Source organism: Pongo abelii, chromosome 13 (genome assembly GCF_028885655.2).
Source record: "Pongo abelii isolate AG06213 chromosome 13, NHGRI_mPonAbe1-v2.0_pri, whole genome shotgun sequence".
Lineage (NCBI taxonomy): Eukaryota > Metazoa > Chordata > Mammalia > Primates > Hominidae > Pongo > Pongo abelii.
The window spans coordinates 24,523,685-24,783,708 of NC_071998.2; the positions used below are offsets into that span (position 1 = coordinate 24,523,685).

Here is a 260,024-nt window from a genome sequence, read left to right on the forward strand (position 1 = left end):
GGAAGATGGGCTTACAGCTTAGCCACCTTCGACCCTTGGAATGCATATGTGCCCACATGCACGTTAGGGTGTGTCTGCTTTGACCGATGAGGGACTGGGGCTTTGCACACCCTCACACGAAATCATGCACACCCACACTGGCTCATCCACACCCCCACACATGGCACACTCACTCCATACTCGACCCAACTACAGTCAAACAAGCCCTGACAGCGACTCTCACTTGTTACACACTCACACGCTCAAACACACTCAGATACACACCCACACTCCACATCCTTATATTCACACAGCCTTACACTCTCAGGGGCACTCACACTCGAATACACACTCACCCACACTCCTACCTTGGGGGGCCAGAAGCCACACATCTATATACTGAGTCGGACAGAGCGGCAGTGTGTGTGGAGGTGGGCAGAGGACTGGGGGTACGGGATCGGGGGTTGCGATACTCCAAACAAGACACGGAAGTCAGGACGTGGGGTTGGGAAGTCTTTAGGTTTTGAGATCACAACCCAGATTTTTAGAGCAAGTGGTCGGGAAGCAGGAGGTTTGTAGACTGTGGCTGAGTCTGAGTGCCTGGGTAGGCACACACCATAGCTGTTGACAAATACTTGCTGAATAAGCGAACAGCAGGATAGACTAAAACTTCTGATTTCCAACTGGTTAGAGCAGCCACTGTCTCACAGTTTAGAAACTCAGGCACGAGAGTCAGGGCCATCTTCCCTCTGAAGTCAATGGATCCACACCATTACTGCAGTTCTGCAGAGCAGGTAGCTGAGTCTCAAATACAGGTGACTTGCACAAAGCTACTGGGTAAGGCAGTGGCCTGTCCAGGCCTGGGTCCCCAGTCTCAGGGTATATCTTTTAAGCCCAGAGACATCTGACTGTAGAGAGAAGCCTCGGCAGGTCCAGCTGCCAGGGGCTGAACAGAAAGTGACAATGCTCCGTGCTGTCCCAGGGATTTGGACTCCCGCTAGGAAAGAGGAGGACCTGTAGGGGACGCCTTGAGGGGCACAGGGTTGAAGAGGCCAGCAGACATCTGCAGAAGGGCTCCTGGAAGAGTCTCATGTGGAAAAGAGTATCTCCTGGCCTTTCTGCTAGAGAGCTTGTTTATTTTATAATTATTACTAATTTATTTTGAGATGGAGTCTGGCTCTGTTGCCCAGGCTGGAGTGCAATGGCATGATCTTGGCTCACTGCAACCTCCCCCTCCTGAGTTCAAGCAATTCTCCCACCTCAGCCTCCCGAGTAGCTGGGACTACAGGCGCCTGCCACCACACCCAGCTAATTTTGTTTTGTATTTTTAGTAAAGACAGGGTTTTGCCATGTTGGCCAGGCTGGTCTCGAACTCCTGATCTCAAGAGACCTGCCCTTCTTGGCCTCCCAAAGTGCTGGGATTACAGGCGTGAGCTACCGTGCCTGACCCTTATTTTATTATTGATTTTTTTTTTCTTGAGACAAGGGCTGCTCTGTCACCCAGGCTGGAGTGCAGTGGCACGAACACAGCTCACGGCAGCCTCCGTCTCCATTAGTGATCCTCTCAGCCTTCTGAGTAGCTGGCACCACAGCTACGCGCCACCATGCCTGGCTAATTTTTCAAATTTTTTGTAGAAATGGGGTCTTGCCATATTCCTCAGGCTGGTCTTGAACTCCTAGCTTCAAGCGATCCTCCCACCTCAGCCTTCCAAAGTGCTAGAATTACAGGTGTGAGCCACAGCACCTGGCTCATGTATTTCTTTATTATTTCAGAAAACATTTATTGGCCAGGTGTGGTGGCTCATGCTTGTAATCCCAGCACTTTGGGAGGCCGAGATAGGTGGATCACCTGAGGCCAGGAGTTCAAGACCAGCCTGGCCAACATAATGAGACCCTGTCTCTACTAAAAATGCAAAAATTAGCTGGGTGTGGTGGCGGGCACCTGTAGTCCCAACTACTCGGGAGGCTGAGGCAGGAGAATCGCTTGAACCTGGGAGGCAGAGGTTGCAGTGAGCCAAGATTGCGCTACTGCACCCCAGCCTGGGCAATACAGCGAGACTCTGTCTCAAAAACAACAGACAAAGGTGGGTCAAGATAGTTGCTGGGGGCAGGATTGGGGGAGATGGGAAGACTGCCAAGAGATAGTAAGAATTCTGTCCTGAGTGGATCCTGTCAAAGGGGGAAAGGCTGAGGTCCTGACATTTTTGCCACCATCTTGGCCCGGACCCCTGGGTCCCTGAAACATACCGTGGTAACTCAGATGTGTATCTTGCTCTTTTTTCTCTGAATGCCACTTGAAAAAGAAGAAAAGGAATCTCTGGCTGGGTGTGATGGCTCATGTCTGTAATCCCAATACTTTGGGAGGCCAAGGTGGGTGAATCACTCTTGAGCCCAGGAGTTTGAGATCAGCTTGGGAAACATGGTGAAACCTCATCTCTACAAAAAATAAAAAAAAAATTATATGGGCATGGTGGTGCATGCCTGTAGTCCCAGCTACTCAGGAGGTTAGGGTGGGAAGATTGCTTGATCCCAGTGGGTCAAGGCTGCAGTGAGCTGTGATTGTGCAACTGCACTCCAGCCTGGGCAACAGAGTGAGACTGTCTCAAAAAAAAAAAGGAAATTGTTTATACGTGCTACAACACAGATGAACCTTGGAAACAGTATGCTAAGTGAAAGAAGCCAGTCACAAAAGGCTACATGTTGTATAAAATGTCAGAACAGGCAAATCTATAGTGACAGAAAGTAGATTAGTGGTTGCCAGGGGCTGGGGCAGATGAAGACTGACTCTTAATGGGGCTGAGTTGTCTTTTTAGAGTGATGACATGTTCTGGAATTAGACAGTGATAAAGGTTGCATAACTTTTTGAATGCACTAAAAAACCATTAAATTGTAAAATTTAGAAGGGTAAATATTATGGCACGTGAAGAAGTATATCTCGATAAGAAGGAAGTAACAAACTTCTTTTTTTTTTTTTGTGACAGAGTCTCATTCTGTCGCCAGACTAGAGTGCAGTGGCTCAATCTCGGCTCACTGCAACCTCCGCTTCCCGGGTTCAAGTGATTCTTCTGCCTCGGCTTCCCGAGTAGCTGGGACTACAGGCGCACGCCACCACACCCAGCTAGTTTTTGTATTTTTTAGTAGAGACAGGGTTTCACCATGTTGGCCAAGATGGTCTCGATTTCTTTTCCTTGTGATCTGCCTGCCTCGGCCTCCCAAAGTGCTGGGATTACAGGCGTGTGCCACCACGCCCGGCTAATTTTGTATTTTTAGTAGAGATGGGGTTTCTTCACGTTGGTCAGGCTGGTCTCGAACTCCCGACCTAGGGTGATCCACCCTCCTCGGCCTCCCAAAGTGCTGGGATTATAGGCGTGAGCCACCGCGCCTGGTCTCTTCAGGGTTTAAAAAGCAGTTTGCACCAGTCTGGGCAACATAGTGAGACCCTGTCTCTACAGAAAATAAAAAATGATAGCCGGGTGTCGTGGCACACACCTGTAGCCTCAGCTATTCAGGAGGCTGAGGCAGGAGGATCGCTTGAGTCCAGGAGGTCAAGGCTGCAGTGAGCCATGATCACACCCCTGTACTCCAGCCTGGGTGACAGAGTGAGATCCTGTCTCAAAAAAAAAAAAAAGTTTGCCCCACTCTGTTACGAGTAAATAGCACTGTCCCAATGGTGGCTGCCATTCGCTGCCATTGTTCTTCCAGACTGAGCTTCATGGAGACGGGGAAACAGGTCTAGTTGTGAAAGTCAGCCCCTAGTACCTTGCAAGGAGTTTAATAAATATTTGTGGGATGAATGGATGGGATTATTCAGAACCCTCTTGAAGTCCACCTTCCTTTCTCTCTCCCCACAGGGGATAGTTATGAGAAAGAATTAGAGGCCCAGAAACTTCTAATGGGGTCAGCCGTGGAAGAAGCCTGGTGGAATAGACAAAGCTCTGGCTAGAACTTTTGTAGTCTGTAAGGAGAAGGAGGCTAAGTGTTTGTGGCCAACCCCAGATTGGAGTGGATGTGGACCCAGGAGGGAGGAGGCAGAGATGACATTAAGGTTCCATGCCTGGGTCCCTCGATGGGCCTGGGAACAGCCGACACAGGCACCTAGCCTGCCCCGGTGGCTGTGGCTCCACCTAGAGATCTTATGGAAGGCAAGGCTGATACATGGTACTGAGTCATGAGACCTGCGGCCTAGGAAACAGTTCCGCTGTTGAAACAGGCCCAGGGGAGGGGGGCTAGGTGGGTGTCTCTGACTTGATACTGGCACAGACATCATTGCCACCCACACTTCCTGTCACCCCTGGGTCACCTTGATGGTCATGGCTCCTTTCTGACCCTGTCACTCATTTGCCACCCTCACCATCATCCCTGCATCACAACCACTGCCCCTTTCTTACCCACGCTGTCACTTGACCCGGTTCCCATCATCATGTTACCTTCCTGAGCATGGCCACCATCCCTGGCCCTGCCCCATGCCCAAGCCTGTGGCTATCTGGACCAACCCTTCGTCAACCAGCTCCAACCCAACCTGTCATTTGCTAGTTCATTCCCATCTCTCCTGTCACCTTGACTGTCCCCACCCGACCCTGTCACCTTGTCACCTTTGCTGCCACAGCCCCAACATAGTCTCCGTCTCTTACCACCTATCTCAGTCCCCATCATCTCTAAGTCCTCTGGACTGTCACCACCCTCCCCCTGCCCCTTTGTTAGTCAACCACTACTGCCCTACCTCTGCCTCCTCCCGATCATCATCCACATCCTCTGATCTCAAGTCCCTCACTTAAGTCCCCTTGGTGTCTTTCCCTTTGACATGCTCAACATGTGCCCACATTTGAGACTTTGCCCCTGCCTTTCCAGCCTCCGGCCTCCTCTGGGCTTCCTGACCTGGTTTTGCCACACTTAGCTTTGCCGTCTGCCCTGGCCAGCGATGCTTCATTTTGACCCCTAGGTGGGCTAGGCCTTGGGCCTAGGCACTTATTCCCAGGGTATTAAAGGAACACCAGGTAGAAGCCTTTTCCAGGAAGCCCTGAATCTTCTCTGCATGCACTCATGACAACTGGCAGTTGCCTCTGCCCAGCCTGGCCCTAAAATCTCCATTTATTAAGATGACAATTATTTCCCTTTTTAGAATTCCTCAATATCCACCCCCCCCGCCTTTTTTTTTTTGAGACGGAGCCTCACTCTGTCCCCCAGGCTGCAGTGCAATGGCGAGATCTTGGCTCACTGCAACCTCTGCCTCCTGAGTTCAAGCGATTCTCCTGCCTCAGCCTCCCAAGTAGCTGGGATTACAGATGTGCACCACTATGCCCAGCTAATTTTTTTTGTATTTTTAGTAGAAATGGGGTTTCATCATGTTGGCCAGGCTGGTGTCGAACTCCTGACCTCAGGTGATCTGCCCACCTCGGCCTCCCAAAGTGCTGGGATTACAAGTGTGAGCCACCGTACCCCAACTGTGTGTGTGTGTTTTTTTTTTTTTTTTTTGAGATGGAGTCTCGCTCTGTCACCTAGGCTGGAGTGCAATGGCCCGATCTCAGCTCACTGCAACCTCCGCCTCTCAGGTTCAAGTGATTCTCCTGCCTCAGCCTCCTGAGTAGCTGGGATTACAGGCACGCGCCACCATGCCCGGCTAATTTTGTATTTTTAGTAGAGACGGGGTATCACAATGTTGGCCAGGCTGGTCTCAAACTCCTGACCTCAGGTGATCTGCCCTCCTTGGCTTCCAAAAGTGCTGGGGTTACAGGAGTGAACCACCATGCCCGACCCCAATGTATCCTTATAATTCATCAGTGTCCCCTTATCCTGATGTGATAGCCCCCCAGTACCTTGACACTTAACACTTATAACTAACCACCGTTTGTGTAATCATGTGTTTAAGGCTGTCTTGCCCACCAGGCAGGACGCTGTGGGAGGGCAGTAACTGTGTCTTGGTCACTGCCAGGTCCCCATAGTGCCTGACTTCCGGTAGGAAATCCATAAATGTCTGTTGAGTTAATAAATACCATTTACCAAGTCCTTAATATGTGCTGGGCACTATGCTAAGCACTTGATTAACTTGTTTGTTTCCTGTTTTATTTTTGCGGTCCCTTTCTATTTTATGTACTTTTGAGCATTTCATAGCTTTTTGGCACGGACACTTCTGACAAAGCTCAAACAGAGAAGTGCATTTTCAGTTACTCATCAGAGTGAGGCCACTTAGAGAAAGGCTGTTACTCACGGAACAGGGAAAACACTTTCTTGTAATTAGGGCAAAGGGAATCTGGGCATGACATGTCAACTCTGTATTTCATCTTCTGTTCTCCAAGGGAGTTTCAAGAAACTGAGGGAAGGCCGGGCGCCGTGGCTCACACCTGTAATCCCAGCACTTCAGGAGGCTGAGGCGGGCGGATCATGAGGTCAGGAGATCGAGACCATCCTGGCTAACACGGTGAAACCCCGTCTCTACTAAAAATACAAAAAATTAGCCGGGCGTGGTGGTGGATGCCTGTAATCCCAGCTACTCAGGAGGCTGAGGCAGGAGAATGGCGTGAACCCGGGAGGCGGAGGTTGTAGTGAGCCAAGATCGGGCCACTGTACTCCAGCCTGGGCGACAGAGCGAGACTCCATCTCAAAAAAAAAAAAAGAATAAAAAAAAAAAACAAAACCCAGAAACTGAGGGCTAAGAGGATGGGGCTCGGGGTTCCTAAAGAAGACCCCTTCTTCTCACCTCTGGAAAGCAAAAACTAGATTCTTACCTCATGCTATAAAATTGATGGATTCAAGAGGTAAGTATAGGCAGGTGAGGTAGCTCACACCTGTAATCCTAGCACTTTGGGAGACCGAGGCGGGCAGATCACTTGAGGTCGGGAATTCAAGACCAGCCTGGCCAACAAGATGAAACCCTGTCTCTACAAAAAAATACGAAAATTAGCCAGGCGTGGTGGCGGATGCCTGTGATTCCAGCTACTCCGGAGGCTGAGGTATAAGAATTGCTTGAATCAGGGAGGCACAGGTTGCAGTGAGCCAAGATCGTGCCACTGCACTCCAGCCTGGGCAACAAAGACTCTGTCTCAAAAAAAAGAAAAAAAAAAGGTAAATATATAAAGGATTAAAAATTAAAACAAACCTGGATATTTCTCATATTCCTTCCTCAGCTATTTCATTTCTGAGGATGATCCTTGGGAAAGTAATTGCAGAGATAGACAAAGCCTTTACCCAAAGATCATTCCAATGTTATTTATAATATTGAAACACTGAAATACAAATGTATATTTATGAATAAAAAAATAAAAAATTTAAAAGTTGGAAACAAACTAAATACTCAGTGACAGTGACAGAAGTAGTTAAATAAAATATGGTTTGTCTCTTAGTTATTAAAATAATACTTCTGGAGTTGATAATTATTCTATCATCACGGCATTAGCTGAAAAGGGCATTATACAAACAGGCTTATGCGAAATTATTTTCAATTATGTCAATAGAGCACTTAGAAAGATTAATGGATGAAAAGAAGTGAAAGCATTAATAGGCATTATGTTATTTCTGAATTGTGAGCAATTTGTTTTTACTTGTAGTTTTCGCATTTTCTTTGGTGGGCATTATTACATTTAGAATAAAAGCTATGCATTTATTTAAAAAAAAAAAAAAAAAAAAAAGAGGCAAAAATGGCCAGGTGCGGTGGCTCACACCTGTAATCCCAGCACTTTAGGAGGCCAAGGCGGGTGGGTCATCTAAGGTTAGAAGTTCGAGACCAGCCTGGCCAACATGGTGAAACCTTGTCTCTACTAAAATTACAAAAATTAGCCAGGCATGGTGGTGTGTGCCTATAATCCCAGCTCCTCAGGAGGCTGAGGCAGAAAAATTGCTTGAACCCAGGAGGTGGAGGCTGAAGTGAGCTGAGATCACACCACTGCACTCCAGCCTAGGTGACAGAGCAAGGGGCTGGACGTGGTAGCTCATGCCTGTAATCCCAGTACTTTAAGAGGCCGAGGCAGGTGGATCACCTGAGGTCAGGAGTTTGAGGCCAGCCTGACCAACATGGTGAAACCCCATCCCTACTAAATACAAAAAATTGGCCAGGAGTGGTGGCACGCGGCTGTGATCCAAGTTACTTGGGAGGCTGAGGCAGAATTGCTTGAATCTGGGAGGTGGAGGTTGCAGTGAGCAGAGATCGCACCATTGCACTCCAGCCTGGGCAACAAGAGGGAAACTCCATCTCAAAAAAAAAAAATGTTTTATGTGAAAGTACCATTATTATTATTATTATTTGAGACAGATCTTGCTCTGTCACCCAGGCTGGAGTGCAGTGGCACGATCTCGGCTAATGCAACCTCTCTCTCCTGGGCTCAAGCAATTCTCCTGCCTCAGCCTCCCAAGTCGCTGGGATCACAGGTGTGTGCCACCACACCCGGCTAATTTTTGTATTTTTAGTAAAGACAGGGTTTCACCATGTTGACCACGCTGGTCTTGAACTCCTGACCTCAGGTGATCTACCTGCCTTGGCCTCCCAAAGTGCTGGGGTGACAGGCATGAGCCACCTAACCGGGCCATGTCAGTATTTTATAATCCTATATTACTTTTGATTTATGGGATTGTAAATTCTTTTTTTTTTCTTTTTTTTAGATACAGAGTCTTGCTTTGTCACCCAGGCTGGAGTGCAGTGGCTGGATCATGGCTCATTGCAGCCTCCTGCCTCAGCCTTGAAAGTAGCTAGAATTACATGCCCGTGCTACCATGCCAGACAATTTTTTATTTTTTTGTACATAGGGGTTGTGCTGTGTTGCCCAGGCTGGTCTTGAACTCCTGGCTTCAAGCGATCCCCCTACCTTGGTCTCCCACAGCGCTGGGATTAAAGGCATAAGCCAACACCTAGATTGTAAGTTTTATGAGGCCAGGATTCTTAGACAGTCTCTCGCTCTATTGCCCAAGCTGGAGAGTGCAGTGGCCCAATCTTGGCTCGCTGCAACCTCCGCCTCCCGGGTTCGTGCGATTCTCGTGCCTCAACCTCCTGAGTAGCTGGGATTGCAGGTGTGCACCACCACACCTGGCTAATTTTTGTATTTTTCAGTAGAGACAGGGTTTCACCATGTTGGCCAGCCTGGTCTCGAACTCCTGGCCTCAAGCAATCCGTCTGCCTCGGCCTCCCACAGTGCTGGGATTACAGGTGTGAGCCACTGTGCCTGGCTCAGGATTCTTTTCTATTTCCAAGCACCAGACTTTGTAGATGTTGAATGAAAGAGGGATAGGGAAAGTGCAGCGGAGTAATTAAGTGGACTTTTTTGCTGCATCTCTCATCTCTTCTACTTTAATTCTCCAGAGTAACCTCTCCTTACACAGAAAGAATGTTTTGGGGGCCGCCTTGATCTACAAAAACAAACAAAAAAAAAACAAAAACAAAACAGTACAAAAAACCTCACACATGTGATGACATATTTAGGAATTGCTGTAGACTTGAGAAAATCTTATCAGAAATATGAAAATAACACCCGATTATGCACTAAGCCTGCTCCTCCTCCTTTGTTCCCATCAGAAAGGGGCACCACCCCACCAGAAACCCTGGAGCTACCCCACACTTCTCACACCTGCACCCCGACTCGATCATTCACTGGCACCATCCTCCAGTCCAGCCCCTTTTTCCAATCCTGATGTGACTCCCTTTGTTCCAGTTACCACCAACTCCTGCCGTTATTACTGCAACTGCCTCCTAACCAGTTTCTCTGCTCCACTCCTGCTCTTCCCACCAAATTTGTGCCTTCTGAGCTACAGCAATGCTTTAGAGCTTTCTAATATACTAATCTTTCCCTGCCACTCCCATTTACAGACCTTCAGTGACCCCCATCACTCCCTGGAGTAAGTACAAGACTGTTCATGGTCCAGCCTGGGTTTAGCTCTCTAGTGTCAGGGGCTCCCATCCTGCTCCAGCCACACATTTCCCAGGCTCCCTCGGGGCCCTTGCATGAGTTGACTTATTCTTTCTGTCCCTCACCCTTTTGCCTGGCTAACTCTTTCTCATCTCTGCTGTTAAAGTGGATGTCCCTTCCTCCAGGAAGGCTTCCCTGATATTCCCAAGCCCCAAGCTTAGTTCAGTGCTGTCCTCTCAACTCCCACAGACCCGTGTGCTTATCACCTCTAAACTTGCATTGTAGCTTCTTGTTTACTCACCAGCTTCCCTACATGCCTTGTAAGTCCTCCAGGGCTGGGACTGGGACTTGTTCTCCAGTGCACATCTACCACCTAGCACTTGGGAGAGCTCCCACGGCCGAATACATGAATAATGAATAAATGAAGTACTCTTGTAGGAACTGATTAACATTTTTTCTTCTTTTTTTTTTTTTTTTTTTTTTTTTTTAAGACAGAGTTTCGCTCTTGTCGCCCAGGCTGGAGTGCAATGGTCCAATCTCGGCTCACTGCAACCTCCGCCTCCTGGGTTCAGGGGATTCTCTTGCCTCAGCCTCCCAAGTAGCTGGGATTACAGGTGCCCGCCACCACGCCCGGCTAATTTTTGTATTTTTAGTACAGATGAGTTTTCACCATGTTGGCCAGACCTCAGGTGTTCCACCCACCTCAGCCTTCCAAAGTCCTGACCCACTGCGCCTGGCACATTAACACTTCTTAAGATGCTTGGTAGACATTCAGAAAAAAATGTCCTAAAAGGACCCATACATTCTCTAAAGAAGCCTTAATTGTCTTAGGATCTAAGAAATCATGTAGATTTGATTGGCAGGAATTTGGGGGTGAATATATAGATAGGAACTGTGGTGTACTAAGGGGAGGGGGCAGTTGGTTCACCCCATCTGTGTATTTTACCACTGACATTGTTTAACATTGCTGCTGATGGGGACAACAAGAAGCAGACTGACTTTTTTTTTTTTTTTTTTTGAGACGGAGTCTGGCTCTGCTGCCCAGGCTGGAGTGCAGTGGTGCGGCGATCTTTGCTCACTGCAAGCTCCGCCTCCTGGGTTCATGCCATTCTCCTGCCTCAGCCTCCTGAGTAGCTGGGACTACAGGCGCCCGCCACCATGCCTGGCTAATTTTTTTTTTTTTTTTTTTTTTTGTATTTTTAGTAGAGACAGGGTTTCACCATCTCGTGATCCTCCTGTCTCAGCCTCCCGAAGTGCTGGGATTGCAGGCGTGAGCCACTGCGCCCGGCTGCAGACTGACTTTTAGTCAGTTTTATTGTTTTTAAGTTCATTGCCAATGATGCACCCCCTATTGCCGGCCCCTGGGGAGGACAGCACCCACCCCCACGCCCCCATTTAAGTATGCCACCTGTAAGGAACACTAATTACTGGGTGAGCTGGTCTGTTTTCCTTCCCTCAGCACTGATCTGGGAAGTATCCAACCTCCCAAAACTCTGCAGGGCAAGATTGTCTATCCTGGACTGGGACCCACCTCCCTGTAACTCCTCTAGCACCCGCTACTCTCTCAGGGGAGCCCTCTGAGTCTCCTCCCTGGAGGCTGTCTGTGGGAAGAAGTCTCCCTGTGTAGGGATGGGAGGCCTTCCCTTGCATAGGATCTAGCCTAGGATCTAGTCTTGTCCCAGCCACTAATCGACCCTGAAGCCTTGGTCTGGCCCTCAGGGCTTTACTCCACCTACCTATAAAGCTTGAGGAGTTTGGTGAACTGGATCCTGAGGTCCTTCATGGACCTTCCCGAGTTGCGGAAGGGGTGTCAGCCATGGGGATGGGTGGAAGGTGCCCCCTCAAGCGTCCTCTTCCTGCTGTACTCTCTGACCTGAGGGACACATTCTACCACAGGGCACTGGCTGGGTTGGGCGTGTCAGCCGGCAGGATGGAAGGCAAGTCTGGACAGGTGGATAGTGGAGCCTCGGCCCCAGGGTGGGGTGTGTGTCCTGGAGAACCAGGAGACAGGGGCAGATCCTAGGCAAAGATCAGGGGTGGGCGAGGTGGCTCCAGCAGGCCGGCTGCCCTTACCTGGTGACTGTCTCCAGGAACTGCAGAGACAGATGCTGGGCTAGGCTAGGTCCTGGCTCTGCGGTAGGGATGGGGAGGGGCTAGAGGGTGAAGAACAGTCCCTTGGTGAGGTCACTTGTAGGGTGGGACCCCAGATCCCTGTCTGGGAAGGAAAGACAGTGTCACGAAAGTAGGAGCAATTCAGGTTAGGCTATAGGAAGGGCAGGCCGTGTGCGGTGGCTCACACCTGTAATCCCAGCACTTTGGGAGGCCGAGGCCAGTGGATCACAAGGTCAAGAGCTCGAGACCATCCTGGCCAACATGGTGAAACCCTGTTTCTACTAAAAATACAAAATTAGCCAGGCATGGTGGTGTGCGCCTATAATCCCAGCTACTCGGGAGGCTGAGGCAGGAGAATCAGTTGAACTCAGGAGGCAGAGGTTGCAGTGAGCCAAGATCACACCACTGCACTCTAGCCTGGGCGACAGAGCAAGACTCTGTCTCAAAAAAAAAAAAAAGAAAAAAAAAGGAAGGGCAGGTGATGGCAGATTAGGGAGAATGAGGTGTCTATTTGGACTGCCTCTGAGGAGGGAAGGGAAAAGCCATACCACTCAGGGAGAGGGGGCTGTCTTGTTAGAAGGCAGGGGAGGAAAAGAAAAAAAAAAAAAGGTGTGGAAAAGATAAAAAGAAGGCAGAGGAGGGAGATGGATGGGATGACCTTGGAAACAGGGTAGTCTAGGCCCGCAGCCATGGTTCAGAGGATTCGCAGCTGAACGGGAAGCCCTGGGATATCTGAGGCTTGGGTGAGGCTGGTTCTGTGCCTCAGTTGTTCCTCTGTGAAATGGGGAGAATCTCCTTGATCACTGCCTACCAAAGGGAGCCCGAAGACAAAGTGTCTCCTGACCTGATCACCGAAGACCATGGGAGGCTCCCTTGTAAGTTCCTTCTGAAATCCAGGAGAGCTGAGAGAAACTATAGCTGTGATGCAGGCTGAGTGGAGTGGAAAGGGGAAACCTGGACCTTTTGGGGGCAGGGTGGTGCTTTAGGATGCCAGTAGATCAGCTGTCTCCATCCAAAGGCCCCCACAACAACTAGGGGGCATTCTGACTCTGCCCTCCCAGACATTCTGAGCCCCTGGATGAAGCCCCTCTCATCAGATCCCACTTCCCTAATCCTGTCTTTTTGTCCCAGGATCCCTTTGCAAGGCCCCTCAGCCGCTTCCTACTTTATTCCATGCCTTTTAATGGCACACCTCCTATCTACCAGGCATTTCCTAAGCCCTGGGTATTCTGTGTGAGCAAGATTGTTGGTCCTCACGCTCATTTTTCCTCCCAAGGGAAAACAGGCAAGAAAATAAGTGGAGTAGCCTAGCCTTTAGTGGCTATGAGACAGAGAAGCCTATATGGCTGTGAGAACCCATCAAAGGCACCATATCCCATCTAGGGGAGCCAGGCAGCAGGTAATGTGGACCCTAAGTTTCTTTTTTTCCTTTCTTTAAAAAAAAATACGGAGGCTGGGTGTGGTGGCTCATGCCTGTAATCCCACCACTTTGGGAGGCAGAGGTGGGTGGATCATGAGATCAGGAGTTCGAGACCAGGCTGACCAACATGGTGAAACCCTGTCTGTACTACAAATACAAAAATTAGGTGGGCGTGGTGGCATGCGCCTATAATCCCAGCTACTCGGGAGGCTGAGGCAGGAGAATTGCCTGAACCTGGGAGGTGGAGGTTGCAGTGAGCCGAGATCATGCCACTGCACTCCAGCCTGGGCAACAAAGCAAGACTCCATCTTGGGGAAAAAAAAAAAAAAAAAAAAATATATATATATATATATATATACACACACACACACACACATATATGGAATGCTTAACGCTTCACAAATTTGCCTGTCATCCTTATGCAGGGACCCTGCTAATCTTCTCTGTGTCATTCCAGTTTTAGTACACGTGCTGCTGAAGCGAGCATGACACTAAGTCCTGAAGAGTGACTTGGCGTTTGCCAGGGAGCATTATGGGAGATGGCACAGGCACAGGCGGTGGTGTGCTGGAGCCACTCCAACAGGCTTCTGAGAGCCAAGTGTTCCATTTTCAGGAATTTAACAGACTGCTTGTTAAACACTGCCACCACTAAAAATTAAATTATATAAACATATAATTAACTAAATTATTTTAAAAGCAAAGGTAATATACAATCAAAACTCATCACTTCCTAACTATTACTATGTTTTATTGTTATATGCTCTTCAAGGTATTTACATCTATTGCATCTTTAAGGTGGAGGGTCTGTATGATGATGTGCTCTGCTCATCTCGTCCCACCTCTTTGTTCAGTGACAATGCAGTGGTATTTGGAAATAGGCCTTTGTGGGAGTATTTGAGTTGCTGAAATTGACAAACACTACAGATCAGGACTTAATTGACTATTCTGTTGATTGCATGGACCAGGGGTTGACAAACTACAGCCCGCAGGCTAAATCCAGCCTGTGAACTAAGAATAGTTTGTGTGTGTGTGTATTTCTTTTTCTTTTTCTTTTTCTTTTTTTTTTTAGAGACAGGCTTTTGCTCTGTCACCCAGGCTGGAGTGCAGTGTCACGATCATGGCTCACTGTAGCCTTGAACTCCTGGGCTCAAGTGATTCTCCTGCCTCAGCCTTCTAAGTAGCTGGGACTACAGGTGCATGCCACCATACCTGGCTAATTTTTTTTTTTGTTCTTTGTTTTGTAGAGACAGGGTCTCACTATGTTGCCCAGGCTGATCGTGAACTCCTGGGCTCAAGGAGTCCTCCTGCCTCAGCCTCCCAAAGCCCTGGAATTACAGGCCTGAGCTACCGTGTCTGGCCTATGAATGACTTACTTGTTGAATTTGATAGTAATCAGGCATTTGTTCATAGTTTGACTTTGTCAGATCCTATGAATTGCAACCATAGGTTGGCTGCAGATGTAAGGGGTTGGCAAAAAGTCAAAAAAGCATTCTCTAGAGCATTTAGCTTTGTAGAATTTACAATAAAGAGCACTGTATACTTTGGTGTGATTTATTTGGTATATTATGTGCTATTTTACAGCTCTGTACTATTAAAACTTATAACAAATAGAGGGACATATCTGTGCATGCAGTTTTTACAGACATCCAGTTGTTAAGCATTTTCGAGCACAGCAGGGTACTGAGGATTCTAGGCAGAGACGGCTGAGGGGAGTCTGGGTGTGCAAGGCAATGTGAGAGGGGCAATGGAAGGTTGGAGCACTGGGCCAGGTGTGAAGGGCCTTGTGGGCAGGGCTAAGGAGCCAGACAACATCCTGAAGGCCACGGGGAGCCATGGACAGATTGCAAGTGCAGGAATGACCCCATCACATCTGTGGTTAGAAGGTCACATTGACTGCTATGTGAAGATTGGATAGCTGGGGACAGACTATAAGGGAATGAATTAGTGGAGGGAGGGAGAATAATAGCAGCAAACTCTTAAGAGCTCTTATGATAGAGCAGGCCTTCTCCTAAGCACTTCATATGTATTATTAACTCATTTGGTGTCCACAACAACTTCACGTGGAGGATATTATCTCCTTTTCACAGATGAGAAAACTGAGGTACAGAGAGATAAAGTAACTAGCAAGTAGCAGAGATGAGATTTAAGCCCAGGCAGTCTGGCTTCAGAGGTCATATCCTTTATTTGTTAGTTTATTTTTTAGTAGAGACGAGGTTTCACTGTGTTGTCTGGGCTGGTCTCAAACTCCTGAGCTCAAGCATTGCACCCAGGCTTGGCCTCCCAAAGTGCTGGGATTACAGACGTGAGTCACCATGCCCAGCACAGACCCCATATGCTTAACCACTATATGTAAAAACATTCAGATTAGAAAGATAGAAAGATGGCAAGAGTTAGAGTGATGTTTTTTTCTTTTTCTTTTCTTTTCTTTTTTTTTTTCTGAGAGTTTTGTTCTTTTTTTTTTTTTTTTTTTTTTTTTTTTGAGACGGAGTCTCGCTGTGTCGCCCAGGCTGGAGTACAATGGCGCAATCTCATCTCACTGCAAGCTCCGCCTCCCAGGTTCACGCCATTCTCCTGCCTCAGCCTCCCGAGTAGCTGGGACTACAGGCGCCCGCCACCACGCCCGGAAAATTTTTTGTGTTTTTAGTAGAGACGGGGTTTCACCATGTTAGCCAGGATGGTCTCGATCTGACCTTGTGATCCACCCGCCCCAGCCTCCCAAAGTGCTGGGATTACAGGCATGAGACACCGCGCCCAGCCAGAGTTTCATTCTTGTTGCCCAGGCTGGAGTGCAGTGGCACGATCTTGGCTTACTGCAACCTCTGCCTCCCGGGTTCAAGTGGTTCTCCTGCCTCAGCCTCCCAAGTAGCCAGGATTACAGGTGCCCGCCACCATGCCTGGCTAATTTTTGTATTTTTAGTAGAGATGGGGTTTTACCATGTTCGCCAGGCTGGTCTCAAACTCCTGACCTCAAGTGATCTGCCTGCCTCAGCCTCCCAAATTGCTGGGATTACAGGTGTGAGCCACCATGTCCAGCCGAGTGACGCATGTACAAAGTTGACCATGTATTTACAGATATGTCTGGCACAGAGTAGGAGTTGAGGACATTATTTAGACACAGCAAGACTTGACTTGGTGACTAGTTGGGTGTGCTGGTAAAGCACAGGAGGAGCCAGGTGGGCTTTTAACCAGCTTCCTTCATCTGGGGGACAATCGACTCACCTGGGCTACTCGGGTTTCCTGGTTGTCTGTCTATGTTTGCAGACTGCCCCTCTGTCCTTAGGGAGTTTCCAGACGTGGGGACAGACTCCTGAGCAGGAATACAGAGGTGAGAGAGGGCAGGAGGGGACAGAGCTCGTCTGGGCCTAGAATGGGGCTCTATGCTCAAGCGTGTGTGAGCTAAGAGGTGCAAAACGTATTAATTATCAACAAGAAGGGGTTCCATGGGGGGCATAGTTAGGAGTCTTGGGGTTTGGACAGAGGAGAGGAGAGGGATGGGTCCTGCTGCCACCCTGGTTTTTTCCTGAGGCATCTGTCCAGAAGCAGAGGTCTAGTAGTAGCCCATGAGGTGCAGCGACAGCTCAGCTGCAGATATATATTGTAAAGGAATAGAGGTGCCTTTCTGGCATGAGTCTTGCCTGAGGGTGTGGGTAGGAGTTAATAAGGGTGGAGATAAGGGGTTGGGGGGCGCTGGAGGCTGGTGGTTGGGCGGGCCCCACGCAGGGTGTTGGTCCCTTGAGGCCACAGCTCTCAGCTTGTGCCTTCCCATCCTGCTAGCTCAGCAGGTCCCACAGGTTGGCAGGTGACTCACCCCTCACCCTCAAATGGTCCTCGCTCTGAAAGGGGTAGGGGAGATGCAGAATGTAGCACCTGTGTGTTCATCTATATGGGTGCAATGCTGTGTTACACACCTGGGTGCAAGATGTGTACCCGTGTCTGACTGAGCATACATAGGGGGTCCCCAGGCACACAGCCCCCTAGACTGTGGGCCACAGGTACGAAGGGAGCATGTGGCATGGGTGGAGGCGGTGTGGATGAACACACAGCACTTCACAGAGCACACATGCATGTGACAGGTGTCTTCCTGAAAAGAAGGATCGCGGCTTCAGAGCCTGTCGAGCCATAAGAAGGGGAGGTCTGAGAGGTGGGAAGGGCTCTCTAATGACAGCTCATCTTCCCCAAGAAGGACTTGGCTGGATCAGCTGGCAGAGCTGGGCACCCTAAGCCTGTGGTGACGGCAGCAGCTTCCCTAACCTTATCCCTAAGCTCCCGGCTGCAGGCCAGGGTGGTTCCACTGTCCTAACCCTGAGATGGCATGTACACCCCACAGGCCACACAGGCAGGCTGGGAGAAGTGAGTGGCAGGTGGGCACTCAGTCATTGCTTTCTCTTACCCCCTCTGCAGGCAGAAGGGACGTGAGGGTCCTGGCTGCGTCTGGTCTGAGGAGCTGTGGGGTGGGCACGTCAGCCCCAGGTTGCATATGCCCCTGGTTTGTGTGGCACTGTATGCACACTCCACAACTTGGTGTGTTGGCCCCTGCCCCGGCACCTGGGGCCTGGTGCTGCCTTCCCATCACGCTCTATGATCTGAGAGATGCTTGAAGAGGGGCAAAGAGCCTGGACTAGGAGTCAGGAAGCTCTCACTTGGTGACTTTGGAGATGTCCCTTTACCATGTCTGGGGCTGGATTTGTAGAGGGGCAATGATCCCTGTGGGGTCACCTTACCAGGCTGCTGGGTAGCAGATTCTCATGGGGGTGCATGGAAAGTCAGGAAAGTTCGGTCCTGGAGGCTTCCTGTGGGGGATGGTGGTGTCCCCTGTGTTGCTCGGTTGAAGGACTAGGGGCTGAAATCAGATCGCAGCCTCCAGGGAACTTGCACTGCCCCACAGAGGGGTTCAGACCTCCTGGAGATGTGAGGCATTAGAGTTCTGGAGCTGAGCTTCCAAATAAACTTCAAAACAGTGATGTGACAGGCCAAGACCTGCTCTCAGTGAGGCTGGAAAAATCCTTCCGCCCATCCCTGCCCATAGGCCCCGACCCTGCTGCTGGAGTGAACCACCATGAACTCCAGCCTGAGGACGGGAACCAGCTCAGATCTTACCCTCTCTCTCATTTGCCTCCGTCCCCACCCCCAGCCTGCTGCCTCTCAGGTTCATACTTCCTGGGCTCAGAGTTTCATCCTGAGGCTGTCGGCTCAGCCAGAGCAAACAGAGGCAGCACTAAAGTCAACAAAACCAGAGAGCAAGCAGCACAGGTGACGTGGAAAAGAAAACTTGGAAGCCACAACAAAGGCATGTGGGCTGGGCCGGGTGGAGCCCTTGAGGGGACTGGAGTTGGGGACGCACGGGTGACACCTCCAGTGGACTCAGGCTAAAGGATTCAGCTTCGGCCGCCAGCAGGGGGTGCTAGAGTCAGTCTCATGGGTGCTGAAAACAGGATGAGGTCGGGAGTCTGGGGGTTAAGGTTCCACCTTAACCCAACCCCATCTCACTGAGGCTCTTGGCTGGGTTGCCTCAGCTGCTGTGAAAGGAGTGAGAGGCTCAACTAGGGGCCAAGGCTGAGGGTAGGGGCAGGCAGGGCGGGAGTAGACAGGCTGGAACAGGAGGAAGGAGGAGCTCCCGGCTCACTGCCCCACCCCAGGTGCTTCCCCCGCACCCCCTCGCCCAGGGCTCAAGGGGTTGGAACCATGAATTCCTGGGGATGCCCAAGACGCCCCCACAGGCAAAGTCACCTGACAAACTATTTCTCTCCCACTCAGTGGGGGAAAGCTCCATTCTCTCAACATTTATTGTGCATCTGCTATGTTCCCAGTGTAGGAGAAATCATCTGGGAATCAAATGGCCCCACCCGTCATGGGCTCAGCAAGCCAGTTGTCCCCAGGAGGCAGCCTGCCCAAGGCCCTGTCATGCCTGGATCCCCCAGCCGCTCTGTGAGTTGGCTGCCTGTTAACTGGGCTGGCAATTGCAGGGTGCCTGGGGCAGCCTGGCCCCTAGACTGAGGGGGTGACCAAGGATTCAAGTCCAGAAAGCTAAGCCACTAGGCTGCAATGGCAAGGGCTGAGAGACCAGACACACCATTGGAGCAGCCGAAGAGGAAGGTGGACGTCCCTGAGCATTGCTCTTGCTGTCTGCGGAATGAGCATATTATACTCTACTCCTAGCACTTCTAGTTTGGCCCTGGCATCAGGCAAGAATCTGTTAGGGCAGGAGAAGGACAGGAGGTGTGGAGTACAGAGTTTCCCTCCCTCAAATGGGCTTCCTACCCACCACCCAGAGTGTTTACTCTACCAGGCCCTTGCCACGCCCCCTGCCCACTCAGTCCATTCTCCCAACAACCCTGCAAGGTAAGGATTCATATCTTCATTTTACAGATGAAGAAGCCCAGTTAAATTTCTTGCTTTAAGTCACCCAATGCTGATTAAGAAGCTGAGCTGGATGCAAGTTCAGGTCTGTCTGTCTAAAAAGCCTGAGCTATAAACAACTCACCACCCAGATGGGGCCCTGAGTAGGGAAACTTCAAACCAGCCTCAAACTCAGGCTCCTGGCCAGGAGGTCTCTGGGTTTTTCCACTACTCCTTCCGGCCACCACTTCAGTCTCTCCTTCCTCCTTCTCATGATGCGTCCCTTATCCTGAGCCTCCTCCCTGCTCCGATTAACCTGGTACCTGAGTCTCTACCATTTTTAGACTCTTTCTTTCCTGTGGGTTAGGAAATTGCTGCTTGGAGCTTTTCCTTTAAAATGCTTTATTGTGGAAAGATTATGAAATGGACTTAGGCAGAAATCAAAGAATAAAAGCAGAAGGGGAAGGACTGATGGGGGGTACGGGGGGAATGTGACAATGGAGGGGTCAGGCTGTCACTCCCTGAAGCCACTGAGCAGTTGGCATCACTGAGCATGGGCAGCTAGACATGACGTGTCTCCTGATGGGATGAAATAGGAAGCATGCAGCACCTCCACAGAGGACCCTCTGCCCCAGCCCACATGCAAGACTGAACCTAAATAAAATCACACCAGACCGGGCGCGGTGGCTCGTGCCTGTAGTCCCAGCACTTTGGATGGCCGAGGTGGGTGGGTTGCTTGAGCCCAGGAGTTCGAGACCAGCCTGGGCACATGGTGAGACCCCATCTCTACAAAAAATACAAAAATTAGCGTGGCATGGTGGCACGCACCTGTAGTCCCAGCTGAGAGAATCACTTGAACCCGGGAAGTCAAGGCTGCAGTGAGCAACATTCACGCCACTGCATTCCAGCCTGGGCAACAGAGCGAGACTGTCTCAAAAAAATAAACAAAGCCGGGCCGGGTGCAGTGGCTCACGCCTGTAATCCCAACACTTTGGGAGGCCGAGACGGGCGGATCATGACGTCAGGAGATCGAGACCATCCTGGCTAACACGGTGAAACCCTGTCTCTACTAAAAATACAAAAAAATTAGCCAGGCGTGGTGGTGGGTGCCTGTAGTCCCAGCTACTCGGGAGGCTGAGGCAGGAGAATGGCGTGAACCAGGGAGGCAGAGCTTGCAGTGAGCTGAGATCACACCACTGCACTCCAGCCCGGGCGACAGAGTGAGACGCCGTCTCAAAATAAATAAATAAATAAATAAAAATTAATAAAAAATAAATAAATAAACCATACACCATTAGAGCTTTTTTTTTTTTTTTTTTGAGACAGAGTCTTGCTCTGCCACCCAGGCTGGAGTGCAGTGGCACAATCTTGGCTCACTGCAACTTCTGCCTCCCAGGTTCAAGCAATTCTTGTGACTCAGCCTCCTGAGTAGCTGGGACTACAGGCACCCACCACTCCGCCTGGCTAATTTTTTTGTATTTTTAGTAGAGATGGGGTTTCACCATGTTGGCCAGGTTGGTCTTGAACTCCTGACCTCAGGTGATCCTCCCGCCTCAGCTTCCCAAAGTGCTGGGATCACAGGAGTAAGCCACCACACCTGGCCACTTTTTTTTGTTTGTTTTTGAGGCGGAGTCTTGTTCTGTTGCCCAGGCTGGAGTGCAGTGGTGCAATCTTCGCTCACTGCAATCTCTGCCACCTGGGTTCAAGTGATTCTCCTGCCTCAGCTTCCCCAGTGGCTAGGACTACAGGCGTGCACCACCAAGCCCAGTTAATTTTTGTATTTTCAGTAGAGACGGAGTTTCATCATGTTAGCCAGTCTGGTCTCAAACTCCTGACCTCAAACGATCCGCCTGCCTTGGTTTCCCAAAGTGCTGGGATTACAGGTGTGAGCCACTGCGCCCGGCCCAGAGCTAACTTCTCATATTTTTTTTTATTTCTTTCTCTTGTTTTTTTTCTTTTTTTTGAGACAGGGACTTGCTCAATGGCACAGACATGGCTCACTGCAGCCTTGACTTCCCAGGTTCAAGTGATTCTGCTGCCTCAGGCTCCTGAGTAGCTGGGACTACAGGTGCATGCCACCATGCCTGGCTAATTTTTTTCCTTTGAGACGGAGTCTCACTCTGTCGCCCAGGCTGGAGTGCAGTGGTGCGATCTTGGCTCACTGCAAGCTCCGCCTCCCGGGTTCTCGCCATTCTCCTGCCTCAGCCTCCTGAGCAGCTGGGACTACAGGCACCCACCACCACGCCCAGCTAATTTTTTGTATTTTTAGTGGAGATGGGGTTTCACCGTGTTAGCCAGGATGGTCTCGATCTCCTGACCTCATGATCCTCCCACCTCAGCCTCCCAAAGTGCTGGGATTACAGGCGTGAGCCACTGCGCCTGGCAATTTTTGTGTTTTTTGTAGAGATTGGGATTCTCCATTTTGCCCAGGCTGGCATTGAACTCCTGGGCTCTAACGATCCACCTGCCTTGGCCTCCCAAAGTGCTTGAATTACAGGTGTGGGCCACTGTGCCCAGCCACTTACTCAAAGAAATACAGGTGATGACAGAAAAGCTAAATGACACTACAAAGAAAAAACACAGACAAATCTAGAATGTGGGACTCTTATAGGACCACATTTATTCAACAAGTCAATGACATGAAAAAATAATGATGGAGAAAGAGGAATTCCTCTTGTTTAAGAGAACATTTAACCCAACGTAATGTGTGACCTTGTTTGGATCCTGATGCAAACAATCCAACAAATCAATGCAAAAAGACACTTTGAAACAATTGCAAGTATTTGATCATTCTATGGAATTGTATATTTTGTCAAGTATGGCACTGCTTATTTAAGAAAATGTTCCTATATTTTAGAGGGAACACTGAAGAATGTAGGAATGAAATGACAGAGTAGCTGGAATTTAACATATTTCAGAAAAATAAAAATAAAATAAAATAGGCAGTTTGAGACCAGCCTGGCCAACATGGTGAAACCCCATCTCTACTAAAAATACAAAAATTAGCTGGGCCTGGTGGTGGGTGCCTATAATTCCAGCTACTTGGGAGGCTGAGGCACAAGAATCTCTTGAACCTGGGAGGTGGAGGATGCAGTGAGCTGAGATCGCTCCATTGCACTCCAGCCTGGGCAACAGAGCGAGACTCCGTCTTAAAAAGGAAAAAAAAAAATGGCTGTAAAATGGAGAATGGCTGAGGGTGATGCAGGAGAGGTGAGCCCCAAAGTGGGGCTTGGCCTGCGAGGGTTCTCGGCTTTGCCTCTCAAGGGCAATGCAGAGAGAAGTAGAAGAAAACAGCTTTATTGAATCGGCAGTGTTTCAGCTCCATGACTGCTCCTGCACAGCAGGGCTATACATAGGCAGAGAGCAGCAGCCCAGGGCAGTTTTGCAGTTATGTTTTACCCGCTTTTAATTGTATGCAGATTAAGAGGCAATTTATGCAGAAATTCCTAGGGAAGGGGTGGTAACTTTTGGGCCATTGGGTCATTGCCATGGAAAGGGGTGATAACTCCCAGGTGTTGAGATGGCAATGATAAATTGACATGGCACATTGGGGGGCATGTCTGATTAGAAATCTGCTTCCAGCCCTGTTTTAGCTAGTCCTCAATCTGGTCCAGTGTCCGAGCCCCACCTCTAGAGTCAAGTCCCGCCTCCTACTTCAAGGGGGATGCAGACCGGGAGATCCGTGAAGAGTCTCTTGGAGATTAGATTTGGGGCTGACTGAGGGGGCCACGAGAGAGGGAGCAGTTGAGTGACTCCTGGAGGGAAAGCTTCAGAGATGTGGTGGGGAGGAGCATTCCTTGGGCCAGGCCCTTGGAAAGGGGGCAGACTGTGGGGAGGTGAGGTTGGGTTGGGGCAGGTGAAGGTAATGTGCTTGTTACACATGTGAGATAACAAGAGAGGAGGCTGGATCACCTGTTCTTGAGCTCTGGGCTGGAGATGGAGGCTGGGGAGGTGGCAGCATTTGCATGGGGGAAGAGGATGTGAGAGACATGCAGGGCTGCCTTCTCCATGAGGCACAGGAGGCACAGGACCCATGAGAATGTTGAACCTAAGGGCCCAGAAAATGTTTTAGTTTGCATCCAAATAAGAAAAAGAAGAACTTGTAGGCTGAAGAAAATGTTTTAATATTAATACATCAGGGCCGGCATGGTGGCTCACACCTGTAATTCCAGTTATTTGGGAGGCCAAGGCGGGTGGATTGCTTGAGCTCAGGAGTTTGAGACGAGCCTGGGCAACATGGAGAAACTCCGCCTTTACAAAAAACACGAAAATTAGCCAGGCGTGCTGGCGGGTGCCTGTAATCCCAGCTACTTGGGAGGCCAAGGCAGGAGAATCGCTTGAGCCCAGGAGGCAGAGGTTGCAGTGAGCTGAGATCGTGCCATTGTACTCCAGTCGGGGTGACGGGAGTTAACCCTGTCTCAAAAAAAAAAAAAAAAAATTGATATATTTGTCTTTATACCAATAGTTGTAAAATAGATTAATTATTACTATTATTATTATTTGCTGGAAGAAGGAGCCCAAAAAGGCAAAAATGCCAAGGGCACATATATCTAAAAGAATGGAAAACATTGGGAGCTAAATGATAAGAACTTATGAACACAAAGAAGGAAATTACAGACACTGGGGTCTTCTTGAGGGTGGGAGGAGGGAGAGGAGCAGAAAAGATAACTATTGGGTACTGGGCTTAATACCTGGGTGATGTAATAATTTGTACAACAAACCACCATGACATGTGTTTACTATATGTCAAACCTTCATGTGTGCCCCCAAACCTAAAATTAAAAAAAAATAATTGAAGGCAGGATCTCAAAAAGAAAATTGCACACCCATGTTCATATCGGCACTATTCCCAACAGCCAAAAGAGGGGAGCAACTCAAGTCCAGGGATAGCTGAATGGATAGACAAAATGTGGTACATTCATACAATGGAATATTGTTCGGCCTTAAGAAGAAGGAAATTAGCTGGGCATGGTGGCGGGCACCTGTAATCACAGCTACTTGGGAGGCTGAGGCAGTAGAATCACTTGAACCCAGGAAGCGGAGGTTGCAGTGAGCCAAGATTGTGCCATTGCACTCCAGCCTGAGCGAGCGATAAGAGCAAAACTCCATCTCAAAAAAAAAAAAAAAAAAGGAAGGAAATTCTGACACGTTACATGGAGGGAGATTTGAGAACATTATGCTAAGTGAACTAAGCCAGGCACAGGTAGACACACAGTGTATGGTTTCACTCATATAAAGTATCTAGAGTAGTCAAACTCATAGAGATGGAAGGTAGAATGGTGGTTGGCAGGAGTAGGAGAAAGGGAATTGAGGAGTGGTTTAATGGGTATAGAGTTTGTTTTGCAAGATGACAAAGTTCTGGAGATTGTACAACAATGTGAATATACTTTCCACTATTGAACTCTACACTAAAAAATAGTTAAGATTGGGCTGGGCGTGGTGGCTCACGCCTGTAATCCCAGTGCTCTGGGAGGCCGAGGCAGGCAGATCATGAGGTCAGGAGTTTGAGACCAGCCTGACCAACATGGTGAAGCCCCGTCTCTACTAAAAATACAAAAATTAGCTGGGCATGGTGGGGCATGCCTGTAGTCCTAGCTACTCAGGAGGCTGAGGCAGGAGAATCGCTTGAACCTGGAAGGCGGAGGTTGTAGTGAGCCGAGATTGAACCACTGCACTCCGGCCTGGATGACAGGGCAAGACTCAGACTCACCAAAAAAAAAAAAAAAAAATTAAGACCTGCCACCCCCGAACCAAAAAAAATAGTTTAGATCACTAAGTTTATGTTGCATTTTTACCACACACATACACACACACAGAGATGCCAGGCTGGGCGCGGTGTCTCACATCTGTAATCCCAGCACTCTAGGAAGCCAAGATGGAAGGATCGCTTGAGCCCAGGAGTTTGAGAACAGCCTAGGCAACAAAGTGAGACCTCGTCTTTACAAAAAGAATACAAAAAATAGTTTGGCATCACGGCGTGCGCCTGTAGTCCCAGCCACTCAGTGAGAAGAAGCTGAGGTGAGAGGATTGCTCAAGCCCAGGAGTTTGAGGCTGCACTGAGCCAAGTTCGCACCACTGCACTCCAGCCTGGGTGACAGAGTGAGACCCTGTCTCTAGGGAAAAAAAAAAAAAACGCTGAGGGCCTATGAAAGTCCTAATGTGCCCCTAGGGTGGAGAGGAGACCGCTCAGAGATGGAGCCTGAGGGAGGTGGAGGCAGAGGGGCTATGCTGTGGGAAGAGCCTTAGCGGTGAGCGTCTCCCTCCGTCCATGCTCCAGCCTTCTCTCTCCTCCCGTTCAGGGAAGCACTGGGGCATCCTCTAGCTGGGCTAGGAGCCAGGACACCTGGGTTTGACTCATGCTAGCCCTTGGGCTGTCCCAAAAGCAGAAGAGACAGTGTCTGCTCACCCAGCCCAGCCTGGCCCAGCCTGCACCCCAGGGACCAGTGCAGGCGTGGGAGGGTTCTCCATCAACCCAGGGAGAGGCCCAGCAACTAGGGAGTTGCCACTCTCCCTGGGGTCCACATGTCCCACCAAGCCTTCCTGGCTGAAGCTTAATGCCCGTGGGTGCCGGTACCCCAGACCCTGACCACACAGATCTCTGCACAGGCCCTTGTGCAATCACTGTGCTCCTGGAAAGCTGCCAATTGAATCCCACCTTCCCACTGGCTCACCTTGACATTTCAAAGCTGCTTTCCTGCTGAAGGGAGGGGCTCACTGTGAGCATTTCCTAGGGTCTTTGCTCCCTGTTTGCCCTTAAGGGAACAACTATGCACAGAGAGGCCTCAGGATTTGGGCAGAGATGAGGGAGTGGGGCTGGTCTTCCAGGGAACAGCTGGCCTTGGCCTATGTGGAGGGAAGCAAGGAGGCTGTCCCATCAGGGAGTCCCCAGCGAGCGTGGGGAGACCGGGCAGTCACACTACACTGGGGCTACCTCCTTTCTCTGGCCGAGCAGGAGAGTGGAGAGAGTGCAGCTTGCCCGGGGGAAACTGAGATGGGCTCCCTGCCCACCCTAATCCCCCTGCTCCGGACCCACAGCCCCTGACCAGATCAGATAGGGCACATTCCTGCATGGAGCTGCCCACTTACTGGGACCGTGCTGACGCAGGCAGGGAAATATTAACCTGGAAGAATGGTCGCATGTTCACGTGTACACAACTTGGGGAGTGTGTGTGTGTGTGTGTCTCACTACAGAGAGGCTTCTGCGTGCAAGACCAGACATATATAAGCAGATGCATGTGTGCGCACATACACACATACACACACACACACACACCTGTCCATCCACACAGGCACATGCTCACATATAGGTATATACAAAGACACAAATGCTTCTCACACATGCAAATTTCTTCAGTGTTGTCTCCCTGGCTGCTTCTGTTAATAAGACCCCTCTTCCTTCAGGAAGCCTTCCCTGATAGCTCCAGCTCATACTAGAAAGTGACAAGTCTGAGCTCAATCTCTGGTTTCAGATGCCAAGTTAGGCAGCTCCATATAGGCTCTTTTAGGATGGAGCAGGCCTAGGTTGGAATTCTGGGTTCTCGACTTCAGGGGATCTTTGCCCTTGGACAAGTGGCTGTGCCTGATTCTGTCTGCCTTGGTCTCCATCTGCTCTGTCCTGAAGGCCCATGGATGATTCTGAGAAGGATGAGAGCCTGGGGGTGGGGTGAGGGGGAGTTCTGGTAATTGGTGGGTGTGAGAGTTAAAGACCTTCCTGGGTCCTGCCTGTGCCCTTGCCCTTCCCCAGCCTCGCCGCCTAGTGGGGGAACCCTGGTCTCCCTGGGGTGAGCCGGAGCCCTGGTCTGGATGTTCTAGTTCTAGGTGATCTTGGGCAAGTTGTTACCTTGCTCTGAATCTGTTTTCCTACCTGAAAAATGAGTTTGGAAGGAGACACTTACCTGGGTGGGGCTTAAGTGTGTTTTCTCTTTGGGGCATTCTGAGAACCTTCATGGCTTCAGATGATTCAAGAGAGACCAGGGCTCCTTGAGGGACCTACCCTGCCCTCCTACCCTCACCCCTGCGCCTGGAGCCAGAGCGGCTCCTTCCTTACTTGTTTATACCATGGGCTCCTGAGTTATGCAAAGGATTCCGTGGCTCGAAAGAGTCGGAAAAACCACAAGCGTAAAACAACGTGATGAAAAGCAGTTTTTGTGATAAGTTAATCCAATGGCATGTTGATTGAAACAAATAATCAAAATGTTTAGTTTTTTTGTGTGTGTCAACACTTTGGGGGACATTTGGGGACAGTTTTTAGCATCTTTAGTCATTTTTGTTTCTTCATTCTGATATTTTAAAATTTCGATTTGCATTTTCATCCTTAATTGAGTTTCAGCCAATTGTGTTTATCCCATGCTGTTCATAATAGAGAAGAGTTGGGTCCGTTTAAAATTGGAGACAATCTAAATGCTCATCAATAGAAGGATTCCTTATTATATAATCTCTATCAGGTGGAATGCTGTACAACAGGCATGAGGTGGACGTGGACCTACTGTCATAGAAAGATATTCTTAACAAATGTTTGAATGAAAAAAGTATTTTAGACCGAGTGCGGTGGCTCACGCCTGTAATCCCAGCACTCTGGGAGGCCGAGGCGGGTGGATCACCTGAGATCAGAAGTTTGAGACCAGCCTGCCTAAAAGGTGAAACCCCATCTCTACTAAAAATACAAAAATTAGCTGGGTGTAGCGGCTCATGCCTATAGTCCCAGCTACTCCGGAAACTGAGGCAAAAGAATCACTCAAATCCCGGAAGTGGAGGTGGCAGTGAGCCAAGATTGCACCACTGCACTCCAGCGTGGGTGACAACAGCAAAACTCCGGCTCAAAAGATAAAATAAAATAAAAAAGTATTTTATTTTATTTTTATATATTTATTTATTTTGAGACAGAGTCTCACTCTGTCACCCAGGCTGGAGTGCAGTGGCGCCATCTCAGCTCACTGCAACCTCTGCCTCCTGGGTTCAAGTAATTCTCCTGTCTCAGCCTCCTGAGTAGCTGGAATTACAGGCACCTGCCACCATACCTGGCTAATTTTTGTATTCTTAGTAGGGACGGAGTTTCACCATGTTGGCCAGGCTGGTCTTGAACTCCTGATCTCAGGTGATCCACCAACCTCAGCCTCCCGAAGTGTTGGGATTACAGGAGTGAGCCAATGCACCCGGCTATATTTTTATTTGCTAAAAATAAAACCGTGTGTGTATGTGTGTGTGTGTGTAGGTCCTGGACAGTCACAGTTTAAGTATCAAGAGGGCCTGAGTTTAGACTAAAGGTATGCCAGGTATAAGGTTGTGGCAAATATTGTTTCTTTGAAACTCAAATTTAACTGGGCATCTTATATTTTATCTGGTAACTCCACTCAAGCCCATCCTATGAAGAAAGGACCCCGGGTGTCCCCTCCCTCTCTGCCCCCCAGCTATCTCCACTGGCTCAGAGACCCAGAGACCCCCCGCCGCAGGCTCTGTGCAGACTAACATGCTTCACAGCTCTGACCCAAACTCCCATCTCGGTGGCCCCTTTAGCTGCCTCTCTTCTCTCCGCAGTTTAACTTTTAGCCTCTACTTCTTCAGCGCTGTTGCTACCCTCTATCCCCACCAGCTCATCCAGGCAGCTGTCTGCAAACACCTGCCTGGCCAGCCCCTCCCAGCACCCAACTCTGGGGCAACAGCCCCCTTCTGGCTCCCATCAGCCTCTGGGCAGCCCTGTGTCTGGGTTTCCAGCTCCTTCCCCACCCACTCCTTCTTCGTCATCCTTCTTCCCCAGAATCCTGGCCCTGGCCCTTGCCTCACTCCCTGTGCTTCTTGGACAGCCCCAGTGACTCTAGTGCTGAATGTCCAGGGGCTGATATCTCCTCGTCTCTTTCTCCAGCTAGACCCCTCTCCCCAACCCAGGCCCAACTGCGCCTCTGCCTGCTGGATGCCCTGGGGCCTCAGGGACCTCAGGTTGACCCTGTTGCTCTTCTCTTTGCTTAGAACCCTTCGCAGGCTCCTCAGGCCCTCGGGTTAAAGTCTGAACTCCTTGGCCTGGCTGACAAAGCCCTTCATGGTCTATCCCTGCCCACTTCCGCAGCCCTCTGCAAGTCACTCACAGCTCCCAGGTTTTCTCACAATCCCATCAAGCTTCAAATGTCACGGTCACCTTCCTCCCCCTGCTTGTTTTGGAAAACTCAGTTCCCATGTCACCTCTTCCGGTAGACCTTTGTCCCCCTCGAGCTTGGGCTAGCCCCGTCTGTATTCCTTCCAGCTTATCTGGTGTGTCCTAAGTCACCTGCTGCTTACCTGTCTCTGCCGTGAGACAGATGGGACTGTGTCTTCGCCACCTCTCAGTCCCCAGGGTCAAGCCCTGTAAATGAGCTTGGAGCCTGATCTCTGACCCCAGCATGGATCCCAATTCCCTCCCCCAGTCCAACTCTGCCCAAGTGCTGACATCATCCAAGACCCCAGATCCACTTCTCACGTGACCTCATCCCGGCCCTGGGAGCACACATGGGAAAGGAATAAAGGCAGGGCTCTCCCATTTCCAGGCGTGCACCCCTCCCTTCCTGAGGAAGAGAGGCTGAGTCTCGAGCTCACGTAGAATCTGCAGAGGGAGGCCGGGCGCAGTGGCTCACACCTATAATCCCAGCACTTTGGGAGGCCAAGGCGGGTGGATTACCTGATGTCAGGAGTTCGAGACCAGCCTGACCAACATGGTGACACCCCGTCTTTACTAAAAATCCAAAAAAACTAGCTGGGTTTGGTGGTGCATGTAATCCCAGCTACTTGGGAGGCTGAGGCAGGAGAATCACTTGAACCGGGAGGCAGAGAGTGTGGTGAGACAAGATTGTGCCACTGCACTCCAGCCTGGGCGGAGCAGGACTCTGTCTCAACAACAACAACAACAAAAAGAATCTGCAGAGGGAAGTTAGTGCCTTACAGAGGGCTTCTGACTAGGAAGCCCCGGGACTGTGGCCGACCCCTTCCTCTCCCTGCCTCACCCCTGCAGAAAGATCTGCAGAAAAAGCTGGAAGGGGTGGGAGGGTGTGTGCGGGGGTGGGGACTGGGGCTATGCAGGTTCCAGACCTGGTCTTTGGCACCCTCTACAGGACAGTTCCATTCCCACACCTGAGCTTTGGACAACTGAATCATATGCCCCTTCCCGCCCATGGAGCCTGGTGCCAGAAGGTCCCAGGACTTACCCACCGTCCACCACGCCACGTAGCAAGTGTCCTCAGTGTCTGCAGACCAGAAACACCTCCCCTGTGTCTCAGCACTGGGCCACCTGCTGAAACCCCAAACTGCCTGCCCCATTGTTTGAGACCCAGTCAGGCCTTGGCTCCAAAAGTCCTCTTGGACTGCCGCTGGCCCCCAGGGTCTCTCCTGACTGCACCTTGGTCCCGGAGCTCCCACGCTGCTGGGCCCCGAGCCCCATGTCCCGATCCAGCTCTGGCTCCTTTACGGGGGCCTTGCTGGCCTTTCCTAAGGGAGGTGTTTCCCCGAGGACAGGTGGACTGCTCCTCAGACTATGGGGAGGTCCAGGCCTGGGCTTCTACCTCCTCTCACAGGCTGGTGTTTCTCTGCAAATATGGCTTGTGTGTCCTCCTTCCTCTCAGACTGGGGGCCCCTGAGGACTGGGCCTGAGTTTCCCTTTCCCCCTTCAGAATGGGGGTGCCCTGAGGACTGACCCAGGGCCTCCCCCCGTCCCCTCCACCTGGCTGTTAATCTCCAGTACTTCCACCTCCAGTCCTATTCCGCACAGCTCTCCCCAGTGCTGGGGGCTCAGAGGCCTCTTCAGCCTTCCCCAGGGCTGGGGCTTAGGGACGCTTCCTCAGGTGCTGGCCCCAGAGTCAGGCTGCACATTGGCTTGGAGGACAGGCCTTTCCTCTGGGACTGCAAGGCCCAGAGTGTCCACCCAGAACTCCACCTCTGACCTCACAAAGGCCTGCTTCAGAACTCGGTCTCCATGGCACTGCTGGCCGGACGAGGGATGTTATTTTGGGCAGTGCATCTGGACTTGGTTCAAGTGGCACCAGCCAAATCCCTGCCTTACTGACCTCTCCCCTGGAGGAGCAGAAGCAGTGCTCGAGGCCGCCCTGGGAGGGCTGAGAGGCAGGCTCTGGACTGGGGACACAGGGATAGCTGAGCCCCAGCTGGGGGTGGAAGCTGAGCCAGGGACAGTCACGGAGGAACAAGATCAAGATGTGCTTTAACTGAGAAGCCCCCAAGGCAGAGGCTGAGAATCAGAAGATATTTCAGCAGAGTGAGTGGGGCTCCAGGCAGGGTGGGGATGGGGCGGCCTCCTCAGTGCCCAGATCTGGAAGGGCCATTCCCTGGGTACCATACAGGGAGGAGGTGACTGAGGGATTGTTTGGGGAAGGAGCCCCAGCTGGGAGTGGAAGTCCTGGCTTTCTTGTTATGGTGCAGTACTGTGTTGTTGTGTGACACAGGCACATACACCCTCTCTCTGGGCCTCAGTTTCCTTACCTGTAAGTTGGTTGTTGGGAGGACCAGCGGTAGAGCAGAGATGGCAGGGATGCACTGGGCTGGGCTGTCAGCAGACCATGGGGGTGAGATGAGGAGAGAGCCGAAGACCACCAGCAGTGGACCACAGCAGGAGGCGTGCAGGCCAGAGACGGGTCAGCTGCTGGCTTGCTGGAGTCGTTCCTCCCACGGAGTCCCCTCCCGAGGGGCTGGAGCTGGGGCTGGAGGATTTCGGCAGTCAGGGCTGGAGATAAGAGTCTGTGCTGGAGCTAGAGGGAACTGGGCTAGAGAATCAGGAGGACAGACAGGGTGAGGGGACTTCGGGCTAACTTCATGCTGTCAGAGATAAAGATAGGAGTACAAAGGGGAATTTTTGGGCAAGGTACACAGGTGAAACGAGTTTTCAGGGCCTCATCCTGCATGTTCACCTTCTGTGTGTGTGTGTGTGTGTGTGTGTGCATGCGTGCATGTATGTGCGTGTGCAGGTCCTGGACAGTCACAGTTTAAGTTAGCAGCAAGAGGGCTTGAGGTTAAAGGTATGGCATGCAAACATGAGGCTGGAGACACCGAGTAGAGGCTGAGGACATCTCCACAGTCCAAAGCCGGGCTGCAGACAGGGAAGGTCAGGAGGAGCACTGGAGGGTCTGGCCTGGGTTTGGGGTCCTGGGGCCATCATGGGTGGGGTGGGGCTCCAGGGCGTCGCCTCATTGGCTGAGTACCACTCCTCCCTCCCTGTTGCTTGGCTGGGTTAAGGGAGTGGCACTAGCAGGAGCTGCCCCAGGGCTTCTCCCCTGGGGACCAAGGTCTGATGGAAGTGTGGGGCCAAGTTCTGTGTCCTCCAGCCCTAGTGACCTCTCTTTGGCTCCTCAGCATCTACAAATCTGAAAGACAAAACATGGTTCAAGCATCCAGGCACAGGCGGTAAGTATCCCACCCTCTTCTCACCCTCCAGCCCCCTGTGCTCCACCCAGCCCATTTCAGTGCCCTCCCTGCTCCATCCTCAGCCTCTCCCTTGGGGCAGCTCTCCCCCCTCGACCTCCTCCCCACCCACCCACTCTCCTGAGGTCCCAGAAGAAGAGCATCTTCCACCTGTTGCCTGGGCTGGGTCCTGGGGTGAGGGGAGGCTCAGAAATACTCGGATGAGGGTCAAGGCATGCCGGTGGCCGTCAACTCAGCTGCACTCAGCACCTCTCACCCGCTCAGGCTCAGCTGTCTTTGGGGTGAACAAGAGCCAGTCCTTGCAATGGCCAAGGCTCTGCCTTGTTAGCTTTCTGGCCTCCCCACTCCAGTCCCCTGTTCTCCCTCCTCCAGCCACACTGAGTTTCTTTTCAGGTTTTTTTTTTTTTTTGAGATGGAATCCAATTCTGTCACCCAGGCTGGAGTACAGTGGCATGATCTTGGCTCACTGCAACCTCCTCCTCCCGGGTCCGAGCGATTCTCTTGCCTCAGCCTCCTGAGTAGCTGGGATTACAGGATTACAGGCACACACTACCATGCCAAGCTAATTTTTTTTTTTGTATTTTTAGTAGAAATGGGGTTTCGCCATGTTCGCCAGGCTGTTCTTGAACTCCTGACCTCAGGTGATCCACCCGCCTTGGCCTCCCAAAAGGTTGGGATTACAGGCGTAAGCCACTGCACCTGGCCTCACACTGACTTTCTTTGCTTTCTTCAAACATGCTGAGAGTCCTCTGGTGACTATTCCCTCAACCTGAGAGGCTTTCTGCAGTTAACATACATCCCACTCTCATCTCCTTCGTGGCTTTGCTCTAAGGCCACCTTCTCAACAAGGGTTACTCTGGCTGCCCTATTTGAAATCACACCCCATCTCCAGCCCCTGCACTCCCAATTCCCCTCTCCTTGCTCTGTTTTTTTCCATAGGAGCTGGTACCTTCGCTTATACAAATGTACTTACTTGTTACATTTCATTGCTGTCAGCTCCATGCAAGCAGGGATATTTGCCTGTTGTACACTTGGATGGAGAGAATGAATAGTGCCCCTCTGTTGACATCATTGCCTCTAGCCTACGTCTCTCTCCAGTGCTTTAGATCCTGTTTCTAGAGACCCACTGGTGTCTCACAGGCAACTCAGCTCCTAGATGGAAACAGCCTCCTCCGCCCCCTGCAAGTCCACTCCTCCTGTGCTCTTGGCTCAGTCAGGGGTCCCCTTCTCCTCAGTTGCTCAAGCCAGAAGTCAAGGTCATGTCCTTGATACTTCCCTCTCCCCCATGTCTTACATCCAGTCACTAATCTCCTAAAATACCTAGAATGTGCACAGCTTCCAGCATTCTTTCTACCACCACCCTATTACCCCATGACCACGTCAGGCCACCACCTGCCTATTCTTCAAAACCCCCTTCAGGCCTCACCTCCCATGCCTCCCCTGAGCTCCCCCAGTCCCAGGCTGCGTCTCTCTGCTGGTGTTGCCATTACCCATCTCTTCCATTAAACAGAGTGACCCAAGGGTGGAGAGTGGGTTTTGACTTTGTATCCCTGGTGCTTGACTCATAAGTAGGTGCTCAACAAAAAAAATTTTTTTTTTGAGACGGAGTCTTGCTCTGTTGCCTATGCTGGAGTGCAGTGGTATGATCTCAGCTCACTGCAACTTCCGCTTCTTGGGTTCAAGTGATTCTCATGAATCAGCACCCCCCCAGCTGGGATTACAGGCGCGTGCCACCATGCCCAGCTAATTTTTTTTTTTATTTTTAGTGGAAATGGGGTTCTGCCATGTTGGCCAGGCTGGTCTTGAACTCCTGACCTCAAGTGATCCACCTGCCTCGGCCTCCTAAAGTGTTGGGATTACAGGCATGAGTCACCATACCTAGCCAACAAATGTTTGTTGAATGAAGAAATGTTGGTTAGCAGGTTGAATTGTTGGCTCATGGTTAGTTGGATAGTTCATGGTTGACTGGTTGATTAGATAATTAAATAAGTTAATAGCTGGTTAGCAGGAGAATCAGTTAGTTGGTTTTTGATAGGTTAGTCAAAGGGTTAGTAAGCCACCGGGCGTGGTGGCTCATGCCTGAAATCCCTGCACCTTGGGAGGCTGAGGTGGGAGGATTGCTTGAGTCCAGGAGTTTGGGACCAGCTTGGGTAACATGGCAAAACACCATCTCTACAAAAAATAGAAAAAAATAGCCGGTCATGGTGGCGTGCTCCTGTAGTCCCAGCTACTTGGGAGGCTGAGGTGGGAGGATCGCTTGAACCCTGGGAGTCTAGGCTGCAGTGAGCTGTGACTGTGCCACCGCACTCCAGCCTGGGTAACAGAGTGAGACCCCGTCTCAAAAAAAAAAAAAAGAAAAGAAAAAGAAAAGAAACAAGCGTTAGTGAGTTGTTAGCTATTTAGTTCCTTGGTTAGCAGATTACTTAGGGGATCTGGTTGGCTGTCAGTTTCTTGCTTTGTAGGCTGGCTTTCTTGGGCCCCTCTTCTTAGTCTGTACCCTCTCCTTGAGCTGTCTCATCTATGCCCGTGGCTCAGATGACCATCTGTGGTTTGCTGTCCTCCAAATGTGTCTGTAAGTGACACCACATGACCAGCTGCCTCCTCACTGGCCATCCCACCCAAGTGTCTAGCGGGCTCCTCACACTCAACATGCCCAGAAAGGGCCTCCTTGTCCATTCTCCCGCAGCTACTCTGCTGCACCCCATAGTCATTCCGCTGCCCTAGCCAGGACCTGAGGGCATCGCTGAGCTGCCCCACTCCGTTCCCTCTCTAACCGAACACCAAGCCTGTCAGCTTGACTGTGCTCCTGTGGCCATTGGCACCGCCGTTTCTGTGGCTCAGGCTGCCACCACTTCTCCACCCATCTGTGGAGAAGCTGATGCTCACCCTGCCTCCACTCCACTTCCTCCATCCTGGCCTCCACAGGGGAGCAGCTCTCCTGCTGAAATCCTCCACTTGGCCCATGGCCCTCTGGTAGAGTTCAGACTCCCTAATGTGGGCCATGAGGCCTTCTGCCACCTGGCCCTGGCCCCTCTCTGTCCATCTCATGCAACCTCCACTCCTCCGCGGCCAGCCCATTCCTGCACATTGGATACTGCCTTAGCTGCAGGCCTTTGCACATGCCAGTCCTATGCCCAGAATGATCCCTGCCTCCCTGGAGTCTCCTTTACCCACCAGCCTTCTTTTCTTGACCTAAATTTCCCTTTCTCTGGGAGCCTCCTACCCCCTCCTCTAGGCCATTCACTTCCTCCACATGTCCCATGGTGCCTACTCTCAGCTGGGGCAGTGCTCATCACACTGCATAGTAATTGCTCAATTGATTGCTTTTCTTCCCATGGGCTGGATCGTACCAGTGTCCTTTACTGCAGTGCCTGAACATTCTAGGCATAGTAGATTCAAGAAGTCTTGAGTTCATTGGCTGGTTGGAGGTTATCTGTTGCTTACTGTGTCTTGCCTGCTGTGTGGTGATGAGGAAGGAGCCAGGCTTCCAGGATTCTCTTGGTGTTCTTGGCTTTCTGCTCTGTCCACTTCTCTCTCCTCTTCTGTGGTTACCTCCAGCATGGGAGCTGGGCTTGGATGGGGGCCTGTGGAGGGTCACCTCGCCCTGCCAGGGAGAGCAGCAGCATTCCTCAGGGCTCCTAAATTCTCCTGGCCTCACAGCAGCAAAAAGTAAGCAGAGGGAATGAGAGATGTCCAGGCATGGAATAAAACATCTTCCACTTTTCAGCTGAGACCCTCTGTTCATAGCTCACCCATCCCAGTCCTTGCTCTATTCCTTACCCCAGAGAAACAAAACCAGGGATGAGTAGATGGAGGGGGATGCAGAGTTGTGCAGGTAATCCACTGGCCCCCATCCAACTCCAGCTCCCATGCAGCATCGTATAGGGGTCTCATTATCCCATGAGCAGCCTCCTCAGCCCTGAAGAAGAGACCCTACCAATGCAAGCAGCAGCCCAAAGACAGTCCTGGGAAGGTACCATAGAGGCAGGGGAGAGGTAGACAGAGCAGGGAGCCAAGAACACCAAGGGAATCCTGGAAGCCTGGCTCCTTTCTCATCAGCACACAGCAGGCAACAACCAGCCAATGAACCAAAGATTTATTGAATCTAGTATGCCTACTATGTTCAGGCACTGCAGCGAAGGAAACTGGTATGATCCCAACTCTTAGGAAGAAAAACCATTAATTAATTAAGCTTTTTTTTTTTTTTGAGACAGGGTGTCGCTCTGTCACCCACGCTGGAGGGCAGTGGTGTGATCTCAGCTCACCGCAACCTCTGCCTTCTGGGCTCAAGCAGTCCTCTCACCTCAGCCTCCCCATTAGCTGAGACCACAGGCATGCACCACCACACCTGACTAATTTTTGTATTTTTTTTTTTTTTTTTTTTGGTAGAGATGATGTTTTGTCATACTGCCTAGGCCGGTCTTGAACTCCTGGGCTCAAGCGATCAGCTCGCCTCGGCAAGTGCTGGGATTACAGGCGTGAGCCATGTGCCTGGCCTAACTGAGAAATTACTATGCAGTGTGATGAGCACGCCCCAGCTGAAAGAGTGGGCACTGTGGGGCATGTGGAAGAAATGAATGGCCTAGAGGAGAGGGTAGGAGGCTCTCCCAGAGAAAGGGAAATTTGGGTCAAGAAAAGAAGGCTGGTGGGTAAAGGAGCCTCCGGGGAGGCAGGGGACCATTCTGGGTGTAGGACTGGCATGTGCAAAGGCCTGCAGCTAAGGCAGTACGTGATGTGCAAGGGTGGGCTGGCCAGAGGAGTTGAGGGGCTGGTGTCAGCTTCCGGGCATGCAGACAGTGAGATAGCAGAGTGACTAGTGTAAACAAGCACTAAGGCCACACTTAGAGGTACCTGTATCCCTCTTCTTCCTCTGTTTTTTTTTTTTGTTGTTTTTTGTTTTTTTTGAGATGGAGTCTCGCTCTTGTTGCTCAGGCTGGAGTGCAGTGGCAAGGTCTCGGCTCACCGCAACCTCCATCTCCCATGTTCAAGCGATTCTTCTGCCTCAGCCTCCGAAGTAGCTGGGATTACAGGCATGCGCCACCATGCCTGGCTAATTTTGTATTTTTTAGTAGAGATGGGGTTTCTTTATGTTGGTCAGGCTGGTCTCGAACTCCCGACCTCAGGTCATCTGCCAACCTTGGCCTCCCAAAGTGCTGGGATTATAGGCGTCAGCCACCGGGCCCAGCCCCTCTTCTTCCTCTCTATCCTCCAGGCCCACCCCACCACCTTCCCCAAACTCCAGTCCTATACCTCTCCTTATACGCAGATTTGGGACTTGTTACTCACCTGTTTCATCTACCTTTCCATCTAACTGTGCAATTAGCTAAATATAAAGCAAGTGCCAGGCACTTTGGGAAGCTCTGAGGATCTAATTGAGAGTAAGACAGATTCCCCAGTTTTCACTCATTCAACAAATATTTATTGCACATCTACTATGTGCCTGGCATTGTGCTAGGCACTGAAGATACACCAGAAAGTAGATCCAGTCCTTCTTTTTCTCCCTCCCTCTCTCGGTCATTCATTCATTCACTCACTCTCTCACAAACCTCTGTTTGCACTGACCTGGTTGCACAACCTGGTGCATTTTGCTGACCCCTTCATTTTTGGCAGAACCTGACACATGTTTCAGCGCTCAGTGCTGTTTATAGAGCTCAGCAGCAGACTTTGTCACACCTCATGCTGTTTGTAGAGTGCCTCACTGTTGCCAGGCCCTGGCCTGTGACCCCAAAGTTCTGGCTCTAGCAGATAGGCAGACAGACAAATGGACAGACATAGACAACTGAGCTCCACTTTCCAGCCTGCTGTCTCCCACCCTGCTTTTTCCCAGAGGCTTGTTGGCACCGTGGATTGCACTTTCAGCTCCCCACCTGCCCGTCTGCAAAGTGGCCTCATTGGTGTGCCATTTTTACTGGTCCAGTCCCAACTAGAACGGGCATGGCCTGGCCATCTACCCCAGTTCCTCTCCATGTCCTCATGGCTCTCAAGTGTCTCCAATTCCAGCTGTACCAGCTGCCCTGGGCAAGAGGAGGTGTGTGTGGCGAGGCTGCTGGGTTACCTATTAACTCAGCTGTGAGTTGAAGAGCCGATGGGCAGCAGGCAGACTTGAGTCTCCTTTCTGTCCATGGGCTCGGGCCACTGTCTCAGGTCCACTCGTGGCTCCAAAATGGTCTCCTGGCCCGTGATAGCAAAGATCCAGCATATACTGCAGAGGAAGATGGTGCGAGAGTTCCTGGCCGAGTTCATGAGCACATATGTCATGATGGTGAGTGGGCGGGCAGCACGAAGTGGGTGGGGCTCCACCAGGGCCGTCCATGACCCCCTCCCCATGCTGACCCCATGGGTGACATTGTCCATTCCTTGCCTCTGAGCTGGGAGCCTGGGGAAGCAGCAGAGGAAAGTAAGGAGGGGGGGCTTTCTCATCAAGTCTTTTTGGACAAAAAGGGCTCATAATATGTGGGGGTCAAATGAAACCATGCACTGGGGTATCCGGGGCATGGCTCGAAATGGGGAGAAGGGAAACCCAGGGTAAAGAGATTGAAGAGGCCCAGGTGCAGTGGCTCATGCCTGTAATTCCAGCACTTTGGGAGGCTTAGGCAGGTGGATCACCTGAGGTCAGGAGCTCGAAACCAGCCTGGCCAACATGGTGAAACCCTGTCTCTACTAAAAATACAAAAATTAGCTGAGCATGGTGGTGGACACCTGTAATCTCAGTTATTCAGGAGGCTGAGGCAGGAGAATCACTTGAGCCCAGGAGGCGAGGCAGAGGTTGCAGTGAGCTGAGATCACACCATTGCACTCCAGCCTGGGTGACAGGAGCGAAACTCTGTCTCAAAAAAAAAAAAAAGAGAGAGAGATTGAAGAGAAACTTGATGATCGGGCTCTGATAATGAATCCAGAAGGCAATGGGCGATGTTGAAGACTGGCAAGCAGGGGAGTGAGATGATCAGATTTGGATTTTAAAGGTAATTTTGGTGCAATGTGGAGCATAAGCAGGACAGGCAAGGCTGGCAAGAGGGAACCAGTTAAGAGGCTGTTTTTGATCTGGGACAGAGAGAGGGCGATGACTGGTCTGGGGTTGGAGAAGAAAGCACATGTTTGAAAGGGCTGTGGAAGATGGAATTGGGGAGACTCTGCCAGCAGAAGATGTGGGCAAAGCGCCGATGAGCTGTTCTGGAGCACAGGGCCCAGCACAGGGCCCAGCACAGGGTGAGAGGCGAGATGCCTGTGGGGAAATCCGGGAGATAGTTAAACACAGGCAAGGGGCTGGAGCTCAGGAGACGCTTGGTCTGGAAGGAAAAAGTTGAAGTTCATCACAACACAGGTGCTGGTTGTCAACACTGTCCAGAGAGAGTGCACAGAAAAAGAAAAGGATAGTTTGAGGACAGAGCCCTGAGGAATGAACAGGGGCACGCACAGGAGCCTGAGGAGGAACGGTTAAAGAGGTGGGAGGAGAACCAGAGCAGACTGCGTGACAGACGGGGGCAGTGGTTCCACCAGGAAGAAGCTGTCAGCGGCGTGGGCAGCGGCAGATGGGCCACGCGAGGTGAGCACTGGCAAGAGGCCTTAGGGTTTGGCAACGTGGAAGTTGCTGGTAACCTGGACAAGGGCTCTTCTTTAGTGTGTGATTGGGACAGAATCCAGACTGCAGGCAGGATGTGAGGTTGCTCCCTCTCCACCTGCTTCAGCCCTGCCACTTACCCCAACGAGCCTCTGCCCCTAACATGACTGTAGCCATGTTTATTGTATCTTATGCAGGGTCCAGGGTCCAGGGTCTAGAAAAAGAAGGGGCAGCCTCTAGGAAGGGAGGCAAAGGCAGCCAGGTGCATGCTAGAGGAAGGTGGGGGTGAGAGAGGCTGTTTGTGTGTGTGGTGGGGCCCATGGAGCTCAAGGGAGAGAGGAAATCGGAACACCAGGGTTCTTAGCCTGACCCTGCCACTGATTGACCAGTTGGCCTTGGGCAGGTCTCTCCCTGGCTTAAAGCCTGACTTCTCACTTATATCGTGTAGAATTAGGCCTTCATGGGCTTTGGAGCTGTGTTTGAATCCTAGCTCTGTTATCTTCTAGCTGTGTGGCTATCCACAAGTATCTTAACTGTTCATAAATTTAGCTTTCTTGTTTTTGAGACAGGGTCTCACTCTGTCTCCTAGGATGGAGTGCAGTGGTGCGATCTCAGCTCACTGCAGCCCCCACCTCCCATGCTCAAGTGACGCTCTTGCCTCAGCCTCCTGAGTAGCTGGGACTACAGGCGCGTGCCACTGTGCTCAGCTAATTTTTCTGTTTTTAGTAGAGATGGGGTTTCACCATGTTGGCCAGGCTGGTCTCGAACTCCCGAATTCAGGTGACCTGCCTGCCTCGGCCTCCCAAAGTGCTGGGATTGCTGGCAAAAGTCACCTCACCCGGCCCACAACTGTAGCTTCCTTATTGGTTAACAGGAACATTAACATCAAGCTGAAGGACTTGTGTGAAGAAGGCCAAGTCTCAGCACCCAGTACACATGTGGTACCCATGTATTGGTCCCTTGTTATTAGGACAGGTGCTCTAGCTACTCTCTCCTCTCTGCCTCTGGCCCTCCCCTGCTCCTCTCTTACCTCCCCACCTGCTTTGGCTCCTGAGCTGTGAGGACAACAGTTGGATCCTGTCCCTCCTTAATCCAGGGCAAAGTAATTCACTTATCACAAGACATTCCAGCCCCATGAGGGCTGTTAACCCTTGGAACCTCGGAGGCAGGAGGGTGCGTCCTCTGAGAGCTGTTAGGGAAATAGGCACTGCCCACATGCTTGATACCTGCCCACATCTGTGTTTCTCTTCCTTTTGTTGAGATTTTCATTGAGCACCTAATGCATCCCGGGCTCTGTGATGCTAAGCCCCTTAACGTGCAGCATCTTCCCAAATCCTTGCAATAGCCCTGTGAATTAGGTACTATTATTATCCCAGTTTCACAGATGGGAAAACTGAGGTTCCTTGAGACTAAGCCTTTTGCCCAAGGTCACACTTTAAGTCAAGATTAAATCCAGTGCTGTCTAATATCACACTTTTTTTTTTTTTTTTTTTGAGATACAGTCTTGCTTTGTCGCAGTGGCACAATCTCGGCTCACTGCAACCTCCACCTCCCGGGTTCAAGCGATTCTTGTGCCTCAACCTCCGGAGTAGCTGGAATTACAGGTACATGCCACCATGCCCAGCCAATTTTTGTATTTTTAGGAAAGACGAGGTTTCACCATGTTGTCAAGGCTGGTCTTGAACTCCTGACTTCAAGTGATCCTCCCACCTCAGCCTCCCAAAGTGCTGGGATTACAGGCATGAGTCACCGTGCCCGGCCCAATATCACAGTCTTGACCCTTAACCTCTATGCTCTGTCCCTTAGCTTAAATATTGCCAGCTTTTAAAGACTCTGGCTTGTTAATGCTCCCCCAGCCAGGGTAAGGTCCTCACTTTCGGGTAGTTCAAGATGCCTCTCTCGGCCTCAGTTTCCCCATTTATAGAGTGGGAGAAAAATTCTTGCTGTGCAGATTTGCTGTGAGGATTGAAGACAGTAGCACTTATAAAAGAACTGTGTGAGGTGTAAGCCTATATCGGACATTGTGTTGTTGTTATTTTTAGTTGCCAGGCTGTGCCAAGAAGTGAGGGCTTTTTTTTTGTTTTTGTTTTTGTTTTAATATATATATAGGAATCTCAGTGAGTCACCAGGGTGAAGGTTTTGCCAAAAAAGCTAGTGTGACCTTGACCCCATTTATTGCAGCCAGGACGAGGGAAGTGGACTGATCCATGTTGCAGCTTCCAGGGGTGTTGCCCTTGGAGCTGGCCTCCTGGCTGTGGGGGAGAGTTGGATGGGCTGGGCCACATTCACTGATCAGGCAGAGGAGGGGCTGGAGCCATCTGGGCCCTGGAAAACCAGCCATATACGTGAGACACGGGGCAAGGGTTGTAGATCACATGCTACAGGGGCCAAGAGAGCGGCAACTCAGGGCGGTGGGGACTTTGGCTGGCTGCAGAGTGCCAATCTGTGCAAGGCTGTATAGCTGCCGCCACTCCAGCTGACTGTTGCCATGGAGGGTGGAATGCAGGCCAGTGTTGCCTAAGCTGCTCATTTTTCAAGAGAGACGGAAACTTCTGTTCTTCAAAACCAAGTTATCTAAACAAAACCTGTGCGCTGGATGAATTAGGTGCATGAGTTGCCAGTCGGCAACCCTGACACAGGGAATCATGTGGGGTTCATTCACTCACCCAGTATTTTATTTTATTTTATTTTATTTTTATTTTTGAGACACAGTCTCACCCTGTTGCCCAGGCTGGAGTGCAGTGGTGTGATCTCAGCTCACTGCTCTGCCTCCCAGGTTCAAGTGATTCTCCTGCCTCCACCTCCCGAGTAGCTGGGATTACAGGCATGTGTCACCACGCCTGGCTAATTTTTTGTATCTTTAGTAGAGACGGGGTTTCACCATGTTGGCCAGGCAGTCTCGAACTCCTGACCTCACGATAGGCCTGCCTAGGCCTCCCAAAGTGCTGGGATTACAGGAGTGAGTCACCATGCCCGGCCTATGCTCATCCAGTATTTTTAGCACATGGTATTGGAATGGGGGAAAGGCCATGGGGGCCCCTCTGTTTTCAGACCCTCCATGCCTGCTCCAGTACCTCCACCTCTTGACCCTGCCAGCCTGTCAACCTGTCCTGGCCTCACTACCCCCTGCACCTCCAACTGTTCCTGTCCTCTCCTGTTGTATCTTATCCTGGATCCGAAGCCAGCCCAGCTCTGGGCTCCCCTGCTTCTGTCCTGGGGCTTCTGAGGGACCCAGTGGGCCCTGCTCAGCTGCCTCTCTCCCACCATATCTGGGCTATTTCACATTTTCTCAGACTTCCCCAAAGCTGCTCTGTACTCTGACTTTTTTTTTTAAATCAGCAAATGGCTTGATCTGCTGCTTGACAGGTAAAATAAACACTTCCTGTGTTCAGCTCACCCTCTTGTCCCTCTCACCACGAGACCCATTAACCACCTGTGTATCCACATATCACCCCTTGGCTGGGGCGGGGTCCTCTCCTTCCCGGAGGACCCCTCCGCTTCTGCACCAATCCAGCTGTCCAGCCTATTCAGGTACTTTACTCTGTCCTTTTTCTCTGTCCTTTATCTTCACCCCGTCCCTCTCTTAGCCTATAAACATACTGAAGTTTCTCCACTAAAAACAACACAAAATGAAACATCCCTCTCTTCACCCCGTCAGCCCCTTCGTGGGATCATGTTCTCTCTCCCCTGCTCCTCAGGCGAGTTCTCGAAGAGGAGTCTACACTGGTGCCTTTCAACTCTTTTTTTTTCTTTTTTTTTTTTTTTTGAGACGGAGTCTTGTTCTGTCACCCAGGCTGGAGTGCAGTGGCGTGATCTCGGCTCACTGCAAGCTCCGCCTCTTGGGTTCAAGCAATTCTCCTGTCTCAGCCTCCTGAGTAGCTGGGATTACAGGCGAGCGCCACCACACCTGGCTAATTTTTGTATTATTAGTAGAGACAGGGTTTTGTCATGCTGGTCTTGAACTCCTGACCTAAAGTGATCCATCCACCTCAGCCTCCCGAAGTGCTGGGATTACAGGCATGAGCCACCGCACCCAGCCTGGTCTGCCTTCTTACCCTGTACCCTCTCCTGGGGCCTTCTCCTCTGACGGCTTTGACTTCGGCCCTCATGTCTACAATTGTCCAGGTTTTCTCTTTTATCAACTCTAGAACAGAGTTCTCCAGGGGAAATACAATACAAGCCATCTGTATAATTTAAATTTTTCTAGTATCCACATTAAAAAGGTAAAAAGCAACAGGTGAAATTAATTTTAATAATTAACCCATATATCCAAAATCCTATTTCAAGATGCAGTCAATGTAAAATTATTAGGATATTCTGGCCAGGCATGGTGGCTCACACCTGTAATCCCAGCACTCTGGGAGGCTGAGGTGAGAGGATTGCTTAAGGCCAGGAGCTCAAGACCAGTCCGGGCAACATAGTGAAACCTCATCTCTACACAAAATAAACTGAAAAAATTAGCTGGGACAGGGTGCAGTGGCTCATGCCTGTAATCCCAGCACTTTGGGAGGCCAAGGCAGGCAGATCATCTGAGGTCAGGTGTTTGAGACCAGTCTGGCCAACATCGTGAAGCCCCGTCTCTACCAAAAATACAAAAAAATAGTTGGGCATGGTGGCGTGCACCTATAATCTCAACTACTCGGGAGGCTAAGGCAGGAGAATCACTTGAACCCAGGAGTTGGAGGTTGCAGTGAGCCGAGATCGCGCCATTGCACTCCAGCTTGGGCAATAGAGCAAGACTCTGTCTCAAAAAAAAAAAAAAAAAATTGGCTGGGTGCCTAGGCACATGCCCATAGTCCCAACTACTTGAGAGGCTGAGGTGGGAGGATCACTTGAGCCCAGGAGATGGAGGCTGCAATGAGCCCTGATCATGGCACTGCACTCCAGCCTGGGTGATAGAGCGAAACCCTGTCTCAAACATCAAACAAACAAACAAACAAATAAAACAGAGGCACAAGAAAGGAAGGCACATGGAGCAGCACAGTTGTTTGGTTTGAGGCCATCTGGCACAGGTAACTGCCTGGATTTAATCCTGGCTTGCCATGTACAGGCTGTGTGACCTTGGACAAGCCATTCAAGTTCTCTAAGCTTCAGATTACCCATCTGTCAAGTGGGGGAGAATAACAGTGCTTAACATGTAAGACTGGTGTAAGGGTTAAAGGAGGTGATCAGTATAACTCAGTGGCATGTAGGCAGTGCTCAATAAATGATTATTATTATTTAGTAGTAATACTATTGCTGAATACAAAGAGTATTAGGGCAGATATGAAGCAGGCAGAAAGGATGAAATTATGCAGCGTCTTCAGTGGTGGCCTACTGAGTTTGGACTTTATCCTAGAAGTGGAGGGGAGCCAGTGAGTGAGTCTGGGGAAAACGCGATGGGGTTTTTGTTAGGAAGATCACTCTGGCTGCAAGGAAGAGGCTGGGTGAGGTTTGGGGAGAATGTAAGCAGAGCTGATTGGGTGCTGGGGAGGATGGGGAGGAAGCTGTCATTTGCAACATCTGAGTTTCTGGCTCGGCCAACGGGGTTGGGGAACATAGAGTGAGGAGCAGGTGTGCTGTGAGATGGCGAACCTTCAACAGAGCCTGAAACACCATGGAACACCAGGAGAGTTCCAGTGGGGATTTGCAAATAGGGATCTGGCTCCCCCACGGAGATGATGGGAATTTTAGCGCATCAGGCATAGCTGAAACTGTCTACGTGGTAAAACCATGCCTGAAAAGACCTTTGGAAAATCAGGAGGTTGCTGGAGCCCTTGGAGAGAGCTTTGGTGTCTGTGACATGTGGAAGTGGAAACCAGATTGAGGAGGGGGTGCAAGGGAAGGGGTGAAGCAGCTGGCCAGTGTGTTCTCTCCTGCAGCCTGACTGAAACAGGGAGGGGGCAACCGGGAACCCACAGCTGGAGAAGGACACTGGGCAGGGGTGGGACAGTTTGCTGGGAAGGATGAGACTCCAGTGTGTGGGAGCCGATCAATAGGAGGATGGGAGGTATGGGGGAGACGGAGGCCTCTGCAGAGGGAGAGGATAGCACAGGAGCCAGGGCTGAAGGGAACAGTGGATCTAGACTGAGGCTAATGGGCCTGAAGGTAGGCCCCTTCCCCTGTGAAGGCGGCATTATCTGAGGAGCCGGGAGGGATGGGCAAGAAGCAGCAGCTTGGGAATGCCGCCTGAGGTCAGTGGAAATGAAGCTGAGGGCAAGACAGTTAGGGCCCCACTGTTCCAGCATTGTGGGGGTTGCGGCGAAGTGTGTGTGTGCGTGTGTGTGTGTGCGCGCGCGTGTGCTTGTGTGTGCAGGGAGGGGTTCCTGGCAGAGTCAGGCATGGATGGATTTGGAGGTCCCTTGAAGAAACTTCCTTCAGGTCAGCCTGAAGTGTGAGGGACTCTGAGGGGGTGCAATGCATGCCAGCCATCCCCTCCTCACAGCCCTGCCTCACCCCAAAACTTCAGGTGGGCCTGGGGCTGAGGTGCTTGGATGTTTGTCGTAAAAGCTTCTAACTCTGCCGCTCCACCCGGCTCTCAGTGGCTCAGGTCTGAGAAGCCTCAGCAGGGGCAAGGGGAGGAGGCAGTGAGGATGGAAGGCTCTGGAGGAAGAGGGCGTGGCAGAGGGTCTTCGAGGCAATGCCAGGGAGGCCCAGGGCATGGAGGTGAGGAGCTAGAACTGAGCTCTGAGCCCTCCTCTGAGGTTGGGGCTTCTGGGCAAGCAGCCCCCTTAGAGGCCCTCCCTTGTAGGTATTCGGCCTTGGTTCCGTGGCCCATATGATTCTAAATAAAAACTATGGGAGCTACCTTGCTGTCAACTTGGGTTTTGGCTTCGGAGTCACCATGGGAGTGCACGTGGCAGGCCGCATCTCTGGTGAGTGAGCCCAGGCCCTGCCGGACCGGGCAAGACCAGGTGTCCCCAACGGGCTCTTTCCTGCCCGCCTCAGCCAGCTCCTTTGCCAGCACAGCCAGTGCCTCAGCCTGGCCACCGGGCGGGAGGAAGTCTCCTCTGAACCCCGTGCCTATGACGTGTCTGCCCCAGGTTCTTCCTGGGCCCCCCTGACCTACCATTTTCACTGGCTGGGTCATCTTAGGCAAGCCATCGCCTTCTGTGTTCCTCAGTTTCCTTAAGAGTGAAACGAAGATGGTGGCCCCTGCCTCACGGGGTGGTTGTGAGGGCTCAAGGAGAGAGCTCTGTCACGGAGCATGCTGTCATACACACTAGCCGTCGTTGTTCTCATGCTGTTTGTCACTGTTGCTTGTTCTGCTCTCACTCCCTGACACACTTGCCTGCTGCCCGCAGGAGCCCACATGAACGCAGCTGTGACCTTCGCTAACTGTGCGCTGGGCCGCGTGCCCTGGAGGAAGTTTCCAGTCTATGTGCTGGGGCAGTTCCTGGGCTCCTTCCTGGCGGCTGCCACCATCTACAGTCTCTTCTACAGTGAGTGTCCTGCCCGGGTGTCCGCCTCTGGCCTCAGCCGCCTCCTATGAAATATGGGCAGATTGGACCTCAGTGTCCTGATTTGTAAAAAATAGCTGGGAGAAAAAAGCCTTGGAGCTCCCCTACCCTCTAACCTATAACCTCATTTCTGGGACCCCGGTGGGGCTTAGTAGGGGCCAGGTTCGCATGACAGTCTGTGTCTCTGCAGCGGCCATTCTCCGCTTTTCGGGTGGACAGCTGATGGTGACCGGTCCCGTCGCTACGGCTGGCATTTTTGCCACCTACCTTCCTGATCACATGACATTGTGGCGGGGCTTCCTGAATGAGGTCAGTGGTCCAGGATGAGTACCCCTCCCCCTGCCCTCCACCCCTCAGGATGGAGCCAGCAGGGAGTCCCTCCGGATAGACAGGACAAGAACTCTGGATGGAGACTCTACCGAGACGTGTCTCTGCTGGTGGGCTTGGGTCTGGGGCACTGCCGAGGTCCTGTGGCTTGGGGAGGGGCCCAGGTGAGCTGCCACAGCATCTGCTCCTCAGGCGTGGCTGACCGGGATGCTCCAGCTGTGTCTCTTCGCCATCACGGACCAGGAGAACAACCCAGCACTGCCAGGAACACAGGCGCTGGTGATAGGCATCCTCGTGGTCATCATCGGGGTGTCCCTCGGCATGAACACAGGATATGCCATCAACCCGTCCCGGGACCTGCCCCCCCGCATCTTCACCTTCATTGCTGGTTGGGGCAAACAGGTCTTCAGGTACTGCCCCTGCCCAGGCCCATTCCTTTGAGTTTTTCCGTGGGTCCCCTGTGTGTTGAGGGGTGGGGGGTGATGTGAGGGGCAGCACAGGAGGGTCCTGCAGAGCCCCCACGTGGCCTGGGGAGCAGGAGTGAGTCCCAACGTTTCCCCAGGCCAGTACAGATACAGATCCTGCACCTGCACTGAGTGTCAACCCTGTCCCTGAATCGGGCTGAGGCTGACCAGGGCCCCGGGTTGGGGCTGTTTCCTGGGGTAGCCTGGGGATGACTCCTCTGATCAACCTGTCTTGGCCCGAGGTGGATGAGGGTGCTGTGCTGGGCATCAGCCCTCTCAGCAAGCCTCTGCCTCTTGCCTGCAGCGATGGGGAGAACTGGTGGTGGGTGCCAGTGGTGGCACCACTTCTGGGTGCCTATCTAGGTGGCATCATCTACCTGGTCTTCATTGGCTCCACCATCCCACGGGAGCCCCTGAAATTGGAGAACTCTGTGGCGTATGAAGACCACGGGATAACCGTATTGCCTAAGATGGGATCTCATGAACCCACAATCTCTCCCCTCACCCCCGTCTCCGTGAGCCCTGCCAACAGATCTTCAGTCCGCCCTGCCCCACCCTTACATGACTCCATGGCCCTAGAGCACTTCTAAGCGGAGATTATTTGTGATCCCATCGCTTCCCCAATAAAGCAAGGCTTGTCCCACAGCAGTACCCCCACTTCCTGGGGGCCTCCTGTGGTTGGGCTTCCCTCTTGGGTTCTTCCAGGAGCTCTAGGGCTATGTCTCAGCCCAAGGTATAGAGACGAGGCACCTCAAGTCTTTCATGCCCTGGGAACTAGGGTGCCCCAAGGGGAGAATGGGGAAGAGCTGACCTGCACCCTCAGTAGGAACAGGGTGAGATGAAAGAATGACAGAAACAGAATGAGGGATTTTCAGGCACGGGGGAAGGAAGGGCGGTTTTGGGGAACAGACCGTAGCTGACTGGTGGGGGCCGGCTTTGGAAATACTTTGAGGGGATCCTGAGATTGGACTCTAGACTCTCCCCTGGTTCTTCCCTTCCCCGAGTTCTGGCCGGTTCTTGGACCAGACAAGGCAAGGCCCAAGAAGGTAGATCAGAATTTTTTAGGCTTTTTTTCATTAGTGCCTTCCCTAGTATTCTTCTAGATTTTTTTTTTCTTAATCACATGAAATTTTAATACCACAGATATACTATATATCTGTTTATGTTCTGTATATGTTCTGTGCTTTATACATAAAAAAGGGTAAGATTTTTTTTTCACCTCCCCTTTTAAGAATCAGTTTTAATTCCCTTGAGAATGCTTGTTATAGATTGAAGGCTGGTAAGGGGTTGGGCTCCTCTTTCTTCTTCTTGGTGCCAGAGTGCTCCCACATGAAGGAATAGGAAAGGAAGATGCAAAGAGGGAAATCCTTTGAACACATGAAGACACAGTAAGAGGCCTCATAGGGCTCCAAGGGCTCCAGGGAAGCAGGTGCAGAGGTTGGGTGGGGTGGGGGGCCAGGATCCACTGACCCTGGGGCCAGGCAGGAATCACTCTGTTGCCTGGGGCTCAGAAGGCAGCATCACCCATGGTTCCTGTCATTGCTCATGCATTTTGCTTTTCAACCATTATTGTGTACCTACTGTGTGCAGGCCCTGCCTGGACACTGGGGATGCGCAGTGGATGCGCTGGGCTGTGCCTTTGAGGGTTGCAGTTTAATGGGGGACAGGTAATTATAAGGAAGAAGGTGAGTGCAGAGTGGGAGGCTTGGAGGCTGTGGGGCTCGGGGTGGGGGAGCTCACATCCAGCCTCTGGGCCAAGGCCAGGAGGCTTCCCAGAGGAGGAGACAGAGCAGGGTATGGTGGTTGGGGGGTGTCCTTTTTGGGGCTGGGAGCTGCACTTTACAGTTTGAGGGGATGGGCAGAGGAGGCTGGGCTTCGTTCTGGAGGTGGGGACATGGTGAGGTGAGGTTTAGAAAGCACACCTGAGCTGCAGTGTGTAGGATGCTGGAAATGGTGGAGATGGGCCTGCGAAGAGAGTGCTGGGAAGTGATGACCCAGGAGTAGCAGCCGGGCACCTAACAATGGGTCAGCACCGTGGGTGTGGAGACGAGAGCCGGGATTGTTCAATACCCGAGAAGAACAATGTACAGGACTTGGGCTCCATTTGGATGCAGTGGGTGAGGGAGAGGGAGGAGTCAGAAATGGCTTCCGGTTTCCAGCTTGGGCCTGGGGATTGGAGATGTCCCCACTGAGAGTAGGGCACAAGTGAGGAAATGGTTTGGAGAGGAAGATGATAAGTTACATCATGGACGTGCTGAGTCTGAGTTGCCTATGGGACTTGGAATGGGGGGTGGCAAAAGGTGTGTGAACTTGAGCAAGATATTCAACCCTTCTGGGCCTTGGTCTTCTCATTTGTAAAATGGCGATAAGAATATTACTTCCCATTTGTGTTGCTGTGACTATTAAATGTGCTACCACATGTAAAATGTTGAGAATCGTTTCTGGCTCAGAGTAAGTGCTCAATAAACACAGTTATGCCTTTTATATGGTCTGGAGCTCAGAAGCGGAAGACAGGGTTTCGTGAAGTCATGGCTTTGTGGATGTAGCTAGAGTGTGGAGTAATGACAGGAGGGTCGGGGGCACGGCACAAGGTAGGTGGTCAAGAGACACTGGACACAACCCAAATGTCCATCCACAGGGGAACAGATACATACACTGCTGTGCAATTACACATAATAGAATCCCCTACAATAGCAAAAATTAAGGCACAACAGACACCTGCAACAACACAGAAAAATTCTGGAGGCATAAAAAGTAATACAGTAGCTGGGCGTGGTGGTTCACGCCTGTAATCCCAGCACTTTGGGAGGCCAAGGTGGGTGGATCACGAGGTCAAGAGATTGAGACCATCCTGGCCAACATGGTGAAACCCTGTCTCTACTAAAAATACAAAAATTAGCTGAGTGTTGTGGCACACACTGTAGTCCCAGCTACTCGGGAGGTTGAGGCGGGAGAACTGCTTGAACCTGGGAGGCGGAGGTTGCAGTGAGCCAAGATCGCATCACTGCATTCCAGCCTGGCGACAGAGCGAGGCTCGGCCTCAAAAAAAAAAAAAAAGCCTGGTGTAGTTGGGCACCTGTAATCCCTACTACTCAAAAGGCTGAGGCAGGAGAGAATCCCTTGAACCCGGGAGGCGGAGGTTGCAGTGAATGGAGATTGTGCCACTACACTCCAGCCTGGGTGACAGAGTGAGACTGCATCTCAAAAAAATAAAAAAGTAATACAGTAGACTATATACAGTGTGACACCAGTCTTGTAGCTGAAAAATAAGCAAAAATACATTCTTTGCTATATATATGTATGTAAGAAAACTATTTTAGAAAAGGAAATAATTCCTACAGGCAGATGGGGAAGAACACAGGAGTAGTACAAGCTATTAATAATTTTCTAGTTTTGGGGTTGGACATTTGTGGGTTTATTATATGATTGTGCTTGATAACATATAAATGTGATACATATTTTTTGTATGACATATATATATTATATATATATATATATTTTTTTTTTTTAGATGGAGTCTTGCTCCCATCACGCAGGCTGGAGTGCCAGTGGTGTGATCTCGGCTCACTGAAACCTCTGCCTCCCGGGTTCAAGCAATTCTCCTTCCTCAGCCTTTCAAGTAGCTGGGAATACAGGCATGCGCCACCACACCTGGCTAATTTTTGTATTTTTAGTAGAGACTGGGTTTCATCATGTTGGCCAGGCTGGTCTCAAACTCTTGACCTCAGGTGATCCACCCGCTTCTGCCTCCTAAATTGTTAGGATTACAGGCGTGAGCTCCCCCGCCTGGCCAGTATGTAGATATATTTAAAAACACAAAGAAGGAATAGCTGTAGTGTGAGGACGGCGGAGGGGGTGGGGGGGCGCCAGGGGGAGGGGAGGGGTAACAGGTGGGAGCCTGGTGAGAGCACACGGAATCCAGGGAGGACGACTGTATCTGACGTCCCACAGTGGGAGGAGCCGAGCCAGGGGAACCAGGGCTGGGAGTGACCAGGGAAGGGCCCACAGCTGGAAGTCCCCAGCTGTACAGTAGCCTTCTTCCGTAAACCTCTACAAGCCCCTTCCCCTTTCTCACCCTCAGTGGCCCTGTGAGCCTTTCTCATTGTTGGCATTCCAGAGCAGCATAGTCCCAAGGCCTCAGTTACAGCTTAGAGAGGCACATACAGGGCCCAGGTTTCTGGTTCCTACCCTCCTCTGTCCCTCCCTGAGCACTTCAGCCCTCTGGCATCCTCTTGTCCCTGGGAGGGGCCCTGGAGGCAGGGCAGCCATGGGTTCATACACAGCCCCCACCTGCTGTCCACTGCTCTGCCACAGGCTTGCACTAGGCCCGTTGTCCTGAACACCTTGCAGTTTCTGGTCCCAATGTCAGGCTCAGACGAGCCCTGACCAGTCACAGAGCAATCCTTTCCATTCTCTTGGCAGATATCAGGTGAGAGCCCCCAACGTGCCAGGCACCATTCCAGCATTGAGGACACAGGCATAAGGAAGATAAAAGTCCTTGTCCTCATGGAGCTAGCGTTCTATGTAAAATATATGGCGTGTTATAGACGCTATGGAGAAAAAGCAGGCACAGTATCTAGAAAGTGTGGGGAGGTGTGAAGAGCAGATGGCCTCACTGAGAAGGTGACTTTGAGTAAAGACCTGAAGGAGTGAGGGAGTGAGCCATGTGGACACTTGGGGAAAGAACATGGCAGGCTGAAGGAATAGCCAGTTCCCTGAGGGGGAGCTGGAAGGGCCATGGTGCTGGAATGGAAAGAGGAAAGGGGAGAAGACGTCAGAGAGGGGGATGGTGGGTGGACTGAAGCCAGGCCTTGGGGAGAGATGAAAACAAGGGTTGGGGCAGAGGTGAGGGAAGTGTCTGGAGGAGAAAGGCAGGTCCTGCTCTAGGAAGGAAGGAAGGAAAGAAGGAGGGAGAGAGGAAGGAAGGGAGGGAGGGAGGCAGGCATTAGGATAAGGTGGGGTGGGCATCATAGCACCTTGTGGGTCCCTGCTGTTGGTTTTGCTGTCACGCACACATGCGCATGCACGCACACACATGCACACACACGCACACACATGCACACACACATGCACACACACGCACACACGCACATACATGCACACAAACGCACACACATGCACACACACGCACACATGCACACACACGCACACACACGCACACACATGCATGCATATGCATGGTTCCTCCTGTAGATGGATCTGTGCAGCTGTGGGACCCAGGCTGGGACATGAGCCATGGGAGCACTGGACCCTCTCCCATTCTCCCAGTCCCAGCATGGACTGGTTGTGTGACCTGGATAGGACCCCTCCACTCTCTGGGCCTCAGTTTCCCCATATGTACAGAAGGCTTGGATCTTTTGGTATCTGGGGAGCCCCCCAGCTCTTCTTACAGCACTCTGAAGCTTCACGTCATGGCCCCACTCCCAGGCCAGGTCCATCCAGGGCTCTGCAGATGAATGTATGGTCCTCAGCCTGGTAGTCCCAGCTTTGAGAGGAGCCCCTTACCCTTGCCTGGCCTGCTCTCCCATTCAGCTCCAGGGATTCCAAGGGATACTGGCAGCACCCTGGTCTGGCTGGTCTTAGGTTTCCTCCCTCAGATGGGGTCCTGCAGCCTAGGAAGAGGTGGGAGCAGCCACCTCAGGCCTGGCCTGGTGCTGGCACCCTCAGTGTGAGGAGGCCAGAGCCACTCCGAACAGCACAGCTGCTCCACACCAACCTCTGTGCTGATCTTACAGTAGGAACAGTGAAACTCAGGGTGACCCCGGCCCTCCTGTACATGGCAGGGGCTCATACTGTGGCACTTAGCACAGACAACGAAGCCAGCCCACCTGGATCCAAATACCGGCCCTGCCACTCACTAGCCATACGACCTTAGGTAAGATAATAGCTCCCACTTCACAGCGCCACTGGGAGGATGACACGGGCAATGCCTGGCACATGGGAGTGTGTGTGCTGCTATCACTAAGCACCCTCTCAAGGGAGCTGCATGTCGTCATGCACATCTGACACACAGGGAAACTGAGGCTGGGGAGATTGGCTCAGTAAGGGGCAGAGAGCAGGAATTACAGCCCTTGTCAATGTGCCCATGAAGCCTGTGCTTTCACCCAGAAACCAAGGAGGTGACCTTGGCTAGTTTTTGTTTGGTTTTTATTTTATTTTATTTTTTAATTTTTTGAGACGGAGTCTTGCTCTGTTGCCCAGACTGGAGTGCAGTGGCGCAATCTCGGCTCACTGAAACCTCTGCCTTCTGGGTTCAAGTGAATCTTCTGCCTCAGCCTCCTGAGTAGCTAGGACTACAGGCATGCGTTACCATGCCCAGTTAATTTTTGTATTTTTAGTAGAGATGGGGTTTCGCCATGTTGGCCAGGCTGATCTTCAACTCCTGATTTCAGGTGATCCACCTGCCTCTGCCTCCCAAAGTGCTGGGATTACAGGCGTGAGCTACCACAGCCAGCCTTGTTTGGTTTTTAAATTGTGTATTAAGTATATTTTGTAAACATGAGTCTATATAACATATAGGTATAGTTAAAATAACAAACACACAAAACAAAACTACAAATAAAAAAAAAAACACTCAAGTGTGCACCCTGAACTTTGGGCAAGTGATTTAACCTCTGTGGGCCTCAGTTTTCATACCTCAAAAATGGGATAATGGGGCTGAGAGGAACTGAGATGCTTCAAGTTTAATTCTTGACACTGGCATTCCCCTGTGACAGAGCAAGGCTGGGTGGAGTTTACCAGAGCTCATGGTTCCTCCTTGTCTCTGCGGTCAGGAGCCAAGGTGGGGGTTCTGGAGAGGATGCTCTGGGCCTAGTGGGAGGGCCTGGTGAGTGGAGGGTGGAGGCTCCGAGGTTGGGTCAGGGGCTGAGGGAGAAGACATACAAAGCTCACACAGATGAGGCCCCAAATTTTGGATTGATCCTTTGAGTCCTCCAGGGACCCAACCAAACCCTCACTGGCCAATGAGGAGGAGTCCTTAGATGGGGGTTGCAAACGGCCCCTGGAAGAGCCCCGTCAGGGCTAGCAAAACTGTGCTCTTGCCCTCCCCAACCCTCGCCATTCCCCAAGCCCTGCCTTGGCCTCTGGTCCTGTGCCAGGGGATATGAGATGATAAACTTCTAAGGGTAACGGAGACTCAGTTTTTGGGTGGAGGAAGGCCAGTTGAAGGTGCCCTCCTGGGCCCATCCAACCCTTTGGCCCCGCAGGAGTCTCTGATGCGGGAAGGGGATGCCTCATTTGAGAGGCCCTCCAGAGCCCCGCTGGAAGGACTCCCTCTTTCCCCGCCATCCCTGACCCCCAAGCCGGTGCCTATCCCAGCTCTCAAGGAACTTCTCACCCGTATACCAGGCAGTCTTATTCACCAGGGACAGGGGTTAGGGGGGCTCCACCTAGATTGAATGGCAGGAACAAAGGCACAGAGATTGGAGCCCCAGGCTGCTCAGAGTGGCTGCAGAGGAGTGTCAGGCCTCTGAACCCAAGCTAAGCCATCATATCCCCTGTGACCTGCACGTATACATCCAGATGGCCTGAAGCAATTGAAGATCCACAGAAGAAGTGAAAATAGCCTTAACTGATGACACTCCACCATTGTGATTTGCTTCTGCCCCACCCTAACTGATCAATGTACTTTGTAATCTCCCCCACCCTTAAGAAGGTTCTTTGTAATTCTCCCCACCCTTGAGAATGTACTTTGTGAGATTCACCCCTTGCCCGCAAAACACTGCTCCTAACTCCTCCACCTATCCCAAAACCTATAAGAACTAATGATAATCCCAGCACCCTTTGCTGACTCCTTTTTCGGACTGAGCCCACCTGCACCCAGGTGAAATAAACAGCCTTGTTGCTCACACAAAGCCTGTTGGTGGACTCTCTTCACACGGATGCATGTGACAGGGAGCAGGCAAGGTAGGGAGTGGCTGGAGGTGCTTAGGGCTAGGGTGGGCAGCGGGGACTTTCATCTCTTGGAAGTCAGAGAAGAGTGTTAAGCCAAGTCATGGCAGAGCCAGATTTGTGCCTGAGAAGGGGCCCTTTAGCCTCTGTGTGGAGGCTGAATTGGAAGGGGAGGGACTGGAGGCAGCAGAGCAAGGAGAGGCAGCTGAATTGACACAGCTGGTGAAGGGTGGGGGAGAAGAGAGGATGACCAGATAAGAGATTCAGAAGCTGGAAGTTATGGACCTTGAGTCGGCTGTGGGAAGGGTGGAAGGTGTTGTCCAGGGCTCTGTCTAGGAACTGGGTAGGTGGTAGAGACATCAGAAGACAGTTTGTGGGGGAAAGATGGCTTCGGTATTGAACATGCTGAGTAGGAGAGGCTCGTGGGACATCTAGGGAAAGCCAGGGATCTGGGTTGGAGACAGAGCACTGAAGCCAAGCAGCCGCAGTTGAAGGCTTGCAGGTGGACGAGGTAGCCCAGGGAGAGATTGCGGAGCCCTCTAGAGCACCCATATTGGGGGATAAGAAAAGGAGAGGAAGTTGGCCGGGCGCAGTGGCTCACACCTGTAATCCCAGCACTTTGGGAGGCCGAGGCGGGCAGATCATGAGGTCAGGAGATCGAGACCATCCTGGCTAACACGGTGAAACCCTGTCTCTACTAAAAATACAAAAAATTAGCCGGGTGTGGTGGCAGGTGCCTGTAGTCCCAGCTACTCGGGAGGCTGAGGCAGGAGAATGGCGTGAACCTGGGAGGTGGAGCTTGCAGTGAGCAGAGATCACGCCACTACACTCCAGCCTGGGTGACAGAGCAAGACTCCGTCTCAAAAAAGAAAAGAAAAGGAGAGGAAGTAGCCAAGGCTCATGGCCTCCTTTGCCCCTGGGAGCCTGAACACTCTGAGGCCTTAACTGACTATGCGCCCTGGGGCCAGGCCCTTCTCTCAAGGGGTTCAGACAGGTCAGGATAAGTGAGAGAAACTCATCTTCTCCTAGGCAACCTGGAAGAAAACCCTAGAGCCCCTCACCGTACAGGACTTCTTGTAGCACTGAGTCCTGCAGCTTCAGCCCCTGTCTCTGGCTTTGGACATCTCTAACTCTTTCCCTGTTCTCAGCTTCCTGCCTTCAGGATGAGGGTTTGCCCAGAGCACAGTTGTCTGTGGACATCTTCTCTTTCACCCTCCTTCCCTACATGGTTTCACCAGCCTTTAAATACCATTATAGGTGCCATTAACAGCTCCCCAAATTAGATTTCCAGCCCAGTCCTGTCTCCAGACTTCAGACTCCCACGCACAACTGCCTACTGGACAGATTTTCATCCCCAAGCCCGCTCCTCCCACACGCTTTCCTATCTCAGTAAACAGCAAACTCAGTCTTCCAATTGTTCAGGCCAAAAACTTTTTTTTTTTTTATTTGTATCAAAGTGTTCTCACATTTATTATATTACTTTATTCTCATTTTAAATTAATGAATTATTTTTTGCCTTACATATATTCACGTAACTAAAACTCTCTTTCAAATGTCAAAAGAAACCCAACTGAATGTTATCTACAGATGTCTTTTACCAATTTTTTTTTCTTTTTCTTTTTCTTTTTTTTAAATTGTATTTATTGATCATTCTTGGGTGTTTCTCGGAGAGGGGGATATGGCAGGGTCATAGGATAATAGTGGAGAAAAGGTCAGCAGATAAACACATGAACAAAGGTCTCTGGTTTTCCTAGGCAGAGGTCCCTGTGGCCTTCTGCAGTGTTTGTGCCCCTGGGTACTTGAGATTAGGGAGTGGTGATGACTCTTAAAGAGCATGCTGCCTTCAAGCATCTGTTTAACAAAGCACATCTTGCACCGCCCTTAATCCATTTAACCCTGAGTTGACACAGCACATGTTTCAGAGAGCACGGGGCTGGGGGCAAGGCCATAGATCAACAGCATCCCAAGGCAGAAGAATTTCTCCTAGTCAGAACAAAATGGAGTCTCCTATGCCCACCTCTTTCTACACAGACACAGCAACAATCTGATCTCTCCTTTCTTTTTCCCACACTTCCCCCCCTTCTTTTCAACAAAACCGCCATCGTCCTCATGGCCCACTCCCGATGGTCACTGTCTCTTCGGAGCTGTTGGGTACACCTCCCAGACAGGGCGGCCGGGCAGAGGCGCTCCTCACCTCCCAGACAGGGTGGCCGGGCAGAGGCGCTCCTCACCTCCCAGACGGGGTGGCAGCCAGGCAGAGGCGCTCCTCACCTCCCAGACGGGCGGCCGGGCAGAGGTGCTCCTCACATCCCAGATGGGGCGGCCGGGCAGAGGCGCTCCTCACTTCCTCCCAGATGGGGTGGCAGCCAGGCAGAGGCGCTCCTCACTTCCCAGACGGGGCGGCCAGGCAGACGTCCTCCTCACCTCCCAGACGGGGTGGCCGGGCAGAGGCGCTCCTCACCTCCCAGACGATGAGCGGCTGGGCAGAGGCGCTCCTCACTTCCCGGGCGGGGCGGCTGGGTAGAGGCGCTCCTCACCTCCCAGACGGGGTGGCGGCCGGACAGAGGCGCTCCTCACTTCCTCCCAGACGGGTTGGCAGCCAGGCAGAGGCGCTCCTCACCTCCCAGACAGGGCGGCCGGGCAGAGGCGCTCCTCACTTCCCAGACGGGGCGGCCAGGCAGAGGCGCTCCTCGCTTCCCAGACGGGGTGGCGGCCGGACAGAGGCGCTCCTCACTTCCCAGACGGGGTGGCGGCCGGACAGAGGCGCTCCTCACTTCCCAGACGGGGCGGCCGGGCAGAGGCGCTCCTCACCTCCCAGACGGGGCGGCCAGGCAGGGCCAAAAACTTTAAAGTCATCCCTGACTCTTCGCTCACTCTCACACCCCACATCCCAGCTGTCGGCAAAAGCTATAGGTGTTAATCTACAAAATGTATCCAGAATCCAGCCACTTCTCACCACTACAGCACTGTTACCTTGGTTCCAGCCAATGCTGCCTCTTTCAGACTATAGCAGGGGCCTTCTGGTCTTCCAGCCTCTTCCCTTGTTACCACTCAGCCCTGTGGTCTAGTCTCAGTACAGCAGCTGGCATTACCCTTTAAAAAATGAGCTAGGGGGCTGGGTGCGGTGGCTCACACCTGTAATCCCAGCACTTTGGGAAGACAAGGCAGGCAGATTACCTGAGGTCATGAGGTTGAGACCAGAATGGCCAACATGGTGAAACCTAGTCTCTACTAAAAACACAAAACTAGCCGGGCGTGGTGGTGCACGCCTGTAATCTCAGCTACTCGGGAGGCTGACACAGGAGAATCCCTGGAACCCAGGAGGCGGAGGTTGCAGTGAGCCAAGATCACACCATTGCACTCCAGTCTGGGGGACAGAGCGAGACTAGTCTCAAAAACAACAACAGTAACAACAAAAGCTAGCTTCATCATTCACTCCTTTGCCTGAAACCTTCCCATGGTCTACAAAGGCCCACCCTATCAGGTTCCCTTTGTTACTGTTCTGAGCCCTGCTACTTCCCCCATCAATCACTCCCCTACAGCCTGACGGCCTTGCTGTTCCTTCAAGTTGTATAGCGCACTGCCACCTCAGAGCCTTTGCAAGGGCTTTCCCTCTCTGCCTTGAATTGCCTTCCGAACTTTCAATATCTGTGTGCGTTGTTTTTTTCCCTGGTGCCCATACTGTGTATATCAACTAGCAGAGAGAAAATAATATTAAAAAAATGAAAATGTGACAAATTTTGAAAATATTGCTTATAAACTCTACTGAAGAGTTTTAAATAAAGAGAGCTTTCCTGAGGCAAAGTGTAAGCGTTCCTCCACCCCACCCCCAGGCTCCGGGTTTAGGGATACATACTGCACCCTAGTGGCCACTGGAGAAAAAGCCCTGTCTTCTAGAGCAGGAGTTGGGGATTAACCGGTGTTTCCTGCTTTGGGACATGTGTAAACTTCCCTCCCCCTTGGACTGACCTGGGCCACTCTGCCCCAGGAACTCCAAGAGGAGCTGTACAAATGCCCCAATTCCAAGGCAGTTTTAAGACAGTTTCAGGGGCAATTCACACAGCTCTTGTCAAGGACACAGACCTGAGAGGAATTTCAGATCACTGGTTGTTTGCTGAGTGATCTTGGGCAAGTGACCTAACTTCTCTGATCTTTAGTTTCCCCTCTAGTAAAATGAGGATAATAAGAATACATACTTCATGGGGATTTTTTTTTTTTTTTTTTGAGACATCTCTCTCTGTTGTGTAGGCTGGCGTGCAGTGACACAACCTTGGCTCACTGCAGCCTCAAACTCCTGGGCTCAAGCAATCCTCCCACCTCAGCCTCCCGAGTAGTTGGGACTACAGGTGCATGCCACCACACCTGGCTAATTTTTGTACTTTTTGTAGAGATGGGGTCTCACTTTGCTGCCCAGGCTGGTCTTGAACTTCTGGGCTCCAGTGATTCCCCTCCTGCCTCAGCCTCCCAAAGTGTTGGGATTACAGGCCTGAACTACTGCACCTGGCCTTTGTTTTTTTGGAGGCAGGGTCTTGCTCTCTCATCCAGGTTGCAGTGCAGTGGTGCAAACATGGCTCACTGTAGCCTCCTGGGCTCACACAACTTCTGGGTTCAAGCGATTCTCCTGCCTCAGCCTCTTGAGTAGCTGAGATGTGTGCCACCATGCTGGTTTCATGGGGCTTTGAGGAGTAAGAGATGGCTGTGGTGCTCAGCACATATTAAGTGCTCAATAGCCGTTACCTACTGTTAAAAAAGGTTCTTGGGAAAATGTGAGCATATGAGGACTTTCAACTCCCTCACTGATGTGTCAAGCTTGAAGCCAGTGAGGGGAGTGTCAGTGGGGTTGACCAAAACCTTGGCCCTTTTCTGGGCAGCTTGACTACGGCTCTGTTCCTTTCCCTCTTCCCCAAGAGCTATTCTCTGAGAGCCGGACCAGGTATGGGCTCCAGAGGTTTGACTGTGCTGAGATGCCACGTGGCACTGGGAGACTCTCCTGATCTCTGACCCTCATTGTCTACCCACCACCCTCAGGACGGCTCTGGGAAGCACATGAGCAGGAACCATTATCTCACCTGACAGATGCAGAAACTGATGCCCAAACTGCCCAGGGACAGAGTGAGTTGAGGCAGCAACACAGACATCCTAGCTGTCCAGCTGGATTCTCTGCAAATAGCTCTTCCAGAAGGCTGTGCATTATGAAGAATGACCCTGCAAAGCCTGGGCTGAGGGGAGCCTGGGACGCTGGGAAGGACTTCCCACTGAGGTGTGTTTGGGGAAGCCAGGAAGAAAAACAGCTCCCCTTGTCCTGAGGACTCAGCCCCCTCCTGGTACAGGATGTTTCTAGTGTGGCAGTGTGACCCCAGAGAACCTGTTCCTTCTGGGCGTGGCCTTTGTAGGCTGAGGGACTGACATGGCCTAGAGAAGCCCTTGGGGATCCTTGAGCCATGGGCAATGGTACGGGACATCTGTGTTGAGGCCATGTGGGAAGTTAGGGAGGCTGAACTTCCAATGTTTGTGTGTGAGGAAGGCTAATGAGGAAGGCAGGTCTGCCATGGTGAAGGAGCTGGCCTGGCTGCCCCTCCCCGATTTTAGAAGAGGAGGCACATCAGCAGGTTCTCCTTAGGGAACAAGGTCTCCAGGCTTTCAGGCATAAAGAAAGAAGGCCAGCACTACACAGGAGGGATTCTCCCCCAAACCTTAATCTATAGGACTCAGTGAGCGAGTCTTTGCCCCTCCCCCTCCCTCAAGACTGACACTCCTCCTCCTCCTCCCCTGCCACCTTCTCTGGCCTCTCCAAGACAGGATCTAGGGCTGTGGCCAACAGACCTGCAATTAGGAGGGCCTGCTTTCATCTCCACAGTCCCGCACACACCCACTATTGCATGCCAGGCAGGTAACACTATTGAGAGCAGCCGGCCCTGCCAAACAAGCCAGAGGATATTTCAGAAAGAAGAATTTGGTCGCTGGAAAGCTCTAGCCCATAAAAACTCTCCTGCTGAAAGACAGTATGGGAGCAGGGAGAGAAGTTACCACCTGATTCTCAGGGAGCAACAGCTTGGGGTCCTGGTACCCTCCCTCCATGCATGGGGTGGTGGAGGCACAGGGGTCTTTCCCTCTAGCGCATGCTCCTGTACACTCTTGTCCAGTGCCACTGCTCAGTGAGGAATCCACCAAAGCTACAAGCAGCAGCTTCCCCTTGCTGAGGAGATCTGGGGTCCCCTTGGTGATTTGAGGGGGGCTAGTTCTCCCGCTAACCTCTGGCATCCAATCCTACCTCCCTGATCTGAAGCTCTTCCCTCTTTGCAGTGCCAACCCCCATCACCCTCATTTTCTCTCACCCGGATCACTTCTGCAGCTTCCTGGCTGAGCTTCTTGCCTCCAAGTAGCCCTCCAATCCCTTCTATACTCTTCTGCCTGAGGGACTGCCCCAGAACAGGGTGGGTAAAATAAAGTCCCTGGTCAAATCTAGCCTGCTGCCTGTTTTTGCACAACTCATGAGCTAAGAATGGTTTTTATGTTTATAAATGGTTGGGGAAACAAGTCAAAAGAATATTTTGTGACATAAAAATCATATGAAATTATTTCAGTGTGCACAAATAAAGCATTAGAACAGAGCTTTACTCTTTCATTTACATATTGTCTATGGCTGCTTTCACACTACGATGGCGGGGTTGGACAGCTGCAACAGAAACTGTAAGTCTCACAGTCTACAACATTTACTATCTGATCTTTTTTCACAAAACATTGCTGAATCCTGGTCTAGATCCTAAATCTGGCCATGCCACTCTGCTTACAATTCTTGTCACTCCCTGTGGCTCTCCACGAGCTGACCCCTGTCCACCTCTCCAGCCTCATCACCTGTCCTCCTAGTTGTCTGCCTGCTCTGGACAACCCTTCCTCAACGATTCCCCCAGCCCTGTCTCCTGCTGTTTACCTTGTCTCGGCATGGGCCTCTTTCCTCCTCCAAATGGCAGTCTACCATCTCAAGCCTCAGCTCAAATGCTTCCTCCTGTTTCACTTTCCCACACGTGTCCTGCTCTGATCCCCAGAGCTAACCCATTTCTACCGCAACTTCACAAAATATTCCTCTTAGGACTCTTCCGCTTTTAATAACCGATTAATGACCTATTGGTGGCAGACCAGCCAATTCCACTGAGAGCATCTGTTCACATGTGTCCTCCCTGGATCACTGAATGTACGAAGCCAATTCCACTGACAGCATCTGTTCACATGTGTCCTCCCTGGATCACTGAATGTACGAAGCCAATTCCACTGAGAGCATCTGTTCACATGTGTCCTCCCTGGATCACTGAATGTATGAAACCAGGCTGCACCTGCCTCCCACAGCCCTGGCGCAAGGCTGGCACAGGGTGGCATGCAAATATTCACCAGAAGAGGCCTGGTTAGCATTCCACACCTTTTACCTGGCTAGTATTATGAAGATGTGTACATATTTTCTAGATACTAAATATCATTTTTAGAACTTTGAGGATCAGGTGCCTCCACGTATATTACTCCTTTAATCTTCATAACCCTAATGAGGTCAGTGAAACTTTCATTGCCTCAAGCAGCAAGTTATGTGGCACAGCTAGAATCTGAAGTCAGGTCTCCTGCCTTTTGCTGATTCTGAGATACTCTCACACGTACTGAACCCACTGAACCCACTGCTTGAAAGAGGTAACAGATGCTCATGGGCTTCCTGTTGTGTGTGGGGCCACTGACCTGCACTACATGGGTCCAGAGAGAGGTGGTTTTGTTTTGTGTCACTTCCCTCCAGTCGCCTGTTCCTGCTGCTGTACCTGATCCCTTTCGATGCAGACCGGGTAAGGACCAAAGGACAGCCCTGCTACAGAAGGAGGAGGATTGAGGAAAAAAATGAAAAGAAATAAAAAAATGAAAACACCAAAAGGCAGCCCTATAAAGTTATATTTTGTAATTTAATTAAGTGCTTGTTTTCGTCACTCTACTTCTCAAGTCTCCTGCTACTGCTCTGGGGCTCGTGGCTTACTCTGGGGCAGAAGGAAGTTGCTGGAAGCCTGGCCTCCAGGCTGGAGGAGTGCCAATGCAAGGGTCACACTAATGGAACTATCAATGCACCTGCCTTAAAGGAGCCTGAAGAATGCCTCCAGTGGGCTGCTGGGCATAAGCCCTGGACTGTCCATATACTACTTGGCATATTCAAACAGAGTCCAGAGCTCAGAGGCAGGGAGAGCCAATATGGCTGCTGAAGGCCTAGGGAAAGCAACACAGGACAGTTGTCCATTTGAGACTCTTTCTTTATCAAAGAGGAGTTAGGGATATACTGGTCAGTTCAGAGACCACAGTGTGAACCTGGCAGAAGAACTTGCTCTCTGTATTTCCTACCATCATGGGGGACGGCCAAACTGATTGTTACTGAACAGGTTCAGTGATGTGGTATGAGAAGTGCCAGGGGCTTAAGGAAATAGAATTCTGTAAAGCAGCCTGACCCCCTTCTAGGTCTAGAACTGATCACATTGGGAAATGCCAAAATAAGTTCAGCTAGATATACCTATGAGAGGTTTTGGCAAAAGACTTAGGTATGATGGCTGGGTTTAAGATAACATGTGTGATTCCAGATATGGTATACCAAGTCATTATTTGGTATTTCAGACTAAGAAATTCATTTGTGCTCCTAAAGATTTTGATCAGTTTGGGTAAAGCAAGCAATGTCTGTCTGATGTTTCAGGCATTTTCAGGAGGACAAATAACTGGGACAACTGAGGCTATGACTTAGTGGCATAAAGTTGGTTTCAGGCTAAAAGTTTGGTTTGTCCAAATAAAGCCCAATAGTCCCCCAACTCTCAGAGCAATCACAGTGATGGTGTGAAGAGCCTCTTTGAATACATGATTGCATACCTCGTGACCATACAATCAGAGATCTGGTCATAATGAAACACTTTATACAGACAGGAATAGACAAGGGATTTCTGACACACTCATGCTTTGGATGTGTCAGTACAAGACAGTATGTGAGACTGTGATTCTGCCAGGCAGAGGGGAACAGGCATGATTTATCTGCTGGCAAATAAGTCTCCACTACACCTAATCATTCTTTTATCTAAGTGCATCGTGATCTTCTTAGTCCTGGACGTCAAAATAGTCAATTATTGGCTCCTTGGTTATTTTCTGTAAATTACTGCTCCCAGGATTCCTGAAAAACAAACAAAGAATGATCAGTCTTTTCTTCTTTGGGGGAAACAGATACAGGACTTCAGAAAGTTAAGGATCAGCTGATTTACCATTTGTGAAGCTTAAACATTTATTTTATTTTATTTTTATTTTAGTCTTACTTTTTTCCTTCTGCCCTTTGTGAAAATTTTTTTTAACTTTTGTGTTTCCTTCTAGATTTACATATTACCTGGGGAATTTTATTCTGTGAGGTAAATTCTCTACACTTTACAGTTTAGAGATACCCTTTCACAATCTATTTACAGGATTTCATACATGGTGATTATTTTACTCTGCCTTCACAGTTCAATAAATTCTCAGTTAACAGCTTAAGCCAAGCGAGCATCTCACTTGTGAAGTGTTGATAGTGGGACAAACATGAGCTGGTGATTTTGAAATTTGGTAATGGGCACATGGGCATTTATGATAGTAATACTATTCTCTCTACTCTAAAATGTTTCCATAATAGAATTTTATACAAAAATAAAGCAAGCAAAGGGTTTTTAAAAAGATAGCATGGGATGGCCAGGCGCGGTGGCTCACGCCTGTAATCTCAGCACTTTGGGAGGCCGAGGTGGGTGGATCACGAGGTCAGGAGATTGAGACCATCCTAACACATGGTGAAACCCCGTTTCTACTAAAAATACAAAAAATTAGCCGGGCGTGGTGGCAGGCGCCTGTAGTCCCAGCTACTCAGGAGGCTGAGGCAGGAGAATGGCGTGAACCTGGGAGGCGGAGCTTGCAGTGAGCCGAGATCGCACCACCGCACTCCAGCCTGGGCGGCAGAGCGAGACTCCATCTCAAAAAAAAAAAAAAAGATAGCATGGGATAAACGGGCCAATAACTCCACATGGTTGTGTCTAAGCAGGACTGGACCCGACTCTGGCAGTTTCTGAGAAAACCCCTCATGTTTCCAAAGTGACCGCCCATATGGATTTGCAGACTGTGCTGACCAGAACCTAGGACACCTGGCTCCTAGGAGTGGCGAGGGGCTGGTCCTGGGGACCAGGATGCTCTTGGCTGAGTGTGAGCTCAATGGGCAACACCTAGCTGTCTTCTTGTCCAGTCCCACAGGAACACTAAGTGCTGTGACCTTCATGGTGACCTTGTAAACTGCCCTAACCACCCTTCCAGAGGTTTTGTGCAGGAATCACAGAGCAGGTGCTGCTAGGACTTGTCTGTGGAAAGCCAGAACAGGAGTAGGCACCCCTCTCCTTCTGGGCTTTGAAGTAACTTTTAGCCCCACTGCCTTGGTTACAGTAGGGCAGCAGAGAAGGAGCACCATCCTGCCTTCCCTTCCTCTCCCTGACAAGTGACAAACAACTGGGACAACTGGGGCTATGACTAAGTGCTCTAAAGTTGGTTTCAGGCCACAATTCTGGTTTCTCCAAATAAAGCCCAACAGTTCCCCAACTCTCAGAGCTCCTTCCCTGCTCCTGTCTGAGAAAACATCTGGCAGACTTGCCCCTTGCCAACTTGGTTTTCTTTTCTCTTTAAATCATGAATATGTTTGTTATAAAAATTATTCAAACCATATAGAAGTAGACAGAGCAAAACAAGAAAGTACTATCCACCCCCATCACCGGCAATTCTCACCCCCACACCCACTTCCATCTTCAGAGTAACTATTCTTTTTTTTTTTGAGACGGAGTCTGTCTCTCTGTCGCCCAGGGTGGAGCGCAGTGGTGCGATCTCGGCTCACTGCAACCTCTGTCTCCCAGGTTCAACTGATTCTGTTGCCTCAGTCTCCCAAGTAGCTGTGTTTACAGGTGCCCGCCACCACACCAGGCTACTTTTTTGTATTTTTAGTAGAGATGGGTTTTCACCTTGTTGGCCAGGCTGGTCTCGAACTCCTGACCTCAAGTGATCCACCCGCCTTGGCCTCCCAAAGTGCTGGGATTACAGGCGTGAGCCACCGCGCCCGGCCCAGAGTAACTATTCCTAACTACACGATGTTTCAGTCTTAAACCATCTGGTATGACAGACTGAATCCACTTCCCAGTGTCACCATCTACGCCATGGAAATTATGTCCAGTGACTGTTCTCTCTAGAATAGAGCACTACAAACAACAAACTTAGGACCCCTCTGGTGGGAACAAATGTGTCTGATACCCTAACTAAACATTACATATCTGAACACGGTACCCCAAGGCCAGGCCTGAGGAGGCCACCAATGGCTGGTGCAGCTCAGGACAATTCAGCCCCTGCTGGCTTTTCTGGACAGAGAGGTCCCCTTGGAAAGCAGCTGGAGAATCTTACTTGTCTGACTGATGTCTGTGATGAGGAATCGGTGGTGGAGGCCGTGCCTGCATTTCCCTTTCTAGCACACCTGTCAGCGTGGTAGGAGGACAAACGGACTTCCCCCTGATAAAAGTCAAAACACCAAGCATTGAAAAGTGAGAATTGTTTGTGGAGATGGACAGAAAGCTAGAAACTCAGCCCTTGATTTTGGCACTATGACACTACTGAGCACTCTCTGGTATGAACTGTCTGCTCTCAGGCATGGCCACCTGCATTTAACCCCCTGTCCCTTCCACCCACCTATGCCAGGACCGTGGCTTGCTTCATGTCAGACTTGTTTTCTTCATTGGGAAGTTCTTCCTATTCCCAGGTTCTGAGAGTGATCCTAGGTCCTCCCTGTCCCCTCCTGGTCACATTATTGCTTCAGTTTCCTATGATGGCAAAACACCATTCCGAGGGGGTGCCTCGAACCAGAGTCCAGCATTCTTTCTGTTTTCCCCATGCCAAGAGGACAGAGCCAAGGAGAGGACAGACAGGAACAGGAGACAGAAGGAGAAAAGAGCAGATATGATGGGCAGGCCCCCTTGCCTGAAGAAATGCTGCTTCCAGCATCTGCTATGACTGTAGGCAGATGTGACACTTGTGCATTTTGAGTGCATCTGCCCTGTGGGTCGAGGCATAGGTTTTGCTCTTTGGCTCAGACCTTTAGATTATCTGGGAAGTGCCAGAGAAGCAGATTTTCCTTCTACTTTTCCAAGAGGGAGAGTGGTAGTAAGAAAGACAAATATTGACAGACCCTGCTTCTTGGGTCCAGTTTGCCCTGCTTAGGAGTTCTTCCTCTGACAGTGGGATTGACCTACCTGATGGCAGTGACCACCACATTGCGCTTCGGTTCACTGTCATAGCTCACGCTCTCCAGGCCATAAACTTGGGCCAGGTCATGGATGATCCGGCGGTGGTCTCTGTTCATGGGAGGGAAGCTGTGGCTTTTCTTACTATTCTTTCCCTGTATTGAGGAAAAAGATGACTGATTGATCATATCATCCTGAAAACAAAATGCTTACAACTCACAACACAAGAATTGCAAGGATCACTAAGAGGTGATTTTAGAGGCCCACAGCACAGAGCATTTGACTAACTGCCAAGCAAGCCTGGAGGGGTTTGGGAAGATGGGCATTGATGCACTTCTTTCACCTACTCCGTGAGCCACAACAGTAGCAGCTGGACAGGGTTAGGGACAAAGGGTAAGTGAACTGCGACTTAGGTAGACAGCATAATGGTTCTTCCTGATGGGTTCCATAACTGGGGAGTGGGTGATATTCCCCAAAAATGACTAAATAAATTAAAGACTTACAAAACAAGAAAATATTATTTCCTTTAAAAGTATGTTCTACTTTAAAAATCATGAGTATTCAGATACAGACACACAATCAGAGAAACGCATCTGTTTGGGTTTCTTAATTAGGAGAGGAACAATGCATTCCATTTTCTCCTTCATGTTAATATTCTGCTGGGAAGTGGTAACAGAAGGGAGGAAAGGAGGGGAATGGGAAGAGGGTAAGGAGACTGGGAAGGAAAACCACCAGCATTAGATACAGGGGCTAAAGCAGCCATCTTGTCCTTACTCACCGTCCCCTCTGATGGAAGTGGGAGGGAGCCAATGCAGCACTGGGGGCTTCTGACTAAACTCAAGACTTTTTCACTTAAAGCTACCTCCGTGACATCCCTGGCCGCCTCCAGGACAGGGGTCTCCCTCTTCCGAAGGAGTCTATCCCACTGCTCTCCAGCTGTAGTCATCCAACTTTCATCCTTCCCAAAGGGGACATTCCTGCCTTTGGAATTATAAAGAACAGTGGGCTTTCCTAGCATACAATAGCCCTTCAAAGATCTGAGGGGCTAGAGTGTCTTCCTAAGTGTCCCACACAGTCACTCAACTATCACTATTGAGCTCCCTCACCCAGAGTTTCTTCATCCATTCTTAGGCACTTGGCCAGCATTTTTATTTTCTTTTTCTTTTTTTTTTCAGACAGGATCTCAAGCTGGAGATCCAAGCTGGAGTACAGTGACTCAACCTCAGCTTACTGCAGGCTTGACCTCCCGGGCTTAAGCAATCCTCCTGCCTCAGCCCCCTGAGTAGCTGGGATTACAGGTGTGCACCACCACACCTGGCTAATTTTTTATTTTTTGTAGAGAGGGTTTTGCCACGTTGCCCAGGCTGATCGTGAACTCCTGGACTCAAGTGATCCGCCTGCTGCCTCAGCCTCCCGAAGTGCTGGGATTACAGGTGTGAGCCACCTTGCCTGGTATTTACTTACAGCTGACTGCAGATCTTTCTTTCTTTCTTTCTTTTTGAGATGGAGTTTCACTCTTGTTGCCCAGGCTGGAGTGCAGTGGCAGAATCTCAGCTCACAGCAACCTCCACCTCCCGGGTTCAAGGAATTCTCCTGCCTCAGCTTTGCAAGTAGCTGGAATAACAGGTGCCCGCCACCACACCCAGCTAATTTTTATATTTTTAGTAGAGACAGGGTTTCGCCATGTTGGCCAAGCTGATCTAGAACTCCTGACCTCAAGTGATCTGCCTGCCTTGGCCTCCCAAAGTGCTGGGATTACAGGCATGAGACAACACGCCTGGCCGACTGTAGATCTTTTCTGCAGTCAACTGTCCTGAACCAGGACAGGCTTCCACAGATGTTATAATGGCTGTGTTTTGAGAAAGATAAGGATCCTCAAAGAAGTTGTGACTTTTTCCTACAACTACTCTAGGTTGACAGTGTTTCCAGGACTTGATTGCTTTTTTTTTTTTCATCAAGCTGGCCTTAGAGAAATGTCCAGTGGGATGTTTCGACTTCAACCTTATTCACGGCCTCCACGAGGGTTTCCATTTCCTTCTCAACGTCACTGACAAACTTTAAGTCCTTCCTGAAATGAGAAATCACCAGTGAACTCTGTCTGTCTCTGCCCTTCTGAGAACCCCTTTCACCCATCCTCTCCCTGTAAAGCGGAGACAATAGACAATGCTGGCAGAAAAACTGCAGAGATCGGGAATTGTCAGAAAACAGAAGGATGACTGTGACGGAAGAAAGAACAAAAGAGAAAAATATAAGAAATGAGAAGATGAAAGGAGAAATAGCCACTGGAGGGCCAGGCACTCCAGGAGAAAAATAAGAGCTGTTATAGCTCCAAGTGAGAATGCATGTGAATGTGAGACTGGGGTGGACAGAGGTGGAATGAAGCCCAGAGATCCTCCAATTTAGTCTAGTCCAGCCCTTGGGAGGCCCAAACTCTTACCATTGCCACACCCAAACTCTTATCTCAACCTCACCCCAAGTTCAGTTCTTTAAGGGGACAGTTTCAAGAAACCAAGAGGATATTTATTATACAGCACATAATCTCTTACAATAGATAAACAAACAAACTTGAACTGGCTTAATCACAGGAGGAGTACATATTAGTTATGACATCTCAAAAGACCAAACACTCTGACAAGCCTCAATTAAGAAAGCAGGTAACAAGTTACATACCTGGCATCTTCTTTCAAGCTATCACTGAATTTTGACCCTGAAGAACGTATATTGAAGGGATCAGAATCCTCACTGATATGAAATGCCTCTGCTAATCTCCTGAAAGGGAGAGAGAGGTATGCAAATAAAAGGAGTGGGAGGGAAACTATCTTACAGTAACCCTGAGTGCCTACTATATCCTAAATTCTTTACACATTATTTATCTCTATTTTGGTAAACTGGATTATTAAGGAGAGAATAACAACAACTTGGGACATGAGGTGGTATTGTCTTCATAAAAGAAAATAAAACAGATCTATAAGGATCTGAGCAAGTCATAGGCTGAACACTGGGGACTTAGATTATTTGGGGAAGAGGAGTTTGGGGGTGTGGGATCACTGAGAATGGTCAATGGGGGATGACTTTCTCTGAGGCTTTGTTTAAAGATAAGGTACATAAAATAGACATACAAATGTTAAAATTAATATAGAAATCTGAAAAGTAAAGAATTCCATTAACATATACACTTCATTTTTATACATTTCTTGGCTGGGTGCGGTGGCTCACACCTGTAATCCTAGGACTCTGGGAGGCCAAGGTAGGTGGATCACTTGAGGCCAGGAGTTTGAGACCAGCCTCGTCAACATGGTGAAACCCTGTCTCTACTAAAAATACAAAAATTAGCCGGGTGTGGTGGCACGTGCCTGTAATCCTAGCTGCTAGGAGGCTGAGGCATGAGAATCACTTGAACCCAGGAGAAAGAGGTTGCAGTGAACCGAGATTTCGCCACTGCACTCCAGCCTGGGCGACACAGTGAGAATCTGTCTAAAAATAATAATAATAATAATAAATAACACATTTCTTATTTTATTTTTATTGACCCATTGTCATTGCTTCATATTTATGAAGCACAGTTTGATGTCTCAGTACATATATACTATGTTGTATAATGACCAAATCAGTGTATTAGGCATATTCATCACCTGATGCCCTCATTATTTCACTGTGGTGAGAATACACAGAAGCCTCTTTTCTAGCTATTTTGTAAAATACTACACCTTACCGGTAACCACCATCACCCCATTGTGCCATAGAACACCAGAACTTAGGCTGGGCACAGTGGCTCACGCCTGTAATCCCAGCACTTTGGGAGGCCAAGGTGGGCGGATCACCTGAAGCCAGGAGCTCAAGACCAGCCTGACCAACATGGAGAAACCTCGTCTCTACTAAAAATACAAAAATTAGTCAGGTGTGGTGGTGTATGCCTGTAATCCCAGCTACTCAGGAGGCTGGGGCAGGAGAATCGCTTGAACCCGGGAGGCAGAGCTTGCAGCGAGCTGAGATAGCGCCATTGCACTACAGCCTGGACAACAAGAGCAAAACTCCTTCTCAAAACAAACAAACAAACAAACAAACCAACCAACCACCGGAACTTATTACTACCATCTATTTGTAACTTTGTATCCACTGACCAACCTCTCCTCATCCTCCCCTTTCCATCCTGTCCCCCTTCTCAGTCAGATAACACTGTTCTACTCTCTGCTTCTATATTATTTTTTAAATATTCTACATATGAGTGAGATCGTGTGGTATCTGTCTTTCTGTGTCTGGCTTATTTCACTTAACATGATGTCCTCCAGGTCCATCCATGTTGTTGCAAATGACAGGGTTTCATTTTTTCTATGGCCAAATAGTATTCCATTCTGTATATATACCCCATTTTCTTTATCCATTCAGCCATGTTGGCCACTTCAGTTGATTTCATATCTTGGCTATTGTAAATAGTGCTGCAACAAATGTGAGAGTACAGGTATCTCTACAGATTTGATTTCCTCTGTAGAGATACCAAGTAATAGGATTGCCAGATCATATGGTAGTTCTATTTTTAATGTGAGGAAATTCCATACTGTTTTCCATAGTGGCTATACTAATTTACAATCCCACCAAGAGTGTGTAAGTGTTCCCTTTTTTCTAATTGTTTTTTTTTTGAGGCTGGGTCTGGCTCTTGTTGCCCAGGCTGGAGTGCAGTGGCATGATCTCAGCTCACTGTAACTTCCACCTCCTGGGCTTAAGCCATTCTCCTACCTCAACCTCTCCAGTAGCTGGCACTACAAGTGTGCCACCATGCCCGGCTAATTTTTGTATTTTTTGTAGAGACAGGGTTTTGCTATGTTGCCCAGGCTGGTCTTGAACTCCTGAGCTCAAGCGATCCACTGGCCTCAGCCACCCAAATGCTGGGATTATGGGGATGAGCTGCTGTAACGGGCCCCTTTTTTCACTATAACGTTTCTCTCTCTCTATGTATATGTATATATATATATATTTGGAGATGGAGTCTTGCTCTTGTGGCCCAGGCTGGAGTACAATGGCATGATCTCGGTTCACTGAAACCTCCGCTCCTGGATTCAAGCGATTCTACTGCCTCAGCCTCCCGAGTAGCTGGGATTACAGGCGCCCGCCACCATGCCCAGCTAATTTTTGTATCTTTTGTAGAGATGGGGTTTCACCATGTTGGCCAGGCTGGTCTTGAACTCCTGACCTCAGGAGATCCACCCGCCTCGACCTCCCAAAGTGCTGGGATTATGGGTGTGAGCCACTGCGCCCGGCCTTTCTCTATAATTTTAAGTAGCTGCCATTATTATATTCAAAATTGTCTCACCCCCCAAAAATAAGAATGTGAGGTAATGCATATGCTAATTAGCTTGATTTAGCCATTCCACAATGTATACATACACATCATGCTGTATTACCATAAATATATACCATTTTTAATAAAAAAATTTAAAAAATTTAAAAAACCTTGTTTCTTTGCCTCTCCCCAGCATTATCTTGTTAGCATTTCTCATATTATTATTTTGTTTTCACACTTAACTGTTTTCATGGCTCATAGTCTTGTAATTATGTTCCCATATTTTAATCATTTCCCATTTAGGTTTCTTTAATAGTTCCTCAGTTTCTCAATATTATATATGACACAATTAATATCTCTGTGCAAAAAGCTTTGAAAATGTTTCCAGTTGTGGGGTACATGAAGTGGACATAAGACTCTTGATCAATGTGGAGTAAGTGGTCTCCAGAAATGCCACTTTGTGCCCTAGCCATCAGTGTCTGAATCTCATGGCATCTCACCAACATTCAAGTTATTTTATTTTTTTAAAGCTAGATTTCTGCTTAGCACTTAGTACAATTTTCATTTACACTGCACCAGGAGTCACTTACAAGCTTAGTGCCCACAAGAATCTGGTTCACACTGCTAGATTTCCAATTTTTCAAAAGAGGCTTACTCTTCAAATTTTCAAGAGAATTTGTAGGGGAAGATCTTTTGATGTTTTGGTTAGTTGGCCACTAATTCAAATTTAAACACCAATAAAACCTGTCTGTGGGCTGAATTTGGCCTGCTAGTTTTTTATTTCTACAATAGAGATATACACACATGCATACACACATACATATATATACCCACAGGTGTATGCGTGTATATATGTGTGTGTATATATAGATATAACTTTAGATGGACTTTTCTTTAAATTTGCATTTTTTTATCTTAGGTTTGTGTGTATTTATGAAAGACTCTATCCAGTAAGGGTCATTATGTCATCACCAAGATTGAGGAGAAATTCAAAAGGCTTTCAAAAATAGCCAGTTTTAATCAGTAACATTTACTGAGTATCTACTATGCACCAAGCTCTTGTGCCAAGAGATTTATGAGTATCATTTTTAGTTTTAATGTATTAATCCTCACAACAACTCTGGAAGGTAAATACTGTTATTGTCATCATTTCTAGATTTTTAAGAAACCTAAGGCTTACAGACAATATGTGACTTGCCCAAGGTCTCACAGCTAAGTGATTTGTGAAGCCAGGATTCAAATCCAGACAATCTGACTCCAGAGCTCTGGCTCTAACTAGTATAGAATATGTCTTTCAACCACCAAAAGTACATTTCCATGTTTGGAGACCTTCTGTGTATTCACTATAGCATTTCTGAATACCTAGGACTCCTAATTTACATTCTGCAGCTGAGAACACTGACTGACGGTTCCTAAAGGGCAAGGGTTTTGAACGGCACTCACTAGAAAGTTATCATAAGGGTCAAACCAAGGAAAATTTGGACAGCACTACTAGTCATCATATTACCTTCTACACACTTAATACGTAAAGAGGTACTACTAAAATTGCTGAAAGTCAAACTTCAAGGTAAAATAGGGCTATACCTTGTCTGCATTTGTCTAACTTTTTATCTTAAATAAATTTCAAAGACAAGTTATGAGAATATTACAATAAACTTCTATATACCCCTCACCTAAATTCTCCAATTATTAACATTTTGCAGGGCTATTCAATTTAATCAATCTTTGCTAGAATCAGAAAGTTTGTCAGTCATTGAATAAATGCCTCTTGATCTGATAGAGCATCCTCAAATAACTTACTGCAGACATCATATTTAATGGTGAAATACTTAAAGTTTTCCCCATAAGATGGAAGATTAGTCAGGAATATCTATTTTTTTTGGTGAGACTGAGTCTTGCTCTATCACCTAGGCTGGAGTGCGGTGGCACCATCTCGGCTCACTGCACCCTCTGCCTCCCGGGTTCAAGCAATTCTCTTGCCTCAGCCTCCTGAGTAGCTGGGACTACAGGCGTCTGCCACCACGCCCGGCAATTTTTGTATTTTTAGTAGAGACACGGTTTCACCATGTTGGCCAGGCTGGTCTCGAACTCTTGACCTCAAGTGATCCGCCCGCCTCAGTCTCCCAAAGTGCTGGGATTACAGGCATGAGCCACTGCGCCCAGCCAAGGAATATCTATCATTACCACCTTCCATTCAACAATATACTGAAGGCCCTAGCCAGTACAATGAGGTAAGAAGAAGAAATAAAAGTTAAGAATTGGAAAGAAGGAAAAAAGGTAAAAGAAAAAAGAAAGGAAAAAATAACAGGAATTGAAAATAAATAAAATTGCTATTATTAGAAGACACGACTGTGTATATGCAAAATCCAAAATAATCTACAATATCAGAAATAAGTGAATTTAGCAAGGTTGCTAAATAAGTCAATAAATATCAATTGTATTTCTAAATACCAGCAACAAGCAATTAGAAAATACCAATTTAGGCCGGGTGTGGTGGCTCACGCCTGTAAACCCAGCACTTTGGAAGGCTGAGGCAGGAGGATTGCTTGAGCCCAGGAATGTGAGACCAGCCTGGCCAACATAGCGAGATGCCATCTCTACCAAAAAAAAAAAAAAAAAAAAAAAAAATTAGCTGGTTGTGGTACAAAAAAATGTAAAAATTAGCTGGGTGTGGTGGCATGCACTTGCAGTTCCAGCTACTTGGGAGGTGAGGTGGGAGGATCACTTGAACCCAGGAGGTAGAGGCTGCAGTGAGCTGTAATTGTGCCATTGCAATCCAGCCTGGGAGACAGAGTGAGACTCTGTATCAAAAAAAGAAAAAAAAAAAAAAATCAAGCCATTCATAGAATTTTTTTGCCTTATCTGTGATATATTTTTATGCCTGCTGAAGCATATAAATATCTTCTGTAAAACATTTCTAAAATGAGCATTTGCTTTAAAATGAAATCCTTGTAATTTGCATTTTTTCTTGAGGATGTCAACCTGGTCAAAAACAAAATAAACAAAACACTTGTCACATTAAATAATAATAATAATTTAAAAAAAATTAAAAGTTGGCCAGGCGCAGTGGCTCATGCCTGTAATCCCAGCACTTTGGGAGGCTGAGGTGGGCAGATCATGAGGTCAGGAGTTTGAGACTGTCCTGGCTAACATGGTGAAACCCCGCCTCTACTAAAAATACAAAAAATTAGCCGTGTGTAGTGGTGGGCGCCTGTAGTCCCAGCTACTCAGGAGGCTGAGGCAGGAGAATGGCGTGAACCCGGGAGGTGGAGCTTGCAGTGAGCTGAGATCGCGCCATTGCACTCCAGCCTGGGCAACAGAGCAAGACTCCGTCTCAAAAAAAAAAAAAAAATTACGAGTAATACAAGAAAAATAAACCCATCTATAGCAGCATCAAAAAGCAAGAAACAAATCTACTGAAAGAATACAAAATCTATATATAGAAAACCATAACGTATCATTGAGAGAAATCAAAGAAGACATGAAATGCCAGAATACACCTTCCTCTTGGACTAGAAAATTTAATATTGTAAAGATTCCAAATTGACCTACAAGTTAAATACCAACTCAATCAAAATCCCAGCAGGTTTCTTGGGTATATATTATAATAATAAGCCAATTGTGAAATATAAGTGGAAATGGGCTGGGTGCAGTAGCTCATGCTTATAATCCCAGCACTTTGTGGGGCCAAGGCAGGAGGTTCGCTTGAGCCAGAAGTTTGAGACCACCCTGGTCAACATAGTAAAACCCTGTAGTCCTATCTATTTTGGAGGCTGAGGCACGAGGATCCCTGGAGCCCAGGAGTTCAAGGGTGCAGTGAACTATGATTGTGCCACTACATTCCAGCATGGGTGACAGAGCAAGACCCTATCTCAATAAATAAATAAATAAATGAAAAAGACATTAAGTGGAAATGTAAAGGGCTAAGAATAAAGAATAATCAAAGACAATATTGAAGAAAAGTCATGGTTGAGGATATATACTACCAGATATTAAGACTTGTTATAAAGGCACAATAATTAAGACAGTGTGATACTAGTGCAGTTGAACAGGATGAGCTCAGAAACAGACTCACATATATATATATTTGATATATTTTTATTTATTTATTTATTTATTTATTTATTTATTTTTTGATGCGGAGTCTCACACTGTCGCCCAGGCTGGAGTGCAGTGGCATCATCTCGGCTCACTGCAAGCTCTGCCTCCTGGGTTCATGCCATTCTCCTGCCTCAGCCTCCCGAGTAGCTGAGACTACAAGCGCCCGCCACCATGCCCGGCTAATTTTTTGTATTTTTAGTAGAGATGGGGTTTTACCAGGATGGTCTCGATCTCCTGACCTCGTGATCCACCCGCCTCAGTTTCCCAAAGTGTTGGGATTACAGGCGTGAGCCATCATGCCCGGCTTATTTTTTTTGTTTTTTTTTTGAGACAGGGTTTCACTCTGTCACCAAGAGTATAGTCCAGACTGGTGATCACGGCTCACTGTAGCCTCAACCTTGCAGGTTCAAGCAATCCTCCCACCTCAAGTCTCCCAAGTAGCTGGGACTACAGGTGTGCACCACCACACCTGGCTAATTTTATTTTATTTTTTGTACAGATGAGGTTTTGCCAAGTTGCCCAGGCTTATACGTGATTTATGACAGAGGCGGCACTGCAGAGTGCTGGGAAAAGGACAATCTTGGTACTGGTCAAATGGATATTCGCATGGAAAAAAGCTGATCTGTAAACTCTCCTTATCCATACTCAAAAAAATCAGTACAGGTCAACTGTAGATTTAAAATGTGAAAGGTAAAATAATACACTTTCTAGATAATAACAGAATATTGTCATTGCCTCAGGATAGACAAATTTTTCTAAATAGGACATGAAAAGTGCTTATTAAGAAAATCAAATAAACTGGATAATATTAACATTAAAAATTTCTGTTTATCAAAAGACAACAAGAGTTCTTTAGCTTCTGGGATTAAAAAAAGGCATCAAGAGAGTAAAAAATGAAGGTACAGAGTGCAACAAAGTACTCACAATGTATACATAAAGCCAACAAAGGACTCATATTCAGAATACATAAATAATTCCTACTAATCAATACAAAAAGAGCACAAAAAAATAAGCAAAGGACTTTTACAGGCACTTTAAAAATGAGGCTATCCAATGGCCAGTAACCACAAAAAAGGTGCTCAATCTCTTAAGTCATCAGGAAAATAGAAATTAAAAGCTCAATGACATCTTGTTATACACATCTATAAAATGGCTAAAATTAAAAAGTGACAATTTCAAGTGCTGACAAAAATGTACAGCAATGGGAATTATTCTTTGCTGGTGGGAGTGTAATTTGGGACAATCACTTTGGACACTGGCAGAATCTGCTAATGCTGAACATACATAAACTCTATTAATCAGCAATTCTACTTCTGGCTTATATCCAACAGAAATGTACAGAAATATAGAGCAAAGCAAGTTTAAGAATGTTCTGGGCTGGGCATGGTGGTTCACGCTTGTAATCCCAACACTTTGGGAGGTCGAGGCAGGTGGATCACCTGAGGTCAGGAGTTCGAGACCAGCCTGGCCAACATGGTGAAACCCCATTTCTACTAAAAATACAAAAATCAGCTGGGCATGGTGGTGCACGCCTGTAATGCCAACTACTCTGGAGGCTAAGGCAAGAGAATCGCTTGAACCCGGGAGGCAGAGGTGGCAGTGAGCCAAGATCATGCCATTGCACTCCAGCCTAGGCGACAAGAGCAAAACTCCATCTCAAAAAAAAAAAAAAAAAGAATTCTTAACAGTTTTATTTGTAATAGTCTAACAGTTAATACAAAGATATCCATTAACAGTATAATGGGTAAATGAATAGTAATACAAAAAAAATCATGCAGGAATAAAAATGAATAAAGCATTGCTACATGCAACAACAGGAGTGAATGTCACAAAAATGTAACGAAAGAAGCCAGACAAAAATAATACAAACTACATGATTTCATCGCTTACATAAAGTTCAAAAACTAATCTAAAGAGAAGTTAGGATAGAGGTTTCACCTTTATGTAGAGTGCAAGAGACAGTTCTGGTAATTATCTTTTCACCTGTATCCATACTCAACTGTATTCATTTAGTGACACAAATGATTACACAACTGTATTCATTTAGTGACGATTCACTGATCTGCACACTTCCAATCTTCAACATGTATGCTAAACTTCAATGAAAAGTTAATTAAACATTGTTTTAAACCTCTTATCTCTGAGTCAGGAAGTTGGCCAGTTCCTGAATAAGTATGCTGTGTTATGTGATATTTATATCATGCCCAAAACCACACAGCTCATGTTTCTCAATATGCTGAAATCACCTGAGTGGTTTATCCTTAAGACAATTCAATTCTTGGTAACGGCATTTCTCTTGCTCTTTGATAACAGTAAAAGATGCAGCGCAGGGCTGAGTGAATGATGTTTGAAGGGTTGCTCCCTCCCATTAATTTCACAGAGCTCAAGGGCAAGGAGATTAAAAAAGCAGCTGCAACTACTTACTTTTTCCTTTCCAAGGCTGAACACTCCTCATCACACTCCAGCCTTGATAAGCAAATGAAAAAAAATTAAAGTCAGAATACAGGCTGTACAGCTCCTATCCAGCAAGAAAAGGAAGTCTCAGTCAACCTGGAAGCACAGCTGACTTGCCAAAAAACATTCCCCCAGGCCGGGAAGCAGCCTGTGAGGCCACCTGCTCTTCAGTTTCCATTAGTAACCTTGCCCTAGAAACACCATTTCTCCAGGGACCCCAATCCAGGAATGGCTGGATGAGGTCCCTCTCAAGGACAGGTGGGATGGCCTCTCTGCTATGGGGTCTAGGAGTCCTCCAGTGGCCTCAGAGTGTCCCCTGGCTCCTCAGCCCCAAATGCTCCACAGGTGCCCCTCTTAACAGCCCGATCTCCCTCTCCAGAGACAGCCACCTCTCTGGGTTCTCTATTCTCATATGGGTTAAGCTAAACACCTATAGGTCTCTGCTTCCTTCGGTTACTGTGAGGCCTGGAAACGTCTCCTCTAGTCTTAGCCATCTCCTGAGTAGGATTCATTGGGGATGGAGTGGATGTCTCAACGTCAAATTGTCTATTGAATACTTATTGTGTATGCAAGGCTCTACTATGAAGGATTGAGATAAATGAATAATCCCTGCCCTCTAATTGAAGTCTAATTGAAGAAAGAAGGCACATATATGCATTTTAAAAATTACCTGGCTTGATGAACCTCCTTTTTGGTAATTAATTTGCTGATCTCCACTGAACCTCCAAGCTGCATGTCTGTTATCTTAGAGGCCATGGAAATTGCAGCTATTCTGAAATATAAAAAAGAAAGGGAAAAAGAGGCATTGCAGTTTCACAAGAACCTCCTTATACTTGGGATACAGCGACCTCTTTAAAAGCAAATCTAGGCCGGGTGTGGTGGCTCACGCCGGTAATCCCAGCACTTTGGGAAACCGAGGCAGGTGGATCACCTGAGGTCAGGAGTTCATGACCAGCCTGGCCAATATGGTGAAACCCCGTCTCTACTAAAAATACAAAAAATTAGCCAGGCATGGTAGCAGGTGCCTGTGATCCCCGCTACTCAGGAGGCTGAAGCAGGAGAATCACTTGAACCTGGGAGGTGGAGGTTGCAGTGAGCCGAGATTGCACCATTGCACTCTAGCCTGGGCAACAAGAGCGAAACGCCATTTCAAAAAAAAAAAAAAAAAAGCAAATCTATCACATAAAAACTGGTGTGGCCCTGGAAGCCCGGCTACTATGAACTACCTACATATTTATGTCATATCTCTTCAATCATATTCAAAGCAGCTACATGGGGAGCGATGAGGTGACTCAATCCCTCAGTATCCCCTAGAGCAACATTTGGCACTTAGTAGGTATTCAAACACAGCCAATCTGATGTGTGCATCCTCTTAAAGTCCTATATCCATGGCACCTCTCCCCATCTAACCAGAGATATATATATATAACCATTCATTCTCTAACACCTCCATCTCAGCACTCAGATCCCTATGTGGCTACACAGGTCCCAAGACTTCAGGAGGCTGCAGAGATACCTCACAGAACAATTAGAAACCCTCACACCAGAGGAGCACAGGGCTTGGCCCTGGCTGTGCCAATGACAAATGGTAGGGTGTGAAAGCAATTCACCTAACTTCAGGACATCTTCCCTTCTTATCTCACAACGTAATACGACCAAAAGAGAGAAGAAGAGAAAGAGGAAGAAGGAAGCGGAGAAATTTCAACGTTATTTTACACACTAAAGTTAGGGACGAAAAGGTACATAAAGCAGCACTTTTTCTTTGAACTAGAGAAACCAGATTTTTTAAAATGTATGTAAGAAACTTTCCAGCCAGGTGTAGTGGCTCACGCCTGTGATCCCAGCACTCTGGGAGGCCAAGGTGGGAGAACAGCCTGGGAAACAGGGCGAGACCCCTCTCAATAAAACAAAACAAAACAAACAAAAAAACAAACAAAAAAACCTTTCCAGCTTTTAGAAAAGTTGCAAGGATACTATGATAAACACATGTATCTGTGCAGTGGTGTTTACAACTAACTGATCACAACCAGTAACAGACTTCTTTGTTTCTTCTCCACTCCCACTGCTTCACTTGACTAGCTTTAAAAACAAAACAACACACATGTATCTGTTTCACCTAGGTCATCAGTTGTTAACATTTAAGTAACACTAACCTTTGATAAGTACTAGATGCTTCAGAGCAAATCACCATCTCTTTTCTTCGTCCACATTCACACTGTAGCTCTACCTGAAGTCAGATGAACATGGAACGACTTTTAGCACACTGGAACCATGTGAATAAAGCAGTTTTCACTCTTAAATCCTCTCTTAAACCATAGCAGAGACTAGAGAGTCAGTGGGTGGCCACTCTCCAAGCTGGAAGAAGCTAACCACACATGCAAACTGACACAGTTGTTGACATGCTAGGAAAGAATTGCCCCGTCCACAACGCCCCCTTTTGGAAACCACCTCTGTTCTTAATCCTGGCTGAAGGGGCAGGCCTAGGATGAAGTTTTTACCATCAGAGACAGACACTTGCCCTAGGCCCAACTGTGGCCTAGCCAACTCCACATCCTCAAGGTGGCCACACTTGATCCTTTAGACCAGGCTAAACCTCCCATTTACCTGCTCTCATAGCACCCTCCACAAGGCTTAAACTACTCCCTCATGACACCACAGCCATAATTAGTTATCTAAGTAATAATCAAGTATCTGTCCTATCAGATTGTGAGGAACCATGTGTCTCTTGTTCACTAATTTATCCCTAGCACCTCATACTATGTCTTGCACAAAAGACATTTATACATTTATTAAATAAATGGAGTAAACAATCAGTGACTATTGAGAATCTGATCCAAGGGAGACACAGACTGGTCCGGTGGCAGTGGGTACCTGCTGAATCAAAAGGCCATACCAAGTTGGGCAGGCAGAAACCTGTATGACTTACTCTACCTTTCTCTAACTTGAGGTTATTTGCAACCAATGACCCTTGATTAAGATGCATGCCCAGGGGTCACTGTAGACAGTTCTGGACTCACTAGTAGCCTCAGAACTACAGTCAAGGCTGCATCTGTGGCCAGAAATACCCACCTTGGCTTTACAAGCAGTCACAGGGCAGGGTGAGCTGGTATGGCAGGGTGCCATACACGGGTGACCACAGTCAGCTCTGGGGGTGGTGCAGGGCTGCTTGCAGGCCTCATCCACAAGACACTCCCCTTTGTGACAGAGTCTCTGACACTTGTGCATCCCACATGGTAGCGTGGCACTGCAGGGTAATCCGCAAGAGATATCAACCAGGTGACAGGGGATGTTGCTCCGAAACTAGGAGAGACAGAAGTAGCCAGATTCTCATCTCCATGTGGGATTTGGGGTGAGTTTTAACTTTCTCTTTAAACATTTCTGAGCTTATAGCAGGGTTTTTTTGTTTTTGTTTTTCGGATACAGGGTTTCACTCTGTCGCCCAGGCTGGAGTGCAATGGTGTGATTATGACTTTCTTGGGGCTCAGGTGATCCTCCCACCTCAGTCTCCCAAGTAGCTGGGATTGCAGGTGCATGCCACCACACCCAGCTAATTTTTGTATTTTTTTTTAAGAGATGGGGTTTCACCATGTTGCCCAGGCTGGTCTCCAACTCCTGAGTGGAAGCAATCCACCCGCCTAGGCCTCCCAAAGTGCTGAAATTACAGGTGTGAACCACTGCATCTGGCAATAACAGTTTGTATTTATTTATTTATTTATTTTGAGTCGAAGTCTCACTCTGTTGCCCAGGCTGGAGTACAGTGGTGCCGATCTCGGGGCTCACTGCAACCTCCACCTCCAGGGTTCAAGTGATTCTCCAGCCTCAGCCTCCCGAGTAGCTGGGGTTACAGGTGTGTACCACCATGACCAGCTAATTTTTGTATTTTTAGTAGAGACCGGGTTTCGCCATGTTGGCCAGATGGCTGGTCTTGAACTCCTGACTTCAACCGATCCACTTGCCTTGGCCTCCCAAAGTGCTGGGATTACAGGCGTGAACCACCACACTCAGCTCAGTTTTTAAAATAAGGATTATTATTATTTTAATTTTTAGAGACAGGGTCTCACTATGTTGCCTAAGCTGGACTTGAACTTCTGGGCTCAAGTAAGCCTCTTGCCTTAGTCTTCTGATTAGCTGGGACTATAGGTACATGCCACCGCATCCAGCTTAAAAGCTGTATTTTTAAAAAAGCTCTATTTATCTGAAAAAAATCAGTTTGATTTTCAAAGTCTGAAAGGTTAGTTTGAGATGAAGAAAACAAATCTTAACTTTATTTAATAATCCCTGTTATGACTCAAAAGGATTTGTAGCAGAAGCCAAAAATGTGATCTGGGACATAAACTTTCCAAAGTGACAACAAACAAATGTAACTAGATAACTAGGGAGTGCTTGAAAATGCTATGACTAACTGGGAGGGGCAGATGATCTTTTCCCTCCTTTCTGAACTGCTAAAGCAGAGTCAATAGACTAATTCTTATAGATGTGGGGTGGAGGGCAACCTTAGCTCAGGGTGCTGAGACTGATGGCAGGGCCATTTTTTCGTTTTATTTTGCTTTTTTTTTTTTTTGAGATAGAGTCTTGCTCTGTCGCCCAGGCTGGAGTGCGGTGGCGCCATCTCAGCTCACTGCAACCTCCACCTCCTGGGTTCAAGCGATTCTCCTGCCTCAGCCTCCCAAGTAGCTGGGACTACAGGTGTGTGCCACCATGCCCAGCTAATTTTTGTATTTTTAGTAGAGACAGGGTTTCACTATGTTGGCCAGGCTGGTCTTGAACTGCTGACCTCAGGTGATCCACTTGCCTCAGCCTATCAAAGTGTTGGGATTACAGGCGTGAGCCACCACGCCTGGCCTGTTTTGCTTTTTTTGAGACAGAATCTTGCTCTGTTGCCTAGGCTGGAGGGCAGTGGCACGATCACGGCTCACTGCAGCCTTGAACTCCTGAGTTCAAGTGATCCTCCTGCCTTAGCCTTCCAAGTAGCTGGGAGTACAGGCACGCCACTAAACCCAGCTAATTTTTGTATTATTTGTAGAGTCAGGATCCCACTAGGGTGCCCAGGCTAGAAGGCTGTTTTCTGTAATTAAATACTTAACTCTCTTCATGTCTCCCAACTCATGGTCTCCACAGCTTCAGGCAGTCCTGTCGTTTAAAAAATTAAGAGACAACAGGGCATGGAACCCCCAATTCATTTTTTTTTTTTTCTTGAAAAATGGCCTGTTTCCAGGCTTCCTCACCATAAGAAAAAGCTGCTGAAATTTTACTCTTGTAGGACCAAAGGCTAGTCTTATATACTCACTCAAATTATTTCATGAACCCTTGAAATGAGGGATATACTTCTACTGCAGTGACACACAACTTCTCCCCTCGAAGAGACCTCCAACATCTAGGACATACATATTTCCCATCGCACTGGAATCCATATTTTAGTAGAATGTAGTTCTCATCATTAAACACTTACCCATTCTACTACCAGGGCAATGGGGATAATTTTTGCCCATGCTCTACCCTGTCATCCTCTCCACATTACTTTCTTCTCACTATCTTTTAGGATGTTAATTCTTCCAGAACACCTGGAGAGCCCTTCCACCCTCCTTAGCCCTCTGTATTTCCCGCATTATTACTATTGTCTGTTTCATGCCTGCCTCCTGACCCAAAGTGAAGGCTTCATAAGGGCAAGGGTTAGTCTCGTTCACTTCCAAATCACCCAAACCTAGCCTGTTACCTAGCACATAGTAGGTACTCATACTCGTTATCTGTTGAATGAAGTCTTAATAAGCCATCAATACAAAGATAACACATTGATGTTTTAGAATGGATAAACTGGAAAAGGTGAGACATACAGAAAAGAGTAAATACCAAGGACTTGAGAACCACCCACAGGAAATCAGTGGAGGAATATACGTCCATGAAGATAAAAGAATATGGCATGTTGTTATAGATGTCAAGAGAGTTTCATGAAATGTTGGCCAATACGTCATGATGCAAAAAAAGCAGGTTAGAAAACAGTAAATTTTTTTTTTTTTTGGTATAGGACAGTTGGAATGTAGCAAACAGTATCATCTTAACCAGAGCAAGGAAAAATGTGTACATGTCTGGTGGTTTATATGCCAGAATGGTAGAGTATTTCTTTCTCAGTAGCAGAATTAAATCTTCTCAACTGTACAATAAATATGCATTACTTATTGGACTTCACTTTATTGCATTTCATAGATATCACATTTTTTACAAATTGAAACTTTGTGGCAACCCTGTGTCCAGCAAGTCTATCTGTTCCACTTTTCCAACAGCACACGCTCATTTCGTGTCTGCATCACATTTTGGTAATTCTCGCAACATCTCAGACTTTTTCATTATTATATCTGTTATGGTGACCTGCAATCAGTGATTTTTTTTTCTTTTTTCTTATTTCAATAGTTCTGGGGGAACAGGTGGTATTTGGTTACATGGATAAGTTCCTTAGTAGTGATTTTTGAGATTCTGGTGCACCCATCACCCGAGGAGTGTACATTGTACCCAATGTGTAGTTTTTAAAATTTATTTTTTTTTTCAAGACGGAGTCTTGCTCTGTTGCCCAGGCTGGAGTGCAGTGGTGCAATCTTGGCTCACTGCAACGTCCGCCTCCCGAGTTCAAGCAATTCTCCTGCCTCAGCCTCCCAAGTAGCTGGGATTACAGGGATGCGCCACCAGGCCCGGCTAATTATTTTAGTAGAGATGGGGTCTCACCATGTTGGCCAGGTTGGTCTCGAACTCCTGACCTTGTAATCTGCCTGCCTCGGCCTCCCAAAGTGCTGGGATTATAGGCGTGAGCCACCGTGCTCACCCCAGTGTGTAGTTTTTTATCCCTCACCCGCCTCCCATCCTTTCCCCAGAGTCCCCAAAGTCCATTGTATCATTCTCATGCCTTTGCGTCCTCATAGCTTAGCTCCCATTTATAATTGAGAACATACGATGTTTGGTTTTCCATTCCTGAGTTACTTCACTTAGAATAATGGTCTCCAAATCCATCCAGGTTGCTGTGAATGCCATTATTTCGTTCCTGGCTGAGTAGTATTCCATGGTACGTATAGATACACCACAATTTCTTTATCCACTTGACTGATGGGCAGTTGGGCTGGTTCCACATTTTTGCAATTGTGAATTGTGCTGCTATAAACATGCGTGTGCAGGTATCTTTTTCATATAATGACTTCTTTTCTTCTGGGTAGACGCCCAGTAGTGGGACTGCTGGATCAAACGGTAAATCTACTTTTAGTTCTTTAAGGAATCTCCACAGTTTTCCACAGTGGTTGTACTAGTTTACATTCCCACCGGTGAGCAGTGTAAGTGTTCCCTTTTCACCACATCCACGCCAACATCTATTATTTTTTGATTATTGCCATTCTTGCAGAAATAAGGAGGTTATTAAAAAAAAATTTGGTATTTTAAAGTAAAATGATTGGAACAGACAACAGATCATTGGTTTTCAGGGGTTGGAAGTAGGGGACATTGAGTATACAGGGGCATGAAGGATGTTTGGGGGTGACTGAACTGTTCTACATCTTGATTGTGGTAGTGGTTTGATGGTATGTATGCCTTTGTTAAAACTCATGGATCTGTACAATAAAAAGGGTAAATTCTGTTGTATGCAAATTATATCTTAAGAAAAAATTTTTCAGCAATGGAAAGCTTCTACTTCTGAGTGTATTTACTTTGACAAACAATGAGACTAACAATTCTTAAGTAATAAAATCATGAACCTCTGCCTGGAACAATGAGCACTTGAGAGAGAAAACTTACCTCATGCTTGCCCATGCACCACTTCTGAGTTAGGAAAGTGCAAGGGGGACACTTCTCCTCACTATGACAAGAATGATATACTGCAGAAAGAGAAAGGTAACTTTAGGAATACTTTCTAAATAAAGCCATGTAAACCATTATACATCATATAAGTGGCATACGGCATGAAACTTTTAAATTCAGAAACTGGGAGTACTTTTGAAAAATGGTCACAGGAAAGTAAAAAGAACCTTGCTTTATGTTAAAGTGTTGAAGGCCAAGCATGAGTGAGAAAAAGAAACCCAACCAAGGCGGAAGAGACATGCCAAAACAGAAGCAGAGGAGGCAGCTTTCCCATTTCATCTCTTGCAGCACAGCCATATGGTCCATTCAATTCTACTACGTCATTCTTTTGGCCCTACTTTAACAGCAACTGCTCACTTCTGCTCAGATATCTTTGCTATTAATTCCATCTAAAATGCTTCTGCTGACTCCTTCCAATTTCATTACTGCCTATAAGGGGAGGTTCATCAAAACTCACCTCCTACAATGAATCTTTCCTTGGCTGACCACACTCTAGCCTGAGCTCCCTCACACTTCCTGGTATCTCAGTTCCTATGCAGATGGGTTGCTGCCACATTATTTAGCCCATCTTCATGTGAAGGATGGTTGTATCATGTGTATTAAACTACTGTCCTCCTCTCAGGGAGAACATAAGAACCTCAAGGTCACAGGGTATTTTTCTCTTCCTCTGAAGTTCCCTCTGTGTCTGACACCATGTTAGAAATACAATAAACACGTAAGAAAATGGAAATGAATGGGGAACAAAATAGGCTAAAACAACACAATTCACAAATGGTGAAGTTCTTACTATGGACCTTGCCCAGCAGCATTTGGACTTCACCCGCAGGTAAATGTAAAGGAGGGAATGGGTGGGGACTGGCCTGGGCATGTACTTCATGCTGGTATGAATGCCACAGGAGGGGCTTGCAAACTACACCGGGAGGGCTATCCTAAGATCCCCAAGGAAGGAGGGAACATTCCACTTAATGAAGAATTTGTTAAGTTCTGTTTTACTCCATTAACTTAAAAAATTAAGAGCTAGTTTTCTAGTTTTAAATCTGAATCATATTGCCAGACTAACTGTGGGTATCAAATCTGGTCCCCTGAATTACTTCAGGTTTGCCTCTGGTGTTTGGTAAAATGAAATGATGGGCCCGGTATGGTGCTAGAGAAAAGCCAGCAACTAGACTTGACAGATACGGAAATTGAGTGATGTCAAATGGTTGTCGGCCTGGTATCTGAGCAGTTTATCAGAGAAAAACTGGAAACACTAAAATGTCCAGCAACACAAGACTGACTGAATAAGTCATAGCCCATCCATGTAACAGGACACTCAATTGAAATTAAAAATTTATATTGTAAAAAAATACTGACAAGGGGACAGATCAAAAATATAATAATAAGAGTGGAAAAAAAGCTAGTTAAAAGCATTAAGTTCAGTAGGATCCTACTTTTACGTTGGGGGAAAAATGCAAACATATATATTTGCACATGGCAAAGACCCTGAGAAATATATATAAGGTATAATTCTTAGGAGGTGACATATAATAGATTATTTAATTTCAAACTTTTGACTTTATTTTATTATTATTATTTTTTTTGAGACAGAGTCTCACTCTGTCACCCAGGCTGGAGTGCAATGGCGCAATCTTGGCTCACTGCAACCTCTGCCTCCCGGGTTCAAGTGATTCTCTTGCCTCAGCCTCCCAAGTAGCTGGGATTACAGGCGTCCACCACCACACCAGGCTAAGTTTTGTATTTTAGTAGAGACAGGGTTTTTACTATGTTGGCCAGACTGGTCTCAACCTCCTGACCTCAGGTGATCCACCTGCCTCAGCTTCCCAAAGTGCTGGGATTACAGGCATGAGTCACTGCACCTGGCCTTTTTTTTTTCTTTTTTTGAGATGGAGTCTCACTCTGTTGCCCAGGCTGAAGTGCAGTGGCACAATCTTGGCTCACTGCAACCTCTGCCTCCCGGATTCAAGCAATTCTCCTGCCTCAGCCTCCTGAGTAGCTGAGATTACAGGTGCCCGCCACAGTGCCTGGCTAACTTTTGTATTTTTAGTAGAGACAGGGTTTCACCATGTTGGCCAGAGTGGTCTCGAACTCCTGACCTCAAGTGACCCGCCCACCTCGGCCTCCCAAAGTGCTAGGATTACAGGCATGAGCCACTGTGCCTGGCCTCTATTTTCTTTTTTGAGACAGAGTCTTAGTCTGTCGCCAGGCTGGAGTGCAGTGGTGCAATCTCAGCTTACTGCAAACTCTGCCTCCCGGGTTCAAGCGATTCTCCTGCCTCAGCCTCCCAAGTAGCTGGGACTACAGGCGTGCACCACCATGCCCAGCTAATTTTTGTATTTTTAGTAGAGACGGGGTTTCACCATGTTGGACAGGATGGTCTCAATCTTTTGACCTCATGATCTGCCCCTCCTTGGTCTCCCAAAGTGCTGGGATTACAGGCATGAGCCACTGCGCCTGGCCCTGGCCTCTATTTTCTTAATTTTAATACGATAAATATATATTGCTTCTATAACAACAAAAAAGTCACTCTTAATTTTGTAAAAAGATGCTAAATTTCAAAACATGCACCAAAGTGGAGACCACAAAGAAAGAAAAGTTCTTGAGAGATAAGATCAGCTGGGGTGTCTTCCAACGTTGTTTAGGTGTGTTTGACATCCCTAGAGTAAACCAATGGAGGGCACTGTGATTCCAAGCTGTGGCCCAGATCACAGACCCACTTTCACAGAGGCAGCCCCTGAGCCAGGAGCAAGGGGCAGCCATCACAGCATGACTGTAGAGCAGTGAAGACAGTTACACAGCAGGATCCTAAATGACATGGTGTGAGCAGGCTGAAGTGTGAAGACAAGTTGGTACTCACCTGGATGGTCACATTCATGGACTCTAGCGCAGGTTTGGGTACATTCAGGGGGCCTAGTACCACAGGGAACTGGAGGGTAAATCACTGATGCACCACAATGGCAGGTTAATTCATCAAAACCTGGTGGAGCAGCAGGTAAAACAAAAGAACCCTTTCTGAGTTTGGGATGTGCACGTACATATTTACACACACAAACACACACATTTTTGCTTGTATTTTTACAGGAGAATTTTTGGGGGTGCCACTTTTTTCAAAAGAGGTTTTTATTTTATTAAACTTTTATTTTATTAAAGCTAAGCTGGTGAAAAAGGCATGCACAGATATGAAGTTTCATTTATTACTATGACCCTGACAACTTCCCAATACTTTTCCCAACATATTTCTAGACTGGAGATTATATTAATGACTGAGTTTTTAATATTATAATAGGAAATTTATCAACATTTCAAGGATCACATAACTCAGTGAAGAATTATTTTCCAAATGATCAACGCAGGCTGTTATAATCATGCACGGGTGAAAAGATCCGTTCAAAGCACAAGAAAGTCCAATAAATTTTTGTGACAGAGAACAAAAACACTGAGTCAAGTCCTTTCTAAAATGAGGTTGAATTTTGGTGTAATCTCAAAGAATATCAATAATTATTTGAAAACATCTTTAAAATACTCTTCCCTTCTCCTGTGTAAGGCTATCTATGTAAGGCTGGATTTTTTTCATATGCCTCAACTATATCACGACAGATTGGATGCAGAAGTAGATATAAGAATCCAGCTATCTTCTATTAAACCAAGTATCCACTATTCTATTTTTTTGAAAAGTTATTTAAAAAAATTTTTGTGATTACATGCAATGAGTATATTATTATTCTTAAATATACTAATCAATTATTTTTTAAATTTCTCAGTTTTAATTTCTAATATGGTAGATAAAGATAAACAAACTCACATAAAAATAACTCTTTAGGATACTTTTTAGTAATGTAAATGAGCCCTACAACCAAAAAGTTTGCAAACTGCTGCTAATATTATAGAGAAAGAAGATTGTTGAGGACAGAACCTAGGTTAATAACACATATGAGGCAGGTAGCAGAGAAGGAATCTATTAACGAACTAGGCCCCATCTCAGGATCACTGCTCATATCCCAAGTTTTGCACATTCAGGGACTACAACACAGCATTAGAAGTAACTTTAAAAAAAGTCTCAACATATTGGAAATACAAAGGCTTAGTTCAAGAATCCATACAATTCTAAGTAAATCAATCTCTCAAAGTATATTATGTCTGAATTTCTAAAAAACTCTTCTAATAAACTAAACAGTAAAGACACTCACTGGCTTGCCAGCATGTCTGGCAGTTTCCACGATGACAAGGTTCTTCACACCTATGAAGGCCACAACGGAGTTTCCTCCCACAAATCAAAGGACACTTGTGCTCCTTATCCTGGGAAAAGAGATTTATATTTGTTCATAAAATGGTCTTCATTTTATATTTTCCATAAATAACAACAAGATTAATAAAAACAAAGCTCTACACATTTATGGATAAAATGATGTCTGGAAATACCTTCAAAATAGCCACAGAAGGGAGAGTAGGTGGGGATGAAGATAAAACAAAATTCGTCATGAGGTGATCAATACTGAAACTGGATGTTGTGTATATGGGACTCTCTATACTAGTCTCTTTGCTTCTGCATATATTTGATATGTATACCTATATATATTTTTTAAGATGGAGTCTCGCTCTGTCACCCAGGCTGGAGTGCAGTGGCGCAATCTTGGCTCACTGCAAGCTCCGCCTCCCAGGTTCACACCATTCTCCTGCCTCAGCCTCCTGAGTAGCTGGGACTACAGGCGCCCACCACCATGCCTGGCTAATTTTTTTATATTTTTAGTAGAGACGAGGTTTCACCATGTTAGCCAGGATGGTCTCAATCTCCTGACCTCATGATCCGCCCGCCTTGGCCTCCCAAAGTGCTGGGGTTACAGGCGTGAGCCAGTTTGAAATTTAAAAAAAATATATTTTATTTTTACATCGTGTGTGTGTGAGAGAGAGAGAGAGAGACAGAGACAGGGTCTCACTCTGTTGCCCAGGCTGGAGTGTGGTGGTGCGATCTCAGCTCACTGCAACCTCCACCTCCTGGGTTCAAGCAATTCTCCTACCTCAGCCTCCTGAGTAGCTGGGATTACAGGTGCCCACAACAATGTCCAGGTAAGTTTTGTATTTCTAGCAGAGACAGGGTTTCACCATGTTGGCCAGGCTGGTCTGGAACTCCTGACCTCAAGTGATCTGCCCGCCTTGGCCTCCCAAAGTGCTGGGATTACAGGCATGAGCCACTGCGTCCAGCCTTATTTTTACATTTAAATCTATTTATTTATTTAGAGACCAGGTTATGAAACTGGCTAATTTTTGTATTTTTGGTAGAGATGGGGTTTTACCATGTTGCCAAGGCTGGCCTTGAATTCCTTGGATCAAGCAAGATCCACCCACCTCGGCCTCCAAAAGTGGAATTACAGGTGTGAGCCACAATGCCTGGCTGCAAATTTTTTTAAAATAAGAGGAAGTCTTTAAGCCTTCCAACACTAGTTTATAATACTTGCACAATTCATCACTCTTCACTTAAATATATAAATTTAAAAAATAATTAGGTATGTTATATGCATACATACACACGTACTACCTTGCTATTGGTACTGTGTTATGTTGTTTATGTATATATACACTGATACAGTTTGGCTATGTCTCCACCCAAATCTTATCTTGAATTCCCACATGTTGTAGGAAGGACCTGGTGGAAGTTAACTAAATCATGGTGGGGGAGGTCTTTCCTGTACTGTTCTCATGATAGTGAATAAGTCTCATGAGATCTAATGGCTTTATAAGGCCAAGTTTCCCTGCACAAGCTCTCTCTCTCTGCCTGCTGCCATCCATGTTAAGACGTGACTTGCTCCTCCTTCCCTCCCACCATGATTGTGAGGCCTCCCCAGACACTTGGAACTGTAAGTCCATTAAAACTCTTTCTTTTGTAACTTGCCCAGTCTCGGATATGTCTTTATCAGCAGTGTGAAAACAGACTAATACAGTAAACTGGTACCAGTAGAGTGGGGGCACTGCTGAAAAGATACCCGAAAATGTGGAAGTGACTTTGGAACTGGGTAACAGGCAGATGTTGGAACAGTCTGGAGGGCTCAGAAGAAGACAGGAGAATGTGGGAAAGTTTGGAACTTCCTAGAGACTTGCTGAATGGCTTTGCCCAAAATGCTGATAATGATATGGACAATAATGTCCAGGCTGAGGCGGTCTCAGATGGAGATGAGGAACTTGTTGGGAACTGGAACAAAGGTGACTCTTGTTTATCAAAGAGAGTGGCAACATTTTGCCCCTGCCCTAGAGATCTGTGGAACTTTGAACTTGAGAAGATGATTAAGGGTATCTGGTGGAAGAAATTTCTAAGTAGCAAAGCATTCAAGAGGTGACTTGGGTGCTGTTAAAGGCACTCAGTTTTAAAAGGGAAACAGAGCATAAAAGTTTGGAAAATTTGCAGCCTGACAATGTGACAGAAAAGAAAATCCTATTTTCTGAGAAGAAAATTAAGCTGGCTGCAGAAATTTGCGTAACAAGGAGCCAAATGTAAAACCCCAAGACAATGGGGAAAATGTCTCCAGAGCACATCAGAGGTCTTCATGGCAGCCCCTTCCATGACAGGCCTGGAAGCTCAGGAGGAAAAAATGGTTTTGTGGGCTGGCAACCAGGGTCCCCCTGCTGTATGCAGCCTCGGGACTTGGTGCCCTGCATCCCAGACACTCCAGCTGCAGCTGAAAGGGGCCAACACAGAGCTTGGGCCATGGCTTCAGAGTGCAGGCACCAAGCCTTGGCAGCTTCCATGTGGTGCTGAGCCTGCGGGTGCACAGAAATCAATAACTGAGGTTGGAAACCTCTGCCTAGGTTTCGGAAGATGTATGGAAACGCCTGGATGTCCAGGCAGAAGTTTGCTGCGGGGTGGGCTCTCGTGGAGAACCTCTGCTAGGGCATTACAGAAGGGAAATGTGGGGTTGCAGCCCCCACACGGAGTCCCTACTGGGGCACCACCTAGTGGAGCTGTGAGAAGAGGGCCACTGTCCTCCAGACCCGAGAATGGGAGATCGACTGACAGCTTGCACTGTGTGCCTGGAAAAGCCACAGACACTCAATGACAGCCTGTGAAAGCAGCTGGGAGGGGGGCTGTACACTGCAAAGCCACATGGGTGGAGCTGTCCAAGACCATGGGAACCCACTTCTTGCATCAGCGTGACCTAGATGTGAGACATGGAGTCAAAGGAGAGCATTTTGTAGCTTTAAGATTCGACTGCCCCACTGAATTTCGGACTTGCATGGGGCCTGTAATCCCTTTGTTTTGGCCAATTTCTCCCATTTGGAATGGCTGTATACACCCAATGCCTGTACCCCCATTGGACCTAGGAAGTAACTAATTTGCTTTTGAATTTACAGGCTCATAGGCAAAGCGACTTGCCTTGTCTTGGATGAGACTTTGGACTGTAGACTTTTGAGTTAATGCTGAAATGAGTTAAGACTTTGGGGGACTGTTGGAAAGGCATGATTGGTTTTGAAATGTGAGGACATGAAATTTGGGAGGGGCCAGGGGCGGAATGATATAGTTTGGCTGTGTCCCCATCCAAATCTCATCTTGACGTCCCACATGTTGTGGGAGGGACCTGGTGGGAGGTAATTGAATCGTGGGGGCAGGTCTTTCTTGTGCTGTTCTCGTGATAGTGAATAAGTCTCATGAGATCTGATGGCTTTCTAAGGCCGTTTCCTGGACAAACTCTCTCTGCCTGCTGCTATCCATGTGAGAAGTGACTTGCTCCTCCTTGCCTTCCACCATGATTGTGAGGCCTCCCCAGCCACTTGGAACTGTAGAGCCATTAATCCTCTTTCTTTTGTAACTTGCCTAGTCTTGGGTTATGTCTTTACTGACAGTGTGAAAATGGACTAATACATACATACACATTTATATATACATGTTATCATGTCATATATAACATACATGTTATCTTTTTTATATATATAAGAGTATATGAGATAACAGAGTACAAATAGCCAGCTAGTGATTTAATTAGTTCCATAAAAGCAAACATTTTAAATAAATATTTTATTTTTAAAAATCTTTTTTAAAAATGTCCTAATAATTTTTCCTACTGACCTGACCTAAGCAGTACATGAAACCCGAAGCCTGAGTTGCTAAGTCCAGGCCAGTTTGTGTTGGGACAACACACAATCTTCTGCAGAAGACTGTGTGCTCATCTAGGGGTCTTGGGCTCTGGGGTGTGAGACCTTCTCTTTCCTCTTTCTCTTTCTCTGTGTTGCTACCAGATGCCGCTGGCTGACTTCTTGACCTGGGTGAGGCTAAAAAGGCCCAGTCTGTCTCTTTGCAGAGAGGTTACGTGGACTATGAGAACTCTCTGACTGCTGCTTAGGGGCCCGTCCCAGTGACTTTTAAATCTGAGCTGCATTCTCCACATGGCTCAGGCTTCCAGAAGCCCAGCCCCTGGATGAATGGAATCTGATTATGCCTAATAAGTCCACTTACCACACAGCATATCTCATTACATTTATGCCGTCCACACAACCGTTTCTTGTTACACCGCTTGTCACACATAAATGTAGCATCTGCTGTGGCAAATTAAAAAGAAAAAAAAAACAGACAAAGGATATGAACATTCATTCAACAAATATTTGAATAACTATAGGCTCAAAGAATACAATAGTAATAATACAATTGTAATAATGTAAATGCAGTTTTTTTTATTTTGTTTTGTTTTTTGAGATGGAGTCTTTCTCTGTCGCCCAGGCTGGAGTGCAGTGGTGTGATCTCGGCTCACTGCAACACCCACCTCTCAGGTTCAAGTGATTCTCATGCCTCAGCCTCCCAAGTAACTGGGCTTACAGGTGCCTGCCACCACACCCGGCTAATTTTTGTATTTTTAGTAGAGGCAGGGTTTCACCATGTTGTCCAAGCTGGTCCTGAACTCCTGATCTCAGGTGATCCACCTCCCATGGCCTCCCAAAGTGCTGAGATTACAGGTGTGAGCCACCGCACCTGGCCTTTTTGCTTTTTTTTCTTTTTCTGAGACAGAGTCTCACTCTGCTGCCCAGGCTGGAGTGCAGTGGCGCAATCTTGGCTCACTGCAACCTCCACCTCCCAGGTTCAAGCGATTCTCCTGCCTCAGCCTCCCAAGTAGCGGGGATTACAGGTGTGTGCCACCACGCCCGGCTAATTTTTGTATTTTTAGTAGAGACAGGGTTTCGCCATGTTGGCCAGGCTGGTCTTGAACTCCTGACCTCAGGTGATCCACCTGCTTTGGCCTCCCAAAGTGCTGGGATTACAGGTGTGAGCCACCATGGCCAGCCATCAGTTTTTTTTTTGTTTTGTTTTTTTAAAGAGACAGGGTCTCTTTCTGTCACCCCGGCTGGAGTGCAGTGGCATTAACATAGCTCACTGTAACCTTGAATTCCTGCGCTCAAATAAGCCTCCCATCTTGGCCTTCCAAATGTTGGGGTTACAGGTGTAAGCCACTCTGCCCAGCTGAAAATGCATATTAAAATATCAATTTTCACCTTTAAAACTGTCAAAAAATAAAAAAAATAGCAATGGTAGGGTTTAAGGTGTGGAGAAAAAGGCATGCTCATCTTAGTAGATGGGTGTATAAACTTTTGGAGTCCATGGGGGACTGATTCCAGGACCTCCCTTGGATATCAAAATCCACAGATATTGAAGTCTTTTATACAAAATGGTATAATATTTGCATATAACCTATGCACACCCTCCCTTATACTTCAAATCTTCTCTAGATTACTTACAACACCAAATATAATGTAAATGCTATGTAGATAGTTGTCATACTGTATTGTTTACAAAATGATGAGAAAAAATTTTGTACATGTTCAGTACAGATGTAATTTGTTTCTTTGAATATTTTCAATCTGTGGTTGGTTGAATCCATGGATATGGAACCCGTGGATATGGAAGGCTGGCTGAGTGTATGTTTCTATAAAAAATTTAAGTGTGGCTAGGGTAGGAGGATTGCTCGAGCCCAGGAATTTGAGACCAGCCTGGCCAACATAATGAGACCCCGTCTCTACAAAAACTTGCTCACTGCAACCTCCGCTTCCTGGGTTCAAGCGATTCTCTTGCCTCAGCCGCCCGAGTAGCTGGGATTACAGGTGCCCGCCACCATGCCGGCTAATTTTTTGTATTTTTAGTAGAGACGGGGTTTCACCTTGTTGACCAGGCTAGTCTTGAACTCCTGACCTCAAGTAATCCGCCTGCCTTGGCCTCCCAAAGTGCTGGGATTGCAGGCGTGAGCCACTGCGCCCAGCCCTGCAAAAACTTTTAAAAATTAAGTTTTTAAAACTTAATTAAAAGTTAATTAAGCCAAGGGCATGGTGGCACATGCCTGTGGTCCCAGCTATTTGGGAGGCGGTGTGGCAGGACCACTGGAGCCCAGAAGATCAAGGCTGCAGTGAGCTGTGATCTGCCACTGCACTCCAGTCAAGGCGACAGAGAGAGACCCTGTCTCAAATAATAAATAGATTTTAAAACCCAACATTGAGATATCAGAGACATCACATCATGTGGTAGTGATATATCACTTCACTAGGATGGCTATGATTTAAAAAGCCCCAAAAACGGCCGGGTGCAGTGGCTCACGCCTGTAATCCCAGCACTTTGAGAGGCTGAGGTGGGCGGATCACGAGGTCAGGAGTTCGAGACCAGCCTGACCAACATGGTAAAACCCTGTCTCTACTAAAAATACAAAAATTAGCCGGGCGCGGTGGCGGGCACCTGTAATCCCAGCTACTCGGGAGGCTGAGGCAGGTGAATCACTTGAACTTGGGAGGCGGAGTTTGCAGTGAGCCGAGATAGCGCCACAGCACTCCAGCCTGGGCAACAGAGTGGGACTCCATCTCAAAAAAACAAAAACAAAAACAAAAACAGAAAATAACAAGTATTGGCAAGGATGTGGAGAAAATGAAACCCTCATACATTGCTGGTAGGAATATAAAATGGTACAGCCACTGTGGAAAACAGAATGGCAGTTTTTCAAAAAAATTAAACACAAGATTACCATCGGATCCAGCAATTCTACTCCTAGGTATATACCCCAAAGAAATGAAAATAGGTATTCAAACAAAAACTTGTATACAAATGTTCATAACAGCACTATTCACAATAGCCAAAAAGTAGAAACAATTCTAATATCCATCAACCAGTGAATGGATAAAATGTATATTCATAAAATGAATTATTATTCAATCATAAAAAGGAATGAAGTGCTGATATATACTACAGTATGATAAACTTAGAAAACATGCTAAGTGAAAGAAGCAGGGCACAAAAGAATACATATTGTGACTCCATTTAGATGAAGTATTCGAAAATAGTAAATCCATACAGATAGAAAGCAGATCAGTGGTTACCTGGGGGAGGACTGAGTGGGGAGTAAATGCTTAATTAATACAGGGCTTCCTTTCAGGGTGATGAAAATGTTTTTCCCCAGCACTTTGGGAGGCCAACATGGGAGGATCACTTGAGACCAAGCATTCAAGACCAGCCTGGTCAACAAAGTGAGACCCTGTCTCAACATATTTTTAAAATAAAATTTAAAAAAAGGCCGGGCACGGTGGCTCATGCCTGTAATCCCAGCAATTTGGGAGGCTGAGGCAGGCAGATTACATGAGGCCAGGAGTTCGAGACCAGCCTGGGCAACATGGTGAAACCCTGTCTCTACTAAAAATACAAAAAAATTAGCCAGGCATGGTGGTGGGTGCCTGTAATCCCAGCTATTCAGGAGGCTAAGACAGGAGAATTGCTTGAGCCCAGGAGGTGGAGGTTGCAGTGAGCCAAGATTGCGCCACTGCACTCCAGCCGGGGCAACAAGAGCAAAACTCCGTCTCAAAAAAGATAAAATAAAGGAGAAGAAAAAGAAAAAATGTAAGATAGAGAAAATATTTTGGAACAAGATTGTGAAAGAACTAAGTGCCACTGAACTGTACATTTAAAATGGTTAATTATGTTATGTGAATTTCAACTAAAAAAAAGTGGGCTAACCACTGAAGTATTTATGGGTGAAATGACATTTGAGATTTGTTTTCAAAGTACTTCAGCATAAATAAAATGTAGGGAAGGAGAGATGGATGAAAACAAGAGAGGTAAAATGTTGACAACTGATGATGACAGGTCGTAGGTACGTGGGGATTCATTATATCAGTTTCTCCACTTTCACATATGGTTGAAATTTTGCATCATAAAGTTATAAAAAGTGGGACAGGACGGTTTCGGCTTATTAATAATGGGGAAAAACTGGAGACAACCTAAATGACCACCAAAAGGGCCATGGTGAACTATGACATGGTAGATCCACATATGGAATACTCTGCAAGAACAAGAGTTATGCATACTGACATGGAAATACGTCTTTGAGATATTAGTGAGGGAAAATAAGCTGCAGACAGTATCTTTAGTATGAGCCTAAATCTAGGGGAAAAACAAAACTATGCTGGCATGTTTATACATCTGTATGAATAGGGAAAAAGATCTGAAACCCTAACTAACAAACTACTATTAGAGGCAAATTTTCATCTTTCACTTCATATTTTTTTTTTAAACTTCATAAGTGTATTAATTTTGTATTTTTTCAAATTATGTTTTTATTATTTTGTTTTATTGTTTTAGAGATAGGGTCTCGCTCTGTCACCAGGCTAGAGTGCAATGGCACAATCACAGCTCACTGCAACCTCAAACTCCTGGACTCAAGCAATCCTCTGCCTCAGCCTCCCGAGTATCTAGGACTACGGGCACATGCCACTATGCCTGGCTAACTTTAAAAATTATTTTGCAAAGACAGTGTCTCACTATGTTGCCCAGGCTGGTCTTTAACTCCTGGCTTTAAGTGATCCCCCAGCCCTGGCCTCCCAAAGCATAAGGATTACAGATGTGAGCCACTGCATCTGGCCCAAATTATGTTTTTCTTGTTTCTTTTTTGATACAGAGTCTCACTGTGTCACCCAGGATGGAGTGCAATGGTGTGATCTCAGTTCACTGCAATCTCTCTCTCCTGAGTTCAAGTGATTCTCCTGCCTCAGCCTCCTGAGTAGCTGGGATTACAGGCGTGCGCCACCATACTTGGCTAATTTTTGTATTTTTAGTAGAGATGGGGTTTCAACATGTTGGCTAGGCTGGCCTTGAACTCCTGACCTCAGGTGACCTTGACCTCCCAAAGTGCTGGGATTACAGGCATAAGCCACCAGGCCTGGACCCAAATTATGTTTTTAATAACCAAACTTTTTTCTTGAAACAGATGGCACACTGAACCAAAAGTTTAAATACGGTTTTGAGGCAGATATTGCTGGGTACCTCCCAAACAGCCACTCTTCTCTTTCAGGCAAAGACAGCCTTAATTTTGTTCAGAAATTGGGGGCCAGTGTGCTCCTCAGTTCCAGGGGTGGATGTTGTGTAGCTTTACCCACCATGGTAATTCCATTCACTTTGCTAGTGACAGTTTTAGGCAGAAGCATTGGACACAGTGTATTGAGAACCTTTCAGGACTGTTTTCCTTGCTCTTACATAGGAAGAGAAGATCAACACTCTCCTCATGGATTTTGTTTAGATGTTGTTGGGCAGAGACCCAATGTGTGAAGTTGCAGCAGCTAACATACCCACGAGGAGAAAATCAAGAAAACCACAGAGGAGCCAAATTGAAGTCTTCAAAATCACTGAGCTAAAATTAACCAATCTCGGACTTGTTCTGCCTCCAGATTTCCTATCAGGTGTGGCAGTAAACACCCTTATCGTAAAAGTCACTTTTTCTTGGGTTTTGTTACCTGCATCCAGAAGCTTCCTAACCACTACAGCTTTCTTTCCAACTACAATAAGACCTTTTATTTTGTATATCTTTATCTTCCATCACTTTTCCAAAAAGGTTTTAAAGTGGCTTCAACAACAGTATGTGACGGTTATAAAAACAGGAATCGAGGCCGGGTGTGGTGACTCATGCCTGTAATCCCAGCACTTTGGGAGGCCGAGGCAGGTGGATCACTTGAGGTCGGGAGTTAGAGACCAGCCTGGCCAACATGGTGAAATCCCGTCTCTACCAAAAATACAAAAATCAGCCAGGTGTAGTGGTGGGCACCTGTAATCCCAGCTACTTGGGAGGCTGAGGCAGGGGAATCACCTGAACCTGGGAGGTGGAGGTTGCAGTAAGCCAAGATCACGCCACTGCACTCTGGCCTGGGAAACAGAGTGAGACTCCGTCTCAAAAGAAAAAAGAAAAAAAGTTCAAACTATTTTACAGTGAACATCCATATGCCCATATCTAGATTCTACCATTAACATACTTTTTCAGATACATATCCATTCTTCTGCCTACCCACTAATTTTTTTAATGCATTTCAAAGCAAGCTGTAGACATGAGTGCACTTAGCATATATTTTTCAGCATTTCATCAATTAGAATTCAATTTATATTTTTTTCCTTTTGAGGTGAAAGTTATACCACAAATCTTAAGTATGCCTTCACTGAATTTTGCAAATACATAACCCAACTCCCTAACAAGATGCAGAGTGACGACACTTTCACCCCAAAAATTCCCTCATGCCCCACCCCAGTCATACCTTCACTTTTGAGACTGGTACATGGAAGCTCCTATGGAAAAAGAAAAAGAAACGGTAACTACTTTAGGAATAATTAAAATAATACAACTATAATATAATGCCAAAGGTAACAAGAATATTCCAAATATCCTGTACTTCTCTGATAGTCACTTATTCACCAACTTCACTTGCCATGTCTGGAGCGAGCCTAATCCCTATATGAATGAGCTTTACTCACAAGAGGACTCCAGGCTTACAGACTTTTCATGAAAATACAATTCTAACAATCTTTGTGGTCTGGTCTCCAAATTCACAGAAGACTAATAATTACAATATCTGAATAGAAAGAGGGGCTGCTAAAGGTATGCAAAGGAAAGAGAAGTCATCACCTAACAAGGGTACAGACAGAAAAAGCCATAAAAAGCAGATATAAGAATTGAAAACAGATAACAATCTGTACCATTTAATGCAGGGACAAACGGCTCAACACACTTCAGAGCACACCTGATAATATCACCAAACTACAGCAAAGTGAAATAAAGCAGGATCTTTGGTTTGGCCTCTAAAGTTTTCTTACTGTGGTTTCCATTACATGTGAGTGGTCTACAAGGTCTATCATGTAATTTTGCTGAGGCATGATCCTAAAAATCGTGTGTAGTGATGCTGGTGTGTGGGAAGCAAGTCAGTCACTTGGGGTAGAATGAGTCTGGCTAGCTGCCCGGCTTCTACATCTGATTTTGGCTTTGATGTCATTTACAGGTTGCCATGTACTCAGAAATGAGAAAAATGACTTTAAAAGTCCCCTCTTAGTAAAAATTATCCTGAAAAAAAAAAACAAAACAAAAAAAGCAGCTACTGAAGTTGATAACAGATGTGAAGAGTTCTAAGTAATAAAAGGTTCTTGGCTGGAAAATATACATTTCAGATAAAAAATGAGGTGCCTGGGATTGATGATATGAAAAAGTTCCCTATATGCTCTCTACAGATATAAAGCAAAAGTGACTCATGAAACTGAGTTAATGCTCCCATCAGTGAACACTGGATTATACGGAAGAAATGATATGCAGGAGTGGTTATCTACAAATGTCAGGAAAGGCAGAACTCCCATAAATTCCTGCACATGAATTACCATAAAGACTTAAACATAGCATGCTTTATGAAGACACAGACACAGCATACAGTTATCAGAGTCCCACCAAAGTGATGAAATGAAAACAACCTTTGAAGTTTTAAGAAATGTTTTATTTATCTAGAAAACTCACTTCTGTGGAAAAGCCCATTCCATTACAAAAACCATGTATAGAAAACCCATATTCATGAAAAATCTAGTTAAACAATGAGGTGATAATTGTCAGCTTATTTTATTTTATTTTTTTTGAGACAGTCTTGCTCTGTCGCCCAGGCTGGAGTGCAGTGGTGCAATCTTGGTTCACTGCAAGCTCCGCCTCCTGGGTTCACACCATTCTCCTGCCTCAGCCTCCCGAGTAGCTGGGACTACAGGTGCCCACCACCGTGCCCGGCTAATTTTTTGTATTTTTAGTAGAGACGGGGTTTCACCATGGTCTCAATCTCCTGACCTCGTGATCCGCCCACCTCAGGCTCCCAAAGTGCTGGGATTACAGGCGTGAGCCACCACGCCCAGCCAATTATCAGTTTTTGAAGAGTTTTTTTTTTTACTTCATCGAACAGGTTTAACAGAGTTTGTATTGACAGTGAGCTCCTCCTGCAATTTAAGGACTTCTACTTGCAAAAATTCAACTTACACATAGCTTTTCAAGAATACACTCACTGCCATGGAGTCCACTATTAGAGGGAGTGAGGACAAAGAGTCAATGAGAAGCAAGAAAATGTAGAGATAGAAAGAGGGATTGTGGGAGAATGAAGAAAACTGACAGCAGCCACTTCCAGCTTACATGTCCCAACCCTGCTTACAATTTTCAGTCACAAAGATCACAAATAGCATCTCTGGGCATTACTAAATTTATGATTGCCAAATCACAGCATCTCACAGTCTTTAATACAGTATTTGCAAAGTACAAAAGTGGTCCCATACCTGACATTCAAAATGCCTCTGTTATCCTACGTATATTGTAATTTCTTTCAGGAAAAAACCCATATATGATTACACAACTTTTGTAACATGTAAATTATACTACTTTTCCCTTTTTTCTGAAGTTTTCCTATTAAACTAGCTTCCCATTTATGGACTATATCCTCAGAATTATTTGCAAGTCAGATGCTGCCAGACCCTGCACTGTGTTGAACGGAACCAGCGGTTCACAGTTCTGCCTTCACCCTGGCTTGTGCTCTGCTGGGACAGATGCTGACATACACTGAAGTGACTAATCAACACTCAGTGTGTTCCCCAAGCTGAATCACCCGAACACTTTTTAGAACATAAAGTCTGATGAAAACTATCCAAGGTAGGCTGGGCACAGTGGCTCACGTCTGCAATCCCAGCATTTCGGGAGGCTGAGGCGGGTAGATTACCTGAGGTCAGGAGTTCAAGACCGGCCTGGCCAACATGGTGAAACCCCACCTCTACTAAAAATACAAAAATTAGCCAGGAGTGGTGGTGTGCACCTGTAATCCCAGCACTTTGGGAGGCTGAGGCAGGAGGATCCCTTGAGGTCAGGAGTTTGAGACCAGCCTGGCCAACATGGCAAAATCCCATCTCTACTAAAAATACAAAAATTAGCCGGGTGTGATGGCATGCACCTGTAATTTCAGCTACTCCAGAGGCTAAGGCATAAGAATCACTTGAACCTGGGAGGTGGAGGCTGCAGTGAGCCGAGACTGCGCCTCTGCACTCCATCCTGGGTGATGGAGTGAGACTCTGTCTCAAAATAAATAAATAAAAAAAATTAAAAAACAAAACAAAACAAAAAAAACTATCCAGGCTTTCACCAGAAAGTAGAAACTGACAAAACAGATGTACAGTGAAGAATTAAACCTTGCTTAAAGAGAGTCTGGCCTTTGTACTTGGCTTCGGAGAGGTGATCTCTAAGCCTAGTGGAATGCCATGCCTGATAGAAGTGTCATTGTTTGCCTGGAGTCTTGAGTCACTGGATAGTCCAATTACGTGATTTAGGAGCAGGCTGGCCACACTGGATAGTTTTAGGGCAGGGGTTTTGGGTCACATGGTATTGGTAGACCTCTGGAGAGACTGGAGACTGAGATTAGCCACATGGGCAGTCAACTATGATTGCACAATAGAGCACCAATAAAAACTGAACACACAGGCCTGGGTGAACTTTCCTGGTTGGCAACATTCCATATATGCTGGCACACACTGACGCGGAGAGAGTAATACTTTCCTGACTCCACGGGGAAAGGACAAATGAAGTTCCACCTTTGGTACTTTTTTGGACTCTGTCCTACATACTTCTTCCCTTGGCTGATTTAATCTGTATCCTTTTCCTTGTAATAAAACTGTAACCTCCTTGTAGTAAACCTCTAACCATGAGTGTAACCACCAGCAAGTTCAGCGGTCCTTTTATCAAATTATCAAGCCTCGCAGGTGGTCTTAGGGACCACTGAACTTTCAATTGGTATCAAAAGTTGGTGCCACAAGTCGGTGGTCATATGGACTGTGTTTCCTCTAACTTCTTAGTTGGCTGACTCCTTGCAACAGTGCTGTTCCCCTTTTCAGGCTATCACACCTGTATTTAGTAGAGTGATCTGTATATTTGCCTTATCCCACTATAGTCCTCTGGACCTTGAGTGCCACAACCACTTCCCATACCTGTTCTACTGAGGTTATTTTGATTCCTCCCCTCCCATAATCACCATTTTAAAGAAAACACTGATGGCAACAACTCTAGCATTGTTTAGGATTTACCTTTGTTCTGAAAGAGCATCTGCAGGAAATAACTGATGTGCGAGAGCATGGTCCACAGTCTCCTTCATGGCAGAGCTTTTCACAGGTATGAATGAAATCTTTAATAAAAACGAAAAGAGCTGGAAATGAAAATTGCAACTACTCATTTTCATACTCCCAAATTTGCTAGCCACACTGGTCTTCCCCTCCATGCCCTGCAACTCCAGAATCAGAGTTGAGGGAAGTATGCAGTCAACGCTTCTTCCCTATCTTCCCTTCATCTGGCAGAGTGGGCCTTTTCTGACAATTTCAGGGCCCAGCATTAGACACTGGAATATGCTTTAAAGTATACGACGTTTTGCCTAAGTCAAAAAAAGGCCAAGTGTGGTGGCTCATGCCTATAATTCCAGCACTTTGAGAGGCTGAGGTGGGAGGATCGCTTGACCCCAGGAGTTCGAGATCACCTGGGAACATGGTGAAACCCTGTGTCTACCAAAAAAAAAAAAAAAAAAAAAAAAAAAGGACAAAAACAAGAAATTAGCCAGGAGTGGTGATGCAGGCCTACAGTCCCAGCTACTCAGGAGTCTGAGGTGGGAAAATCTCCTGAGCACAGGAGGTTGAGGCTACAGTGAACTGTGATCGCACCACTGAACTCCAGTCTAAGTGACAGAGCAAGACCCTGTTTCAAAACAAATAACAAAAACGCAGAATAAATCTTCTTTTTCCTTAGGCCCCATATCTCCAGTGTAGACTTGAATCTCCTTAAAATTGTAGCCATGGATGACTTTAGTGGAATGCTCTCGACTCTGAAAGTCATCTGGGGATTATAAATAATCAGAAGCCATGATCCACAGTCTGACTGACTAGAGCTCTGTGAATGTCTGGTGGCGCCTGCATCCATGCTGCTAAACTAGGTTTAGGACAAGTCCTGTTTCCAGGACCCTATGAGGATCACCTGGAGTCTCTTATGGCTACTGTTTACATGGTGTACTTTTTCTATTCTTTAACTTTCAGCCTCATTGTATCTTTGACTATAAAGATTGTCTCCATGGCCTGGTGCGGTGGCTCACGCCTGTAATCCCAGCACTTTGGGAGGCCAAGGTAGGCAGATCATGAGGTCAGGAGTTTGAGACCAGCCTGACCAACATGGTGAAACCCTGTCTCTATTAAAAATACAAAAAAATTAGCCAGGCGTGGTGGCACCCACCTGTAATCCCAGCGATTCAGGAGGCTGAGGCAGGAGAATTGCTTGAACCTGGGAGGCGGAGGTTGCAGTGAGCCAAGATCATGCCACTGCACTCCAGCCTGGGCAACAGAGCAAGACTCCATCTCAAGAGAGCATATAGTTGGATCTTGTTTTTTAAATCCAGTCTAAAAAATTTCTGCTTTTGGCTGGGTGCACTGGCTCATGCCTGTAATCCCAGCACTTTGATAAGCCAAGGTGGGAGGACTGCTTGAGCCCAGGAGTTCGGGATCAGCCTGGGAAATAGAGTGAGATTCCACCTCTATAAAAAATAAATAAATCAAAACTCAAAAATCTCTGCTTTTGCTTAATCCATTCACATTTAATGTTACTGTTATAGCTGGATTTATGTTCGTCTTTTTTAGTTTTCTATAAGTCTCATGTCTTTTTTGTTATTCTAATACTCCTTTCCTATTTTCGTTTGCATTTTGTCAATATTTTTTATAGTGTAATTCCTTTAATTATATTTTTCACTACATTTTTTGAGTTGTTTTCTTAATGGTCCCTCTAGGGCTTACCATATACATCTTATCAGAATCTACTTCAGATTTATACTAACTCCAGTAAGATACAGAAGGTTTACCCTTACACAGCTCTATTCTTCTCCCCTTTTGTGCAGTTATTGTTATACATATCACATTTATATGTTATAAACCCAATACTACTTTGTTAGAACTTTATATAATGCTATATCTATTAAAGAAGCTGAAAAAGATAACAAACATATATATTTATAGCTTTATTAATTTTTGGAGACAGGGTCTCACTCTTGTCACTCAGGCTGGAATGCAGTGGCATGATCATAGCTGACTGCAGTCTTGAACTCTTGGCCTCAAGTGATCCTCCCGCTTTACCCTCTCGAGTAGGTGGGACTATAGGCACATACCACCACGTCTGGGTAATTTTACAAATTTCTTTTAGGGATTAAATCTCACTACGTTGCCCAGGCTGGCCTTGAACTCCTAGCCTCAAGTGATCCTCCCACCTCAGCCTCCTGAGTGGCTGGGATTACAGGTGAGAGCTACAGTGCCCAGTCTTTTTTTTTTTTTTTTTTAAAGACAGAGGCTTGCTCTGTTGCCCAGGCTGGAGTGCAGTGGCATGATCTTGGCTCACTGCAGCCTCCGCCTCCTGAATTCAAGCAATTTTTGTGCCTCAGCCTCCTGAGTACCTGGGATCACAGGCATGTGCCACCACACCACGCTAATTTTTGTATTTTTAGTAGAAACGGAGTTTCACCATGTTGGTCAGGCTGGTCTCGAACTCCTGACATCAAGTGATCTGCCCACCTTGGCCTCCCAAAGAGCTGGGATTACAGGTGTGAGTCACTGCGCCTAGCCCTCCTCTTATACAAAATTTACCACTTATGGCTTCCCTCATTTGTTCCTGTAGGTTTGAGTTGTGATCTGGTATCATTTTCTTATTCTAACACAACTTTGATCCCATCTATCTCCTTGATGTTATAATTATCAAATATACTTCTACAGGTTATAGGCCTAAAATATAATTTTATACATATTATTTTATACAGTTGTTTTTTAAATCAGTTGAGAAGAAGAAATATGCATTTATACTGCCTTTTATAATTACATAATCATCTTTACTAGCGCTCTTTGTTTTTTCATGTGGATTTGTGGATTTGAAATTCTATTTGGGTTTACTTGCTTATAGTCTGAAGAATTTCTTTTAGTACTTATTGTAAGGCAAGTCTGCCTGCTAGCAATAAATTTTGTTTTTATCTTCGTTTTCTAAAGTTAGTTTCGTGAGATGTAAGATTCTTGGTTGACAGTTTTTCTTTTTCTTTTTTTGAGACAGAGTCTCTCTCTGTTGCCCAGGCTGGAGTGCAGTGGCGCAATCTTGGCTCACTGCAAGCTACGCCTCCCGGGTTCATGCCATTCTCCTGCCTCAGCATCCTGAGTAGCTGGGACTACAGGTGCCCGCCACCATGCCCGGCTAATTTTTTGAGACAGGGTTTCACCGTGTTAGCCAGGATGGTCTCAATATCCTGACCTCGTGATCCACCCACCTCAGCCTCTCAAAGTGCTGGGATTACAGGCGTGAGCCACCACACCTGGCCAGTTGCCAGTTTTCTTTCAGCATTTTGAATGTGTCATCCTACTGCCTTCTGGTTGTGATGTGTTCTCCATTGTTTCTGATGAGAAGTCCACTGTTAAGCTTACAGAGGTTCCCTTGTATGTGATAAGTCATTTTTCTCTTGCTGCTTTCAAGACTTTCTCCTTATCATTAACTTTTAGCATTTTTTATTATATGTCTAGGTGTGGATCTCTTTCCTACCTGGAGTTTACTGAGTTTCCTGGATGTGTAGTGTTTTTCAATACATTTGAAAGTTTTTATCTATTATTTCATTAAATATTTTTCCACTTCTTTCTACTCTCCTCCTCATGTTCCAATTACATGTACACTGATACAGTTAAAGGTGTCCCACATTTCTAAGGCTTTGTTCATTTCTCTTCATTGTATTTTCTCTCTGTCTGTTGGGTTATATAATCTCTTTATTTTTATTTTTTTTGAGATGGAGTCTCACTCTGTCACCCAGGCTGGAGTGCAGTGGCGCAATCTTGGCTCACTGCAACCTCCACCTCCCAGGTTCACACCATTCTCCTGCCTCAGCCTCCCGAGCAGCTGGGACTACAGGTGCCCGCCACCACACCCGGCTAATTTTTTTTTGTATATTTAGTAGAGACAGGGTTTCACCATGTTAGCCAGGATGGTCTCGATCTCCTGACCTCGTGATCTGCCTGCCTCAGCCTCCCAAAGTGCTGGGATTACAGGCGTGAGCCACTGTGCCTGACTGAATCTCTTTCAATCTATTTTCACGTTCACTGATCGTTTCTTCTGCCAGCTCAAATCTACTGTTGAGCCCCTTTAATGAAGTTTTCTTCTTCCTTTGAGAAAGGGTCTTGCTTTCTTGCTCACCTGAAGCGCAGTGGCATGATCATGACTTGCTGCAACCTCAACCTCTTGGGCTCAAGCAATCCTCCCACCTCAGCCTCCTGAGTAGCTGGGATCACAGGTGTGTGCCACCATGCCCAGCTAAATTTTTTTTTTTTTTTTTTTTTGAGACAGACTCTTACTCCCTTGTCCAGGCTGGAGTACAGTGGTGCGATCTCGGCTCACTGCAACCTCCGCCTACTGGGTTCAAGTGATTCTCCTGCCTCAGCCTTCCAAATAGCCGGGATTACAGGCGTGTGCCACCACGCCCAGCTAATTTTTATATTTTTAGTAGAGACGAGATTTCATCATGTTGGCCAGGCTGATCTCAAACTCCTGATCTTAAGTGATCTGCCTGCCTCAGCCTCCTAAAGTGCTGGGATTACAGGCATGAGTCACTGTGCCTGGCCTAAGTTTTTAAAATTTTTTGTAGAGATAGGGTCTCACTACGTGCTCAGGCTGGTCTTGAACTCCTGGGCTTAAGCAATTCTCCTGCCTCCACCTCTCAAAGCACTGAGATTCAGGCATGAGCCACCGTACCCAGCCTAATGAATTTTGCATTTCGGTTATCCTACTTTTAAACTTCAGAATTTCCATTTGGGCCTTTTTTAAAACTAGTTTCTACCTCTTTATCGATATTCTCTATTTGATAAGACATCATCTTCACATCTTTCTTTACCTCTTTAAGTATGGTTTCCCTTCAATTCTTTGAAGATATTTATTTATTTGGTTTTTTTTTTTTTTCAGATGAAGTCTTGCTCTGTTGCCCAGGCTGTAGTGCAGTGGCACAATCGGGGCTCACTGCAACCTCTGCCTCCTGGGTTCAAGTGATTCTCCTGCCTCAGCCGCCGGAGCAGCTGGGACCACAGGCGCATACCAACATGCCCAGCTAATTTTTGTATTTGCAGTAGAGATGGGGTTTCACCATGTCGGCCAGGCTGGTCTTGAACTCCTGACCTCGTGATCCTCCTGCCTCAGCCTCCCAAAGCACTGGGATTACAGGCGTGAGCCACCACGCCTGGCCCAGTTCTTTGAACATATTTATTATGATTATCCTACAGTCTTTGTTAAATCTGACACCTGGTCACTCTCACAAGGCAGTTTCTGTTGCCTGTTTTTTCCCTGTTTCTTTGCACATTTCATACTTTTTTTTGGAAACTAGACATTTTAGCTATATAGCAACTATGGATACTGCTTCCCCTCTCCACAGCTTGTTTTTGTTGTGGTTGCTATTTGTTTTGTGACTTGGCTAGACTATTTCAGTGAAGTCTATTTTCCCTACAGTATGTAGCCACTGGTATCACTCTTTGGATGGCACAGCCTTACGGGTACAAACTGACCCTGGAATGACAGTCGTTTCAAGCAGGGCTCTCTTTGTCTCGATTCCTGATCTCTCTGTTAAACTGTGTGCCTTATTTGGATTACGCTCAGCCTCGAGGATCCATTAATTGCAGTTCTATTGTTTTTGACAATGTTCCAAGGCATCAATTGCTCAGCAGTCTGATCCAATTAAATTTGGGCAGGAATAGTCTTTGCTGTAAGTCTTTGAGATTTGTTCTGACCTGAAGAGGGCTCCTCTTAGCTACCTTTCCCTGATTCTCTCTGATGAACTAGATGGCCTACAGTTTAGTTACTGTTCTTTAAGGTATGTTATCATTTTCTAAAGTGTCCTTAGGCCTGTACTTCCCCACACTGTTTCAAATAAAGTCAGTTCCTTTGGAGAGTACTTCGGAGCTCTCTTTTGTTATGAACTGTCTCTCCCCCTGGGAAAGGTCTCTGAGGCACTACTCTGGGTGTTGGGTGGGATAGTAGCCTCTTGCCTTCTTGGCTTGCTTCTCTCAGTGGAACCTCCACCCTACGAGTGAGCTTGGGTGAGGACGATTAGGGCTCCAGTATTCTGCTGCAAATGGGATGGAGCCTCCATTGTGTAAGTGGGAGCTTGGTGGAGAAAGGGAGCCCTAACCTCTCAGCTGCACTCACCAGAATTTCAGCCTCTTCAACTTGGAGTTGGAGGGGAAGAGAAATGTTGACAATGTGGCCTTCCCAGTGAGATATGGTAAAACCTGACTGGGAGCTGAGGGGAGAAGCCCCATCTTCTTGTCCACACTTATCCTGAGTGGAGATCTGTCAAGCTGAGCTGAGGGGAAGAGGAAGGAACTGGCTAGGGGTCAATGCCACAGACTCTTGCTGTTGTTTACCAGAGTTTTAGTAGATTTTGTTGAATAAATATGTCTTCATCTGAGGTATGCTCTTAGGGCAATTTCTACAGACCTTTTTTTTTTTTTTTTTTTTCGAGATGGAGTCTCACTCTGTCACCCAGGCTGGAGTGCAGTGGTGTGATCTGAGTTCACTGCAACTGCTGCCTCCCAGGTTCAAGCGATTCCCCTGCCTCAGCCTCCCGAGTAGCTGGGATTATAGGCATGTGCCACCATGCCTAGCTAATTTTTGTATTTTTAATAGAGACAGGGTTTCATCATGTTGGCCAGGCTAGTCCTGAACTCCTGACCTCAAGAGATCTGCCCACCTCAGCATCCCAAAGTGTGGGGGATTACAGGTGTGAGCCACTGCACCCAGCCTCCAGAAACTTTAAATGGTTGATTTTTTTTTTTTTTTTTTTGAGACAGGGTCTCACTCTGTCAGCCCGGCTGGAGTGCAGTGCTGCATTCATGGCTCACTGCAGCCTCAACATCCCAGGGTCAAATGATCCTTTTGCCTCAGCCTCCCAAGTTTCTGGGACCACAGGCACATGCCACCATACCCAGGTAAATAAAAAATGTTTTTTGGTACATACAGGGTCTCGCCATGTTGCCCAGGCTGGTCTCAAAGTCCTGGACTCAAGCAGTTCTCCCACCTTGGCCTCCCAAAGTGCTGAGATTATAGGTATGAGCCACCATGCCCAGCCTTGATGGTTGCTTTTTTATAGTTTTCCCTAGCTTTGTTTGTTTTACTGGGAAGCAGATCTATGGGAGTTCCTCATGCTACCATCTTTAAAGTAGAACTCTACCCAGTCTCTTATACTGAAGCTGTGCCTCTGGGATGGAAATTTCCTACTGAGTGAGATACAAAAGACCTAAGCAAGCTTTCTATAGATAAGCTAGGTCTGAACAAACCTGACAGTCATTGTTATCACTAGCCATAGGCTTGTCTCTGAGCTTCTCAGTCAACTCAGCCTATTTCCTTAAAGGTTTTCCATAGCTGCTGAGGTATAGCAGGTACCCTCTTATCCCTTAACCTGGTCTTGTCCCATCCCAAGGTCTGTTACTGCCAGTTACTACCCTTCTCTTGCTCAAGTCCTTTTGCATCACCCATTTCACATTTCCTTCTCCTCTCATCACCAACAGGATACGTGAGTGCCAGGGTAGGATTTCTGGTTATAATATGTGAAATTCTTATAAAACTGACTCATGTGCTTTCCGAAAGGGGATTAGATTTACTAGTCATTTGATCTCCATATCATAGACACATTTTCATGGCAAGCAGAGAACCAACAGATGACTGGCTTTCCTAATGCAGCTGGAATGTGTATTAAAATATAAGAAGACAGCACTTCTCCTCTATACACAATTTTAAGGTCAGATTGCGAAAAAGGATTAAGTAGGGTATTCCCACCGATTCACGCTGGCACTTGAAAGAAATGTGAACTCTCTCCTTTTGATGAAATGGAAACCAAACCTAAAGATTCTAGCTTTACCTCAGAAGATACACGGTTAGTTTTAGAAATAATTTTCCTATTCAATCTCAGTTGCCTACTTTCCATTTTTTCTAAATGCATGGCCTTTCAACACCCACTCAGGAGAGAAGTTGCCAAGTCATTGCAAAACTGCAGACATACATTCCAAAAAGACTGAGTCAGATAGGCTCAGTATAGTATTACTTTGTATCTAATTCCAATGAGCTTTTTCTGGTTTCTATATCCAAGTAATCAGAAGCCACAAATCAGAAGAAAGGGGGAATCACTAGAAGTAGACAGGCAAGCATACTAAAAGCACTGACAAGAATATAAACAAAAAGCTTCAACAAGCAGATACAACAATTCAAACTGCTCATTGGTATGGGGCATCAGTCTGAGAAACCTCAGCAGGCCGAGGGCACCACTGCATTCAGTGTAATACAGTAACTGGAGTTCATAAAAATGATGACTCTGGGTCAATAAGAGAAAAATTACAACACCATCAGTAACCTCTATTTAAACATGAAATGTAAATTTTAGAAAAATATTCATCCAGCCGGGCATGGTGGCTCACACCTATAATCCCAGCACTTTGGGAGGCCAAGGCGGGCAGATCTCCCAAGGTCAGGAGTTCAAGACCAGCTTGGCCAACATGGTGAAACCCCGTCTCTACAAAAATACAAAAAAAAATTAGCTGGGCATGATGGCAGGTGCCCTGTAATCCCAGCTACTCGGGAGGCCGAGGCAGGAGAACTGCTTGAACCCAGGAGGTGGAGGTTGCAGTGAGCCAAAATCACGCCACTGCACTCTAGCCTGGGCAACAGAGTGAGACTCTGTCTCAAAAAAAAAAAAAAAAAGAAAAGAAAAATATTCATCCAAAATTATGTTCAATAGGTGCTATCCTCATATCCTCAGCTAGATGGGAAACTTAGCTACAGCGACTGACATTCCTTGAATGATCTAAATGGCTAAAGTTTTATTGTACTTACAATTTTAGTTCTTTGGCCAGGTACAATGGCTTACACCTGTAATCCCAGCACTTTGGGAACCCAAGGCGGGTGGATCACTTGGTGCCAGGAGTTCGAGACCAGCCTGGTCAACATGGTGAAACCCCGTCTCTATTAAAAATACAAAAATTAGCCGGGCGTGGTGGTGTGCACCTGTAGTCCCAGCTACTTGGGAGGCTGAGACATAAGAATCATTTGAGCCCAGGAGTCGGAGGCTGCAGTAAGCCGAGATCGTACCACTGCACTCAAGCTGGGGCGACAAAGCGAGACTCTGTCTCCAAATCAGACTCTGTCTCACCCACAATTATTTTAGCATGTTCCTATTATGTGAAAAGGGTTTTCAACACTTGCTGAACCCTGGATTGGTATAAATACATATAGTGTTCATAATAGTACAGGCTCCTAAGAGAAATCATAACCCCTATGGAACAGTAACTCACCACAGTTGTCCAGAGTTAACAATAAAACACCTGAATCAGAGAGATCATTTGGGCAAATGTATGGGTTTTCACAAGTATATTTTGAGGAGGAAAGAAAACGTACCTACATAAATATGATCATAATATTTAGAAACCTCTGATATTGTAACTGGCCCTTACTTCTACGTTGCTTAAACACTCATTGCTGCCAACCATTTACAATAATATTTTTAAAGCCAACTTTACGCTTACTAGTTACCTAAGGAACCACAAGGCAGAGGCTTGCCGCACACTTTTCCACATGAAGGCACAGGGTCCATGCATGTTTTCCGACTACTACTTCCAAGTTCTAGCAATTGGCTGAGAGGAGTTTGGCCACAGGGGCAACAGCGCACCAGCTGGGGGAGCCGTGGGCATGGCTGGCAGGGCTGAGGGTGGCACACTTGCGAACATGTATGGTTACCACATTTCAAGTCCCTGTTAAGAATAACACATTATTACATAATTGTCGCATAAAGTGCAGCTTTAGTTCAACTGAGGAAAACGTAAAACCTTACTTGCCACATATCTTTAAACAGCTGAAATCCCCAAATCCATCAGACTTTCCTACATCAGTTCCACATAACACATCTCGGGAGGTGCTGCCGCAATAGCATACTTGAAGAGAAAATTTCAAAAACAAAAAGTTAGTAACATGTATGGGTTCTTAAAATATCCCAAATAATCTATAAGAAAATACAAAATGCAGGCCCAGCACAGTGGCTCATGCCTGTAATCCCAGCACTCTGGGAGGCCAAATAGAGTACTGATCAGACCTATGCAGAAATCAGTATATTTTATACAGCAGCTCTAAGACCCGCCTAAGAGCTTTACCATAGGAAGAAATAAAAAAGGCCTTGTTAAACTATTAATATCTCATAGTGCCTCTGCAGCACATTCCAAGAACAGCATCAGAGTGAAGCAACCTCTAAATTGAGAGAACACTATCTGGTCCATAAGGCCATGGTTGAACACCATTCACTGTGAGGCTCCTGCGGGTTCTCTGGTGATGTTACAGGGGATAGACAAGCTAAGCTGGTAGTAGTGGTGGAGGAGTTGACATCTGGATTTCCCATCCTCACTTCAACCCAAGAAGCACAGGTTTCATACTTTATGTCAGGTTTTACATAAAATACTTGTAAAAAGGTCCCCGTTGCTAAAAAGAAATTTAAAAATTGGCATGAGAGTATAAGATCTAACGATCAGAATAAATGCAGTATTATAAAAACATCACATTTTAAAAATCACATATATAATAAAAATAAAATAGAAACCTTCTAATAAGGTATTAAAAATAATACTCATAAAATAAAATCGTACATTAAACAGAACCAAAAGGTTTCACTATAATTAGACTCTTTTTTTTTGAGACGGAGTCTCACTCTTGCCCAGGCTGGAGTGCAATGGCATGATCTTGGCTCACTGCAACCTCCACCTCCCCGGTTCATGCAATTCTCCTGCCTCAGCCTCCCAAGTAGCTGGGATTATAGGGGCCCGCCACCACGCCCAGCTAATTTCTGTATTTTTAGGAGAGATGGGGTTTCACCATGTTGGCCTGGCTGGTCTTGAACTCCTGAGCTCAGGTGATCCACCCGCCTCAGCCTCCCAAAGGGCTGGGACTACAAGCATCAGCCACCACGCCCAGCCATAATCAAGACTCTTGATTTTTTTTTTTTTTTTTAAAAGACAGGATCTCACTTTGTTGCCCAGCTGGAGTACAATGGTGTGAACACAGCTTACTGCAGCCTCGACCTCCCAAAGTGCTGGGATTACAGGCATGAGCCACTGTGCCTGCTTTGATTTTTTTTTTTTTTAATTAGCTGAATTTAACATTCAAGGACTCTTTATTTTTAAAATACACATTTCATCTTCCAGTAAGTGCATGTGCGATTTCTTTTCTTTTCTTTCTTTTTTTTTTTTTTTCCGGAGACAGGGCCTCATTTTGTCACCCAGGCTGGAGTGCAGTCATGTGAACACAAGCTCAGCTCACTGCAGCCTCAAACTCCCGGGCTCAAGCAATGTTCTCACTTCAGCCCCTCAAGTAGCTGGGAGTACAGGTGTGTGCCACTACACCTGGCTATAGCTTTTGTATTTTTTGTAGAGACGGGGTTTTGCCATGTTGCCCAAGCTGGTCTCAAGTGATCAGCCCATCCTGGCCTCCCGAAGTGCTGGGATTACAGGTGTGAGCCACTACACCTGGCCTATATGCAATTTTTTCCCCCGTTCTAAAACTCATTTGTTCATTTAATAAAGACTGATTTGATAAATTAATAAAGATTCAGAAAATACAATAAATATTTGTAGAATCAATGAACTGGTAAAGAAACCCTGGCAACTGGGAGCTTTTGCTAGTAGGCTTTTCTTTGCTAAGTTTCTGCTCAAACAGAACAAAGGCTTTTTACAGAGGTAATGAATAGAAAGCTGTGAGCAAAACAATCAAGGGTCAGAATGGGTAACCATAAAAAAATTGAGTTCCTGATGAAAAAATCTGAGTAAATACTAAAAAGCTCTCTAGGCACAAGAGACAGAAATATGAGCAGGTGACAGAAGAATGAGGTAGAGTCACAGCTGGTTAAATAGTATTAAGGAACCAAAGGACCCTGTTGCCAGCCTTAACCCATGTAGTATTTTATCAATATATGAATAAAGACCCAAAAAGAATGCTTATTAATCTCTAGATAAGGCTGAAAGGGATCCTAGAAGAATTATAATTCAAGAAGATAAACTATTTACACGGCCAAAATATTCTGCTAGATAACTAATGTGGAAAAACAAAAAGTCTTCAAAACTGGGTTTGAAAAATCAACTAAACAGAAACAAGGAGGAAGAGACTGGGATCCATACAAATTTGTACAAAAAAGACTTGGGTGATTTAGCTGAGTAAAAGCCCAATATGAATCAAGAGCTAAAAACAGCTGAAGCCAGGCATGGTGGTGTGCATCTGTAGTCCCAGCTACTTGGGAGGCTGAGGCAGGAGAATCTGCACTCTGGTACCAGGATAGAGAGCTTTTCTGCACTTCCTGTTAATTACAGATCCATATGACATAATGGATAATCAAACTGGGCACAGGCAAGTCTTCATTCTCTTGAAGAGACTATTAAAAACAGGGGCTGGAACATATTATCCCATTTTCAGCCTGGGATAAAACTGAAGGGAGCACCCACAGGCAGGGTCAGGATTCACAACAGGTGATGGAAGCCTCGAAGTTCTATTCTACAGAGAACAGACCAGAAATTTTAGTCCGTAAAATAATCAGGACACATTTAATCAGTCCTCTGTCTCAGTGAAAAATCTCAAGAATGTACTCAAAGAACACCGAGTTTTGAGCAATACTGGTTTTCGTGGATCCCACAAGACTGGCATTGTTGTGAACAATCTGGCCACTTTTTTTTTTTTGAGACAGAGTTGGGTACTGTCACCTAGGCTGGTGTGCGGTAGCATGATCTCGGCTCACTGCAACCTCCGCCTCCTGGGCTCAAGCCATCCTTCCACCTCCGCCTCCCAAGTAGCTAGGACTACAGATGCATGCCACCATGTCTGGCTAATTTTTTTTTTTTTTTTTTGGTTAGAGACTGGTTTTCGCCATGTTGCCCAGGCTGGTCTCAAACTCCTAGGCTCAAGTGATCCACCCGCCCTGGCCTCCCAGAGTGCATGAGCTACCGTGCCCAGCCCAATCTAGCCACTTTTAAGAGGATGTGTGGTCTCTGAGCATGTTTCACAGGGAAGAAATGAAGCAATCACAGCTGTTAGGCCTGAAAGGAAACACTGGGGAAAGAATATATGACAGCTGATTTTGAACAACCCAGGAGGAACATGAAATGTAGAGAAAGGCAGACCAAGGAGAGAGTATATTTCAGGGAAGAAGATTTTGGCTCAATAAAAGAAAAAACTGGGACGATTAGAGTTGTATCATGACCAAACAGCCTAACTAAAAATACAGTGAGCTTTCAGGCTGTTTAATCAGCGACTAGGTAACTGACAATATTCACTCTGGAGAGCAAAAAGGGGATAATTGCACTAAGAGAAAATAAAACTAGATTCCATTTTTTTTTTTTTTGAGACAGAGTTCCGCTCTTGCTGCCCAGGCTGGAATGCAATGGCACGATCTTAGCTCACTGCAACCTCTGCCTCCCAGGTTCAAGCGATTCTCCTGCCTCAGCCTCCAAGTACCTGGGATTACCGGCGCCCGCCAACACGTCCCAACTATAAAATTAGATTCTTCCGTCCCATTTCTAGATTACAGTAATGGAGAGGAAGAGAAAAACTGAAAACATCAAAAACATAAACTTACATTCACAATTAAAAAAATTTTTTCTATTCATGTAGATACTTTCTACTTTTTTTCCCATTGACGTACACCCAGCATATAATAAACACAAATATTTTACATATTCAGTTTTGATTGGTTTCAGATATCTTTTGGTAATTGTATACATCTGTGTAACCACCACCCAAAACAAGATATCAAACATTTCTATCAACCCAGAAAATTTGTGTCCCTTCCCCCAATTTCCACCACTAGGCAACCATTTTCTAATTTTTATTATGAAAAATTAGTTTTATATGTTCTTAGATTTCACATATGTTCATTTTATTATTATTATTATTATTATTATTATTATTATTATTACTATTTTAGACTGAGCCTCATTCTGTCATCCAGGCTAGAGTGAAATGGCGCGATCTCTGCTCACTGCAACCTCCACCTCCCGGGTTCAAGTGATTCTCTTGATTCAGCCTCCCGAATAGCTGGGATTACAGGCGCCCACCACCATGCCCAGTTAATTTTTGTATTTTTAGTAGAGACAGGGTTTCACCATGCTGGCCAGGCTGGTCTCAATCTCCTGACCTCGAGTGATCCACCCACCTCACCCTCTCAAAGTGCTGGGATTACAGGCGTGAGCCACTATGCCTGGCCAGTTCATTTTTTAAAAGATTATTTTGGTCTTTCTAGGTCCATAATAATCTGGTCCTTTTCAAGCAGTTACTTTTAAACAGCATTTTAAAATCTACTATTTAAATTAGATAGGCCAGGCACTGTGGCTCATGCCTGTAATCCCAGCACTTTGGGAGGCCCAGGCAGGCATTATCACTTGAGGTCAGGAGTTCAAGACCAGCCTGGCCAACACTGTGAAACCCCATCTCTACTAAAAATACAAAAATTAGCAAGGCGTGATAGCAGACACCTGTAATCCCAGCTACTTGGGAGGCTGAGACAGGAGAATTGCTTGAACTTGGGAGGTGGAGGTTGCAGTGAGCTAGGATCACGCCACTGCACTCCAGCCTGGGCGACAGAGTGAGACTTATCTCAAAAAGAAAAAAAAATTATATAGGACAATGACCTATACTGGTATGCAGGTAAAATAATAAAAACCATCTAAGCATTGTATCTCCAGTTCTCTCTACTCAAAGTCTTTGTGACTAAAAGTCTGACACCAATCAAAGTTCATCAAGACAATCATTAATAAGGTTCCAGAAAAGAACACAAGCATTGCTAGCTGGTGTGCCCACCACTTACCCTGGTTCAAAATGATCTGGCAAGGCTGGCACTGACCCCCATGGCACAGCTCAGCACACTGGTGCTGACCACAGTTCAAAATATTCTCACATGGGTTAGAACAGTGGACTGAGACAGCCTGACCACAGCGAACTGTGTGCCTGTAAAGACAATAGATGTAAAGACAGCATCAGTCTAAAAGTTCCTGTCGGACAACTAAACTAACACTGTGGCCCTAACTCTCCCCTCAAAACCCACTAAGCCTTTCTCTAACTTCATTTCCCTCACTTTTTCCTATGTCTCCCTCCTCCAATTCTTATTTCCTCAATTACTCTCCCTTTCTCCACTCTTTTTCTTCTTCTGTTTTTGTTTTTCTTTTTTTAAATAGAGACAGGGTCTCACTATATTGCCCAGACTAATCTCAAACTCCTAGGCTTAAGCAATCCTCCTGCCTCAGGCTCCCAAAGTGTTGGGATTACAGGCTTGAGCCACCACGCCCAGCCCACTCTTTCTTCTTTCTCCTCCTTTTTCTTTTTATTTTCCATCCTGTCTTTCTCTCCTATTTTCTGAGTGGTGAGGAATTGAAGGCTATTCCTGAGTATTTGCTTTATGTCATTTCATCTCTGAGTTCCATGAAGCAGCATGCGTAACGAGAAAGAACGCTGGGGTGAGGAGTTAGAAGATCTGGGTTCTAGTCCTAGCTCTGCCTGGAGCTTCCACAGTACTTTACAGACAGGGGAGAAGGACAGCTATCATGTACCCAGATCTGACACACTCAGACTAACAGCACAATGGCATTATCCTGAGACCCAGCACTTAGAACATACTACATGTGACTTTGCTTCAGGGTAGGGAAATAAGCTAATTCTAGTTTTGTTCTAATGAACATCCTGATTTTGCTGAGAGAAGGATATAAGAAAGTCCTTTTTTGTTGTTGTTTATTTGAGACAGAGTCTTGCTCTGTTGCCCAGGCTGGAGTGCAGTGGTGCCATCTCGGCTCACTGCAACCTCCACCACCTCCTGGTTTCAAGCGATTCTCCTACCTTAGCCTCCCCAGTAGCTGGGGCTACAGACACGTGTCACCACACCCAGCTAATTTTTGTATTTTTAGTAGAGATGGGGTTTCACTATGTTGGCCCAGCTGGTCTCGAACTCTTAACCTCAAGTGATCCACCTCGGCCTCCCAAAGTGCTGGTATTACAGGCGTGAGCCATTGCTCCCAGCCGCAGAAAGTACTTTTAGACAACTGTCTTCAGGTCTCTTTCTAGGGTAACGGTTAAGCACTTGGAGTCTACTCTCCTGCAAGAAGAGTTTTATTTGATCCCCGACTCTCATCTCAACTCCATATTTTGTTTTTAAAAGTCACTGTTATGTACATAAATGATCAGCTTGCAGTACTTGACATAATGGCTAACACTAGCCTATTATGCTACCATTCTGCCTAGCACCATGGCTAACATTAACCCCTTGAAGTAGACACTATTATTTCTACTTTATAAGAAAAATGAGGTTCAGTAAGACCAAGCAACTTGCCCAGAATCAACAACCAGTAAGTGACAGAACCAGGATCTGACCTTTCTGAGTCAAAACACTTATATGTAATCTCAGGCCACATGGCTATCCTCATAAGTTCAGTAAAGGCTAAACAAATGCACCTCACTGAAAATCTGCATGACTCATCTCATCCTGTGGTTCAGAAATCATTTTAAGATCTTACTGGGCCTCAGAGACACTCCACAGCTATCAGTAATCCTTGTACTAACGATGTAGGAGACCTTGTATTATAACGGAACAAGGGTGGGCTCTGGAGTCACCTATTCTTTCATTCAACAATATTCATTAAAAGACTCCTAGATGCCAGATACTGTGCTAGGCACAGGAAACTGGTCCCAGCCTCCTTAGGCCTGGGTTCAACTCCTGGTTCTGTCACCCACTAGAGAGGTTAAAAATCCTTGCCGACCGAGTGCGCTGGCTCATGCCTGTAATCCCAGCACTTTGGGAGGCCGAGGCGGGTGGATCACGAAGTCAATAGTTCAAGACCAGCCTGGCCAAGATGGTGAAATCCCATCTCTACTAAAAATACAAAAATTAGCCAGGTGCGGTGGCAGGCACCTGTAATCCCAGCTACTTGGGAGGCTGAGGCAGGAGAATTGCTTGAACCCAGGCAGCAGAGGTTGCAGTGAGCCGAGATCACGCCACTGCACTCCAGCATGGGCGACAGACCGAGACTCCGTCTCAAAAAAAAAAAAAAAAATTCCCTGTCACTTTGGTATTTTATCCGAAATAATGGGTAGTCTCACAATCTCATTGTGCATATAATTTCTTAATCACTTATAAGATTACAAAATAGGGTCATGGGCAGCACAGGGAACTACTAGTTATAGAAAAGTACTATCCATGGCGCATTTGGTCTCTCAAGTTGCCCACTTGGCTCTCTTCCAAGTTGTACTTTCCTTCTGTGCTTTCCTTCCCGTTCTAAAGCTTTTTAATAAACTTTTACTCCTGAAAAAAAAAAAGTACTATTCATGCCTACCATTTATTTGTATCTACCTACTATTCTTTTATTTTAGAAATTCACAAGTCAATCATGCATGTGAAAACTGAGGTCTTCTTTAGAGTGTAATTTTAACTTTACCTGGTTCGTCCACATTCACATGTTTTTGTCATAAAGGCAGGGCAGGGTGGGCAAGGTCCTGGATGGCAGAGACTGAAAGAGAAAGGTTTCACTGAATAAACCACAGCCATGTATCCAAACCCGAACAAAGCTGTCCCAGCTGGGTCTTATTGTGAATATGGCAACAAATACATCTACTATGACATGTCTCTGTATTTGTTTAAAGTTGATTAAACTATTTGAACAAAGATATCCACTGTACTTTTATGTGCAAAAAATCGACATCATTATCACCACAGACTATTTAACCAGAGAAGTAAATCCCAAGTCAAAATACTGGTTATATTTGGGTCTGAGAGTCAAAGATGACATTTTCAAATACAGTCTTGGCCCACTTACAGCAGTGTGTGGGGATAAAAATAGTTTGCTACTCAGGTAAAAGGCAGAATGGCTAATAGGGTCCTGTAGAAGATCAGAGTCTAAGCAAGGTAACAGAACTCAAATCTACCGGGTCTGTAAGAAGTACAGACATACTCTTTATCAGCTAGTGAAGTAATATCAGGCACTGGGCAAACAATGGAACAGTGAAAAGAAGGCTGACATGAGGGGAGGCATGCTAGTGAGTAACATGGAGAGAATGAAAAGGAAGGGGGTCATGGAAAGAACTGGGCTGAGTGATATGCTATAGGTCAGAATTAGCCCTCTGAAAAATGCTATTTTTAGGAGCTATATTATAGAGACCAATAGAAAAAAGTTACAATACGGAATTTGTATATTCAAATATATACTGTCCTCTTCAAAGCAGACACTTTGGCAAATTACACAGTGGTACAGAAATGCCACTACTTAAAACATTTTGGGAACTTCTATGACAACTGTTTTTGGAGTTGGAGGGGTATATTCTAGGTGGCAAATTACAATCCTTTGGGAATCAAAAGCCAATCAGAGCCAAGACTAATTAATCAGATGGGTAACAGAATTTGCTGTAAAACATTAATGTGCTTATAAAGTGGTCTGGCTGGAATGTTTAGTTTCTATGAAACTCCTAAACAAGGTCTGATAATTCTTAAATAAAGTTTAAACATTGAAAACAATCCAGGAATAAGTGTCTAGTCTTCTAAGATGACTCATTTTGATAGACAATACCCATAGGAGACATAAGTTTAAGCATGTTTCTTTAAAGATGAGTATTATTATTCAACAGTTATATTTTACATATACCTCAATCCTTTCGGGTGAAACAATTTTCATTGCTTGTCAGGTGTGGGTGATTCTAGGTTATGTCAAATATCTCAGAAGCCTGGACTCAATCTCCTCAATCTCAGGTTTTCTTAACTTTTAGACCAGAGGTTCACAACACTGGCTATATATTGGAAGTGCATGGAGAGCTTTTAAAAATATAGATGTTCACACCAGGCATGGTGGCTCATGCCTGTACTCTCAGCACTTTGGGAGGCTGAGGTGGAAGGATCGCTTGAGCCCAGGAGTTCAAGGGTGCAGTGAGCTACAATAGCACCACTGCACTCAAGCCTGGGCAACAGAGCGAGACCCTGTCTCTATGGCTTTTGAGTCCTAACAAGTGTAAATGAGAGAAACCAAAGCTTTCTTGGAGACCAGAAAAGTGCTACTGGGGAATGGGCTTCTATGGTCCTTAAAGTAAAAGAAAGTTCCCAAGTCAAGTGTGAGAGCTCCAGAGCCACAAAAGAGCAGGAGCAGGTTTTAAGGTGTTCTTTTCTTTCAGACATGGTGCTGATCATATGATCTGCAACAGTTTTGATCTCTGGTAGTCATGAAGGGTTTGGAAAAATAGTCCATGCAGAGGATTAAGTTTTTTTGTTTTTTTTTTCTGAGACGGAGTCTCACTCTGTAGCCCAGGCTGGAGTGCAATGGCAGGATCTCGGCTCACTGCAACCTCTGCCTCCCGGGTTCACGCCATTCTCCTGCCTCAGCCTCTCCAGTAGCTGGGACTACAGGCGCCCACCACCACACCCGGCTGATTTTTTACATTTTTAGTAGAGACGGGGTTGCACCGTGTTAGCCAGGATGGTCTCGATCTCCTGGCCTCGTGATCCACCCGCCTTGGCCTCCCAAAGTGCTGGAATTACAAGCGTGAGCCACCGCGCCCAGCCAGGATTAACTTCTTATTACTGAATTTACTGAAAATGACAGCTAATGGCAAGAATAGCTTAAGTCCTTCCTAAGGAAGGACCTATGCGAGCAGTCAAAGGGAAGGAGGTATCTGACTGCCCAGCAGATCACAGGCCATGCTGTCTAGCCCAATTTAAAACAGCTCTACTCCCACTGACATTTCCCCAGCACCACCACCATGCCTTGATCACAAGGCCCCTGGTTCAATATTATCCCTGCTCCAAGCAGTAGAAATACCAAGATAACACTCTGATGGTCTGGTTTACTCTTAGATTTGGGTAGTAAAAGTAAGAATTGTCATTTTTTGATCACTTGCCAGACTCTGTATCGAGCCGCATAGGTGCACTAATTCATTTAATTTTCATAGAACCCTATAAGTATTATTATTACTATCATTATTATTTTATAGATGCAGGCTTAGATAAATTAATAACTTGTCCAAGGTCACATAACTATTTAAGTAACTTGAACCTAAGATTTAAACCTTTGTCTGAGGTCAAAGCCTGTAGAAATTTATTTGTAACTGATCAATTGTTTTTCTATTACTGTGCATTTTTTGGTATTTAGAAGCTGACTGCATACAGTCTACTTATTTATTTATTATTTTTAGAGACATGGTCTTGCTTTGTTGCCCAGGCTGGAGTGCAATAGTGCAATCACAGCTCACTGCAGCCTTGAACTCCTGGACTCAAATGATCCTCCTTGCTCAGCCTCCCAAGTAGCTGGGACTATAGGTATGTGCCACCACACCTAGCTAATTTTAAATTTTTTTGTAGAGACGGGGTCTCACTTTGTTGCCTAGTGTGGTCTAGAACTCCTGGCCTCAAGCAATCCTCCTGCCTTGGCTTCCCAACGTGTTGGGATTATAGGCATGAGCCACCGTGTCTGGCTTATGCGTATAGTCTACAGCTGGCTATTTATTATAGGGAAAAGATTGACATCCTGCGGCTGGGTGTGGTGGCTCACACCGGTAATCCTGGCATGTTGGGAGGCTGAGGAGAGCAGATTGCTTGAGCCCAGGAGTTCGAGACCAACCTGGGCAACATGGCAAAACCCCATTTCTACCAAAACATACAAAAAATAGCCAGGCATGGTGGCACACGCCTGTAGTCCCAGCTACTCAGAAGGATGAGGTGGGAGGATGGCTTGAGCACAAGAGGCAGTGGTTACAGTGAGCTGTGATCACGCCACCACACTCACACTCCAGCCTGGGTGACAAAGCGAGACTCTGTCTCAAAAAAAAAAAAAAAAAGAAAAAGATTGACATCTTGGAAATACTGTCCGACTGGGACCCTAAACAATTGTCTTTCCCCAGACAGAAGGTTCTCCCATACATTCTCTTGGATCTGGATATCTTGGATATCAATGGGGGATAAAACATATGAGTCACATTTCTTCTTAGAAGCAAGCAGTGTAATGTAATGGAAGCAGCACTGGCTTTGGAAACCCTAGCTCCACCATCCACGGCCTACCACTGTGACACTGGGCAAGAGGCTTGGCCTTTCTGAGCCTCATCTGTAAAATGGAGATGGTAAATATCTATTACTGGGCTGTGGTAAGGATTCAACAAGTTAACTGATGTAGAGTGCCTGGCACAGGGTGATTTGAGACCATTTACTGAGGTCCCATATCACCCTTCATCCCAAACCATTACATGCTAACCAGGTATGTTTACTTAGAGCCACCAGCAAAGCATGTCCACCAGCAATCCCAACGGAATTACCATTCCAACTTACAGGTTACAGGAATGTGGGCAGTCCTGGCCAGGCTGTTTCTTTCTACAAACCTCACCACAGCTATGTGGAATTTCATTTCTGCTCCACTCAGGATTCTTTACCTTGCCTAGAACATATCAGATCAGAGAGTCAATGGTACAAACTTCAACCACATTCTCAACTTTAATGAAACAGTAAAGTATAGCTAGGCAGCATGCAACTTTAGTGTGGTTTTTATTATCTCAACAAATGTATTATCCCATATCCTAAAATAAAAAGATAAATATAATGCTATTCATAAAAAGTTTCACTGAGTATGATAAATCTTAAATCTTGGATTACCTGGGAAAGATAAATAAAAAGTCACTTTTACTTATGAAAATACTACCTTGACTAATGGAAACATTTAAGATAAATACCTATAAGACAAGTTGTCTATAACTGGGCTTCTGAACTGATATGCGAATTGCTGCTGCAAGGATCAGAGAGAGGGAATAAGAGAAGAGCACCGTGGGGAAAGTGGGGGAGGCAGTAAGAGATGGAAAGGACATAAATCCCCTGTGTAGCAGGAACTCACCTATTCCAGAACTATAAAGTCGGCATAAAAGAGCTTATAATTTTATAATCAATGTCACTGCAAATCTTCATGGAACATCTTCCATGGACTCAGCAGAGACAGGGAAGAGTAAAACGAAGGCACAGGATTCCTCCTTGCCCTTGAGGAATTCATCCTCACTTGGGCAATTTGCACACTAAATTGCAGCCATCCCCAGTCCATGGCCTCTGCTTTTCTCTCTATACTATCTCTTTCAGAAATTTTATTCATGTTGAGAGGTGCAATCCACCTAAAGGCCATTGATCTCCAAATCCACATTTTCTCTCTTGCCCTGAATCTTCAGTTTCAGACCCATAAGTCCAAATGTCTGCTGAACATTCTTGCTTGGGGTTTCACAGTCACCTCAAACTGGCTTTATCCACGGCCAAAGTTCACATCTTCCCTCTACAACTCCTCTCTTTTCAGGGTTTCCTATTTCTGTCAGTGACATCAACTCTGTCAGAGTCACACATGCTCAAAAACTACAGTCATCGCTGACACCTCTTTCTACTTAATCACCAAGTTGTGTCAATTTTTCCTACAAAGTGGCTCTCACCTCATCTGCTCTCCTGTTCCTGCCTCTCTACTGGCCAAAACCTCGTCTCCAGACTATAACAAAAGCCTCCCTGCCTCTGTGCTTTTTTGCTCCAATACAGTGCCCTGGTTTTCCTCTAACATCTCTCAAGAGCTCTACCTCTTGTCCCTGACTCCAAATGATGTTTTGGGGTTTTCTGCTTTTCTTTCCCCTGCAAGTGTTCTGCATTACACCCTTTTCTCACTCTGTACCCTTTCATCCGCTAGGGTCTTAACTACTCCTCTCAGCTGTGATTCTCATCCTTAAGTCCTGGTCTTTCCTCAAATATTGCTACCTGCCTGTTGGACATATCTCACTGTATGTTCTGCTCACTCCTCCAGCTCAACATTTCTAAACTGTAGTCACTGTCCCCACCAGACCTTGTTCTTTTGACCTGCCCTTTTCCTTGGTATCACCATTTCCAAAAGCATGAAACTTTGGGTGACTCCCATTCCTACTACTGTTAGGAATCAACCTAACACCATATTTTTCCATCACACTCATTAGAGGCTTGTACTACTCTTCATCTGGTTTATAAGTCCCAAATTATTTAGGCTCCAAAATACTCTACTCACTGCTACCAAACTAATCTCCATAAAGAATCATGTTGATGCCCTCAGTGGCTTCCCACAGCCTTCCAAATGAAGTCCCAACACCTGAGACTGGTATCAAAGGGTCAGCCCTTCCTTTCCAGTCATCTCCCACTCCCCACCCATCATAGATCTTGGGCTCTGTAAGTGGATGAATCACTCTTCTCCCAATATATCCTAAACCCTGTTGATTCTGAACTGCCTAAGCTATTCCCTTCAACATATCTGTCTGCCTACCAAGATTTTACCTAGTTTACAACGCCAGTTCAATTCTACGTCGTCCAAGAAGGCTTCTCTTAATCATCCAGCTATAAGTCGTAACTACCCCAAAGATCTCCCATAGTACTTCGTACTTCTAGCAGAGTATCAGGCTAATTGTGTCTTAACTCTTAGACTGTAAGCTCTGGTAAGTTAACCGTTTTATTCGCCTCTGTTTCTTCACAGTGCCTTGAACATTAATAAGTTCTCAATAAAAACATGTTAAATTAATGGTCCCCTGGAAGAACAGTGTGGGGCAAAGTCATCTGCAAATAAGGCCTTTATGTGCATTCTCACATCATTTTACCACTTTCAGATCATCTTGACCTTCACTCCACATTCTTATGCTGCCTTAGAGTCTCTCGTCTAATTTGCCAGTAGAGGCTTTAACAAGATTTTTAATTCCATTGTGGTACTTTATGTTTAAAAATCCTTCAAAATAAGGTATTAAGTATTGGTATTGTCCTATTTGCCCAAATTTCCATTGATCTCTTACTTCCAGTTTCATGCTGCCTTTCTGGTAGTATATTCAAGAATATTTATTCCCTCATCTAATACCAATTTAGTATCTATTAAGGCTCAGATTCTGTCAATAAAACATATAAGACCAGAAAATTCCAAATAAAACAGTGGCCAAAGTGAGAGAGAGAATAACAAAGGAAAGCATCCTTTGTAAGAGGGTGTTTGGGGTCAGATCTTAAATGATACTGTGGTTAAGAATTGAAGAAAAGAAGGGGAAGTCAAGGAGTTCACCAAGGTATTGCATCTAGAAGATACAGAGTTGATGGTAAATGACTTGACTCTTTGTGAAAGCTGCTAGCTAAGTAATGGGAAAGGAGAAATATGAGCAAACTGGTTAGAAAAATAAGGAGAGCATGCAGAAACAAACAGGAAGAGCTACTTATTTCAAGAAGGGAATGGTCAAAGGTGTCAAGGGCTATCACTCTACCAAAAAGACTATGAGCTTATAAAATCAGCCCTAGATATGGTTGGAAAGGAGTCATTGGTGATTTCTTTGTTTTTATTTTATTTATTTATTTTTTTGAGATGGAGTCCCACTCTGTCGCCCAGGCTGGAGTGCAATGGCATGATCTTGGATCACTGCAACCTCTGCCTCCCAGGTTCAAGCGATTCTCCTGCCTCAGCCTCCCAAGTAGCTGGGATTACAGACACGCGACACCATGCCCAGCTAACTTATTTTAGTAGAGACGGGGTTTCACCATGTTGGCCAGGCTGGTGTCGAACTCCTGATCTCAGGTGATCCACCTACCTTGGCCTCCCAAAGTGCTGGGATTACAGGCGTGAACCACTAAGCTCGGCCCATTGGCAATTTCTGAATACAGTTTCAGTGAGGCAACAAGACAGAAGCAAAAATGCAATGCTTCAGGGAGGGAGACAGAAAGTAAAGAAAAAATCCGAAAAATCAACAACTAGAGGGAAGTTAGTCATTAAAAGGCAGGAAAGGAAAAAAAAAACATGCAGAAATGGGCTAGCAGCAAGAATGAGCATCTGGGTTACAGGAAGTTTTCCCCTAATACTTGGGGGAACTGAGATATTCAAAAACAGAAAGAAGTATTCCATAAAGAGGGAAGATGCCAGGATAGAGTTTATAATGCTGGTTTATAAAAAATCCGATTATAAATACCAATGACTTATTTCCAGGATTAAAATAAACACTATTATTTACTCATACTGCTCCAATCTGGAATATCAAAGCTGTAACTGCTGGGGGTGAGATGAAGCCCACATCCACACCTATCTCTGCTACATGGTCAGGCCTGGTCTCAAGACCAGGGAGACAAGCACTACAGCCCAGAAGCAGCATGAGCCTGGTTGGCCATCTCCAGAACAGCTTGCCAGGAGCAAAAAGGCTGTGGCTCTAGCTGTGTGATGGACCACATAATTATAGTCTTATAGACTCCTAGAGCTTTGAAGTCTCATTAGTAACTTCTAAAACATGCCCTGCAGACCACCTTTCCTGAACTGAGGTACAATGTATGTAGTAAAAGAGACTCCAGTGTATATAAACAAACTTACCACAGAAACAAGTGTAGGTATTAGGAACATGTGCAGAAACATTCTGACAGGCAGGACACCTCCAACCACTCTGGCCATCTGTCAGGAAAAATGGGAGTAGGCCAAATAAATTTTCTTCCAAAAGCTACATGTAATTTAAAAAATTTAAATCTATAGGAAGATACAATACTGAAGTAGTGGTAATAATTTCAATGTTAAGCATATCAGACATTTAAGTAACAAATTCACAATACTGACTGCTTAGCTTGAATACAGCATTTTCCACTGAATATGGGGTTCATTTAAAAAAAAAAAAAAAAAAAAGGCCAGGTGTGGTGGCTCATGCCTGTAATCCCAGCACTTTGTGAAGCAGAGGTGGGTGGATCACGAGGTCAGGAGATTGAGACCATCCTGGCTAACATGATGAAACATCATCTCTACGAAAAATACAAAAATTAGCTGGGCGTGGCGGTGCGTGCCTGTAATCCCAGCTACTCAGGAGGCTGAGACAGAAGAATCACTTGAACCTGGGAGGTGGAGGTTGCAGTGAGCCGAGATCACGCCACTGCACTCCAGCCTGGGCGACATAGCAAGACTCCCTCTCAAAAAAAAAAAAAAACAAAACACAAAAAACAAACAAAAAAAACCACTAGCTAGGCATGGTGGCTCATGTGTCTAATCCCAGCATTTTAGGAGGCTGACGCAGAATTGCTTGAGCCCGGGAGTTCAAGACAAGACTGGGCAACACAGCAGACCGTCTCAAAAAGAAAAAAAATTAGCTGGATGTGGTGGCATGTGCCTGTAGTCTGAGCTGCTTGCGAGTCTGAGGCAGGAGGATCATCTGAGTCCAGGAATTCAAGGCTGCAGTGAGACATGATCACACCACTGGACTCCTGCCTGGGTAACAGAGTAAGACTCTGTCTCAAAAAAAAAATACAGATAGAAGGAATAAGACCTAGTGTTTAGTAGCACTATAGCTAACAACAATTTATTATATATTTCAAAATAACTAGAAGAGTAGAAATGGGATGCTCCTAACACAAAGAAATGATAAATATTTGAGGTGTTGGAATCCCAATATGCCCATTACCCTGATTTGATCATTACAAATTGTATACTTGTATCAAAATATCATGTGTACCCCATAAACATGTAAACTATTATGTATGCATAGTAAAAATTTAAAAATGAAAAAAAAAATGTTTTTTTGTTTGTTTGAGACAAGGTCTTGCTCTGTCACCCAGGCTGGAGGGCAGTGGTGCAATCTCAGATCACTGCAATCTCCACCTCCTGGGTTCAAGCAATTCTCGTGCCTCAGCCTCCCAAGTAGCTGGGATTACAGGTGACTGCCACCACGCCTGGCTAATTTTTATATCTTTAGTAGAGATGGAGTTTCACCATGTTGGCCAGGCTAATCTCGAACTTCTGACCTCAGGTGATCCGCCTGCCTTGGCCTCCCAAAGCGCTGGGACTGCAGGTGTGAGCCACCATGCCTGGCCAAAAATGAGAAGAAGATAAATTAAAAATAGAATTACCATATGATCCTGCAATCACACTTCTGTGTATGTATCCACAGGAAATAAAATCAGTATGTTAAAGAAAAAATAATAAGTAAAAGCCATCATTTTCAATAAGAGTGACTGATTTTATCGTATCCTAAAATATATTTTAATATTGTTATGTTTAGCTGGTTTATTTAAGATCTATAACTTAATTCTGGTCATATGAAACACATGATCAAGGTAACATACTCTCCCTGCAGAAAAAGTAGTTAAGAGAAATTAAACTGTATATTTAAAGCTAGGCTTAATACTTGAACATATCAAATAGGGGAGAATAACTACTCAGAAGAGAGAATTAATTGACCTGCTTGAGATGCTGGAGACCTTGCCCATTTCTTTATGCAGTTCAAATGAAACACATGGTAACAGCTCTGACAACTCCACACTGGGGCAGTGACACGAACCAATTCACAGCACACCATGCACTCGTATTTTTCTGTTGTTAGTTGTTCAATTAGAGAACCTGTTTAAAAAACAAAATAACAAAAAAGATAAACTCAAACACAAAAAACCATTCCTCACTTTAATCAACCAAGGATGAGCAAGTCATTCAAGAGAAGAATCCAAACACAGAGATTTTAAGGAATATCTGATTCTGGGTAAGGCAGCTGGCTATTCAGACTGAGGCCAATAAGGGGCAGGAATTTGCCGAGGAAGAGGACTTAGGAAGGAGACACTCAGGTGGGGATTCCCACAATTAAGGAAACATTCCCAGGAAAATAGCAGAGTAGCCAAATGCCCCTTGTAACATAGCCTGAGGATCCACTGGGCAATACAGGATCTTGCTTTGCATTTTCTATTTTCGAGGATCCTCTAAATCTATCAGATCCATGGATTTAGGTTAGAAAGAGGCTCGTGAAGCTGTAGTGTCAGCTATAAGAAGCCCAAGTCTGGGCAGGTTCCAACAACCCATGAGTGGTAAGATGGCTCTAGTAGTTGCCCTCAAAGTCTTTAGTCATTCACTTAACAAAGATATTCTTGGTGCCTACCATAAGCCCCATGGTGGTGTTACAGTCCCTGGCTCCAGGAGCTCAACATCCAGTGATAGAGACCAGTGTGTAGTATCAGAATAATCCTCCCAGATCTATTCCTGAATACCTTCACCCACTTCCAGATTTTTTTCCTCAAACACAATTGCAGCAAAGTCTTTCTAGATTTCAATACCGCCAGATACTCTCAAAACTGAGTGTGAGTGTGTGTATATGTTTTTTTGAGTACATACTTTTAGCATTGCATTTATTTCATAATATTACTGTTATTTGCTTTCAGGTCTAAATAAGTTAAAAGAATAAAATTAATCTTAAATACAACATTGCAAGCACGTTACATATTATTATTTAGTCCTCTCAAAAAGGCTGTAACAGGTTGGGCACGGTGGCTTACACCTGTAATTCCAGCACTTTGGGAGGCCAAGGTGGGGAGATCATGAGGTCGGGAGATCAAGACCATCCTGGCCAACATGGTGAAACCCCATCTCTACTAAGAATACAAAAATTAGCTGGGCATGGTGGCGTGTGGCTGTAATCCCAGCTACTAAGGAGGCTGAGGCAGGAGAATCTCTTGAACCCGGGGGCGAAGATTGCAGTGAGCTGAGACTGCACCACTGCACTCCAGAGCGAGACTCCATCTCAAAAAAAAAAAAAAAAGGCTATAACATAGGTACCATTTTACAGATGAAGAAACTGGCTTCATGTAGTTAGATCATTTATCCAAGGTCACAGAACTACAAATTTAAAAGTCAAAATTCAAACTTGTCAAACTATCTGACTCAAAAGTGCACATTGTAATATTCCATAACATTGGCTCTCCTAAGATTTACTTTCTGATTGTTCAGTTTAATGTCAAAAGAAATAGAGAACACCCTGAGACTGAAAGCTCAGGAGGAGGGAGAGTTTTGTCTACCTTGCTGAGTGTAGTATTTCCAGTGTCTGGCATATACTAGGTGCTCCATTAAATAGTTGTTAAATTCACGGATAAAGTAATAAATGAGTGATATTTAGTCTGTTCCACAACCTCTTTCTGTGAAAGTTACAGGCGTCACCAAAGTTTAGGCTCGAGTGCAGTGGCATGATCGTGGCTCACTGCATCTTCAAACTCCTGGGCCAAGTGATCCTCTCACCGCAGCATCCTGAGTAGCTGGGACCACAGGCGTGTGCCACTATACCTGGCTGATTTTTTTGTTAGTTTTTGTAGAGATGGGGTCTACCTCTGTTGCCCAGGATGGTCTTGAACTCCTGGGCTCAGGTGATCCTCTTGACTCGGTTTCCCAAAGTATTGGGACTACAGAAATTTAACCAAATTAAAAAAAAATCTTCCCTGAATAAGAAGTAAATAAAACAAAAGCAAAAACATCTTTTCCAAAAAGGAAAGATGAAGAAACTGTCAGAGATGGTAGGAGACTCAGGAGACATGACTAAATGCAACGTGGTATCCTAGACTGGGTCCTGAAACAGAAAAAGGACATTGGCAGAAAAACTGGTGAAATCTGAATAACATCTGTAGTTTAGTTAATACGATTATACCAGTGCTAATTTCTTAGTTTTAACAAAGGCACTCTGGTTATGTAAGATGTTAACATTAGAGGAAGTTGGGTGAAAGATATATGGGAATTCTTTCAACTATCTTTGCAACTTTTCTATAAATCTGAAATTATTCCAAACTGAAACGTTTTACAGACAAACACCTTTTTCTCTACTAGGCTTTGACACTTCAGTAAAGGCCAATTCCATTATTCTAAGTTGCTCAGGCATAAAATCTTCCTTCCAAATACATCCAAAATCTATCCAATTGTTACCTTTTCCACACTATTACTCCAGTCTAAGTCTCCATCATCTCCTACCTGAACAACTGCAATAGCCTCCTAACTTGTCCTATTGCCTTCTTAGAGCCTATTCTCCACACAGCAGCCTAATAACATTTTTTTTTTTTTTTTTGAGACAGGGTCTCATTCTGTCACCCAGGCTAGAGTGCAGTGGCACAATCACTACTTACTGCAGCCTTGACCTACTGGGCTCAAGTGATCCTCCTACTTCAGCCTCCTGAGTAGCTGGGACTATAGGCATGTGCCACCACGTCCAGCTAATTTTTAGTTTTTTGCCTTTTGCAGAGATGGGGTCTCATTAAGTTGTCCAGGCAGGTCCTGAACTCCTAGGCTTAAGCAATCCTTCTGCCTTGGCCTTCCAAAGTGCTGGGATTACAGATGTGAGCCACCACATCCAGACCCTAAGTGATTATTTTAGAATGTAAGATCATGCCATCCCTCTTCCCAGGACCTTCCAGCAGCCTCTCATCTTACTCAGAACCAAATCTAAAGGCCTCACATGATCCAGCCCTTGCTATTTCCCTGACCACCTTTCCTGCCCCCCATCTTCATTGCCTATAATATCCCTCCCCACATCTAAATTTGCTCCTCCCTCTGCCTAGAATGCTTTCTCAAGCTAGCCACACGGTGCATTTCTGCACTTCATTCTTGTCTCTGTTCAAATGTCTCCTTATCAAAGAGGTCAACCTATGTAAAATGGCACTCTTGCCACTGTGTCCTCTTAACCTTCTTAATATTTCTTTTTAGTCCTTATCACCACCTGACATATTAAATATCTAAGTGCGTTCTGCCTGTCTTCCCTACCAGAATGTAAATTCCATTAGTATTCCCTGTACCTAGAACAGTGCTTGGTATATATTATTGATGCAATAAATATGAATGAAGTGTTCTCAAAAATGATATGAATAATGTGAGACTGTTAAGGCCCCAAGAGATTTGTTAAGTAGAATTCTAAGATGGTCTTCCAGATTCCCACCTCCTTGGTATGCATACCCTATATAATCTCCTCCCCTTGAGTATGAGTGGGCCTGACTTAATCAAGTAAGCCATTTTAAAAGAGTTGAAAATCAAACACAAGTCAGAGAGATCTGAAGTGGCAGCAGTTGCTTTCCTGCAGGCCTCAAAGAAGCAAACTATCATGTTGTGTACAGAGTCATGTGGCAGGGAAACACAGGTGGCCTCTAGGAGCTGAGAGAGACACCCCTGGCCAACAGCCAGCAAGAAAACAGGAACCTCAGTCCTACACCTGTAAGGAACTGAATCCTACCAACAACCAGTGATTGAAAGAGAACCCTGAGCCTCAGATGAGATCACATCCCTAGCCAAATTTGGAGACACTGAGCAGAGAAACCAGCTAACCAGGACCCATTCATCTGACCCACAGAAACAGTGGCATAATAAATGTGTGTTATCATAAGCCACTACATTGTGATAATTCACTATAAAGCAAGAGGTAATTATTAACCAGCCTTAAGGATTCAGTAACAACTCTGGTAAAACATTGCTTTGCTTCACATATACATTGAGGTTCCAAGAACAACCCTGATAAAGCAAGCAACTAGAACTATAGGCTGGTGTAAAAACAGGCCCTGGGTAGATGGTGGCTTCAAGGGTTGGGCTGTATCTCACATTAAACTGGAGAGGGATTAAGATAGTGAAGGTCCATGAGGAAGAGCTAGCAGAATAAAACTATTCAGCTTGATGAAATATACACTTAGGGCAAAATGATAGATGTCTTCGAATACTGCAAAAAGCTGATTTGCAATAAGGAGGTGGGGAGCTGTGAGAAGAGAGACTAGTTACTATGCTGCTCCAGAGGATAAAACTTGAACCAAAGGCTAGGAAGGAAAGGAAAGAAGCTTTCAGTTCAATATAAGGATGAACTTTTTAATGGTCAGAACTGAGTACCTACTATGTTTCAAGAGCTGTGTGGGGCAGCAGGGTCACAAAATAAGAAAAGAAATATACAGCATCTGTTTTTAAGGAGCTTACAGACTAGTGGAGGACAATGAAGCATCAATAAATTATGGTTTCCAGTGTAAGTTCTGTAATAGAAGCATGCAAATGTAAGAGAAAGACATAAGTGTAAGGGCTGTAAGAGATTAATGCTATCTATAGAGGTGAGAAAAGGTTCCCTGGACATGTGACTAAAGTAACTTTTTTCCCCCCCAAAACAGGGTCTTGCTCTGTTATCCAGGCTGGAGTACAATAGCTCACTGCAGCCTCGATCTCCTGGGCTCAAGTGATCCTCTCACCTCAGCTTCCTGAGTGTCTGGGACTACAGGCATGTGCTAACATGCCTGGCTAATTTTTTTATTTTAATTCTTTTGTAGAAACAGGGTCTCCCTATGTTGCCCAGGCTGGTCTTGAACACCTGTGTTCAAGTGATCCTCTCACCTCAGCCTCCCCAAGTGCAGGAATTACAGGTGTGAGCCACCATGCCTGGCCTAAAGTAGCTTTTGAAAAATGAGTAAGACTTTGTCAGCGAACTGAGTGACAAAAATTCTAGAGAGAGGGAGCCACATGCAACAGCATGCAAAGACAAAAAAGTGTAGAATCCAGGGAATAAAATGTGGTAGACATTGAGGCAGCAGAAGATGGGACTGTTGAGTAAGGCAGAAGCAGTAAATGGAATTAAGCAGAGGAGTGACACAGTTTAATGTGTGTTTTAGGCCGGGCGCAGTGGCTCACGCCTGTAATCTCAGCACTTTGGGAAGCTGAGGCGGATCACCTGAGGTCAGGAATTTGAGACTAGCCTGGCCAACATGATGAAACCCCATTTCTACTAAAAATACAAAAATCAGCCAGGCATGGTGGCGGGCGCCTGTAATCCCAGCTACTCGGGAGGCTGATGCAGGAGAATCATCTGAATCCAGGAGGAGGTGCAGTGAGCTGGGATCGCACCACTGCACTCTAGCCTGGGCAACAGTGAGACTCCTCTCAAAAAAAAAAATAAATAAAATATGTGTTTTATAAAGATTGCTCTCTGATGCTGGTTTAAGAGGTGAACTGAAAGAGAGAAATTAAGAGATGATAAGACCAGTTAGGGACTGCTGCAACTAAGCAGACCAGATGAGGCAGAAGAGATGATGCAGGATGAAACCAGAAGAGGCAGCAGAGATGTTACCACCCACCACTTGTTTTCACAACTCAAAAAAATCTTGTAACCAGACATCTACACCACCCGTATTTGCATTTTTGAAAACCCTTACAAAATTCCTCATTTGGAAAAGAAAAAGAATTCTTATTTGTATTTGCTTGTGATATGCATAAAACTAAGTGGTTACCTATTGGGGCAGGGAGCAGTGAGTGGTGGTAGAACTTAGGCAGACAGTGAATAAAGATTGAGACTTTTTGCAGTGTAACTTTTCATACTTTCTGCTTTCTAAATTATGTGAATATATGACTTATTTAAAAATTTAAATTAAAAAGACAACAAAATATTTCCACCCATCTAGGTAGGTTTACCTGTGTGCGTTTCCACATTCTTTAGCACATGGTTCTGTTTGCCTCGGGAGAAAGGAGATACTACTTGAGGATCCTGCCTCCGTACAGTGCATTTCTCTTGGTCAACCCTCCTGGAAGACTTGTTGATGACTGCCAAGTTCTCACTGTCACAGGTAGATTTTGCTGGTCTTTCATTGAGGTTATCCTTTGGAATGGGGCCCATGTTTCTGTGTCCTGCATTTGTATGTCGGTGGCCCTCCTGTTTTGGTGTATTTCTGCCTGGTCGTGGCCTGGCCCCCTCCACTTCCCAGGGAGGCCTTTTCTGTGGGTATCTTCTCTGCTCATTTCGTCTGGCTCCATACCCATCCAATACTCCTTTTCTAGAGGATGCATCTGAAGAGTCAGGGTGGAAAACCCCCACAGGTTTGGTACTTTCGGGTCCAGCATCCTCGGGTTTTGGAGTTGTTCGGTTACTCCATTCACATTTGAGTTTCCCCTTGACTTTTGGTCCTCTACCATAGCTGTATACAAACTGTGTTGCTTTTTTGGGTTTTGCTCCCCTGGGATCTGCACCCACAACTTCCTTCTCACTCTCAGTAGGGCTATGCTCTCTGAGGTCTGTCCCACTCTCTGATCTAGTCGAGCTCTCTAATCCAGCTGTATCTGAGGTCTGCTCAGCAAGATTCTGTGCTTTCTTGACTCTGATATGGTGCTTCTCATTCCTCAATTTCTGCCAAGGTTGATTCTGAAGGCCATGGCTCTTGGGTGATTTATTACAAGGAGAGGACTGGAAAGACGTCTGTTGACTCTTAGGTTTGCTTCCTGAAGGATGATAACTATGCTGATGAACAGCGGAGATTTCATCATAAGGGACCTGCCTGGAAAGGTGACAGGGAGGTGGTGAACTGTAATTTCTTCTACCGATCCTATTAGAGTCTAGTCTCCTTTGAGTCCCACAATTTAGACCAGAATTTTTTTTCTCCTGAGGAATGAATTCAGCAGCATCCGTATTGAATTTAAAAGTACCTAGGACATAAAAAATAGACATGCCAGTAAAGAGATTAAGTTTCATCCATGAAACTCATAGACTCCAAGCCAAATCTAAAAATTATTTTCCTTACAACTTTGTACAAAACATGCTGTTAAGTGAGACCTATGTTTCCAGTGAAGGTGATGGGTTCAAGGTGCTTGTGGAGGACTAATCAATCATTATTCCATGTCCAAAAACCAAACACCAATAGCCAATGACAGCTAAGTGCTGTTGAGTAAAAATGCTCACCTGGGCCATAAAGTACTATGTATACATGTATTCATTTTATTACAAAAATTTAAGGCCAGCTAACAGTTCAGGGATATCAATCATCAGGTTCCATGTGGTCTTCTTTCAAAACACTAAAGTAGCATTGTGTAATATCAAGTAAACAGGCTTTGGACTAAGCCAAAATGGGTTAAAGTCCGCCTGTCCAACTTATTTTATGAACTTAAGGATATCACGTGCCTGCTTTTAGCCTTAGTTTCCTTGTCTATGGTAAAGGATGACAATACTTATTTCAATGGTTACTGAGAAATTTAAATATGATTTCATAGATAGTACTTAATAAGTGTATTAGTTTTCATCTCTTTCCCCTAGGAATATACTTTGGGTTTTCCACACATAACCTCTATAATATGGTCTACAATCCCAAAGTGGAAAAAATTAAGCATACTCCCCTTCAACCCACTCATGTTTCCCCAGAAGATGTGTCTTGGTACAGTCAATTCAGTCCCTGAAGCACAAAGACAAAATGGTTTGCCTAAGGACATAAAATTAGTAGCAAAGTCAGAACTATGTGTAGCGTACAGAATATACTATAAATTGGTAAGACCTGGAAGACATGGGTTTAAGTCACTTACCACTTATTGTAACTTTACGAAAGTTACTTAGCCCCAGTTTCCTTACATGTAATGAAGATAGTAACAATCTCTACATCAAAGAGTTGCAGTGAAGAGTAAAGCAAGTTAATAACACACATAAAATGGTTAAAATGGTACTCTATCATTGCTGTTAGGACTACAGAGTATCTGAAACACACAGGCTTGAGCATAGATGGGTGCAGCATAGAGCCTGAGGGTTTCAGGTTTAATAATAAGGCCTAACATTTATTAGGTATTATGTGCCAGGCACTATCCTAAGCACTTTACATGTATTAACTCATTTAATCCTTACATTCCTGATGAGAAAACTGAAGCACAGAGAGTAGGAACTTGCCCAAGGTCACAGAGGAATTCCAAGGAAGACTCAGGGTTCCAACTCAGGATGTGTATTAGAGACTGCGCTCTTAACACTAACAGAGCTTGGGCAGTGGGTACCATAGAAACATGCAGTGAAAAATGGAATGATCATAAAGGTCATAGAGTAACCTTTCACCCAATTCAGGATTTGTCCTGAAAGCTTTCACATAGGCAGAATTCTAGGGGGTGGGATGGAGGGCCTCACAAAATCACAAGAGGATTAGACAAATGCAGAAGGTGGCAGAGGTATTCTGGAAACATAAGATAATTTAAAGGTTGGAATGGTTAAATTGGACCAGCGGGTATTGTGTAGTTCTCTCTTGCTTGAAAAAGCGAGACTGGAAAGAGGGGCAGAAATAAGATCAGTAAAGATGTCTAGAGAAGCCTAGTAAAGGATAGGAAAAGAGTGTTTCATGTTAAGCAGTAATGAGTTGATGCAACTAGAGAATCCAGAGAAGGCTGCATGTACTCATATACAGGATATGTTCAACTAGACATGAGGCAGCAGGCAAAGCCCTCAGGAAAAAAACCCAGAAGAGACATGAGGAAGGGAAACAGGACACACTGATCAGGAAACTGGCCATGGCGAAGATCAGAGGTACCATTTTTATTTCACTATTTCAAGTAGCTGGAAGTTAGTAAATAGGATGTCTAGTCACCACGGCTAGAATACAAGTGGTACCCTAAATCCAAGATAACACAGCAGCACAGTAGGTGTCCAACAGGTCGGAAGGGCAGACTAAAGGGAAATTCAACTGGCAGATTACAAAGTCCAGAGACAAGGCTGGCATTGCAGAGTCTGCTCACGGGCAGAAAAGTATCCTCTGCACTGGGCTTCTGTTTAAAGACTTTGATGATGAGGGTGTGGGCTAAAGATGATGCTAAAATAAGAACATGGAATGGGAACTAAAGCAAAATCAAACTAAAGCACATGAAAAGGAGTAAGGAAGTCTTCGGACTAGAAAATTTTGCCTCATTAGATACTTTTTGGGTTGGAGGTAATAACTTGGGCACAACACCAAAGTTCAACCGAATGACTCACAACTAAACCCCACCCAATTCTTCTTCAAACACTGAAGGGTACAGAAATGAGTCAGAAATGAGCCTGTGGATGAGACGATCAATAGATCCAGTTTAGAGAATCTGGTGAAGGACTAGGTCAGGAGAATAACAAAATATCCAGCCCAAAAAGTTTTCCAACCCCAAGGAAGACTTAATATCCACATCAAGACTAGGGTACACCAACGCAGTGTGTTTTCCAACTTTTTTTTTTGAGACGGAGTCATACTCTGTCGCCCAGGATGGAGTGCAGTGGCACGATCTCGGCTCACTGCAACTTCCGCCTCCAGGGTTCAAGCGATTCTCCTGCCTCAGCCTTCCGAGTAGCTGGGACTACAGGAGCGTGCCACCATGCCCAGCTAATTTTTTGTATTTTTAGTAGAGACGGGGTTTCACCGTGTTAGCCAGGATGGTCTCGATCTCCTGACCTCGTGATCCGTCCACCTCGGCCTCCCAAAATGCTGGGATTACAGGCGTGAGCCACTGCGTCCGGCCCTAACTTTTTAAACTAAGAACCATAGTAATAAATACATTTTACCTGCCACCCAGTATACAAATACATATATGGTCTTCTTGGTGCCTCAACGGCTAGTCGGGAACAGAGCTAAGATTCAAACCAATGGTTTCCAAACTCCATTCTGCAAACTGCTGCCCTGTTTTCCAGAGTGGGCCATAAAATCAAATGAATGCAGTGGGCTGTGACATATTTTTAAACGAAATAGAAAGCAGAATATATTGCTGATTGTAAAACAAACCAACCAACCTCACTGCTTCCAGAAACTTCTGGTTCGCTTTTATATTTATGTAAGTGTACAATATTTAAGGTCGCGATGCAAAATGTTTCTTTTGGTTGCTGTCCAACAAATTTGGAAAACACTGATCTATGGAACACCCTGAGGAAATGGATGTTGTATCAACGAACAAATGAGGCTGTCTCTACACACCGAGGCAACTCCAGGAGGAGGAGTGAGTGAACAATTACGGAATAGGTACAGTACAGGGCGGGAGCCAACACAGGAATCAACTTATCTACTCCCAACTGACAGATGAGAAGACTGAGACTGAGTCATACGGGGTTCGTGGCAGGCTGAGACTCTAAAACTACTGGAATTCGGCTCGCGCCCACGCCACCACTCCAGGCGGTATGAGCACACCACACCCTACGTCAAGAATCCGCCACCGTCACGGGCTGTGACCTGGCCGACGCCCGCCTGTCGAAGGTCAGTGCGCCGCTGCCCCAGAAACAGCCTGTGGGAGGGCAGGGCACCCACACCGACTCGCAGCGCCGGGACAAGTCCTCTCTCCTCCGAAACCCAGCTACTGGGCTTCACCACCTAGTCCAAGAGGACACAGATCTCCGTATGCAACGATGCGCGGGGCTTGGCCCTTCCGAGCCACTATCCTACGCCCTAGCATGTGCTACTCTCGCGATATGAGTGGCTGAGGCCCTAGAACTTCGTCACTGACCCAATTTCCGCTCCCTGAAAGGGGCCCAGTCCCGGTCGGGCCGGGACAATACCTGAGACAGGAGGCGCCTCCGCCATCCCGTGCCGCAGAACCTAGATCGAGCTGTACAGCCAAGCCAGCACTGTCACCAGGTCACGTGCTCCGGACTTCCGGCGCCGCGAGAATATTCGCATCTGCGCGCAGTGTAGATGACCACAGAGGTTGCGCAGCCCGAATCTGTGTGGCGCGTTCGTGACGTCAGGTAGATGCGCCAGGTGTCGGGCGGGAGGAGGAGACTAGTAGCTGGATGGAAATAGCAACAATCGCGGGAGGGAGGGCGGCGACTTGCGTAATCATTGTGGTTTTTCTTTCTTTTTTGATATAGGGTCTTGCTGCCTTACCCAGGCTCGAGTGCAGTGGTCTGATCATGGCTCACTATAGCTTCAGTCTCTAATCCTCCCGCCTCAGCCTTCCGGGTAGCTAGAACTACAGGCGGAGCCACCATGCGCAGCTATTTTTAGTTGAGACGGGATTCGCCATGTTGCCCAGGCTAGTCTCCCAACTCCCGGCCTCAAGCGATTCTGCCGATTTGGCCTCCTAAAGTGCTTGGCTTACAGGCGTGAGCCACCACGCCTGGCTCCAAACTTTTTTTTTTTTTTTTTTTTTACAAAGGCGTTTATTCTCATCAGTATCACTGATATTCTCATGGTTCACATTTGCCAACGCCGCTCCTCTCCTTACAGTAGTTAAATGTGCCATCTCAGTTGGGGTCCCAGGGAGGGGTGGGGGCTCGGCCCAGGGTGGGGAGGGCGTTGGCACTTCACGTCGACAGGGTGGGCAGCCTGTCCTGCGTGAAAGAGGTATGGGTGAGTGGGCGGCCAGGGAAGGGGAGTTGGCAGGGGAGGGCCCTACAGTCTTTTTTCTCTGGTGGTTGGTGATTCTTCATTCAGATTCCTTCCTGGCTGCCCAGGGTGGGGGAACCATGCAGCTCAGGGCAAGGCAGGGGAGGAAGAGAAGGAAAAAGCAGCAGGCCGCCCGGGGGTAGGGGTGGAGGATGAACGGCAGGGCAAGGGGGGCAAAGGGGTGGCTCCTGGGGTAAGGCACAACCCTGTCTTTGACTTTCCTGGTGAGGAGTTCCTCCCCTGCACCCCCTGCCCGACCCTTCTCCCCACCCCCTAGACCCACACACAGTCCCGGGAGCCAGGGGGCACCTCCTGGGGTCCCTGAAACAAGTGGGCTTTGCCACCCAAGCCAGTGCCGCAGGGGCTCGAGGAGGGACACCCGAGGAAAAGGCAGAGAGGGGCAGGCAGGGGCCTACCCAGGACAAGGGGGTGGGGGTGAGAAGACCCTAGGCCCAGGAGCTGGGCCCCCGCCCCAACTAAGGCCTGGAAGTGGGGGAGCACTTGCTTCCTTTTGGGGGTCTGGCTGGAGCCCCGGTCTGCCCCTCGGCCTCCGTCAGGCCCAGCCGCTTGCCAAGTGACCAGGGCATTGTGCTTTGGGGTAAACGCTGGGGTGGGGTGGCAGGCCAGGAGGCGGGGGGAGAGGAGAGATGACTAAGGTGCTTGTGCTTTAGCTGGGGGTGTCGATATCCCCCACTCGGGCCGGCTGGGGGCTAAGGTGCCAGGCCCCGGCCAGGAAGACAGTGCCAAGACCCCAGCCAGACCCTGGCACTGACCCCCACAACAAGCAGATGTTAAGAGGGACCCCCAGTGGGCCGGCGGGGCTGCTGGTCCCATCAGGGGGATGGTCTTCAAATCAGATTACAAGGGTCCAGTAGGGGCTGGCCCCCACCCCATCTCCTGAAATCCCCCTGCCCCTGGAGAGACCCCTGGGAGCAGTAGGTAGGCGGGGGTTGGGGAGGCAGGGAGGACGAGGGCCAGAGACGCAAACAAGGATGTGGATGTGGATGGTGAAATGACACCCCGCATAGGGGGATGGGGAGTTAAAAAAGAAGAACTCTCTGCCTTCATATGAAAATCTAAAACAACAACAAAAAACACCCACTCTGGGCGAGAACAAAAAGAGAGGAATGGTAAAAGAGAAAATTCTGCAAACAACTGCTAACAATGGAAGTGGACCCGGCCCGGCCCTGCCCTGCCCTGCCCAGCCCCCAGGAGCTGGGCCCAGCCAACCAGCCAAGGCCTGGGACACCCTGAAACTATAGCCCTGTTGGGGAAGATGGACAGGGGAGGGGGAACTCGGTCGGACCCACAGGAGCCTAGGCAGCAGCTGGGACTGGAGTCCTACCATGGAAACACACACGCACACTCCACACACACACCCCCATACCCACACACACACCCCCACACCCACACACACACATTCAGCCTGCCCCCCAGCCCCCCACACCACCCTGCCTTCCAAGGCCCCCCCCTGGGGACCGAGGGGGACAACAGACACATCCCCACTGGTTGGAAAAATAAAAGGAATCTTATCACTCTGTCGCCCAGGCTGGAGTGAAGTGGCGCCATCTCGGCTCACTGCAAACTGCCTCCCGGGTTCAAGCGATTCTTGCGCCTCAGCCTCCCAAGTAGCTGGGATTACAGGCACCCGCCACCATGCCCGGCTAATTTTTGTATTTTTAGTAGGAAGGGGTTTCATCCTGTTGGGCAGCTGGTCTTGAACTCCTGACCTCAGGTGATCCGCCCACCTAGGCCTCCCAAAGTGTTGGGATTACAGGCGTGAGCCACCACGCCGGCCCAAACATTTATTGATGGTCTTTTGAGTTTCCTCCTTTTAAAACTGCTTATCCATATCCACCGCCCATTTTTCTTCCTGATGGTTTCTTGTATATTGCAGGTGTCAATCGTCAGTTTTAGACATTTAAATTGTCTTCTATTCCATTAAGTATTAATTTTGTCCTTTGTTGAACATAAATCCTTAATTTTGACAGCTTAGCTCATCAAATTTTATAGTCACCTTTAAAAATTACCAGGTGTATCAGTCTGGGTCCAATCAGGAGAAAAGAACCCCACTTTCTGAACAGGAATTACATTTTTTTTAATAAGGAAAGTTTTATTTAAAGATTTATTAAGTATAATAGGGGGTTGGAATAATAATGGATTGGCTAGTAAAGAAGCAAGATAATTCCAAAACAGGATTAGCATATATAAGGAGCAGCAAGGGCTGAGGTAAGAGTGTCAAAGAAGAGCCGAGACCAGAGCTGGCATGCAGACCTTGTTAGAGAAAAGACCTGTGGCTCACTGGATGGCATGGAAGTTGCCAGACATTTTTCTTATGGAATGCTGGTTGAAGCCATTCTTGGGGAGGTGTCTCACCAGAGGTACCCTACTACGAACCATCTGCAGGGAGTGCTAGGAGAAGTTTCTGACAACTGGTCACTATATAGTGAGATAGCCAGGCACTGAAGAAGCCAGTGCATTGCAGAAGCCATCGAAGAAGTTGCCCAGGCTACAGAAGCCTGCCCCACTGAAATCAGAAACAGGAGCCAAAACCCTTTTCCTCCTGCAGTATCTCTCCAGTGCCCTCTGCTGACAAGGTTTAATATCTTCCAGCTGGCAAAGAATAAATAAAAGGCCAAAATCCATTTCACAGAGCAAGCAAAAACGATAAATGTAGAACTGAAAGCAAATTCATAATTGGCACTCTACGGAATCTACTCATTTTCAAAACTTGTGAATAAATGAAAGTAAGCAAGCATTTATCTTGCCTTTCCTATACAAACTACTTCATGAAGCTTATGGCAGGTGGTGAAAGCTGTACTCAGATGGAAATATATAGCTGTAAACACTTATATTTGAAAAAGAACTCCAGATAATGGAATATTATTCAGTGCCCAAAACAAATGAAGCCAGCATGTTGGTGTTTACCTGTAGTCTCAGATACTTGGGAGGCTGAGGCAGGAGGATTGTCTGAGCTCAGGTGAGTTCAAGCCCAACCTGGGCAACATAGCGAGATACTATCAAAAAACAAACAAAAAATACCCAAAGACCAGGCATGGTGGCTCATGCCTGTAATCTCAGCACTTTGGGAGGCCAAAGCAGGTGGATCGCTTGAGTCCAGGAGTTCGAGACCAGCCTGGGCAACATGGCGAAACCCAGTCTCTACCAAAAATACAAAAATTAGTCAAGCTTGATGGTGCATACCTGTAGTCCCAGTTACACAGGAGGCTGAAGTGGGAGGATCACTTGAGCCCAGGAGGCGGAGGCTGCAGTGAGCCAAGACTGCACCACAGCACTCCAGCCTGGGTGACAGAGCGAGATCCTGTCTCAAAAACACAGAACAAGACAAAAAATCCCAAATCCATATGAACTATCAAGCCATGAAAAGACATGGAGAAAACTTAAATGCATATTGCTAAGTGAAAGAAGGCAATCTGAAAAGACTATTTACTGTTTGATTCCAACTATATAACAGTCTGGAAAAGGCAAAATTATAGAGACAGTAAAAAGATCAGTGGTTGACAGGAGTTAAAGGGGAGAGAAGGATGAATAGGCAGAGTACAGAGGACTGCTAGGGCAGTGAACTATTGCTAGGGCAGTGAACTATTCTGCATGATACTACAATGGGGGATACATGTCATTATATTTGTTAAAACCCATAGAATCACTAGCATGGTGGCTCATGGCTGTAATCCCAGTACTTTGGGAGGCCAAGGTGGGTGGATCGCCTGAGCCCAGGAGTTCAAGACCAGCCTGGGTAACGTGGTAAAACCCCATCTCTACTAAAAATACAAAAATCAGCTGGGCATGGTAGCATGCACCTGGGGTCCCAGCTACTCAGGAAGCTGAGGTGGGATCACTTGAGCACGGGAGGTGGAGGTTGCGGTGAGCTGAGATCATGCCACTGCACTCCAGCCTGGGTAACACAGTGAGACCCCATCTCAAGCAAAAAACAACAAAAAACCCCATAGAATGTACATCAAGAGTGAACCCTAATGTAAACTATAGACTTCGTGTGATAATAATGTGTCAGTGTAGATTCACTGATTGCAACATACCACCGTAGTGAGGGAAGCTGCTGGTGGGAAGGTTGTGTGTTATATGGGAGCTCTCTGTGTTTTCCATTCAATTTGCTGTGAACCCAAAACTCTAAAAAAAAAGTTTATTAATAAAAAAGAAGAAAAATCGCAAATCAATAGCCTAAACTTCCACCTTAAGAAATTGGAAAAGAATAACAGGGCTGGGATGGGGGTATGGGGGTATGGGGGATTACACACCTGTAATCCCAGCACTTTGGGAGGCCAAGGCGAGAGGATCGCTTGAGGCTAGGAGTTTCAGATTAGCCTGGGCAACATAGTGATACCCCATCCCTACTAAAAATTGAAAAAAAAAATTAGCTGGGCTTGATAGCACATGTCTGTAGTTCCAGCTACTAGGGAGGCTGAGTGGGGAGGACTGCTTGAATCTGGGAGGCTGAGATTGCAGTGAGCTATGATTGTACCACCGCACTCCAGCCTGGGCAGTAGAGTGAGGCCCTGTCTCAAAAAAAAAAAAAAAAAAGGAAAAAAGAAAAAGAAGAGCAAACAAACTAAACCAAAGCATGTAGAAGGAAAGAAATAATAAAAGATCAGAAATTATTGAAATAGAAAAAGAACAGAAAAAAAACAACAGTTCATTGAACCAAAGTGATAAAAATGTTTAGAGAGAATAATCAAGAAAAAAGGAGAAAAACTGAAATTACTAAAATGATGGATGAAAACAAAGGCATTACTATCCACATTACAGAAATAAAAAGGATCAAAAGGGACTACTATGAACAACTGTATGCCAACCACATTAGATTACTTAGATGAAGTGGAAAAAGTCCTAGGAAGACACAGACTACTCAAGAATAAATAGAACATCTGAATACACCTATAACAAGTAGAGACTGAATCAGTAATTTTAAAAACTTCCCATAAAGAAAAGCCCAAGCCCAAATGATTCTACCAAATGTTCAAGGAAGAATGAACACTAATCCTTCACAAACTCTTCCAAAAAATACAGGAGGAGGGAGTACTTCCCAATTCATTCCGTGGACGAAAAACTTTACCTTAGAGCAATCATTGCCTACTCCTTCACTGCAGAAATTGATGGTAACAGTCCAGAATGCTTAACCATGAAAATAGGTTCAGACTGATCAGGCACCACAGAGCAGCAGTTAACTTTGGATACACTTAAGTACTTGGGGAGCTTTTAAAAATCCAAATGCCCACACTGTATCCAGATCTATTATATCAGAATCTATGGGGGTAGGACCCAGACATCAATATTTTTAATAACTCTCTTGGTGACATAACTATAAGAAAACACAAAAGGAAAGCTAAGGGATATGGATGATAGAAGTGCCAAACTTTTTCTATACAGAATCATGTCAATCTCCTTCCCCATTCCTGTTAAACTCTCAGAACTGACAGATTAAAACCTAGGACCCCCTGCACTCAATTCTACTCTTTCCTAATAGTTAACAGGTGAAATACTGACCAGCGAGGTTGTCTGGTGGTAGCTATAGGAGTGATGATCACAGGCTTTATGGTACCTAGGGCTTTCTAATACAGGACTCACTCCTTCCACTTTCCTTTAATTCACTGGTATTGACACAGACCAGGGCATGCCCTTTGACCTTTCCCCAATACAGGAAGAATTAGCAGAAGGACAAAGACATAAGGAAGCTTCAGGGAGGAGAAACCATGAACAGAGGCAAGGAATCATGGCTGTATGGTGGATGTGGGGGGACCAGACGCAGAGCAATTACTAGATCACAAAATTGAAAACTGTGACATGACACAAGCTGCAGAGCAATTATTCTGTCTCTTACCGGCAAGTGACAGGAACCCAGTGCCAACTACTTTAAGCAGAAAAGGGGGTTAAGTTTATTTGCAGAATCCTCAAATACCTCACAGAACAAAGAGTTGTAGAGACTTGGAATGTCAAGGATCAGAATTCAGAGCTGAGTGCCATGGACATCTTTCATTCTGTCTCTCATCTTGGCTCCCCTCTGGCTTCAATCTCTCATACTGACAAAGAGTAAAAGAATTTTTTTTAAAAAAAGAAAGGGAAAAAGCATTTCCCCTACTTTCTGTTTAGAAAATCTGAGTTATGGACTCTGATAGACACAGCGTGATCACATACACACTTCCATAGCTTGGAAGGGTAAGGACAGTACTACTCTAAAATTAGCATGTTCCTAATAATCGCACAGTTGAAATGGGGGAGCAACAGTTCCCTTGAAAGAAAGGAAATGCTTTCTGAAAAGACTAGGCAATAAACCATTACAGATAGGCAGAGGCCAGGTCACTGGCAGCTTTTTATGCCCTGGTGGAAGTATTAGAGAACATTAAAGAATTTAAGTCAGATTTGTATTTTAGAAAGGTAAGAGTAGCTATATGTGATCAGTGCACTCAAGGAAGTGAAACTATGCGAGAAGAGAAGACATTCCAAAAGACTATGTGAGAGACATCTAGGCCAGGGAGAGTTGAGAGAAGGAGAGAAGGAGTTAGATTTGAGAAACAGGTATTAGGGTTTAAGGATAATTGACTGTGTAGGCAAAATGTAGGCATCAAGGACAACTCAAGCGCTTTCTGTTTTGAATGATAGCAGAATAATAGTTCCATTAGCCTCACAGCCTCCCATCATGAGACACGGAAAACAGAAGCAGGAGATTCAGGTCTCAGGAAAGGTGATAGGCTGTTTCAGCCATTTGAATGTGAGGTGCTTGTGGGCTTCTGGAACATCCAAATAATTGTTAGGCAAACAGCTGGCTATAAATAAGATTCTGAAACTCAGGGGCAAGTTCAGGGATAGAAGTATAGATTTGGAAGTTAGCAGTTAAAGTCATGAGAATAGCTGAGATCATTAAATATAAGTAAACAGAGAAAGAAGTCTGGGGGGTAAAAGCTAGAATCCAGAGGAGCAGTAACATTACAGTTAGAGAGTTGAGGATTTCAGAAAGAAGCCTTAGAGGGAATAGTTAGAGGAACAGGAAAACCGGAGAGTACTGTCACAAAAGCCAAGAGAGCAGAGATTTAGGTAGAATGACTGCTCACTCGTATCCAATGCACTAATGTGGTCTAGCTGAAGGGCTAAATATCACCCACTAAAATGGGCAATATATGAATCACTGGTAACACTAAGCAAGACAAGAAATCAAAGAGAAATGTTTGCTGACAGTGAACCCCAAGATAATGAGCTTAATTTGGATATGTTAGATTCTAGGTAACGATGGGGCATTTAAATGGAAATGCCCAGAATTGAAAATAAGGATAAGAAGTCTAGGCTAGTGACAGTCATTTTGAGTCATTAGTGCGTAGGTAATAGTTGATATCATCGGTGTGAGATTTCTCAAGGAGAATACAGATTGGAACTCTAATGGAAGAAATATTCAAGGGGCTAAGAAAGAGGTATCCATATAAAAGAATAAGTAGGCCAGATTAGAAGAAAACTCAGAACTCATAGAAAAGCCAAGAAAGGTTTCAAGAGGGTAATGATGAATACTATAATGTTTGCTCCCTCTGGAAGGTTTCTTGAGAAGGTGAGGTTGGAGATGTGAGAGGGTTACATACGTTATCTCATCCCCACTTGTAACTAGACAAGAACTCCTGAAGAGAGGAACTTGGTAACCCCTGGGCTGGTACAGAGACTTCTACAAAGCTGGTGTTCCTAAATGTTTATTGGTTTGATCTGCAGACATGTGAGAGTCAGGTGCACATGGCACTGTGAGGCACCCAGCTAGGCTGGAGGGGGAATGCTGTTGGCAACAACTTGAGTGAGGAAGGGAGGACAGGATCATTACAGACCCTGAAATTGGGCAGGAGTTTGAACTTGCTGTAGTACTCCAGGCACCTTCCAAGAAAAGAATGAAGCAGTTTCTTTTTTATTGTTAACAATCCCTCATATAAGAATAGCCCCTTGCAGTTAACAAGGTACTTATAACCATTACCTCAATTATTCCTCACAAAAGCTCTGTGAGTTAAGCATGATTTTACTAATAAGGAAACAGAAGTTTAGAGAAGTTGAATAGACTACTCAGTAGTTAGTAAATGGTAGACCCAGGGCCCAAGCCCAGATTGTTCCTTGCTCTTTCCTCACAATGCTACTGGTTAATTTGGTTTCTGTAGTGGAGTTATAGGCTGAAATGACATTAAAATTCTATTAAATTTGGTTTCCACAGTAGAGGTTTTAAGCTGAAGTGATATTATTAAAATTATATCCTTTTGAAAAATATTTATTGAGTATAAATAAATGTCCTATACATTAAATATCAAGAAATATTCATTATTGATTACAAGTCAAGATGTAATGCTGAGGGAACCATAGAATCAAAATACCCACTCATGATACAGTAGTGATAATTCCATTCCAATAATGGACACAGTAATGACTTGTTCACAAGACACAACAAAACCCATCAAAAAGGCCACCACTTTAACCAACCTATAATACCACAATAGAAAATGATTCTGAATCATAATATGAACAGCCCCAATAATCTCATCTTTGTCTTATCAATTTATCAGGTCATTTTGAGACTGTAGAGTTACACTGTCATAGACTTTTAAGATTCCATTTCCTTAGTTTTATTTCAAATTATTATTAATGAATGAAAACAAGTCATACGAGCTAAAAATACTTTTAAACTGAGTTCGTTTTTCATAAGAAAAAAAGGAATCAAATTTTAGTATGAAGAAAGCATTTCCCAAGCAATGAGTCTCTTAATGGAAAAAATAAAAGAGCAATGTAATTAAACTTTCCTTCAAAGAAAGGAAAGAAACCTAAATCTGTTATGGCAAATTTGGAAAGATAAATATTTCCTAGTCCCATAATATGTGTTTGTTTTACAAGATATACTTGAATGATGCAAATCTATGAAGCAGGGATCTGTGGCAATCCAAATTCATCCACCAGAACTCCATCCTGTAAAAAGGAAGCAATGTTTAGTGCCGCTATTTTTCTATTTGATAAAAAAAAAAAGGATTACAAACATTTAATAGTTAAAACTCATTTCCAAGTATTTAATCAATCAAAACCAAAATCGCACTCATAAGATGAGAACAAGCTTTTTCATGAAAGGTAAAGGAGGACGTGATGAATCAAGAAGAGAACTAGAAAGGGCCAAAAGGGGGCTCCACAGGAGAAAGAGAGTGAAAGAGGGAGAAAGAGAAAACTAAGAGTAAACCTGGAAAGGGGAAAAGGAGGCTGGGAGGGTCAAAAAGGAAAGGTTGAGGAGTGGGTCCTTGCCTCCAGATTTGCATTTTCACTCTGATCGCTAACGTGGACCAATACCTTTCTTAGCCTCCCAAATCCTTGAAGGAGCAGTGCCCTTGGATAGGCAGTCACTTCCATATCATGCTTTACTATAATCATAGGCAGCGATATCACTATCAATGAAAACACCAGGGCTGCTCTGCCTATGGAGTAGCCATTCTTTTATTCCTTTACTTTAAAAACAACAACAGGCCGGGCGCGGTGGCTCACGCCTGTAATCCCAGCACTTTGGGAGGCTGAAGCAGGTGGATCATTTGAGGTCAGGAGTTCGAGGCCAGCCTGACCAAACATAGTGAAATCACATCTCTAATAAAAACAAAAAAATTAGCCAGGTGTGGTGAAGCATGCCTGTAATCTCAGCTACTTGGGAGGCTGAGGTGGGAGGATTGCTTGAACCCAGGGGTGGAGGTTGCAGTGAGCTGAGATTGTGCCACTGCACTCCAGCCTGGGTGACAGAGCGAGACTCCATCTCAAAAAGATAAAACAACAACAACAACAAAACCCCCATATATCCATAGCATATATAACTCAGGAATCTGTGACCTTCTCAAAGTGGAAATAACATAGATGCTTCAGGGACTTTTTTTTTTTTTTTTTGAGATGGAGTTTCGCTTTTTGCCCAGGCTGGAGTGGTGCAATGGCACGACCTCGGCTCACTGCAAGCTCCGCCTCCCGGCTTCAAGTGATTCTGCTGCCTCAGCCTCCCAAGTAGCTGGGATTACAGGAGCCTGGCACCACGCCCGGCTAATTTTTTGTATTTTTAGTAGAGATGGGGTTTCCCCATGTTGGCCAGGATGGTCTCGATCTCTTGACCTCGTGATCCACCCACCTCAGCCTCCCAAAGTGCTGGGATTACAGGCTTGAGACACCGCGCCCGGCTGCTTCAGGGACTTGTTACTAGGAAATTAACAAGGTGGGCTATGGTAGTGTTAATAAAAATTATTTCATGGGTTGCTGAGAAAAAGCAACCCATGGACCTGGGACCTTGAAGTTGCCAGAGAGGTCGGGGAGGAGTGGGCAGTTCAGAAAGGCAAGACTATCCCAGACTCAACAGAGAAGAGAGGGATACAATAGAGGAAGATGCATACTCACAGAAACCAGTAATAATGGACCTAAGAAATTACCTGCTCCCTGCCCTTTGCTCTCACATTTTACAGGTAGGAAAAACTGATGAGGTTCAAAAAGAAGACATAAATTTCTGCTATTTTGCTCAAAGTCACACCTTGCCTAGCCTGGTTGTCATTATTAGTGGCTCATGCCTGTAATCCCAGCACTTTGGAAGGCTGAGGCAGGCAGATCACTTGAGACCAGGAGTTTGAGACCAGTCTGGCCAACATGGTGAAACCCTGTCTCTACTAAAAATACAAAAATTAGCCAGGCATGTTGGCACGCACCTGTAATCCCAGCTACCTGGGGTGGCTGAGGCACGAGGATTGCTTGAACCAGGGGGGCGGAGGTTGCAGTGAGCTGAGATCACGCCACTGCACTCCAGCCTGAGTGACAGAATGAGTCTCTGTCTCAAAAAAAAAAAAGACAATCATGTAGATTTGGACAGAGCTTTAAGTTTGCAAAGTCCTTTACATACAAGATCTAATTTGCTTGCACAACAATTACGTGAGATACTTGTAATTATCTGCATTTTACAGATGCAAGGAAAAGAAAAGCTTACAATAGCTAAGTAATTAGTCATACTTAGTGTCAGGTGTTCTGATTCTTTTGCCTTAAATTAGAATCTTTCTACATTAAGTTTTATGCTTAAATTATTAATCCATAGTTTAGAAAATCCATCCATTCTAAACTCCTGTGTGTACAGGAAAAAAAAAAAAAAGAAAAAGAAAGGAAAATAAAATTAAAAATCCAGCCAGTAATTAACTGGTGTGTATGGAGAGTGAGACTTTTTCACTGCTGCCTAGCAAGTCTCCTGCATGTGTTGCTTACGCTTTTACAGGAAATGTCTAAGACCCATCAATGGTACCCAGTGCCAGCTCACAAGGGTGATTATGTATGTTACACAAATTGTCATTGTATAAAAATATTCCTGAGCCTCAGTGACAGTGTTTATGCAGTCAGTTCATCATCCAATGCAGAAAAACCGGACCTTCAAGGGTTCACAAAATAATGACCAGGACTGTCTTTCTTTGTTCTAGTGTAAGACTACCTTTTAGATTCCCAGACTTATGGTCAGGCATAAAGCCTTTGCTATTTTGCATTGAAATATAAACAGAAAAAGCTTTCACCTTGTTTTTTGTATCAGTGGGAACACCTTCTGGAATTGCAGGTGCAGATGCTGCCTCATCCAAATAAGAACTGTCTTCATCAGCCAGAAGCTCATCACCCAGTGCATCCAACTCTGAGATTGAAACAGTCAACATTTAAAAAAAATGTAACCAAGAAAACTGGCAGCTAATAATTTCTCTCATTTATCGATGGACTTGAAAAAAGGCAGTGAAGAGGGCATGAGATTGTTGTATGCTGTGTGACCATTACATGAAATCAGACTCCAAAAATAAGTCTGTGGTAAAATGAGTTGGAAGTGGCCAAGAGGAATGACAATAGCAGGTATTGTCCCCTGATGACTCATCAGGGGCAACTGAAGATGGGAAATTAAAAAATAAAGAAATAAATGGAAAAAAAAATAAAAGGTTCTAGGCAAAAATAGACCATGGAGAGAGCGGGAAAGAAGCAGCAGTAATGTAACAGGGGAATCACACAATAGAAATCCAGTGTGGAATGGTTCTGTCATCTACCCAGTTACTCATGCTAGAAACTGACAGCCACCCTTGACACCTCCCACTTCTTCCACATCCAGTCAATCATTAAGTCTTGTCCACTCAATTTTCTAAGATGTCTTCAATCTGTCCACTTCTGTCTGTTTCTGCTACCATCACCCTAGCTAGTCTCGGCCACCATCATCTCTTAAATGGCTATGGCAATAACTTCCAGACTGCTCTCCCTGGGGCCACTCAACAACCCTTCTCATTTTTTCATGCTATCCCCTACTCATCCTTCAGGTCCCATGCCTCTCTCCCACTACTAACTAGGTTAGAGTCCCTTAGTATGTGCTGCCGTGCTACCCCATACTTCTTCCCTATAGTCTGTGCTCTAGTCATTAATTACTTGAAGCAAACCATTTATGTCTTCCACTGCTAGAGAAGGTTCATGAATGTAGGGACTGCGTTTTTATTCAGTGCTAAATTCCCACCACCTAGTAGAGTACCTGGCATAGAGCAGATGCACACTAAGTATCTGCCAACTATTCTTTTTTTTTTTTTTTTTTTTTTTTGAGAGAAGGTCTCACTCTGTTGCCCAGGCTGCAGTGGTGCAATCTCGGCTCACTGGAACCTCTACCTCCTGGGATCAAGCGATCCTTCCACCTCAGCCGCCCGAGTAGCTAGGACCACAGGCGCACACCACCATGCCTGGGTAATTTTTGTATTTTTTATAGAGACGGGGTCACGCCATATTGCTCAGCCAGGTCTCGAACTCCTGGGCTTGAGTGGATCCGCCTACCTTGGCCTCCCAAAGTGCTGGGATTAGGGCACCTGGCCCTAATTATTGTTTCTTAATTGGTTTTGCTGTTCTGAGGGAGAGGACTCCAACTAGGAAAATAGGGAGAACAAAATCAAAAGGAATACAGCAAGGAAAGGCCATGTGGAGGACACTTACAGATACCAAGCACCAGGTCAGCCTGTACCTGGACTTCCTTCAGAGTTGATCATCCCCACTGTTGTTGGTGGAGTATGCAATCTGATGTGGCTGCCTCACAAGCTCTTTGTCCAGGGACTGTACCATAAACTAACCTTCAGGAAATCCTGATAGAAATTTTCACTAGCATTTGCGAAAAGGTCCCAGGCAGCTGTTCCTTTTGGACTCCAAAACTAAATATACATTACTTTTCTCATAACTTACCTGCTTCTAAATCATCTTCATCCAGTTCTGGGGTGCCATAACTGCGACTCAGTGCTTCTTGGATTTCATTTGCATCTTCCATCATATCTTCTAGCTGGTCTTGTAAATCCTATGGAAATATATATGAGAGGATTTTCTCTCATTTACCATTTTCTTTTAACTACCCTTTTCCCCTCCATTCTCCTTTGAATCTAGACATGAGCAATTTTTAAAAAGATAATGTATGTAAAATGCCAAGCACATAAACAGTTCTCAACAACTGTTAGTTCACCTCCCCTATCCCAGTCTTTGGCTAGCAATTTTTTAATGTTAACAACTGAGCAGACACTCCTCTAAAGGACAGGTTCAAGTAACTCTTAAACATTCCTTCTAATTAAAAGTATGAGAGAATGCTTAAAGAATTAAAAATCACAAGCCCAAAGATTTCCTCTAACAATAACTATGAATGTTACTGACCCACATAATCCCTCGCCTATTTTTGGTGGCAAAATGTGAACTTAAAAATAAAGAATAGAATTGATGATCTCTCATTTTATTTTTTACTTTATTTATTTATTGAGATGGAGTCTCGCTCTGTCACCCAGGCTGGAGTGCAATGGTGCAATCTCAGCTCACTGCAACCTCCACCTCCCGGGTTCAAGCGATTCTCCTGCCTCAGCCTCCAAATAGCTGAGATTACAAGTGTGCGCCACCACGCCTGGCTAATTTTTGTATTTTCAGTAGAGGTGAGGTTCTGCCATGTTGGTTAGGCTGGTCTCGAACTCCTGACCTCAGGTGATCTGCCCACCTCAGCCTCCCAAAGTGCTGGGATTATAGGCATAAACTACTGCGCCCGGCTGGATTTGATTTTAAAGTGCCTCATGGAAGCCCAAAGTCCTATGTGAGAATAGATGATTGTCAGCTGTCTACTATTACAGAAAGTTTTACTTGAAACATTAAGTCAAGCAATTATCTTGATCTAAACTATCAATCATTTTCTAGTCAATGAAGACAGGGAGGTTATTGAGACAATCAAATTATTCTTCTCAAGTCAGCCAAAGACAGATTACACTGTGTAGAGAAAGGAGGCAAGAGTAGAAAAAACTGAAGTGGTACAAAAAGTGAGTTGTACATGGCCCACCCTGGATGGAGAACCAGAAAGGGAATCAGGATAGGTGTCACAGCCAAGACAAGGCTGGTGAAAAAAATGGGCCAAGGGCATAAACCCCGTGTGAATAATTTACCTGTGCTTAACTGGGAGATTAATACAAGGCTAAAAATGCAGTTGTCCCTTGGTACATGCAAGGGATTGGTTCCAGGATGTCTGTCTATACCAAAATCTGCCCACACCCAAGTCCCCAGTTGGTCCTCCATATGGGTGGTTTTGCATCCTGCGAACACTATATTTTCGATCCTCGTTTGGTTGAAAAATATAAGTGACTCGTGCAGTTCAAACTGCACTTGTTGTTCAAGGGTAAACTGTAATGTGAAACCAATCTAAGAAGTGGTATAGCATAACAAAGGGCAGCTGGTATAATGGTTAGGAGTGAGACTCTAGAGTCAGATATACCCAAGTTCAATTTTGCCATTACTCAATGAGAAGTAATGTCTCTAAGCCTTACTCTCCTCATTTGTAAAATGAAATTATTAATAGCCACATCTGGCCAGGCGCGGTGGCTCATGCCTATAATCCCAGCACTTCAGGAGGCCAAAGTGGGTGGATTGCCTGAACTCAGGAGTTCACAACCAGTCTGGGCAACATGGTGAAACCCCACCTCTACTAAAATACAAAAAAGTAGCTAGGCATGGCGGCATGTGCCCGTAATCCCAGCTACCTGGGAGGCTGAGGCAGGAAAATCGTTTGAACCCAGGAGGCAGAGGTTGCAGTGAGCCGAGATCGCGCCACTGCACTCTAGCCTGGGCGACAGAGCGAGACTCTGTTTCAAAAATAAATAAATAAATAAAATAGCCATATCTCACTGGGGTTATTGTAAGGATTTATTGCAATAATATATGTAAAACACTAAGCACCTAATACTATATATATTTTACTGTGTTAATTATGTGCGGAACAACAATACACTCTTCATATACTAAAATTCCACACAGACAGGAACAGAACTAGTGTTGATAAAGCAAAAGGACCAAATCAGCACCATTTATCCTTCAGAATTTCTAAAGCAATGCAAGACATTTGAAAATTCTGCTGGGTGCAGTAGCTTATGCCTGTAATCCAAGCACTCTGGGAGGCAAAAGAGGGTGGATCACTTGAGCTCGGGAGTTTGGGACCAACCTGGGGAACATGGCAAAACCTCATGTCCACAAAAAAATACAAAAATTAGCTGGGCATGGTGCACGCCTGTAGTCCCAGCTACTCAGGAGACTGAAGTAGAAGGATGGCTCGAGCCTGGGAGGTGGAGGTTGTGGTGAGCTGAGACTGAGTCACTATAACCCAGCCTGGGCAACAGCAAAAAAAAAAAAAAAAAAAAAGAAAAAAGAAAATTCCTTCCTGGCCCCCATAAAGGTGAAAAGGGTAGCAAAATGGAGGTGACTTTTTTTTTTAAACTTTGATTTTCTGTATTTCCAAGTACCAAACTGCCAAATTACATGCATATTTAACACTCTGCTACACAGAGAAGCACTGGCTGAGTAATAATTAAAAGACAATGAAAATAACATAGAGAAAGCTAATCAAGTCAAGCTTATACAATAGTATTATACATCAAGACACATCTTCCCAGATCATCTATGAATAGGATTCCTAGCAACACTCCAGGACAGACACAGAAAAAATTTATCCCACAAACCATTAGCTGGTTCTCTATTGTATAAACAAACAAAAGCAATATAAAAAAATATAAGCACTAAGCTAAAAAGAACATTGACAAAGTGATATGCAGCAACTGAAAAAGCAAAAGAAAAACAGACCTACACACACACAACAGCAAAATAAAAAGTTAAAGCTATGAAACAATGAAAATATTTTCCAAGTAAAGCATTTTAGGAAAATAAATCTAACCAAAAAATTCGGATCTAACCAAAGACACATACACACCAAAAGAGTTAAAGGGGCTCTCCACCTGTCATGCTGGCAATCTATTGGAGGACAGGAAAAGGATAATTAGGCAGGGAGACAGACAGACAACCACAGGTGAAAGACGAAGAGACATACAAAGCATTCACCAAGACCAAAGTTTCTCTTTTGTTCCTATTAAATAGCTTTAATTAAAACACAAGGAACCCTAAAAGCAGAAAATACCATTGCATTTCATTATATTTTAATGGCAAATGATATTATACAAAAAAAAGATGGCTCGGAGTGGTGGCTCACACCTGTAATCCCAGCACTTTGGGAGGCCGAGGCGGGCGGATCACTTGAGGTCAGGAGTTTGAGACTAGCCTGGCCAACATGGCGAAACCCCATCTCTACTAAAAAATACAAAAATTAGCTGGGTGTGGGCAGGCACCTGTAATCCCAGCTATTTGGAAGGCTGAGGCAGGAGAATGGCTTGAACCCAGGGGGTGGAGGTTGCAGTGAGCCAAGATCACACCACTGCACTCTAGCCTTGGTGACAGAACGAGACTGTCTCAAAAAAAAAAAAAAAAAAAAGACAAGCATACACAGAACACTTTCATCAGTGAAGCTCTTAGAGAGTATCACAAAGTTTAATTCCATCATGCAGACACTTGTGGAGGATTAGAGACAGACAAAGGCAACCTAAGAGGTGTGCTTGAAAAAATAAGAGAGGGGAGGAATGCCTTCACTCTTTTATTTTTTTTTGAGACGGAGTCTCGCTCTGTCGCCCAGGCTGGAGTGCAGTGGTGCAATCTCGGCTCACTGCAAGCTCTGCTCTCGGGTTGCCATTCTCCTGCCTCAGCCTCCCGAGTAGCTGGGACTACAGGCACCCACCACCATGCTCAGCTAATTTTTTGTATTTTTGGTAGAGACAGGGTTTCACCGTGTTAGCCAGGATGGTCTTGATCTCCTGACCTCATGATCCACCCGCCTCGGCTCCCAAAGTGCTGGGATTACAGGCATAAGCCACCGCACCCAGCCTGCCTTCACTCTTACTAAAGATCAGCATTATCAGATAGTATCTTTGCACAGGCAATAAAATGCCTGGTATTTTAACAAACACTGCTTGAATCAGGCCGTACTGTTTTCTCTCTCTTTTTTTTTTTTTTCTTTATCTCCCTTTATAGCCTCTGATTCATCAACCATCAAATACTTTCTGAGCACCAACCATGGCGGGGCATTGTTATGGGCACTGGGGACACAGTAGTGAACAAAATTAAGTCCCTGCATTCAAGAAAATGGACATTCTAGTCAGGGGGTAAAGGTCAAGAGCGCCATTTCATATGCAGAAAGGAAGCCTCTCTCCTCTGACCAGTCACTACTCACTCCCTCTGCTATCTCTTCTTGCCACCTGGGCTGTTCATCTGACAGCTGAGAGCTGCCAAGCTCTTAGGGCTCATCTCCCTGGTCAAAACCCAATTCCAATAAGAAATGCTAACTTTAAGGAACTAATGACATTATTATTAAAAATCTAAAGAGAATTACTAGAAAAGGGAACCAAGTCTACCATGCCAGGAGTTGGGTTAAACATTTTACATACACTTTACCTACATACCTTCATTTAACACTCATGACAATCCTGGGAATAGGCAACAACACCACTACCATCGAAGAAACAGACTAAATATCATTGAATTAGTTAAAAGTAACTACTGGATGCTTATTATAGGCCAGGCATTGTGTGTGTAGATATACTAGCTCATTTATTTCATCCTCGTAATATAGAAGTTCCTTGACTTATGATAGGGTTACATCCTAATAAACCCATCGTAAGTTCAAAATATCTTAAGTAGAAAGTGCATTCAATACACCTAACCTACTGAAGCATCACTTAGCCTAGCCTACCTTAATTGTGCTGAGAACACTTACATTAGCCTACTGTTGGGCAAAATCATCTAACAGCCTATTTTATAATAAAGTGTTGAGTATCTCATGTAATTTATTAAATATTGTATGGAAACTGAAAAACAGAATGGTTATGTGGATACTCAAAGTATGATTTCTACTTAATGCATATAATTTCCGCACCATCATCAAACTGAAAAATCGTTAAGTTGAACCGTCTTAAATCGGGGACTGTCTGTAACTGTATGTGGTATTAGGATCCTTGCACTGAGGAAACTGATACATTTGGTACCCTTTCTCGAAGTTACTCTACTAGTAAATGGTAGCCCCAAGATTCAGTTCCTCTCCTGTACTCTTCCTATCACATGCACACTCGTTTGGATTCTCTCAGAAGCTAGTGCACATTCTTGCAGAAACTAGCATATGTCTCACCTCAATCTGGTCGATCTTCACTTGCTTGTATGCCTTCTTCATTTCCTTTACTCCCAGTTTCATAGCATCTACCTAAGAAAAGGAAGAAGAAAACACAATGTTTTAGTAAGTCATGTTGGTTAAATTGTCTTTATTTATTTATTTATTTATTTATTTATTTATTTATTTGAGACAGAGTTGCACTCTTGCTGCCCAGGCTGGAGTGCAATGGCTCACTGCAACCTCCGCCTCTTGGGTTCAAGTGATTCTCCTGCCTCAGACTCCCAGGTAGCTGGGATTACAGGTGCACACCACCACACCCAGCTAATTTTTGTATTTTTAGTAGAGGCAGGGTTTCACCATGTTGGTCAGGCTGGTCTTAAACTCCTGACCTCAGGTGATCCACCCACCTCAGCCTCCCAAAGTGTTGGGATTACAGGCGTGAGCCACTGTGCCTGGCCGGTTAAACTGTCTTTAAAAAGCCATAGGAAAAGGAAATAAGAGTAAATAAATGAAATAACAGGAAAAGGTGTTTTGGGAGTACCGTGGTCTTGGTGTCCTTCAATGACTGGATGGTATAATTGGCTTGTTCCATGTTGAATGACTGTTGGGCAAGATTGTCCCGCTGCTGCTCATACCTTTTTAGAGTCAATTGAGAATGGCAAATATATGAACCAGATAGAAATCCTCAAGAAAAAGTATCCCCACACTAAATAAGAGTATTTAAAAAAAAAAAAAAAAAGGAACAAAAAACTTAAAAATTAGGTATCACACAGAAAAATTGGCAAAAACAATTTAATCACTCTAACACAAATATCATTTGATGTGTCCCTCCAGTCTTTTTCCTTTGCATGTACAGTCATGCATCGCTTAACAATGGGGATATGTTCTGAGAAATATGTTGTTAGGCACTTTCATCATTGTGCAAACATCAGACAATGTATTTACACAAACCTAGGTGGTATAACCCACTACTCACCTAAGCTATATGATATAGCCTACTGCTTGCTCCTAGGCTACAAACCTGTACAGCATGTTACTGTACTGAATATTGTAGCCAATTGTAACACAATGGTATTTGTGTATCTAAACATCCTATAGAAAAGGGATCGTAAAAATACAGTATTATAACCTTATAGGGGCCAGAGTGGTATAATGCACTCTGTTCTGTCATTCATTGACAAAAACATTGTTAGGCGGCACATGACTGTATTTTAGTTATAACACTATTTTCCACTTAACATTATAGCATTTGCTTTTTTCTGTGTTGCTGCATATCTTTTTTTTTGAGACAGAGTTTCACTTTTGTTGCGCAGGCTGGAGTGCAATAGTACGATCTCGGCTCACTGCAGCTTCCACCTTCCTGGGTTCAAGCGATTCTCCTGCCTCAGCCTCCGGAGCAGCTGGGATCACAGGCATGCACCACCACGCTTGGCTAATTTTGTATTTTTAGTAGAGACGGGTTCTTCCATGTTGGTCAGGCTGGTCTCAAACTCCCAACCTCAGATGATCCGCCCACGTCGGCCTCCCAAAGTGCTGGGATTACAGGCATGAGCCACCGCACCCAGCCTGCTACATATCTTAATAAGTCTTTATAATTATTTTCTATGATAAATATACAGAAGTGAAATTCTTAGAGCAAAGGGTAAAACTATTTTTAAGGCTCTTCATACATATAGCTAAATGGTTTTCCAGAATTTTGAACTCCTTGAAGACAGGCATATTTTATTTTGTTTATTTATTTACTTATTTATTTGTTTAGAGACAGTCTTGCTCTGTCGCCCAGGCTGGAGTGTCGTGGTGCCGTCTCAGCTCACTGTAACCTCTGCCTCCTGGGTTCAAGTGATTCTCCCGCCTCAGCCTCCCAAGTAGGTGGGATTACAAGCGCATGCAAACACGCCCAGCTAATTTTTGTATTTTTAGTGGAGATGGGGTTTCACCATGTTGGCCAGGCTTATCTCCAACTCCTGACCTCAAGTGAGCTGCTGTCTTGGCCTCCCAAAGTGCTGGGATTATAGATGTGAGCCACTGTGCCCAGCCCCAGGTGTTTTATTAATTTTGCACCCATAATTAGGTAATCCATCTGACGTAATATAATGTGTGGTGTTCAAAATGTTTTTAAAATAAAGTTTTATATCAAATTATAATATTACCTCAAAGACTTATGTCACTATGTTCTTTATACAATATTGGAACCAATCTAACTATCCAACTAGAAAAAGAGTGGTCCATTCATGGTGCAAGCAAATGGTAGAACATTATAATCTCATTAAAAAATGTAACGTTTCCAAAGAATATTTAAAAGAACAGGGAGATGCTCATGATATAACATTCAGTGGAAAAGGAAAACCTACATATACACACTATAATTTCATTTCTTCTAAAAAGTTATATGCACACATACCACGTATGCAGAAGCAGAGGAAAGAAACTGGAAGAAATTAGCATTTTAAAGGTGGTTATTTCTAGTAGTAAGAATCTAGGTAAATTTTACTTTCTTCTGTTCATATTTATGTATTTTCCAAGTTTCTACAATGAACCTATATTCTTTTTATAACAAAAAAGGTTACTTAAAACTAGCAATGCCACCAATTAAGAAGGTAAATCATTTCACCACACTCTCACCAGTCTAGGCATTAAAATTTCTTTTTCCAATTTGATCTACTCTAAAAGGAGGAAGATGGCATCTGGTATCTTATAAAAAGTCATTTTAATATAGGAAGAGAGACACTGACAATCTTTCTGGTTCCTCGATAGCTAGTTATACCTGACCTCTATAACCCTGCAGAGGATCTCATCAGCTGAACAGTCTACAGAGGTAGGCACCAAAGATACTAGTTAGCTTCTGCTCAAAATTGGGACATAGTCACCTAAAACAAATTAAGGATCTTTAAATTTATTCTGGTGGGAGGGAACAAACATTTAGGATTCCTAACTTTACAAACAAAAACAAAAAAGGTACACTCTAAAATAAATAATAGGAAAACCAAACCCTACAGATCTGGTCAGTCCAAAACAGTAGTCACTAACCATATAAGGCTACTTAAATTATTTAAATTGAATAAAATTTAAACTTAATTTCCTTAGTCATACTAGCCACATTTCAAGTGCTCAATAACCACATGTTGCTAATAGCTACTGTATTGAACACACAGATATAGAGCATCTCCATCATGGCAAAAAGTTCTATTTAGATGGAAGTTGTTACGACAGATAACAACCCAGCTAACTGTATTTAATTACATGTCAATGAAAATTTGTAATTAAATCAAGAGTGCTTAGAAGATAGTATGAAAACCTGAAAGAATGGAAGACCATTTCTCTTTTAGTTAAACCTGCTAGAGGTAAAGAAATTGTGTGTGTAACTTACATCCTCTTTTGCTTTAAAACTCGCAAGGCTTTCTGCTTGACCATATTCTGGAGAGAAAAACAGATTTAACAAAAATAAGGTGGAAAACACATATACGGTAAAAGAAATTTCCCATAGCCTCAAACTCACATGCTTACTTCCTCTCTTCTTCAAAGTAGTAGGCATAATGGCTCCGGGATTCTGTTCTTCCCCTCCCAAAAACAGGTATCTCTAAGGTCCGGTATTTAAGCCTTCACTCCTATCTGTCTTTGCATCCCACATCCCAGAGTCCTGAACTATTTTTTCTTTTCCTAACGCATATTATCTCTGCCTCTAGCCCCAAAAGTGCTGATTCTGTATATCCAGTTGCCTTAGGGAGATTCTTCACTTGTATAGCCTATCAACTTAACCTTAACAATTCCAAACTCCTAAACCTTATCTCACCTTGGAAATAAGTAACAATGGCCCACCAATCTCTCACCTCTCTAGGTTGAAAACCTTTTTATCAACCTTATCTTTCCTCTTTCTGTTGTTTCTTCATGCACAGTCATCCTGTTAGCTGATTTCAGAACTCACTTTCAAACAGATTCTTTGGTTTCCTATCACCATGGTTTGGGCTTTCAGTGTCTCAAATCTAAATGGGCTTTCCTACCTCTGGTTGCTCTTCATTCCACACCATCCACTAAGATGGCTGGGAAAAGCCTTCCTTTTCTATAGAATTCTGTAGATCATTTTATTTGTCTTCTCCAATGAGGAAGGAAAAACAGGTATTATTACTTCACAGATGATCATAACTCACATTTACTGAGTACTACTTTATCCTAGACATAGTGATACACAGGTCACATCAATTACCTCACTTAATCCTCATACTGTAAGGTGGGTATTATCTCTGTTTTACAGATGGGGAAATAGAGGTTCAGTGATACCCAGGCTCACATGGTTAATAAGTTATGGATCTGGAAAAAACAAGGTAGTTCTATATCCACAGTCCATGCGCTTAAACACAGTATTTTATGTTTCTACCTAACAGGAGTGGAAAATAAGTGACTTTATCAAGGTCACAACTAGAAGGCAGTGACAGTGTTAGTATTAGAACACTGGTCCCAGATGCCTAGTTCAGTTTTTCCCAGTAGGCCACTCCTTAAGCAGTCTAATATACCAACCTAACCTGACCAGCTTAGCAAGTCATTGATCTTGAGCACAGCCTAGTCTTCCTCTCCAGATTACCACCTTCTCAGTATAATATGCTAATTCTCATGTACATGCTTTTAGACGTGTGACCAGCATCTCTTTCCACCAGATCAATCTCCAGCCTCCCTTCCATATTTGATTGCAAGCTCTCCTCCCTAAAGGATACACCCTCACATGTTTTCTCCTTACCAGACTGTTAAGCATCTCTTCTGTAGGGATGCTCACAGCCCCTGCACTAGGTCCTATTTCTCTTTTTTATTTTTTGAGACGGAGTCTCACACTGTCACTCGGGCTAGAGTGCAATGGTGTGGTCTCTGCTTACTGCAACTTCTGCCTCCCAGGCTCAAGCGATTCTCCTGCCTCAGCCTCCTGAGTAGCTGGGATTACAGGCGCCTGCCACCATGCCCAGCTAAGTTTTTGTATTTTCAGCAGAGACAGGGTTTCGCTATGTTGGCCAGGCTGGTCTCAAATGCCTGACCTCATGATCCACCCGCCTCAGCCTCCCAAAGTGCTGGGATTACAGGCATGAGCCACTGCGCCCAGCCGAACTAGGCCCTATTTCTGTAGGTGCTAAAACTAGGCTCTGCCAGTACCTTGTGCAGCAGTTGCTGCCCACCTTACCTTTGCAGGACCCTCTCTCATCTTCTTGATCTGATCCTTATACTTCACTAGCTCAGCATCCAATCGAGAAATCTTCTTGTCAATGGATTCTGCTCTGCTGTCCACCTTAGGGGAAAATATCAAATGCACTGGTAGTTACTGCAATACACTTATTCCAGAAGGGGCAGGTAGAGAGGAAGGAATACAGGGAAGAAAAGAGGAGCTTAAGGGGAAGGGTGAAAAACAGTGGTTCACAAAGAAGGGTATTCCCAACCAGAAACCCTGGGCTTTTATAAATTATTCTCTTATCCCCCGCCACACTGCCCCGATTCTGATATACCAGGTAGCCTTCAAGTGGGTTTGGGCAGAAAATAATTAGAGAATCACTGAGTTGAGTTGGAATTTCCCTAGAATCAGAGACTAGCCAGGCTAAGAGTTCCTCCAAGAGGCACATGAAATGGGCCAGTGCCAAGTGAAACCAGCTGATTGTAGATCTAATGCCATTCCCTAAATCGGGGATGGTGGCTTAATCTGAGGGGCCAGGGTTCTGAGTTTTGTGTTACTGAGATCCAGGACGGAGGTACAGATATGTTGACCTAGGATATCAAGCTGAGTCCTGATGTGGACTGAGCATGACAGATGGAAGAAGGGTAAGGGATCAGGCAGGACGAGGTGGGAAGGGTGTATGGGCCTAGGGCTGGGTGAGGTGAGAGGATCAAGGCGAGAGCGAGTGGACGGGCAATGGGCATCAAAACGGGTTGGGTGCTGGCAGGGCAAGGCAGTGATGGGGTTAGGGGGTCCCTGGTTTGTGGCGTTAGGAATGACTTGGGTAACAGGGATGAAGGAGAGAAGGTGAGATAGAGAGGGACGACGTGTAAGGGGCCCAGGACCCGAAATGAAGTGGAAGAATATGGGCCCGGGGCTGGGGGTGGGCGGGGTCGGGTGTGTCAGAGGTCCTGAGCCTACTTATGCATGATCAAATGCCCACCGTGCCAATGCAGTCAGTCAGGCTGGGCGGCGGAGCCTTGGGTTTCGCTTTCCCGAAGAGTCGGTTCATCCTGAGCGGCCGCGAAGAAACCCAAACACTAGAGCAAAACCAGAAACGGAAGCAGAGTCACTCCCGCCTCGACTTCCGGCCCCTCCGTGCGCAAGCGCAGTATGCCTCCTGGCGTTTCCCGATTCTTTTTCCGGATTTTCAGCCGGGTCTTCCGGGGAAGGAGAGCAAAATGACTTGGTGCACTCGGAGAGAGCCTGCAGGGGGCGGGGTGTTGCTAGAAGGAGTGGGAGGGGTTTTACTGTAGCAAGGCGGGGCCTCAGTTGAGTGGGTGGGGCCTGGAGGCAACTAAAGCGGCATAGGGCGAGGGCGGGGCCGGCAGGCTGGGGCGGGGCTGGGAAGTAGTCGGGCGGGGTTGTGAGACGCCGCGCTCAGCTACCATCGCTGGGCGGTCAACAACTGCGGGCCTGGCTAAGCGCGGCGGGGCGCGGAGACCGCGAGGCGACCGGGAGCGGCTGGGTTCCCGGCTGCGCGCCCTTCGGCCAGGCCGGGAGCCGCGCCAGTCGGAGTCCCCGGCCCAGCGTGGCCCGCCTCCCTCTCGGCGTCCACCTGGCCGGGGTACTGCCAGCGGGCATGACCGACCCACCAGGGGCGCCGCCGCCGGCGCTCGCAGGCCGCGGATGAAGAAGAAAACCCGGCGCCGCTCGACCCGGAGCGAGGAATTGACCCGGAGCGAGGAATTGACCCGGAGCGAGGAGTTGACCCTGAGTGAGGAAGCGACCTGGAGTGAAGAGGCAACCCAGAGTGAGGAGGCGACCCAGGGCGAAGAGATGAATCGGAGCCAGGAGGTGACCCGGGACGAGGAGGCGACCCGGAGCGAGGAGGTGACCAGGAAGGAAATGGCGGCAGCTGGGCTCACCGTGACTATCACCCACAGTGAGTGTCGGGCGCCAGGTGGGCTCCGTGCTGGTCCCGAAATCCCGGCGGGGTCTGTGGGTTAGTCACGTGTCCTCCAGAAGCGTGTGACCTTGCGCTTGTCCTGGCGTCCGGAAGCGTGGGGTTCTTGGTTGTGCCCGTGGAACTGTCTTTTGTCCCGGGCTTGTGTCTGTACACTTTTCCATGTGGCCGGTGTATTTTGTCTCTGGCGATTTGTGCGATCCTGGGTATTTGAGCTTCTCCGTGCGTTACGTCGTGGGCCTGGTTGTGTTTGTGTGCCCGCGCAGTTATTGTGCCCTTTGTGTCAGGCATATATTTGGCCATGTGGTCTACGACTGCTTCGTGTGTGATAAGTCAGAACTTCGTGCATGCCGGGGTGCTCCTCATCTGCTGAGTGCCTTCTCCGTGTGCGCCGCTTGAGTTGGCCGTGGATCCAAGCGTTGTACTCTGGGCACCCTTTGGGTCTGCCTACTGTTGGAGTTGACACACAACCAAATGAAGTCAGTACACCGGAGAGCTGAGTCCATGAGGTTTCTCTAGAACCAGCTAGGGGAGGCCCAAGGGTCTGGGAATCTGGAGACCCGGATTCTAGATCCTGCGGTTTTGCGTGACCTTGAGATGGACGGCTTCTAAGAATCCGGTTTCTCTTCTGTGAAGTAGATTTGGTAACCCTGGCTCCCGCTGGCCTCACGGAGCTGTTGGGGGAACCAAACATTGGTGTAATGTACTGGACACAGGCTCCCTCCTTACTGTCCACATCCCTGGAAAAGAATTGGCGTCTCTTCTTCAGAAAGAAAGGCTCTGCTGTTCGTATTCATTTGTCTGTTTACTTAGCACCAATCATGGATGCACTCAAGTGTGTTCGGTGGGAGAGACTTGGAGGAAAACAGTCACTTGCCCATTACAGCAAGCGAGACGAGACCAATACAATACAGGGTACAGTGCAGTCAGGCCACAGGAAGCAGATGGCTTGTGATGAAAAAGGTGGGCTTGGGAATCAGCTAGATCTGATGTCAAGTTCTGATTCCAACAGTTGGGTCTCCATAGGCAGGCCTTAACTTGCCTGAAGTCACAGTTTGTTCATCTGTGAAATAAGAAGTAATAGGTAGATCTACTTCGTGGGGTTTATCTGAGGATTAAATTAGATTATGCATGAAATGCTTAAAATGTTAGCTGATATCATTCATATTGTTAGTTATTATAATAGAGGAAACAGAGATACTTGAGGAGGTCACCAGAGGAAAGCTGGGTGGCATGGGGGCAGACTCTGTGGATTAGGTGGCATATGAGCTGGGCCTTGAAGGCTGGGTAAATAAATGTGATAAAGTGTCATCCTATATTGGTTTATGTGAAAGAATCATATTCGTGAAATGCTTTTTTTTCTCCCCAGGCAATGAGAAGCACGACCTTCATGTTACCCCGAAGCAGGGCAGCAGTGAACCAGTTGTCCAAGACCTGGCCCAGGTTGTTGAAGAGGTCATAGGGGTTCCACAGTCTTTTCAGAAACTCATATTTAAGGGTAGGCATTTCTTTTTTTTTCTTTTTTTTTTTTTTTGAGACAGAGTTTCACTCTTGTCGCCCAGGCTGGAAATGGCACGATCTAGGCTCACTGCAACCTCCGCCTCCCGGATTCAAGTGATTCTCCTGCCACAGCCTCTCAAGTAGCTGGGATTACAGGTGCCCACCACCATGCCCAGCTAATTTTTGTATTTTTAGTAGGGACGGGGTTTCACCATGTTGACCAGGCTGGTCTCGAACTCCTGATCTCAGGTGATCCACCCGCCTCGGCCTCCCAAAGTGCTGGGATTACAGGTGTGAGCCACTGCACCTGGCCAAGGGTAAGCATTTCTTTTCCAGCTTTTCCTTATGGCCAAAGGACAGTTTTAAAACTGCTGAACTTTTCCTAATAGTCACTCTGTTTTCAAACTGGGACAATTTTTATTTATTTGTTTATTCATTCAGTTCTTCAACAGATATTTATTGAGGACCTGCTAGGTATTGGACACTTTCAAACACCTGGATAGGTGTCAGATTTGAAGTCTTATGATGGCAGAAATCTCACCATTTTTGATGAAGCTCATGGGCAGTCTTCCCTGGCTAGGTTAGATCATCTTCCCATTATATGTCACCATGGTACTCCCTGCTATTGAAATTCATGTTTCAAAATAGAGGAATGCATGAAAAAGAAAATGTTCCCCTGGATAAAACCCCTCATAATAACACTGTGTCATCAGCATTCATTGTGGTATTGAGGTTTCCTGCAAAAAATGAGCTTTAATGGCTACTGTAGACCTTAATGCCTACTGAAGACTTTAAAGTCTTCTGTAGTGTGGTTCATTGGTCCCTGATTCCTGAATATTTGGCTCTTTCCAGTTTCTCACTATTATGAAAAGGTTGCACTGAATATTATTGTATAGTAGTTACTGTGGAATCACATGTCCAGTTATTTGTTTAGGATAAATATCTAGAAATGAAATTACTGGGTCATGACACCCTCTAAAAAGATACCAATTCTCATTAGTGAACACACTTGTCTATTTCCTGTATCCTGCTGAAATTTATTTTCAGTGTTGTACAATTATTACAACTTGGCCTACCTTTCTCCTCTTTTTAGGAAAATCTCTGAAGGAAATGGAAACACCGTTGTCAGCACTTGGAATACAAGATGGTTGCCGGGTCATGTTAATTGGGAAAAAGGTAAATTGCTTTTTCCATCAGAAATCCTCAGAATCAAATGACTGAAGTCTTTTATACATGTTTCTGTTCAGAAAACCAAACTAGGGACCCAGATTCTGCATTGATAAAACACCTCTCTAAACAAATACAATCTTTATTTGTTTTATAGGATTACCAATTTTGTTGTTCTCATACCCTCCTGCTCCTGTTGGTTAGAACTTTTGCTCTAGGAATTAGGAGCGGTTGTGCTGCCTTAATAATTGTTTTTTGTTTTGGTGCTGGAATCTTGGTCTGGTTAAAATGGTGCCTGGGACAGGTCTCATTCACTTGGACTAGAATTTGCAAGAGTCTTTTGTTAAAATAAACTTGTAGATATTAAGAATAATCACTCTGTTCCAGTTCAGGAGCCTCTCTCCCTTTAACCAACCTTTTAACTAAAATCTCCCACAAGGGAAAACCGTCAACTGGAAAGAAAGGTTCAGACTAAAGAACTGAGGGGAAAAAAAGACAGATGAGGTCAGCAACCCTTAAGGTGATGAGAGAGGGCTGTGGCCAGCCCTGCATTGTGACACAGCGGAATTATGAGCATATGAAGTTCGCTTATTGTGAGTGAGGTGCCTGAGTAGAGAGAGGGCAGATAAACAAAGTGAAGGCAAAAAAAATCTAATCCAGACTTGGAACTGCCAGGAGACTGGAACTCAGGACTTAGCTACAAAGAGAAATGAATAATTTGGGATAGCATAACTAAGCAGAAAGCTGCTAGACCTATCTATCAATTGTTTACCTGAGAGAAGAGGGAAATATTCTAAATTTCTTGCTTCAGGGTCAGGGAGAATGGTGATGGGCAACAGGCAGAACCAAAGAGTCAAGTTTGAAGAAACTATAGGACTTTTACTTGGAGCTGACACAGAGCGTATGGAGCGAAGTGTGAACTCAAGGAAGGCACCATGGCACATGCCTATTGTCCCAGCAAGTCGGGAGTCTGAGACAGGAGGATCACTTGAGTCCAGGGCTTTGAGGCTGCAGTGAGTTATGATCATGCCTGTAAACAGCCACTGCACTCCAACCTGGGCACCATAGTGAGACCCTATCTCAAAAAAAAAAAAAGTCTGAACTGAAGTCTAATCTACCTCTTTTGGACTGTGCGATCTCATGTTACTTTATTACATTAAGCCTCAGTTTCATCATGTGTAAAACAGCAGTACTTCCCTGATGGAGTTGTGGTAAGGCTTAAAAAATAGGTAAGGTGCTTAGGATAGTGTGTGGCATGTAGGAAGTGTGCAATAAAAGTATTCATTGTTGTTAACCAGCATCACATTAAACAGGAGAGCTCAATTGGAGGCTGCCATTTAGGAATTCCATTTAAAGGAATGGTAGAATTCCACCTGTCTTGCCATTCTGGACTCCTCACAAGTGTTTACTGAAATGTGATTACCCTCCAGGCTTCAGTCTTGGTTGTTGATCAGTCTAGGGCTGAGACTGAATCTGGCACTTGGATTGTCTCCATTCTCTGCACCCAAGCTGTCAGGGCCCTCACCAGAATGTTTACCTAACACCTTCTCTCTAGTCTGGAGTCTTTGTAGATGGAAAACTTGATGTATAACCCTTTGACTTGATTTCCAAGAACTAACAGAGTTAAAACCGTTATTTCTAGGTGAGTGGTTTCATGCAGTTGTGGTCAGGTATTTTTCCTCACAGAGGCTACTGTTCTTGTTGATTGCTTTTTCTTTCTTCTTTTGTTTTTTTTTTTTTTTTTTGAGACAGTCTCGCTCTGTCACCCCGGCTGGAGTACAGGTGTACAATCTCAGCTCACTACAAACCTCCACCTCCCAGGTTCAAGCTATGTTCCTGCCTCAGCCTCCCGAGTAGCTGAGACTACAGGTGCATGCCAGCATGCCTGGCTAATTTTTTTGTTTTTTTAGTAGAGACAGTGTTTCACCATGTTGGCCAGGCTGGTCTTGAACTCCTGACCTCAAATGATCTGCCCACCTTGGCCTCCCAAAGTGCTGGGATTACAGGCGTGAGCCACCACGCCCAGCCTGTTCTTGCTGACTATTGGCTTTATTTTCTTCTTAAACATTTTAGAACAGTCCACAGGAAGAGGTTGAACTAAAGAAGTTGAAACATTTGGAGAAGTCTGTGGAGAAGATAGCTGACCAGCTGGAAGAGTTGAATAAAGAACTTACTGGAATCCAGCAGGTAACCCTCTTCATGGACCTTGACTTTCTGCCTTCTATCAGAGCTTCATGGATATAGCTTGTGGTTATGGGGACAGGTTCTGCAGTCAGACTCCCTGGGTTCAGATCCTGGGTTCACCCTTTCTCTTACTGTGAACAAGTTTATCTTTGTCTCAAGTTCCTCATCTGTAAAAAGAGAATAATGGTGACATTTCCCTATTAGGATTGTTGGGAGGATTAAATAATGTAGATTCAGCTTGACACATACTAAGTGCTTTATAAGCATTTATTGTCATAGTTATCGTCAAACCGCAGCCAGCATCCATTTATGCTCACAGGAGACCACCTGCCATGCTAGTATCATGTATTGTCTGAAATAGAACAAGTAGCTTCTCTCTGGGCTGTTGTAATGTGTTTGGCAAGGCAAATAACATTTTGTTGGTTCATAGAAGGTCCAAGTTGAGCATGATAGTGGGGTTGGGAGCGTCATCCTGTTCAATTCCTTATATTAAAGATGGGGTACTAAAACCCAGTAAGGATTAAGACTAGCTCAAGACCACTTATTTATTTTTCCCTCTCATTTTATAACATTAATTGGGGTGTGTTTGTGTTTTGGCTTTTTTTTTTTTTGAGATGGAGTCTCACTCTGTCGCCCAGGCTGGAGTGCAGTGGTGCGATATCAGCGACTCCCTGCAGCCTCTGCCTGCCAGGTTCAAGTGATTCTCCTGCCTCAGCCTCCCGAGTAGCTGGGATTACAGGTGCCGCCTGCCACATCTGTCTGATTTTTTTGTATTTTTAATACAGATGGGGTTTCACCATGTTGGCCAGCCTGGTCTCAAACTCCTGACCTCAAGTGATCTGCCCGCCTCGGCCTCCCAGAGTGTTGGGATTATAGGCGTGAGCCACCGCGCCCGGCCGATGTTTGTGTTTTAATTACAGAATACATGCTGACTGTACAAAAGTTTTAAGTACATGTATAGGCACTAATATGGAAAATAAAAATTACCCATGAGGCCCCAACTCAGAGATGACCATTACCAAAGCCTGAAATATATTTTTCATCTTAAAAAAATTTGATATAATGTTATTTACACTTTATAAACTATTCTTTTATTGGATAAAAAATTAAACATTTTCCTATGATGGTATTTTTCAAAGCTTGCATGCATTTCATCTCGTATAAATGTATTATTTACCTAGCCAACTCTGTATTGTTCATTTAATATTATTTTTACCATTATGTGTAATGCTTATTTGACTATCCTTGGACATGAATCTTTTTTGACCATTCCTGGTTTTTTTGGTAGAATAAATTCTTTGAGTTGGAATTGCTGGGTGATGTTTAAAGCTCTTGCTACATGTTGTGAAATCTGTATCTGTAGCTTGTGGCTGTGATAAACATCCTCAGAGATCCCTGCTATCCAACTCTTGTCACCAGCTAACTGGTCATTAGGCCAAGCTGTGTAAGTGAACCATTAGACAATTTGATAAAAATAAGCACTGCTGCCATTAGCATGTGTCTGTGCCACAAGTTAGTGACACATGTACATATATTCCCTTTACCTCACAGTAACCCTCTAGGGTGTGGGTATCATAATCTTCATTTTTAAAATGAGGGTACTTAGGCATGAATAGGCTAAGTAATTTGCTCAAGATCACAAGTTAGTAAATGGCAGTCAGTTTTCAGGTGTAGGCTTTGAAGACTCTAAACCTGTGCTTTTAACATCTGCCTCTTCTTGTGACTGGGGGCTTCACTGGAGTCAAGCCTCAGGAGGCATTTGCAGCCACAGTGGGTCATGCGAGGTAGAGCAGATTGCAACCTGATAGAATTCTTGGACTGGCCCACGGCCAGCCTTTTTAATTTTTCCAAGAGTTAAAGTTGTGGATCTGAGATGTGGCCTGGCCTGCCAGGGCTATGGTGGGCTCTGTGTGATTGCTTCATTAGTATTGTGGCATGGAGTCTTCCATCAGCCTCAAAGAACCCTTGCAATAATGCATTATTTCCCCGCAGGGTTTTCTGCCCAAGAATTTGCAAGCTGAAGCTCTCTGCAAACTTGATAGGAGAGTAAAAGCCACAATAGAGCAGTTTATGAAGATCTTGGAGGAGATTGACACACTGGTAAGTAAATATTCAGCTGAGAAGAACTAGTTTCCTTTGACTTTATTTCAGTCACATTCACTCTTTCAGTAATGTACTCTCCTATTGCCTGAGCAAACCCATCACTTGAGAATATTAAGCATCTACTATTGTGTGCCAGTCACGTTGCTAGGTCCTGGGTGAATGCATGATGATAAGACAGTTCCTGCTTTCTAGGCACTCACAGCCCTCCAGCATAGGACTTTTATCATTTATACTTATGTTTGCCAGTAGCATCTGTAATCATCATGAAGCTGGGACCCAAGGAGTCCACGATCTCATGGTCAAGGAAACAGAGGATTTAACTTTCTCTGATGAGTATGTGACTGATAATTCTGCAGGGCTCATTACTTGTAGAGGATTCAGCCAGACCCAGGTCTTGTGAGCCCGTTGAAAATCATTAACTCAGGGGTTCTCTTTTGCAGATGATAGTAATGATATCTCTAGCCTGATGCTTGATTCTTGAAGGTGAACTGCACTGTGTGCTTCTGTTGGCCAGGGTGGGTGTAAAGAAGCAGCAGCAGGCACTTTTCCTGTCACAATGAGCCCATGGTGTGGCCAGGGCAGAGTATCCATACATAGGAAACAATAGAAGAACAAAGTCTGTGTTACAGATCAGTTCCTATGGCCCAGACATTGAGAACACAGGGAGCTTTTATAGGGACAAGAGCCATGGAAAGGCCATACAGGATACAGACCCAGGGAAAGGGTTCCTGAAAATGGACATCACATTTACATTGGTGACCCGTGACCTGTTTTGTGTACTGTGGGTGTTTCTTACGTGCTCTCATGTCATTTTCACTGAGGATTATTTGTTACATGTTTACTATTTACTAACTTGTATTATCAACTTACTCTTCCATAGATCCTGCCAGAAAATTTCAAAGACAGTAGATTGAAAAGGAAAGGCTTGGTAAAAAAGGTTCAGGTGAGTTGTGTAATAGTGCATGACAAGGCGTAATATGTTAATGTGTAGGCATGTGTGTTTATCTGTTCAAAATCAGGTAGTGTAGGAGCATGGTGTGTGGTATGGGCTTGTTTTGGTTATATTTATTTATCAGCAGGAACCCCAAACGTCAGAGAAGAGCCCCCATGTCCCTGTAATTATATTTGAATTTAAACTATTTAGGGAGGGAACTCACTGGAGAGCAGATAGAGCTGACACATTACGCAATTCCAGGAGGCAGTATTCATGCATACAGTGCTTCCTGCGATTGTGCAGTTGCTGTGCAGTGGCCCTGAGGCAAAGCTCCCTGCCTTTACCACCTTTTAGGGGATTGCTGGCCTAGAGCATGGTCAGAATGCTGGTCTTATGCTCCCTCCCTCCCCTTACCTTGGAACCCAGGCCAGTGGCCCATCTGCATTCATGCAGAGTCTGTTTTGAGTCTCAGCCATGTGTTCCCCAGAATGGGTAAGCAAGGAACCTTGTGTGGGCAGTGGTTGGCTATCCCTGGATGGGCCCTTACTGCCCCGTGTGTATTTTCTAGGCATTCCTAGCCGAGTGTGACACAGTGGAGCAGAACATCTGCCAGGAGACCGAGCGGCTGCAGTCTACAAACTTTGCCCTGGCCGAGTGAGGTGCAGCAGAAAAAGGCTGTGCTGCCCTGAAGAATGGCGCCACCAGCTCTGCCGTCTCTGGAGCGGAATTTACCTGATTTCTTCAGGGCTGCTGGGGGCAACTGGCCATTTGCCAATTTTCCTACTCTCACACCGGTTCTCAATGGAAAATAGTGTCTTTGTGATTTTGAGTAAAGCTCCTGTCTGTTTTCTCCTTCTGTCCCTGTGGTTGTACCATCCAGCAATCCACCTTTTCTGGAGAGGGCCATCTGCCCAAATTTCCCCAGCTGTTTGGACCTCTGGGTGCTTGCTTTGGGCTGGTGAGAGCTCTAATTCGCCTTGGGCCAGTTTCAGGTTTATAGGCCCCATCAGTCTTCAGATACATGAGGGCTTCTTTGCTCTTGTGATCATGCAGTCCCATAGCTGTAAAACCAGAATCACCAGGAGGTTGCACCTACTCAGGAATATTGGGAATGGCCTAGAACAAGGTGTTTGGCACTTAAGTAGAGCACATATCCCTCATCGTGACCTAATTCCAGAATATCTGGCTGGGTTGTTGGTTTCTAGACTTTGTCCTCACCTCCCAGTGACCCTGACTAGCCACAGGCCATGAGATACCAGGGGGCCGTTCCTTGGATGGAGCCTGTGGTTGATGCAAGGCTTCCTCATCCCCAAGCAAGTCTTCAGAAGGTTAGAACCCAGTGTTGACTGAGTCTGTACTTGAAACCAGGCCAGAGCCATGGATTAGGACGGGCAAAGAGAAGGCACCAGAATGAGTAAAGCAGGCAGGTGGTGAAGCCAGCCATAAACTTCTCAGGAGTGACATGTGCTTCCTTCAAAGGCATTTTTTTAACCATATCCTTCTGAGTTCTGTATTTCCTTCATGGCTGTTCTATCCATTTTGTGCACTGTCCCCCACCCCCACCCCATCATTGTTTTTAAAAAATTAAGGCCTGGTGCAGCAGCTCATGCCTATAATCCCAGCACTTTGGGAGGCTGAGGCGGGCGGATCACTTGAGGCCAGGAGTTTGAAACCAGCCCAGGCAACATAGCAAAACCCCATTCTGTTTAAAAAAAAAAAAAAAAAAATTAGCTTGGCGTAGTGGCATGTGCCTATAATCCCAGCTACTGGGGAGGCTGAGGCACGAGAATCATTTGAACCTGGGAGGTAGAGGTTGCTGTGAGCCGAGATTGCGCCCCTGCGCTCCAGCCTAGGTCACAGAGTGAGACTCCATCTCAAAAAAGAAAAAAAAAAAATTGAGTCAGGTGCAGTAGCTCCTTCCTGTAGTCCCAGCTACTTGGAAGGCTGAGGCTAGAGGATCACTTGAGCCCAGGAGTTTGAGTCTAGTCTGGGCAACATAGCAAGACCCCATCTCTAAAAATTTAAGTAAGTAAAAGTAAATAAATAAAAAGAAAAAAAAACACTATTTATGTGCTCATCATCAAGTAGAAGAGTGGTTTGCTTTTTTTTTTTTTTTTTTGATTAATGAAATCATTTTGTGGCTCTAGTCATAATTTATGCTTAATAACATTGATAGCCCTTTGTGCTAGAACTCTACCTAAAGACCCACATCATTTGGCAGAGAGAGAGTCGTTGAAGTCCCAGGAATTCAGGACTGGGTGGGTTAAGACCTCAGACAAGGTAGTAGAGGTAGACTTGTGGACAAGGCTCGGGTCCCAGCCCACCGCACCCCAACTTTAATCAGAGTGGTTCACTATTGATCTATTTTTGTGTGATAGCTGTGTGGCGTGGGCCACTACATTTAATGAGAAGTTACTGTGCACCAAACTGCCAAACACTGTTCTAAATTATTCATATATATTAGTCATTTAATTCTTACATAACTTGAGAAGTAGACAGATATCCTTATTTTAGAGATGAGGAAACCGAGAGAACTTAGGTCATTAGCACAAGGTTGTAGAGTAAGCGGCAAAGCCAAGACACAAAGCTGGGCAGTTTGGTTTCACAGCCAGTGCTTTCCATCTCTACTGTACTGCCTCTCAACCAACACAGGGTTGCACAGGCCCATTCTCTGATTTTTTTCCTCTCTTCCTCTGCCTCTCCCTCTAGCTCCCACTTCCTCTCTGCTCTAGTTCATTTTCTGTAGAGCAGCCTGAGTGATCATAAAGTACAAATCTTGCCATGTCAGTCCCCTGCTTAGAACCCTCCAACGGCTCACTTTCTCTTACTATAAAGGCAAAAGTCTTTACCCCATGCCTTCTCCCATCTCATCTCAAGCCCCTCATTTAATGCTGTCTGCTGTCAGCCCCTCTTCTTTCAGGTCCTCAGATGCATTGCACCCTCTCCTGCCTGGGGGTCTTTGCTCCTGCTACTACCTCTGCTTGAACAGCTCCTCACCTTCCTTCCTCCAACCCTACCCTTGTATAGGTGACTTTTGTTCATCCTTCAGAATTCAACTCACATGTCTCTTCCATGGAGAACCCTCACCTACTGTCTTGAGACCCTGTCCGGCCCCCAGGTGGGATCCTCTCTCGGCTTCCCATACATTTCTTTCACAGCATTTACATAGTCCATGATAGTTGTGGGATTATTTGGTTAATCTTTGCCTTTAACACCAGGGTTCCTTGGGTGAAGGAGCTTCTTTATCTTGGTAACAGCATTATTTCAAGCATATTGTCTTGTATATAGTAAGACCTCAATAAATATTTGGAGAACGAATGAATGTTGAATGCACACATCAATAGTGAAAGTTCTATAGCTGCATTTGGCCTCAGAATCTCCGTCAGCATTGGAATTTACAGCTTTAACAGCCTTTATTGTCTTAAGGGTTGAGAAAATAGGCCCTAAGGCATGGACTGCTGGGCAGATGTGATAGGTGATTGCACAGGCCCCACCCACGCAGATCTGCTCATCCAAGGGGTTTCTGCCTGTGAAACTCTTCTCCCGTGAGAAGGCGAGAGAGCACCCCTTCTTCTCCCGTGAGAAGGGGAGAGAGCACCCCTTCTTCTCCCGTGAGAAGGGGAGAGAGCACCCCTTCTCCCGTGAGAAGGGGAGAGAGCACCCCTTCTTCTCCCGTGAGAAGGGGAGAGAGCACCCCTTCTTCTCCCGTGAGAAGGGGAGAGAGCACCCCTTCTTCTCCCGTGAGAAGGGGAGAGAGCACCCCTTCTTCTCCCGTGAGAAGGGGAGAGAGCACCCCTTCTTCTCCCGTGAGAAGGGGAGAGAGCACCCTTCTCAGGTGGCCACTTGCCTGGGACATGGTAAGTCTTACCACAGGGAGAACAGATGGGAATGTGTGCTCCCACAAACGAATTCTTCAGCCTCAGGGCTGGAAGGATTCTCCCACATTGTTTTTTGTTTGTTTGTTTTTTGTTTTTGTTTTTTTTTTTTTTTTGAGATGGGTTGTTGCTCTCTTGCCCAGGCTAGAGTGCAGTGGCTTGATCTCTGCTCACTGCAACCTCCGCCTCCTGGGCTCAAGTGATCCTCTCACCTCAGCCTCCCGAGTACCTGGGACCACAGGTGCGTGCCACCATGCCCGGCTAATTTTTTGTGTTTTTGGTAGAGACAGGGTCTTGCCATGTTGGCCAGGCTGGTCTTGAACTCCTGAGCTTAAGCAATCTGTCTGTCTTGGCCTCCCAAAGTGACTGGATTACAGGCGTGGGCCACCGTGCCCGGCCTCGACATTGTCTATTTAGTTAATGGTTTCTACTTATCCTTCAAGGCACAACTTAAAGGTTACCTCTTCTGAGACTCCTTCATATAGTAGTCAGGACCTTTGTCGAAAGTACCAGAAGCCAAGCCGGCACAGTGGCTCACGCCTGTAATTCCAGCACCTTGGGAGGCTGAGGCAGGTGGATCACCTGAGGTTGAGAGTTCAAGACCAGCCTGACCAACATGGAGAAATCCCGTCTCTACTAAAAATACAAAATTAGCCAGGCATAGTGGCGCATGCCTGTAATCCCAACTACTCAGGAGGCTGAGGCAGGAGAATCGCTTGAACCTGGGAGGCGGAGGTTGCGGTGAGCTGAGATTGCGCCATTGCACTCCAGCCTGGGCAACAAGAGCAAAACTCCATCTCGAAAGAAAAGAAAAGAAAGAGAGAGAGAGAAAGAAAAGAAAGGAAAGAAAGAAAGGGAAAGAAAGAAAGGAAAGAAAGAAGGAAAGAAAGAAGAAAGAAGAAAGAGAAAGAACCAGAAGCCTAATTCCAAAGAGACTGGGCAAAATAGAAACTTTATGATCATGATATCAAGTTATCCCATGTAATTTTGGGAAGGTCAAAGGCAGCTGGGCTTCAGGAACTCAAACACTGCCTGTAATCACTCTGCCTCTGCATGCCTGCATCATCCTCTCATTCCTCCTTCTTCCACAAAGCAAGACATGTGACTGCTGACAACCCCTGTGTTGCTCATCCTACAACTTCAGTGCCAGAGGGGAACTGCCTCTGTTTGCTTGTTTCTAATTTGAAAGATCCTGCGGAAGAATCTTTTGGCTAATCAGCAATGGCCAGGGCAGCAGGGTCTCATGCCACACATAAGGTCTTTAAGGGCCAGCACTTAGGTTTTGGGGTAGTTCCCAGAGAGGGGGCCACAGAGTCCACATCTGTAAGTGGTAAATTAGGTATTCCTTCCAGGTGGTTCCGGGCACATTGTTCAGGCTTAATCTCTGATTCCTCAGATGATGAGTAGAAGCCTGGGAAGGAAGGGTCACTGATGAGATGCTTGGCTGGGCTATGCCACTTGGATATAAGAGGGGTGTCCCACTTAGGGCAGAAACTTTTAGATGTCACCAATATCCACTTTCTCCTCCTACAAAAAGTGAACTAATTTTTAGTTTAATGCATGGCCAACCAGATAGACTGTATTTCCCAGTCTTGCTGCTCTGAAGGCCATGAGACTACATTTTAGCTAATGCGGTTTATACAGAGTGTGTACATCTTATGGGAAATGTCTTCAGAGGCAAGTGGTGCGCCCTTTCTCTCTGTGGCCTAGAATGCAGATGTGATGGCTGTGGTTGGAGTAGCTGTCTTGGACCTGAGGTAGAAACTGTGATGCGGATGGCAGAGTAACAAAATAGAGGAGCATGGAGTTGTCATATTACGTAGGTCTATGTGTAGGAGAAATGAAGTTCTGTCTGTAAGTCACTGTTATTTTGGGTTTTCTGCCTCTCACAGCCAAACTTAATCCTACATCATTCATATGCAGGTATGAAACAGGTATGAATCAGTCCCAGTAGAAGGCCTTATTCATAGATGGCCTCCTAGGCCTGCCACCTGCAAATCTATCAGCAACAATTCCTGCTCAGTGTTCCCATTCCAGTGGTCCAAGAGAAAGTAGCTTCCTGCCTTCCTGTGCCCATTCTCTCAGACTTGTGTCTTCTACAGAGCATTTCCTGCCCTTTCTGCTCACTCTGCAGCAGGAATCAGAGTCTGTGTGAAACTGCTCTCACCTGCCCAGGCCTCTCTCCATACCCCTTTCTCCTGCCACCATTATCAAGAGGCTCTGCCTAGGGACTTTGGCCAAAAGAGGAGGTATTCAACATATACCACAGGAGGGGGTCTCTGTCTATGGTGACAATTCTGAACACTGGGTGTCCCTGTGGGACATTGTGTGAGTGCATGTGTGCAGGACGTGCCTGGGGCTGTGTCTAACGTCAGAATATCTGACAACCAGTCAGAGCAGATGTTGACCAAAAGAGCTGAGCAGCATCTGGAAATCATCCCGCAGTGCCAGGAATTAACCCCAGACCGTGGACGCCGAGAGACCCAGGTGTTTCCAGGGGACAATCTGGGTGGCTAGGGCATTGGGGGGCACTCAGAGGGCTTGGGGCATCACCTGTTTTCAATTGTGAAAAACCTAGTTCAATGTTACAACAAGCAGTTCAGCTGTACTGTGTACACTGCCTGAATATCAGCCATTGCTGTGCCGCGTGTCTGTGTGTACATGCCTTGGAGTGCTGGCACAACCCAGGAGGAAGCCATCGGGGGTACAGGATGACTCTCACAAAGCTTTTTTTTGTTTGTTTTTTGAGGCAGGGTTTCACTTTGTCACTCAGGCTGGAGTGCAGTGATGCGATCATGGGTCACTGCAGCCTCGACTTCCCAGGCTCGAGCAATCCCCACCACCTCAGCCACAGGTGCATGCCACCAAGCCTGGCTAATTAAAAAAAAAAAAATTGTAAAGACAGTCTTGCTATGTTGCCCAGGCTGGCCTGAAGCGATCCTGCCACCCTCAGCCTCCCAAAGTGCTGGGATTATAGGTATGAGCCACTGTTCCTGATTTCACAGAGGCTTTCTGAGGCTGGGCCGTGCACCCCAGCAGTGGCAGAGGATACAGACCTCACCTAGGTTCTTGGCCTGAATGATAGTCCAGGCTGGGGCAGACGGGAGTACTAGGCAGCATCCTGGGGTCAGGGACTGGCCACTCAGGCAGGCAGAAGATAACTGGGACCTCTGAGGGGACATGTGACAGGGTTGAGGAGCACCAGAGGGATGGAGAGAAGCTGGACATCAAATTCAGAGTAGAGGTGACAATGCAAGATCCACCTCCTATCCCCTCTGCAACCAGTGTCCTCAGAGACACTGACCACTTCACTTAGTTGAGCTGGATCTTTTATTTCATGTCGTATCCTCTCCATGCTCACCACTGTTCTCCAGCCTGACACTTCATGGCTTGAGGTGCTCCTGTGGGATCAGCATTTGCCATCTTTCATGATCTGGATGTCCTGTTTGGTTTTTCTAGGATCAAAGAAGACAGGCATGAGGCTACCTTCTCAGGAGCTGTAGTGTACCATTCAGGGACCTGGCATAGTCCATCCAGACATTCTGCTGAGCGTCACCCACAAATGCAGTGTATGGATACAGGGCAGATCCCAAGGGTCCATTGGCACATCCTTCTACAGCTTTTCCTTTTTTGCGCACCCTCCCCCTGGGGGATTTCAGCTTCCTGGGGTTTCAACCACCAGTGCATGCTGATGGCTGGCAAATCTGTCTCCAGCTCGGACCTATGTCCTGCCTGTTCGTGCAGTTGTCCATATCCAGTGGGATGTCCTAGGGGCTCAACTGTCCACAAACATCACTGCCCCCCACAGAACTGGTACAGACCTCCAAACCACCCATCTTGGCACATGGAACCACTGGCCACCCAAGCCCACAAATCAGAAACCAGTACGCTGCCTCCTTCCCCTCAGCCTTTACATCCAGTCACATACCAAGCCTGTCAATTCCACTCCCAATGTACCTCCTAACCATGAGTCTTTGATTAGCATGATCTTTCTCTAAGCTAGGACAACATCCTGATGTTCCTTATATTTCCTCAAATACAAACTTTCACATCTATCCAGAGCTTTGCAGCTTCCGAGGACTTTCTTCACTTCCATGGTCTCATTTAGTTCTCAGGATCATAGAAGATGGGTTTTATTGATGAAGAAACTAAGAGCCAATAGGTGGTCTGATGTAGGGAGGTCATGTTCTAGCCCTGCTCATCTCTCTGGACTCACTTCTTGCCTCTCCCTGATTCTCCCTTAAATTTTATACTCCAACATGTCCAACTTCTTATATTTCCTCAAATGTAAACTTTTCCTTGTAGACCTTTTCAAACTCATCTACTTGGAATTATCTTCCCTTGCTCCTTTTTCCTAGCTAATTTCTACTTATTTCTGTGTGCCCCACTGATCCCTTAGAATTATGTGCTGAAGGCCAGGCGCGGTGGCTCATGCCTGTAATCCTAGCACTTTGGGAGGCCGAGGTGGGCGGATCACTTGAGGTCGGGAGTTCGAGACCAGCCTGGCCGACATGGTGAAACCCCATGTCTACTAAAAATAAAAATAAAAATAAAATTAGCCAGGTGTGGTGGTGGGCGCCTGTAATCCCAGCTATTCGGGAGGCCGAGGCAGGAGAATACTTGAACCCAGGAGGCGGAGGTTGCAATGAGCCAAGATCATGCCACTGCACTCCAGCCTGGGTGACAGTGACAGTCTGTCTCAAAAAAAAAAAAAAAAAAAAAAAAAAAAAAAAAAAATTCTGTTCTGCAATTGGCTGACTATCAGCCTAGCTTCCCCCTTACACCAATTGTGTGTTCCAGGAGGCCAGTGATGCTGTCTAACTTAGGCTCTGTTCTAGCCCCAGTGCCTAGCACATAGTAAATGCTCAATAAATAATTGCTGGCTAGACAAATGAAAAAACAAATGAGGTCACCTAGTCAGTCAGGGCAGAACAAGGAAAATGGTTTCTGCCCCTACCCCCTACCCACCACCAGCTTCTAGATTTCTGCTTGGAACCATGTGCCTTCTTTGAGTTAATCTGGTGCTCATTCTATTAGGGGCATATGTTGGAGGACTCTTCTCAGGTCAAACATGTATGAAGGAAGAAGCAGGTCAAGTCTTGCTCCTTTCAGACTGTGCACCAGAGATGGGGCCCACCCAAGCAAGAAGGGGTTGTGGGGCAGACTTATATCCGGGCCAAGCAGAGCTGGCATTCATTCGTATATGTGAGCCCATCAGTGCCGCAGACCAGGTTGGACGTCTGGGAACAGGTTGGAGACTCTACCATGTGTTCACAGATGGGCTGTGGAAGAGAAGTGAGGGAGAGGACTCAGGGATTCAGAGGCAGTGGGGAGGGATACAGGGGTTCTGCTCGGAACCAGTGGGGCCCCAGTGAGGTATCAGAGTCAAGAAGGCCCCCAGTGTGGGTCCAGTGAAGATGAAACCAACCACTCAGGGCCCCTTGGTGTGTTTGCTTGTATGTGTGTGTGCATGACCACGTGTGTGCTTATGGCTGGATGTGTACATATGTGTACCTGTGTCTCTGGAGCCCCAGGTGTGCAGGCATTCAAGCGTATGCCTGTGTTTATGTCTATGTGTGTGGAGTGAGTTTGTGCCCTCAAACACCTGGGGACTTGTTCACACCCTCTTCAGAGGCACTAATCAGAACTTCTGCTGCTGGTCCCGTTGAAGACCCCAGGATACAGAACCACTCATCATTCCCAGGAGGCCCCTCTCTCCCTGGGGGCTCCTGAACTCTCCCGGGCCTGCATGATCTATCAGGCCCATGTCAGAAAGGCTGCAAAGGGTGGGAAGGCTGAAGAAATGAGGCAGAGCTTGGGGCTTAATCGAGGCTGTCTGAAAGGGTTTTAGGACAGGCCTGAGGTCAAGGTGAGAACTCAGTCAGGACTGGCATTAGCGCCTGAGACAGGGATAGGGTGAGAAATGTTGTGCGGTGCAACCGTGAAGGCCTGAACCCTAGAAACCTGAATTTTGCCACTGATTAGCTGTATAACCTAGTGGTGTTCCTCTCATATAGGGCTAATTGAAATAATGTATATAAAGTATTTGGCTCTTTGGCACTGAATAAGTGGGGCTGGATTCTGATGGACTGACGGGGACGATGCTGAGGCTGTGGATGGGAAGGTGGCTCCGAGCCTTCTCATTCCACTACATGAAGGGGCAATCTCAAGGGTCTCAAGGATGCCAGTACCACTGCCTTCTGGGTCACTGGGGGCATCAGACCAAGGGCCAAGTTGGAATCAGGATTCGGGGACAACTTGGTGTTTAGACAATCAGATGGAATGTGGTGGGGGGAGGCTGGCACACTCCACAGGTACTTTCAGTGTGCCAGGGTCCCCTCTTTGGCCTGAACTCCATGGCCTGCCTGTCTGCACTATACAGAGCAGAGAGCACACCCTGTCCTGCTAAGCCTGGGTGGGGAGATCTCACTGATGGAAGGGGCCTTGGACACCAGGTGGGGGACATCACAAGGGCTTTGAGGCCAATCTTGGGACTTGGGTGAGTGGGCTGGGCCTACTCAGCCTTGGGGGCTAATCTGGGGAATGTGCAGGCCAGGAGACCACCTTGGCCACCTTGGAGCCATTTAAAGTGTCTGAGCAGGATTGTGGAGAGGAATAACTGGTTTCTCAGCATGGATGAGAGGACTCCTCTCAGCAGACAGAAGGTGAGAACAGCACGCAGCTGCCTTACCATTCTTGAGAAAGGGAGCTTTCCTGCTGCCACTGGCACTTCTGAAATACAAAGATGCAAGAATTAGATGATGCCAGCTCTAGACCCCAGGTCTAGGGGTCTGAGGACTGCTTCTCCTTCAGGGAGCTTGGTCCAGCAACTACCCAACCTGGAATTCCTCAAGGAAAGCTGATGAGCCACCAGACAATGGGGCTGCCAGAAAGCTGATGTGAACTTGGGTTCCATAAACAGAGACAGAAATTCAAAAATTAGGAAGGTGACAGTCCAGCCTATTCCTTATTAGTTAGATCCCACTGGAATTGTTGTGTCTCATATAATAATTATAAAATAACAATTCAGCAGTTATTATGTGCCGGGCATTAAGAACACATGATTTTAACTCCTCTCCATCCCTCTCTTACTGCTGTGTAACAGAGGGAAGAAAGGAGATAGTAGTGGACGCTGTGTTCTGCCATCAAGAGCCCTCCTGCAAGTCTGAGGCACTCATTTCCCCAGCTGCCAGAAATATTGACCACTCACTTCAAGTCTCTTCCTAGGAATTACCCTCAGAGAATGAAGCTGCCTTGCCCAGGGCTGCATCCTCTACCCAGGAACAGCCCATATCCCATGTCGGGTTGATGTGGTTACAAAGGGCCTGATCCCCTTGCCCAAAGCTGCCTGTAGGATCATCTGAAGCCTCTGTCGCACTGCATGGAAGTCAACTTCCCTCATCCTTCATGGATGTTACTCCCATAAACCCTCCCCAGTAAATTGCATGTATAGCTCAGAATCTGTTTCCTGGGGCATAGGTCAGTTTAACGAACTACGAAAGAGGCTCAAAGAGGTGACGCAATGCAGTTTGTTAAGGCAGAGCTAGAATTTTCCCACACGTCTGTTGCAGTCCAGAGCCTGACTCTTTCTATATACACTGGTGTGCCCCTCAAGATCTGGCTGAACTGCTTATAAAGGACATGAGCAAACTGTGACGTGACTGATAAGCATGATGGGTGGATGAGGGAACTGGAGCTATGTCTAATGGCACAGGTGGAAGGAAGGGCGTTTATGTAAATTAGAGAAGGGCAGAATGCTCCCTGAAGTCTCTGAAGGGCTATCCTGGGGCTAAGGGAGAGATGGACTCTTTCCGACTTCACAGAGCAGAGCCCATCTCTGTGAGGAGGCTGCAGGGAAGCAGGTTTGGGTTCCATATGAATCAGAATTTTCTCTCAGTGGGAGCTATGCCACAGTGAAAGAGGCTTTCTCCAGAAGTAGTGAGTTTCCCATCACTGGAGGTGTGCAAGGCAATGTGGTTTTATATTTTCCTGGAGATGCTATTACAAGGTATTTCCACAGAGAGAGGGAAACAGAAACTTAGACTAAGTCACCCCGATATGCTGTTTAAGCCTGGCATTGGGGTATCAAAATGCAAACCTAGACCTGTCACTGAACTGCTTAAAACCCTTCCATGTCAAATTGCCCAAACTGAAAGTGATCCAAATGTCCTTCAACAGGAGAACGGATAAATAAATACAATGGGGCACTACTGAACAATTAAAACAAGCAACTGATACATGCAATAACATGGCTGAATCTCAAAAATAGTTTGCTGAGCATAAGAAACCAGACACAAAAGATTATATACCTTATGATTCCATTTATGTGAAATCCTAGAACAGGCCAACTAATCTATGATGGAAAAAAATCACATTGGGAGGCTGAGGCAGGAAGATCACTTGAAGCCAGGAGTTTGAGACCAGCCTGGGCAGCACAGCAAGACCCCATCTCTATAAAAAATTTAACAATGAGGGCAGGTTGCACACACCTGTAATCCCAGCACTTTGGGAGGCCGAGGCGGGTGGATCACCTGAAGTCAGGAGTTGGAGACCAGCCTGACTAACATGGTGAAACCCCATATCTACTAAAAATACAAAATTTGCTGGGCGTGGTGGTGCACACCTATAATCCCAGCTACTTAGGAGGCTGAGGCAGGAGAATCACTTGAACCCAGTAGGCAGAGATTGCAGTGAGCCAAGATTGTGCCATTGGACTCCAACCTGGGTGACAGAGCAAAACTCCGTCTCAAAAATAAATAAATAAATAAATAAATAAATATAAATTTAAAAAATTTTTCAAATTAGCTGAGTGTGGTGGCACGCACCTGTAGTCCCAGCTACTTGTGAGGCTGAGATAGGAGGATCATTTGAATCCAGGAGGTCGAAGCTGCAGTGAGCTATGATTGCACCAGCCTAGGCAACAGAGTGAGACTAAGTCTCTTAAAAAAAAAAAAAAGAGTCAGAGCACTGGGGTGAGGGCAGGGATTGACTGACATAGGGGAATTTCTGGGGCTATGGAAACGTTCTGTATTTATTTTTCTTCCCTAAGTCCTTGTCTCAAGAGGTCCTGTATCTTGATGGGGGTTTGCGTTACACCAGTGTATACATTGTCAAGACTCATTGATAAGATTCATCGAGTGATAAGATTTGTGTATTTCTTGATATTTAACTGTTAGGGAAAAGAAAAGCATTTAAAAATATAAAGCCCTTCCATGGTTCCCCGTCCTGATCACTAAGCCTCCATATGGACCTGAGCTGCTTAGTCTTATGTTTAGGGTACTGTGGGAGCTGACCCTAAACTTACTTCTTGGGCTGACTTCTTAGTACACCTCTCCATACCCCAGCTATTCCTCTCTGCTCACGGGTCCTAGATTGGGCCCTGCTTTGGCTCATGCCATGTCCCCTCCCTGAAATGTCCTCATCTCCGTTCTCCTCCCACTGAATCATACCCTCCTTTCAAGGCTTGATGCTGCCCCCCAGTGAAGCTGTCCTTGATGTCCCCCACAGTTTCCTGAGCAGATCTGGATGGAGGCTTCTTTCACACCACCACATACTGTCCCACTCACTGGGTCACCCCGCCTCCCTATGCACCTGAGCTCCTTGGGGTTCCTTTATGTCTGCCGTTGCGCAGCACTTGGTTCAATGTCCCACACTGTGGGTGTTCAGGAATACTAAAGTCCATTGGTGTAATCCCAGCACTTTGGGAAGCCTAGGCGGGCAAATCTTGGGGTTGGAAGTTCGAGACCAGCCTGGCCAACATGGTGAAACCCCGTCTCTACTAAAAATACAAAAATTAGTTGGGTGTGGTGGCGCATGCCTGTAATCCCGGCTACTCAGGAGGCTGAGGCAGGATAATTGCTTCAACCTAGGAGGCAGAGGTTGCAGTGAGCCAAGATCGTGCCACTGCACTCCAACCTGGGTGACAAAGTAAGACTCTGTCTTGAAAAAAAAAAATTTAAGTGTATTGGGAGGAGGGGGTGTTCAGAACTCTAAGATGTCAGAGTTTCTTTCTGGGGGATGTGGGGAAAAGTTACATTTACCCCCAGGCTGCCCTTGACCTTGACCCAAAGTGCCCCCTCCTCACTCAGCCCAGGCAGTAATCTGAAATGTGCAAAAAACAAAAACAAAAACAAACAAACAAAAACCAAACTTCTTCAGAGCAGGCTCTTCAGTGTTCCCAACTGCTCAAGGAGTAGGTAGGTGTAGGTGCCAGGCTGGGCGTAAGCAGGCTGGGCATAAGCAGGCTGCTCCTGAACAGGTCCTCAGACCCATTTCCCTTTCCCCCTGTGCCCAGGTCTGTTTCCAGCTGGGGAAATAGGTGTGAGACCGGCCATGAGGTCAGTGGCCCTGGGATCCTGCCAGGCGTTGCCTTATAACTTACGGCTTTTGTCCAGGCGGGTCCTAACTGGTCTCCCCGCTTCCCTGTTCAGTTTATTCTCAATGTACCGACCAGAGCAACCCTTGAAAGACATAAATCTCTGCTCAAAGCCTTCAGTGTCTCCCATTTTAGTCAGAGGAAAAGCCAAGTTCTTATGTTGGCCAACAAGGTCTTTCCTGGTACAGTTCCCAGTTGCCTCTCTCATCTCCTCTCCTATCACTCTGTACAACGTCCCCTCCTGCCCCACTGGTCTTACAGTACCTCAGTCACTCCAGGCATGCTCCTGCCTCAGGTCCTTTGCACCTGAGCTGTTCCCTCTGCCTGGAATCTTCTTCTCCCAGATATCCACATGGCTTAGTCCCTCACCTCCTTCAAGCTTTGCTCAAACATCGGACTCTCAGAGATACCTCCCCCGATTTGAAATTGCAACCCCCTTCCAGTGCCCATCACCTTGCCAAGTATTTTTTCCTTAACTTTTATCACCTTCTAACATACTGTTTAACGTACATTGCAACCATCTTGTTTATTGCCTTTCCCCTTTTCCTCTACCCCATTGGATTTATGCTCCATCAGGACCGTGCTTTTTCTGTTTGGGTCACTAATCTGTCTTAAGGACTCAGAACAGTGCCTGACATGGTAGCTGTGAGATTGCAGGGATGGCCCAGACCCTGAGGGGGCCCTGCCCCAAGTATATGTGTCCAGTCCTGGGAAAGGGCTCTGTTATGCTCACATGGCTGCCCAAGTCCCAAACCACAGCCTTTCAGAGAGATGGGGAGCTCAGAAGACCTCTGCCAGGTCTCTCTTAGCACCCACCACCCTGCAGCCAGCATACTTGTCAGTCTCTCCTGAGAGCTGGGACCCACCTGCTCCCTTCTGCCCCCACAGCCTCCAGCCCAATAGTTGCTCAGTGCAGCTTTGAACTGGAACAATCCCCTCCTTTACAGCTGGAGAAACTGAGGCCCCAAGAGGGTAGGGGACTTTGGCAATTCTGCGCCAGAGTCAGGATTTGAACCCAAGTTTCTTTTCTCCCAGCCCAGAACTTTCCCCACCACAGTGGAGGGTGCATATGCAGAATGAAGGTACATGGAAAAAGCTGAGGCCTCACAGGGTGCTCCAGGCCCTGCTTCTGCTCTCACCCCAAGCTCACCTACCAACACAAAGCCACAGAGAATCTGGGTTCTGCCCACTCACCCCTGTCCACAACAAGGAGGGCAGCCAAGGCCAGGGCGATTACCCACTGGCGGACGGCCATGCTGATCCTGGGATAGTGTAGCCTGAGCTGGCTGGGGCCTGGGCCTGGGGAAGGATGGGGGCCTATTTATAGTGCCGCTCCCCTAATCTTATCTTATCTAGGGCCAGATGGAGAGGCCAGAGTTAATCTCTGCACGCTGACATCCAGAAAGGGCTTGCTCTAGGTGCAGATGCTGAGCTTTTGATGAGATGGGGCTGTGGCCATGGGGCTGGCAGGTTTCCAGAATGACAAAAAGTTTAGACAACTTGCAAAGCTGACTCCAATCTGAGGGCTGGAGCAAGGAGAGGAAAGTTGAAGTAGAAAGAGAGAGAGTTCAAGGCAGAGAGAAAGGGAAAGAGATAAAGAGAGAAAGGAAAAAAGCAACTGGAAGATGACAGGAGGCAGAGAAGGGGGCTGGAGGCTGGATTCCTTTGCCAGTGCCTCCAGCAACCAACTCCGGGACCTCGGTAGAGGCACTTTTCTTAACTGGGCCTCAGATCACCCATGCATGAAGTGGAGATGAGAATTTTGGTTCTGCCTTTCTCCCAGGCTGCTGTGAGGATGGGGGCGGTGATAGCAGACGGGAAAACATTTTGCAGAATATGAAATGAGCTGTAAATGTAAGCAGAAATGATCGTTTTTACTTACTTTTATTTCACTTATTTTTTTGTACCACAAAGTGGGCACAACTAACAGGCAAAACAAAGGCAAAATAAAACATTAAAAGGAAGATGCCTTCTTGCTTTGCAGGTATTATGTGTTCATTTGCATTTTTTTTTTTTTTGAGACAGAGTCTCACACTGTTGCCCGGGCTGGTGTGCCTGGCACGATCTCGGCTGGCTGCAACCCCTGCCTCCTGGGTTCAAGCGATTCTCCTGCCTCAGCCTCCTGAGTAGCTAGGATTACAGGTGCCCGCCACCTGCCCGGCTAAGTTTTTGTATTTTTAGTAGAGACGGGGTTTCACTATGTTGGCCAGGCTGGTCTCGAACTCCTGACCTCATGATCCGCCTGCCTCGGCCTCCCAAAGTGCTGGGATTATAGGCATGAGTCACTGCACGCGGCCTCATCTGCATCTTCATAGGTTAAATAAAGACAAGATTCTTTTAAAGAAAAATCAGTATCTAAAACTCCCCCATACTTACATAGTATACATTAATAAGTAATTTGGATATTTGCTCTCAAAGAATTTCTGATTTATAAAATAAATTTTATTTACATACACGTTTCTCTAATTCATTTAGATCAGCGTTTTTCAGCTCTGTCTGCAGATTGGATTTCCCTGGGGGAGAATTTACAAATACAGATGCTGAGCTTCGCTCTGAAATATTTAAATCAGAGTGTGTGGTTTTTTGTTTTTTTTTTTTAAAGAAAAACTTTATTTCGAAAGATTTCAAGCCTACAGATAAGTTGCAAGAATATTCCAATGACAAGGCGAAGGATTCTTGTTTCAGGACAGCCCCAGCCAGGTGCGGTGGCTCATGCCTGTAATCCTAACACTTAGGAGGCTGAGGCAGGAGGATTGCTTGAGCCCAGAAATTAGAGACCAGCCTGGGCAATATAGCAAGACCCCAACTCTACAAAAAAATTTTTTTTGAAATTAAAAAAAGAACAGTCCCTTTGGGGACACCAGCCATCCAGTCACCTCTACAGACCCATAGAAGCCCCAGATCTGTGGCCAAGACCAGCTTGAGGCCCCCAGTGATCCTTGACTCAGCTTCAAGACCCTTCCGTTCCTCCTTGGGAAACTGCACGGTCCCAGGGATGCCTCTGAGGCAGGTGGCAGCTATCTTTCCATTGCTTAGGCAGGTAGAGAAAATATTTAATGATGACTTCCTGTCCTAAAGCAAAAATGCCATCATATAAAAGGGGAATTGGACTTTAAAGGTCATCTTGGGGCCAGGCACCATGGCTCACACCTGTAATCCCAGCACTTTGGGAGGAGACTGAGGCGGGTGCATCACTTGAGGTCAGGAGTTCGAGACCAGCCCTGGTCAACATGGTGAAACCCATCTGTACTAAAAATACAAAAAATTAGCCGGGTGTGGTGGTGCATACCTGTAATCCCAGCTACTCTGGAGGCTGAGACAGGAGAATTGCTTGAACCTGGGAGGTGGAGGGTGCAGTGAGCCAAGATCGTGCCACTGCATTCCAGCCTGGTGACAGAGCGAGAAACTGTCTCAATAAATAAATAAATAAATAAAAAAAAATAGGCTTGGTGTGGTGGCTAATGCCTGTAATCCTAGCACTTTGGGAGGCCAAGCTGCGTGGATCACCTGAGGTCAGGAGTTCGAGACCAGGCTGGCTGACATGGTGAAACCCCATCTCTACTAAAAATACACACACACACACACACACACACACACACACACACACAAATTAGCTGGGTGTGGTGGTGTGTGCCTGTAATTTCAGTTACTTGGGAGGCTGAGGGAGGAGAATTACTTGAACTAGGGAGGTGGAGATTGCAGTGAGCCAAGATTGCGCCACTGCACTCCAGCCTGGGTGATGGAGCCAGACTGTCTCAAAATAAATAAATACATACATAAATAAATAAAATAATAAAATAAAAAATAATGGTCATCTGGGTTTCATCTCCCTTCTTCCACTAGGGCTTTCCTACAGCAGCCCCAATGGGAGGTCATTCATGGTGATGGGGAGCTCACTACCTACCAGTTTCGTTGTTGGATGGCTTTGAACAAAGACAGTCTTCCCTCACACAAGAGGTCTGCCTCCCTGAGAGTCCTTGGGGCTCGTAGCTTTGTCTCCGGCCTCCTGTACTTGCATAAACCTCCTGTACTTGCACAAGCACCTCTAGGCATCTGCCTGCCTCCTACCCTTGCACGTGTGAAGCTCCTGGGCCTCTCTTCATTTCTCATCTGATCACTGACAGTTCTGTCTGTCAGTGTCCCAGGTTACAGTGAGGAAGGGACAGAGGGGAGCAAAGGGGTTTGATCCCTTCCTTGTTTTGGACCTTAGATTTCTATCCATGTGGCAGGAATGGCTACTGAACATTCTAGCTGCTGCAAGGAGCCAGAATGCTTGAATTTTGCATCCTTCAAAGCACAGAGTAAAGTCAAGGGCAGCCTGTGGAGTACTGAGCTCACTTACCATCCCAGCCCACCCCAAGGTCTCCTCTTCAGACAAATACCTTCTAGATTCACTCATAGTAACAAACTTCCTAATCTGTCATCCCATCAAAGTGTGAACCTAACTTCCTATATCCAACTGCTATTGAACAGCCCACTAAGTATGTCAGTGCATCCAAGTAAACCTCACCATTAATTCACCGTTCATGTATTCAGTAAAAGTTTAATGAGCAGCTAAGTGCCATGCTCCATGCTGCGTGCTTGGATATGGCAGAGAGTGAGTCAGATACAGTTCCTGTCCTCCAGGAGCTTTGGTTAAGTAGAGCGACAGTACTGAACGGGCAGCAGCATTGTATCATCACTGTTGGAGTGAGTCCCATGAACCACACATGCTCTGTTCTGTGAGAGGATCCAAGAGTGACCTATCCATCTGAGATCAGAGACGCCAAGGGCTGAGTGGGCAGGGCAGGCTGTAGCCAAGTGGAACAGTGCTGCAGGTAGAGGAAACAGAATGTGTGAGAGCCCTGAGGCAAGAAGAAGCTTCTCACATCTGAAGAACAGAGAAGCCATGGGGGAAAGGTGGGTCCAGGGAGCCGGGGAGGGCCGTGACCGGAGTCTGGAATGGTCAGTGGGGGCTAAATAAGCCTTGATCTCTGCTCCCCTGACCCACGTCCCAACAACCTCCGGCAGCGGAATCCCAGGCACTGACCCTTCAGCCTTGTTTGCCTTCCCATGGAGGGTCTAGGTTCTGCTTCCTACATAGCTCTTGAATCCATCCCTGCCCCTCCACACCCCCCACTCTACCCTAGTCCTGGCCACTGTTGTCTCCAACCTGGCCACCTCAATAGTGTCCTGACTCATATCTCTGGCTCTCCACCTGCCACTCCAAATCACTCTGCACGCAGCGTCCAGGACAAGCGTCCTAAAGAGCAAAGCTGACCAGGTCATCTTGCCCAAAACACTGTAATGGCGTCCACTGCCAACAGGAAGAAGCCCAAACTCCTTAGCCTGGTGTTCGCACCCCTTCAACATCTGATTCCAACCCATCTTTCCAGCTTCACTTTCACCTTGCCCCACCCTGGACCTGCACTTCTTCAGTTCAACTGAACCCCTTGCACAATTTATTCTGTCTGCTGGCAATGCTGGGTCTCCCTTCTCTATCCCCCTACTCCCATCCTGTGAAACCTAGCTTAAACATTCCTTCTTCTGAAACCTTCCTAACTGCCCTTCACCAACAAGGTCATGACGTTGTCACCCACCCCGAATGCCCCACTCGCATTGTGCCTTCTGTCTCCTCCATCCGTGCCTTCCCCCTGCACTTTAGTGGCGCTTGCTTATCCATCTGCTGACTAAGCTGCAAGCTGTCTGGGAAAGAGGACAATGTTTCAATTATCCTATTGCCCTGGTGCCCAGTCCTGAGCGTGGGACACAGTAGGTGCTCAATAAGTGTTGAGGCTAGGCATGGTGGCTCATGCCTGTAATCCCAGCACTTTGGGAGGCTAAGGCAGGAGGATGGCTTGAGGCCAGGAGTTTGAGACCAGCCTGGGCAATGTAGTGAGACCCCATCTCTACAAATTTTTTTAAAATTAGCCAGGCACTGTGGCACGTACCTTGTAGTACCAGCTATTCTGGAGGCTAAGGCAGAAAGATTGCTTGAGCCTGGGAGGTAGAAGCTGCAGTAAGCTGTGATCACACCACTATACTCCAGCCTGGGTGACAGAGTGAGACCCTGTCTCAAAAAAAGTTGCGTGACAGATCCAAGAACGGGAAGAACACAGTGGGCCCAAGGGCAGAGATGGTGCCTGCTTTGGGAAAAGGGGAGGTAAGTGCTGATCCCTCCATGCCCCTGGGATTCTGTGAGTGCCCAAGAGAGCCCCCAGATACACACAGGCCCCAGGAGGCGTGGCCTGGGTCACAGTGCCTGTTGTGTCTCTGGCAAAGGGGCAAGGCTGCCACCCTCCAGCCTAAGCCAACCCCTCCTGCACTCTTTCCTCCTCTGGCTTCTCTGAGACACAGAGAGGTACAGGAGAGAGCTCCGGACCAGGAGTGAGGCAATCTGGGTTTGTGTGTTCATTCAACAGATATTTATGAAGTATCTACCATATTCTGTGCACTGTTTGAGTCACCAGGGAGTCAGCTGTAAATAAGATGGAGAAAGTCCCTGTCTTAAGGAGCTTACATTCTAGTGGGGTGATAGACAACAAAGAAATACAACAATAAACACATGACATGTGATGTGGAAGAGAAATCAAGTGGCCTAAGAGGAGAGTGACAAAGGAGAGGCTTCTTTTTAAATAGTAGCACGTGAGCAGAGAAGAAACGAGTCCTGCAGAGATGGCGGGGGAAGAGCCTGCCAAGCAGAGGAACTGCAAGTGCAAAAGCCTTGACTTGGGAACAGGGTTGGCAGCTACAACACCAAGGAGTCCAGTACAGCCAGAATGGAAAGAACAAGGAAGTCAGCGGCGGGAGGTGAGGGCCACGTTATACACTCAGCTCCCAGCCCAGCCACCAGTTTCTTAGGTGAGCTTAGGTGCATTCCTTCCCCTCTTTGGGCCTGTATGTGTTCTCCCATCTCCCATGTTGGGTTCACCAAATTGTACCACCAGCAGCCTGACTCCCAGGGCAGCTGTGAGGGCCCTGGAGAGGAGAATGTGAGATGAGATGTGTGTAGCTGCTGTCATACCAAGGAAAGGGCTTAAGTGGGGATTCCTGGAAGCAGAGGAGAGGCCAAGACCTAAATGCCCTGGGCACCTGCGCAGGTCCTGGAATCAATACAATCAGGACAGAGATGACCTAAAACAGGGCTCGGGCAGGAAAGCTGGGCAATTCCTGCATCTTCTGCCCCAGGACAGAGTGAAGACCTGAGTCCTGTGCCTTGACTGGGCCAACACTCCCCAGCCTCACCCAGCAGCCTTCATGCCATCTGCTTAGATTGGACTGGTGCCCAGCTCCTTGAGAAAAACAGCCACTCCTTGATGACGGCAATGCTGGATCCATCAGGTCTGAGTCATGGGTTCTGCTGATGCGTGGTGGGGACAGAGGCCTTGTTTGGCTTAAGGTGGGTGAGCTGAGCTCCAGCAGAGCTTGGGCCTGCCAGATGGCATGGCCAGCATGGCCAGTTTGCCCTGGGACCACCTTCCCTGGCCTCCAGCTCACATCCTGCTCCACCCTTCCTCCAGCCCAAAGTGCCCCCACCTGCCTGGAAACCTGTGTGAGCTACCCAGGTGTGGGCATCCCCTCCAGGGAGACCTGGTCTGGACTGAGCCAGCTCCACAGCCTGTCCTGGGCCCCTCAGCCACCCAACTCCATGTCCCAGGTCTAGAGCCCACCTGCCTATTCCACTTGGTCCAGAGCTGTAGGAGGCAGGCAATGGGAGGACACTCCTTTAAGGAGAGGTTTCATCTACTTTTTTGGGATTTGACTCCAAGGAATACTCAGTGATGAAATGGGCTGAAGTCATCCCTCCATGGGGGCATCCACTCTACCATTCAATGGACACTTATTGAGCACTTGTTGTGGGGCACCAGTCACTGTGCCAGTCCCTGGGACTCCAGAGGTGAGTGAGACTTGGACTCAAGGAGTTTGCAGTTCACCAGTGGTGGAGAGGTGGAATGGACTCTTGAGCAGGTATCTATAAAATGCTGTGGTGAGAGCTATGATAGAAATAGTGATAGAGATATTCCTTCCACCCCATTATCCTATGGACCCCCTTCTCAATATGTCCAAAAGTCAACTTTCCATCTTCTGTCCACCCAGAGCTGCCCTACCTCCCAGTTCCCCCACCTGCGTGGACAGCACCACCATCATCCCACTGCCTTAGGCTAATCTGGGGACCATCCTGAGCTTCTCCTTCACCTCTACATTCCAGGAACCAGGTCTTACTGATTTCACCTCCTCACCACCTGTCATATCCATCACCTCCTCTATATTTCCCCTAGTTCAGCCTCTGTGACCTCTCACCTTCATTACTCATGCTGTTTCCCTGCCTCCAGTCTCACCTCCTCCAATCCATTCTGCTTCCAGAGCCATCTTTCTGAAATGCAAAAATGACCACATCATCCCTCTGCCTAATATTATTCAATTACGCATAGTCAATTCAACTAAAGTTATTCAATCACAATGACTCAAGCATGAAAACCAAGCTCCTTGGTTTGTATGACATACAAGTTCCGCCATGACTGGTCCTCTGTTGGCCTCTCTAACTTCACCTCTGGCCACTTGAGCCTTCACTCCATCCGATAGAACCACCTGCAGGCTTTTATGCCTCCAAGCCTTTTCTCATGCTGTTCTTTCTGATTGGCGTGCCCCTCTATTACCTCCCCTTGGGCTCTCCTCTCAGACCCTCAGCCCACTCCAGTTTGGGGCCCATGTTTGCACAGACATCTATCCCAGCAGCAGCTGTAATGTTTCGTGACCTTATCTTGCTTATGTGACTATCTCTCATATTTCCTTAAAGAGAGGAACAGGGGGACATTTAAGTCACTTCATATCCCCAGTGCTTTGCCCAGGGCCTGGCATGTGTGTGTTGACTATATGATTCCATCCTACACTGGATGAAATCTCAGGACAGTAAGAATCCCAGCTTCAGATGCTTGGTCTGCTGGACTGAGGGCTTGAGGAAGCTCTGAGGACAAGCTGAACTCTAGTGGGTTCACTGGGTCCAGCCAGTGACATTCTATGCTGTGTCCATATAGGTGGGAACAGAGGTGGCACTCTATTTCAAGGACCACATTTTCTACTAGCTCTTAGCCAACCTGGCTGGGGACCTAAGAACTTAGTATCTCCTCTAAGACCTGAGTGTGGTGCTTTATCTCCATAAGCTACCCCAAGACCATCTGCTGAACTCACAGGAAACAGCTTCAGTGCCTATCTTCTCTCCTGGTGCATGGACTCTTGCCTTGATCACCTCCAACCATGATGGATTATCATACAGACCCACCGAGGAGTGGGGCTGCACAAGAGACCTGGTGTTCTGGGACCTTGTGCCATCCAAACATTTCCATTCATGGACATAACCAGTGGCTCAAGTCCTCTGAGCATACATACAAAAGAGCTTAGAACAAAGTCTCTTGATACCCCCTTCCCTTCCAGAGCTCCGATGGCCTTCAGAAAAATAAGAGATTATCACAGCCTGGTGCAACATGACACAACTCCAGACCACTGTGAATTTTGATAGGTTCCTTGGGTTGCAAGCAACAGAAGTAGACTTTGGCAAACCTCAGCAGAATAATAATTTTCCAGAAGGATGTGGTGTTGTCTTAGGTTAGACTCACTTATGGGCAGACCCTGAGAAAAGCACATTAGATTCCAAATCATTTTCTGGGAGGCAATCCCATGAAACACCTGCAGGAGAGTGGGAATAAGGAAGGCAGAGAAGGGAACTAATAATGTGTGCATCGCTGAGGTTACCGCTGGGGAAACTGGGCCTCAATCCAACCAGGGATGGCTGGGACACTGTGTGGCACACATGTCAGAGTTATCCCCACTGAGAGGTGAAGGAGTTGGGGTATATATCCAGCAACTCCCAACAGTCGCTGATTGAGGGCTGCTGGAAGAGAGACCATTAACTCCCTGGCACTATTGGCCAGCTCCTTTCATGTCTCTGGGCTCTTAGAGAAAGCCTCCAGGCAAAGGATTGCCGGGGTTGCACAGGGAAGCCGCAGGTATGCACAAGAACGGGGAGTGGTAAACAGTGTGGGTGGGACACTGACAGTGCCTGCTACCACAGCTGCACAAAAAACTAGGTGACAAGCTGAAAAAACTATGCCCCAAAAGAACGGGGCTCAAAAAACCTAGAGTTATGCGTCCACATTCTGTTTTTTTGTTTTTTGTTTTAGAGACAAGGTCTTGCTCTGTTGCCCAGGCTGGAGTGCAGTGGTGAGATCACGGCTCACTGCAGCCTTGACCTTCCTGGCTTAAGCGATCTTCTCTCCTCAGCCTCCCAAGTAGCTGGAACCACAGGTATGCATCACCATGCCCAGCTAATTTCTTATTTTTATTTTGTAGAGACAGGGTTTTCCTATGTCGCCCAGGCTGGTCTCGAGCTCCTGGGCTCAAGTGATCCTCCCAAAGTGCTGGCATTATAGGTGTGAGCACTGTGCCCAGCCCATGTCTACTTTCTGACCAGGGAAGGGAAGACATTTTGATGGACAGTCCCTTATTTGTATCCAATGAAGGTAAGTAGGTCTTCCAAGAAAACCTGGGATTCTATTACCGAATGGAGGAATGTTGCTGGTCAAACAAAAGCCACAGATGTCACTAAACCTTCCCCACATGCTTACTTTGTTTTGTTTTGTTTTGTTTTGAGACAGAGTTTTGCTCTGTTGCACAGGCTGGAGTGCAGTGGCACGATCTCAGCTCACTGCAACCTCCGCCTCCCGGGTTCAAGGGATTCTCCCACCTCAGCCTCCCGAGTAGCTGGGATTATAGACGCGCACCACCACGCCCAGCTAATTTTTGTATTTTGAGTAGAGACAGGGTTTCACCACGGCCACATGCTGATCTTTCACTTGTAGGATGAATTCACTCACAAGAGCCCAGGGCTTCATAAAGCTGGGCCAACAAGGGCCTCCTGATGGCTCCTGGACACAGGGGTGCCGTTGTCCAGAGTAACAGCTCCCAGACTCATGTTGGAGTCCTTAGTGCTGCCTCTCTTCTGGTCTGTGCCAGGGGTGGGCCAGGAGGCAGCCATGCCATCAGAACCTGGGCTCTGGAGTCTGGACACCTTGTCTGTGTGACCTTGGGTGTGTCATTGCACCTCTGAGCCTCAGTTGCTCACCTGTAATCAGGGCTACTTCATGTGGTTGTATGGAATGTGTTCTGTTCATCTCCAGGGGGTGCCACTCCCCTTAGATTCCACGAGCCCTGTAGTGTGCACTTAACTGGAGTGGGGACAGGTAAGGTATCCAGCAGCAAAGTTCAGAGGCCATGCAACCTGCCCAAAGGATCCTGGGGTGTGCTGGGGAGAACCAGAGTTTTGTTCACAATCTCCTACTCTCATACTTTTCTTTGGGGGGCTGTCATCATGCTCCCCCACTTATAGACAGGCTTTACTCTTTGCTATTAGGGATGGGGAGGTATGGCTGCAGACTGCTTTTCCCAACTTTGTGAACTAAAAGAACAGAAGGGACTTTTCTCCTCTCCCCACAGCCTCCTTCAGTGTATAAAAACCCAAGAGAAGACTCTGATTGGGTTGGGCAAGTCATGTGCTCATCTCTTGGACCAATCAATGTGGCCTGGAAATTGGGCATCTATGATGGGCCGGGCTGAGGTCACATGTACCCTATTGTTGCCAAAGGAACAGGATAAAATGATTAGTGATTTTGGAGCCTGGCAAATGGCACAGCCTCAGAGCCCAAAAGGCTAAAGTCTTCAGTCAGTTCCAGGAGCCCTGGAAATTATTTCCTTTTCATGACGTTTCCTTTCCATATCCAAGGTGGCCCTGGTTGGTACCCACCCTCTTAAGGCAGACTCCCTTCCAGGCAGGTGCTTTCAACATGCCCATGGGCACTGGTCCAAGGCAGGCAAGGGAGAGGTCTAGTTCTCATGCTCAAAGGCACCGAGTAAATATTTGCAGTGAGTCAGTGCGTTGACAGGTGAGGCCTCAGGGCTTGTCTGCCCCTCCCTGGTGATTGTCTCCGCCTGACCCTCAAGCTGCCCGAAGATCTCTGCTGCCCTCTCCCTGTGGTGGGTGTGATCTGGGCATGGTCTCCTGCCCACCTCTTTCTTCCCAGCCTCGAGGAGGGGTCCTTAGATCCACACAAGGAGCTCCCCCTCTTGGCCTCTTAACCTGGCCTTATAATTCTATCCATTTTACAGACAAGAAAATTAAGGCTCAGAAAGATTAAATGACAGGTTCGAAGTTTCCAGCATTGTAAGTGGCAGAGCCGGCATTCAAACCAGTATCTGATTTTAAATCTCAGACTCTTACCAGATTCCTCTGCCCACCATAGATTCTGGTTTCAAATACATACACCCAGAAGCCCATCCTGGCCCAGTAACTGAAATAGCAGGAGCTGAAAGAGCCGCGCAATTTGAAGTGAGTTTCGTGGAAAATTCTGTGGTCCAGCCTTGGCAGGAAGTTGCCAAAACAGTCAAGTGTGGACCACAGGTGGAACCTCCTTGCATCTGGGCCCAGCTAAGGTCTAGAGGTCCCTGAATATAGACCCTCTCCAAAAGGCAGTCAATCCTGGGGGTCCAGGCAGAAGGTGGGAGGAGCTGCCACACATGCCCCACGGCACTTATAGGTTCAGCAGGCAGGACCCACGTGACCCCAGCTTGGCATCTTCCCAGACACAGCCACTGGCAGTATCTATGACCAGGCTGAATTTAGACACGGGGTCCAAAATACCGCTACTCACCCCGCCACCGACCCCAGCAACCTGCACCCTCCTCACCAACATTCACATAGTACCTGTGTTGTCCTCGGCATTGTTCAGAGGGTACACTGCTCCCTTTGCAGAACCTCTCCTGTCTGGCCCTCAAGGCCAACCTCCCCCTCCCTTTATGGTGAATGGGGTTATGGGCATGGAGTCTCCTGCCGTCTCCTTTCCTCTTCCCTCCCAGATTTGAAAAGAAGTCTTTGGACTCTCACCAGGAGCTCCTCCTCCTGATGTGTCCAGCCTTAGGGTCTTCTGCTGTCGCTTTCTGAGAATCTGTGCTTGCTGGGAACCCAGGACAGCTCCAAGGACAGGAAGGACTGAAGGAAGGGGCAGTGTGGTTTGGAGAAAGATCCCAGATTCAGGAATACGACAGAACCGGGTTTGAACCCTCACTTGGCCACTCACTCACTGTGATAGGCAGACTGATGCTCCCATCCCCCCAGATACCTACCTCTTTATCCCCCAAACCTGTGAATATGTTACCTCACATGACAAAAGGGATTCTGCATCTGTGATCAAAGGAAGAATCCTGAAATGGGGAGGTTATCCTGGGTTACCTGGGTGAGCTTGGGCCATAAAGTTCTCGTAAGAGGGAGGGGGGAGAGTCAGAGAAGGAGCTGTGATGATGAAAGCAGAGTGGGGGTGATGCAGGCCTGGATCCCGGGGTAGAGGCCTGGATCCCGGGGTAGAGGCCTGGATCCCAGGGGTAGAGGCACTCTCAAGAAGCTGGCAAGGGCAAGGGACGTTTTCTCCCATAGGGCCCCCAGAGGGAGAGCAAGCCTGTGCCCCATTTCAGACTCTGACCCCCGAGTGGAACAGAATGCATTGATGTTGTTTGAAGCCTCTGCATTTGCGGTAATTTGTGACTACAGCCATGGGGTGCGAATCCACAAGTTCTGTGACCTCAAGCAAATTCCTTAACCGGAGAGCCCACATTCCCTCATGGGGTGAGGGTGCCGTGGCTCATGCCTATAATCCCAGCATTTTTGGGAGGCTGAAGTGAGAGGATTGCTCGATCCCAGGAGTTTGTGATCAGCCTGGGCAATATAGCGAGATCTCATCTTGACAAAAAATTTTAAAATTAGCCAGGCATGGTAGCACACGCCTATAGTCCCAGGTACTTGGGAGGCTGAGGTGGGAGGATCAATTGAGCCTGGAGGTGGAGGCTGCAGTGAGCACCACTGCACTTCTGCCTGGCCTACAGAGTGAGACCCTGTCTCAAAAATGACAACAACAACAATAATAACGCCTACCTTGAAGTGTTGTATTAAAAAGTATATATTAGGGCTGGGTGCGGTGGCTCACACCTGTAATCTTAGCACTTTGGGAGGCCAAGGCGGGCATATCACTTGAGGTCAGGAGTTCGAAACCAGCCTAGCCAACATGGTGAAACCTCATCTCTACTTAAAATACAAAAAAAATTTAGCCTGGCATGGTGGCAGTCACCTGTAATCCCAGCTACTCAGGAGGCTGAGGCAGGAGAATCGCTTGAACTCCGGAAGGGGAGGTTGCAGTGAGCCGAGATTGCGTCACTGCACTCTAGCCTGGGTGACACAGTAAGACTCTGTCTCCAAAAAAAAAAAAAAAAAAAAAAAAAAATTAAACGCCTGGCTCATAACAAAACTCAATACATGATGCTGTTATGAAAAGGAGGAAGAGAGAGTCGAGGAGAAGCAGAAAGAGGAAGAGGGAAGAGAGAAGTTGGGTGGTGAAGCTACAGCCAGCCCCATGTTCTGGGCAGCCCCAGGCAAAGCGGGGCCCATGGAAACCTGCCCATCTCTTCACTTGGCTTTCACTCATTTTGACTTCAGGGTACTCTTATCCCCCTTAGAAGGGTCAGGGCCAACCTCTACTAATAGACCCCTGTGAAAGCTTTCCCTACTGAATGAAGAACTGCAGTAAAAAACAGGTATAAGAGCCTGCCCCAGTATACGCCTCTGGCACTCCTGTAGCTCCACGCCACCAATGCACAGCAGCAGATTTGTCTTTCCGCCTTTTTAACTTTCCAGGCTTGACCAACAGTAGCCTATGCGGAAATGTGCAAGTCACAAGCTGAATCCTTCTTTTGTGAAGGAATTGAGCTGGTGACCTGAGAGAGCTGGTGTGTGTGTGTGTGTGATTTCCAATTGCCTCCAGTTCCTCCACATTCTCAACATTTTAACATTCTAGTGAGTGTAAAGTGATATCTCATTGTGGTTTTAGCTTGCATTTTCCTGAAAACTAATAATGGTGGGCACTTTTTCATGTACTATATGGCTACTTATATATCTCCGAATGTTGATTCAAGACTTTTTGCCTATTTAGATAAGTTGAGTTGTTCATCTTTTTATTGCTGATATAAATACATTGTTGGTGGATGTGTAAAATGATACAACTTATTTGGAGAATTGTTTTTCGCAATTAAAAAAATTACACATCCATCCATGCTATGACTTTGCAGTTCCATCCACAGTAAATAAAAAGCATATGTCTACACAAAGCCTTATTCGTAAATATTCATAGAAGCTTTATTTGTATTAGGCAAAAAGTGGAAATGATCCAAATGTCAGTCAGTTGGTGCATAGATAGACCAACTGGAATACAGCTATGCAATGGAATACCACCTGGCAATAAAAATGAATTAACTATTGATACGTACTATAACATGACTGAATCCCAAAAACATTATGATTCCTGAAAGAAGGCAAACACAAAAGAGTATGCACTGTATAATTCTGTATAATTCCACATATGTAAGTTCTACAACAGGGGAAGCTAATTGTAGTGACAGAGGTGGATCAGTTGTTGCTTTCAGGGTAGGGCATGGGGAGAGCAGGAGGGAACCTTCTGGGGCGGTGGAAATACTCTATATATTATTTAGAGTGGGGATTACACTGGGGTATACACTTGTCGAAAAATCATCAAATTAAGATCTGTGCATTTCATTGTATGTAAATGTTATCTTGTTAAAAACAAAACTGAATTATGCCACAAATCTGAAGTGCTACCACCAGGTGGCACTGATGCATAATTTCCAAGAGTTCAACTGTAAAGTTTATGCAGTGACTAAGACTCATAAATCATTCTATTTGCAAGTGTTCTCAAAAGGATGTGGCATTGTTTTGTGGGTATTTTTCATTTCAAAAAAATAGTATTGTGCTGGAGGCCTCCTTCTGTTCCTTTCTTCTTTTTTCCCCCATTCAGCATTGTGGAGTTTTGGCATTTTTTTTTTTGCTCTTGTTTGTTTTTTGTAGAGACAGGGTCTCACCATCTTGCTCAGGCTGGTCTCATACTCCTGGGCTCAAGCAACTCTTCTGTCTCAGCTTCCCAAAGTGTTGGGATTACAGGCTTGAGCCACTGCACCTGGACAGAACCTTGTTTTAAAGATTTCTTGACCTTTTGTGTGCATCTAATTCATTGCTTGTTACTGTGATAGAATATTCTGTAGTGTGCTTATGTCACATTTTACTTACATTCATTCCCCCAATGATGAATGCCTCATTGCATCCAGCTCTCCAGCCATCACAAATAACTTGGTGATAAAATATCCTCTTATGGCCAGGCACAGTAGTTCACGCCTGTAATCCACCCCCCCAGCACTTTGGGAGGCCGAGGTGGGTGGATCACCTGAGGTCGGGAGTTCGAGACCAGCCTGACCAACATGGAGAAACCCCGTCTCTACTAAAAACACAAAATTAGCCGGGCATGGTGGTGCATGCCTATAATCTCAGCTACTTGGGAGGCTGAGGCAGGAGAATCGCTTCAATTCGGGAGGTGGAGGTTGCGGTAAGCCGAGATCGCACCATTGCACTCCAGCCTGGGCAACAAGAGTGAAACTTTGTCTCAAAAAAAAAAAAAAAAAAAAATCCTCTTACATGTCTCTTTATGGAGTCGTGTGAGAATCTCTTTAATTATATAGCCAGTAGTGGGATCCTCCCCATCCCTACTCATAATATTTATTTATTTGAAGCATTTTATCCCCTTCTACTTAATACATTTCCTCCAGAATTGGTCATTATCTTGGGTGAAATAAGCCAGTCCCAAAAAGACAAACGTAGCACGTTCTCACATATGTGGGAGCCAAAAAAAATGTGATTACATTGAGGTAAAGAGAGGAAATATGGAGAACAGAGACTGAGAAGAATGAATGGAAGAAAGGGGGAAGGATGAAGAGAAGTGGGTTAAAGTGTACAAACAGATAGAAGGAATACATTTATTGCTTGATAGCAGAGTAGGGTGACTATAGTTAAACAAAAATGTACTGTACTTGGGTGATGGACAGCCTAAATACCTTGACTTGATCACTATACATCATATATGTATGTAACAAGATTTCACATGTACCCCATAAATTTTTACAATTTTTGCAAATAAAAAGATGTATCATAAAAAATTTCCTTCAAAATCTTCCTGCTAAAAGTTATTAAATATATTTAAGCAATGTCCTAAACTTTTAAATTAAAGGGAATATTTGCTGTGAATCCTTTTACTTCTCTCTTTGCAAAATAGCAAGTGTTGTTTGAGATGTGTTTTAAATTTACAAAATAGTATTGTTGACTAAGATTTGGATGTCCATTTTTTTTTTCATTCTCAAAGGAGGTGACCAAATTGTTAATCTGGATTTTTTTATACTGAATAAATTTCTCCCAATTTTTTTGTGGTATAGCAACTGAATTTGTGCACCATTGTAAATTGTAAATTAAAGCTGATATTTAAAAACAACTTTTAAGGCAAAGTTTCTCAATGGTGGCACTACTGACATTTGGGACCTAATAATTCTTTGTTGTAAGGGGCTGCCCTGTGCATTGTAGGAGGTTTAGCAGCATCTCTGCCTACTACCCACTGGATGCCAGTAGCACCTCTTCTCAGTTGTGACAACCAAAAATGTCTCCAGACCTTGTCAAATGTCCAATGGGAGACCAAAATTCACTCCAGTTGAGAATGACTGTTTTAAGATAAATGAAGTCTGGGATTCATTGGGGTCTTTTTCTAGATGTTTTCTTTCTTTTAATCAGTTCATTTCAATCCCAATCTCGGCTATAGACTTGTATTACATGGCCCTTTAAAAAAAATCCTCCCCCGCTTTCTAGCTGGAATAAAGCTCCTCCTGGAGACATTTTATCTCCAGATACTTTCTGGAGTCCTTTGTCTTTTAGCAGACTGAGCATCAAGTAGTCTTCCATGTTCGCTTCTCTCTAAGTTTCCTAACCTCCCCCTCTCAGCCACTGCAGAGGTCAGAGGAGGAAGAGAGAGTCAATTTCTCCTGTGCTCCCCTCCCAGAGGAACCCAGAAGAGCAGAGACAGCCCCACAGCAGTGTGATAAGAACTCCAAAGAAGTGGGGCGCGGTGGCTCACACCTGTAATCTCAGCACTTTGGGAAGCCGAGACAGACAGATCACCAGAGGTTGAGAGTTTGAGACCAGCCTGGCCAACACGGTGAAACCCCATCTCTACTAAAAATACAAATTAGCCGGGCGTGCTGGCGGGCGCCTGTAACCCCAGCTACTTGGGAGGCTGAGGCAGGAGAATTGCTTGAACCCGGGAGGTGGAGGTTGCAGTGAGCCGAGATCATGCCACTGCACTCCAGCCTGGGCGACAGAGCGAGACTCCATCTTAAAAACAAACAAACAAACAACCACCACCCCCCAAAACAAAACAAAACAAAACTCCAAATCTCAAAAACAAACACCCCCCCAAGACAAAACAAAACAAAACAAAACTCCAAATCTCAAAAACAAACACCCCCCCAAGACAAAACAAAACAAAACAAAACTCCAAAGTGTGATGACTCAGTCTGTGAAAGAAACATCCTCCTCTTTTCTTTTCAGTTCTGACATCCCTCTCCCCTCATCAAGTGGCTATTAATTCTCTTGACCTTTGTAACTTAATTATCTACAAGACTTGAGTGAACACTAGAGTGCTCACTGTGCCCCTCACCTCTGTTCCTCGGCATCCTAGCCCTGCAAGGTGCTTCTCAAGAGGTATTCTCTATGGTCAACAAAGTGAGGGAACTGCTGCTCTATGGATCTCTCTCTGGGACGCTGGCACTGACCACTAGCTTATTAAAGGCTGTGAGAAGCTTTTCAGGAGTCTATTTTTCATCCAGCATTTCCTGGATTAAGTGATTACAAAAGCTTCCCACTTCACCCACCACATTTAACAAATATCTATTAACATCCCTCTGAATTGGTGTCAGAATTGGTGTCCCAGGGAACACGGTTTAGGAAATGTCTTAAATATTAACAACCTTCCAGCCTGGTCAACATGGGGAAACCCCGTCTCTACTAAAAATACAAAAAAATTAGCCGGGCGTGGTGGTGCGTGCCTGTAGTCCCAGCTACTCAGGAGGCTGAGGCAGAAGAATTGCTTGAACCTGGGAGGCAGAGGTTGCAGTGAGCTGAGATTGTGCCACTGTACTACAGCCTGGGTGACAGAGTGACACTCCATCTCAAAATATATATGTACATATTAATAACCTATACCTTTTGCAAATCGCCTTCAAATGCCATTAATTTGTTCATTAATTTGCTCAAACAAACTGCTGAGCATCCACCATGGTAGGGAGTACGGCTACAAAGACTACGTGTCCCAGTAGCTCCCAGACGAGTCAGGGAGCAGATGTGGGCAGACTGTGCTGGCACCTGGGACAACGCCTGAGCCAGGTGTTCAGGAAATGATGGATGAAGTGATTAATTCTGACATCAGCACTCTGATAATCTTCACAGAGCAAGCAAGACCTCATCTGAGCCTAGAATATAAGCCTGGGTCCCTTCCATCTTTGCAGTATCAGGAGCTTGTTAGAAATGCAGAATGTCCTGATCTAGAACTACCAAATCAGAACTTAGGCTGTGGCAAGATCCCCGGGTGATCCTTATGTGCATTCACGTTTGAGAGGCGCTGCCTTAAAATAGCACGCTTTCTGACAAGAATGTAAACAGAACCAAAATATATTTCTGTGTGGTGTATTGGTCAAAGGCTGACCTAGTGGGCTCCATACTAAGCCCAGCAGACAGAATACAAAGATAGGGTATAGAAAGACTGGTAGTGGCAACAAGTGAAGTGTCTTCTCTCCTGTCCTGGCCCTCACCTAACAAGGACTGTGATTCAGCAGGTTAGGCTGCAGATATGCAGTATGCAGGGAGCAAGGACAGGCAATGAGGCCACCCCTGTGGTCCCTTCTGCCTAGATGTCTGCCATGACTGGCTCAGTGTAATGGGTATGGCTCGGAGGAAGGGAGCAGGGGATGGGGGAAGGATGCTTCCCATTACCCTCATCTAGAGACACCACCTCTGCTATGGACCAGGTAAGTGACCAGCCATAGGGCCTCAGAGCCCAGGGCTCTGTGTGGAGAATTTTTGGCCTCTTCCTCTTCCTCTTGATCTTCAACACTGGTCACAAGAGGAAGTGCAGGGAGGGTTCAGGGCAACCTGACCCTTCAGGAAGCAGACACATTTAGGGCCAGTGTACCTGGAGGGTTCAGGGCGGCCTGACCTATCAGGAAGCAGACACAACACCCTTGCCTGGGACTGGACCTGGGCCCAGACCTGGGCCCTGCTGGCCTTGGTGAGACTGCAGGCAGGTTGGGCCTTGAGAAGGGACCTTGGGAAGGGGCCTTGGTGAGGACCTAGGAGAAGCCCCTTCTCACAGACTTGGGCCTGTGATGGGTAGAGAGTGGCTAGCCCAGGTGGGGAGTAACTACGAGGGAAGGAAACTGAAAACCACAACATCGATAACCACAGCACAACAAAACTAAATATAAAGAGATCCCAACACCCACCTTACAGCAGTTTCCCTGCCCCTGCCTCTGGAAGACGGTCTGTGTGCGAAGCATCCCCCAGCAGGGGCCATCTGTGTGTGCCCTCCAGAGTCCAGAGAAGGTGAGGTGAGCTCCCAATGCCCAGGATCACCAGGATGTAGACTTCTTGCTATTCTACCTAAACAAATAAATCCGACAGGAATCTAGTTGACAGAGATGGGCTAGTAGAGACGGCATTTCACATAGAGGGGAGGGCCCAAGGAAAGGCCCAAAGGCAGGACCACACTCATCCGGATAGGAAGACAAACGTCAATGTATACGTCTCTCTCCTATCCTGATTGAGCTGGCACTACTGTGTTTTCCAGTCTGAGGACACCAGTCACAACCTGTGCATATCACGGTGATAGAGTCACGTGGTTGCTCCTCAAGAACTGGGCTAGTTTGGACTCAACTTGTCTTCCAGCAGCCCACTACACAGTGGCCCAACCTGGCCTCAACTGGAAGACTAAGTACTCCCCATATCTCTACAACAGTTGCTCAGGACAGTTCAGCTGGATCTGCTGAAGCAGTCCCACTCCTAGAGGCAGCCCTCATCAGAAGGGTCTCTGCCTTCTGCTTTCTGAAGGGTTAACTCCAAGAGTCAACCAGGCCAAGGCATATCTGGAGGCAGATTCCTTGGCTGGGACTTGCCAGGGTCAGTCTCATTTGGCTAGGTGCGGTGGCTCAGGCCTGTAATCCCAGCACTTTCGGAGGCTGAGGTGGATGGATCACTTGAGGCCAGGAGTTTGAGACAAGCCTGACCAATGTGGTGAAACCCCGTCTCTACTAAAAACACAAAAATTAGCTGGGCGTGGTGGTGTGCACCTGTAATGCCAGCTACTCAGGAGACTGAGGCAGGAGAATCACTTGAACCAGGGAGGTGGAGGTGGCAGTGAGCCAAGATCTCACCACTGCACTCCAGCCAGGGTGACAGAGTGAGACCCTGCCTCAAAAAGAAAAAAAAAAAAAAAAAAGCAAAAATAAAAAACAAAATAAGCAGGTTGGTGTTCCATGTAAGTCTGAAAGTCTGAAAGTCTGAATCTGCTAAGGAGTGTGTAACAACTGACCTGCCAAAAACAAACAAACAAACAAACAAACAAAAAACCAGAAAGGAAAAAGAGGCTGGGTATGGTGGCTCACACTTGTAATCACTTTGGGAGGCTGAAGTGTGCGGATCACTTGAGCCCAAGAGTTTGCCACTAGCCTGGGCAATATAGGGAGACCCCATCTCTACAAAATATATTTTAAAAAATTAGCCACATGTATTGCATGCACCTGTGGTCCCAACTACTTGGGGAGGCTGAGGTGGGAGGATTGCTTGAGTCTGGGAGGTCGAGGCTGCAGTGAGCTGTGATCACACCACTGCACTCCAGCCTGGGCAACAGAGCAAGACCCTCTCTCATAAAAAAAAAAAGGAAGAAAAGAAAATAAAAATTATAGTTATGAAAGTAATTCATGTTCATTACAGAAAAATTAGAAAATACAGAAAAATATAAGGAAAAAATCCTGCCCCTAATTCCACCATCTAAAGGCATCTCTTTATATATTTTGGTGAATTTCTTACAATTTTTTTTCCTACATATGTTTGTGCACATATTTAACATAGTTGACAGATCATAATGACCACACGTTTCATGCCCTACTTTTTCACTTAGCAGTACGTTATAAGCTCTTACTCATTAACGTTTGCTGTAATCATAATTAATATTCCATCCTATGATCCTCTAAATTAGTTAGTCACATCCCTGAGAGTGGTGACAGATTTAAATCACACTTCGACTAAGAATGTGCAGAGAAACTGTGATTTCTATATTCTTTCTCCCTAACTGATGTAGTCTCCTTCACAGTGTCCCACCCACTGGTTAATAGGGAAAAATGACAACGGGCCTAACTAAAGAAAAATCTGAAGCAATAACCTAAATAGCCTGTATTTAAGGCTTTTGTTTTTCTTTTTTATTTTTTTAGATGGAGTCTCACTCTATCGCCCAGGCTGGAGTGCAGTGGCTCAATCTCGGCTTACTGCAACCTCTGCCTCCAGGGTTTAAGCGATTCTCCTGCTTCAGCTTCCTGAGTAGCTGGGACTACAGTGCCTGCCACCACACCCTGCTAAGTTTTTGTATTTTTAGTAGAGACAGGGTTTCACCATGTTGGTCAGGATGGTCTCGAACTCCTGACATTGTGATCTGCCCGCCTCAGCCTCCCAAAGTGCTGGGATTACAGGCTTGAGCCACCACGCCTGGCAAAGGCTTTTGTTTTTCCATGTAATCCAATTTTGTATGTCAGAAGCCTCAGTCTTTCTCTTTGTATTTTTTCTGTAGTAAATTCTAATCCCTGCCCTCCCTTTTTTTTTTTTTTTTTTTTTTTTGAGACGGAGTCTCCCTCTGTTGCCCACGCTGGAGTGCAGTGGCGTGATCTCGGCTCACTGCAAGCTCCGCCTCCCGGGTTCACGCCATTCTCCTGCCTCAGCCTCCAGAGTAGCTGGGACTACAGGCGCCCGCCACCACGCCCGGCTAATTTTTTCTATTTTTTAGTAGAGACGGGGTTTCACCGTGTTAGCCAGGATGGTCTCGATCTCCTGACCTCGTGATCCGCCTGCCTCGGCCTCCCAAAGTGCTGGGATTAGAGGTGTGAGCCACCGCGCCGGGCATCCCTGCCCTCCCTTTTTCCCCATGGATGCTATATTAGCCAGGGGCTCGGCAGAAAACAGATGGGTTACTCAATGTGGTCATTGAAGGGTTTAATGAAGACATTGTTTATGAAAGTGCCAGCAAGGCTAAGGTAGTGAATAAGAAATGACAAAGCACGCAGGGACTAGAAATGTGGGAGAGCATCGCTACCCTGAGACCCAAAGGAGCAACAATACAAACTGCAGCGATGGGTGAGGGACAGCTCGAAAGGAATTTAGGTGGAGAAATGCAGCCGTTTCTTACCTGTGGTCTGGCAGAGGGGGAGCTAGGGCAATAAATACCCTGGCATATCTCTCCTCCTGCCCTCACGTTCTTTCCAGTGCCTCCCATTTGCAGAACTGACATGGAAGGCAGAGAAGTAAGTATATTCCGCAGAAAGGTGGCCTCCCAGTGCACAAAGCAGGGTGGAAAATGGTGGACCATGGATCTGAAGAAGCAGGTGGAAAATAACCAGCCCATGAGATTTGTGCTGAAGGGGAAAAGACAAAAGAAACAAGCACATTAGTACATTTCAAAATGCAGTACTATTCTCATTGCATATCTATGATTGAGTTTTTAAGTTATTTCTCATTTTCAGTTTTATAAATAATATTGTCTCAAAAGGGGACATCTCTCAAACTCTAAAGGTTCCAATGAAATGAATACACCGTGAGAGGAGGCACAGTATCTCCCAGAGTCAGATTGTATTAGTTAAGGATCTTTTGGTTGTGAATTACAGAAACACACTAGAGGGCCCAGCATGGTGGCTCACACCTGTAAACCTAGCACTTTGGGAGGCCGAGGCGGTCTGATTGCCCGAGCTCACAATTTCGAGACCAGCCTGGGCAACATGGTGAAACCCCATCTCTACTAAAAATACAAAAAATTAGCCAGGCATGGTGGCACACGCCTGTAGTGCCAGCTATTCGGGAGGCTGAAACATGAGAATTACTTGAACCCGGGAGGACGGAGGTTGCAGTGAGCCAAGATCGCTCTGCACTCTAGCAGGGTGACAGAGCGAGACTGCCTCAAAAAAGAATTATTAACTATCTGTAACAGGGATTAGAGTAGTGAAGGATTAGCCAGTAAGAAGTAAAGAGAATTTTAAAGAGTATGGGAATAACAGCTAGAAGGAGTAGTTACTACCTCTAGGGCTGAGATATCCCATTCAAGACAGAAACCAATCCCCAATCCCCACCCCAAGGGCTGAGATCCAGACACTGTTGGAACAGGTATGGCTGTGGTTCACTGGATTGTAAAGAAGTCCATGTCATGCTGTGTTGATGGAACTTGCTGGAAATCTACCCTCTGGGATGCTTGGGAGGTGTCTGCCAGAGTCACTCCTATAAAACTACCTGTAGTAGGGAGTGCCAGGGGAAGCTGCTGCTGGCCTTTGGTTGATGCTGGCCACCATGCATGGTAGGAGCCAGACCCTGGAGAAGCCGTCTGTCTTTGTGGGAACCTGATGCTAAAGAAGTTGCTTGCACTGCAGACGCTGGATACTGGAGAAGTTTATCTATAGAACCCAGGTGTTGCGTGCTGAGACATGCAGGGGATCTGCTAAGCAGAGCACACCAGAATAACGAAAAAAGAAAAATTTCTTTCTCCTATAACGTCTCTCCAGTGCCCTTTACTAACAAAGTTTAACCTCTGTCAATTGACAAAGGAAAAATATTAAGACTGTCCAGCTACATTTTTGCAGAGCAGGGACTGAAGTTTGAGTTTGGCACTGAGAGGCAACAGATTGATAAGTAGCACAATCCCAAGTCCATATCCCCAGAGAAGGGACTATGACTGGGCCAGCTGGACCTGCCAGTGCCCCCACTCGATTGCTCAGTTACCTTTGCTAGGAATGGAATTGATTAATAAAAAGAGAAGCAGTGAACATGGAAAAGCAGGTGCAGGAAAGTAAACTGGTCAGCTAGCAGCCTACACACTCCGGAGGAGAGAGACACTTTGTCAGGGGAAACAAGCAATTTAGTCACAGAGAACTTGCCTCTCCTATCAATCACGGACATTTCCCCAGGTCTCATCATGATTTGAAAAATTACTCCTCAAGCCTGTCCATTTCCTTTTATTCAAACATGCTGCTCACCAAGAAACCTTCTGATTTTTCTTCCTGTCTACCCTAGTACCAGCTGGAGAATAGATATTGGGCAGTGGATATACATACTATGCTGTTTGCAGAAGGATGTCATCCACTGTGCTCTAATAAATTGGTATTTGATGGCTACATCAGCCTTGGATGGTATTAGTGAGAGTAAGTCTGTCCCCAAGGGACCACTCTTCTCCAGTACACTAAGAAAATCCAGTTTCTGACCCAGAGAAGCTGAGAACCAGGTTTTGGACTTGAGAGACTCAATCAAGGCACTTTCCTGAAGGATCTGGAGACTGCACCCTATACAACAGCCTGCTAGCACATTCCCCAGGGAAGAACCCTGCAGAACCCATAAGTGGGCATTGATAAAGAATATTCTAAGGTCAGGCATGGTGGCTCACACCTATAATCTCAGCACTTTGGGAGGCTGAGGTGGGAGAATTGCTTGAGCCCAGGAGTTCAAGACCAGCCTGGGCCACATGGGAAAAATCTTGTCTCTACAAAAAATAAAAAATTATCTGTGATGGTGTATACCCTTAGTCCCAGCTACTGGGAAGGCTGAGGCAGAAGGGTCGCTTGAGTTTGGGAAGTCAAGGCTGCAGTGAGTCGTGATTGTGCCATTGCACTTCAGCCTTGGTGACAGACTGAGACTCTGTCTCAAAAAAAAAAAAAAGAGTATTCTATAAATGTCTAACCAATAGCCATTTTCTGATTGCTGGACTTTAAGGCTATTTCCAGCCTTTGGCTATTACATACAACACAGAGATGAACAGCTTTGTGATTAGTGTTCACGATTAGTATTCTTTTTGCTATTTTGTTTTTTGTATTTCAAATGTTCCCTTAGGATGGATGATCAGAATTAGGGATAAATTGATATCAAATCCTTTCCTCCTGCATTTTTTGGAGAAAAAATATGAACATTTTAGAGACACGTGAGATCTACTGCCCAAGGATTTCAGAAGCATATTACCAATTACAGTCGCATGAGAAACCATTTCAGGACATCCTGACACACATAGAGTCTTACAGTATAAAATGTGTGTATGTGTGTATACATATATACATGGAGACATATACAATCTTTATTTGCATTTCTTTCATTACTTTTAGGGTTAGATATTCATGCCCATATTTGTTAATCCCTTGCCCTCTTTTAGGAATTGTCTATTCAGGCCGTTCACAATTAAGAAGTATTTTATTTCAATCTCTGGGGATTGTCATGCCCCAGATTCTTTATCTTTCCCTCTTTTGAATAGAGAGGGGCTCTGTTCCCATCTTCAAGCCCTTTGGAAATTCTCTTCTGAATTCAAGCTCCTTTGACATAGGACTGGGCTTGGGTAGCTAAGAACTTTGATGAGACTGGAAACAAGTGTATGGGAGTCTTAAAGCATGCAAAGCCAGGTGAGCGTTCATCCTCCAGTGGGGAATGCAAAGGCAGATGAGCGTTTATCCGCAGGTGAGGAATGCAAAGCCAGGTGAGCGTTCATTTTCAGGCAGAGATTATCTAAAGGGAAGAGAGTGGTCTGTGTATAATTTTCTTTTCTCTGTCCATTTTTTAAAATATCCCAGAGGGACCCTGGGTGTTTTTTTTAACTCTTTATTGTGACTCAAACTGGGTCTCTAAATAAACTCCTCTTAGGAGGCCTAAGACATATATTTAGAAAAAATGTGTCATTTAAAGTGCTGTTTTGAAGTCATGTGATGAATTATCAGAGCAAGAATCTCCTCACTGCCCACTGAGCTCTGTACCTTCTTTGGCTCAGATGTAGGAGAGAAACTTTCTTTTCTTCCTCTCTCTATCCCTTTTCCCTTCTAAGACTGACACAGAGAGCACGGCTTGCCCTGAGAAACCTGTACCACAGGTGATCAGTGGATGGCAAGCGCAAGGCAGTTATATTTGTCTACATAAGTGTGGTGTGGCATGTGTGGGAGTACAGGAGGTGACAGCAATTCATTCACGTGTGGAGTAGGGAGTAGCAATGGTAATCAAGGGGCTTTTGGGGGAGGAGAGGCCATTGGTGGTCACCTTAAATGATGGACATGGTTTGGAAATATAGTAAAGGAATCAGCTAAGTTTCTATCGGTTTCCACTCTTGTCTCACTGGTACCACCAGGAATCCTGGTTGTCAGTGTTGCTGCTGGAGACAGTCACCCGTCCCTCCATTACCTATCCATCATCCATCCATGCAAGTATGCACTCGTACAGCCACCTGATGTTTCCTTTATTTATTTGCTCACTCTTCCCATGATCCCTCCATCTTTCCATTCATTCTTTCACTAGCTACCAAGGCCCTACTTTGTGCAGCATGCCGAGGGCATAAATATTGACAAGATTCTAGATTTCAAGAAGTACACAGTCTGGTGGTTAGCTGGACAACTTAAACCTAGGTAACAATACAGTGCAATAAACACACCTTATAGAAGTTTGTTTACAGTACTGGATGTCTGCCTGTATAAACGTCCCCTTCCCAGAAAGGTCTTACCTGACCACACTATCTGAAATAGCTTCTTGTTATTATTCTTTCTCGTAATATTCTTTTCTTTCAGATCAATTATCACAGTTTGTTATTATGTACTTTTTTTTTTTTTGAGACAGAGTCTTGCTCTGTCGCCCATGCTGGAGTACAATGGCGCAATCTCAGCTCACTGTAACCTCCGCCTCCTGGGTTCAAGTGATTCTCCTGCCTCAACCTCCTGAGCAGCTGGGATTACAAGTGCATGCCACCACGCCCAGCTAATTTTTTTGTATTTCTAGTAGAGACGGGGTTTCACCATGTTGGTCAGGCTGGTCTCGAACTCCTGACCTCGTGATCCGCCCGCCTCGGCCTCCCAAAATATTATGTACTTTTTTTTGAGATAGAGTCTTACTCTGTCACCCAGGCTGGAGTGTAAGTGCTGTCTCAGTACACCTCTGCCTCCTGAGCTCAAGCTATCCTCCCACCTCAGCCTCCTAAGTAGCTAGGACTCCAAGTGTGTGCTACCATGCTTGGCTAATTTTTAAATTTTTTGTAGAGACGAGGTGTCACTATATTGCCCAGGCTGGTCTCAAACTCCTGGGCTCAAGCAATCCTCTGTCTCTACCTCCCAAAGTGCTGGGATTACAGGCATGAGCCACCACTCCTGGCCTGTTATTATATACTTAATGGTATTTTTATTTGCTTAATATGTCTTCCGTAGTGACAGGAAGCTCCATAGAGGCAAGTTCTATGTGGGCAAGTTCAATGTGGGCTTTGCTTATCATTGAATACTCAACACCTGGTCCATGTCTGGCACATAGCAGGCCCTCAGTAGACATTCACTGAATAAATTAATAAGTAAGCACTGACCATACTGAGGGTTGAGAATTTCTTGTGGTAAATCAGTGGTTCTCAAAGTGTGATCCTTGGACCAGCAGGATCAACAATACATGGGAACTTGTTAGAAGTGAACATTCTTTTTTATTTTTTGAGACAGAGTCTCACTCTGTTGCCCAGGCTGGAGTGCAGTGGCGCTATCTCGGCTCACTGCAACCTCTGCCTCCCGGGTTCAAGCGATTCTCCTGCCTCAACGTCCTGAGTAGCTGGGTTTACAGGCACCCGCCACCACATCCGGCTAATTTTTGCATTTTTAGTAGAGGTGGGGTTTCACCATGTTGGGCAGACTGGTCTCGAACTCCTGACCTTAAGTGATCCACCCGTCTCAGCCTCCCAAAGTGCTGGGATTTACAGGTGTGAGCCACTACACCCAGCCAGAAGTGAACATTCTTGACCCCACTACAGGTCAGAACTGAAATCAGAAATCTGGGGTTGGATCCCAGTAATCTGTGTTTTAACAAGATTTCCAGGTCATTCTGATGCACACTAAAGTTTGAGAATACTTACTAGATTAATAAATGGTCATTCTAATGTATCTTGGACACCTAGATTTGAACACAGAGGCAAGAATAATTTTATCAGAATTGCGGAATACTTCATGGAGAAGGTGATATTTTAAGGAAATTTCCAGCTAGATAAATCATGGAAAGGCAATTCAAATAGAGAGCTGTATACCCAAAGGCATATAGTCATGGATTAGCATGGCCTTTGGAGGGATCTATAAGTGATTCTATGGGAAGGTCCGTGCATGGCAGGAAATGGTCTGAGATGAAATAAAGATGAAGACATAGGCAGGGGTCTTGGACGTCAGTTATTAAGCGGGGAGATAACATGCATCGGATTACTCCACTTTACAGCTGGAGGAATCCTGCTCCCAGGCTGAAGAGTAGTGGTACACTACAGCTAGAGAAATTCCTCCACCCTACAGCAAAAGCCTGTCCTGAGCAAACTTCCCTGGGCTCACTTTCCTATTCCTGCTTTCCCTCCTCCCTTCTTCTGCTGCTCCTTCTTCTTCTTCTCCCCTCCCCTATGGGTGAGACAGCCCAGCTGCTGGGGGCTAACCCTACCCGTCCCCAACCTGGCCTAACTGCTGATGTCAGCTGTGTCCAGGCTGTTCGCAGCTCTGGAGCCAAGCCTGGCCCAGCCCCCTGCTTTAGTGGGAAACTTGAGATGCCGGTATGCTCAGAGGGAACACTTTAGATCTACCTAGTAGGAGGGTTCATCTGGGATTTCCAGGGCTCTAAGGAAATAGTCCTTTCCCCTGGAGACTTCCTGCTCCCAGAGAGGGGGCAGCAGCATCAGGGCCAGGGTTTCTTGGGACCCAGCCTTGCATCACTCGGTGCCACCCTCCCCAGGGGAACTGGCTCCAAGCTGTGCCTGCTCCTCTCTGGTGACTCACAACAGGACTGGTCTCCAAGATCTAAACCTGATTGTGCCTGGAAGTGAAGAAGGGTGATAACACCCTTAATAACAGTAGATACTATGCATTGAACACTTAGTGCTTGCTCTGGGTGGAACTATGAGTCACCTACACTTGTAGTTCTCAGTGTTACGTGATCCAGTGCCCCTTTCTTATAATAAATATTTTACAACACCACCTTAAGCATACATAGATAATATAACCAAACTATATCATGATTTCATAAAATTAGGCCATAAATGTCACAGTGAAGGTAAGATGAAATAAAAGAAACATATAGGCCGCGCACGGTAGCTCATGCTTATAATCCCAGCACTTTGGGAGGCTGAGGCAGGTGGATCACTTGAGGTCAGGAGTTCGTGACCAGCCGGCCAACATAGTGAAACCCTGTCTCTACTGAAAATATAAAAATTAGCTGGGCATGGTGGTGCATGCCTGTAATCCCAGCTACTTGGGAGGCTGAGGCAGGAGAATCGTTTGAACCTGGAAGGCGAAGGTTGCAGTCAGCCGAGATCATGCCACTGCACTCCAGCCTGGGTGACAGAGCAAGATGCCATCTCAAAAAAAAAAAAAAAAAAAAGAAGAAGAAAAATGTATAGCACAAGGTTGTATACTTCAACATGTAAATGCTTGGACAGACCCCTCCTAGAAGACATAATAGTCATAGGCTTGTACCTTACACAGAATCCCTGTGAATGTGCAACAGTTACAAGTGCCGACTGATACAGGTCTATTACATGACTGGCTCAAATACTACCAGTCCCATTCCCATTCAACTATGATTTACTGCAAGAGAACCTTCCTACTAGAGTTCTAAATAAGAGTCCAATCTTCCCTTGATTTACATGGTGGGCTACTATCTTTTGTTTGTCCCTCCAGATACGTGCTCCTTCCGTTTCTACTCTGCTCTTAGCCCTGGAAGCCTGACCCACCAATCATGTTCACCCCCTCTGGTTTATGAGATCCCTGGTACGAGATGGACCGAGGGAAGAAAGGAAGATTGGGACATTTATTTCTCTGGCTACCTCCTTGGCTATATACTTCAAACTACTGCTATATATCACTGCTGCTCTCAAGGTGGCTGATATGGTTTGGATCTGTGTCCCCACCCAAATCCCATGTCGAATTGTAATCCCCAATGTTTGAGGTGGGGCCTGGTGGCAGGTGATTGGATCATGGGGACGGATTTCTCATGCATGCTTTAACACCATCCTCTTGGTATTGTTCTAAAAATAGTGAGTTCTCATGAGATTTGGTGGTTTAAAAGTGTGTATCACCTTTCCCCTCTCTCTCTTGCTCCTGCTCTGGCCATGTGACGAGCCTGCTCATGTAACACACCTGTATCAGTCTGCACTTGTAACTGTTGCACATTCACGGAGATTCTGTGTAAGGTACAAGCTTATGACTACTTATTATATCTTCTAGCAGGGGTCTGTCCAAGCATTTGCATGTTGAAATACACATCCTTGTGTTAAACATTTCTTTTAATTCACCTTTACATTAATTGTGACATACTATGGACTAATTTTATGAAGCCATGATGTACTTTGGTTATATTACCTATGTAGGCTAAAGGTGGTGTTGCAAAATATTTATTATAAGAAAGGGGCTTTAGGTCACATAACATTGAGAACTACAGGTGTAGGTGACTCATAGCTCCACCCAGACGTGGAAACAGAGGATCACTTGAGTCCAGGAATTTGAGACCAGCCTGGGCAATATAGTTACACCTTATCTCTACAAAATTGTAAGTTTCCTGATGCCTCCTCAGAAGCCAAGCAAATGCTAGCATCATGCTTCCTGTACAGCCTGCAGAACTGTGAGTCAATTAAACCTCTTTTCTTTATAAATTACCTAGTCTTAGGTATTTCTTTATAGCAATGTGAGAACAGACTAATACAGTGGCCATGGTGGATTGAATGGGGGCCCCCAAAAAGATATGCCCATGTTTTGACTCCCAGAACCTGTGAACATGACCTTATTTGGAGAAAGGATCTTTGCTGATGTAATTCAGGATCTCAAGATAAGATCATGCTGTATGATCTGGGTGGGCCCTGAATCTAATCACAAGTATCTTTATAAGAGACAGAAGAGAAATCAGAGAAGAAGAGATGGCTGTATGAGGATGGAGGCACAGATTGGAGTTATCCAGCCACAAGCCAAGGAGCCCTTGGAAGCTGGAAGAGCAGGATTCTTCCCTGGGGCCTTTGAAAGGACTGTGACCTTGCTTTGATTTTAAACTTTTCCTCTGGAAATTTGAGAATCTTTTTTTTGTTTTAAGTCACCAAGTTTGAGGTAATTTGTTATGGCAGCCCTAGGAAATGAACACTTTCTGCAACACTCCGCCCACTCTGCAACATACACTCTTCTTCCGGGTTCTAGTAATCTCCCATCCCTCACTCCTTGGGCATAGTGTGGTGATAGCTCTGCTCCTGCCAGACCTGGGTATCTGCCATATCCCTTCTGTCTTCCCCATCCTTGTCCACACCCTTGGATATTCCTGGACTATTTAATATATCTTAAAACCACACAGCTGGGTGTGGATATTCCTGGACTATTTAATATATCTTAAAACCACACAGCTGGGTGTGGCAGCATGCACCTGTAATTCTAGATAATCAGGAGGCTGAGACAGGAAGATTGCGTGAGCCCAGGAGTGCAAGACCAGCCTGGGAAACACAGAGAGACCTCATTGCAATTAAAAAGTAAGAATAAATAAATTAAAAGTAAATTAAAGCCACACAACAATACTTTGTGATTATATGTAAGAGTTAGGTTCTAGGCTCATGTAATTGTAATGTCAGACAAATGAATGATGAACCATATGAAAGGTGTGGGGAACAAGCAACAATTTATCATTGTGTGGGAGTGCCCTAAGTGTCACAGTACCTCTAGCATCCCTAGCCAGAAGGGTTCCACAATCATCATTACAACTAAAAATGGCCCTACAAATTTCCAATCCCCTGTCCTCAGAGAGTGGCATCATCTTATTGTGAACCATTGATTATATAATATCTCATTTAATCCTTACAACCACATTTTGACATGGGTACCATCTCTACAGATGCAGAAACAGTCTTAAAGAGGTCAAGGAACCTGCTCAGGTCTGTCTGAGGTGGACCTGGAGTTCAGACTCAGTTCTGAGGAGACCTAAGGTCTGTGTTCCTAATTGCAAAACTGTACTTTGGGTCTTTGTCAGGGGAGAAGGTGGGGAGGGCTGGGGCAGATACAGTGCTGTGGGAGATCAAGTCTAACTCTCTGTGGAAAAGAGGGGCTCCATCGGAGATGTGCTAGTCTGGGCATGCTAGGCTGTATATAAGAACTTAGAGCCTCAAAACCTTAGTGGCTTAACAGTAAAGATTGATTACTTGCTTCAGCAAAATCCAATGCAGATCTTGATAGGGAACTCTCTCCTGGGTGAAATCAGAGATTTGGCCTTCTTCCATTAGGAGTTTTCACCATTCCCAGACCCTTTTGCTTCCAGCCTCACAGGTGGAGGAGAGAGTATGTAGAATCTTTTTTTTTTTTTGAGACGGAGTCTCGCTCTGTCACCCGGGCTAGAGTACAGTGGCACGATCTTGGCTCACTTCAACCTCCACCTCCCCGGTTCAAGTGATTCTTCTGCCTCAACCTCCGGAATAGCTGGGGTTATAAGCGTCTGTCACCACGCCCGGCTAATTTTTTGTGTTTTTGGTAGAGACGGGGTTTCACCATGTTGGCCATGGCTGGTCTCGAACTCCTGACCTCAGGTGATCCACCCGCCTTGGCCTCCCAAAGTGCTGGGATTACAGGCATGAGCCACTGCACCCAGCCTAAGTGTGTAGAATATTTCATGGCCAAATGTGAAAGTGGTATGCATCTCTTCCACCTCCTTCCATTGGCAGAACTCAGTCACACAACATACCTACATGCAAGGGATCCTGGGAAACATAGTCTATATCTGTTGAACACAGCATTGTCTCTGCAGAAGAGATGTTAAGCTCATCCAGTCCCTATAGCTGGAGCATAAAGAAGGGAAACTTAAGTTCAAGTGTTTTCTTTGCTATTCATCTATTGCCATGGTTTGAAGGTGTCCCCCAAGTTTATGTGTTGGAAACTTAATACCCAATGCAACAGTGTTGGAGATGGGGCTGAATAAGAGGTGATTAGTTCGTGGAGGCTCTGCCCTAATGAATGAATTAATGTCATTATCTCAGGAGTGGATTAGTTCTTGAGAGATTGGGTCTGTAAGAAAAGTGAGTTCAGCACCCTTTTGCACTCTTGATCTCACCCCTCTTGCCTTTCCACCTTTCATGAGGGGATGATGCAGCATGAAGGCCCTCACCAGATGCTGACACCTTGATATTGGACTTCCCAGCCTCCTGAACTGTGAGAAATAAATTTCTTTATAAACTACCCAGCCTGAGATGTTCTGTTATAGCAATATAAAATGAACTGAGACATTTGTTGGATGACCATGCTCATGTCCTGCCCCATTTAAGGGCCTCAGTTTCCTCATTTGTCAGATGGTTATGGAAGCCCATCCCTCACAGCTGCATGATGACCAGATGTAAGAGGAGTAGGGTGCTAGTTGAGGGAAATCACGAAGAGAGCTGCCCCCACCTGAGGTCTGTCCTTGTCCAACAACTCTCCTGACTCCACTGTCACCTTCTGCAGGCAGTAAAGCCCAGCAAGATCTCTTGGATCCTGAGGAGGCCAGGCTGCCTCTTCCTCCCTGTGAAGTCTCAAGCACCCATGGTATCTCTAAATACTGGCATTATTGGGGGAAAATGGTTCAGGGGAGTAAACAAAGAATTGGATTAGAAACTATAAGAGGCCTCTGGCAAGGGCCCTCAAGATCCAGTGGAGGTGCTCAGGATCCAGGCATCAATCTAATGAAATGCTAGAGCTATGGTCAAGGAGCCAGTGCTGGGGCAGGGATGAGTGTTGCTCGCTCCAATGGACACCCATTTTTTTTGTCTTCCTAAAACCTCTTTTCCAGGAAACAACTCTCCCATACCCAAACCACAAGGTTGCAGTGGGAGCTGCCATGTTTCTACAATATGACCCTGACCCTTTATCATTTGATTGGTCCAGGGCCAGGCACCTGAGCCATGCTGGAATATTGAAGAAAGAGAGAACAGAGAGCTATATTAACTCCCCTCCAGCTGATTGGCCCAACAACATATAACAGTTAGGTGCTCTTGGCAGCCATATTTTCCTTACTATATAGGAGTAATAAGCAGAGGAATCTGGTTTAATGAGAGAGAACAAAAAACAGAAAAATTTCCAATGGCATTTGAGTTTCTAGTTCTACTCCATTCCTGAGGCTAGGCTATAATCTACTCCCTTGTCTCTATGAGATGTTCCAGTATCATTATAAATAAGTTCCCCTTCTTGATTAAACTAATTTAGGTAGATTTTTGTTAATCACAATCAAAAGATTGCTAAGAAATAGTATGAACTTTACTATAAGATATATTTATTCTTTCAGAAAATATTTGTGGAGCAACTACTATGTTCTGGGTACTGTACAAAGTGCTTGAAATTCAATGATGAATAGGATAGACATGGTATCTCCCCTCAGGGACCTTCTACTTGGAGGTAGAATAAAAGACTGGGGCACAAACAGATCTCAAACAGTGCTATACTGGTAAATTTCAAGGGTTTTTTTGCTTTTGTTTTTTGAGACAAGGTCTCGCACTGTCACCTAGGCTGGAATACAGTGACACAATCATGGATTACTGCAAATTCGACCCCCTGGGCTCAAGCAATCCTCCCGCCTCAGCCTCTCAAGTAGCTAGGATTACAGGTGTGTACCACCACACCCAGCTAATTTTTTAATTTTTTTTGTAGAGACAGGATACCACTATGTTTCCCAAGCTGGTCTTGAACTCCTGGGCTCAAGCAGTCCTCCTGCTTCAGCCTCTCAAAGTGCTGGGATTACAGGCGTAAGCCACCACACCTGACCAAATTCCAGGTTTATGAGAACATGTAACAAGGTTATGAGAACATATGAGCTTAGGCCAGGTGAGGTGGCTCATGCCTGTAATCCTAGCACTTTGGGAGGCCGAGGCGGGCAGATCATGAGGTCAGGAGATCGAGACCATCCTGGCTAAAATGGTGAAACCCCGTTTCTACTAAAAATACAAAAAGTTAGCCCGGCATGGTGGTGGGTGCCTGTAGTCCCAGCTACTTGGGAGGCTGAGGCAGGAGAATGGCGTGAACCCGGGAGGCAGAGCTTGCAGTGAGCCGAGATTGCGCCACTGCACTCCAGCCCGGGCGACAGAGCAAGAAAAAAAAAAGAAAAAAGAAAAAAGAACCTATGAGCTAAGAACTGAAGGACTGAGTGGGAGTTGGGTAGAAGGAGCTGGGAATTCAGATGTAGAGTGAGGGGAGCATCCCATATAGGAAGAAGAGCATGAGTGATGATAACTCCATCATTAAGCCAGCATCCTTTGAAGAGAGAGCAATACTTCAGCTGGGTTGGGCCAGCTGAGAGTCCTGGTTTCTCACTTCACCCCACCTTGGGTCCTCAGCTAATACATCGGTGAAAGACACTTTCTTTTTCCCCAGAAGCAGCCCGGCAGAGACCACTCCATCCTGTCCTGACTCTTCTATTCCTTGTTGAGCCATTACATAAGGAGAAATACAAAACACTTCCAGAAAGTCCTTGGCACACTGAACATGATTTGTATATCAATCTCTCCCTTTCATTCATGCTCCTGTCATTCATGCCATAGGAAGAATGCTAGTTTTCTTTCCTACAGCCACTATCCCACCTTCCTTACTCCTATATTGGGGGCAGCAATGTGCCTAGTCTTAGCTAAGACTACATTTGCCTTGCAGATAGGGATGGCTAATGAGAAGTCAGGGGAAGTGATTGGGTGGTGTTTTGAGAAAGCTGTATAGAAGAGGCTAACATAGCTAGCAAGTACCACTTCGTCTTTCCCCCCACCATTCTTCATTTACCCTCCCTGGGGCATGGACTTGATGGGTGAGGCCCTAGCAGTCATTTTTTATCCATGAGGTGATCTTAAGGAGTAAAGTCATGTGCCACAGATAGCAGAGCAGAAGACAAAATAATTCTAATCTGGAGACCTTGTAGATAGAGTCCCCCATCTGCCTGGCCTTTCCTAGGAGAAAACTAAGACCCTGTCTTATTTAGACCACGGTTGACTTGGATCTCTCTTAGTAGCAGCTGAGCAAAATTCTTCATTGATATAACCTCAAAATCCTCTTATAATCCAGTTTCTCTCCACCAAATAGCCCCAAGTCATTCATTCATTCATCAACTCACTGATTGATAACCATTCCATATTCTAGAATCAGATGAGATTATGTGGGTATAAAAGAGTATTGTAAATACCAAAGCATTAAACACATATTACACTGTGCTATTATTTTCATTAATATTATGATTTATTGTTACTGCAGTGTCATAATTAAGGAGATTTTAGTAAGTAGTATGCAATTTGCTGGGGGGAAACTCCTGTTAGTGGTGTGAATTATTGAAACCAGTGCTATTTGATGTTGTAAATTAAAGAAGAAAGGGGTGGTCTAGTACAAGCACATCTCAAAGTTTAGCATGCACAGAGAAAACTTGGGAATCTTGTTAAAATGCCAATTCAGATTCAGAGAGGGTCTGTTGTGGGCCCTGAGATTCTGCATTTCTAAAAAGGTCCTAAGTGATACTGCTTGCCCTGAACCTTTGAATAGCGGGGACCTAGGAGACCTTCCAGGTGCTGAGGAAGAAAATGATAAGAGAAGAGAAAGGTAAACCGAAAGCAGAGAGGAGAGAATTTCTGAAAATGGGAAACAAGAAGTTACTCAGAAGCTTTACCTTCAAGCAGGTTAGTAACTTAATAAAAGTCAGGAACTGTGCATGCATAATTTCATTTAATTTTTTACAATTTTATGTAAAAGGAAATATAAGCCTTATTTTACAATTGAGAAAGTGGAAACTCAAAGAAGTTAAAAATATACCCAGAGGAGTCAGGTAGAGTGGACTCATGCCGATAGTCCCAGCCACACAGGAGGCTGAGGCAGGACGATCACTCGAGCCCAGGAGTTCATGACACCCACCTGGGCAACATGGTGAGACCTTGTCTCAAAAAAAAGAACCCAAAGTCAGCAGTGGCAGGGATAGGATCAGCCCCAAGCTTTTCAGTGTCCAGAGTGTGTATTTTTTCCTAAGCACCTTGAGGGAAGCTTGCTCCTTTTGCTGAATTCTTCCTCCTCATCCAGGACATATTGGTCAGAGGAGGGCAAGACCATTGTAGAGTACCAGACCTACTGCTATTTGAATCTGCTCGGCTCAACTCTTATCAATCCTGAAGGCTTTCTGTGGCTGCTATATTTTGATTTAAAACACTGGAAGCTGGGTTTTGATGGGGACCCAGGAGTGGGGAGCAGGAGAGGATTCTGACGGATGCTTACAAGTTTTTTGAGACACTTTCTGTGTTGTAAGCCCAGTATCCCTTGCAGAGGCTGCCATATTCCAGAGTAGCAAGAGCACATCCTGGAGATGGGGAGCTGCCAAGGTGAGAGCAACCCCTGCTTGGGCTCAGACCTGGGACCCTCACTTTCTCCTTGGATACCTGAGACCATTGAGGGGCTAATAAAACCTGAGATTCGTCCCAGCAATTGGCAGACTGACAAGTGCCAGGCCCTCGTGAGGACCCTCACTTCATCCCAAGATAGGAGATAAATGGACACTTGATGTCCCTGCAAACGGTCAGCCACTCAGGGAGGATCCTCTGTGATTGGCTGCTGGTTCTGCTCCCCACAGCTCTGGTGTAAATCTAGGCCATTTCCTTCTCCAGTTTCCCCCATGTGATTCACCTTTGGCTAATCTCACTACTGTGGGGAGCTGGGGAAACTTCCCTGCACAATAAATCTTTGATTGGGAAGGTGGTTTTATCATTTGAGAGGAAAGAAAGTTAAAGAAGGAGAGGACGTAAGTGACTAATGTGTTCAGGGAGTGATGTAAGGGATGTGAAAAGGCAGGGAGGGGTTCCCAGCTGAGCACAAGGTGACAAGAAACGGATAAACCTGGGATTGCAGGGTGGGGTTGAGGAGGTGCCAAGGGGAAGCATCCCAGAGGCACATCAGGAAAGCTAGCCAGAGGCCTGAGTGCAGAAAAGGGCGAAAGAGCTTTCAGGATAGAAGAGAAACCAACACACATACCGTGATTCCCTTTCCTCCCCAGAGGACAAACTGTGGTCTGCTTTGACGTCAGCTATGCAGATGTGCTGAGGCTGTTGGGCATGTTGGTTCCAGGCCTGGGATGCAGCCATAGCAGCACCAGAGGTGGGGAGGGAGGGGACAGTAGGGGCAGCCTCTCGCTGAAGGATGCCCAGAGGCACCCCAGTGTGGAGCAGTCCAAAGGGAAGGACTTAACAGCATCTACTCTGGCTGAGCCTAAATCATCCTCCAGCCTCCTTTATTCCAGGTTCCCTCTCTCCCCTTGTTTCTGAGACAGCATCGGCATTTCCAGGGCTATGAAGGCCACGGCCACCAGATGGGCTGCAACACTGAATGATGTTGGATATCCCAGGCCACCCTTGCTCTGTCTGCCCTGGTCCTAAAAGTAGAGAAAAGCCAGGAAAACCCTCCATGGAGCCCACAGCCTTCACTGTCTCCTGACCACCAGGTCATGCTGCTCAAAGTGGTTGACAGTACTTGCTCCCTCTACTCCCTCGATTCTCATTCTCCCAGCAATCTGTAGTCTAGCTTCTGCCCTGCCCCTTCTACTGAACTGCTCTTGCTAATGTCTTCAACAGTCTAGGGCAAAATCCAGGGGTCACTTTTCAGCCCTTACTTATCCTATCAGCTATTGCCTGTTGATTATACTCTTTTTTTTTGGAGACAAAGTCTAGCTCTGTTGCTCTAGCTGGAATGTAGTGGTGTGATCACGGCTCACTGCAGCCTTGACCTCTTGGGCTCAAGCGATCCCGCCTCAGCCTCCTGAGTAGTTGGGACTATAGGCATGCGCCAGCATGCCTGGCTACTTTTTTTTTATTATTATTATTTCTAGTAGAGATAGGGTTTTACCATGTTGCCTAGTCTGGTCTTGAACTCTTGGACTCAAGCAATCCACCCGCCTCCATCTCTCAAAGTGTTGGGATTACAGGCATGAGCCATTGCACCTGGCCTCAGGTTCTTTCTAACTCAAAGCTCTGCCAACTCCTAGGGTGTAGCCCTCAACCTCCTAGTCCAAGACGGTACCATCTCATGCTCCAAACAGCACCATGGAGGGAAGAAAAAAGATGAATGTAAAGGACATGCTCCTACTTTCTCTCAAAGATTCCTAGAAGCTGCTATGTGACATTTCCACTTTTTGTTTTTTTTTCTGAGTCGTAGTCTCACCCTGTTGCCCAGGCTGGAGTGCAGTGGTATGATCTCAGCTCACTGTAACCTCTGCCTCTCAGGTTCACGCCATTCTCCTGCCTCAGCCTCCCGAGTAGCTGGGATTACAAACACATGCCACCACACCTGGCTAATTTTTTGTATTTTTAGTAGAGACGGGGTTTCACCGTGTTAGCCAGGATGGTCTCGATTTCCTGACCTCATGATCTGCCCGCCTTGGCCTCCCAAAGTGCTGGGACATTTCCACTTTTATATTATTGACCGAAACTCAGTCACATGGTCATATCTATCTGCAGAGAGGCTGGGAAATGTAGTCCTTATTTAGCTCAAAATTGGATTACCATGAATGAGGGGGAGAACAGATACGGAGGGATAACAAGAAGCTCATGTCAGAGCTTCCACGACACCACCAATGGTGGATTCTATGGACTGGTTCACACAACATCCCTTCCCATCTCCTTCCAGTATATTAGAGCTGGGACGGTGGATTCTATGGACAGGTTCACATAACATCCCTTCCCATCTCCTTCCGGTGCAGTAGAGCTGGGACGCCATACTTCCTAGACTTCATTGCAGCTGGCATTCCAAATGAGCTTTAGGAATTGTCATTCTATAAACTTGCATGTAACTTGAACCTGAAACTAAGTTAAGTGGAGAGAGAGGATGCAGGTAGGGCATTAATTTTGCTGATGTGGATTGTGGCAGATTGATTTTGTAGTCCCCAACCGGTACTGGTTTCTGGCCCAGTAGCTTCCTGTGGCAGGAGTGGTGGCAGGTTCTTTCACGATCAGTGATGGCAGAACCGTGATGATTCTGAGGGTTTGCAATTATTTCTGGAAGCTCCATTTTAAGTCTACTCCTCCAGCCCTGCTAGTAATGTTGTAAGCCAGAACTTTTCAAACTTTAATGTTCATATGAATGGCCTGAAAAATCTGGATAAAATGCAGATTTTGATTCAGTAGATCTGCCATGACATATGAGATTTTACATCTCTAACAAGCTCTAGGGTAATGCCTGATTGGGAAGATGGATTTCTTAGTAACTCAAGCCTGGGGTGTCGTCTGCTCACCTATACCTGGTCATAAATTCCTTTCTGCTTTAACTATTGTATTAGTCAGTGTTCTCCAGACAGACAGAATCAATATATATCAATGTCTACTGTATCTATATCTGTATCTATAGAGAGAAACTGTCAATGAAAAAAAAAAACCAAACTCTGTAATATACACTATATTTTAAAGAGGTTTATTTTGAGCCAGTATGAGTGACTGCAGCCTGGGGAAAACACAAACCCAGAGCCTCGAGTAAGTGCTCCCAAGGCAGTCACAATGCAACTCTGTTTTATACATTTCGGGGAAGCAGAAGTTACAGGCAAAGTCATAAATCAATACGTGGAGATTATACTTTGGTTTGGCCCAAAAGGGTGGGACATCTTGAAGTGGGGGCTTGCAGGTCATAAGTAGGTTGAGAGATTCTTTAATTTGCAATTGGGTAAAGGAGTAAGGCTTTGTCTAAAATCTTGGAGTCAGCATGAAGGAATGTTTAGGTTTAATTTTAACATACATTAGTTAAGAAGTCTGCTAACCATCATGGGATGCTATGCCAGAGTCGGGCTACAAGAGCAAGACACGATACACTGGGTCAGGGTGACCTGTAGGGTCTCTCATTCCTACAAAGAGTCCATTCTGTCAGCCTTATGGTCTCAATTTTAATATTAATGCTGATGAGTTGTTCTGTCTACATTGCAAAAGAGAGGGAGTATAATGAGGCTTGTCTGACCTGTCCTGTCATGACTGGGAACTTGTTTTTTAAGGTTTTTCTGAGGTCCCCTTGGCCAAGAGGGGATCTGTTCAGTGGGCTGGGGTGTTTAGGGTTGTATTTTTAGTTTACATTGACATATGAGAGGAGAGTCATTCGGGGGATTGTCTCTTGTGATTACGGAGGCTGAGAAGTCCTGCCACAGGCTGTCTGAGAGCTGGAGAACCAGGGAAGCTGGTGGTGTGGCTCCGTCCAAATCCAAAGGCTTCAGAACCAGGCAAGCTGAAGGCATAATTCCCAGTCTAAGGCCAAAGGCCTGAGAACCCAGCGGCGTCTGGTGTTAAGTCCTGGAATCAAAAGGCTGGGGAGCCCAGAGTTGTTGTCCAAGGAGAGGAGAGGAAGAGTGTACCCCAGTTCCAGCAGACAGATGAACACATTCACCTTTTCTCTGTTTTTGTTCTCTCTGGATTCTCAGCAGATTGGATGCTGCCCGCCCACATTAAGGGTGGATCTTCTCCACCGAATTCACTCAGACTCACACACTTACACATCCCAAAATAATGCTTTACCAGATTTCTAGAATTTTTTTTTTTTTTTTTTTTTTTGAGATGGAGTCTCGGTCTGTCACCCAGGCTGGAGTGCAGTGGTGCGATCTCGGCTCACTGCAAGCTCCGCCTCCTGGGTTCACGCCATTCTTCTGCCTCAGCCTCCTGAGCAGCTAGGACTACAGGTGCCCGCCACCGTGCCTGGCTAATTTGTTTGTATTTTTAGTAGAGATGGGGTTTCAACGCGTTAGCCAGGATGGTCTCAATCTCCTGACCTCGTGATCCGCTCGCCTCGGTCTCCCAAAGTGCTGGGATTACAGGCGTGAGCCACCACGCCCGGCCTCTAGGAATTTTTTAATCCAGTCAAGTTGACACCTAAAATTAACTGTCATTACTACCTAGTGATGGTTCCTGATTCTCCTAATTCTACAATAGTTTCTTCCTTTCCTCTCTTCAGGGATCTTCTTCCTATGTTTGTCCCTTAAATATTGATGTATGTCAGGACTCAAGCTTAGGATCATTCCAGAAACTCTTCCAGGATGATCTCCTTTATTCTCCTGGTTTTAATCACTATTAATCTCAAATTCATATCTATAATCTATCCTCTTTCCTGAGCCCCAAATTCCAGTATTCATAGCTGACCAGAACTGAGTTCTACAGATGAGCAGTGCGTGAAAGAAAGGTTCTGTGGTCAAATAAGCTTGGGAAATGCTGGATTAAATAAAATGAAATTGGTTTCCTTGCTGAGGTACTTCTAGAACCGTTAATGTGCTAATATGCATTGCAGATTTCTAAGAGGGGGTATGTAGTACCTAGTGTTTCTTAATTTTGTTTGCCATTTATGTTGGACACACTCTACGTGTTTTCATAGTTTCTCTTAGCCTGCCTAAGTCCTGGATCCTAGCCTTTTGCATTTCCTTAACTGTTGCCACTGCAGCCAACTCTGGAGTTCTGTGGCCAGCCAGCTGCTGCCAGAAGCCCCCGGCTCCTCCAATCATCTTGCATCATTTCCCAGCCCTCTCTTTTACATCACTCTTGAGGCTCTGGATTTGTGCCTTCATTAAAAACATCAGCATATAATCATTGCCCCAGGCTTTGTTTTCTAGGGAACCTGAACAACCCTCAACAGTCCCCCACCTTTTTTCCTGGAATATTAATATTTCCTGGAACTAAGTTTCCTAGAACGTACTTTAGAACTATATTTCCCTGTATGCACCTTAGATTCAGCATGCCCAACAATGAATTGTAGTAGTCCGTTCTCACACTGCTATAAACAAATACCTGAGACTGAGTAATTTATAAAGGAAAGAGGTGTAATTGACTCACAGTTCCACATGGCTGAGGAGGCCTCAGGAAACTTACAACCCTGGCGGAAGGTGAAGGGGAAGCAAGGACCTTCTTTACATGGTGACAGGAGAGAGAAGTGCAAGCAGGGGAAATGCCAGATGCTTAGAAAACCATTAGATCTTATGAGAACTTACTCACTATCATGAGAACAGCATGGGGGAAACTGCTCCCATTATCCAATCACCTCCCTCCCTCCACATATAGGAACTATGGGGATTAGAATTCAAGATGAGATTTGGGTGGGGACACAGCCAAACCATATCATAAATCAATCCTGGGTCCCCACCATTTTCTAATGTGGCCAATTCACAAAGTTGCATTACCTATCTGGCTCTGGAAGGCACTTGCCTAAGTGACCCTTGGTTCAGAACTTGAGGTCTCAGAATGTCTTCATTGTTTTACCATCTTAGCCCCAGAACTATTCTGAGAGACAGAACAAGTATGTTCCTATTTCACTGACAAGGAAACAGTAAAAAGGGATTGGCCTGGATGACACAGTTGGAAGTAGTGGAGCCAGGGCTCTAACCCAAGTTTCCAGCCTCCCAGTCCTGACCTTGTACAGTGATCAGGCCTGTGTCTTCACGTCCCCAACACTAAAAGGACACAGTGGGCTTTCACGGCCCTCCCTTTGCCCCCATTTTCCTGGCTAGATCTTCAGAGCAGCAAATGCTAGCACTCTTGAGTTTTAGAGACTTTTAAAAACAGGCACATTTCCGAGGGAAAATCTTTGCACATGTTTTTCCCACAAAGAAGAAAGTGTAATAATGTGTTGTCTGAACTAAGGACTTTATGGTTTTGAGCTTGGCCAAACTTCCCTTCTTCAGGTGTGAAAAAAAAGAGTAAATGGAACTAGATGTGTGGAGCAACCTTTGCAACCTTTGGGGGAAGGTCTTACTTAGGGGTTAAGCTTCTTTCCAGATTCCTTGCTTGGAGAAGCTGCCTTCATAGAGGGCAGTGGTTCTTAAACTTTCGTTTTGGTTACTTACTTGAGAATTGAATAATTGTTGTGAATCCTCTTCCTAGAAAAATTCACTTACAAATGTGAGGGAATAAAACAAAGTTGCTTGGTATTTCCTTTATGTTTGGTATTCTGAAATTTGATCATAGTTAATCTGGGTGTAAGTCTTTTTTGTTTTGTTTTGTTTATTCTTCTTAGTCTTCAGTGGGTCATTTCAATGTGAAAGCTTTTGTGTTTTTTCATCTCCAGAAAATATTCCATTATTTATTTCTTTATTTTTTCCACTCCATTTCCTCTGTTTCCTTATGCTGGAATTCCTGTTAAATAGTATGATAGAACTTCTGGATTCATCCTCCATACTTCCTAATTTTTCTTTTATACTTCTCACCTCTGTTCTTTCGAACTGCATTTTATGAGAATTTTCTTTTTTTTTTGAGACAGGCTAGAGTGCAGTGGTGCAATCTTGGCTCACTGCAACCTCCACCTCCCGGGTTCAAGCAATTCTCATGCCTCAGCCTCCCAAGTAGCTGGGGTTACAGGCACGCACCACCATGCCTGGCTAATTTTAATTTTTAGTAGAGACGGTTTTGCCATGTTGGCCAGGCCGGTCTCGAACTTCCGGTCTCAGGTGATCTGCCCGCCTCAGACTCCCAAAGTGCAGGGATTACAGGCGTGAGCCACCACAGCTGGCCGTTTTTTGTTCTCCTGAATTTCTTAGCTGCTTGATCTTTCAACTCTATTATTCACTCTTCAGCTGTATCTATTTTGTTATTAAGCCCATTGAATTTTTATTTGGGAAACTGAATTCTAAATCGATCTTCAGTTCACTCTATTTTTTAATTTATTTTGAGACAGGATCTCGCTCTGTGGCCTAGGCCGAAGTGCAGTGGCAAGATCAGAGCTCACTGCAACCTCGAACTCCTGGGCTCAAATGATCCTTCCACTTCAGCCTCCTGACTAGCTGGAACTACAGGCACACACCACCACACCCAGATAATTTTTAAATTTTTTGTAGAGATAGAATCTTGCTATGTTGCCCAGGCCAGTCTCAAACTCCCAGACTCAAGCAATTATCCTACCTTGGCCTCCCAAAGTGCTAGGATTACAGGCGTGAGCTACCATGCCTGGCCTAATTCCTTTTAGTAAATGAAATATCTTTTCACATATCTTGTTGAGATATTAATTACGCTTAATCTAAAGCTTTGCTCTGTTAATACTCATTAATTCTCATTCTTAGGTGTTTGTTTTTCAGACGGCAGTGTGGGGAACTAAAATTAATTTTTTCCTCAACTCTCATAAATTCTTAGTTGGAATGAACCCCTGTAACAAAAGACAGATTAACGAGAGAAAAATAAACAAGTGTATTAGCATGTATATTTCATATATACATCTGAAATACCCAGGGAATGAATAGGCCCCAAAGAGGTGGCTTGGAATTCCAGCTCATATAGCATCTTCAACAAAGAACAGTACATTTTTAGAGAAGTGGCAAGACAAGGGAAAAGGACATTGAACTTCTAAGGGCAGCAAATTGTGGGACGGCAAATAAATGGCAGTTACAGGCTATTTAGTAGAACTTGCTATGTAGATTCCTTTGGTGCCATCTCCAGGCTGTTAAGCTCTAAAGTTGTCTCTGGTGGTTAACTTTTGTCTTTCCTGATAGACAGGGTAGGAAGACACCTTTGTCTCTGTAAATCTTCTCCAGCGCCTTCAACTCAAAATAATCCTTACATCAGAGTGGCATGTTTTGGGATGGCATATTCTGGTTTCCCACAGTGGATTTTTAATTTTTTATTTTTGAGACAGGGTCTCACTCTGTCACCCAGACTGGAGTGCAGTGGTGAGACTGTGGCTCACTGCAGTCTCAAACTCCTGAGCTCAAGTGACCCTTCTACTTCAGCCTCCTGAATAGCTGAGACTACAGGTGTGTGCCACCACACCTGGCTAATTTTTAAAAAAATTGTAAAAATGGGGTCTCCGTATGTTGCCCAGGCTGGTTGCAAACTCCTGGGCTCAAGCGATCCTCCCACCTTGGCCTCCCAAAGTGCTGGGATTATAAGTGTGAGACGCTGCTCCTGGACTACAGATGGATTTTGATGGCTCTGTTTCATAGTGTTAATTTTACCCAACTGTTTAGTAACTCTAGATATTTGTGTGTTTTTGTTTTTGTTTTTGAGACAGAGTAACGCTTCGTTGCCAGGCTGGAGTGCAATGGTGCGATCTTGGCTCACCGCAACCTCCGCCTCCCGGGTTCAAGAGTTTCTCCTGCCTCAGTCTCCCAAGTAGCTGGGACTACAGGCGCGTGCCACCAAGCCCGGCTAATTTTTTTTTTTTTTTTTTTTTTTTTGAGACGGAGTCTCGCTCTGTCGCCCAGGTTGGAGTGCAGTGGCCTGATTTTGGCTCACTCCAAGCTCCGCCTTCCAGGTTCACGCCATTCTCCTGCCTCAGCCTCCCGAGTAGCTGGGACTACAGGCGCTCGCCAGCACGCCCGGCTAATTTTTTGTAGTTTTAGTAGAGACGGGGTTTCACCGTGTTAGCCAGGATGGTCTCGATATCCTGACCTCGTAATCCGCCTGCCTTGGCCTCCCAAAGTGCTGAGATTACAGGCTTGAGACACCACACCCGGCCCCGGCTAATTTTTTGTATTTTTTTTTTTTTAAGTAGAGACGGGTTTCACTGTGTTAGCCAGGATGGTCTCAATCTCCTGACCTCGTGATCTGCCCACCTCGGCCTCCCAAAGTACTGGGATTACAGGCGTGAGCTACCGTGCCCAATATGTTTGTTCATTTTTAAATTGTGCATTATTATTATTTTTTTTTTGAGACAGGGTCTCACTCTGTTACCCAAGCTGGAGTGCAGTGACATAATCATGGCTCACCGCAGCCTCGACGTCCCAGGCTCAAGCGACCCTCCCATCTTAGCCTCTCAAAGTGCTGGAATTACAGGTATGAGGGATTACAATAATGCTGGGATTACAGGTATGAGTCACTGTATGAATCTAGTGCATTCTTGTTCTTGTCTGTTCTGTTTCCTGAGCCGGAATGTCGTAATTTTGTGGGAGGTGCTGGGCCAGTGGCGTGCCCATAATCCCAGCTACTAAGGAAGCTGAGACAGAAGGATCACTTGAGCTCAGGAGTTTGAGATCAACCTGGACAACATAGTGAGATACTGTCTCTAAATAGAAAAAGGAAAAGGAAAAAAAAAAGAAAGTAATTTTGTGGGAAGAAGAATGTGTTGATTGGACGTATACATGGGGGACGTATGTCAGGAAGAAGAGAATCTGTCATGTCTTTCAGCACACCCAGTTTCTTACTCCAGTGGGGATAGTTGCTACCTGGGGCATTCACTGGTTTGGTGTAGAGAAAATCTCCACTGCAGCTGGCTGATTAGTACAAGTGTCATAAGTAAGGGGACAGTTGGCACAAATACTCTAGATACAGTTGCTCAATTAAGCACCCCAAGGAGTAGCCCAAGGCCCTCTTTTCTTTGTATCGAATAACTCTGACATTAGGATAGAGTTCTTTCTTAACTCTATTTCTATTTTTGCACTTTTGAAACAGTCTTCTGGTGCAGGACTTTTTTTGCACTACTGTCAATCTTTTCTTTCTTATCTGCCTTGGTGTTAAACTTAAAATGATCTTCTGTATTCTCCCTCCTTTTCAAAATTATAAATATTCACCTATTTTCTTATTTTACTATTTTTACGATTTCATGTTTTACATTCAAATCTTTAAGCCATCTGGAATTTATTCTAGTGTCAGCCATGACTTGGGGCCCTAACTTAATTTTTTCTAATGGTGAGTCACTTGTACCCACCATGTATTCCATGTGTGGGCTTTTAAAATGCAGCTCAACCCTAAGAGCTCCATAAAAGCCTAGGAGTTAAGAATAGAAATGCTAGGACTATAACTCATTCGGCTCCTAATTTCTGCTCCATTACTGCTCACTCTAGGACTCTGGCAAATCTCAGTGCTCCTTAGGGACAAAGCTCTGACCAATGATTTAAGGCTGGGAAGGCTGAGGCAGAGAGGAGGATTTGCAGAGAACCCTCTAGAGGAGCTTCATAGTTGCTGTGTTCCAGCCACCGGGCATGGCCTTGTGGGAAACAGTGGTTCAGCCTTACAAGAAGCTGCAGGGGCCTCAAGCTCTGCTCTATAACTGCATTTTCTTTCTTCAGCCCCAAGTCCTTTTCCTACTCACTCAAAGTCCCGCTCCAAGCCAGAGAGGCTTAGATACTCCTCTTCCTGGGTCCCCACTGCATTTTTGCATGTTTCTCTAGAGCTATTTTTGTAATTGTTGACATGTCTGTCATGGATTAATGAATTAGTCAATAAAGTTATCAGGCATGAAGGGTGCCATCTGCCAGGTGCAGGAGGAAAAACACACCAAAGGATATGGAGTTGCTGATGCCCCTGTAGACCCCCTGAGGGGGTCATGGCACAGTGGTGCCACCATGCCCAGCTAATTTTTGTACTTTTTTTGTAGAGCAGGGTTTCAACATGTTTCCCAGGCTGGTCTCAAACTCCTGGGCTCAAGCATTCCACCCACCTCAGCCTCCCAAAGTGCTGAGGTTACAGGCCAGAGCTACCAAGCCCGACCTTGAAGTTTAATATATTTTAATTCAATCTACCTTATTAATTAACAAATCAAGTCATCTGTATCCTTACTTACTGTATGGTTTACTGATAAGTCATGGGCTAAGAGAAATGAATTAAAATTTCCTTCTTTTATTATATTTCTATTTCTCCATGTAGTTCCCATTTTTTGCTTTATGAATTCTGTTGCTGTATTTTATGCATAAAAATGCATGACATCTTCATCATAGCTTTCAGCCTTTATCATTACAAGGTGTTCTTCTGTGTCTTGTTTTCTGATTTTTCTTTTTATTTTTTTTGGTGAATTCAACCATGTCTGATATTAACATTGTAACTTCTGTTTTCTTTTTCTTTTTTTTTTTTTTGAGACAGTTTTGCTCTTGTTGCTCAGGCTGGAGTGTAATGGTGCGATCTTGGCTCACTGCAACCTCCACCCTCCACCTCCCGGGTTCAAGCAATTCTCCTGCCTCAGTCTCTCGAGTAGCTGGGATTACAGGCGTGCGCCACCACACCCGGCTAATTTTGTATTTTTAGTAGAGACGGGGTTTCTCCATGTTGGTCAGGCTGGTCTTGAATTCCCAATCTCAGGTGATCTGCCCGCCTCGGCCTCCCAAAGTGCTGGGATTACAGGTGTGAGCCACCATGCCCGGCAGTAACGTCTGTTTTCTTGTTGCATGTATTTGCATGTACGGCGTTTATTTTTGCTTCCTATTTTTTCCTGTCCTTTTACTTTTGATCTTTCTGAGAAACACTGTTTTAGATTTATCTCTTGCACATGACACTAAGTGCATTTTATTTTGTGACTCCAGGAGTTGTTTCTAAAAAGTAAGATTACTGGGTCAAAGGTAAAGAAAGCTTTTGTAGGTCTTAACCCTCATGACCAAATAAATTGTTTTTCACAGGTTGGACCACTTTATCTTGTCACCAGCCATTTAGAAGCAAGCCAATTCCCCACCCCTGCCAGCACGACTATTATATTCCTGCTTAAATTTTTAATAGGTTAAAATGGGACCTCATTGTTCTTTTATTTGCTTTTCTTGGCTTCATCAAATTTTACTTTAAGTAAGTTAAGATGGAAGAAGGATGAAGAAGTCAGCACGAAATGTCCCTTTTCAGATCTCTCCAATGAGATTGATGGGTGGTGGGGTTTCTTATTCCTGATTCCCCTGGTGACACTGAATCAATCACTTCCCACAGGCTCCTCAGCCCAGCCCTTGACTTTTCCCAGGAGAATTATCTTTGTCCCTTCCTCGCATCCCTGCACCGTGCTTTTCTCCCTCCTGTGGTGAATAGGCACTATAACACAACAGGAAGATACAGGGGAAGATCAATTGAATGAATTCAGATCCGAACTCCATCTCTGCTAACCATTTATTAGCTAGCTATTTATCAAATCTAGCCATTTGGCCAGGTGTGATGGCTCACGCCTGTAATCCCAGCACTTTGGGAGGCCAAGGCGGGTGGATCACCTGAGGTCAGGAGTTCAAGACCAGCCTAGCCAACATGGTGAAACCCCATCGCTACTAAAAATACAAAAGTTAGCTGGGTGTGGTGGTGCATGCCTGTAATCCCAGCTACTTGGGAGGCTGAGGCAGGAGAATGGCTTGAACCCGGGAGGCAGAGGTTGCAGTGAGCCAAGATCGCACCATTGCACTCCAGCCTGGGCGACAGAGCAAGACTCCATCTCAAAAAAAAAAAAAGTTCTAGCCATTTATTAATTGGGTGATCTATGGCAGTTGCTTAACCCTCTCTGTGCCTTGGTTTTCTAAGGTAATAATTCCCAAGGATAATAAAGATTACAGCAGTAATACCTATTGGAGTTTTGCAAAGTAATTAACATATGTAAAGGACAGAGGCCTCTGGAAATTGCTCCTTTCCCCACTCCAATAATGAGGTTTTGTTGGAAGGTATTTCCTTCTTACATGACCCTGCTTCTTTATCTACTGTTCTTGGTCCTAGGCCAGGGACAGGTCCCTGACACAAGGGACTCAGTCAGAGTCCTTTCCTGGGACCTTTGACGTTGGGACTTGAGAAAGAAAGCCTTTGGTGCCTCTTGGGTGGAAGCTCTCAAATGTGAGACCCAGGCTACTGGCAGCCGTGTTTCCAGCCTTGAGGAAGCCAGGCTGCAAGAATGAGGCTAATGGGTGGAGAGAGAAGCAGATGCTAGAGTCTGGTATTGTTGGAATCCCTGGTTCCGGCTACCCCCAAATGCATCCTATGAGCCAGCCAATAAATATCCAATTTTCCCTAAGCTTGCTTGTGTTGAGTTTCTATTCACTTGTAACCCAAAAAGAGCTTTAGCTAGGTGCAATGACATGTGCCTGAACCCCAGCTACTTGGGAGGCTGAAGTGGGAGGATTGCTTTAGCCCAGAAGTTCGAATCCAGCCTGGACAACATAGTGAGATCCCCATCTCATGAAAAAAAAAAAAAAAAAAAAAAAAAGAAGAGTTTTAATATACCTCTTAAGACACCTTAGGGTAGTAAATCATGAAGTCTCCCATCTGTCTGTCCAGGTCTCTCTGAAAAGCCAAACACTCTGTCCAAGCCCATCTCTGAGACACACATACACATGCACACACACACACATAGAATGACAGCAGCTCCCACTCCAACTGGAGGGAGCTGTGGCTCCTTCTCTGCCTGGGCTGCCTGCACATGCCTATACTTCTCCACACACACCAAAAGACAGCTGTGTCAAAGCCCAGGCCTCGGGAACTGCACTTGCTAAACAGAATGTTATCCCGGAAATCTGTGCCCTTCTCTGTATGCCTCTTGTCCTTTTTTCACTGCCCTATTCAGTAACTTCACAAATATATAATGAGCACCTGCCAAGAACCATGTCAGGCCTGGGGCAACAAACAGTCCCTGCTGTCAAGGAACCCGCAGGCTTGTGGGGCCGTCATGCTATCAAAAGGCAGCTCCAAGAGAGACAGTGGGATGAGTGTCAAACAGATGTTTCAGCCAAGTATGGCAGGAGCTCAGAGGAGGCCTCGTCACTTGTTGCCTGGGACAGACGTCTGGCTGGTCTGCCCGCCTCCCACTCCAGCCCTCCCTGTGCGCTGCTGCCAGAATGTCTTCCTGAACACAGCTATGTAAGTCCCTCTCCCTCTGCAGGCCTGAGCCCACATTCCTTAGCCTGACAAAATCCTAATCCAGATATTGCTTCAACCTATTTTTTCAGTCACATCATCCACTGTTCTCCATTCACAAACCTCACCCACAAGCCTAAAGAGTAAAAAGTAAAAGGATCAGTTTGCAAAAATCCACCATAGACGTACAGATTGGGTGTGTGTGTAGGGGAAACAGCACACTTGGGATGCATTTGCAGACCTTGTTCCAGATTCAGGTCTAACATCACCCCCATCCCCAGGAAACCTTCCTTGCTTCTCCAAGTGAAATTAACCTCTTCCTTTTCTGAATCTATAACCCTCTCTGTACACCTCTGTTAGAGCACAGATTGCTCCTATCTTTTTAGGAGTGCACATATTTTTTATCTTTTGTGGAGACAGATAGCGTCCTATGGAGTATGGTACAAAGCAGGGATTCAAAAGCTGTTTGCTGACTATTTGGAACCACGTGAAACACCATTTGCCATTCATCAGATGGACTCTGGCTGCTGAAGTGCCCGAGTTCCTGTCATGAGCTGGCTTTACCTACTCCTTTGCACTCCGAGGATGGTGTTTTCACTCCTGAGCTGATCTCCTGTATTGTTACCTCTGTCTGATTTGTCATTTGTCATCTTCTTGTGAACCTGTGGCCACTGAAGTTTGAATTCCCAGCCTCTCTCATTTATTCCTTTATTCAGGAAAACATTATTGATGCCTCATTGGTGGCCAGTTCAATGCTCATTATCAGGAACACAAGGATGGTGTCCTGCCCTGGGATCCCTGACTTGGGAAGGGTAGGGAAGAGGTGGAGGGAAGACAAAGACATGAGTGATGGGATACAAGGAGAAGTGATGTGGCCCTAAGAGAATAGCAGAGAGAGTGCTGAGGGGGTCACAGCAGAAGGCTTGGGTTGGGGAATATGGGCTAGGGAAAGTCATTGACACACCCACATCCATACCAACTAAATTCTCTCTTCCCCTACACTCCTCAGCATATTTTAACTGGGCCCTTGATTGCCGCAGCTGCAAGCTCTGGCCTCCCAATTCCAGGACCTGTGCTGATGGAGTCAGGAAACATTTGAATAGCCTCGGTACAGCTTATTCCACCACCCTCCCCAACCGTACTGCCCGTTCTCTGCCATTTCATCCCACACAAACACACAACTCTCAAGAGCTCGACACTAATCCCTCCCAGACCTGGGATCTGGGATGCTACCCCCTGGACTTTCTTGAATCACCTCTGCTGCAGTGCATACCCAGGACACTGGGCTCAGGTAACCACTCAGGCTCTTGAGCTGTATGGAGGACCTGCTTTTCCTGTCCCTAGGGCTTGGGGCCCACCACATGCATCTGTGATGTCCCTAAATTATTATAGGGGCTCTAGATCTACTGGCCAATTTGCTAAGGTGCTTTGCCTCTGTCTCTCTGGGTTCCCGGTCCCACCCTAGGCACCTCCTCCACCTTCCTGCGTGCAACCACTCCCCTCAGCAAACGTGTGCGGCTGCCAGACCCCGCTGAAGAGCTGTAGGCCCTGCTGGCAGGAGGCAGGCTAGCTCCAGAGAGTTGGCTGGAGGAGAACGCAGCAGATCACATTTCTTCAGCTCATGCCAAATAGTATTCAGATGTAGCTTTTCAGACAGACACAAATTGCTCATCCAATAAACACAGAAGGGCTAATCCCAGGACGTTTATCAACGTGGGGAAAGATGAGAGAAAGGACAGTCACAGTCGGCCTTTGAGAGCCGACTTAGTGTGGCTGGCGCAGAGAAGGTGGTGAGACTTCCATGCACTCCTGTGGTTTTCTCCTTAGAGGGCCTGAAACCCAGCACCGGGGCTTTGGGATTTGCTGTCATTAGGACATACAATGCCCGTATTAGTGTATACACTTCTCTGTGGTGAACAGCAATTAAGAAATCTATGTGAGCCAGGTTGCCTTTGTGAGCAGACAGCCCTCACCCCCATGTGACAATTGTCAGGTGGGAGAGCTGGCTGCAAGGACTTCATCAGCTGCCCCCATTGTGCATGCACAAAATGTGCTTATGCCTCTTCTGTATTTCCAGGGTTCACAGGGGATAGTCCCTCCTGAGCTGGAACTTCTTGCTGACAGGTGTAAGAACATGGGGACCAGAGACACAGAGTCCTCTGCTCATATCAGAGTGCTGGCCAAGCAACTGAAGTCCTTTGACAGCCCCTTTCCTGCTAGGCCCTTCTAGCTAGCTCCATGAGCTTTCCCCTCCAGGGATTCAGCCTGGAGATTACAGAAATCAGGCCCTGGTCTAAGGCCAGAGAGACGAAGGACTAGGTGAAGCCTCTGCAGGCAGCCTGGGTCCTCCCACTGCCTGTGCAGGAACTGTGCCATACCACTGGCGCTCTGATGTGTACCCAACAGAGTCGGAGGTGGGCCATAGGAAGGAGGAGGCAATGACTAGATTAGGGTAAGGTTATGAAAGTAACTGCTGACTTTTATATAGTCAGAATATTTTAAAAATTAAAGCTGAGAGAATAAAACTTTCTATGGGGCCAAACTATAGCCTCAGCTGGCAGGGACTCCGTGGCCCCAGAGCTTCATGGGAGCAAGGTGCTTTCTGACATATGGCTGGTCCTAACGCAATCAGGAAGTCGAGGGGGAATTCCCAGGCAATACTCCCATGATTCCATGAGGCACGTGTGCTATTTTGGATATTATTTTCCAGATAAGACACAGTGAAGTTAGGTAACATGTCCAGGTCACCCAGTTCAAGACTGGGAGGCTTCAGAATCTAATCTGACTCATACTGCACACAGGCCTATGGAGAGATATGGGGGTTTCAGGAATATCCATTTGTGTGGGAATCCTTAGGAGGGTAGGGTTTGGAGGTCTGGGGTCCTCAGGGTTGGGATGCTGTCTTCAGGGCACAATGCTAAGGCAGTTTCCACTGAGGACCTGGGGTCTCTATAATTAGGGTGACTAACCCTACCAGTTTCCCCAGAACTGAGAGGGTTCTTGAGATTTGGGACTTTTCATTTTAAAACTGGGATGGTCCTGGGAAAGGCAGGACAAGTTGGTCGTCTACCTGGAACAAAAGGACCGGGCACAGATCATCGCCATGGACTTTGGGACCCACCTGCAGCTCAGCCAAGCCACACATCCCCAGGCTGGGGACCTGGGGAGTGGCATGCTGATTAGGAAAATGGGCAGAGTGGCAGCCAGCTGGGAACAGCTCCCCCAGACACTTGGGAGGGCCAGGCTGTGACCACAGGTAGCAGTAAAGAAGGGCTGCCGTGGCCCCGGAGCTGGACTGGAACAAGGTGCATTCTGGCATGGCTGATCCTACACAAACAGGAAGGCTGAGGGGAGTTCCCAGGTGAAGCTCTCCAGGCAGACAGGGAGCATGAACCAGGTGGCTTCCACTCTGCCTGCGGGGAGGAAATTTCTTTTCTGGTTCCTGAAACTTCACTCCTATCAGGAATGGCCTCTCTCCTACCTACCCACCTGGGGGACTCACATTGACCTGCATTTCTAGGCTCTTACCCTTCTCTCCCTCTCTGACTTTGTCCTGCTTGTTGTAGAACTGTGTTTATTCATCAGTCTCTTTCTTTTTTGTTTTTTTGTTTGAGACAGAGTCTCACTCTGTCGCCAGGCTGGAGAGTGCAGTGGCCCGATCTCGGCTCACTGCAACCTCCACCTCCCAGGTTCAAGCGATCTTCGTGCCTCAGCTTCCTGAATAGCTGGGACTACAGGTGCCCGCCACTGCCCCAGGCCAATTTCTGTATTTTTAGTTGATACGGGGTTTCACTATGTTAGCCAGGCTGGTCTCGAACTCCTGACCTCAAGTGACCTGCCCATCTCAGTTTCCCAAAGTGCTGGGATTACAGGTGTGAGTCAATGCGCCCAGCCAGTCTCTTTGCTTTTGCGGATCTGAAACTCACTGGTACAACGCTTGGAAGATTTTTAATATAAGGGGATTGAATTCTAAGGCACAGAAACCATGGGCAGAAATGCTAATAGGCTTCAGGAAAGACCAGAATGGGGGCAAAGAAGCCTCAGGAATATGGGTATTTCTCTTTCATTTCTATGTCCACTTCTCTGTCTGTGGTCTGTTTCATTCTCTCAGCTTTCTTTGCTTCTCTATGCATTGGCAGAAGGTGGAATGTTTACATCATCTCAATTCCAGCCACACCCAGGGGCCGACCAGCTTTCTGGAATTGCAAATCTAAATTCTCAGGAGAAATCATCTGATTAGCCCAACTTGGGTCAGATGCTCACCCCTGGCCCAGACAGCTGTGGCTGGAGGCTGGGGGCAAGCAGTATCAACATGGCTACCCAGGACCCTTCCTAAAGAGGGGCAAGTTTGTGGAGAAAGGAGTAACCCTGAGCTGGCTAGACATGTTCGCTCTCTATCATATATGTTTCCTGAACTGGTAGGTCACTGTGCCTTCTCTTCCCAGAGTTTATAAAATTTCTTTTGTGGCTCCCTGGTGGTTGACTCGATGTTAGTCTCACTCTGGAATATTTAAAAAATTAATTTGGATAATTGTGGTAAGCTATTTAACAAGCCAGGTCTTAAACAGTGTGGCCCATTATCTCTACCTTATACAGCACCCTATCATTATCTCCTTTGCATGATGGTCTAGGGCATTGCAGCTCAAAGTGTGATCCATGGATCAGCAGCATTGGTATTGCCCAAGAGCTTGTTGGAACTCCAGAATGCAGTTCCTACCTACTTGGGCAGAGTCTGCATTTTAACAGCTCCCCAGGTGATCCCCATTAAAGTTTGGTGAGCACCTGGAGGAGGTTCTTGTCTTTTCTCTCCTATTAGATTGAAAATTCTGAGGGCAGGGACTGTATGTACAAACCTCAATTGTCCACTTCCTATGTGTAAAGTAACTTGCTTTGTCTTGCAGGCGACAGAGCTTATCAAATGCAGTTATGAGCAAATTTTAAGCTCAGGATAGTGGTTGAAGAGGGTAAATTAATTACAGTAGTCCACCCTTATCCTTGGGTATATGTTCTCAGACCCCCAGTGGATGCTGGAAACTGCAGACTGTATTGAACCCTACATACATCCTATGTTTTTTTTATTTGATAACCAAAACAGCTACTAATGGGTAGCTATCTAATGAGCAGGAAATGTACACAGTATGGATAAGCTGGAAAAAGGGATGATTCATGTCCTGGGTGGGATGGCAAGGGACACGGCAAGATTTCATCACACTACTCAGAGCAGTGTGCAGTTTAAAACTTATGAATTTTTTATTTCTGAAATTTTCCATTTAATATTTTTAGGCCACTGTTAACCTCCAGTAACTGAGACACCAGAAAGCAATGGATAAGCGGGTACTACTGTACATGTTATCTGAATTTTCCTTTAAACTAATCCTGCAGGAGGTGGAGGAAAGTTGGGGGTATAGATGAAATAAACATGGCTAAATGTTGATTTTTTTTTAAGTGGGGTGATGGGAACTTGGAGACTTACACTATTTTCTCTATTTTTGTATATTTTTAAAATTTTCCACAACAAAAATTATAAGAAAGGAATGGCTGAAGACATTGTAAGAGATCATCTCACTTCTCAAAATAAGTTAGTTTCCTAGCCAAATGAAGTAAATCCAAGGCACTAAGAGAATTTCCAAATGAAATTGCTCAATCCTTGTCAGAGACTTTTGGAGGATGACTATAGCGGGGAGAAGTTTGGAACATTAGTCCTGTGTAAATGATTTTCTAATTTTGCAAAAGGAGGAGTGGTAATCAGTTTCCTTCTGTTACTTCAAATCAGCTTATGGGGGGAAAAAAGGGAGGAGTAATTCACCAGGTCACATAACTGGTCAGTCCAGGGGGAGTCTGATACCGCATACCAGGGCGCAACCCTCTATCTTCCTTTTTGGCTTAATTCTCAGATAGGCTTTTTCCACATAATGTCTGTAATGAGATGGACAGCGTACCTCCAAAATACATTTCTATCCGAAACCTCAGAATTGAGCTTATTTGGAAATAGTCTTTGCAGATGCAATTAGTTAAGTCAAGATGGGGTCATACTGGATTAGGGTGAGCCCAAGTCTAGTGACTGGTTTCCTTATAAGAGGAGAGGACACATCAACAGGAGAAAATCATAGGCAAAGAGAAGGCCACGTGAAGATGGAGGCAGAGATTAGAATGATGCTGCTACAAGCCAAGGAATGCCAAGGATGGCTGCAAGCCACCAGAAGCTAGAAGAGGCAAGAAAGAATTATTTCTTAGAGCTTTCAGAAGGAGCGTGTCCAGCCTGGGCAACAGAGTGAGACCTCGTCTCCACAAAAAAAATTTTAAAAAAATTAGCTGGGCATGGTGGCATATGCCTGTGGTCCCAGCTACTAGGAAGGGTGACAGAGTGAGACCCTATCTCAAAAAAAAAAAAAAAAAAAAAGAAAGAAAAGAAAACAAAAGGAAAGAGAAAGAAGAAGAAGCGTGTCCCTGCTGACACCTTGATATTTTGGACTTTTAGCCTCTAGAACTGTAAGAGACTCAATTTCTGTTGTTTTAAGCTGCCAAGTCTGTGACAGTTTGTTAGAGGAGTCCTTGGAAACTAATATAGCACCCTTGCTAACTCCAGACTGGCCATTCCAGAGGAAAGGAAAAGGCTTTTACTCAACATTTGCAGAAGAAGTCCTGGGAGAAGAAGGGACATTGCTCATTAATCCTTCTTGGGCCACATGTTGATCCTTGAACAAATCAACTGTGGCCAGAGGAGTATAGTGCTCTGATTGGCCAGATATAAGTTACCCGGGCCATAGTGACCCCATAGTTAGCCTGTCCTAACCACATGGGGAAGAGTGGGAGTCTCTAACAGAAGGAGTAATGTTGAGGAGGAGGCACAAAAAATCAATACCTGTCCATTACAGGAAGATGTTGATTCTGCAAACTACAGTCTTATCTAAGAACAGTTTGTGTGTATGTGTGTGTGTGTGTGTGTGTGTGTGTGTAAGACAGGGTCTTGTTCTGTTGCCCAGGCTGGAATGCAGTGGCGCAATCACATCTCACTGCCACCTTAACCTCCTGGGCTTAGGCAATCCTCTCACCTCAGCCTCATGAGTAGTTGTGACTACAGACACATACCACCACCACGCCTGGCTAATTTTTTTTTATTTTTAATAGAGACAAGGTCTCACTATGTTGCCCAGGCTGATCTTGAACTCCTGGGCTCAAGCAATCCTCCTGCCTCAGCCTCTTGAAGTGCTGAGATTACAGGCGTGAGCCATTGTGTCTGGCCAAGAATAGACTTTTAAAGATGTAAAGGAAGTGGAGATTTCTCAGAACAAGCCAGAGCAAAGACTATCACATTTCTTTTTTTAACAGGTCCCTAAACTGCCAGATCACAGTGCTGCATTTGATAGTCTGTTGGCAAACTGGGTCGGCCTTTAACAATCTATGGCATGTTATTCCTGTGACTAAAAAGGAAAATATGGGTTGGATGATAGTACAATTAAAGGGAAATTGAACTTTTTTAAATGACTGGAACGAACCTTTGCCATTATACTTGTCACTCAACATGCAATCCCCCATCTTATTTTGGAAGAATTTTCCAGTGTATATAGTACTGGAGGGCTGCAATGCCCTAGCTCCCACCATGGAGGCAGAAAGGGGAAGATTCATTCCTCCCCTACCTGGCAGCTAGGGCTCAAGCATGTGAATTGGCTCAGTCATTCCCACCGAAGACTCTGAATTCTTAGGAGTGATGCTAAGAGGCAGGAGTGGTGTAGAAATTATTCATGGAGGCAGCAGCAGCATGAACATTCCTGTAGCAGTCGTGTTAAATAATCATGGGCAGTGGTGGCCACAGCAGAGCAATGTTATAATTGACTGTTTTCATAGTCAAAAACTCTGGTTGGTACATTGACTTTATTTAAAGGATTCAAGTCAACTTATAGGAATGTTTCCACTGTTCCAGGATGCTGCCTTCAGCCCTGTCTTTTAGTTTAACATGAACATAAAATAGTGAATGTTGTTTCAGAAGACATTGATGAAAGTATGATATTGGAAATTGTGGAGATGATGGTCCTGCTCTATTCTGTTGCTTAGACCCTGGCTGGAATGCTGCATTCAGTTATGGACCCTACTAAATGCCCAGGTAGTCAAAGCCCAATCAAAGAAGAATAATCGGGACAGAGAAGGAACTCAATAAGGAAGCATGAAGAACAATGGAAATGGAGCTGGGCATGGTGGTGTGTGCCTGTAATCCCGGCTACTCGGAAGGCTGAGGTGGGAGGATCACTTGAGCCCAGAGTTCAAGACAAGGCTGGGCAACACAGTGAGACCCCATCTCTTAAAAAAAGAGGTAGAATTGATAGGTAGCCTGGTGAGGAGTTGTCTTCAGGTTGGGAGAAGGTACATGGCTGATCTCTTTAAACAACAGAAAGACCATCACGTGGAAAAGCATTCCGTTTATTCTCTGGCTCCAAGGAACAAACTTGATATTACTGAGAAAGTTATAGACATGGATTTTAGCTTAATGTAGATGCTCCTTTACTTACAATGGGCTTCATCCCAATAAACTCATCGTAAGTTGAAAATATTGTAAGTTGAAAATGCACTTAACATATCTGAGCTCCCAAAGATCACAGTTTAGCCTAGCCTTCCTTAAATATTCTCAGAACATTCACATTAACCTATAGTTGGGCAAAAGCATCTAAAACAAAGCCTACTTTAAAAATAAAAGGTTGGTCTTCATATGTTGCTAGCCTGGGAAAAGATCATAATTCAAAATTTGAAATACAGTTTCTATTGAATGCATATTGCTTTTGCACCACTGTAAAATCAAAAAGTTGTAAGTCTAACAGTAAGTCAGGGACTGTCTGTATAAGAAGGCTTAATAGTTGGGTCAGTGATAGCCACAAGGGAGCAGGCTGCCTCATGACATAGCGAGCTCCCTGTCACTGGAGGTGTGCACACAAAGCCAAGAGAACTCTCAGAGAGTGTATGGTGTGTGGAAATCCTCACTGGATGAAGTTAGGGTTGATGTCCTTCTATATTCTCTCTAATGCTGAAATCTTATGAAGTCCATAGGGCAGGTTGGGAAGAGCAGGAAACTGGAGGAAAAGAGACCAGATTTATTACAAATTGTGAGCTGTTCTGGAGTACAATTCCCAGCCACCATTCTAGCTGCAGAAAAAGAAAAAGTCATGGAGGGTTGCATTATTCCCAATTCTTCACCACTCCCTATATCCAGTCCCTTTGTCATGTGACTTTGAAGTTTCTCCCACTAGAGGCAGAATATGATAATGTTGGATTGGCCAATCAACTTGTTTTGGCTGATAGAATGTGGGTGGAAGTGACCACTCCAACCACAGGCCTTATGAGATATTGGGGCTTTTTGCTCAACCATCTTGTGCCATGTGAAAAACATGCCCTTGGTGGGCATCACAGAAGAAATTGAGACACATGGCATAGACTAACCTAGCCAACCTACAGAGCTACTACATCCTTAAGCAGAGCTGTCCCAGCCAATCCATGGACACCTGAGAGAGAAATACATGCTTTATTATTGCATGGCACTTCAATTTGGTCGTTATTTGCTAAGCAGCATTATTATGGCAATAACTAATTAGCAATTAGTTATGGGATATTCCAACAATTTTAAGATACAGCAATTGAAGGCAGTTGCCAGGCTTCTATTGGCCTTTCTAGGATCTGAGAAAGCAGCACTTGAGGCAAATAACCCATCCCAACAGACTGTAGACATATCCTGTCTTGGGTATAGATGTTGCTGGAAATGGATGACCAAAGTCACTGAGCAGGGCCTGGACCCAGTGCTATGGCACCTTTGCACAGGTTGGGATAAAGGGGTGAGAGGAGGAAGCAGACCCACTTCGGATCATGAGAACAAGTATAGTTGAGCACTCAGAACAAAATATAGATGGTAATAGCATCCTGACACGCAGTTTATTTGTGTTGTGATGGATTAAAGATGGCCACAAATTCTTTCCTACATCTCTCATCAATATGTGGAGTCTATTTCCTCTCCCCTTGAATCTAGGTTAGTCCTGTGACTTATGTGGACCAATAGAATGTAGCTATGTATCACTGTACAACTTCTGAGCCTTGGCCTGAAGAGATCTTCTGGGCCAGGCACAATGGCTCACGCCTGTAATCCCAGCACTTTGGGAGGCTGAGGTGGGTAGAAAGCTTGACCCCAGGAGTTTGAGACCTGCCTAGGCAACATGGCAAAACCCCATATCTACTAAAAATACAAAAATTAGCTGGGAATGGCAGCACACACCTGTAGCTGCAACTACTCGGGAAGCTGAGTTGGGAGGATCACCTGATCCCTAGAGGTGGAGGTTGCAGCGAGCCAAGATCACATACCACTACACTCTAGCCTGGGTAACAGAGCGAGAGCCTGTCTCAAAAAAAAAAAAAAAAAAAGGTCTTCTGTTTCCTCCTATGCATTCAGAATGCTCCTTCTGAGAATCCGGCTGCAATGCTATGAAGAGGCCCAGGCAACTCTGTGGGGGCCCACCGGGAGGAGGAGAAGTGAGACACCTGGCTAACAGTTCCAGCTGAGCTCCCAGTTGGCAACTAGCACCAACTTCCAGCCATGTGAGTAAGGTCATTTGTACCTCCAGACGTTCTACCACCCCACCCAACACTCTGTGAAGCAGAAAACCACTGGGTTAATGGTTAATGCACATAACTGTAAGAAATAATCAATTGTTGTTTTAAGAGATTCATCTTGGGTAGTTTGTTTTGTTTTGTTTTGCATAGCAATAAATCAGGCATTGGCAAACTTTCCGTAAAAGATCAGAGAGTCAATATTTTAGGTTTTGCAGGCCAGATGATCTGTGTTGCTACTACTTAACTTTGCCATCATAGTATGAAAACAACCATAGAAAATACACAAACAAAAGAACATGGCTGAGTTCTAATACATTTTCACTTACCAAAACAGACAGTGGGCTAGGTTTGGCCATGGAAGCTAGTTTCCCAACCCCTGCAACAGATAATTAAAACAAATTAACACCCAGAAGTGGGGAGCTTCCATAACAAAAATCTAAAACATATAACATTGACTTTGGAATCGGGAAGCTTGCAGAGTCCTGAAGGGTAGGAAGGAGGATGACAACACAGCGAGGAAGTTGTTGGAAAATTACTCAGGACCTAAGTGACATAGTAGTAACATGTAGTAACATGGATAAGAGAAAATAATTGAACTTGCCGCCTTGGTATGGAGATTTCTAGGCAAAATGTTCAAAATGCCAACTTACTCCCTTTAGCTGCCTGTGAAAAAGTACAGGAAGAAGAAACTATTTTGTTTCAAGAAAAATTTTGAGAAACTATAGACGGCCCAGGGCATTATCTACAGCCAGAAAAAAAAAATGCTCAAAGTAAATTAAAACCTAGAGGGAATATTAATTCTAAGACCTTCCCCGTAAAATGGGGCCTTAAGGTCAAGGATGTGGCTGTATAAGACTTTTTTGTTGTTGTCTCTCAAATGTTATATTAGTTATTTTTTGTACTCTATTAGTATATTATTGGCATATAGTAATATATGGGTAGCAATTTAAAAAAAATTTTAGATTTGGGGGTACATGTACAGGTTTGTTATATGAGTATATTGCATGATGCTGAGGTTGGGGCTTCTAATGATCCTATCACCCAGTAGGTAGTACCTGATAGGTAGTTTTTCAACTCTTGTCCCTCCACCTCTGCTGGAGTCCCCAGCGTCTATTGTTCCCACTTTTGTGCTGCTTGTACTCAATGTTTAGCTCCCACTTATCGGTGAGAACATGCGGTACTTGGTTTTCTGTTCCTGCATTAATTTGCTTAGGATAATGGCCTCCAGCTGCATCTATGTTGCTGCAAAGGACATAATTTTGTTCTTTTCTATGGTTGTAAGACTGTTGAGATTTCAGAAAGACTTAAAACAGTGCCTCCTAAACCTCTCATGTAGACTAAAGTGCTTCTAAGAGTCTTAAAGTTTTGGTCCACAGCACTGTAATTCACAGCCTAAATGAGGGAAGGGCTTATCTTGAGATTTGGGGGTATGGTTTGAGTAAAAATAAAATTAATGGAAAGTCCACAGTTTTTTCCCCTACAAGAATTGTACCGGTGTAAGCAGTAGTGGCTTGAGCTAAAACAGACAAAGATAGTTCAACATGAAAAGAGCACACTGGGTACCCAGTGAAGCATCTTGAACAAGTTACCAGACTGTGAACAAAGCCTATTTCTTTTGGAAAAGGAGGAATGACTCAAAGGATGGAGCCAAAAGCTCCAGCCAAGGGTAGAGATAAGAGCCACAGAGAATCACATTCCCTGCCCCTGGAGCAGGGGGAATTGGTGACAAGTGCATGGTTAGTTCTCACATTTGCTAATGGCTGTTATGTGCCTCTTATTAATCTCCTATTCTAAATGGGAGTGTCTATTGTGGTTTTCTTGTCCTTGTACTTCCATTATATGTTAGATGTGTGGGGGAAAAGTCACTTAAGGAGAAGTTGCAAGTTTAGTACAAATAATTTTTTTAGACTACAGTCATACATCGCTTAATCATGGGGATTCTTTCTGAGAAATGTGTCGTTAGTCAATTTTGTTATTGTGCAAACATCAAAGAGTGAGTCTAAATCTAGATGGTACAGCCCACTATACATCTAGGTTATATGGTATGGCCTATTTCTCCTAGGCTACAAACCTGCACAACATGTTACTGTACTGAATACTGTAGGCAATTATAACACAATGATGAGTGTGTAACTAAACATATCTAAACATAGAAAAGGTACAGTAATAATACACTGTAAAATATAAAAAATAGTATACATGTACAGGGCAGCTTTATTATAATCTTATGGACCCATCATCCTATATGCCGTCCATTGTTGACTGAAATGTTGTTACGTGGCACATGATGGTATTTGAGAGTAAATTTCCGATATGATGCCCTATTACTCCAAAACCCTTTTGTGTATATTTCCAGTGTAACCGCAATATAATAATGAAAACAGGAAGTTAACATGGCTACATTATTATCATTTTATCCTTAGTCCCCATCCAAGTTTCACTGGTCATCCCAATAATATTCTTTTTTTTAATTTTTTATTTTTTTAGTGACAGGGTCTTACTGTCATCCAGGCTGGAGTACAGTGGCTTGATCATAGCTTACTATAACTTCAAACTCCTGGGCTCAAATGATCCCCCTGCCTCAGCCTTCCGAGTAGCTAGGACTACAGGTATGTACCACCATGTCCAGATAATTTTTAAAATTTTTCATGGAGACAGGGTCTTGCTATGTTACCCAGGCTAGTATCAAACTTCTGGCCTCAAGCGACCTTCCTGCCTTGGCCTCCCAAAGTGCTGGGATTATAGGCATGAGCCACCACACTAGGCCTCCAATTTTATTTTTATATATATACATATATATATATTTTTTAAGACAGAGTCTTGCTCTGTCGCCCAGGCTAGAGTGCAGTGGCGTGATCTTGGCTCACTGCAACCTCCACCTCTCAGGTTCAAGCGATTCTCCTGCCTCAGCTTCCCAAGTAGCTGGGATTACAGGTGCACACCACCATGCCCAGCTAATTTTTGTATTTTTACTAGAGACGGGGTTTCACCATATTGTCCAGGCTGGTCTTGAACTCCTGGCCTCAAGTGATCTGCCTGTCTTGGCCTCCCAAAGTGTTGGGATTACAGGCATGAGCCACTGCTTCTGGCCCCCAATAAGATATATATATAATTTTGAAACACAGTCTCACTCTGTCACCCAGGCTGGAGGGCAGTGGCACGATCTTGGCTCCCCGCAACTTCCAC

General features: G+C 46.1%; 5 protein-coding genes, 2 long non-coding RNA genes and 1 other non-coding gene across 20 annotated transcripts; 4 read left to right on the forward strand and 4 right to left on the reverse strand.

Moving 5' to 3' along the window:
* Positions 1 to 13,718: 13,718 nt before the first annotated feature.
* Positions 13,719 to 13,825, reverse strand: LOC112135105 (U6 spliceosomal RNA). The gene has a single exon (XR_002916403.1). It is a non-coding gene; the product is annotated as a U6 spliceosomal RNA (small nuclear RNA).
* A 17,767-nt stretch (positions 13,826 to 31,592) lies between these two features.
* Positions 31,593 to 49,496, forward strand: AQP7 (aquaporin 7). 5 transcript variants are annotated; one of them, XM_024252277.3, is made up of 9 exons: positions 31,603 to 31,903; positions 32,610 to 32,746; positions 32,995 to 33,045; positions 39,208 to 39,325; positions 47,352 to 47,475; positions 47,905 to 48,042; positions 48,251 to 48,369; positions 48,580 to 48,797; positions 49,156 to 49,496. In XM_024252277.3, the coding sequence occupies exons 3-9, from the start codon at positions 33,020 to 33,022 to the stop codon at positions 49,439 to 49,441; spliced, it is 1,029 nt and encodes a 342-aa protein (XP_024108045.1). In that variant the 5' UTR covers positions 31,603 to 31,903; positions 32,610 to 32,746; positions 32,995 to 33,019; the 3' UTR covers positions 49,442 to 49,496. The 5 variants fall into 5 exon arrangements, with proteins under 5 accessions (XP_024108044.1, XP_024108045.1, XP_054375724.1 ...); XM_024252276.3 differs by lacking the exon at positions 32,610 to 32,746 and having other exon boundaries at positions 31,593 to 31,903; XM_054519749.2 differs by lacking the exons at positions 32,610 to 32,746; positions 32,995 to 33,045; positions 39,208 to 39,325 and having other exon boundaries at positions 31,606 to 31,903.
* A 15,160-nt stretch (positions 49,497 to 64,656) lies between these two features.
* NFX1 (nuclear transcription factor, X-box binding 1) lies at positions 64,657 to 145,120 on the reverse strand. 5 transcript variants are annotated; one of them, XM_024252262.3, is made up of 24 exons: positions 145,016 to 145,120; positions 140,188 to 141,192; positions 134,203 to 134,361; positions 132,358 to 132,435; positions 128,325 to 128,430; positions 124,462 to 124,533; positions 121,848 to 121,987; positions 116,847 to 116,946; positions 116,549 to 116,766; positions 107,023 to 107,120; positions 103,203 to 103,233; positions 97,120 to 97,199; positions 92,867 to 92,975; positions 91,537 to 91,656; positions 88,620 to 88,699; positions 83,922 to 84,152; positions 83,006 to 83,079; positions 81,523 to 81,624; positions 80,823 to 80,864; positions 71,690 to 71,788; positions 71,021 to 71,087; positions 69,029 to 69,174; positions 68,187 to 68,291; positions 64,657 to 65,910 (listed from the first exon to the last, which is right to left on the reverse strand). In XM_024252262.3, the coding sequence occupies exons 1-24, from the start codon at positions 145,038 to 145,040 to the stop codon at positions 65,838 to 65,840; spliced, it is 3,360 nt and encodes a 1,119-aa protein (XP_024108030.2). In that variant the 5' UTR covers positions 145,041 to 145,120; the 3' UTR covers positions 64,657 to 65,837. The 5 variants fall into 5 exon arrangements, 3 of the variants coding, with proteins under 3 accessions (XP_024108030.2, XP_024108029.2, XP_024108031.2); XM_024252261.3 differs by having other exon boundaries at positions 97,120 to 97,202; XR_008509548.2 differs by lacking the exons at positions 64,657 to 65,910; positions 68,187 to 68,291 and having other exon boundaries at positions 69,073 to 69,174; positions 70,484 to 71,087.
* On the forward strand, positions 84,091 to 103,196 carry LOC129047796 (uncharacterized). 2 transcript variants are annotated; one of them, XR_008509550.2, is made up of 3 exons: positions 84,125 to 84,201; positions 84,424 to 84,516; positions 84,739 to 84,865. It is a non-coding gene; the product is annotated as an uncharacterized LOC129047796 (long non-coding RNA). The 2 variants fall into 2 exon arrangements; XR_010136431.1 differs by lacking the exons at positions 84,424 to 84,516; positions 84,739 to 84,865 and adding an exon at positions 102,161 to 103,196 and having other exon boundaries at positions 84,091 to 84,201.
* LOC129047797 (uncharacterized) lies at positions 142,603 to 145,639 on the forward strand. Its single transcript, XR_008509551.2, has 3 exons — positions 142,603 to 143,035; positions 144,543 to 145,204; positions 145,328 to 145,639. It is a non-coding gene; the product is annotated as an uncharacterized LOC129047797 (long non-coding RNA).
* An 8,452-nt stretch (positions 145,640 to 154,091) lies between these two features.
* Positions 154,092 to 170,660, reverse strand: CHMP5 (charged multivesicular body protein 5). Of its 2 annotated transcripts, none has more exon segments than NM_001131981.1 (8): positions 154,092 to 154,796; positions 157,385 to 157,497; positions 159,057 to 159,165; positions 164,389 to 164,460; positions 164,912 to 165,005; positions 167,738 to 167,784; positions 169,532 to 169,636; positions 170,499 to 170,613. In NM_001131981.1, coding segments are annotated over 8 exon segments (660 nt in total). In that variant the 5' UTR covers positions 170,568 to 170,613; the 3' UTR covers positions 154,092 to 154,745.
* Positions 170,661 to 170,868: 208 nt separating this feature from the next.
* On the forward strand, positions 170,869 to 180,199 carry BAG1 (BAG cochaperone 1). Of its 3 annotated transcripts, none has more exons than XM_002819700.5 (7): positions 170,869 to 171,440; positions 172,831 to 172,959; positions 174,055 to 174,137; positions 176,202 to 176,315; positions 178,305 to 178,412; positions 179,296 to 179,358; positions 179,918 to 180,199. In XM_002819700.5, exons 1-7 carry the CDS (start codon positions 171,185 to 171,187, stop codon positions 180,005 to 180,007), a joined length of 843 nt encoding a protein of 280 aa, XP_002819746.4. In that variant the 5' UTR covers positions 170,869 to 171,184; the 3' UTR covers positions 180,008 to 180,199. The 3 variants fall into 3 exon arrangements, with proteins under 3 accessions (XP_002819746.4, XP_024107740.3, XP_024107741.3); XM_024251972.3 differs by having other exon boundaries at positions 170,923 to 171,458; XM_024251973.3 differs by having other exon boundaries at positions 170,932 to 172,424.
* Positions 180,200 to 186,633: 6,434 nt separating this feature from the next.
* On the reverse strand, positions 186,634 to 194,854 carry SPINK4 (serine peptidase inhibitor Kazal type 4). The gene is made up of 4 exons (XM_024251974.3): positions 194,794 to 194,854; positions 189,916 to 189,956; positions 188,394 to 188,506; positions 186,634 to 186,679 (listed from the first exon to the last, which is right to left on the reverse strand). Exons 1-4 carry the CDS (start codon positions 194,852 to 194,854, stop codon positions 186,634 to 186,636), a joined length of 261 nt encoding a protein of 86 aa, XP_024107742.3.
* Positions 194,855 to 260,024: the final 65,170 nt, after the last annotated feature.

Excerpts from the sequence above, each read along its gene's own strand:
- BAG1 (XM_024251972.3), top strand. The coding sequence starts at position 171,185 with ATGAAGAAGAAAACCCGGCGCCGCTCGACCCGGAGCGAGGAATTGACC. Across the intron at positions 172,960-174,054 it reads TCAGAAACTCATATTTAAGG|GAAAATCTCTGAAGGAAATG; the intron begins GTAGGCATTTCT and ends TCCTCTTTTTAG. Across the intron at positions 174,138-176,201 it reads TCATGTTAATTGGGAAAAAG|AACAGTCCACAGGAAGAGGT; the intron begins GTAAATTGCTTT and ends TAAACATTTTAG.
- CHMP5 (XM_063713853.1), bottom strand. The coding sequence starts at position 170,567 with ATGAACCGACTCTTCGGGAAAGCGAAACCCAAGGCTCCGCCGCCCAGC. Across the intron at positions 159,166-164,388 it reads TGAAGATCGACCAGATTGAG|GATTTACAAGACCAGCTAGA; the intron begins GTGAGACATATG and ends ATATTTCCATAG. Across the intron at positions 157,498-159,056 it reads TGAAGATGATTTAGAAGCAG|AGTTGGATGCACTGGGTGAT; the intron begins GTAAGTTATGAG and ends TTTCAATCTCAG.
- NFX1 (XM_024252261.3), bottom strand. The coding sequence starts at position 145,040 with ATGGCGGAGGCGCCTCCTGTCTCAG. Across the intron at positions 141,193-145,015 it reads GGAGGCGCCTCCTGTCTCAG|GTACTTTTAAATTCAATACG; the intron begins GTATTGTCCCGG and ends TTTATGTCCTAG. Across the intron at positions 116,767-116,846 it reads TGTTTAAAGATATGTGGCAA|GGACTTGAAATGTGGTAACC; the intron begins GTAAGGTTTTAC and ends TATTCTTAACAG.
- AQP7 (XM_024252276.3), top strand. The coding sequence starts at position 33,020 with ATGGTTCAAGCATCCAGGCACAGGCG. Across the intron at positions 47,476-47,904 it reads CGTGGCAGGCCGCATCTCTG|GAGCCCACATGAACGCAGCT; the intron begins GTGAGTGAGCCC and ends TGCTGCCCGCAG. Across the intron at positions 48,370-48,579 it reads GGCGGGGCTTCCTGAATGAG|GCGTGGCTGACCGGGATGCT; the intron begins GTCAGTGGTCCA and ends TCTGCTCCTCAG.
- SPINK4 (XM_024251974.3), bottom strand. The coding sequence starts at position 194,854 with ATGGCCGTCCGCCAGTGGGTAATCGCCCTGGCCTTGGCTGCCCTCCTT. Across the intron at positions 189,957-194,793 it reads CCTCCTTGTTGTGGACAGGG|AAGTGCCAGTGGCAGCAGGA; the intron begins GTGAGTGGGCAG and ends TTTGTATTTCAG. Across the intron at positions 186,680-188,393 it reads CAGCTCTGCTTGGCCCGGAT|AAAAACCAAACAGGACATCC; the intron begins ATAAGTCTGCCC and ends CTTTGATCCTAG.